The following is a 288,358-nucleotide window of genomic DNA, read 5'->3' on the forward strand; positions in this document are numbered from 1 at the left end:
TGGAACTGACTGGAGTTAATAGTTTGGGAAGTTGGCCCCCAAGGATGTCCTTGGGGGCCAACTACCCCTCTTGTTACCTCCAGTAAGTCCCACACTGTGGGATTGCTAAGACGTCTTCGGAGGCCATGGCCCCCTTTCTCTACCACTCTGCAAACGTTCCTCGTGGCAGACTACGGGATGGGGGATGAAGTCCAATTTAGTACTGATGGAGTTTGGGTGCCGAGAATCCCTCCTGGTACCTCCTGTAAATCCTATGCTGCGGAATTCCTGAGAGTTGGTTGGTTATGCCCAGCACCCTTTCTCCACCACTCTGCAAACACAACTACTAGTTAAAGTAGCATATTTCTGCACCTCTGACTTAGAGGTAGTTTTAATCCCCCTGCCCTATTATGTACTAGGGCCTTACATAGGAGGTCATGCTAATCACAAGGGTACCCCAACGCATAGTTTTCCCTAGTGTATGTAGGTGTTTTCACTGTATTCTAAGTGTCTTTTAGCATAGCACTGGTTCTAGGCATGGTTAGGCAGAGTCAGTTACCACCAGTACCCGTCTGAAAAAGTTGTGGGCACAGGATTATTTTGCAACAAGGTCTTTTATGCTCCTCTGTTGGTTCTTTCTGCATATGTCTTGCTTCTTCCTGCACTTTTCTTCCTCTTTGTGGACTTCTGTTGCTTCTGTCTGCATTTCTTTTGCTTCTTTCTGTGTGTTTTTTCCTCTTTCTTCACACGTCCTACCTCTGTAGGCATAGTTAGAAACTAGCATTTAAATAACCTTTGAAATTCACTTAAAAAACCATAGGTTTCAGGCACGTTATAGTTAGAAATTAGCATTTAAAAAACCTTAGAAATTCACTGAAAAAACCATAGGTTTTAGGGAAAGTTATAGTTAGTTGGATATTTCACTCGTACAAAACCAGAGAAATTCCACCGTTATAGTTAGTTCAGGTAACTATAACTCACGCCCCCAAAGCACTGCACATGACGTATTTTATCGCTCATGACATGGTCAGTGACATCACTGATGACATCACTGATGACATCTCAAATGACATCACTGATGACATCTCTGATGACAGCATCCATGTGATAATTTGATGCATCTTCTCACACCCTAATATAACCTTTGATACATCCACTCTAAATTACAGACTGCCATTCTCAAAACCATAGACACTCCAACACCAATAACTACATACCCACTCACTGATTCTTAGGTTTACACACACACATCCACTCACTCACCTGTACAGTCACTCACATTTATGGTCACTCAGTACAGGACTATGATATGCACTCATACACCCATATAGACACTCGCACACCGCCACTCATCCATAGAGGTACTCACACACCTAGTCAGTCATGCAAATATTTAACCACACTGCCATTTCCTCACCTATACAGTTATACACACACCAGCTCACTTACTCATACAAATACTAGCACATTCTTACGCTCTTATACAATCACTGATACAAGCACACACTAATCCATACAGCCACTCTCACAATCAAACACTCACACTTACAGCCATTTATATACTCCAACACACATATATACTGCCTTTCACATATGTAGTTACTCACACATGTACCACTGAGATATACATTCACTCACTAACACACCCATACACACACTCACCCACCCATATAGTCCATCACAGATGCACTCTTGAAACCATGCACCCAGTGAATCACCCACTCACACATCTATGCACAGAGTCACACACACCCCACCCACACAAACACTCAGGCACCCATACAGATATTCATACAACCAATCAATAACCCATATAGACACTCATGTAGCTATTCACAAACCCATGCAGCAGCTTACACAGCAACAGACAGACGGATGCAGACATTCACACAGTTTAGTCACTAGCCATGCATTCAGTAAGATACGTTTAATCACTTGCTTATAGAATCAGTCACGCACCTACTAAATCATCCATTCAGACACTTATACACCCACTCATTTTTCAATATGCCTTTCCCTATATATATTAAACATATTTAAACTTTACAGACACACACAGTCACTGGATGATGCCATCAGTGATCTCATCAGTGATGCCATTTGAGATGATGTCACTGACCATGTCATGAGTGATGTAATATGTGACATCATCAGCAGTGCATTGCGGGGGCGCGAGTTATAGTTAGCTGAACTAACTATAACAGGGGAATTTTTCAGGTTTTGTATGAGTGAAATGTCCAACTAACTATAACTTTCCCTAAAACCTATGTTTTTTTCAGTGAATTTCTAAGGTTTTTTAAATGCTAATTTCTAACTATAACGTGCCTGAAACCTATGTTTTTTTCAGTGAATTTCAAAGGTTTTTAAAGACTAATTTCTAACTATAACGTGCCTGAAACCTATGGTTTTTTAAGTGAATATATATATATATATATATATATTTTAGCCATCAAAACAGTCCACAACAAAGGGCGCGCTTTGCACAGCTGGTACATGCGGCAGGCCTGGACTCCCCCTGAAACCATATTCTCCAACAAAAACTAAAATAACGCTGCACTGCCCAGGGAATTTCCAGTTATTTACAGCAAGCTATCTCACTCCCCCATTATATATATTTGGGACCAATTCATGTTTAATTGCATATCCAGAATCGTTCCGGTTATTAAGTTACAGGAATCCCACTTTAGCTGAGGTTGTTGACTTAGCAGAAAGTAATGAAAGATCTGTCATGTAATTTAAAATTCTTCATCCTGAATGCAGTTATGTCCAATGTAGAGGTTTCTGAAGAAGTGTGCACAGTCAACGCTTGAGGGAAAACAATCACAGTGTCTAACAAAAAAATGTTTCATTCTTGGTACAGATGTGGTTCCAAAACTCACTTGACAAATTTCCCAAACTGCCCTGCAGTAGGCAAGAAGTGCCTTCTATGTAAAATAATTGGGCCATTTTCAAAGCGTTTGCAGGGGTGCTAATAGTGCTACACAGTTTGCAAGAATTAATAGTGTGGAGGTAGATGTTTCCACCTGTCCTGGTGCCGTCAGTAATGGTATACTCTGGATGATGGCGATCAAGAATGTTCTATTAAAGGTCCAATATGTGATATTATGATTGATAAGGTCACAGTTACGATTGACTGGCTGATGCAGTGTCACCCTAAACATTCTTAGAGATTCCACATTGTATGAGCAGTGGGGTAATGATTATTGCTAGATGCCTATGGATGTTACTCCTAAAGCATTTGGAGAGAAGGACATTGACATGTTTTGGGTACTTAAATGCCATAGTGACATGCCTGGAGAAAAACAGAAACCAAAGTTTATGTTGCTGTGAAAAGAAGGGATATTGTTTAGTGGAGAGATATGGCCACAATTGTTGTTTTCAGACTCACCCAATCCTGTGGTGTTAAGAGCTATACCTGTTTCTTTAGATGATGTAGTTCAAGAGTCTGTGCTGATATTTTGGCTGACTTTGAGCCTTTCTTTTCCAAGCAGGTTGGAAAAGTTAGAGGTTTTGAGCATAAGATTAAGTTATTTCCTGGCGCTCAACCTGTAGCTCACAAGGTTCACCCATTCCCTTTGAGTGCCTGAGTTGATCTTAAGAATTCTCTTGACTCTTTGTAATCTCAGTGAATCATTCAACCCACAGATTTGTCACAATGGGTGGTGCCGATTGACGTAGTCCAAAAAGGAATAACAAAATTAGGTTGTGTGATGACTTGCGTACCCTGAACAAGAACATAATTGTGGATTGCCACCCGCTTCGCAAAATTCAAGAATTGTTAGCTAGTTTTGAGGGGAGAGCAGTGGTTTTCCACAATAGACCTTAGGTCAGCATATCCCCAAATTGCCTTGTCCCTTGAATCACAAAAACCCACAACTTTTGTGACACTCTATGGGGCGTATAAGTACACGAGGTTGCCATTTGGTCTTCCGTCTGTAGCCAATGTGTTCCAAAAACATATGGATAGCTTATTTGGGAAAATTGCTGGCGTGCACGCATATCAGGATGTCATTCTGGTGTCAAGGATTTAGGGGCACATATCAACATTTTAAGGAAGGTTTTCAATATTTTCACTATTTTGCTGGAATGAGGCATGACTGTTAGAATAGAAAAATGCACATTTGCAACAAACAAATTGGAGTACTTGGGTCACATTCTCACTAGTAAGGGCATTAGTCCCAAGATGTCACTTGTCAAAGCTATTAGAGAAGCTAAAGATCCTGCAGATGAGGATGCCTTGTGATCATTCCTGGGGCTAGCAGAATATTATGCCTGTTTTGTTTCTGGATCTGCCCAGTTTGTTAAACCACTCAGACTGTTCTTCAGAAAGGGACACACCTTTGTGTGGTCTGCTGAACAGGATAAGGCTTTTGAGAAAGTTAAAGAATTGTTACTGCTCCGGCTCTTAGTGCTTTTTGTGAAACTTTGCACCTCTGTCATAACCATTGATGCCAGTGCTTAGGGTTAGGGTGTGATCCTCAGTCAGAAAGGCACTGATGGAGATAAACGCATTGGCTTTGCATCCAGGGCTTTGAGACCTTATGAGCACTGTACACAATTCAAACCATATATATGGGGAACACATTTTTGAATTAGTCACCAATCACAAACCCTTGACGCATGTCTTCTCTAATAGTTTATGCTCCAATATGTCCTCCAGGCTTACCAGACTTGTCACGAAACTTTAAGAATATAATTTTGTTATTAGTGACAGTCCTGGTGGCATGATGTTTCACACTAACTGTTTATCCCACATGGCTCTTGAATGTGATGAAGATGACCCCATAGATAATGTTGTATGTGTTGCCCTCGTTGAGGCTCTTTCTGATTACCAGTCTGTTGTATGTGAAACTGATTGGTCCAAAGCCTCAACAGATGATCCCATTTTAGGCAAAGTAGTTGAGTACATTGTGCAAAGTTGGCCTGATGTTAGAAATTTAGTGGGGCATTTGAGAAACTTTGCATACATTTCTGATGAATTTTCAGTTGAAAATGGCATCATTCTGAAGGGGACCACATTTATGTCACCTGCAAGTGTTCACAAAGTCATTATCTCTCAAGATCACGAGGGGCACCTGGGCAGCACTAAAACTTGTATGAAAATCAAGCAGCACTACCGAATGGCCTGTCCTTGATAGTCAAGTCAAACCATGATTGATAAATGCCCTGAATGCCTTCTATCTGATAAGCGTTGGAGATGTTTACATGTTCCTCTTCATCCCACTCCTTTCCCTGAGAAAACCTGGGAGAAATTAGGTTTGCATGTTTCTGGCTCTTACTCTAATCTTCAATGCAACATGAAGTATACCATTTTGCTCATTGACTACTAATTGAAGTGGTTATACCATGCATTTGTAGGCTCATCTGAAACCAAATCAGTTATTCAATTTTTGAAGCAGACTTTTGCATTGGAAGGAGCTCTCAAGTTTATAGTAATGGACAATGGTTCTCATTTCATGTCAGAATGCATGTGTAAGGTCTTAGCCAGCATGGATATGAAGCAATTCAAGGTTGATTTATATTTCCCATCTTCAAATGGCCTTGTTGAGGGTGCCAACAGAATCATCAAAAAAAGGGGTGCAGGCAGCTGTAGCATCAGGTTTGGATATTGACTCTTTTGTGAATCAAAAAGTGTGGAGGTACAACACATCTCCACACTTTAGGACTGGGGTGTCTTTGCTCAGGGGTAGGATAGTTCACACATCGTTGTGCCCCTCATGGTTGTGTGTGAAAACATATGTTAAGGATGTACTTGTGCCATCCAGGGATGAAGTAGCTTCCAGAGTGTCACATGTGTCATTTATGTTTGTTTTGTTATAGGTCAAAAGGGGGAAGATGGTTTAATATTAGGCATTGTTTCTTCAAGATTTATGATGCTCGTGCTATGCATGCAGCGCGGGCTATCTTTGTATGCACTTGTGGTATTGTGAAGAGTTCCACATTTATATGTGAATCAGTTCTTGTGTCCTGTTGTTCCTCACAAGCTCTTTGTGTGCAGTAAGCTCATTTCCCGTTACTGTGCCCAGTAACTTGTTGAGACCTGGGCTGGAGGCACACAAAGTGTTGTGGGTCTGAGGAATTGCTAAAAAGAATGTGGCCCGATTCACAAAGGTAGACTGAGACAAAAATCTAATCTTACGACTTTCAGTATTCACAAAGGGAATTTGCTAGTAGTAAAGTTAGACCTGTGTCTCAATTTAACTTAAGTTTTTTTCTCAGTTAGACAAAAGGCCAAAACTTAAGTTAAACTGAGAATTTTTTTCTTTCTTTCTTTATTTTCAGAGTTTAATATAGCGCTGGCTAGACCCTGGAGGTATGAAAGCGCTTTACATGAGGATCAGCGAGTTACAAGTTACAAATTTAAATCAGTTACAGGAGCCAAGTCAAACATAGGGAAAAACAGTGTTACAAAATACCATGAGTTACTAGCGCATAGCATAAACAAGACAAATGTCATATGGGGCATAGACGGTGGAGGGGGAAAAGAAAAAGGGGTACGGAAAGCAGAGCAGGTCAGGCAGACCGGAAAGGGGGAGAGTACTACAGGGGGACAAAACAGTCAATGTGCAAGACATACAAACAGTCTGGGGCCTAGAAATCCCAAACATCCTGTGACTTGGTGACTATACAAGATAAGAGGGGTGAAGGAGAACTAAGGGGGGGGTCGACTGAAGGGAAAGGTCAGTCAGACAAAAGTCTAACTTTACTACTAGTAAATGCCTTTTGTGAATACCAAAAGTTGTAAAGTTAGACTTTCGTTTCAGTTTACCTTTGTGAATCAGGCTCAACATTTGTAACCATCTCATCTGCTGCAAGTACTTCATTACAGTGCTTTAATTTAGAACAGCACTTTTAATGCTGTTTTTGGAAAGTGTTTTGATGTCCTAGGGCCTCATGTAGGTAGCGAAATACCGGTCGGTAACGGCCGATTTTCGGTAAATATGCCGTTACCGACCGGTATTCAGACAAGTGAGATGTAGGAGTCCAAAAACCACTTTTCGGTAAATATGAGGCGGTAAATACCGATTCATAGTTACCGAATTCTAAAATACCGATTCATATTTACCGAATACATAATTAACGAATCGGTAAATATGAAGTGGTAAATATGAAGTGGTAAAAATTTAAAATGACATGTAGGCGCAGTCGGTAATTAAGAAATCCAGGAAAATCGGTAAATAAGAGTCGGTAATTAACACGGATGGAAAGCAGGTGGTAACCATCAACAATGCACATAAGCAATCCCAAAATGCAACAGCGTGGACAACATGGCCGCCATGTACGTCATTGCAAGGCGCCTACGTCTACAGGCAGCAGGACTGAGGGTGTGGCGACGGGAGGAACAAATCTACAGACAGCGCATCACACTATTACAGCTGACTGATGCAGAGATACATGAGAGGTACAGGCTACACCCCGAAACCATCATGGACCTGATAAGGGACCTGCACCCACTCCTGGACCAGCCAACAAGAAGGGCGCACGCCATACCACCACATGTGCAGGTGCTCTGCAGCCTACATCTGTTGGCATCCGGCAGTTATCAGGTGGTGATAGCTGCGGTGGGTGGTGTATCCCAGAGTTGCCTGTCCCGTTTCTTCAGGAAGTTCCTGGATGCCATGATGCAGAGAATGCACCACTACATAAGCTTCCCAAACACACAGGCTGCACTGCAGAAAACAAAAACAGACTTTTATCACATGGCACAGTTCCCCCATGTCATCGGCTGTATTGATGGTACACACATCCCAATCTGTCCACCAGCTGATACAGAGCACATCTACAGGAACAGGAAGTCCACCCACTCCATCAATGTGCAGGTGATCTGTGATGCAGGGAACATCATCACAGATATTGTTGCAAAGTTTCCTGGGAGCACCCACGACTCTTACATCTTCCAGAATAGTGGGATCTACACACGACTGAGTGCCGGCGAATTCGGAGAGGGATACCTGCTGGGTAAGTAACAGTGACGCCCCTTGAAACCTGCAAATCAGAGTGTATAGAGGCATGTAACTGATGGTTCCCTTTTACTCATCCAGGCGACAGTGCATATGCATGCCGTTCATTCATCCTCACTCCCTACCTACACCCAGCAACCCAGAGTGAGAGACGATACAACGTGGCCCACAAATCTACACGCAATGTGGTGGAGCGCACGTTTGGACTACTGAAGAGCAGGTTCCGCTGCCTCCACAAGAGCGGAGGCGCACGCCAGTACAAACCCATCACCTGCTGCAAGATAATTGCCACTTGTGCAATGCTGCACAACCTTGCCACGAAAAAAAGTACAGATGTGGAACTAACATATTTTGAGGACAACGAGGATGAGTCAGGCCAGCCAGAGGGCAGCGCAGCTAGAGTGCCAACTGCAATCGATGGGAGAGAGAGACGGGCAGAGATCACATGCAACTATTTCTGAGTAAGTGAGGGGACACAGCGAGTTGTGAGAAGTCATGACGTAGTTTAATGTGGCACCACGCCATGAACACATGAACAGGCCAATCTGGCAATATGCCATCTATACAATGAGTATGTCCAGGGTTACGTCACCCAATGGCAAGTGGATAAGCAGGGCCACATCAATGTTTGCGCATACGCGCTGCAGTGGTGGATTGCACGGCCTGTGCATCCTCACTAGAGCCAACCCCAAGCCGCCTGCTGCTCCTGCGTGCTTCGGGGACGGGGGGTGTGATGCTGCTGCTGGTGTCGATGCTCTCCGCAGCATCCCCTGCAGCAGTTGTCGACGCCTGACTAGTCAATAGCACCCCTAGTGCACTTGTCACCTGCACCATCCCCCGAGACAGGTCGCTGCAGCACTGTGTTAGGCCCTCCTGCATCGTCACAGAGCGCCGGCAAAGTAGGGAAGTCGCAGTTGCCAGACGGTTGAGTGCCCTGCTGGTAGTGTCCCTTCTCTGGCGTTCCCGGCGCCGTGCTTCGATGTCAGCATCTAATTTGCTGCACAACTGCTGGATTGACTGGGACATGTCCCGAATGCCCGCAGCCATGCCGCCAATGTTTGTGTCCATGTTGACTAAGCTTGTCTTCATCACCCGCATGTGCCTCTGGACTGACATAACTGCCTTTGATTGCAGGCGCTGTTGCTTCAACATTTGGCCCTCGAGCCCCAAGAAGACACCATGGCCGTCAGTGGGTGCTGGTGGACTCTGGACACGCGACCTGCGGTGCCCTCTTGCTCCCGTCTGTGCTGCCTGTGAGGTGTGGGGCACAGTGGGATGGCTCCCTTCCTGGGGCCCGGTGCGGTCTTCTGGGCCCATGCTGTCGTCTGACGAGGTGTCGAAGGCTCGTAGCCTGGCTGCTGGACGCCTCCTCATTCTCACACCTGCAAGCGGAGATGTGGCCGGTGAATCGAACATGAGTGGCGATGCTGGCTCTGGTGGTGGTGATGCTGGCTCTCGGTGAGGTGATGCTGGCTCTGTGTGCGGCGAGGCTGGCTGCGTAGGTGGTGCGGCTGCAAGTGGGCCTGCTCCCTGGTCTGAACTCGTGCTGGCTAGAGGTGATTTTTGTGGCCGGTGTGCCGTCTCCCCTGCAGCATGCCCTGTACTGCATGATGTCACATCTGTGGACAGAAAAACAACATTGGCTCAGTGTCCCCGAAGGGCTGCATTGCAAGCGTCACAATAAATCATTTCACATTCCAATCTGTCCTCTGTCTCCTTGTGCCTCGAGTGCGTGACATGCCTTGTTGCCCTGTAACATTTACGTCATGGTTAGTGTTGCCCTGACTACATCTCCCGGAATGCATTGCCTGTCTGCACTGACACGTGTGGACTGCAGTGTGATTCTCGTTTCACAATGGGGGATGTGGGATAGGGGTAGGGGAGGCTACATTGCTGTGCTTTCGTCTTACCTTGGTGTGTTGCGGCTTTGGCAGAGCTGTCGGCGTCCCCAAGACCCACGACGCTCTCTTGCTCGAGTGTGGCCGCCACCAGCTCCTCCAGTTCGGTGAGGGCAGGTGCCCTGTTGGTTCCACCTCCGGTCTGGCTGGCCTCCTTCTGGATGTCGCCCATCTTCCTCTTGGTCACAATCCTCAGGTCATACCAGCGCTTTTTGAGGACCTCAATGTCCCTGTGGGTCACTCCCACAGCATTGACCTGCGCCTGGATGGCCAGCCATATGTTGCGCTTTTCGGCCTCAGGCACTTGCAGGGATTGCCTCCCAAACAGCTTCTGGTGCTGCTTCACCACCTCCTCCACCAGCACCTGGAGTTCCTTGGGGCTAAATTTGAGCTTCCTCCTCCTTTCCCCTCCGTCTTTCTGTGTTCTCTGGCTGGACATGCTGTTCGTTTCCCGCTCGCACATGCAACTGCTCCCTGCCTCTCCTCTGCACTCCAAGCCTCTCCAGGGTCGGCTAATTATGTACACCTGCCTGGGTGTGGCCACTTCGGCTAATTGTGTACACCTGCCTGGGTGTGGGCAGTTCCTGGTTGGGTGGGCTGTCGTTGCACAGGATTAGCTGTTTCGTCAAGTCATGTGATGTTATTTACCGAATCCGTACGTACCGATTCGGTATTTTCCGATTCGGTAGATACCACCTCGGTATTTTCCGATTCGGTAGATACCACCTCGGTATTTTCCGAATCGGTAATTATCACCTCGGTATTTACCGAATCGGTGAATTCCGATTCGTATTTACCGAATGTTACCGAATCGGTAACTGTTACCGAATTTTTACCTACATATAACTTACCGATTCTAATTTACCGATTCGGTACGGCTCGGTATTTAAGAACCGGTAAAAATTATTTACCTACATGAGGCCCCTAGTGACTTAAATACATTTATCTGGACTTTGCTGATACATCAAAAGCTCCAAATGCTAGCTTGATAAAAACTTCTTTGTTTCTAATTCCATGCTGACATCTGCTAATTGAGTGTTGGACTATAAACTATTATAGTTGTTAATTTTTAATTGATTCCAGAAAACTTCTCTTAAATAAATATTGGCTCTCCTTATTTCAAGAACTACATCTTGCGTAGGCCCTGTCGTGAATTTCATCAGCAAATTCTTCTGATGCATGCTTTATGTTAATGTTCAAGGCGATTCCGCTTATATTCTCTACTGTAAATCTCATTACAATAATGTTTGGTGACTTTTAGGTAAATGTTCTCTCAGTAGAAATGCCCCATTTGCTGTAAGCACCAAGAGGCATTTAAAATGTCTCTGTTTTCTTTTTCATCAGTTGTACTTCATCTTTATCTATCCCTGAAGCGTGCAACAATATCACTATTCGTCTTGTTTGATATTTATATTCTGGAAGGACCCTTTGGGATTAATTTAGCTATTCTTCTCTCATTAAATATTTTAGCTTGCTTAATAACCCATTCACAGAGCATATTACATACACAACAGTGAAGTAATCACTCAATACAGCAGAGCTAAAAAATAAATGATGCTTGGCCAAGATTTGCTGTCTTGTGTCAAAATTGCCTGCTTTCAATCTAGCACCACATTCAAAGTATGAACTCAAAATAAATAACTATGTCTGCAAATTCAAGATTCTTTAATAGAAGAATTATCAACAAACAACAGATGCATTTCTATTATAAGAAATTGTATAAGCACGTGACACAGATCATGAAGCAACAAAGAAAGGACGTGTCAATCAGATGTTCCTGAAATAGTCCACTGCAGTCAAAGAAAATGTACCTCAATAATGAGCCCAATAAACATGTTTTTGTAAAATCCATATCCAGCTTCACAGAACAAAGATTTTATGGCTTTTAAAATAGGAAACTGTATAAAATAGACCAAAATTGTGGATTTTTCATAGTCGTAAATTTATAGTTGAGGCTGGAAAGTAGTTTTTACTGGTTTGGGGTGTACAGCATACAGAGGACATCCCCGGCTTGAAAAGGCCTAATTAAGGATGGCTTAGGGTGGCATCTGCCATTCTTGTTTGCAGGTGCCTCCAAGCCTGTGATTATGGGGTCCACAAACAAAGCACCCTGTAATCACAGTCCTGGAGCCAGCCGCAAAGATGTCTGGTCCATGCACACGTGTGTACTGCAGCAGTATCAGACTACAGGAGGTAGCACATAAACCCTATAGAGACTAGGGCAAACATTTGTATCATACAACAATGTCTCAAAGGGTGATAGTAAGAGGTCAATTTGTAAGTAGCACATTAATTGCTGGGAGCAAAAGGAGAAACCAGGTAGACAAGAAAAATTGTTTGACAACATAGAATGTAGTTTAGGCAATGCATATATTTGTTATATTTAGTTTCATATAATCAAACATGTGAGGGTAGCATGTAACCTGTAGGAAACTGTGCACAAGTGCTTGTGTAAAGTTGTGACGGTGCAAGTGGCTTGTGAGGAAGTACGTACAGCAAGGAGGCGCAATAAAAAAACAAGTGATGGCAAGATTAACATAGTAGGGATACCCAAGCAATGAATGGCAATATATACAAAAAGGGAATCAAAGTGGGTATCCGTAAAGGAAAAGCGCTGAGATTGTTGCTGTAAAAGTCGATGGTGTTTCGGCTTGTAGAAATGTTCAGGCCTTCATCAGGACCAGGTTACTGGTATTTCAAAAGCAGTGGCGACGTATCACAACTCAGACTGACGCCTTCTCCCGATGCGCATCACTGCCACTCCCAGTTGCATACATTTCAAGTAACCTACCAAGCAGTTCTGGCTTCCGCTAATCATAGCGGTATCCCATAACCCCTGAACCATTTCCAGGGACCACTCCTTGTACTTTCTGGCTGAGTTGACCCAAGTGTCACCTGGACATTACCAGGACACTCCCTCCTCTTCAACTAGGCCTTCAGTTGTGATACGTCGCTACTGCTTTTGAAATAACAGTAACCTGGTCCTGATGAAGGCCTGAACATATTTTACAGTAAGTCCCCCTATTTTCAAGCTTTGTGCTTCTTAGCACCTGCGTGCCACCAGATTCCCGGAAGTGCAGCATTTCTATCAACAAAATGGTAGTCTTGTAATTCTGTCTTCGTTCTGGCCCCTGCTGCATCCGCTCTTGCAGTCGCACCTTCGCTTTGGCTCTTACTCCTCCTTCAGATACCACTAACTGCTGGTGTTCTTCTTGCGTGGTGCAAGTTTTTTTAGCACATTTGCCTTGCGGCTGGGATCAGTAATCTTCATATAACTACACTATCAGATGCCTAACACGAGAACCGCATGGTCACTGAGACCTAGGTTGGGCCTAGGAAAGCTGAGCTACTCAACAGGCGTACAAATGATGTTCAGTGGTACCTACCTGAATTTAGTCAGTACCTGTGGCACAAGTCATATATGTATGTTGCTGTCATTACCAGTCTACTGTTTAGGAGTGTGGCCCCAATGAACTCAAGGTGGTACCTGTGTAATCTGTGTGGTCTCATTATAGCTTGGTAAGGCAAGACAGATGTAGTGGCTTGCGTTTTACACTTTTTGCTTCATCACACAGTTGCTTCTTCATTTGTTCCTTGCTACTTAACTACAACCCTTACCAATCACATGGCGGAAGGTGTTACTAGAAGCATGTCAGGAAGCATGAAAGACAAGGACTCTAAATTATCCCTGAAACGCTCAAAACATTCTCCACTGATCCTGGAGTCCTTGATCAAAAGGAGCCCAGATTCTGTGTCCACCTTAGAAGCAATCCTGCTCAACAACGTACATGATAATGCCCAGAGTACAAAAACAAATACTGATTTTCTCCAATTGGAGGTAGGGGGCATCCACAAAAACTTCAAAGACATGTTAATAAGACCATCCAATGCTGGGACCAGAGTAGGCACCGTGTAAGATTTTACAAACTCCCAAGCTAAGCAGATCCAAAATCTTGAATGATCTATCACATCGCTGAGGAGAGATCTCACAGAAGAGGAGGATTGTAATCGGAGAAGTAATCTATGTATTTGTGGGTTACTGGAAGGAATTGAATCTTCATCAGTTGCAGACTTTTTGATTTCTTGAATTCTGGATGTCCTTCAGTTGTATTTTAAAAAGGACTTTGAGATTAAAAAATCCAATGGGGATCCAATGTTCAAGCCTAAAAACATATCAAGCCTGGGGCCTTTGATTTTTAGGCCCCTGTACCATCAACAGACAGAGCAAAATTTAGCTCCCATGAGGGAGATAAGGTCATTACAGTGAGGTGATCACAAAATCTCAATCTCGCAGGACTATGCCAGAAATACTGTTATTCCTCGCAAAGGTTTCTTAAATCTTAGAAAGAGACTGTTGGACTTGGGTATTTCTTTTTCAGGTTCCTCGAAATGTAAGATAACCTTCAGTGGCCAGTCAAAACTCTTTGTAGAGCCAGTGGACTTGGCAACTTTCTGGACAACCAATCCAAGTCACAGCTGGAGGCTGATGCTATACCTGGTACTTTTTTACCTCATCATCGTGCCTGATTTCCTGCACATCCTGTTGCTTTGGTTCCTGGTTTACAGAGTATATCCTTTTTTATTATTCTTGGTGCTCTTCCTTGTGTTATCCTCTCTGAAGTATTGGGATCTAGGTGCAATTTTCCTCAGTTGTTTATTCTTGTGTCCATTCTTGCCTGAGTTGTCTTATCTCTTATGCCTGCACCCTCATAGTCACCTCTATTAGTATTACAATTACTTATTTTGACAGTACTCCCTGACGCTATACATTGCCATTAGATACTATCATCTTTAGGTTTCAGCTCTTTTTACCTGTACATTTCTTATGACTCACTGTGTATCATCAGGTCATGGTTCATATTTGTATAGACTTGCTTGGATTCAGATATTGCTTCACACATTTCATTTGTTATCTAACATGTTTTGACTCAAGTTTTACATGCTACCATTCTTGCAAACGCTGGTGTTGAATGCCAATGTAATGTGTGGTTTCCTCCTAAAGACCTGTTATTATTTATTCATTTGCTGCTCTTCTTTTCCCGCCTTTTCCTGGCGTTTTATTTTCTGTGCTGACTTTGTTAGCCATTGCTGTTTGCTGCCCACATCTTTTTCCAATGCACTATATCTCTTACAGATGTCCCCTAGTGGGAAGGGGTCATATCCCTTCTCTGGCTTGGTTCAATGAATGCGGGAGTCCCAACTTTTGTTCTCTCTTTCCTTGCACTGCCTTCCTTTTTCTTTTTCCCAGTAGGATATCTGCTTCACCGCTGTTGTACTTTTTCTTAGCTCAGTTCCTTGCTGGGCCCCTCACAAACCATTGTATGTCTGTCATTCTTATATTGCCCAAATGCCCACCCCTAGAATTTATCTCCTTTAACATCAAAGGGCTAAATCACTCTGTGAAAAGGGCCAAAATCATGGTCTACTGTAAAGATTTGAAAAGGCATGTAGTTCTCCTTCAGTAGACCAAGATTGGTCTCAAAGAGGCACTGATCATGAGGAAGGGATGGGTTGTGGATGTTACATGCTCTGAAGCTTTAAGGAAACGCAATGGGGTCCTCACTCTTATCTCTAAACAGTCAGGTCTGCCCATAATCGCAGCAGAACATGACACCAATGGGACATGGCTACTTACTAGACTGACCAATGGTTCTCAAGACCTATATGTTATGAATATTTATGCACCCAACACTGATGACCCTGAGTTTTGGCATACAATCAATAAAAAACTCTCTGACATCCCTCAACGGTCTAAAACTATCATAGAAGGCGATTTTAATCTCCCCCTGGATCCTATCTTATACTGACATTCAGCTTTTGAATACAGAGTTCCCAGGTCACACAAGCAATTACTTAACCTTTGTACTTCCCATCAGTTACTAGATGCTTGGAGATGACACAATCCGCAGGGCAGTGATTTCATATTCTTCTCTAGTCTTCATTGTAGTTTTACCTTCATTGACTATTTTCTTGTGGATGCCTTTCTTATTAAGGATACGCCTTAAGCACGGATCCACCCAAGAGTTGTCTCAGACCATGCTGCTATCTTACTATCCATTCTTAGCCTGCCCGACAAAGGTGGTAGGCACATGTGGCGCTTGAATAGCAAAATATTGGACAACGAGTCTGATGTTCTGGATTTCCCCAAAAATTGAGTCTTTCTTCAAACAAAATGAGCACTCTGTTAACTCCCCGATTGTCCTTTGGGATACGTTTAAATGTGCTATGGTAGGTCAGATCATCAAAAAAATATCCAAAAGAAACAATGATATTAAAAACACCCTTCAATCCCTTGGGTATAAAATCAAATGGAAAGAGGTCTATACAGACATCCCAATGATAAGACCCTCCTGCAGGTTATTAAACAACTAAAATACTCCTTTAATTCCATTGTTATTAAGAGAGGCTACCTTGGTGTTCATGCTCAAAAATTCCGACATCTTTTTCTTTGATATAGAGCTGGTAAGCTATTAGCAGCTACACTTAAATCTACCTATTTCAACACCCAATTTTGTCATATTATAGACAAGATCGGCTCAAAACATTCCTCGATCATAGTATTCTTGAGATTTTTAGAGACTTCTATGAGAGGTTGTACACTCCCCAACTGTTGTGATAAATTAACATGTCTTTCCTTGCCCTCAGTATTTGATTCTGAAAAGTTGCGCTTGAATAAACCAATAGAATCTAAGGAACTTAGTGAAGCCATTAAGGCCATGCAGTCGAGCAAAGCTTCTGCTCCGGATGGCTTTCCAATCCTCTTTTATAAGACTTTTACACATTCTATCATCAGCCACCTTAAAAACGTCTTTCATCATTATGCCCTCACTTGTCTCGGGTTCGACCTCCGAGGCCACCATAGTGGTCATTAACAAGGAGGGCAAGGATCATTCTGATCCAAAAAATGTCCATCCTATTTTTCTTTTAAACATGGAAGAAGAAATCTATTAAAACATCTTAGCCACTAGATTGGAAACTCATATTCCTAAACGTATTCATAACTCACAAACAGGTTTTATCAAAGGTTACCTTACTGGGGCCAATATCCATACTTTCTGTCATATTCTGGGAAAAGCTCACTCTTCGGTGCTTCCTTTGGCTGCAATTGCTCTTGACGCAGAAAAGGCATTCAATAAAGTTTATTGGCCTTTTCTGAAAGCAGTATTGGAATTTCATAATTTGGCCTCTTCCTTTACTAGCATGGTGTGGGCTTTGTCTGCAAATCCCAAAGCAAATATTAGAATCAATGGCTCTACTTCCTCTTACTTTGACCTCCTTCAAGGTACGTGACAAGCGTGCCCCATTTCCCCTCTGCTTTTCTTACTCACTATCGATCCTTTACTTTGATTACTTAACTGAGATCCAAAAATCAAGGGTTTTCAGTTTGGACATTTTTTGTATTTAAAACAGCTACATACGCTGACGATATCCTTATTTTTTCTGAAGACATAGCATTGGCAATGCCCTTGATAATTGACATTATCCAGGACTTTTCAGCGGTTTCTGGGTCTTCTCTGAATAAAGACAAGACTGAATCATTCCCTTTAAATCCTCTTTGTCTATCCTCTCACCTTAAATATTTGGGTATTTAGTTTTGTAGAGATCTTGAAGATACAGTTTCTTTCAATTAATCGCATATGATTGCCAAAGTCAAAGATGTTCTTAATAATTGGTCCCCTAAATATATCTATTAGTGGGGTAGACTTCAATCACTTAAAATAATGATCACTCCAATAGTTAATTTTTTATCTTCTATGCTCCCCATAATGCTTTCAGCCAGCTTCTTCCAGGAGCTTGACAAGCTCACCTCAAAGTTTCTTTGGAATGACAAACTAGCAAGTATCTCATATAAATTATAAGGAAACCTGTTGCATTAGGTTGTTGTAACCTCCTGAATTGGAACCTTTATTAAATGGCCTTCCTAGCATCTCATGAGGCTGTTTGGTTTTCGACAGACTTACTTTCTTTTCCCCATGGTTACATATTGAATGTAATCTTTGTTACCCCTATAGCTTGTTGTCTTTCATATGGATGTCAAAATCTATTGTGCACACTCCCATTGTATTCTTTCTGATACAGTAGGTGCATTAAAAATCTTGGATAAGTGACTCTAAAGGTGTCAAGACTATTCAAGATCTTTAGGATGTTAATGGCAATCAGTTTCCTTTGCAGCTCTCACTAAGAAATACAATCTCACTAATCTGGATTTTTATAGTTTTCTGAAGATCAAAGTTAAACTTTTTAAACTTTCAATTATCTAAACACTCATCTCTAATTACACTTCTCACCCTTTGGGTTTGGGTGGGTCATGTGGCAGCCCAAACCTACAAATTTCTCTCGAATCTACAATCTCCTATTTCTACCACATGGACCAAACACTTTGATGATGTGGTTTATAAACATATTTGTCCGGATAACTGGCATCTGATTGGCAATCTTTCATTATGCAATAAGATTGCTCCAGCTCTTATAAAATCAAAATTCTTTACAATGCATCTATTATATTGGACTCCTGCTTGGTTGTACAAACTGAACTTACGTGATAATGACAGGTGCTGGAGCAGTGATCTGGAACTATGTACTCACCAACATATGTTCTTTGGGTGTAAACTATTAGCCAAATATTGGGCCTCTAATCAGGCTCACTCATCGGCTATCCTTAACATTCCTATAATCTTGTCCTTTTAATGGTAATATTTGGTTCTTGGGCCTCAACAGTCCCTTCAGACTTGGATAAGACTGATATGTCACTTCTGGACGTATTTTTAACAATTGCATTTAAAATGATACTTACTGAGTGGAATTTATTTCAACACCTATGGTTTCATACATGGTAGGCTTGCGTGGTTTATGTAGTGCACATATGTTGCATACTGACTGACACTCCGCACCTTTAATTTCAAGCACAGTTTGGCGTTCCCTGGACAATTATATTCATCGTTGCTCTCAAAATTCTGAGGCTCTTTCCAATATTACTCAGGCCCCTTAATTATTTTTTATTAACTATATGAAGCAGATGTTCCACTTCCATATCTCCCCTATCCCTTTCGCTCTTTAAGTCCCCCCTTCCCCCCTTGATTAGCAATTGCTTTAATATTTGTGATACAAGACTTTTCTTCCTGCAGAACAAAATTCTTATGTATCCTTGGCCTTTATTGGCTATATTTGCTTATGTATTGTTTAGTATTTTACTGTATTGTTATGATATTGCTATTTACCAGCTGTATGCCTTACTATTCACAATATTTTATCGCTCTTTTTTGTCATTTGATATATATGTTACAGCCTACCACATATATGTCCCACTTGTTCTGATCTTTAGCCGGTATCACTTATTTTATTCAGTTTGCACAACTCTTTTGCTCAAACTAATATTTTGAACAAAAATAAAAGTTACATGCGCAGATGTACCTTTTTTTACCTAGAGGTAAACACACATTTTGTTTAAATTTCTTACACCTTTTTCTAATTGTCTATCTAATATTTTTTGGGTGGGTTGTTGGATTTCATAGTAAGAATTGGTGGGTAGCATTTTGGAAATATGATTTTCGAATTATTTTTATGGATGTTTGAAATTGATATTTTTAATGTGTTGATGTTAATTTATTGTCTTGTTGTCTCTTATTGATGCATTGGGTGGGTAGTATACCTTGAGAACTGATTGCCAATTCTGCTTCTTTTGCAATTGGCTATAGCAACTGTCCTATCAAAAAGAATCAGGTTAATTTCTTATACCTGTTTTTGCCACAAGCTGTAATATGGAAGGATTTTATGTTCTGCAAGCCATTGTAGGAGTGATCATCGGTTCCTGACATGTTTTTCGTTTTCAAAGACTTCCTATTTCTCCATGGCTTAAATGGAAATGCTGTGTTTGAATCCTCACTGATGGAACTCCTCCGATGCATTATGCAAGGGTGGATTTAAAGACCAAAGCATTGAAACTGGTAACACCTATGGTGTGGGCACACTGTAGGATACACCTTGGCTCATATTTACTATTTTGGATGCAAGGCAACGTTGTCCCAAAGTTGCTTCACAGTCGTGTGACAAAGAGAGAGAGAGAAAAATGTGGATTATCTACTAAGGAATTATACATTTTTTCACGTTCTCAAGCACAGGCACACGTTTGGCATCTATGCGCCAATGCACGCACCCTTGTGCCATATTGCAAGGGTGCATGTGTTCCCTGAAGCATATGTTTTATACTCGTTCCTTCTAGTACACAGACTATGCTTTAAACTTGTTCACACTTTGCATGTGTGCCGTACAATGCAGCACACATGAAAAGTTAGAAACATGGGGAGAAATGAAAACATTTCTTCTTTACACCTGCCTCAAGGGGAGTAAGATTTTAGCCCACATTCTTGTCTACCAATGGTTGTAGATAATGAATTGCATCAAAACCAATGGGTAGTTGCATGGGAACACCCATGCATCACTCATGGAACGACCACCTGATACATTCTAAAGCAAAGCAATGGGAACCAAGACTTTGAGATACTTTTGGACACTATCCAACCTAAATCCTAATTTGCATTGGAAAGTAAGCCCCACTCTAACACTTTGAACTGAGTTTGCATCACAAAAGTCATGCAAACCAGCAGAAAGTGTTAGTAAATCTAGACCCCAGGGGCTTGCTGCCCAAAATGAGGACAGTGAACTTGTGCTGAATTCTGCAGTAAAAGTTGTTTATTTCATTAAAACATGCATACTCCACAGGAAAACGCCTGTTTGCAATTTTATTTTCAGAGCTAAGGCAGCTTTTATGATGAATTAATAGCCTTTTTGGAGGATGGTTATGTAGGAATATTCAATATTTTTTGTGCCATACTGTTTTCTCTATAGAAAATAAATCACTAATTAATGTTTTTTTCAGTATCCCTTTTCTTGAGGCACTGTACATATGTTTTGCTTAAATAGTTACCCAAAACATAGTCTGTCTTGGGGAAATTAACAAAAATACTAAATAGTTAATTGAATCCTGTCATAGGCCTCAGCGACTTAACAACTATGACTTCTAAAATGTCGTTCACTAAGCATGGCATTTAATATTTGCTCACTACGAGAATGACTTGTCGCAAACACCGGAGGGGGCCTTACAGGTGGAAATTGGATCTGATACTGAGGGTCAGCTCCCAAACATTTGTGGTCTGGGGGCGGCTCTGCGTACAATGATGGAAGTTATCGAGTTTACAGTAAAATCAGTAATCTTATTCTTTATGGGCTTGCAGTTGCAGCCCAGTGAAAATGGCTATTTTCAAAACAGAATATTAACTCTTGAGGTATGAGGTTCAGCTTCTTGTAAATACAGGCGTGCATGTTTTTTTTTTTTTTGTTTATGAGTTGAACGTCATAATTTTCAGATACGCTTTAGATTTAAATAAAGTAAATTATCCAAATTATCGTGACTCGGAAGGACCTTCAGTTACTCCCGGTAGCACTAAGAATAAAGGTGAAATTTCCATGCATGGGATGGCCTAGTCCCTAAATACTTAGGGGCAGATCTACAAGTAATTGCCGCAGCGTAGCACCGCGAGCCCTTTGGCTGCGCCACGTTGTGGCACTTCCGAAGCACAGGGATGCAACATATTTACAAGAATATGTTGCACCTCTGTGCTTCCCCGTGCGCTGGGGCACAAACTGCAGCCATGCGCTGGCGCAAGCTCCCTTGCACCATGGTGTAAGGATGCCTGCGTCGTGGGGAGTTTGTTTTTGTGCAGGAAGGGGCACCTTCATGCACAAAAACAATCACTACAGGCATTTTCCTCTTTCAATGTGTGCTGTAGAATGCAGAACGCATTGAAAGAGGAAGAAACAAGGAGAAATGAAAACATTTCTCCTCATTGCGCCTCGCTACGCCACCTCTAGGGTGGCGTAGCATTCAGACGCATCTCCAGATGTACGATTTCTCGTAAATCTGGAGATGTGTCTTGTTCCAATGGTGTTGCGTGGGAACACCCACAGCAACACCCATGGAACGCCCCTTCAATGCAAAGTGCTGCGTGTGAAGGGGTCATATTTACAAGGAGAGGAAAAGTTATGCAGGGTGGCTTTTCCTGTCCTTGTAAATATGGAGGAGCCCCCATGCGCCACCAGTACGTCATGAAAAGTTATTGCTTTATTTCGAAGGTTTATGATCAAAAGAAATCTAGGGCCCATAAATTCAAACCTGTTTGCACAGTTCAGATTCCTCTGCAAGTCACAAAAATGTAGGTAGATCCTGGTGTTGGTTGCACAGCATGGAAAGCATTGGACAGAGATCTGAAGATTGGACCATAGCCAAGCCTGTTCAAAAGACTTTGAAACCCAGCCACAACATCACCAGGAATATAACTTCATTCAAAACGGGCCAGTGCACCCTTTCACCTTGACATAAACGAGACCTGAACATATGCATTAGAGTCTTGCTGTGCTGTCTAAGAGTCTGTTAGAGCAGTGCTGGAAGCCAGTGAGCACAGCTTCTGTTGGAAGAGGCACCGAGAGCGGGGGCGGGTGGCAGGAGGCCAGGTTCTATTTTCACTTTTATTAGCAGCATACAACTTTTTTTTGCTTCCCCAATTAGCTGTTTAATAATGCGATGTAGTTATAATCAATGATAAATGATAACTGGAAATATAAGTTAAACAAATAGGAGGGCTGTTGTTTACTATTTCTGATGCAAAATTTAATAGAGGTTTCCATTTTAAAGATACTATCAAATGATAATGACTAATACAGGCGTACACAGGCGACTGTGGTGTGTCTATATGCAACCAGCCTCTTTCACTTTCTCTGCCTCCTAGCCCTGTGCTCAGTTTTGTTTTATCATCAAGCTTGCGAATCTGTTGCTAGGCAGCAAGCAGCACAAGCTTAGCTACAAAAAAAAACAGTAGACACTGACATAAGAGGCACAGTTAGATACTGCGGGGACGCACTGCTCGGTTAGTGACTATCACAGCTAACATGGCAGGAGAAAGACTCTGGGGCACACTATGTGGTCTGCTGCTCAGTTTAAACTCCTCTCAGCCTTGCTTTCAACCTGGGAACAAGCGGGGGTACTGGCAGCCTCACTGTGCTTTGTGAAGCTTCACCAGTCACAGGACCAGGCGGAAGGCGTTGGGTGTGTCTCAACAGAGCAGATGAAAATTAATACAGCCCTACTCAGAGAGCATAGCCCCATGAACTGAGAACAAGGCAGCAGAAAGTTCATTCACACTGTCAGCCGATATTACAGAAATGACATTTTGGCAGGTCAATAGTAAAACCACAAAATTGCAGTGTGACGCTTCATATATGCAGGTGACTCAGGATAACATATATCCAATGCTGTTTACTCCATTTAATATTTACCAATTGCACAGGATACAGGATACATCAATGTGCACATCTAAATGTGGAACACACGTGTACATGCATTGGACTCCTGCAGATACAGATTCGGATGTTTGTACATCAGCAATGGTTCTTGCATATGGTTCACTGTAATTACATTGACCTAGCCGCGGATTGCAACAAACCTTTTTTGCCAGGTGAGGCTGATCTATACTATACCATTAATTATGATGAACCAATTATTGAGAGTAATGAAATGGTACAAAAATATAGATGCCAGATGGTAGTGTAGCTTTCCGGCATGCTAAGATCTGGGAGAGTGAACAAGGTCTGAGATTTAGAATTGGCCTACAAAATGTTTCGTGCACCTTCATCGACAGCTACTTATGAAGAATGCTCCTTGTAGATGATGTAAAACATTGAGCCCAATGTGTAATGATCTTGACTGAAGTCAAGTTATTCTGCTACCAGGTAGTTGGGTGATCATCTTCATGGCTGCTGCTTGATTGTATTTGCATGGGGGTGGTATCTATTAGCCTGTTGGGAGGCTCTATGTCTTCAAAGTACACTTGCGTTAGTTAGCTATGCAATGCCATGCTGCCTGTTTGATGGCTGTGAGTCATGTGTCAGTGTGGGTGGCAATCTACATACCTACCTTGTTGCAGAATGGGTACTTTACAGCTGGGGAAAAAATAGGTGTCTGTTGCTTGTTGGCTGTAGTCTGAGCAAGGTCTGTCTGATGGCTTCAGATATATCGCTCAATGCTGGTGCTACTCCTAAATCAAAAATACAATATAAGGGGAAGCACTCCTAACACAATTGCAATACTGAATTTCCATATCATGCAAGAATTATATGTGATTCCTCAAAAGTCCATGGTGTACTGTAGGAAAGTAGTATCTGCGTCTTATGGTTACTACCACTTTTTGCTGATGTCACACAGTTTTTGGCCTACTCAGCCTGGGATCCTGCTATCCAGGACCCCAGTCTATCTGCTTTGTCATGTAAATTGATATAGATGTACTTTAGGTACACTCCAAATTGGATTCTTGAGTACCCTTATCGCCCCTAGTATATGGTACACCATGTACCCACGGCATAGGTACCCCAGAGACCTCCCATGGGCTGAAGCATGTATTATGCTACCCCTGAGAGGTCCATCCAAATTGACACGACCAGCCTGCTACAGCAGACTGTATAAGCTGGTGCTTACACCACTTATTTAAGATATAGGTTAATTATATCTATTTAAATCACTACACTTAAATACTTATCAGGCACCCCGATAGCAGGCCTTAACAATCCTGAAGACAGGGTGCTGGGTTTTACGTGAGAGGGTGCCCCTGCATGAGCAGAGCCTCTCTACAGCCTTTAGAGACTATTCTCCGGGGTTGTCCGTGATGCAGCCAGACATATATGTTTAAGTGCATTATAACCTTGCGGTAAATGCTAACTTTAAAACAGCTGCTTAGAAGCATGTTGTGTTTGGTGTCAAACACTATGGAATCATACCTCCATGCCAGTAACTGGCATGGGAGGTATGATTCCACCCTTCTGAAGGGACATATGTGGGTCACCGGTATACCCAATACCAGTGTCCTCAACCTGGCAGGACAAAATGGATGCTACCAGCCACAGACACGATTCTGCTCTCCTGCTGCTGCGCTAAGCTTGCACAGAGGAACGTATGACAATAGGCATCCTGTCACAGGGAGGTGTAACCACCTCTCAGAAAGGATTTAGTGTATTGAGGCTGGGTGGATGCACTCTTAGAGTGCCAGAAAGTCTGCACTGGGGGCACATTTGGTGTCCCTGTGCATAGTCCAGTTCAAACCAGTTCCAGGAGCCATTTGCTCCTGCTCTGGTGCGAAACTGGACAACGGACATGGGTGTAGCCACCCCTCTGTCCTGCCCCTCCCCTAGGAGGGTCCACAGAATCTTTACAACCCCTTCCCATGGGTATAAAGTGGGTTACCTGACTACTGGACTTTAGATAATACCTGGGCAAGATTCTGCTTAGAAGAAACCAAGTACTTCGACTGCCTGCACGATGCTGGATGACTGAAAAATCTCCCTTGGAGTAAAGGAGTTGTTGATGGTGACCTCAGCTAGACCTACCAGTGCAAGGGGTTCACCCTTCTCTGCACAGAGTCCTCAGACCAATAGGAAGAAGTTGGCACAGAAACTGGAATAGAAAATACAAAGTTTAATAAAACCTCATGAGGTGGAACCACATTCATACAGCACCCTGTGGTGCTGAATGAATGTAACACACTGAACAGAAGAAGCATGGTCCTTTTATACCCACACAGGGGCTGAAAAAGAGGGCGGTACAAGCACACATAGAAGAATTACATACATAGATGGTCATACAGAAATGCACAGTCAACAGTAAAGGAGGAGCTAGCAGTTGCTGACTCTGGTAGAAACAACCTGACAGCTACGGGCTAAAAACAGATGTATGGACAGTTAGATTCTTCTGCGCATGTGCAGAGTAGCAGAGTCTAAGTATAGCCAGTCCTTTAAACAGAGCAAAGGGAAAACAAAATGGCTGCCAGAAATACAAAATGGATTCCACAAAATGGACAAGATAGCCTCTAAATACGAGATGGATTCCACTAATTCTAATCCAATCGCAGCCAATTTACAACAAAGTTACTCTCCTGCAAAAGCAGGCACATAAACGCATCTGACCGGTTTGCTTCTCCCGAGCTCTTGAGAACATTTTGCCAACACAGGATGTGGGTTCCCGAAGGTCCCAGAGGTCGATCTGCACTCTCAGTGATTTTGAGACCAGTATCCCACCTGGGGACTGTGTAACCCGAACTCATATGCTACGCATACTTTTGCAATTGCATATGCTTGTTGACAATTCCCAAGCTTGTGCATTGGACTCTGTATAGTACTCACCCCAAGTAGTATTTGCTCTGAAGATTTCCGGCCACCACTCCAAGAGTGTCCTGTGGGCTGGTGCTTTGCAGACTTGCTTGAGGTCTCCTCGCGATCCCTGGTCCGTTGGCCTGTGGGTCCTGGTGAGGGTCACCTTGCTAATTTTTGGGCTTACCGGGTTGCTCCAGATGTGCCCTGACTCTCCATTGCTTGGAGAGTCCCCTGGACCTTGCTGGTCCTCACCGTAACATGTTTCCTCTGACCACGTGGGTTGCAGTTGCCAAGGCTTGTTGGTGATCCAGCCGGGCATCAACCCCTCAGGTCTCGGCATCCTTTGTGGGACAGCTCACCTCCAGACTTTGGTTGTCTTCAACATCTCCTGGTCCCCGTGGCTGCAGAGTCAAGCAACCCTTCTTCACTCCTGAAGCACTCAACATCAGTGGGCATTCGACTACCGGGCTCTTGATCACCTGAAGTGACCCAGACTCTGTCCCCTATGCTTTCAGGTTCTTCTCACCTGGAATACAGGCTTGAATTCCACTGTACATTCTTCGCTCTCCTGGCAGCAGGACTTCTTTGCAGCTCTCCATTGAAAACAACGAAGATTTCCGACACCACTTGACCCCTATGCACCCGGCTCCTCTGGGATAGGTATCACGGGCACTTCAGTACTCACTGGTGGGTTGGCCTTAGAAACTCCTAAGTTCCAAAGGGTTTGCTCAAAGTCCTCTTAAAAGTGTCCTTAACTTGTAATTTTCCAACCGTGACGTTCCCATAGAGTTGTACGGAGCATGCGTCTGTGTTTACTCACTGCACCCGTCCTCTGTGGGCTCCCTTTGTCACTCCTCTGGGTGGTTGCTTGGGGTGCTCTAGGCACTGTGTCTATTGAAGTCATTGTTGTTATACCATTTTTGTTGTATATGGTTCGGTCTCCCCCTGCAGCCCGCTGTGTATTTTGCTATTTACAAATGTTCTATTGATTTACTATTGTGTGCTTTATGCCCTAGTCTTGTGTAGAGACTAGTAGAGAGTGTTATATTAATAAATACATATTTTTATATAAACACTGTGTGGTTCTCCTTTCATTTAATCATTTAGGAGGTGATATTCTGGTAAAACAAGCTTCTTTACATTCCTTCAGAATTAAGCCTGAAGGCTGTTCTCCATAGCTACTACCAGGATAGCCTTTAATAAGGTTATCTTTGACCTCATACATCATAAGGGTCGTGTGGCATGGTACAAGGTGTCCACTTCAACTAGTGAACAGCATATACCAACCCACCTTCTAACATGTACTAACAATTTCACAAGATTCAATCCACCAAAAGGACCCGAACACCGTTGATTGTGACTGATAGCACCAATTTTTATTCTTTTATCTTCATGACACAGAAAAGATCTAATAAGACCGGCCACTGTGTTTCAACACTTCATCAGGGAGAAATTATGGCTAGAAAAACTTGCAGTAATTTATTTGTCATTCTACCTTATAGCACATTGCACTTGTAATGTAGAACAAAGGTTCCTAGCACCGTCCTCTACTGCACTACATGTGCCTGTATGGACTCCACTGCTTATAGCCCATTGTAGGAGAGTAGGGTCTGCAATCCTATGATCACCCAGATTTTTTGCTTTTGCTTCATTGGTTTACGACTTTCTCCGGCTGTGGGCCTGCCAATCAGACCCCCAGCCGAGCTGTTCTCTCTCGAAATTAACACACATGTACGTTAGGTGCATCCACTAATTGGAACTGGGCCGCCTTGTCAGTCCCTGTCTCAGCATACCACAGGTATCCAGGGCATCGGTGTACCCAGGGCCTACCAGGGGCTGCAGCATGTATTATGCCACCCCTGGAATGGCCGCCCAAATCTGACACAACTGGCTGCACGACAGCTGGGGCCACGCGGTGTAATCACCCGTTGCTGTAGGTGTAGTATTCCTACACCTAACCCTAAAATGGACACATGGATTCCTATCAGTCACTCCTATGGCAGGCCTTATCAATCCTGAAGGCAGAGTGCGGGGAGTCATGTGGGATGGTGCTCTGGCGCGAGCCGAGCCCGTCGACGGCTTGCGGAACCAAGTCCTAATAGCCGTTCCATGGTGACGCGGGCCAACTATTTGCTAACTTTGGCATCGCATCACCTACACATGTCGCGTAAGGTGTCATACGAATTGGAATACGAACCCCTCGCTAGTCCTGGCGACGGGGTTAGCATTCCCCCCTTCTAGAGGGGCACGACATGGAAGTAACCCTGAACCCCGGTTAAAGTTGACTCAAGCCTCAGCATCACAAAATGGATGCTGCCACCAGACACAAGTCTGACCTCCTGCTGCTGGGGGACCTTCCAGCGAAGGGAGTTTGGACAAAGGGTTTCCTGTCGAGGGCGGTGTTAGCACCGTCCCAGACAGGGTTTGTGTATCCCAGGTAGGCAGGGCTGAAAGGAAGGTGATTGCCAGTGGCACCCCGGTGCTCACTGTGCATAGCCCGGCTCAAACCAGTTTCGGGGGGCACACCAGCCCCTGAGCTGGCGCGAAGCCGGACAAAGGATAGGGGTGTAACCACCCCCCTCCTGGCTCCACCCATAGGTAGAACCTAGTCACGGGCCAACCCCTTTTTCTTAGAATAAAGGTAGGAGCGAGTCCCCTTCCCAAATTGGATAATCAGATAATCGGATACCTCCGAATCACGAACCACTTTCCACGAAAGGAACTCTTGACTATTTCTGAAGACTCTCCCTTGTGGCTAAGGAGTAGCCACCCTGCACCAGCAGGCACCAACTAAGCGCTTGCGGTTTGCTGTAAGTCTCTCCTACGGATCAAGACTGCCCAGCTCGACGAGACCCGAGTTCCCTGCCATCTCTGACCTTTTACCTCCCTCATCAGCTCAGCTGAGAGTCGTAGGTGTGACGAGACCTGCGGGACCGGCTATCTTCAGAACCTGCACGACGCTTATCTAGCACGCCCACCGAGGGATCCTCGAGTGAGTGCACCTAGGGTTTGAGAAGCCCTAAACCCTGAGCAGCTCCAGCATCGAAGTCTGTCTCCCCAGCATCCGCGAGATCTGCGTGGGGGGCCCTTCCGCTCCTTGCTGTTCACCGCGTTGTCCGACCACTTGCCGACCGGCTTGTGGCCCTCTTCACGACGCCCCAAGATTATTTTTCATCACTAGTCTGGTTGCTCCAGACTGGCACTTGCTCCCCTTCAACAGAGGAGTACCCCGGACCCTCCTGGTCCACTCCCGACGCCATCTTGACTCCCCCGCTTGGGTGGGCACTGCCAAGATCCGCTGCCCCTTCCTGGGCCCAGCATCATCGACAGCAGACACCTTCGTGGGACAGCTCGCCCTCCATCCTGGTCGCCGCCGCGCCTCCTGGTCCGAGGAACAGCCGAGTCCGACGTCACCCACTCACCTGGTCGAGGAGACTTCAGCCGGTACCCTCCTGGTACCCACACGATCGCTGGCTAGCGGTGGAGAACTGAGTCCCCTCTGCTTTCAGGTTTTCCTTCATCACCGATCCAGGCTTGGATCGCTCTGAACATCGTCACTGGTCGCCTGCCAGCAACTTCTTCTTTCAGGCTCCTGAGACTACACGAGGACTCCCGACATCTTGACGAACTTCACGCAGCCGCAGCCTCCGGGCTAGGTAAATCGAGCATCTCGGTGCTCCTTCGCAGGTTCGCTCTACAAGTGTCCAGTTCCTCTTTCGTTTAGTCCCACTGATCGGAACACTCCGGAATCAGTACCTCCAGACTCTAACCATTCGCAGTCCACTGTTAGTGTAGATGGTTTCTCGTGCCCCTCGGGCATTTGTGTAAATTGTGCAACTGAAGTATTTTCCTAAGAGTTTTGTAGTGTGCTTAGCTCCCTGACTCATAAAGAGCCAGGGTAGTCTTGTTATAAATAAATATCCTTTTATTTTCATAACAACTTGTGTGGTGTCCTTTCACTTGGTGTTCAAGGGGTATATGTGATGGTAAACAGCTGGCTTAACACGCCCTCTAGAGTTTAGCCTAAGACTGCTCGTATCCACGCTACTAGGATAGCTGGTCTAAAAGGTTGACTTACAACCAATCATCAATAAGGGTCGTTTGGAATGATACACAGTGATCACTAGAATAGTGAGCACTACATATCAGGCCAACTTCTCACATTGGTGGCAGCGGTGGGATTTGAGCTTGCTGTTGTTTTACCACACACGTATCCTAAGAATATCGCAGTGAAAGATCACATAAGTACCCAGGTACATATAACTTAACTTAGAATACTCCGAGTTCTACTGAACCGGCTGTTGTAGTGTAACAGGGCTTAGCACACCCTGACTACAACTCCTAGCAAGGGATCAGTAGGTAAACACATAGTGTAGGTAGGTGCAACACTTACACCGCACTAGACAAGCATGTCGGTCCACGGAGAGTCCTCGCAGACTCCCTTAGTGGTCAGTGACCCTCCACAGGTCGTGTCACGATATGCAACCCTTAGCTTCAAGGAGATGCGACAACTATGTGCCTCCCGGAAGCTAAACCAGGGTTCTAACCCTACCATCGCAATTCTGATAGGTCTCTTAGAGGCGTACGATGCTAGGAGGTCCTCTAACACAGGTCCCCCCAGTGCAGATGGGAACATGCCTCCCTTAGAGGGAACCCTCGGTGACCCCGACCTCGACCTCCACACAGAGGAGGAGGACGAGGACGAGTTATCGGGAGACGAGGCAGACAAAGGTCCAGTGGTAGTCGGCAGGCTTACAAGGACCAACTTAAGCAGGCATGAGAATGGAACTGGGGGAGCCCCGGGCCCACGCTCAAGCAGGCTTAACCTTGGGAACGGACGAGCTAGGTCTCTCTCCAGAGGCTCCGGCAGATCGGTTCATACACATGTCTCTCAGGCATCCTCTCAGAGAGGAATGACTTCCCCTCAGAGGAGGGAGCATGAAGCGAAGATGCGGGAAGTCAATCTGAGGATCGAGCGGGAAGAACTTGCCCTCGCCAAAGAAAGACTTGCCCTGGCCCGAGAGCAGAAATTAAGTGGGTTAGATTCCACTGGTGGCAGCAGTCTCAATAGAGAGAAAGACAGGGGTATAGACACTAGACACCTGAGTAAAATAGTGCCCCCCTTTAAACAAGGGGACGACATCCACAAGTGGATAACTGCTTTGGAGAGGGCCTGCACTGTCCAGTGCGTCCCCCCAAGTCAGTGGGCAGCTATACTGTGGCTTTCCTTTGAAGGTAAAGGAAGGGACAAGCTCCTCACTACTAGAGCTGAGGATGCTAACAACTACCAAGTCCTGAAGAACACACTGATTGATGGGTTCGGCTTAACCACGGAACAGTACCGGGTGCTGTTCCGGGACACCCAGAAAATTCAGTCTCAGGATTGGACTGACTTTGTTGATTGTGCCACTAAGGCTTTGGAAGGCTGGTTGCTGGGTAGCAAGGTTACTGATTACACAGGATTGTACAATCTTATCATGCGAGAACAGATTTTAAACAACTGTCAGAACCAATTGTTGCATCAGCACCTTGTCGACTCGGATCTGACCTCTCCCCAAGAATTGGGAAAGAAGGCAGACAGATGGGTCAGAACAAGGGTCAAGCAGAACCAGAATCAGAACCAGGGTGGTCAGAAGAAAGCAGACCAAAAGGGTAACAAGAACGAACAAAATGACCAGAAGTCTTCGACAGGTCCCCAACAAACCAAAGAGGGTGGGGGTCAGGCTTCACAGAAGAAGAAGACTCAAGAAGGCCAGTCAAAAAGGTGGTGCCAGTACTGTAAAAGTAAGACTCACTGGTTTAGTGAGTGCACCAAGAAAGGAGGGCAAACTCCTACCACTGCAGCCCCTAAGGCACCTGCGCCCCCTAGTACAGTCAGCAGTGGTAGTGCGCCTCCCAAGGCATTAGTTGGGTTAACCTTGGGAACCGAGGGGAGTGACGACTTAGTCGGCACGCTCACTCAGGCCGTCCTTGTCTGTACAGGGGATATGGATATGTCCCCTGATGCCAGTCCCAATACTTTGGGCAAACACAGACAGACACCTTTGATCAATGGAAAAGTGGCTCAGGCCTACAGGGACACGTGTGCCAGTGTCACCATGGTGACGCCTAACTTCGTGGACCCTGGACAGATCATGCTAGGTACCAATTACCTAGTGACCAATGCCAGCAACGTCACTACCAATCACAGTATGGCAGTTGTTGATTTCTCCTGGGGAGGGGTAAGTGGCCCGAAAAAGGTTGTGGTTAGTTCAGACCTCCCCGTAGAATGTCTGTTGGGCAATGATTTGGAAACGTCACAATGGTCAGAAGTGGAGCAGAGGACTCACATGGAGATGTTAGGCTTGCCAGCACATGTCCTTGCTGTGACCAGGTCACAGGCCAAAAGATGCCCCACTGAACAGGTGCTGGATCCTGGAAGAACGGACCAGACACCTTCCAAGAAAAGGAGCAGTAAGGGTAAGGCTTCGCCTTCCCCCTTGCCCCAGGTCGTGGATCAAGTCTCCGAGGAGGCTGACCTTAAGGAACTGAGGGGAACTGAGCCGCAAGAGCTTGAACCTGGTCAGGTTGAGTTTCTGGGCTCAGGGGGACCCTCCAGGGAAGACCTGGGGAAGGCACAGTTAGACTGCCCCTCACTTGAACCCCTCAGACAGCAGGCTGCTGCTGAGGCTGCAGGGAACGCCACAGGTACCCACAAAGTGTACTGGGACGATGGACTCCTGTATTCTGAGGCAAGAGACCCCAAACCTGGTGCGACCAGGAGGCTGGTCATCCCCTTGTCTCTGAGAGGTTTCCTTCTCACCTTGGCCCACGAGATTCCCCTTGCAGGTCACTTAGGCCAGAATAAGACTTGGGACAGAATTGTTCCACACTTTCACTGGCCCCACATGTCCGAGGATACGAAGGAGTTTTGCCGCTCCTGTGTCACTTGCCAAGCCAGTGGTAAGTCAGGTGGCACGACAAAGGCCCCCCTCATACCACTACCAGTGGTGGGGGTACCCTTTGAGCGAGTGGGGATCGACATTGTCTGACCAATGGAACCCCAGACAGCATCAGGGCACAAGTTTATACTGGTGGTGGTGGACCACGCCACCAGGTATCCTGAAGCTATTCCCCTTAGGACCACTACAGCACCTGTGGTGGCACGGGCCCTACTTGGAGTGTTCTCCAGAGTGGGCTTCCCTAAGGAGGTCGTCTCAGACAGAGGTGCAAACTTCATGTCGGGATATCTGACTGCTATGTGGAAGGAATGTGGTGTCAACTACAAGTTCACCACACCCTATCACCCACAATGCAATGGGCTGGTTGAGAGATTCAACCGGACCCTAAAAGGGATGATTCACGGACTACCTGAAAAGCTTCGGCGGAGATGGGATGTCCTGATACCCTGCCTCTTGTTCGCCTACAGAGAAGTCCCGCAGAAGGGGGTTGGCTACAGCCCTTTCGAGCTTCTGTTCGGACATCCTGTAAGGGGACCCCTTTGTTTGGTAAAGGAAGGATGGGAGAGACCTCTCAGAAAGCCGGCATCAAACATTCTGGACTATGTGCTCGGTCTCCGCTCGCGGATGGCGGAGTACATGGAAAAGGCGTCTAAAAACCTTGAGGCGAGCCAAGAATTACAGAAAGCTTGGCACGACCAAAAGGCTGTCCTGACTGTGTACCAGCCTGGACAGAAGGTGTGGGTGCTGGAGCCAGTGGCCCCAGCAGCACTCAAAGACAAATGGTCTGGGCCCCACACGATCATTGAGCAAAAGGGAGAGGTCACCTACCTGGTAGACCTGGGAACTCCCCGGAGCCCCCACAGGGTGCTCCATGTAAACAGGCTCAAGGCATATGTCGACAGGGAGGGCATGGGCTTGCTCATGGCCACAGATGAGGGACAGGAGGAGGAGAGTGACCCTCTCCCGGACCTGCTCTCTCAGAACCCTGACGATGGATCAGTAGATGGTGTTGTCTTTTGTGGCAGCCTCTCTGGACATCAACAAAAGGATTGTAAACAGGTTCTTCAATCCTTTCGACATATGTTCTCTCTGACACCCAGTCAGACCAATTGGTGTACCCATGAGGTCGACACTGGGGACAGTCTACCCGTAAAGAGTAAAATCTATCGGCAACCTGATCACGTCAGAGACTGCATCAAGACAGAGGTGCAGAAAATGTTGGAGCTGGGAGTCATTGAACCCTCGGACAGCCCCTGGGCTAGTCCCGTAGTGCTCGTGCCGAAACCTCACACCCAGGGCGGTAAGAAAGAGATGAGGTTCTGCGTGGACTACAGAGGTCTCAATGCAGTCACTAAGACTGACGCCCACCCGATACCAAGAGCAGACGAACTTATCGACCGGTTGGCCTCGGCCAACTACTTAAGTACGTTTGACCTGACAGCTGGGTATTGGCAAATCAGGTTAGCTGAGGAGGCCAAGCCCAAAACAGCATTTTCTACCCCGGGTGGGCATTATCAGTTCGTGGTAATGCCCTTTGGTTTGAAAAATGCACCTGCCACCTTCCAAAGGCTGGTGAATCAAGTTCTCACTGGGTTGGACGACTTCTGTGCGGCGTATCTGGACGATATCGCTGTCTTTAGCTCCACCTGGGAGGATCACCTGGTCCACCTGAGGAAAGTGTTAGAGGCCCTGCAGAAGGCAGGCCTCACTATCAAGGCCACCAAGTGCCAGATAGGGCAGACACAGGTTGTATACCTGGGCCACCTTGTAGGAGGGGGTCAGGTTCAACCGTTGGAGAGCAAAATACAGGCCATACAGGACTGGGCTCCTCCAACCACCCAGACTCAGGTTCGAGCTTTCTTGGGCCTGACTGGTTATTACCGGAAATTTGTCAGAAATTATGGATCCATTGTGACCCCGCTAAACGACCTGACAAGTAAAAAGATGCCAAAAAAAGTTCAGTGGACAGCAAGCTGTCAGAAGGCATTCGATGACCTAAAGCAGGCCATGTGCACAGCACCTATCCTAAAGAGTCCAGACTACTCCAAACCATTCATTGTCCAAACAGACGCTTCGGAGCTGGGTGTGGGGGCTGTTCTATCGCAACTGAATTTTGATGGTCATGACCAGCCCATAGCTTTTATTAGCAGGAGGCTGACCCCCAGAGAGAAGAATTGGTCAGCTATTGAGAGGGAGGCCTTTGCTGTGGTTTGGGCCCTGAAGAAGTTGAGGCCATACTTGTTTGGCACTCACTTCAAGATTCAGACCGACCATAAGCCCCTCTTGTGGCTAAATCAAATGAAGGGTGAAAACCCCAAACTACTTAGGTGGTCCATTTCCCTACAGGGGATGGACTTCACAGTGGAGCATAGACCTGGCACTGATCATGGCAATGCAGATGGGCTCTCCAGGTATTTCCACTTAGAGCAAGAAGACTCACCTGGTCAAGGTTAGCTTATTGTCCCAAAGTTTGGGGGGGGGTCATGTAGGAGAGTAGGGTCTGCAATCCTATGATCACCCAGATTTTTTGCTTTTGCTTCATTGGTTTACGACTTTCTCCGGCTGTGGGCCTGCCAATCAGACCCCCAGCCTAGCTGTTCTCTCTCGAAATTAACACACATGTACGTTAGGTGCATCCACTAATTGGAACTGGGCCGCCTTGTCAGTCCCTGTCTCAGCATACCACAGGTATCCAGGGCATCGGTGTACCCAGGGCCTACCAGGGGCTGCAGCATGTATTATGCCACCCCTGGAATGGCCGCCCAAATCTGACACAACTGGCTGCACGACAGCTGGGGCCACGCGGTGTAATCACCCGTTGCTGTAGGTGTAGTATTCCTACACCTAACCCTAAAATGGACACATGGATTCCTATCAGTCACTCCTATGGCAGGCCTTATCAATCCTGAAGGCAGAGTGCGGGGAGTCATGTGGGATGGTGCTCTGGCGCGAGCCGAGCCCGTCGACGGCTTGCGGAACCAAGTCCTAATAGCCGTTCCATGGTGACGCGGGCCAACTATTTGCTAACTTTGGCATCGCATCACCTACACATGTCGCGTAAGGTGTCATACGAATTGGAATACGAACCCCTCGCTAGTCCTGGCGACGGGGTTAGCATTCCCCCCTTCTAGAGGGGCACGACATGGAAGTAACCCTGAACCCCGGTTAAAGTTGACTCAAGCCTCAGCATCACAAAATGGATGCTGCCACCAGACACAAGTCTGACCTCCTGCTGCTGGGGGACCTTCCAGCGAAGGGAGTTTGGACAAAGGGTTTCCTGTCGAGGGCGGTGTTAGCACCGTCCCAGACAGGGTTTGTGTATCCCAGGTAGGCAGGGCTGAAAGGAAGGTGATTGCCAGTGGCACCCCGGTGCTCACTGTGCATAGCCCGGCTCAAACCAGTTTCGGGGGGCACACCAGCCCCTGAGCTGGCGCGAAGCCGGACAAAGGATAGGGGTGTAACCACCCCCCTCCTGGCTCCACCCATAGGTAGAACCTAGTCACGGGCCAACCCCTTTTTCTTAGAATAAAGGTAGGAGCGAGTCCCCTTCCCAAATTGGATAATCAGATAATCGGATACCTCCGAATCACGAACCACTTTCCACGAAAGGAACTCTTGACTATTTCTGAAGACTCTCCCTTGTGGCTAAGGAGTAGCCACCCTGCACCAGCAGGCACCAACTAAGCGCTTGCGGTTTGCTGTAAGTCTCTCCTACGGATCAAGACTGCCCAGCTCGACGAGACCCGAGTTCCCTGCCATCTCTGACCTTTTACCTCCCTCATCAGCTCAGCTGAGAGTCGTAGGTGTGACGAGACCTGCGGGACCGGCTATCTTCAGAACCTGCACGACGCTTATCTAGCACGCCCACCGAGGGATCCTCGAGTGAGTGCACCTAGGGTTTGAGAAGCCCTAAACCCTGAGCAGCTCCAGCATCGAAGTCTGTCTCCCCAGCATCCGCGAGATCTGCGTGGGGGGCCCTTCCGCTCCTTGCTGTTCACCGCGTTGTCCGACCACTTGCCGACCGGCTTGTGGCCCTCTTCACGACGCCCCAAGATTATTTTTCATCACTAGTCTGGTTGCTCCAGACTGGCACTTGCTCCCCTTCAACAGAGGAGTACCCCGGACCCTCCTGGTCCACTCCCGACGCCATCTTGACTCCCCCGCTTGGGTGGGCACTGCCAAGATCCGCTGCCCCTTCCTGGGCCCAGCATCATCGACAGCAGACACCTTCGTGGGACAGCTCGCCCTCCATCCTGGTCGCCGCCGCGCCTCCTGGTCCGAGGAACAGCCGAGTCCGACGTCACCCACTCACCTGGTCGAGGAGACTTCAGCCGGTACCCTCCTGGTACCCACACGATCGCTGGCTAGCGGTGGAGAACTGAGTCCCCTCTGCTTTCAGGTTTTCCTTCATCACCGATCCAGGCTTGGATCGCTCTGAACATCGTCACTGGTCGCCTGCCAGCAACTTCTTCTTTCAGGCTCCTGAGACTACACGAGGACTCCCGACATCTTGACGAACTTCACGCAGCCGCAGCCTCCGGGCTAGGTAAATCGAGCATCTCGGTGCTCCTTCGCAGGTTCGCTCTACAAGTGTCCAGTTCCTCTTTCGTTTAGTCCCACTGATCGGAACACTCCGGAATCAGTACCTCCAGACTCTAACCATTCGCAGTCCACTGTTAGTGTAGATGGTTTCTCGTGCCCCTCGGGCATTTGTGTAAATTGTGCAACTGAAGTATTTTCCTAAGAGTTTTGTAGTGTGCTTAGCTCCCTGACTCATAAAGAGCCAGGGTAGTCTTGTTATAAATAAATATCCTTTTATTTTCATAACAACTTGTGTGGTGTCCTTTCACTTGGTGTTCAAGGGGTATATGTGATGGTAAACAGCTGGCTTAACACGCCCTCTAGAGTTTAGCCTAAGACTGCTCGTATCCACGCTACTAGGATAGCTGGTCTAAAAGGTTGACTTACAACCAATCATCAATAAGGGTCGTTTGGAATGATACACAGTGATCACTAGAATAGTGAGCACTACATATCAGGCCAACTTCTCACACCCATCATATTACATCACTTATATCATATGAATTCATAGCATTTATAACAACACTTAGGACATCTCAAATCCAATCTTTTCTGAGAACACAGTGCATGGAAGAGTGACGAGTTATAGTTAATATTATGTGGCTAGCTAACTGAAAACAGTGTTTATGGAGGAGTGCTAGTTACAATAATAATGAGAAGGCAGTGCATAAATTATACTTTTAAGGTATAACTGTAACTTTTACATTTTTAGTTTTTTGTACCTTAATTCTGATTTGATCAGAAAGAGGAAATACATTTATAATAATTAAAATGCGGTACATACATTAGAAACTTAAGGTATAACTGCAACTTTGGAATTTATATTTGTGTAATTTGGTTTGTATACAAAGAATAAATAGACTTGTCCTAACTATAACTAAGTTTTAACCCTTGTATTTGTCATTGAATTTCATTTTTTTTTTATTTCTAATAAAAATGTGTTTCAAATCATAGAGCCCAGTGACGTCAAGTGGAGTGCTGTTATATGGAGTGTTGCACAGTATACAGCGGGGGAAAGTGTTGCACAGTGTAGCGTCATACAGTAGTGTCATAGAGTAGAGTAGAGTGGATAGAAGCAGAGTTGAATGGTGTATTGAATAGTGGAGTAAAGTGCCATACTGTGGAGTGGCATCTCATAGAGTACAGTTGCGTGCAGTGCAGTAGATTGGAGTGGCATGGAGTAAAGTTGAGTAAAGTGTAATAAATTGGAGTGGGGTCTCATAGAGTATAGTAGAGTGTTGTGTTGTAACATGAGGGAAAGTCTAGTGGAGTGTCGTGCAGTGGAGTGTCCCAGGATAGAGTGGAGTACAGAGTTGTACAGTGGAGTACATGGTGATAGAGTCCCATAAAGTGACATAGAGTGTAGTAAAGTTTTGTAGTGTGGAGTTGCTTGAATAAAGGAGCTTGCCATAGAGTAGAGCAGTATAGAGTGGAGTGTCGAACAGTGGCATAGAGTTAGGGAAAGTATTGTATAGTGGAGTATATTGAAGTGGATTTGAGTAGAGTCGCATAGGATAGAGTGAAGTTAATTGTCATAGGGTGGAGTGCTGTGCTGTAGAGTTGAGTGGAGTGGATTGGAGAAGGGTGGCCTGGCGTAGCATATAGTGGAGTAAAGTGTCATAGAGTGGAGCAGTGTGCTTCACATATGTGCACCTTATGACCTCACATATTATGTCACTCATGACATGGTCAGTAACATCACTGATGACATCTCAAATGACATCGCTGATGACATTTCAAATGACATCACTGATAACCTCACTCAGTGATTGTGAGTGTTTTTAAAACTTACTGCGTCTTAAATATATATAGTGAGGTAAATAGCTTAAGGATTATCTGCATGGATGTATCAGTGGGAGTGTATGTGGTGTATAGAAGAGTGAGTGGGTATGTAAGGGACTATATACATGAGTGAATTCATGTATGAGTAAGTAAGTGGCTGTGTGAGTGTTTGTGTGGGAGAATAGGTATGTAAGTGGGTGTAAAAGTAAATAAGGGGATGAATGAATAGCTGTGTGGGTGAGTGTGCAGATGTGTCAGTGGCTGTAAATGCCAAATGTGAGACTGCATGAGTGGGTGAATGATAGCTGTTGAGGTTCTGTAAGTGTCTGTATTGGTGACTAATAGGGTACAAGAGTGGTTGTCCATGTGCATGAATGGATATGTAAATGGGTGTATCTGTGATTAACAGGGTATGTGAGTGGATTTATAGGTAAGTGAATGGGTGTGTGAGTGCTGTTTTTGTAAGTTACTGTGAGCGAGGTTGTGTGGGAGACTATCTGCTTGTCTTAGTGACTGTATATGTTAATGAATACCAGTTTCAGTATATCTATGAGTAAGTGTGTGTGTGTGTGAAACAGTATCAATAAACAAGTAGCTATATGAGTGACTGTATATATGTGAGTAAGTGTGTGAGTAGGTGTATGGGTGACTGACTCAGTGTGTCATTGATTGTATATGTTTATGTGCAGGTATATAAGTGTCTATATGTCTATACCTCCTGGGTGTATGGGTGAGTTTATGTGGGAGTACCTCGACTGATCAGTGAATAGATGTGTGAGTGTTTTATTGACCTTTGAATGGGTAGGTCAGTAGTTGTGTGATAGTGGGTATTTGAGGTATTGTGTGGGGGCATAAGTGGTGTGTGAGTGGCTCACTGGATGATGTTATCAGTGATGTCATTTGAGATGTCATGAGTGATGTCACTGACTGTCATGAGTGATGCAATATGTGAGGTCATAAGCAGTGCATTTGGAGGCGAGTTATAGTTACCTGAGGTAACTATAACTCCTAAATTTCTGGTTTTGTACGAGTGAAATTTGCACCTAACTATAACATCCCTGTAACTTTCAAAGGTTTTGTAGTTATATTTCCTCACTATAACGTCCCTTTAACCTTTGTTTTTTTCTGTGAATTTAAACTTCTATAACCCAACAATAACATTCCTGTTACATGTGGTTCTTTAAGTGGATTTTGTCAAATATCTATTTCCTAATTATAATGTCCCAGTATCCTTTGGTTTTGACAGTCAATTTCAAAGGTATTTTTCAATTCTATTTCCTAATTATAAAGCCCCTGTAACCATTCTTTTTTTGTTTTTTTCAGTCAGTGGTGCATACTTGATTAAATGAGGACATGAGTGGTACATGGATGATTGAAAGAGTGCATGAGTGGTGTATGTATGAGTGAATGGGCGTGTGAGCATTTGTATGCATTTGTATGCATTAGTTTCCTCATGACTAATGAATCTGTCTTTGATAGAAAAGCGACTTGACACCTACAATTTCGCTGAACTCCGGTTACTCTGTAAAAAGGAAAACAAAAAAACGATATGTTAGTAATACCAACACTCATTACTTATACTGTAACAGTTTAATACAGCATAGCAAAACATTATGTTCTCCTTTTTACTGTTCTCAACTTTCACACTTCTTCATCATAAACAGTGGTTTGTATGAATCATCATTACCAAACAGTGTGGATCGTAAAGATGCTGCACAGAACATCTTTACGAATAAGTAATAATATGCATAACACTCACTACAATTCACTAGTTATTTTCTTTTTCTAAACTTACTACAATAATCTGAGGAAATGTAGGTTACAACTGTTTCTCATATTATGATATCTGATACAATATGACATATAATGGTCAAGTAGTCTTCAATTTTGCAGATCCTTTTGAAAATATCTTTTTATGTAGGTGAAATAATACGGGGAATGGAAAATATCCATGTAGACAAAATACCACACAGTAGTATGTATAAGTTCTAGTTGGAGAAACAAAAGGTTTTTTTGTTTGTATTTGAACACAGTTTTGGGTGGTAACTCAACTGCTATTATTGCACTATATCCATTCAGTGTTTAACTTTAATAGGAGAATGTAGTGTTTAGTATATAAACTCCTTTGTTGAAGGTCAAAGGACTGTTGCATTACCAAAAAATTTTTGAAGACATTGCCCCCAATAGGCTGAATAATGTCTAATAAACCATGAGTGCATGAGATGAGTGGTGTATGGCTAATAGAATGAGCGTGTCAGAGATGCATGGATGTTTAAATCAATGCATGAGTGGTGCATGGATGATTGAATGAGTACGTGAGTGGTGTATGAATGATCGACTGAGTGCATGAGTGGTGCATGGATGTTAAAATGAGTGCATGAGTGTTTCATGGATATTAGAATGAGTGCATGAGTGGTGCATGGATGTTAGACTTAGAATGAATGCACTAGCGGGGCATGGATGTTAAATAAGGTACATGAGTGGTGCATGGATGTTAGAATGCGTGCATGAGAGGTGCATTAATGAGTTTATAAGTGCATGACATGTGCATGGATGGTTGAATGAGTGCATGAGATGTGCATGAATGAGTGAATGAGTATTGCATGGATGGTTAAATGAATGCATGAGTTGTATATGGATTATTGAATGACTGTATCAATGGTGCATAGAAGATTGAATGAATGGAGGTGTAAGTGGTGTATGGATGATTGAATTGATTATTAGATGATTGAATGATTGTATGAGTGGTATATGTATAAGTGGTGTATGGATGATTGAGTTAAGGTATTAGTGGTGCATTGATTTGAGAATGAGTGTATAAGTGGTGCAGGGGTGTTTGAATGAGTGCATGAGTGGTGTATGGGTAATGTAATGAGTTTTTAAGTGTTTTTGAATATGTCTGTAAGTGGGTGTATGAATTTCTGACTGTGTATGTGACTGGGTACATATCTGTAACTGAATGTGTGAGTGCCTCAGTGAAAATCAAGGCGAGTGTTTGAAAATATATATATATATTTTACATATTACCAATATTTGTGAAGTCATTGTGACTGTTGTGAACTCACCGCAGCATTACAGGGGAGGCCACGCTGAGGATCAGCAATGTCATTTGAGAGGTCATCAGTGATGTCACTGACCATGGCATGAGTGATATAAAATGTGAGGTCATAAACAATACATTGCGGGGACTTGAGTTATAGTTAACTCAGGTAACTTAAACTGCTGAATTTCTCTGGTTTTGTATTAGTAAATTCTGACCCTAACTATAATGTCCTTGTAACCTTTGGAGTTTTCGATCAATTTCTAAGGTTTTTAAAATGCTAATTACTAAATGTAGCATCCCTGTGACTTTTTTGTGTGAATTTCTAAGGTTTTTTAATTAGCAGTAACATTTGCAGAGAGCAGAGTTGTGGAGAAAGGGTGCTGGGCTTCCAACTAGCTCTCAGGAATTCTGCTGCGTAGGACTTACAGGAGTACCAACTAGTTGTGCACCGGGAGGCACATTTGCAGAGTGGTGGAGAAGGGTTGCATGGCATCTGACAACGTCTCAGCAATACTGCTGCGTGTCCTTGAGGAAACATTACCCCTCCTATTAAATCCAGTAAGTACCATAGAGCAGGATTGCTGAGATCTGATAGCAGGCCATGCCCCCTTTTCTACCACTCTGCAAATGCACCTCCTGATGCACTACTAGTAGGGGTATCAAGTCCCCTTGGCTATTGAGGGTCCTTTGGGGCCAACTACCCCTTCTGTTACTGCCAGCAAGTCCCACACTGTGGGTTTGCTGAGAGACTTACGGTGGCCACCCCCTCTTTCTCCTCCATTCTGCAAAATCACCTCCTTGTGCACTACTATTTGGCAAATAAAGTCCCCTTGGCTCTCGAGGGCCCTTGGGGGCCAACTAGCCCTTCTGTTACCTACAGTAAGTCCACACAGCAAGATTGCTGAGCAGTTTTCCAGAGGCACACCCCCTTTCTCCACTGAAAATGTGCCTCCTGGAGCACTACTAGTTGGTGGATGTAGTCCCCTTAGTTCCAGATGGACCTTGGGGGCCAAGAAGCCCTCTTGGTACCTCCTGTAAGTCCTACAGAGTGGAATTCCTGAGAGATGGCCAGAGGCCCACCCCCTTTCACCACTACATTGCTGATGCGACTAATTCTTCAAAAACCATAGAAATTCACTGACACAACAAAGGTTACAGAGATGTTATAGTTAGGAATTAGCATTTAAAAAAAACTCAGAAATTCACTGAAAAGACCAAAGGGTACAAGGATGTTATAGTTAGGCTGACATTTCACTCATACAAAACCAGAAAAATTCGGCAGTCATAGTAAGCGGTACTAACTATAACTCGGGCCCCCGCAATACACTGCTTATGACCTCTCATATTACAACACTCATGACATGGTCAGTGACATCATTGATGATATCACTCATTACATCTTAAATGACATCACTGATGACATCTGTCATGCTCTTTAGGATAGTCCCATCATATACATACTGAATACATGAAGTGTGTCCCATCCAACCGACATAACGGTCCTAACCACAGGTGACCTTTTAACTAGTAGCTTACTTCTGTCTCTTCGACAACCAGGCTCTCAGTATCCTATCTTAATCTCTGCACGTGACATACAAAAACATGTCCCCAGGCATGGTAGATTTATTTCATATAAGGGTCACCACTTTTTTCATCCATGGCCAACAGCCATCTGTGCATGAGTGCTTTTGTTTAGAAAAGGAATAGCAAAGGATTAGTGAATGTTTTTAAAAAAACATATCGATTCTGGAAAGTGACCACTGTAGTATATAAGACCCTCACTTCCCCTTACAGAGACACAGGAGAATTCCTCCCCGGCTTGACCAAGACTCTGCAGGCTGATCCTTTGATAAGCAGTGACCTGACATCCCTTGCGGGGTGCCATCCTCGACGCAGAGACGGGGTCCTTTATTCAGAACCAGCAGGTGAGATGTTAGTACTTCTGGGGGGTTTCTTGGCTCCATTAGGCTCCTTTAGGATCTGTCCTGACATTTACATACCTAGGCTAGGTTCATTTAGGTAGGCTACGCATCGTAGGAGTACATCAATGCCATTGTTTATATAAAATATTGTTTTATTCATCTTATTAGCGCTATGGTAGAAAAGTATCTACTTTTTTCAATATTGGTATAGAGATTACATTTGTCTGCTCCTGTCTTTTGATTGTTGCAGCTAACATGTTTCATACTAGACTGACGCTTGACCAATAAATCATTATTGAAACTGTTCCAATCATTAATCTATGTGTATTCCGAGAAAAGCAAAGCATGAGTGACTTAACTAAAGATTCTGTATTGTTTCTACGATACCTGAGGAATCAGGGTTTTCATGTTCAGTGGTACAGGGGGTGGTAGTGTCACTGTAGAGCTAGCTGGTCTAACGGCTGACTCATCCTGTGTGGGTGTCTAGAATCTGTCTGCACACCAAGCCCTCAGTTTAGGTCATCTAAAACGCACAGGTCCTGGGGGTCCTAGGAACTACACAACATGCCGCCGCCAATGTTAGTTAGGTTTTTATATTAACAGTAAAATCTGAGTAGTTCAGTCATGCTTTCTCAGACACTCCTCACATTTTCCAGAGACATCTAAGGTGGGATGGTTAATCTGCCTCAGCTGAACAGCCACACCCTATGTATTGGCTGAAGGTTTTAAACAAGCTTGTAAGGATTAAAGATTTTCATATTGTGCTAAACCCTACCTCTTAAAACCCTTACTTCCTTCTACTTTCAAAATGACTGAACGTGTGAATAGCAGTGGAAGCGAGGAAGGAGATGAATTTGCAAATGCCCTTAACATTACAGAGAAATGCAGTAACTCTGATATTATTTGAACATGGATTACCTGCAACAGGTGACCATGTTACCTTCAGGATTGAGACACACGCGGAGTTTGGATCCCACCTGCACATCCAGAGACACATAAACGCCACAAATACATTGTGGATCCATTGGAAGAATACATCCCATACGAGGATATTGAAGTTCCGTTAACTTTCCAGCAACATAAAAACTGGTTTAAAGGCACCCTAATCACACAACTTCAGTCGTAAGACTCAGTCAGCTCAGCATAGAAGGAGAGACATGGCTGATCTTAGCGGCTTACTCTACACATCCTGAGATAGACACACTCCCAGTAGGGGAAGTGTGTACACTTTACAAAGAAGCAGTCAGGCTATACAGACATATTGTCCAGCTCATCATGCAAAGACTCAAATTGTAACTTGCGAGAGCTGCTCCATCTGGAATAGTCTAGACCCAGCCCACACCAATAATTAGTTCCTAAACACTAAAAGTAATAATGGGTGAGTTCCCATCAAAAAAGAATAAAGTACCATTCTGGATTGCTCAAAAAATAGCACAGTTGGAAGCAGTATTCCCCCATACGGGTCCTCAGGAAAAACACAGAATGTTAACAATTTGCTTGCCAATGGGAAAGGTTCCCTCACTGGAGGATTGTACCACATGAGGAACAATCTTTGCTGCAGTATACATTAGAATGCATGGTACCCCAACCATATCAATTATTCCTGAAGTATTAAAACAGATACAAAATGAGTACGGGCCAGGACCTGCCCTGGACTTGGGGATGTAAGTGATCTATAATTTTGACCAAGTGTTGGTGTAGGAAAGTAGAATCTGCTTCTTATGGTTACCCACACATTTTGCTTGATGTTACACTGTATTGACTAGTCTGACTGGGATCCTGCTAATCAGGACCCCAGTCTATCTTCTTTCTCCTTAAAACATTATGCCATGTACTTTGGTAAACTCCAGATTGGATACTGGGGTGCCCTTTTAAGTCCCTGGTATATGGTATACATGTACCCAGGGCATAGGTACCCTAGAGGCCTCCCATGGGCTAAAACATATATTATGCCACCCATGAGAGGCATGCAAAATGGAACTACAGGTCTGCCATTGCAACCTGTGTAAACTGGTGCTTGCACCACTTACTCTAGATATAGTTTCACTATATCTATATGTCACTACACTTAAAACTTGTAAGTCACCCCTATATCAGGCGTTAACAATCCTGAAGGCAGGGTGCTGGGTTTTACGTGAGAGGGTGCCCCTGCATGAGCGGAGTTCCTCTGCAGCCTTCGGAGACCATTCTACCGGGTTGTCAGGCATAATGGTTGAGATGCATTATAACCTCGCTGTAAATGCTTTCTTGAAAACGGCTGAAATAAAACATGTTGTGTTTGGTATGTGTGGGAGGTATGTACCACACTTCTGATGCGAGCTTCATGGGGTCACTAGTGTTTCCGGTGCCAGCCTTCTAGATCCGGTCAGCACAAAATAGATGCTGCCGATCAGAGACACATTTCTTCCCTCCTGCTGCTGAGCCAAGCTCGAGCAGAGGAGGGCAGCACAATAGGCATCCTGTCACCTCCCAGACAAGATTTAGTGTATTGGGGCTGGATGGGTGCACTTCCAAAGTACCTGAAAATCTACACCTGGGGCCCATTTGGTATCCTTGTGCATGGTCCAGCTCAAAGCAGTTCAGGGAGCCGTTGGCTCCTGCTCTGCCATGAAACTGGACAAAGGACATGGAAGTAACCTCCCCTCTGTCCTGACCCTCCCCTAGGAGAGTCCCCTGAGTCTGTCGAACCCGCTCCCATGGGTACATAAGGGTTTGCCTGACTAGAGGACTCTAGATTGTACGTGGACAAGATTCTGCAACATGAAACCACTGACCTTCGATCGTCAGGACACTCTGTACTTTGCTGGACTTTGACTGGGTCTGACTTTGTCTCCCTCTCTGTCCAAAGCATTGTCTGTGCCCTTGCACCATACAGGCTCTGTGCAGGACCTGTGGAGCACTAAGGACAACTGAAGAATCTCCCTTGGGGTGAAGGAGTCACTCCCCTGAATTCACAGGCACCGTAACACAACTGACCGGTCTGCTGATCCTGAGCTCCTGCAAACTCGGTTCCTACGTTCCTTGAGCATGATCTTCCCTCTCACCGAGTTTGAAGCAGTATCCCTTGTGGGGACCGCATAACCAAAACCCCTGTGCACTGCATACTTTTGCAAGTGCATATGTTTGTTGACAAATCCCGAGCTTGTGCATTGGACTTCGTGTAGTCCAGACCCGAGCAGTATTTCCACCAAAGAACTCCGGCCTTATTGTTAAGCCCCTGGGTGGGCCAGGTCCCGGGGCAATCCCAAATTATATAGCGGGGGCCCCCGCAGCCCTGGGGACCGCCACCTCCCTGGGGCTTCATTGATGATTTGCAGGGGGTCACGCAGCCCCCCCGCAGCCCCGGGGACCACCACCTCCCCGGGGCTCTCTTTATTTTTTTAAAACATGTGTGTGGGGGGCTCAAGCCCCTCCACATGCTCCGGGGACCAGAATATGCATATTCAGGGATCTGTTAAAGACCCCCAGCCCCGAGGACCACCACCTCCCTGGGGCATTAGAAATAAAGGGAGGGGGCCACATGGCCCCCCTCCTGGAGCCCTTGATGGCCCTGGGGACCGCCACCGCTCAGGGCTCGCACCTGCAATGTCCCAGGGTGCCCACAACAGGACATTGCCATTTGCTATGGCAGGGCAGGAGCACGGCTCCCCCCTGCCACAGCAAACTCTGATTTTCTTCATTGAAGAGAGAGCAGGAAAACCTGCTCTCGCTTCAATGAAGCAAAGCAGGATTGCTTTTGAGCAAGGGCAGCTGCATGTTTGCTCAAAAGCAATGCCGGCTCCTGTAGGACACGGGGATCGTGGGGGGATTGTGGCTACCCACCACGGTCCCCACGCAGCCCTCTTCCTCAATTTTTTTTTTTTAAATAATGGCCAAGCCCCAGAGGATGGGGTGCCTGGGGCCAATAGTGTCCTCAGGACACAAGAGGACCTCATCACCCCATTAGCAGTACGCCAAGAGGAATGTTTGCAGAGTGGTGTAAAAAAAGGGCATAGCCTCGGACCACTTCTCTGCAATCCAGCTGTGTGGTGCGTACTGAAGGTACCTGGTGGGCTAGTTGGCCCCCTGGGACCCTTCAAGGGGACTTAATCCCCCAAATTAGAAAGCGGCAGGGGGTGCGTTTGCAGAGTGGTGGAGAAAGGGGGCTTGGCCTGTGTCCACCTCTCAGCAATCCCACTGTGTGGGGCTTACTGGAGGTAAGAGGTAAGCTAGTTGGTCCCTAAAGGACCCCCAGGAGCGAAGGGGACTTCAATCCCCATCCAAGTGCGTGCCAGGGAGCGTTTTTGCAGAGTGGTGGGCAAAGGGAGCGTGGCCTGTTAGGAGAATTTAGCAATCCTGTTGTTTGGGGCTTAGTGGAGGTAATAGGTGGGGTAGTTGGCCCCCAAGGTTGTTACCTGTAGTAAGTCCCACACCGTAGGATTGCTAAGACGTCTACGGAGGACAGGCCCCCCTTTCTCCACCACTCTGAAAACGCGCCTCATAGCAGACTACAAGATGGGGATTAAGTCCAATTTTCTCCTGAGGGTCTTTGGGGGCCAAGCAGCCCTACTGGTACCTCCTGTAAGCCATACGGATCGGAATTCCAGAGCGCTGGTCGGAGGCCCAGCACCCTTTCTCCACCACTCTGCAAATGTGACTACTACTTAAAAAAGCACCTCTGACTTAGAGGTAGTTTTAATCCCCCTGACCTATTATGTCCTAGGGCCTTACAGGGGAGGTCATGCCAAACACAGGGGTACCCCAACCCATATTGTACCCTAGTGTATGAAGGTATTTTCACTGTATTCTGTAGTCTTTTATCATAGCACTGGCTCTAGGCCTGGTTAGGCAGAGACAGTTACCACCAGTACCCGTCAGCAAAAAGTTGGATTACATCACTGATGACATCATCCACGTGATAATCTGACGCACTCCCTCACAACCTAATATAACCTTTGATATGCCCACTCTAAAATACAGACTACCATTTTCAAAACCATAGACACACCAATACCAGTTACTACATACCCACTCACTGATTCCTAGGTCTACACACACATCTACTCATTTACCCATACAGTCACTTATACATTCAGTTACTTATCAATACGGCACTATCATTTGCACTCATACACCTATGCAGACACTCACACATTGTCACTCATCCATAGAGTTACTCACACACCTAGTCAGTCTTGCAAAGAATCAATCACACTCCCATTTACTCACCTATACAGTGATACACACACCACCTCACTTATTCATACAGATACTAACACATACTTATTCTCTTATACAATCACTGATACAAGCAAACACTCATCGATATAGCCACTCTCACAATCACTCACTCTCACATACAGTGATTTATATACCCGAACACTCACATATACTGCCTTTCACATATCTAGTTAATCACACATGTACCACTGAGACAACCATTCACTCACCAACACACCCATACACACACTCACCCACCCCTACAGCCCTTCACAGATGCACTCTTGAACCCATACACCCAGTGAATTACCCACTCACACATCTATGCACAGAGTCACACACCCCCCACCCACCCACACAGACACTCAGGCACCCAATCAACCAATCAATAACCCACATAGACACTCACGTAGCTACTCACCAACCCATGCAGCCGCTTACACACCAACTAACAGACTGATACAGACATTCACACAGTTTAGTAACTAACCCATGCATTCAATAAGACATGTTTAATCACTCACTTATACAGTCAGTCACACACCTAACAAATCATCCATTCAGACAGTCATACACCCACTCTGTCTTCAATACACCTTGGCCTATATATATATAAAACATATTTAAACTTTACAGAAACACACGGTCACTGGATGATATCATCAGGGATGTCCCTTGAGATGTCATCAGTGATGTCACTGACCATGTCATGAATGATGTAAATTGTGACGTCATCAGCAATGCATCGCGGAGGCACAAGTTAAAATTAGCTCAACTAACTATAACTGCTGAATTTCTCAGGTTTTGGATGAGCAAAATGTCCAACTAACTATAACATCCCTGAAACCTATGTTTTTTCAGTTAATGTCTATGTTTTTTATGCTAATTTCTAACTATAATGTCCCTGAAACCTATGTTTTTATAGTGAATATCAAAGGTTTTTTAAATGCTAATTTCTAACTATAACATGCCTGAAACCTATGGCTTTTCAGTGAATTTCAAAGGTTTTTTAAATGCTAATTTGTAACTATAACGTACCTGAAACCTATTCTTTTCAGTGAATTTCAAAGGTTTTTTAAATGCTAATTTGTAACTATAACGTACCTGAAACCTATGGTTTTTTCAGTGAATTTCAAAGGTTTTTTAAATGCTAATTTGTAACTACAACGTACCTGAAAACTATGGTTTTTTCAGTGAATTTCAAAGGTTTTTTAAATGCTAATTTCTAATTATTTTCTTCTTTAAACCGATAGTTTTTTCAGTGATTTAAAATTTTCACTTCATTGTCAACCTAGTGAAAACAGACAATATCCCCAGTTTTTCAGCAATAACTTCCACACAAAAAAAATAAGTCACAAATGAGAACAACAACTAACGGTAATAATATACAGAGTAGACGTCCCCGTGCAAAAATTAACACACAATCACCAGTTCCCGATATGTTCAACAAGCATCCAAATTTGGGGTGCGATTCAAAAACAGGGAATAAGCCACGTTTGCAATAGGTATCTAACATCTGCATTTTACTGGTGTAAACCAGGACAACTACCTACAATGGGAAAGGGATCGTAGCCCAGAATCACATCTGAGAGCAACATATGTCATAGAGTTACTGATCACGCAGCTCAAACACCCATGAAGGCCACAACACTCACTGCCACGAGCCTCAGGACGTCCCTACTGGACCAACCCCCTCCCTACTACCACCGAGGCAGCGCAAAACAGAACAGTGGACCTTCCAAAATCTGCATGGTCCCCAGCCACACAATACTTGAATGTTGGCAGATATGGCAAGCAAATATGTGTGAAGGATGCAACTCGTCCATCAATAATAATAATGCACACAATACCAAGTGTAGCGGTGATGTGCTGGACAGGCCTCACTATACAGATCATAAACCTCTCCATCTGTACCTATACTGCTGGTGCTTGTAGTGTTGTGCACAATAGACACAACCATGTTACCTCAGGCAGTGGAGAAGATCTCGGACATGTAGCTGTGTTGCCCTCCCCTGGAAGCGGAAGTGCAGTGGGCTGGTCCAACATGCGCCACTCCAGCGTAGGAGTATCAATAAATAAGCCGGGATTCTGGGCGTGGTTCACTTGTGAACTGTGAAGACCAACGAGTCTGCCAGAGCGGCAGACCTCTCCCTGCCACGTGGCTGCTGCCATGACCGCGGGTATCCTCAACACAGGCCCCCTGCGAACCCAGTGGCACAGCACCGCAGACTTTTGTCTGTACAGACTACTGCCTTCGATCTACACTGCGGACAGCAGGCATCACAATTCAGATGGAGTAGCGATTGCAGATGACGCAGTCCAGTACGCAAGATACATTGCTCCCAGTGTGGCCCTCTCGGACCACGCATCATCGCAGATTGTGCACACACTGAGTGCTTCAGGTGCCACTAACTCAGTGCACCACAAGTCATCGCCACGTTGCCTTATTGAGGCAGAATTCAATAGACAAACGACATTGCTCCGAGTGCGGCCCCCCAGAGCACGCATCATCGCAGGGTACGTACAGGTTGAGCGCTAAAGGTACTTCTATCTCACTGCACCATAAGTCATCACCACATGGCCTTATTAAGGCAGAATTCAGTAGGCAAAAGACATTTCTCCCAGTGCAGTCCACTCGGATGATGCATCATCGCAGGGTGCGCACAAGCTGGTTGTTTCAGGTGCCACTAACTCAGTGCACTACTTATCATCGCTGGCTGCACACATGCTGAATTGCCAATAACTGTGCAGATCTACTGAATGCCACATGGCTGTGGGCCCTTGCTGACTGCTGCCTCTGGCCTACACTGCGGTCAGCATGACTCACAATTACAATTGAGTGTTTATTCATTAATTACAGAGTCCAGTAGGCAACTAACTACAATGTTTTCGAAACCTAAATAATATCCTTTTAGTATTTTTGCTTCAAGAACTTTTTTGATATCAAAATTAGCTTTAGTACAATCACGAAATTCATCTTACAAGTCCAAAGGAACACTGAATGGCAGCCTACACTGCGGCCAGCAGGAGCTCATAGTTCGTATTCAGTCTTGATTCATGAATTTCAGAGTCCAGTAGGCAACTAACTATAACGTCCCCAAAACCTACAGATTTCGACAATGTACTCCATACATATTTCATCTTTTGTTACCTACACTGCGGTCAGCAGAGCTCATAATTTACATTGAGACATGATTTATTAATTGCAGACAGAATTGTACTCTATGTCCTCGGATTTTGTCAAGAGGAAGTGACAAAAAGCATTCTCCATGTCTGTGCTGACTACTGCCTACCATCTACATTGCGGATAGCAGGGCTCACAATTCACATCGAGTCACAATTGCAGATGACTCAGTCCAGTAGGCAAGAGACATTGCTCCCAGTGCGGCCCGCCCGGAACACGCATCATCGCTGGCTGCGCAGACGCTGAATGCTATCTCAGTGCAGCACAACTCATGCAATCTTTCTGATACAATATTTTGTGTATAATTTCACATCTGCTGTCCTACCTCAGTGTATCACAAGTCATGAACCCTTTACGATAGAATCTTTTCTGTATGTTTTCATATCTGGTACCCGTGCAGCACAAATCATTGACCCTTTATAATTGATTCTCTGTGTCTGATCCAATGATTACTGTTGTACTTGTTGCCAGCACCAACCATTCCCGGAGGGTTGGCTTACAATCACCCCAAATGCATCCACCACAGACGTCACTGGGCATGTGACCCTGGTAATAAAATGGAGTCGAGCGCACGTGCCTGTACCCAGTACCACTATCTATCTGGGTCTGTGTGTTCATTATTTATGCAACTTGCTGCCCCTAGGCCCTACCACATTACATAGTGCTCTGGAGAGCGTATGCAACCATCTTACCTTTGACAGTGGGGTAAAACTTTAGTAATGTAACTTTGTCTTGGTCATTGTAGAAGTACGTACATAGAGAAAGCATCATTAGACTACTGCAAGCAGAGTGTATAGTGAATTTATAAGTGCCTGAAGATCGTCGCAGTGATTGTATAAGTACATATTTTGGCGCATCCTAACTCCGACAACGAGCTTGTCTCTAATTGGCTGCTCTCCATATGCCAAAAACTGAAACTTCAACTTTCCATGGCCCTGTATTGCTACAGCTGCAACACTCCACTGAATGTGCAATAAACATTCATATCCACACAGATGTCTCATGTCCACCATCTTTCTTGTGTGGAACTATAGATGACTATAGGATCAGTAATTCCCCGTACCTTCCATGTTGGCCATATTGTTGGACTTGGCTCACAGAGTGACACTTTGGCTTTTGCAACCCAGGTGACGGTAGCACTCCAACACGGACACCCGCATCCAGTGTTGTCAGATTATTTAAGCTTTCTATAGACCAAAGCCAACCAAAAAGTAGCCCAAAGTAGCCCAATATTGCTACTTTAGGGAAGGAGGGTCAGGGACGGCGTCAAGCAGGTGGTGAATGCATTGGAATTGATGTTGCAGCAGGATGCCAAGTAAATATTTGTCTAATAAAGCGCTTTAACATACTACTTTGCTGGAGCGCTGTATATATATTTATAATCTGGCAACTAGCACAAACCAAAATTTTACCAGACAACTGGTAAAATGTATCCCAATTGTGCGTGATCTAGCCCAATCTGGCAACACTGATGCCACAGCCACTCCCTCATGGCTGGTATCCCATCCAGCACAGGCATCACAGGACACGTGACCCTACTAATAAAAAAGACCAGGCGCACGTGCGATTCACCATTTTAGAGCTGCTCGCAACACATGCACTGCGGCCGGCACAGTCACACCGTGGTCCGGAGACTTGGGGAATTATTAGGATGGCTGACGTTATAAGGGACCACCCGTCATAAGTGTGGTGGTCCCGTGGGGGTGATTAGGATGCGCCTACCACACGGTGGACGCATCACGCATTTTTAACATTGCGGCGGGTGGTGCGTTCAGCAGCACCCGCTGCAATGCCAAAAATATATATTGTGCATGCAAATGCAGGGGGGTACCATAGGTACCCCCCATGTGCCCCCCCACCCCCAACATCCTGGGGGCCCACAACTTCAAAATCCACATGCCTTTCCATGGCGGCGTTGCCACCATGGAAAGGCTGCCACCCACCTGCATCTTGATATGGATGGCGGTGTCTAGCAGACACCACCACCATTATAAACCCTTTCCCGCCCGGCAAACTGTCTTTCCACCGGAGAAATGGGTGGTGAGCGGGGAAGATGTAGGGCGGATTGTCACCGCCATGCGGGCAGTGGCGATCCACCCTACATCCTAATGGGCGCCATGATGTTTTGTGTGCTCTGCTGCACCAGAATGTAGGCCTGAGCCCAACAGCAAGGGCCTACCGCCACGTGCGTGGCCTCACTTCTTACTGAGTTAGTAGCACGGCAAGCACTCAGCAGTTGTACAACCTGAGATGATGATAGGTGCACTAGTATGTCCTCTGCCATAGCAATATCAAGACTCGATTCCAAATGTGAGACCTATAATCTTGCAGAACGGAGCCGCATCATGTGGAGGGTACCGTGACCGTGAAAAGGTGAGCAGTGAGGCCTTGGTGCACAGCATCGGGCAGATATCTCTGGGCGGCGGGAGTGGATGGGGTATAGCAGCCTGAATGCAGAAAGACAGCAGAGCGATTTAGGCGTACGCACTCGTATATACTCTGCCACAGCGTTGGATAGGTAGCACGGGCACTGGTGCAATGCCCAAGGAGCCTGTGCCGAGTTCCAACTGTGGACTGCTTTTTGAAGCAGTCTGGGGGGCAGATTTGGGCGGTGTCGCTGTTGTTTGGATACAGCCAGCGGCCCAGGGGGTGTCTGAATGGCCTTTCTGGAGACAAATGGGCGTCATTACCTCGCGGTTAGCAACAGGCAGTGTTGTCACTGTTTTTTTCTCGCAGGGCCGTCCATTAATGTATGCATACCTAGCAGGGCAGGGGGCCTGAGCAGAAGTGGTCTCACTTGTTTTGAAGTCACCAGTGTAAACGAATCTGTGCATTTTTTTGTATCTCCTCCACCTCCCTTTTGTAAATAAAATTTCACCGAAGCAGTGTTTTGAGGAAAGGCAATATGCAAATGTGGGTCATTTTTTTTTTAGCGTGTCCGGGCCAATTTTGAATCCTAATCCAACGCTGCTCTGCCATTACTAATTCTGTACTATCTTTCAGATGTGGGAGCTTGAGAGTAGGCCTGGGCGGTAAATTCCGTTCTGCTCGCGGAATTTTGGTAATTTCACGTTCCGTGGAGAACACGGAGTTGCCCAAAATTCTGCGTTCCGCGGTTTCGCTGAATTTTTTGCTTGTTTGCGTTCTCAAAATGCATGTTTGGGAGATATTTCCCCCGAGCACGCAAACAGTGTTCGCGAACAGGAAAAAAGCATCGCAAACAAGCAATTCCGCGTATTCTCGGAATATGTGTGTGCTCACAGAGATTTTTTACCATTTCGCGGAGCTTTGCCTAGTGCGACTACGCAAATTCCGCCCATCCCTACTTGAGAATTCCACTAGGTCGTGGCACGTGGTTGAAGACAGAGTGGTGGCGTAAAGGTAAGATGTGACGGTTATGTATACAGTGTGGGCACTCACTGTCCCTCTTCATCTCTTCCTTTCTCTCCTTCACACTTTCTCTCTCTCTTCCTCTCACACTGTTTCTCTCTTTCTCTCTCTCTTCCTCTTTCTCACACTCTTTCTCTCTCTCTCTTCCTCTCTGTCACTGTTTCTCTCTCTCACTCTTTCTCTCTTTCTGTCTTCCTCTCACTCTTTCTTTCTTTTTCTCTCTCTCTTACTCTCACTCTCACTGTTTTTCTCTTTCTCTCTCTCTTCCTCTCATACTGTTTCTCTCTTTCTCTCCCTCTTCCTCTTTCTCACACTCTTTCTCTCTCTCTCTTCCTCTCTGTCACTGTTTCTCTCTCTCTTTGTCTCTCTCACTCTTTCTCTCTTTCTGTCTTCCTCTCACTCTTTCTTTCTTTTTCTCTCTCTCTTACTCTCACTCTCACTGTTTTTCTCTTTCTCTCTGTATTCCTCTCACTCTTTGTCTCTCTCACTATTTCTCTCGTTCTGTCTTCCTCTCACTCTTTCTTTCTTTTTCTCTCTCTCTTACTCTCACTCTCACTGTTTTCTCTTTCTCTCTCTCTTCCTCTCATACTGTTTCTCTCTTTCTCTCCCTCTTCCTCTTTCTCACACTCTTTCTCTCTCTCTCTTCCTCTCTGTCACTGTTTCTCTCTCTCTTTGTCTCTCTCACTCTTTCTCTCTTTCTGTCTTCCTCTCTTTCTTTTTCTCTCTCTCTTACTCTCACTCTCACTGTTTTTCTCTTTCTCTCTGTATTCCTCTCACTCTTTCTTTCTTTTTCTTTCTGTATTCCTCTCACTCTTTCTTTCTCTATCTAACTCTCTTTCTCTCTCCTTTGATGGACGCATGACGCACAATCTTATCTTGCTTTTTGTCTAGCAGGCCTGCGATGATGCGTGGCCATCCTGCAATCAACACTCAAACTGAATTTTGAGCTCCGCTGCGCTGCTTGTACACAATGGGTGAGGAGGTTTCTTCAGCACGTAGTGGACCCTCTTCGACACACGCAGAAAGGTGAGCTCTGAGGATTTTCTCCACAATGTCAACACTCACTCTCCCTCTCCATCTCTTCCTTTCTGTCACTCACACTCTTTCTCTCTCTCACTCTCTATCTCTCCACAGTGTCAAAACTCCCTCTCCCTCTCAATCTCTTCCTTTCTGTCACTCACACTCTTTCTTTCTCTCACTCTATCTCTTCCTTTCTCTCTATCACACTCTTTCTCTCTTTCTCTGTCTCTTCCTCTCACTCATTCTTTCTTTCTCTCTCTCTTCCTCTGTCTCACTCTTTCTCTCTCTCTCTTCCTCTCTCTCACACTGTTTCTCTCTTTCTCTCTCTCTTCTTTGTATCTCACTCTTTCTCTCTTTCTCTCTCTCTTTCTCTCTCTCTTCCTCTCTCTCTCTCACTCTTTCTCTCTTTCTCTGTCTTCCTCTCTCTCTCACTCTTTCTTTCTTTCACTCTGTCTTCCTCTCTCTCAGTCTTTCTCTCTTTCTCTCTCTCTCTCCTTTGCTGGATGCATGATGCACCATCTTATCTTTCTTTTTGTCGTGCAGGCTGTGATTCACAAATTGTGCACTTGTATGTACTCATCCATTACCGATTCCATACTATGTTTCAGATAACTGAGCTTGAGGGCTGCCCTATATCCCGGCACGTGGTTGGAGACACACCGGTGGCACAAAGGTGTGCTGCAAAGATTTTCTCCAGTGTCACCACGCCATCCTCATCTCTTCCTTTCTCTCTCTCACACTTTCTCTGTCTCTTACTCTCTCTCTCTCATTCTTTCTTTCTCTCTTCCTCTCTCTCACTCTTTCTCTCTCTCTCCCTTATCTCACTATTTCTCTCTCTTTCTTTCTCTCACTCTTTATCTCTCTCTCTTCCTCTCTCTCACACTGTTTCTTTCTCTCTTCCTCTATTACACTGTTTCTCTCTTTCTCTCCTCCTTGTATCTCACTCTTTCTCTCTTTCTCTGTCTTCCTCTCTCTCACTCTTTATTTCTCTCTCTTCCTCTCTCTCACTCTTTTCTCTCTCTCACTTCCTATCTCTCACTCTTTCTCTATCTCTCTTCTTCTCTCTCACTCTTTCTCTCTGTCTTCATCTCACTCTCTCTTTCTTTTTTTCTCTCTCTTCCTCTCACTACCACTGATTGATGGACGCATGACGCACAATCATATATTGCTTTTTATCTAACAAGCTTTGATTCACAAATCAACGTTCACACCCCCAACACCACCAAAGCTGAACGCGTGAAAAATCAGCGATAATGCGTAGCCTCTGGGTGGTGGGAGTGGATAGTGTGCAGCAGCATGGGCGCACAAGAGCGCACAGACACCACCGACCAGTGGGAGTGAATGGGCTGCAGCAGCCTAAGTGCGCTTTGCAGAAATAGAGAATTAGGCGTGTGCAGTTGCATGTACTCTGCAATTACTAATTATATACTATCTTTCAGATGACTAAACTTGAGGGTGCACTATGTCCCGGAACGTGATTGGAGACACACCGGTGGCACAAAGGTGAGCCGCGAAGATTTTCTCCAGTGTCAACACTCCCTCTCCATCTCTTCCTTTCTCTCTCTCACATTTTTTCTGTTTCTGTCTGTTACTCTCTCTCTCATTCTTTCTTTCAATATTCCTCTCTCCCACTCTTTATCTCTCTCTCTCTTCCTCTCTCTCACACTGTTTCTCTCTTTCTCTCTTCCTTGTATCTTACTCTTTTTCTCTTTTTCTCTCACTCTTTCTCCTCCTCTCACTCACTCTTTCTCTCTTTGTCTCTCTTCCTCTCTCTCTCCTTCTCTCTTCCTCTCTCACTTTCTCTCTCTCTCTCTTCCTCACTCTCACTCTTTCTCTCTCTCTCTTCCTCTCTCTCACACTGTTTCTCTCTTTCTCTCTTCCTTGAAACAGAGAATTATGCATGTGCAGTTGTATGTACTCTGCAATAACTAAATCTATACTATCTTTCAGATCACTAAACTTGAGGGTGCACTATGCCCTGGCACATGGTTGGAGACATACCAGTGACACAAAAGGTGAGCTGCGAAGATTTTATCCAATGTCAACACTCCCTCTCCATCTCTTCCTTTCTCTCTCTCACACTTTCTCTCATTCTCAAGCTCTTCCTCTCTCTCTTATTCTTTCTTTCTCTCTTCCTCTCTCTCTTTATCTCACTCTCTTCCTCTCTCTCACACTGTTTCTCTCTTTATCTCTCTCTCTTCCTCTCTCTCACTGTTTCTCTCGTTGTTTTCCTCTCTGTCTCACTCTTTCTCTCTTTGTCAGGCTGCCTCTCTCTAACTCTTTCTCTCTTCCTCTCTCACTCTTTCTCTCTCTCTTCCTCTCTCTCACACTGATTCTCTCTTTCTCTCTTCCTCGTAATTCACTTTTTCTTTCCCTCTCTTTCTCTGTCTTCCTCTCTTTCACACTGTTTCTCTCTTCCTTGTGGCTCACTCTTTCTCTCTTTCTCTATCTCTCACTCTTTCTCTCTTCCTCTCTCTCTCTTCCTCTCTCTCACTCTTTCTCTCTCTCTCTATCTCCTTTGCTGGACCCATGATGCACCATCTTATCTTTCTTTTTGTCTTGCAGGCTGTGAATCACAAATGGACCAGCGATGACACGCCACGGCTGTACAAAGTTTTATTTTTTGTTGTTTTGTTTTAATAAAATGTTTTATATGTAAATCTATACATGACTAAGATTCTTATTTCTCCAACCTCACAAGCATCTTTTTATTAATAGTTCGTAGAGGGACACTTCCGGGCACAAGACGGTTGTTGGGGGTATGCTGGTGATGTGGGAAGAGGGTGCATTACCTGCTAATGTGGGGAGACGCAGCGTGAAAGGGGTATCTCTCACAGACAGAGCTCCGATATGTTTTCAGAAATGCCTCGGACAGATGCCAGCTGATGGACCGAATCGCAAAATGGCTTTTCAATGCTCATATAGTGTGACTTATGAACAGTTCATACCCAGGCGTGCAGAGAGACAACTGCGGCCTGTCCGCTCGACTCTCAGAGGCAGAACTATGAGCCGTCCACTCCCAAAGGAACAGCAGCATAGTAGCTCGCAGAGGTAGAGGCACTGCAGCATACTAGCTCGCAAAGGTAGACAGCTGCGAACTGACGGACTGGCTTCTAAAGGCATAGCTGTGAAGTGGTGATGTTGGGCACAGTGAGCGTGAAAGGGTTATCTTCCTACTGGTGTCCTGGAGTGGAAGTCGTGCTGCCTGGTGCTCACCTGTTTCTCCTTTATTGTTAATAAATCTTAAACCTTCACTGCGTCTAAATCATCATTACACAGAGCTCCGCTATATTAAATTGCCCCCGGAACCTTTCTTTTATATTTTAACTCAATGCGAGGCACAACATGGCTGTTAACAGTTCCTGGTTTCAAGTGTTAGCAGCCAATCAGAGGATACTTCATGCTTTGAAGTGTTAGCAGCCAATCACAGGCAAGCTCATGCTCGGGAGTAAGGCACCAACCAGATATATATATATATTTTTTTCCTTTAATAACTCAAAAACTACTGAACGGATTTACACCATTTCTATAAAACCGAGCTTTCTGGACCAAGACCTTTCTCCCTGCCAAATTTGGCGTAATTCCGTTCGGCAGTTTGACCTGTAGCCTTGTCTAAAGTTTCCTATGGAAAATGCATTGAGAAAACATGTTTTGACACCCCCCTTTTTTCTCAGCCCCTCCTTGACCAATCACCCCTAAACTTTCAAGATAGCCTAAAGATGGCGGAGAATTCACTCTACTCTCCCAAAACTGATTATACTACTCGGACAATGACTATCTAAATCTCTTGCAATCGAGTACACAGATTTGATCAAACAGTCAATTAATGCACAGAGAGCCAAGTAATCTATGCCAATGCTCAGCAATTACATTTTTTCTTTATTCTTTTCAGCTCTTGTTGGACTCCTCTTGTTTCTGTAGCCAACACATATTTTGTCCTATAGGAAATACGCCAGGACTTCTCCAGAGCTACAAAACAATAAAAGTTAACCCTCATCACATAATAGTAATTCAAGATATGTACTATACAATTGTTGTTTCATTGCTGTACAGTTAAATCCGACTAGTGAATATTTACATGAGATGGTGAACATGCCAAGGCATGTGGTGAGAACCGCAAAAGAAACCAATCTTTAAACATGGAAACCTCCCTGTGGGTTATGTATAGTGATCAAATCAGAACCCTAGGTGGCGGGGTAACCCATGGTGCAAAAATCAATATTATCACCAGAAGTCTAGTCACTGCTCAAAAGTTCAACTTTATCCCTAAAAGAGTATAAACAAACTTCATTCCCCAGTACCTGAGATCTTGATATTTGTGCACCAGACAGAATCCAAGATGATTCTCAATCAGTATGACTAATAACGTCTGTGTACTTACAAGCAGGTCTCCTAAGGATTTCAATACCAGAGTAAAAGAGGCAAATTTGAGGCGTGATGGGTAGCCAACACCCCAAACACATAAGGTGTGTAAATAAGAGAACTGAACTTATCCCATGTGCTCATTCAAAATAACAATTTGTGGAATCTGTACTCACTGGACAGTATTGTGTATTCTCCCTTAGTAATTTCAAATATACAGGGTATGTAGATATCACTTAGAATACTTGAGAGCCTGTTTGCGACAGTTTATCAGTGCAATCTGTTAAATATTAAATCTAAACGATCCGATCAGAAATGTAATCGTATGTCAGGTTTGGTTATCCTCAGGTCAGATCGATGCTCTGAAAGGTCCACCTCCTGTCAGCTCCAAATTCTGAATACTGCCATAGTACAGCCTGTTGAAGTAATCAAGTGAGGGAAGGAAAGGAAGGGAACAGCAGGGAGAGAGACCTGTAGGTTGCAAATAATAGAATTACTACCTGGAGCTTATGGACACCGGCTTTGGGTATTTCTAGTGAATCTCAATACCTACCTGTAAATAATAAGAGAGACTTTAACCAGGCACCTTCAGATTCCTTTAGAGAACTATAACCATCTAGGCATGATTGTTCACTGCTGTAAAGTGGAGAAAAAAACAGAACCAGCAATTTTCAGGAACCATCGAATATATATCAACTATAACAGGGGTAATGTTGAGTGCATGCTCCACCTACCCTCTGTGTTATGCTGCAGTGACTCACAGGGGACAATAAACCAAAGAGGCAGGAACTACTTCCACCCCATGGTATAAAGGCAAAACAAGACAGAGCAGCAAACAAAAATATCAGATGTCAGTGCATATTAAATATCATAGCACAAATAAATCCAAATCTTCTGTGAAAAGTCCGCAATGTCTCTTCGACCACCTATACCAGTGGTTCCCAAAGTGTGCGCCGCGGCACCCCGGTGCGCCGCGATTAGAAGCCAGGGGCGCCGCGCTGCCTCGCAGGATGTGGGAGATTGCAGCTGCAGCTCAGATACCCAGCAGCATTGGAGAGGCACAGCGGGATGGCAACACTCACACCTTCAGCCCCGTCATGGGCTGTTAAGTCGTGTTTGAAGGTGACTGAGAGGGAGGGGCTGCAGCTTCGGTCGCAGGGGCATCTTTTCAGATGCAAACAACCCTGAATGCGTCGTGTCATGTCTCTGCAATTTAGAGGGGCCTCACACATTCCCTTCCTGCCCAGGGCCATAAAAATCGTAGAGCAGGCCCTGATTACACCGAGGCAGCACGTGGTTCTCTCCACAGAGTTTAATTAATGTTACTAAATTGTAAGAAAACCTCGGTTCTTCTAACATGCAGTCTAAAATGTAATAAAATAAAGACATGGCACAATCGCACCCACACTGATTAACAAAGTATGGAGGACAATCCGTTAAATCAGTTCTCTTGGAGTATCTCCTTTAAGTACTGTACATCACAGTGGGGGATGGCAAAACTAACATTTTTGACAGAGACCCTGTCGTCTCGTTGTCTTGTCCAGGAGGGGGTGAGGAGCCCTACCCCACCCTGAAAGAGACAAAGATGATACTAGAATACTGCATGCCCACCCCTGTGCCCACCCTGGTGGATCCTGTTCCCCCTCATGTGATGGCTCCTGCCCCCCCCGTGATGGCTCCTGTCCCCCCCATGTGGTGGCTCCTGTCCGCCCCCCCCAAAACCTGTGATGGCTCCTGTCCCCCCCGCCCCCCCTATGGTGGATCCTGTCTCCGCCCTGGGTGGTTTCTGTCCCAGTCCTGGAATGGCTCCTGCAGCGAGGGTAAAGTTCTTGATGGGCCTCTTCTCAAAAAGGCTCAGCTCAAAATTAATATGAAAAGGTGAGCGAGTGAGTAAGTGAAGGGATGGGTGGATGACTGGATGAATTAGTGAAAGGGTGAATGGATGAATGAAAGATTGAATAGATGGAGAATGAGAGGATGGATGGATGAGTGGATGGAAGGATGGATGAGAGAAAAGGTAAATAGCTGGATGTATGGGTCGAAGGGTTGCTGGATGGGTAAAAGGGTGGATGGATGAGTGAAAGGATGGATGAGTGAAAGGATGGATGTGTGAAAAGGTGGATAATGAGTGAGTAAGTGGGAGGATGGAGGTGTGAAATTATGGATGGATTGATGAATTTATAAGTGCAAGGGTGAATGGATGGATGGATGAGTGAGAGGGTGGATGGATGGATGGGTGAGTGAAAGGGAGGTTAGGCGAACAAAAGGATGAATAGATGAGTGAAGGAGTAAAAGGATAAATGGATGAGAGAAAGGATGGATGAGTGATCGGGTCAATGGATGGATTAATGAGTGGATGAGTAGATGGGTGGGTGGGTGGATGGATGGAAGGATGGCTAAGTGAAAGGGTCGATGGAGAGAGAAAGGGAGGATGGATGGTTGACTGAAAGGGTGGATGGGTGGAAGGATGAGTGACTGGGTGGATGGATGAGTAAGTGAAAGGATGGCTGGATGGGTGAAAGGGTAAATGGCTGGATGGATGAGTGAATGGATGGATGGGTAGAAGAGTGGATGGATGCGTATACAGATGGATAGGGTGAAAGGGTGGATGGATTGATAATGGATGGATGAGTGAAAGGATGGATGAAGGGATGGATGAGTGAAATGATAGCTGGAAGGATACATGATGGATAGGTTTGCAAATGGTTGAATATGTTTGGATATGGCTGGGCTTACTTATATACTACTGCGCGACCTCCTCTGATGTGTCTGTAAAACTTACCTATTGTCCTGACACCTGCCTTTTAGAACTGCACCAGCAGGACCCAGCACACTTAAAACACTGGGTAGAGGGGATCTGGTGAGCCATCTTGGGTTCATCAGAGCCCACCCCATGTAAACTTCTTGTAACGCCACAGAGCTCCTTGAGCCTTTCTCTAGCAATTGAGATGTACTTTATAAGATCTTTTTGATTGCAAATAAAGTTTTATGATGGTGATGGCTACTCTCTGAATCCTTCATCACGTCTAGGCTTGATTCTTCATGTAGACCAGTGGTTCCCAAACTGTGCGCCGCGGCACCCCGGTGCGCCGGTAAAAAAATGGTGGGGAGCCACGGCCAACTGCCAAGTGGGTCAAGGGAGCCATGGGTCAAAAAGTTTGGGAACCACTGACCTATACGATATACCCCAGGTTCGATGTATAGGGTCAATGCAGTTAACCAAAAAAATTGCAAGCATGTATTCCAGTTTGTATGGAGAGACTGTTCCAGTAATTATTCTATTACCAATCACAGGGAATGTCTGAGTTCTTTTATTCCCCCTTCCTACATGAGACACACGAGGGTCTTGACAACGGGAGGAAATCGCTAGGGAAATGTTCCCTCCAAAGACTCTTCCGCGAGAGGCACCCAGACTCGGGCATCACCAATGGAGGAGTCCTGCACACTCGAACAACAGCTTCTTACACTGACGCAACGACAGCACCGAGACAGCCCTCCTCGCCGCCACCAATGACATCCACATGCTACTCGACCAGGGCCACACCGCAGCCCTCATCCCACTAGACTGCTCTGCAGCCTTGGACACCATCTCCCACTGCACTCTCACGGCCAGACTTCATGATGCCGGCATACAGGGAACCGTCCTCAACTGGATCCGCTCCTTTTTTGCCAGCAGAACCTCAAAGGATCAGACTCCCACCCTTCCTCTCCGAACCCACAGAGATAAACTGCAGAGTACCCCAAGGATCCTCACTCAACTTCAACATCTACATGGCCAACCTCGCGAGCATCGTTAGACAGCATGGGCTCAGCATTGTATCCTACGCCGAGGACACCCAGCTCATCCTCTCCCTCATAAGAAACCCCAAAGACACCAGACTCAGCTTCCAGGAAGGAATGAAAGATGTTGCGGCCTGGATGAGCAACAGCTTCCTAAAGCTCAACTCAGAGAAGACAGAGGTCCTCATCATTGGAACCTCCTCCACCACCTGGGAAAACAACTAGTGACCCTCTGCTCTCGGAACCCCACCCACTCCGAAAGACCACGCCCTAAACCTCAGCATCATTTTAGACTCCTTTCTCACCATGACTCGCCAGATCAACGCCATCGCCTCCACCTGCTTCAACTCCCTCCGGATCCTCTGCAAGACCTGCAAGTGGATACTCTCGAATGCAGAAAGACCGTCACCCACACACTCATAACCAGCAGACTGAATAACCCCGTTACCTTGGCTAAAGTTCCTTTTTAAATACATATAAGTTACCCCTAAGGTAGGCCCTCAACAACCCATAGGGCAGGGTTCAGTGTGTTTATAAAGTTGGACATGTACTTATAAGTTTTACACATTGTAGTAGTTAAAAACTCTTAAATTTGTTTTTCATTACTGTGAGGCTCACCTCTCCCATAGGATAACATTTGGTTACAGTATTACATGTAATAATTGACAACTTTTGATTGGGAACAGGAGTAAAGGTCATGTTTGGTGTCTGAGGAATTGAAGTTTAAAATCCTCTTTAATAGGAAAGAGGTTGGAAAGTCCAGACACTTTTGTAGGAGAAGCTTCCAAATGTTTCTCCCACTTCAAACGAGGCAAATGGTATAAAAATACAAGGCTCAGACTTACTCCTCAGTACACTCTTGGACCTTTGGATACTACAGAAGAAAGGTGCCTTGCGGCCCTGCAGCTTGCGGTCTTCCCTGCTTACTGAGATGGAGGACTGGGCCTGCTCCCTTCATGCCAGACTGAGTGACTCTGAGGGCCAGCTGACTGACCACCTGTTCTGAGTTACAGAGACACAGCAAGCTCTAGAGGGCTACATGCAACTACCCAGCTGACCTGTTGCACTGGACCTGCCTGCACTTGCAACTAGACCTGCTTGAGCCCTGCTCACCTCTGCTGCAGGGTGTTTCTGATCCCAAAGTGGTACCTCGCCAGGTCATGGGCCCTTCACAGGTATCAGAGAGAGTTCCTCCTGACCTAACTGAAGGTTGTTTCAAATCAGTTGCAAAGCAATGTAAAGTCCCACAAAGCCTTACCACACAGCTGAGCGCTTCATTAGAACAGACGTGAGGCCCTGCAAAGTCTCGCTGTCCTGCTTTCAGCCTTATCAGAACCAATACAGAGTGACACAAAGCCCCGGAACTGGCGACACAAATCTCGCAAAGCAACACCGTGCAGACCTTGCACCAACAACATAAGATAGGAACCTCAGTGGGCTAATCTTGTTCCTGTGCCCTCTTGCAGTCGGCTGGATCTTATGACTTTGTTCCTGTCCAGCAGGACCAGTTATCCTTAGTTGGCATTACCTTTAACGAAATCTTTAAAATTGTATATCTCCAGTTCTACCTATTGGATATTTGTTGTTCAGGTATCATTTCAATTATTAAATGCTGCTCTATTTTTAAACTGTTGTCGGATTTTTCTTGTGTTATGTTTTCATTAATCAATCAATCAATCAACCAGGGAATTGTAAGCGCGCTACTCACCCTTGAGGGTCTCAAGGCGCTGAGGGGGTGGTCCACAGATCTGTTTAGCCGAAGAGCCAGGTCTTGAGGGTCTTCCTGAAGGTGTTCAGGGAGGGGGCGCGTCTGCCGGTAGCTCGTTCCAGGTCTTGGCTGCAATGTGAGAGAAGGATCTTCTGCCTGCTCTGGCTCTGTGGATGCGTGGGGTTTCAGCCAGTGCGAGGTTGGAAGATCAGAGGTTTCTTTTAGGTACGTGGAAGTTGATTCTGTCGTTTTTGGTCCGTTGTAGTGTAGGCATTTGTAGGAATAAGTGAGGATTTTGAAGGTGACTCTTCTCCACGGGGAGCCAGTGGAGACTTCGTAGATGCTGGCTGATGTGTTCGTGTCGGGGGATGCCGAAGACGAGTCTGCAAAAGACACACAATTGATGGACGGAATGCAGAACAAATCAAAACATTCACCCCCAGTCAAGTATTCTGGGTTAAATCCATCATTCTTTTGCGTACCATGCCACTCCAGTTTAGACCTGGCAATATGCAAATCAGTCTTGACCCTGTGCCTCATGGGAACAGTCCAGCCCGAACTGCCAAGCCAGGTCGTCCCTGGACTGGAAACAAGCATCCTATGACCGGTTTCGGGGTTTCACCCCTCTTCAGCCAGGATAGCTTGATTCCAGTGGCACAGTGAGCCCAGGACCCACGTCTGGGCATACCTGGCGCACTTAGGGCGAGAAAGCAAAAGACACACAATTGATGGACGGAATGCAGAACAAATCAAAACATTCATCCCCAGTCAAGAGATCTGGGTTAAATCCATCATTCTTTTGCGTACCATGCCACTCCAGTTTAGACCTGGCCATATGCAAATCAGTCTTGACCCTGTGCCTCATGGGAACAGTCCAGCCCGAACAGCCAAGCCAGGTCCTCCCTGTACCGGAAACAAGCATCCTAGGACCGGTTTTGGGGTTTCACCCCTCTTCAGCCAGGATAGCTTAATTCCAGTGGCACAGTGAGCCCAGGCACAAATATCTTATTGATATTTGTGTGCTGCTTATATACTTTACACATTGCCTATTGGTTCAACCTGACTGCTTTTATGCTAAGCTATGAGACGGTTAAGCACAGGTTAATTCAGTGACTTTTTAAGGTTTGCCCGCACAAGGATTGTTAAAGACACAAGGTTTGTGGCTGTTGTTTAAGGGGGGTTTTACCTCCCTCAACCAAAAACCCAATTACTAACAGTGAATGCAGCAACTTTAAAGTGGACCTTTTGAGATACCCTTTTAAGCACATACTTTCAAAAATCTAAAATGTTGTTCCTTTCCCTCCTTAGATAACATCCATTTTAGGCATGGGTTACTCTAATCAGCATCCTCATGAATTTGTGGATTGGCTTCAGACACCATCAGTGTTGTATTAACCCTCATGCAGCAGAGCATGCAGCAGAGACACTAAGTATATTGTTGTGTAAAGTTGTGAATGGAGTTTGGGTTAGTTAATCTATGATGTTTGTTACTCTAGATTCATGCAGAGAGTCTTTACATATGGATTATAAAATAATTATGACTAGTTTCCTTTAATTTTACTTATTAACTAGAAAAGCTAACAATTATGAGAACACAACAATGTTGATTGAGATGGTTGACTTCTTTCTATCCCACAATATGGAGAACAATTGTACCACCAAATGGGGACGGAGATTGGCAGCAGTAAATATTATCATGGGGAAGGCACATTCATTATGTCATCCTGATTTGGTCTGGTTTATTACAACTCTTTTAATGTGAAACTATCTTTGGCCATGCTCAGTACGAGGATGATTATATACATATGGTGTTTTATGTGTAAGATAGTAATCTCTTTCCTAAAAAGACTGCTTGTAATAGTACACTTCATGTCAACAGTGCACAACCTACGTGTGTCAAGGACCATTTAAGGAAATGGTAAAGATTCTTAGGAACTGCACTGATGATGAATGAATCTAACTTACATGCTTTTGAACAACAATTGAGCAGAATGGGCTATGGAGCAGTAGTTTAACTGAAAGCAGAGAGATGAGTCAGAAAACTTGGAAGATCAGATACTCGACCAACACGATATTTAAGATAGTTAACAGAACAGCTTTCATCACAATATACGAATTCCAGTCTGTACATATATAAGATCCTTAAAAAACATTCAGGTCTATTTCAAGCTAGACCTGAACTTGGGAAGATTGTAATGGTTAAACCCAAAGTTGCTTCTCAGTGGAGTCTCACTATAAGGGAACTTGCGATTCCCAGTGTCATCCCATCTGTTAAAATAGATTGGGAACTGGCTTCCTGAGTTCCCAAAAAGGTTTCTTTAATCCTTGCAGTTGCATAGTTTGCTCATGGACCTGATCAGAACATTTGATTTCAGATACATCACAATGCAAATGTTTAGGATCAATTACAATGTCAACTGCTATAGCACATATGTGATATATGTGGTATTAGGAAAATATGGCTCCACAAACATTGGAAGAACAAGCAGTCAGCCTGGTTGTAGAATTCAAGAACACTGTAGAGCCTTATGTAATAGGGATTTAAGCAATATTTTGCTAACTCTTACCTTCCTACAATGGGATTCAGACTGGGTAATTAGGTTCCATACTTCTAGCCACAAACCGCCCCACAGTAGTGGTGGTAATCATGACCTTGTATTGATGCACACTGAGGCCCAATGAATATGCAGCTTATGGGCAGTAGAACGGGAGTCACTAAAGATCATGAGTTTCATAGGGATAGCTTTTAGATTGGTTTCATGAGACTTTACCCATTTGAAGGGAAAGGATGGTTTCTAAAATTTGAGTCAGATTTAAATAAGAATCTTATTATTTTTATGAACCTTATAACATGTAGTACTTTTTTAAAATAACCTATGTAATTATTGCTGTACTATATTTATGTGGTCATGTATTGTAACACTCGTAGTTTTCTGCCAATCACTGCTTTCATCAACAGACTGGTGAGGCAAGGACATTTTGTTCATTCTACTTCACTACTAACAGTATGAATTCGTTTTTGATTTTGAATTATCTCTTCCATACGCACTGGCTATATATAGACCCAAACAAGATGGTGCGTGTTAACATACCATCAGGCTATCCTGGTCAACTTCCTGTAATATAGGTAAAATGTACCCATGTACCTTATTTCAGAGGGTTCATCGTAGAGTAAATTGCAATGGTGAGAACTTGTTACTCTAGTGTTCCCTAGATAGAACTGTATGTTTGTTATTGCTATATGACCCTCATTTTTAACCAAATGCAACGTGTTCTTTTTTCTAACACAATATGCGTATAACCCTCTTTTCCAGATAATAATGTAGTGTCAGACTAGCCTGTGAACTTTGACAAAAAAGGGGCAATTTTTGTTTATCAAAACCATTGTTGATTAAATGAGTGATGTTATACTTTTAGTGTAAGTACTTTTGTTATCGTTATAATAATCAACTGATTCACAATAGAATGTGTTCTCTAGGTCAGTGTGTGTTGTGCTAATCAGGGGTGGCTCCTCCATTAGGGCGGAGGAGCGTCGCCCCACTGCTTTCTCGCAGTGCGAGAAGCAAAAACACAAAATGGGATTTTAAATACCATTTTATGTTTCTGCTTCTCGCACTGCGAAAAAGCAGAAGGGTACGCCTGGTTGGTGGGCAGGTCGGGGAGGAGTGCTAGCCCAATGCTGTGGCCCCTGACTGTTTAGTCAACCCTCTGGGGCCGACCAAACTAGTCATGCGCACTCTCCTTTTCCTCTATGTAGGCTGCATGCAACCTACATAGAGAAAATGGCCTCCCCATTGGCGCCTGGCTGGGCTTCATCCCCACCAATCACAGCGCTGTCATTGCAGCATTGTGATTGGCTTAGGGGAGAGGAAAGAGGCTGCTTGTGGCTGCTTTCTGTTCAGGAGAGCAGCAGGAAAACCCCGGACACAGCCAGGAGCTGAGGCGGCACACCCTGTGGGACCCGGTAAGGTACGTTTTTAAAACATTTTAATTAAACCCGTCCCACCTCCTTCACAGGAACCTGCGTGAAGCCCCCCCCACATGTGAGTCATGCCGGCCGTGACTGGTGCTTATAGGTAAATTAAATTTTGTATTAAACAATAATTTTTATTAGGCATTGTTAGACCTGGCATCTTTGGTGTGGTTTCCCCTGACTTTTTGCCTCTACCTCATGTATTTTTGACGCTGTGCTGGATTTCGTTTTTGCTGGTTTAGATGCTTTGGGCACTTTGCCACTGCTGATCAGTGTCAAAGTGCAAGTGCTCCCTAGGTAAATTGTTATATTGATTGGTTATCCATGATTGGTATATTTGTTTCACCTGTTAGTCCCCAGTAAAGTGCAGCCAGGGCTGGTGATTAAAATGTTACTAGTGGGCCTGCAGCACTGGTTGTGCCACCCACAGGAGTAGCCCAAAATGGTGTCACAGGCCTGCCACCGCAGTGCCTGGGTGCAGTTTCTAACTGCCATGCTGACCTGACCAGTGTCCACACTGGCCAGGCCTAACCCTTCCCTTTCTGTACACATTGGACACCCCTATGGAAGGTCCAAGGTACCCCCCTGGGCAGGGTGCAGTGTATGTGAAAGGTAGAGCATGCATTGGTGTAGGTTACATGCTCTGGTAGTGAATTACAGCCATTTTTGTTTTTCACTATTGAAGGGCTATCTTGCCCATAGGCTATAATGGGGAATGCCGAGTATAATGTTTACCTGCATATCTTCCCATAGGGGCAAGATAGAAAATTAAAGTCTGGTATCCCTGAACTCACAATTTAATAACACATCTTTTAGGAAAGATGTTTTTTAAATCCTGTGTGTGAAAACAGCACTTTAAAAAGTGGCTGTTTCCTTTTCTGCCCTTTCTGTGTGCCTTGGCCTGTTTGTGAATTGACTGTCTGGTTTGTGAGTGACAGGGACAGGGGTGGCCCCCAAAGGCTGAATGAGTCAGCCCAGGGCTGAATAGGGAAATTCCCCTGTAGATGGGTGGTAGAAGTAGCACCTGGGCCTGAATAGGGCTGTTCCTGCCTTCCACAATGCTGGCTCCACCCCCTGCTGGGCAGCTGATGACCTGCACCTCTCTCTCAAAGGAAAGAAGAAACCAAGTAAACAGAGTGCTCCAGGACTGGCCAGAACTGGTTCTGACTAGGCCAAGGCCCCTCTGCCTTCAGAGGACAAAGGATTTTGGGGTATAAGTATTGGGACCCAGACTACAGATAATTAGATCATCCTGGAATCAAGAAGGAACCTCTGCCAATGAGATAGCTGGAAGACTGAAGAAGAAGGACTGACCTGCTGTAAGGCTGACCTGCAGTTGCTTTGCTGCCAAGGAGCGGGGAAGGACTTTGCTGTGTGCTGTGTCCCCTGGCTTGAAGGAATCTCCAAGGGCCTGAGTAGAGCTGGCCTCCTATTAAGAAGCCCCCTCCTTACCCTGACTAGAAGTAAGGGTCCCTATTTGGACAGTGGTACCTACCTCTACCAACTAGAGACCCCCAGATCTAACATTGGTGGCAGTGGTGGGATTAGAACTTGTATTTGACCCACAGTAATTGGTGTACATCACTAGTTTAAGTGCAGACTACTACGCAACCACATACTGTGTTTTTGGTTCTATTTTTGAGTAACTCTTCTAGAGCATCATGTCTCAGGTGGCAACAAGTGAGAGGGCAGGATTGGAGTTTTCCATTGAGGATCTGTGTTCGTACAGAGTTGAGGAGCTCAAGCAATTCTGCAAAGACCTTGGTTGCCCTGTGAAAAGTGGATCTAGAAAGGATGTGCTACAAAGAGTCTTGAAGAACTGGTGGGAGGCCCAAGAGGACGATGATGCAGGTGAAGAGAATGGTTTTGTTCCCCAAGACCAGTCTCAAGGGCTGGCTGCAACCATTCCAGTAGGGGCTTCACCCCAGAAGAGTTAGAGGAGAACCAAAGGGTGCGAGACCATGAATTGGAAATCATGCGAATGAAGATGAAGCAATTGGAAGTAGAGAAAGAAGAGAAAAGATTGCTTTTGGCTCATGAGTTGAGCATGAGGGAACTGGACATCAGAGCCAAACAGGTGGAGACCAGTTCCAATGGTGGCAGCGCACAGCCAGTGCAAGGGGGTAAAGTATATATCCCCAAAGATTTGGTGCAGAATTATAATAGGAGTGAGGATATCTATGCCTGGTTTACCTCGTATGAGATTGCATTGAGGATGAATGGTGTGCCTGATCAGCATTGGGGGCGGGCCTGTGGAAACATTTTAAGGCTTCTGGGAGGAGTGCTCTAGAGCTCTTAGAATTTGCAGGTGCCATGACCTACCCCAATATGAATGAGGCCCTATGTATGAGGTATGGACTTATTCCAGAGCATTATAGACTGCAGTTTAGGAACTCCAAGAAGAAAGAGTCTGAAACTTAGATGGAGTGTGTGAATCTGTACTCGCGTGCACTGGAAGGTTGGATGAAGGGCAGCAAAGTAACTGATTACAAGGGGTTGTTTCATTTAATTAGTTGGGAGCACTTGAGTAGTCTAAGTGTTCCAGAGCTGCGCCGGCATCTTTTAGACAGCAAGCTGACGGTCCCCATTGAGCTTGCTAAGGAGGCGGACCACAGAGGAATTGTGGGTACCACAGCCAAAGGTGGGCAGGGTCCCCAGCAAAAGAGTGGGGGGGACAAGGGTAACCAAAAGGAGTTCTCTCAAGGGCCCCAAAACAGTTCCCAGGGAAAGGAGTTCTGACCCCCCAAGCCCAAACCGACCTGGGCCCCTAGGGGCAGGCGGGACCCCAGGGGTCCACCTACCTGCTATCACTGCAAAGAGGTGGGGCACATTGCCCCTAGTTGCCCCAAGAAACCTCCAGCACCCACTGGTGCTCCTAAACCGGGTTTAGTGAGTATAGCTTTGGGGGAGGAGTTAATTTCTAGTGAAGGGGAGGGACCAGCAGTTATGACCCTTGTCTCTTTAGGAGACTAAGAGATGGTCCAGGAAACCTACCTGCCCGATAACACTAAGAAATACGGGCAGTGGGTGACCATCAATGGGAGAAGGGTGGAGGCTCTGAGAGACACAGGAGCCAGCGTGACATCTGTGAGGTGTCAGTGGGTGTCTGAAGAGCAGGTCATTCCCAATGTACTTCACCCAGTAGTTGCAGCTGACAACTCAGTGCGCCTCTGTAAAGTGGTGCAGGTTCCCTTTGAGTGGAGGGGGGTCTCAAGTCTCTTGAAGGTTGTTGTGAGTCCATCCATGCCTGTAGACTGTCTGCTAGGTAATGACCTGGAGAGTTCCCCGTGGAAGGAGTTGGAACGCCAGGCTCACATGGAGATGTTAGTTTTGCCTGAGTGGATCTGTGTGACCACTAGGTCTATGGCAGCCAGTTGGGGTGATTCAGCTGACCTGGAGCCTGAAACAGTGGCCCAGGTACCTGCCCGGAGGAGAAGGAGCAGAGGGCGTGGGAAACCAGCCCTCACCGTTCTCACGGTCCGGGAAGGAGCAGAACCTGAGGGGGATGCCATGAAACCTACAGGGGAACAGGTGGCCGAACTGGGGAACCTACCTGAGCTGACCCATTGGCAGCAAGAGGGTGGCCCCTCCAGGGAGGAGTTCTGCAGGCGGCAGAAGGAATGGCCTTACCTCATTGGTATGCGGCAGCAGGCTGCAGACCAGGCAGCTGGTGGAGCGGCCAAGGATCATCTAATTTACTGGGAGGATGGGTTGCTTTATAGTGAGCCTAAGTTCGCTGAGCCTGGTGCAGCCCGTGTGCTGGTGGTACCTGAGCGCTTCAGGGACTGCCTACTGGGTCTGGCTCATGACGTGCCTCTCGCAGGACATCTGGGGCAAGACAAGACCTTCCAAAGGCTTGTCACCCACTTCTTCTGGCCCCAGATGAAGAAGCACGTCGGGACATTCTGGAGGACTTGCCAGACTTTTCAGGCAAGTGGGAAGAGTGGAGAAAAGTGCAAGGCACCCCTCCAACCCTTTCCTGTGGTGAGCACCCCTTTCGAGCGGGTGGGCATCGATATTGTGGGGCCACTGGACCCCAAGACAGCCTTAGGCAACAGGTTCATCCTGGTCTTGGTGGACCACGCCACCCAGTACCCGGAAGCAGTCCCTCTCAGGATAATCACAGCACCCATGGTGGGCCGTGCATTGATGGGGATCTTTTCCTGTGTGGGGTTCCCAGAGAGATGGTCTCCGACCGGGGTACCAACTTCATCTCTAGGTACATGAAGTCTCGGTGGGAGGAGTGTGGGGTAACTTATAAGTTCAATTAAACAACAAAAGAGTGACAAAGGGATAGGGAGCAAAAAAAGGAGAGAGGCACGGGCAAAAACCAAAAATATTTGTTAAAAGAACCCTCACTCACCAACCTAGTTGGTGACATGCTTCATCATCGGGTTCCCACCAGAGAGGCCGAATGCCTCTCTGGTGTGCTGCGACGCCTGTGTTACAGCGGAGCGGGTTTCTGGTTGTGAAGGGAAGTGAGATTAAAAGGTGAATGATTTTAACCAATGACGAGTTTATTCTTGGCAAATCAAAAACCAATAAAAACGTGAATTGGGCAAGTTCTGGCCAGTGATGTTGACCAGGGCTTGACCAATTTTTAGGTCGACATGTTTCTGCTTATGGTGCCTATTCGGCTAAGCTTTCATCAGGACCAAGGTAGTCTCCACGGCGGTATGCACACTCTAAGGCGCACCCTGACCTGTGGAGATCAAAAGGTAAAACTCACGGTTTTACCCAGGAGCCTCCTATTATCCGGGGCTCAGAATGTTTATGCTGTTGTTGTTACTAACATCATGGGTCCGGGAGGGGGGTAGTGAGCTATAGTATTTCCATGCTCGCACACTCCCGCGATCAACCTCGATCTGTCCTCCTCGGCCCGGATCTATACGTTCACCACTCCTTACCACCCTCAAGGAAATGGGTTGGTTGAAAGGTTCAACCGAACCCTGAAAGGTATGATTATGGGCCTTGCGGAGCCCATGAAACGGAAGTGGGACGTCTTCTTACCATGCCTGTTGTTTGCCTTCAGGGAGGTGCCTCAGAAGTCCTTAGGGTTCAGTCCCTTTGAGCTTCTGTATGGCCACCCTGTTAGTGGACCTCTCACTCTGGTGAAAGACGGGTGGGAGAAATCCTTCGGGAAAACCCCCCAGGATGTGTTCAGCTATATGCTGGCCTTCAACAACCAGACACTGCGCTTAAGGAAGCTCACCCAAGAGAACCTAGAAGCCAGCCAGGAAGAAATGAAAAGATGGTACGACCAGAATGCCACTCTGGTCGAATTTCAACCTGGGCAGAAAGTGTGGGTAATGGCACCAGTGGAGCCTTGTGCGCTCAAGGACAAGTGGACTGGGCCATATGAGGTGGTGGTGCGCAAGAGCGAAGTAGCCTACCTGGTTAACTTGCAGACTCCCAGGCAGCCCCTGAGGGTATTACATGTGAACCACTTCAAACCCCACTTCGAGAGGTCTGATGTAACCATGCTCCTGGCTACAGATGCTGGAATGTAAGATGACAGTGACCCTCTTCCTGACCTTCCGGCAGCCAAGGAGCAAGATGAGTCAGTGGATGGTGTGGTCCTCTTGCCCACCCTGACCCTAGAACAGCAGAGGGACTGTCGCCAGGTGTTGGGTCAGTTTTCCTCCCTGTTCTGGCTGACCCCAGGTGTCACCAACTGGTGCGTCCATGATGTGGACACTGGAGATAGACTACCTGTAAAGCAGAAATTCTACAGGGTAGCTGACAAGGTCAGGGCCAGCATCAAGGAAGAGGTTTCCAAGATGTTGGCACTAGGGGTAATTGAGCCCTCCAGCAGCCTCTGGGCTAGCCCAGTGGTCTTAGTTCCAAAAGCTGCTGCGCCCGGTGCCACCCCAGAACTCCGGTTTTGTGTGGACTACCGTGGGCTCAATGCAGTCACCAAGACTGACGTGCACCCCATCCCCAGAGCTGATGAGCTCATGGATCGGTGGGAGCTGCCCAGTTCCTCAGTACGTTTGATTTAACATCTGGGTACTGGCAGATTGCCTTAACTGAGGGGGCCAAGGAGAGGTCTGCGTTTTCAATGCCAGAGGGGCACTTCCAGTTCCGAGTTATGCCCTTTGGGTTGAAGAACGCCCCTGCCACATTCCAGAGACTGGTCAACCAGGTACTGTCCGGGCTGGAGGAATTCAGTGCCGCATACCTGGATGACATTGTTGTGTTCAGCTCCACGTGGGAGGAACACTTGCAGCACCTCTGTGAATTGTTGAAGGCTCTGCAAAGGGCAGGCCTCACTATAAAGGCCAGTAAATGCCAAATAGGGCAAGGTTCTTTGGTGTACTTGGGACACCAGGTAGGGAGCGGCCAGGTGGCGCCCCTCCAAGTAAAGATCCATACCATCCTGGCTTGGGAGCCCCCCAAGACCCAGAAAGAGGTGTGAGCCTTCCTAGGACTCACTGGGTATTATCGCCGATTTGTCAAGGGATATGGCCCCATTTTTGCCCCCTTGACAGAGCCCGCTTCAAGGAAGCAGCCCAGGAGAGTGAATTGGACCAAGGCACCTGATTTCTCCAGTGAGTTTGTATTGCAGACAGACGCTTCAGAGCATGGTGTGGGAGCGGTACTCTCACAGAACAACGAACTAGGCTTGGACCAACCTGTAGTTTTCATAAGTAGGAGGCTAATTCCCACGGAACAGAGGTGGAGTGTGATTGAAAGGGAAGCTTTTGCTGTGGTCTGGGGTCTGAAGAAGCTGAGGCTCTACTTGTTTGGGACTCACTTCCAGGTTCAGACAGACCAGAGGCCCCTTAGATGGTTAATGCAGATGAGGGGTGAGAACCCAAAACTGTTGAGGTGGTCCATCTCCCTACAGGGAATGGACTTTACGGTGGAACACCGTCCCCGGTACAGAACACACCAACGCTGATGGTCTGTCCAGGTTTTTCCGCCTTCACGATGAGAACTCCCAAGAGGGTGGGTAGTTCTCCCCCGTTTCAGCTGGAGGGGACACGTGTTAGACCTGACATCTTTGGCGTGGTTTACCCTGACTTTTTGCCTCTACCTCCTGTATTTTTGACGCTGTGCTGAATTTCGTTTTTGCTGGTTTAGATGCTTTGGGCACTTTGCCACTGCTGATCAGTGTCAAAGTGCAAGTGCCCCCTAGGTAAATTGTATCCATGATTGGTATATTTGTTTCACCTGTTAGCCCCTAGTAAAGTGCACTGAGTGTGCCAGGACTGGTGATTCAAATGCTACTAGTGGGCCTGCAGCACTGATTGTGCCACCCACAGGAGTAGCCCTAAAATGGTGTCACAGGCCTGCCACCACAGTGCCTGGGTGCAGTTGCTAACTGCCATGCTGACCTGACCAGTGTCCACACTGGCCAGGCCTAACCCTTCCCTTTCTGTACACATTGGACACCCCTATGGAAGGCCCTAGGTACCCCCCAGGGCAGGGCGCAGTGTATGTGAAAGGTAGAGCATGTATTGGTGTAGGTGACATGCTCTGGTAGTGAATCACAGCCTTTTTCATTTTTCACTATTGAAAGGCTATCTTGCCCATAGGCTATAATGGGGAATGCTGAGTATAATGTTTACCTGCATATCTTCCTATAGGAGCAAGATAGAATATTAAAGTCTGGTGTCCCTGAACTGCGTGCCTTGGCCTGATTGTGAATTGACTGTCTGGTTTGTGAGTGACAGGGACAGGGGTGGCTCCCAGAGGCTGAATGAGTCAGCCCAGGGCTGAATAGGGAAATTCCCCTGTAGATGGGTGGGAGGAGTAGCACCTGGGCCTGAATAGGGCTGCGCCTGCCTTCCACAACGCTGGCTCCACCCCCTGCTGGGCGGCTGATGACCCTGCCCCTCTCTCTCAAAGGAAAGAAGAAACCAAGTCAACAGAGTGCTCCAGGACTGGCCAGAACTGGTTCTGACTAGGCCAAGGCCCCTCTGCCTTCAGAGGACAAAGGATTTTGGGGTATAAGTATTGGGACCCAGACTACAGAAAATTAGATCATCCTGGAATCATGAAGGAACCTCTGCCAATGAGAAAGCTGGAAGACTGAAGAAGAAGGACTGACTTGCTGTAAGGCTGACCTGAAGTTGCTTTGCTATCAAGGAGAGGGGAAGGACTTTGCTGTGTGCTGTGCCCCCTGGCTTGAAGGAATCTCCAAGGGCCTGAGTACAGCTGGCCTCCTGTTAAGAAGTCACAGGAACAAAAGGACTTCACCCCAGCTTTCCCCTGAACTCTGCTGTGTGAGTTCTGCCCTTCCTAGAGTGTTTGATCCAATTGTGGGGCCTCTGGAAGTGGTGCCTGCTGTTGGGAAGCTGACCAAGAGAAAAGAAGTAAAAGTTCTGCAACTTTTCACACACCGCCGGCTTAGCGAGAACATTTCCGTCGCCGCGAAGATCGTCGCAGCGCCTATTGCCGCTGAAAAAATCAACGCCGTGTTCGTCTTCAGAGCGCATCGCCCCCGGAGCGGGAAGATTACCGTCGCTGCGAGTATCATCACAGAGCCTGCCACCACAGAGTGAGATCGTCGCATCGCTCGTTAGCGAGCCGCATTTTGTCGCTGCGAACATCGTCGCAGAGCCATCGAAGATCGTATCACCGCTCGGTAGCGGGCCGTATTTGATTGCTACGAACATCGTCGCAGAAACATCGAAGATAGTCGCATCGTGCCTTTGCGAGTAAATTTCTACCGGAAAAGCTACGCCTTGGAATCCATACAAGTGTCGCCTCACTCCCCATACAGGCCGGATTCGTCGCACACGCCCGCTGCCTGCAGCGGGGTTGTCGCATCGCCTCCCCAGGGTCTCAGGACTGACACTGTTGCTTGTTTTTCAACGCCTGAGCGCCGCTAGGAACTTTTATCGCATCACCAGGTACTGTTGGCTAAAATCGACGCTAATGTGGATTATTTTGTCGCTAAGCTAAGAACTCTTTTGAAACCATATTCTTGAACTGTGTCGGTTGGATTTTTGTCGTTTTGGTCTTGTGTAGTTTATATAAAAGTACTTTATTTATCTACACTGGTGTGGAGTCCATTTGTGGTGTTTTCACTGTGTTACTGTGAGTGTTGTTACAAGTACTTTACACATTGCCTTTGATAAGCCTGTCTGCTCGTGCCAAGCTACCAAGGGGGTGAGCAGGGGTTATCTAAAGAGTGTATCCCCCTTACCCTGACTAGAAGTAACAGTCCCTATTTGGACAGTGGTACCTACCTCTGCCAACTAGAGACCCCCAGATCTGACAGGCATGCTCCCAATTTAGCTAGTCTGAGATCTTTCTTCCATTTGGTCATTCTTTTAATATGCTTCATGTTTGTTCCTATGTGGGGAACATTGATACACCTTTTGTGCAGCATAAACAATCTCCTGGAAGGCTAGTTCAGTCTGCCCTAATATAAAATCAATACAGGATGACACTAAGCATAAATACCATTTATGCTGTTTTACAACATTTTTGCACGGGGCCTATATTTTGGCAGGGGACTTATTTCATTAGCATTGGTTTGCTCCTTCAATAAAAGCTTTTCTTTTAAATCTGAATAGATTTTCTACACGTAGACCATATGTGCACTAGAGGACCAGTGTTATGTTATGTTATGTTATGTTATTTATTCTTTTGTATAGCGCACGGCTACTCAAAAAGAGTGTCCCGGCGCTTTAGGAGAAGGAGTGCTGCAACATAATAACATAACAACGTTAGAAGAAGAAAAAAAGACCGAATGCCAGACAAATACATGCAAGAAAAAACAGGCTACTGGGTGAACAGCCAGGTTTTAAGGCCTTTCCTAAACGCTAGTAGGCTGGTAGCTCCCCGCAGAGTGAGTGGCAGAGAGTTCCACAACTGTGGCGCCAGTAGTCCAAAAGAGCGGCCACCCAGACGAGCTCTCTTCACACGCGGAACAACCGCCAAAAACAGGGATTCCGACCTCAAAGACCGGGTCGGATGATAGAAGACCAGTCTCTTTTGAAGGTACTTTGGTCCCACCGCGTGGAGAGCTTTATAGGCCAGAGTCAAAGCCTTAAAAACAATCCGTTTCCGGATCGGGAGCCAATGCAAAATTTTCAGCAGGCCCGATACACTGGCCCGTCTATTTAATCCGAAGATAGCTCTCGCAGCAGCGTTCTGCACCACTTGGAGCCGCTGCAGCAAATACTCCGGCAGCCCCAGGTAAAGAATGTTCGAATAATCCAACCTGGACCCGATCAAAGCCTGCACTGTCAGCTTCCTATGCTCCTCCGACAGCAGGGGAAGGAATCTCCGCAGCATCCTAAGGATGCCAAAGCAGATGCCCGACACCCCCAGGATCTGGGATTTCAATGTTAACCCCTTATCCATCTTGACCCCCAAGTTCTTGGCTACTTGGGAGGAGCAAAACGGGGGAAACATATTAATCGGCCACCAGGCCTGCCAGTCTGGCTCTGTGTCGCACCCAAAGAAGAGAACCTCCGATTTATCGGAATTGCACTTGAGGCTGTTCCGTTGGAACCATTGAAAAACAGCCCCAAGGCAATCCCGAATGCTCTCCCCATTAAAGTCTCCACCTCTCATACATGAGAAGAGGAGCTGGGTGTCATCGGCATAGGATACGATCCGGGCCCCATACGACTCCACCAATGCCGCCAACGGGGTCATGAAGATGTTGAATAGGGTCGGGCTCAAAATAGAGCCCTGTGGGACCCCGACTCCCAGAGGCGGCATCACGGCGGAATCTGGCGAGGCCCAGACCGTTTGCCGGCGTCCGGCTAGAAAGGAGGAAAACCAGCCGAACACCGTCCCCCGCAGACCTATCTCAAAGAGTCTTGCGAGAAGGCCATCATGGGGGACGGTGTCAAACGCCGCCGACAGGTCCAACAACACCAGCATGGCTTTGCCCCCAGAGTCCAGAACCCCTTTAATGGTTTCTGAGACCTCAAGGAGCGCAGTCTCTGTACTGAGATGGGAACGAAAACCTGACTGGGTGGCGTGCAAAATCTCATTGGTCTCAAGAAAATTGGAAAGCACAACCTGAACGTGCTTTTCCAAAATCTTCGTGAGAGCCGGCAGCAAAGAGATAGGCCTATAATTGACCGGGGCCTTAGGATCCAGGCCTGGCTTTTTGAGCAATGGAATCACCATTGCCTGCTTCCAGGCGTACGGGACCACTCCCTGACTCAGCGAAAGATTTAACAGCGGATTTGCCAGTGGATTAATCACCTCCGCAACTTTCGCTAAAAATTTTGCAGGGCAAGGGTCGAGGGGTGAACCCGATTTAAGATTGCCCATTAGCGCTAAAGAGTCAGGGGCAGAGAGCGGAGGAAACACACTCAGCGTCACACCAGGCTCTGCCCGCGGGGATAAGGTGGCCTCAGGATTAGTCTGGGCCAAAAGCCCAGGCGATGGAAAAGAATCCTGTATGCGTTGGATCTTGCTTGTAAAAAAGTCAGCAAGGTCCGAAGCCCAGGTACCAGACGGTTTTTCGTCTAGGATGTTAGACCGTGGGGAAATAAATTCTCTCACAATGGAGAAAATCTCCTTGCAGGAGTTAGGAGCCGCATCTATTCTCCTGGCTAGATATGCTTTTTTTTCCAGGCGGATGTCCCGGTGATAGGCCTTGACCACCGTTTTATAGGTCAGCTTGGCTGCAGTATCATAATGAGCCCGCCACGCTCTCTCGGCCACCTTACACTGCTGCCGCGTAGCCGACAGTGCAGCGGTAAACCAAGGCGCAGAGACCCGTTTCGGTGTCAGACGGGGTGTCAGATCCGGGGCAAGGTCATTCAGCCTGTCTAGAAGCCAAGCTTGCAGGGTCTCCAAGTCCTTATCCAGATCTCCAGAGAGGGAACATGGGCAATCCACAGCAGCCTGGGCCAGCATCTCTGGGGTCACACGATGATATGCCCTATGGACACGACCCTGTTGCAGTGCCAAGGCAGCCACCGATTTGACTGTGCCTTTGATCGTAAATTTGGCAAGCGAGTGGTCAGACCATAGTACTGGTGTAATCTCAATCATTCAGTTAGTGATTGGAATCTCATTCTATGGACATGTGTGCTTGTATGTGATACGAATAAAGTTAAGGAGTTAAATAGCCACTTTTCACTTGAGAGATAAGCGGTCTCTTCGTGTATTGTCAATAAGCCATTTTTGAAGAATAAAGACAAACTGACATTGATTGGTAGGCTCCGGTTGATTTATACCTGAAAGTAAATTCAACAGTGAACTGTTTTTACATGGCGTGAAAACTCAGAACTGAAATTTTTGAGCCTATTGAAAACTCATTAAATGAACCGTAAGATAATTTGAGATAATGTGCAGCTGCTAAGATTAGTTCTGATTTAAGTTTAGAGATGTTTGTTCCTCTATTTCCCTCATATGTATTGGTTAGGAACCCTTCTTTTTGCACTTTGTTTATGCAAAACATCACCTGTTACAATAACTAGGGAGCTGCGACTGTAATACCTTTAGATTATACAGTATTTCTGTAAGCATTTACATTTTAAAATTATAACTGAGCAGTAAGTCTTGTGATGACATAGTTTCAATAACATGGTGTAGACAAACTAAGCTAATTTTGAGACTGAACAAATGTTTTTATAGTGATGTATATATTGTCTATATATCATGTTTTAATGACAGAAAATGATTGTTTTGATTTGCAGCCCTGAAGAAGTTACACAAAAATGAACGTTTGTTTCGGTAGTGCAATAATTATTAAGGAAATAGACACTTGTACCCACAGGCACTGTTGTGCTAAATGTAATAAACATTAATACACATACACCTTTAGCATAATGGTGTAAACAATGGCTTCAAAAACATCAACCATCACACTTTAGAAAGATTGATGTAAGAATGTATCTGGTGTTCAAAAGCACCTTACATCTATGCCTGTAAAAGTTGCTTTTATATTAAGCATTTTCAGAAGGTGTTGGCTTTCACATCATGAAGGGAATTCGTTTCCTAGGCTAATCAATTCAAAAGTACTCAATAAAAAAGTAATCATTCTCAATCTGGAATTTACACACCTCTTTATCTCCATCCCTGTGAAGCAGCCACAGCTGGGTCTTAGAACTCATCCTCTCCAAACATGCACTACTTTATGTGAATTACTAAACAAAATTACAAATCCACGCCCTAGACAAATGCCTCAACTAAACAGCAAACTGCCATTCAAATGGTCTTCCAAAATTATTACCCAGAGTTACTATATAAAAAAAAAAATATTCATTTTGTTTCGAGCTGACCTTGATGGTTCATTAAGTACTATTGTTGCGATTGCACATCTTGGCTCCAAATATTAAAAGCACATTATCTTGCTTGCCATCTGCACATGTTTAGTTATTTTAATAATTTACTTAGGGGCCGATTACGAGTCTGGCGGTCCATGGACCCCCAGACTTGTGGGGTTGCAGGGGCTGCAGTCTCCCAACCACCCTATTACGATTAGGGCAGTTGGACGGGCATTGCCCTGCCACAGCCTCCAGGGAACTGCTGTTCTCTGGCAGTGTTCTGACAGTCAGGAGGCATCAATATGTTTGGCGGGACTGCCATGGTCCAGCAAAGCATAGTAATGAGTTTCCTCTCTGCCAGCAGTGTCATGTAGGTTCCTACTTTATGAACACTGTGACGGAGAGAAAACAGAGGGGGTCCTGCAGGCCCCCATGTGCCTCCTCCGCATGTAGATGCACACTGGATTGCTTAACATGTGCCCCCCTGTATGCATTACCCCAGTTCCTGCATGGCATGGACTTTTCAGTCAATGCCTTTCAGGAACTGTTTTTGGCGTTCCCATTGCGGTGCTCATTTTCAGGGCACCGCCATGGGAACATCAAAACAAAGCCAGCCAGACAGGAGGAAACTCCTAATCTGGTGGGTGGTCTGACCATGGCTTTGGCGGTGCGGCGTCGGGGTGGACCCGGCGAGGCATCGCCAAAGTGGTAATAAGGCCCTTAATGTCTTTAAACACCAGTATATTTCCAAAGATGTAAAGCATGCATAAGCTCTTTTGAGTTATAAGACTTTATGCGGGGGCCACATTTTCTCTTCATTCTTAAGCATGTGTCAGCTTTTACATCAGGCTTTCCTTTTAATTGCATCAATGGAGATGATCTATCACTGTATTCAATGAGCTCAATGAGTTAGGTTTATTTAACGCAAATTCATTCGGATACACACTTGCAGCAGAAAAGTATCTCTCAGAGAATAATTGTACGCGTAATTAATAAGAACATTAAACAGCTGTAGATGTATGGATGGAGTACTACGCATATGGTGAAAGCTGCATTTCAAACAGTGTAAACCAAGCAGGTACGGAAGATGAAAAGAAATTACCCGCAGTGGTTAATTTGACTGAATGAGGCCAATCTTTATTTTCACTGAAGTCAGCAATTAGGATCAGTGGTATTAGTTACCTGCTGAGACCATAGAGATTTTTTTCTTTGCTGGAGTGCCTGCCAAACATAGAGGCACTTGGTTATTTTGTGTTTCAAGGGCATTAAATTTGAAGCACTGACAAAAGCAAAATAGCTTCAGCAAATGAGGATTTGTTTTGCTCTGTTGAATAATTGTTTATATGCAATCGGATTTTTTGTGGTATCTGATTGCTAAATGTGTGTTATGTGACACTCCACAAATCCGATTCTGAACTGTTAACTAATCCTCTCCTTCAGGCAGTGCTTTTTCACATCTTCACATAAGACAAATTTCATGATATCCCTTCTGAAAAAATGCAGTACTGGAGCCCTACAGATTGCAATACTTTGATGATAGACAAAATCCTATTTTTTTGGTTTAATATCAAGGTAATCATTTTACATGTAGTCGGAAGCAGATGCATTCTGTATTTATATCAGCGGATATGAAACTGGCCAAAGGCTGTGAATAGAATGACAGCGTGTCCCTCAAGAATAATGTGCTTTCTTTTGTGCTCTGTGTAAAGCAAATATTTTAATCTCTCCATCAATATTTCATTAGAACAAAAGATCTCACAATAGCATTGCTTTAGCAAAATGATAGTGCAGCAGAGTAAATAATGCAAAGCATTCTTACAAACATCCATTGTTTTGATTCATTGGGGTGGCCTTCAAAAAATCCCCTATCCTTCCATTAAAAATAAAATATTAAGACGTGTTTTACCGTTACATCAATATTTAATGTGTTAATTCTTCAGCAAGCATCTGTCAAAAGGGGAGAGAATCTAACAGATATACAGACCAACATAAGTTCCTCTATTTTTCATTGATATTAATCTTTAACTTTATTTAGTCTACCTCTTATTATCTTTGGCCCATGTGGCGCAGTTATAAACATTAAATAGTAGCTATGTGAGGTTAAGGAAAAAAATAATAAGATCAGCCCTGGTATGGCCTGTGAAAACTAAATTCAGACTTCAGATGGGCATTTACACTTTTCTCTCTTAATGATGTTCATGTTCTGCAAGCTTAGTATTAAAACACAGTGCTTGTTCCCAATTGAATATTATGGGGTTACCGAGAAACTTGAAATCACAGTATGTATTAGATTGTATTATTGGGGTTTATATTGCTGCAACAAAGGCCCTGGAGTGTGTCATTGCACCTCATATCTATTTGGCACATTGGCAGCAAGAGGTTACATCATTGTGTAGGCAACAATTCAGGAACTCTTTTTCAGCATATGTACTCCTTTTATAAGAGCCTAAACAACGTGTGGAACATGACATTAAAACAAGACATCATGGCAGACAATACAGGTTAGACAAAGACTGGCAACCGCTCTGGCCGCATCCCAATCCGTTGTTTTTCCCCTACAATGCCACCGGTGCTAGGTTGCGTGTGTTCAGGGAGGACTTGGCCTTGCAGTTCAGTCTGGACATGAAGATCAGGGTCAAGACTGATTTGCATATGTCTGGCTCCAAACTGAGGTGGCATGGTAGACAAACAACGATGGATTGGGATGAGGCCAGTGGCTGAGAATAATTCAAGAATTCCATCCACCACCTTGTTGTTGTATCATTCATTTTGCAGCATTTCATGAACTTTCATTAGTAGAAACGCAGCTATTTTATAATATCCATTTGAGGATGCAGTTTAAAGTAGTTTAGGCAATCATGTTTAAATCCAAATAATTTTTCAAAAATACATTTGTGTCACAAATGCTGTGTGAGTAGTGATCGAGTAGAAAGGGTGTGAAACATATGATCATTTCTTGAAATGTTAAAAACATAGGTGTTAATATCCTTTGCTTCAAACAGGTATGGGCCCTTGGAGATGGTCAGCGTTTATGACAGACATTTTGAGGGATTTAGGTAAAGGACCTTGTAAGTTAAATTGGCATGTTGGCTAACTGAAATGAAAGTGTTCTGATAGAACATATGGTGATCAGCAGGTCACAGTTTAAATCCTGGTACAACCAACCCAGCCTTGAATCTTTCTGAAGATTTCTAATTGAGTTCACCTATATAAGACAACAGGGATCACTGTTTTATTTGCAGATCTTATAAACGATAGAAGGGTGGCACGAAGATGTATTCTGAAGATAAGGTATTACATACTTTATTTTATCTTATCATTTCTCCTCAGTCGAGAGCTTAACACAGAGCTGATCTTATCACATTCACCATGAATGTTGCAAACTATTTTGGGTAGTATACTTAAGATTACATTGCATAACCGAAAAGTGAGTATAAGAGAATGTACAGTGGTTGCTAATGAAGACTTTCACTTTGGGTGTCATTTAAGTTGAAAGAAGGCATGTTTTGCTCAATGCATTTTATTCAGTATCAGCCTAGGGTTTTAGCTTATTGTATTATTAAAGACAGCGAACTACCTTTCTTAACTGACAAGGCCTATTTTTTTCTTTCTTTTAGCTGGAAGTACTTTTCAGCCATTTGTGTTTGTTGCTTAAGCAGGATATTAGTATGGAGTAGTCAGACTTAGAGGTTACTTTAATGTAAAGCTTGATATCTTAAACAAAGAGGTGATTTTTATTCCCAGGACACCAAACAAAGATCTAATGGGCCTGTTATAAATATTGGCTAGAAGAAAGTACAGTATTGAGTCTGGAGGTACTCTGCAGTGTACAGAGACAGGTTTACTGATAATGTCTTCTATTATTATACAATAGGCTCTGTTGGTAAGGTAGGATGTTAATCATATTTTGTTTCCCCATCAACACTGAGCCTTTGCTAGAGAGTAGAGGAACATGTTAGGGATCATCACATCAAAGTGTGAGGATAATTTAAGAGCCAATATTCATTTTTAACTTAAATGATGAGGGTGTTGTCAACCACAATCATCACTGAAGTCCAAGTGCTATGTCCTTGAACAGAAGCATTATTAAGAGACACCAATGAAATTGAAAGTGTCAAATATAGGTGATTTATATTGGAACGAGTCAGGAAAAATGTATTTAATAAAGCAACCCACTTCTTGATTCATCTTTCTTATCATTACTTATGATAACATTCTTCCTGTTAGCCAAACGTCATTTGTCCATACACTGGAGTAAGAGCTCTGCGTCGAAACACAAACAATAGCTACCTGACAAGATCTATTGTACGGGCCAGTTAGAGACCTTTGACGAGGAGCTGCCGAAGCCATTGAGACCAAAATACATTTGGGTCCCACTTACAGTGCATTTACTTTCAAACCCTGACATAGTTTAACCCACAGAATGATATGGCAATACCATCTGATGATGACAAAACAATTACACTCACACTAGCATGATTATCATTGTATTACAACTGTGATGTGTGTTTTTTCCTATGAGACCATCAATATTATATTGTTTATATTCTGTTTTATATGCTGAAAACCCAATAATAAAAATGTTATCATTCTTCTGACATTTTTGGCTTCCAATATTGATTAGGAATACATTTGGCAAACATTAGTATGAATGAAGAGGCCCTGTTTTGACAGTAACTGCTGAAGAAACATGGGTTGAGGGTTAACATTTGCCAATGGTCACCACATCTCTTATATACGAAAAATGTTTTATTGACAGTTTTTTTGTAAATTCAGGAACTGTCTATGGGGTACAATGTATAACACTTCAGACCTCCAGTCTATCGGAAGACCTAGCAAATTAAATGTTATTGGACTGTGCATCAATCTAAGTGTGGAATTCACCCAGTTTCTTGCCCCTTCCATATCATGAAAACATCATCAATGTATCTACTCCATGCAATGATTTTCTCATGGTATGGATTATTGACAAAGATATGGTGCTTCTCATAGTCTTTGAAACAAATGATAGAATGCGCACAATATTTTCCTGAATCAACAACTGTTTAATAATGCTCAAAGGCAAAAGCATAGGCATGCTGGCTCGCATTGTGCTCTGTCCCAAAGGCACATGGATGAATATCAAAATTGTCTGTTACGCCTTGCACTCCATGTGCAATGTAGGCAAAAGCCAGAAGAATAAATCCACTTGAAACATTTTTCATCCACATAATCCATTTTAAATCCATGTTTAGTTTACCTTTTCCTTGTTCATCAGTACTTCCTGAGTATACACAGAAACAACGTGATTTATAAACTTTGAATGCTCATTAAATGCCCATACCGGCCTTTTTCACGTTTCAAATTCACAACACATCCCGAGTGACATAAGAATTCACCCAATGCATTTCTGGCTGAACAGCAAACATACTCAATCTGCCAGAATTACGTGCATCAATAATCTCTGAAAGCCATAAACATGCTGTGCATATAATCACTACCAACCCAACATGCCCTTAGCATCACCACCAAAAAAAAGGTGCCCAAAAATACAAATCAAAAGTGGTATTCACATAAAACAATGCAGAAATATACATACTCCAACAATGTGCCTACAGTGCACCCCAACGTAACTCCATCCATGTGCATTAACAAACTGTGAAAAAAACAAGCATCAACCTAATATAAGAAAAAAAAAAAACTTACAGTGCTTCACATTTGTATTCATTATTTTAAACTTCTCACCACCAAAACCGGCACCGTGACCTCGTAATCTAGGTTATAGAAAGACAACTGAATAGTGCGCCAAACCATCTACTTATTTATTAACCGTTGGTCAGCGCCCTAGGTGAAACCCACCCACTTAAATGCAAGGTGCAGTTAAAACCCGATGCACCTGTGGAAACTAACCAAAAAAATGTATGAAAGAAAAATACTAACTGCATAAACTCTCCAACCCTAATTGTGCCTACGTATATTCTAAGTAACTAGACCAAAATTATCTGACAGCTTTGTAAAAATAAAATTGGACAAATCGCTGTTGTGAACCATGCCTACATGCAGTTTTAAAATAAACATTTTTTAACCATCAATCAGAAAACAATATTCAATATAAAACAATTGTCCAATATTTGATCATGCAAACATCTCCTAAATAACCTTTCAATTGTTCATTTCAATCTTCGTTCTGGTGCCGACAATCAGATGGACAGTAGTGTACAATACTTAAAACTAATGATATCATGCACATCATATTTTCCTGAATCAACCAATGTTTAATAATGCTCAAAGGCAAAAGCATAGATGTGCTGGCTCATTATTGTGCTCTGTCCCAAAGGCACATGGATGAATATCAAAATTGTCTGTTAAGCCGTTGCACTCCAGAAACAAGCCGCACAGCAATGAAGTCGAAATCCATAAGAATCAATCCACTTGAAATATTTTTCAGCCACTTAATCAATTATTTGTCCATTTTTAGTTCATGTTTGTCCTTGTTAATCAGTATTTCCTGAATATACACAGAAACAATGTGATTTATAACATTTTCTTTTTTAGTTATCAAAGCTTTTTTGAATAAAATATGAAATTACAGAATTTTACATTACGTAGAATAGAACAGCAAGCCATGAAATATAATTTAACCGGAAAGGTAAACAATTATCAGTGATCAATATAAAGGACGGAATATATTATATAGTTATTATATAAAATCATTCTGTACTTAAAACATCACATTTTTTGATATTTGTGTATAAAAAGGGGGAAAAAAGGAAGCTAGAAGAAGAGAACAGAAAAGAGGAGAAAAAAGAAAGAAGAAGAGAAAGCAAAAATATTACGTAGTGCCTATTCGCACATATATCACTTAACAAATCCTATATCACGTAATTAATTCATATAATAAACAAAAAATGCTATTAACATCTTAATTCTCATAATAACATTGCAAAAAATTATATGTTATTTTAAATATTAAAGGAAGAAGTCATCATGGGGGCTGGAAAACTCTAGTGGAATCACTGGAGGTTTTACACTTTTTATTTAAGTAATTAGTAGGCGGAGACTAAAAAAGGTCCCTTTTGATCTTATGTAATGTAGATGTAGCTACTGCTGTATCAAGTCTATGATGAGAACAAAGAAGATTCCACCAGCTGGTAACATTAATATCTTTGGCATTTTTCCAATTGGATGTAATGATTTGAAAAGCAGTAGGAAGTGACAAATCTAAAAAGTGACTAGTGTAGACTGTGCTGGCCAAAAGTGTGACGAACTTCCTAAAAAAATGAGTTTAATAGCAAAAGGGAAAACAATAGAACAAATTGTAGAATTAGTCTTGCAAACCTTAAACCAAAAAGTAGCGGTAGGTGGAAAATGAAAAAACATATGTAAATATGTACCAGGAGGAGTTTTACAAGACCAGCACATGTTTGAAAATGTTGGATGATATTTTTGCAAAGAATGTGGAGTTCTATATAGTCTATTATAAAAATAATAAAGGGTTTGAGTAGTGCTAGCATTATGGGATGTGTGGTGTTTTTCATTCCAAATGGATCCCCAGTCCCGTAAAGACAATGAATGTTGAAGATCAGATTCCCAGAATGCCTCAATCTTGGACTTAGGACGAGAAGGAATAGTATAATGCAAATATTTATATATATGTGAAGCTCTGAGAAATGGCGATAGTACAAGTGGAACAGGAGGCAATGAGCTTGTGTGAGATTGGGGCTGAGTGAGGGTGGGAATGGCTTGCCTGAGGGCACCTCTGAGAGACACATATTTAATGGCATAGGTAGGAGGGATATCAAATTCGTTCTGCACTTAAAAAAAAGTAAGAGGAATTATATCACATATCAGTTGTTTTGTTTGAATTATACCTTTCCAAACCCAATTTATCCAGAAAATAGTTTGATTTGAAATTTTTAAGGCTTTGTTATTCCATATAGAGGATTCTAAAAAATTTTGTATTGGGGATAAGGGCAGTGTAAGGATAAGGGAAGACAGCTGACTAGAATACTTAATAGGTAGGGAGGAAAAGGTATGAGGAGGGTTCGAGAAAAACAGTACTGAATAAAAAGGAAATGGTGGCACAAGTGAGTCCTCCAGTCTGCGCCAGATATTAATAGGCAAAGAATCAGTGCTTTCCGTTTAATGTCATATCTCCTTTAAAACAAAGGCATTATGATATTGTTGGAAGTTAGGGAAATTGCCACCTCCTAGCTCCTTGGGTTTACAAAGAGACATTGAGATACGCACTTTTTTACCATTCAATAAAAACACTGTAACTGACCTATTTAACAGCTCAAAATATTTAACAGGTAGTTCAACGGGTAACATGGACAGGTAAAAATTAATAACAGGTAGAAATATCATCTTGATAGTGGACAACCTTCCCCACCAAGAGAGATATAATGGGGACAATTTCTCTGTCATTTGAAGAATCTTATGATAAACATCTTCTAAGTTAATCTGTATTGTTTTAGCCATGGAGGTAGAATATTTAATTCCCAAGCACTTAATGTTATGCGGACACCATTTAAACCTGGCGCCATCGAACACACTCTTCAGACAGTACTTATTGAGAGGAAGTACTTTAGTTTTAGAAAAATTCTATTTATACCCAGATAAATTGGAATATATTGATAAATGATTATAAAGGTAAGAATTGATATTTACGGTTTGGAGACATAAAGGATCATATCATCAGCATATTCTACAAACTTAATCTTAGTGTCTTTATGTTGAAAGCCATGAAACAAAGCTGAAGTATGTAATGTAAGTTCTAAGGATAAAATAAAAAGCAATGGAGAAAGAGGACATCCCCGTCTAGCACCACGTAAAAGGGGAAAGTATGAAGATTGAGAACCATTTAGAAAAGATAGACGTCATCAGTGAGAATTATAGTATAATGATATATTTAAGGAAAGTTGGGCTAAAACCATGCCATTGCAAAGCCCACATCATGAACTTCCAATTAACACGGTCAAAAGCCTTTTTGGCCTTTTCGGCATTAACGAAACGGCTGCCATAGGAATATTGTTAGAAGAGGCCATATGTAAAATATCAAGAAACAAACTAGAGTTGTCAGTCATGTGCCAACCCTTGACAAATCCAGTCTGTTCAAGTCTAACCATATCAATAATTAGAGGAGAAATTCTAATTGATAATATTTTGGCAAAGAGTTAACGAGGGATATGGGTCTATAATTAGCACATAAGGAGGGGTCTTCATCTTGTTTAGGGATCAAACAAATCATAGCTTCTATGAAAGTTCCTTTAGCCTTATCAAGTGAGATAAAAGACTGATTTAACGTAAGAAGGTGGGGAAGTAAAAGACACGAAAAACAGGAATAAAACTCAGCAGTAAAGCCATCTGGACCCGGAGCTTTATTGTTGGGTAAAGTATTATGAGCAGACTTTATTTCAGATATCAAAATTGGCTCATCTAGAGAAGAAAGATCCTGCATCTGTTATGGTCGTTGCAGAAGAGAGTGAAAATATGAGTCCAGTGCCGCATTTGTTCGGAAGTTATCCGGTGTATAAAGATTAGTATAAAAATCACTAAAGCATTTCAAAATGTCTTTATCTTTAAAAAGGGTTTCCCACTCTCATCTAAAATCTTAACTATTTTAGACTTTTGAGATTTAATTTTTAAATAATTGGCAAGTAATTTTCCAGCCTTATTGCATCCCCCAAAAAACTTGGAATACATTTTTAGTAGTGTACCAGCAGCCTCTTCAGTTGACCTTTTATTAAACTCAAATTTAGCACTCATTAATCTCTGTAACGCAGTATCAGTCTTGGTAGTGAAAAACTCATGTTCTAGCTGTTTGATAGCGGGAAGTAAATTTGAGGTTTCCTAACTCGCTTTCTTTTTCTTAGCTGAAGCAACATTCATGATATGACCACGGGCAGAGGCTTTGAAAGCATCCCAAACAATATGGAATGGGATATCCGGCGTAATATTATGCAGAAAATACTCTTTGATAAAACATTCAAAATTCTGTAAAAACTCGTTATCTTTCAGTAAATTATTATTAAACCATCATCTATGAGTGCATGGTCTGATATCAAAATTGACCCAATATCGACATGTGTAAGTGAAGCGACTAGAGGCGGTGAAAGGAATATGTAATCAATCCTGGACTGGGATTTATGTGTGGGTGAAAAAAGGTATATTCCAAAGGGTCCAGAGAGTAAATTCTCCATGCATCAAACAATCCCGTGAAGTGTATAAAACATGTAAATGTTTTTTGCATTTTATTAGGAACATATTTAACCTGGGATTTCCTATCCAAGAAGGGGTCAACAATTTAATTAAGGTCTCCACCAACTATCAATTTTGCATTAGAACAGGAGCGCAAAACATCTGACATTTGATTCCAAAAGTGTACGTCTATACCTGTAGGTCCATGAATATTTTAATATAGAAACAGGCATACGGAGAAGGGCGGCATGCAATAGAACCCATTAACCCTCCTCATCACTTTTCATTTCCTCAATTACCAAAGGAAGAGATTTATGAACCAGAATAATAACCCCATTTTTATGGTTAAAGGCTGGAGAAAAGAAAACTTGACTAACACAATTTTTGTGCAGTGAATTCAAATCCTTGTCAAGCAAGTGAGTTTCTTGTAATAGACGTGCTAGAGACGTGCTAGATGAGTCAAGATTCTTTGCTTTTTGATAGGATTACGTAAGCCCTTAACATTCCAGTAAATAACCTTAAGGGAATTCACCATTGTAATATGTTAACAAATGTAACAAACAGATACAGCCAAAAAGTAGCTAAAACCAGCATCAAACTCTCTAAAATTATATCACAACTAAAGTTATTAAGGCATGAAAATCGATGAAAACTGTGACACATAAATAAACAAAGAATGAGATACAAAAGTAATAGCACAAAAGAGAAAGGAGCGAAGAAAGAAAGAAAAGTAAATAAGAAATAAACAAGAACATTGATAGAAAGAAAGAAGATGACAAAAAGCCTTAAAGCTTTAGTCATGAGGAGAATGTAAACACATGTAATGTGAAGGAATAAAGTGAGGAGGCAAACATTCATTTAACATAAAGGAGAAGGCAGTATCTTTCATTCAGTCGAACAACGAAGAACACCAGAACAATAAGATAAAAAGACAACAATTGAAATATGATATACATAGTTAATCAATGAGAACAACTTACCATACACTACACAAGGGAAATTGCAAACAATAGGAGCAGGGAGGCAGGTAAGCGGGGGGCAACATATCAAATCAAGGGAGGAAGTCCCGGGTAGACAACATATAACTGTAAAAAAGGAAGAATACATATTAATAAACAAAACATTGACATTAAATATAATATTATTAGAACATCATATCTAATAGTAGACATACAATATGTATATCAAGTGAAATTTCGGAGACAAAGAAGGAAGATCAAAACACAGAACTGGTGAAGTAACCTAAATACCATAAACTCAAACTTTTCCAATGCCCATTGCTTCACCCTTATGTGGAAAATAAATTTCTTCAGGTCTTCTGGGCTTTCAAAAATGTAAGTTTGTTCTTTTTTAAGTTACTTTGAAGAAGCATGGGTGAACATCAAGACCATTTTTTCATTCATCGATCGTAGAGTTGGCCGGAAGGAAAAAAACTCCTTCCGACGAGCCGCAGTTGCTAGTGGCACATCTTGAGAAATATATACTCTCTGGACAGACCATAGTATTTGCTTTCTTTGCTTGGCTGCTGATAACACTGTCAGAAGCTCGATATATTTTAGGAAAAGAACAATAATTCTTCTAGGTCAGCCAGAGCTTGACATATCAGAAGGTCTACGACCAATACGATGAGCACGCTGAAGATTAGGATGGGTTCCCTCCTTAAGACCCACCAATTTAGAGATATAGACCCCAAGGAAGGCAAGCATTTCCAATCCCTCTGCTCCCTCCGGAATACCATAAATTCAAAGATTATTACACCTGTTCCGATTTTCCAAATCTTTAGTCTGCTGCTTTAAGAGCATTATCTCTTTAGACATACTTTCAATTTTGGTGGCAGTATCTTGCACATCACTAATCCGTTGTTCAACCTCAGAGACTCTGGACTTCAGCGTAGACCACTTTTCCTTAATTCGTTGAAGGGTAACGTTAGTCTCCATAAAAAAAGGCTTTAAATGCTTGATTTCTTCCATAAGGTCTTCAAAAGTGAGAGGCAGAGGAGACTTTGTAGGGGAACCATGATCCCTTTTCTGTCTCTTAATGGGAGCATTTGTATACTTGCGAGCAATAGGCATAGCTGTAGATGCGGTAGCAGCCTTCAAAGTAATAGCGGGAGAGGGATCCATAAGTTTGCACTGTACAATAGGCAATATACAAAATATGTGCTCAATTCAAACATGAGACTAAGACCCAGAGAATTTGGTTGTACAGTAATGAGTCGACATGAGAGGAAATATCAGAGAACTGTTGATAAAAATGCAGCAGTATTTATAGGTAACATGGACTATGTACCAGGCATGGCTACTTATATTATGTCAGTGCACTACTAAAGATATTTATAGGAAAGAAAAAACACAAAGCCCATGACTCGCTGCATACATTTCCTCATAAGAATCAGTTATTCATGCCCACAAAATGTTCAGTATCTGGAGCGTCAATCAACATCTGACTAACCAAATGGGCAGCAGAAGAGCATTAAAGTCACACTCCAGGACTTTACATTTACACTGACTCTTGGAAATGCCTCATGAAGTTCAGTGACACCCAGCCACAAATTCGGCTCCGATGAACTCTGGTGAGACAAAATGGCGGCTGCGACCCACAGCTCTGAGGTGCGCATTGCGGGAGAGATTACGAGGTGAGCAGCTTCCAAAAATACCAAGAAATGGAAATTACCTTGTCTCCCCAAACTCATGCACCTTATCCTTCAAGTTGCGCACATTTTTAGTGGACGCCGCCACCTTAGGAAAGAAAAAGCTCCCGACACCCAACAGAGCTTCAGCAACCCGTGGCCATCTTGCGGGCGGATCAGCCACACCCCCTGATTTATAAATTTTAAATGCTCATTAAATGCCCATATGGGCCTTTTTCAGCCGCATATTTCAAATTCACGACACATCCCGTATGACATAAGAATTCACCTAATGCATTTTGGCCTGACCAGCCCTTTATCGGGTAGCTGTAATGTAAAACAATCCATCAGCAAACATACTCAATCTCCCAGAATTATGTACATAAATAATACCATAAAGACATAAACATGCTGTGCATAAAATTGATACGCTCAAACCCAACATGCCCTTTTAGCACCACCACCACCAAAAAAAATTGTTAGCTTCTCAAAGTCTGCCGTGTAGAGATTTGCCAGGTCTGGGGCAAAGCCGGCCCCCACTGCTACACCTTTTGTTTGGAAATAGAAATTGCTTCCAGATTGGGAATAATTCTTACTCAGTGCCACCTCTGGGTGAGCCACAATGAACCAAGTTGGAACCTGACAGGGATGTGTTCTTTGTTCAAGGGTCTCTTGTTGGACCCATATATCCTCCTTTTCAGGAAAAGCAATACATCTATTAATGTATCAGATCCCATCCCCTCAATGGTATTAATAAAACCCATGCTACCTTTAATGTAAGCGTTGGTCTCCAACACCGATGGTTTGATAAAATAATCAACTTATTGGCAAAGTGACTCAAGGATGATTCGACATAGGGGATTTTGAAGATTTATAATGTACCTTATTCTAGGCCTAGGTAACTACACAATCTTTTACGTACATTTGTCCTACCTTGCTCTGCATATTGGTTCTAGCACTGTCCTTTTCCAGTTATGTGCTGAATGAATGTTGATCAGTTTCCTTGAAACTAGTCTCATTTATTATGCATGAGGATTCTTCGAAAAGTCCCTGCACATGACGCACATAACAGATTAACATACTCTGTATGAAAGATACGGTCCTCTTGATCATAGGGCGAAAGAACTACTTTGCATAATTGCAGGTGTTGATTTAGGCTCATTTAGATAATCGTACTCGCAACATATCGATTGTGTAAGGAACACCAAGGCTATCTTTATGGTGTAAAAGAACCATACCAAAACTAGATAGGCAGAGGAAAAGCTTCCACGCTGACACAAGATGCTGAGGTCCCGGCCTGCAGGTGCTCCAGCACGTAGTCGTCTGACATCCCTTGCAGGGTGAACAACTTGAGACCAAGACAGGGTCCTTCATTCTCTCCCATCAGGTTAATGGGGATAGCTATTTCCTAGGGGAGTATTAGCTTTACACTCACATAAATGCTAGGTACACTTAGGTAGGGTTTGCATCAGAGGAATACGCTTGATTTCTGTCATGTATATATATGCCTGCATATAATCACTGTTTTGGAATCACAGCAGAATTCTACCTTTTATTTACTCTGTTGGTGCTTGTAATCGTATACATTTTTTTCTGTCTAATGATTGTAGCAACAAACATGTTTTCTAATAAAATGATGCTGGTTCAAGAAGTGCCTTTTGAAAACGTCCCGATCATTTTTTCTGTATATCTCTCTGAGACTAAGTGTGCAAGATTGACTGGGGGAAAAGTACCGCACTGTTTCCAAGATCCCTGAAGAATCAAGGGTTGTCATGTTCAATACTTGCCAGAAACTATTCTCTCCTTGGTAAGGTTAGGGGGCTTATGGTTGCACTGTGAGCTAGCTGGTCTAAAGGCTAACATATCCTTTGGGGGTTTCTGGAATCAGTGTGTGGACTAATCCTTTTGTTTATGTTGTCTAAACGCGCAGATCCTATGTACTTTTAGGAACTACACGACATAGTGCCCAGTGTTCTTTTGATTATTATTCAACGGTCAAATCTGAGTAGTTCAGTTGTGGTTTCTCAGAGAGCCCTACTCATATTTAACAAGAGACATTTGGAGTGGGAAAGGGAAATCTGCCGCAGCTAAGTATTGGCTGTAGATTTGGTCAAACTTGAAGTATTATAGTTCCACACATTGTGAAAAACTTTATATCATTTTTTTACTGAATCCTTCCTCTCATAATATCGGTATGAGTGGTGCTAGGGCCGAGGAAGCTGAGCGGGAAGGTGCTCTTAACATTTCAGAAAATTGCAGGCATGCAATTACTATGAAATTAATAGGTTACGGCCTTCCAGCAATGGGTTAAAATGTTACCTTCATAATTCAGGAACACGAGACATTCAGTTCAGAGGTATTCTGTTAATGAATGAAATTTCCACCGGCAGATGCATGCAGGAAGGTGTTTCACACTTACAGTGAATATGAGACTCCTGAAAATACTCTCCATAGGAGGACATAGAAGTCCTGTTAACTTACCAAGAACATATTAATTGGTTTAAAGGTGGCCTTCCACACACCACAGGAAATGTGAGTATCGGTCCGCTCAGAGGAGAAGGAGTGACCTGGCTGGTCCTAGCTGCTTACACACCGCATCCAGAGATTGATACATTACCAACAGCAGATTTAGGTACACTTTACAAAGAAATAGTAAAACTACACAGAAACCCTACATTGCTTGTAATGCCAACCCTTACCACTCAACCTACAAGGGTCACTCAAGCTGGTCAACCGCACGGACTTCAACACGAATACGGCCATAAACGCTGAACGCAGTTATGAGACAGATGCCCACTAGACGTGAGAAGATGCCATTCTGCATAGCACAGAAAATAGCACAGCTTGAGGCAGTCTTTCCCCACACAGGCCTACAGGAAAATTACAGAATACTAACAATTTGCTTGCCAATGGTGATTGCTTACAGGATTGTAACACTTAGGGTACCGTTTTCGCTGCCGATTATACCAGAACTCATGGTACCCCCTCAATAGTATTCATACCAGAAATATTGAAACAAATACAGAATGACTACGGGGCAGAACCTCTCCTGGACTTACGGATAAAATTGATCGGCAATTTTGCCCGGGTATCAACAATTATGTTAGGTAACATAAAAAGGGAGGCAACAACAGTGGATGTATGCCAACACCTGAGGGAAGTTACTCCTGCACAACAGGAGCGAGATCTACCAAAGATTATCGAAAAAACCTATGCTTCGCTGGGTAGCTATAACTTAAGAGCTAGACCTGGAAAACCACAAGTAATGAGTAATAATGAAAAAGATAACTTGAAACAAGCACCAGATTCTTTTAAAAAGAAATGGGCTAACAAACAATCACAAAAGAAATAAGCAGAATGCATCACAATCATGGGGTGGGTCTCCTCAACAGGAGCACTCTGATAGAAAATACAACTTTAGAAAACCATGATTACATTAAAAACCTGACAGGTATCAGGATACAGATACACATTCCTCTTGTTCCTTTGAGGGTTCATCACAAATCTCAGAGAGGGAAGGACGTTCAGAACACAGATCAGAAGAGCGACTCAAGCCAAGTGACACGCATCGCACTTCAGACTACATTATCAAACAAGAAGATTAACCGAAAAGTGAAACTCAACTTAAAAAAAAGAAGACAGCTGGCCTTAAAATAAGAAATGCCCTGGCTATTGAGGACTCTACACCTGAACGAGGAATGGGCTTTGATGATGCTAGACTGCGCAGCAGTAGCAACAATAGCTCACCAGAACCTTATGGAATTTCTGGTGACAGCAGCATTGAATAAACACATCACAGTGGAAACATCGGATACAAGGGTAAGTGTCCCACATTGGTTACACAAAATAATGGTCCAAATGGTGGAGGACATACCCAGGAAAGTAAAAGGTCTCTTTTGGGAGAAACTGATATATGGATACGATATCCTTTTGGCTGAAAAAGATTGGCCGCCTGAGTTGGTCATGGATTGCCCAATGGGGGAAGAAGTAATTTTACTGGCTTTCTCCGACCTCGTTCCAGAGTCACTTAAACATTCATACTCGCAGGAGTGGGCATTAGCGCTAGCTCCCAGACTTTACTGCAATCATGCAGGGTGGGATGCTGAGTCACTTCACCATGAAATCCCATTAAAATCTATTCTTACTTCACAGAGGCAGTATCCAATAAAACATCAAGCCAAGAAACAAGTCAAGGAGAACTTAGATACACTTGAATACCAAGGTTTGATTTAAAACTGCACCTCCTCCATAAATAATCCTTTGTTTCCCGTAATGAAACCTGACAATTCATACCGTCTAGTTTTAGACTACAGGCATTTGAAAACATGCACAAAACATTTGCAGTACAAAATGCCCACTGTGCCTCATTCATGAATAACATTGTGTGGAAGTAGTACAAAACAACACTATATCTCAAATGGATTGTTCTGCCACAATATAGCACCTGGAAGCAGACATTTGAAAGCTTTCTTGGCCCCAGGCTCTTGTCGTAATTCTGTAGACTGCCCCAAGGGTATAAGAATAGCCCCAGGATTTTCTCAGCAAGAGTAACAGAGTTATTTCAAAATTGTGATGAGGAGGCATTGTCCTATGTAGATGATATTTATATGACGGATGATTAGTTATTGGATCACTTGCACAGGGTGAACAGCATCATTTTGGGGTTTGCCACTGTGGGCCACAAATTTAATTTAAAAAAATGTAATATTGTCCACCTCAATGTACTATTTTTGTGATATGAGTTATCAAATGAAGGAGAAATCCTGGCTGCCATTTTTTGAGAAAAATGTGCACTGCTATAACCCCCAAAGACTTTGAAAGGAATACAATCCATTTTAGGATTCCTACATTTTGGCAGAACATACATTTTGGATTATGCAGAAAAGAGTAAAACCTTTTTACGACCTAATTAGACCTGATTTTTCAGTTCAATATTGGACACAGAAATTCTCTGTTCCATACAAGCTGACATGAGAGCTTCCAAACACTTACACACAAGTGAAAACACTACTAATTTGGTGAACCGTGTAGTTGTGGGTCAATCAAGGTACACTCACCTCACCTTCAATGAAAGCAAAACAGTACCCATTGCATACAAATCACATGTGTACTCAAATGCTGAGATGCATTATTCATCCACAGAAAAAATACTGACAGCAATACAAACTGCTGTAGTGAGAGAAAGAGCACTAGCACAAGGGAAACGCATAATTGTTGTGACTCCAGTACCAAACTTAGAGGCTATTACCAAAGCAAAGGCACTACATCCACGATGGATACTATGGGCTAATTCTCTCAATGCAACAGTAGTAGACTACAAATTTGATTCTACATGAAAAATACAAGCATTTCTGCAGCACGAACGAGAATATTCTCTCCCGAATTAAATATTTCTGCTAGATTAGTATGAATACATCATGAAGGGATGTATGCAGGATGGCAAGTTCTGTCCTAGCAATACACAGACTCAGTCTCTAGAAGATTGCAGGCACAGCTGGCAGAGGTAAAAGCCCTGATACTGGCAGAAATAAATCAGAATCAGGAATTCCTCATGCCCATTGTGTGCAATTTGTTTTACTGTATCCAGTCATACAATGGACATCTTCACTATTGGGGCCTGAATGGGTGTAGAGATTCCAAAGGTTGCACAGTAAAACACAGATTTCTATGGGAACAAGTGGCAAAGCTGAAAAAAGGCTTGCCACAGGCTAAGGTAATTCACACATTGTGACATCAGCATGTTCGCGTGCACGTTAAAGGGAATTTACTGGTTGATGAAGCCGCCAAGGCAACAGTGTGAACTGCTGATGTTGCTGCAATCTCTCATTCTAGTATGATAATACACGGACAGATAATGATAGTTGTGAACGCTACGCACAGCAACAGCTCAGCCTTGCCTAAAGTTTTCCACTCAAGTACTCCAACAAGTTAGATGTGCAAAATATCCTGTCTGCTCAAATTATAATGCTCAAATTCCAGGAGTGGGGGATAGAGTTATACTAAACATGGATGGCAGATTAGGATTAATTCTAACTGCACATGAGGGTCTGTGTTCAGCACATGCAGATATTGCTGCAACTATTTCACTTCAGAAGCAGCATTATTACTAAACAGATCAAGAGTTATGTCCTCAATTGTGACATCTGTCAACAGATGAAAGGTTCCACCATAGCACATCCACCACAAACACCATTACTTACATCAGACAGACCTCTGTCTATTTGGGCCACTGCAGCCCCTAACAATTTGACGGAGCTTACAGGTACATACTGGTGACTATGGATTCATGCTCTAGATTCCTGTGGGTTTGGCCTCAGAGCTCGGCTGATGCCCGAACATTTATAAATAATTTGCGAGACTTCATAAGGGACATATGCAATTGGCACATTACATTCTGACCATGGCCCTGCATTTAGCTCACAGGCTTAAAAAGAAGCCATAGGAAGTTTGTGTGTCACAATCTGTACTCCTCTCTGTATCATCCAGAGGGAAAATCAATTGTGGAGAGGAAGAACCAGGACTTAAACCAATCCTTAACAGCAAGGGTATTAGGCTCAGTGGGAGTTGGGTCAATCACCTATGTAGGGTCCAGAGGGCGTGCAAACTTGTCTTGCTTGCCTCTACCTTCAGCCTGACGGGGTTGCTCATGACCTTGCTGGGCACCCCGACCTTTGCCACGTTCTCCTCCACCGGACTGCGAGGCCAATGTTTCCTGTGAAGAACGAGGTGACTTAATACTAGTGCGATCGTGCAAATCGTATGTGCGCTCACTAGTTGGCTGTGTGGGAGACGCTGGACGAGACCCCTGTTTCTGCTGCTGCTCACCCTGTTTCTTTTGTCACCAATTTTGCTTTGGAAAATTTGGACGATCGTCTTTAACAGACGAGCTCACCTTAGTTTGTTGTATCAGGTCAGGAATGACTATAGTTGGTTTAACCCCTAAACTACTGCGGCCAATTGTTCTATACGCCTCCGCAATAATTTTAGCCAACTCTTTCGGCTTATCGAGTTCATCGACACGGGCTAAGCCATGAGCCACTTGGAATTGTACCGCATCTCCCTTGAGGTTACCAAGGACGAGAGAGGCAACTACGTCGAACACTCCGACAAGTCGCATTCCCAACTCAACCGCCGCCTCCAGGCCGTGATTATCTTGAACACGTTTAATAACAGTGGGGAGCACGGCCATAGACGGAGTGCCAAAGCACTTCGAGTAGACCGCGGGAAAAACCTTACCCCAGGTGTCACAATCTGGGACCAAGTCTTTCGGCAAGCTTATGGTGAGGATTCTGTGTTTCTCCACTGTCGTAGAGTGTGGAAACACTGATTCCAGTTGGTCAAATTTCTCGGCAAGCCAATAAGGCAAATCGTCCTTATTCTTGGTTCGCTTGCCCATCACCGAATTAACTATGACTGGGCTAATAACTGCAAGATGACCAGCTGGTAAACCCGCAACAGCAGGTGCCCCATCACCTGCACATTGCGCAAAATGTATTGCATCAAAGCCCTATATACTGTAATGAGGGCTGTATGGAGTGTACGCAATTCATCCACCGCAATAGTCAAATAGCGGGGGTGAGGCGTAAATCCGGCCAGCACCGGCCATGTGGCCCCTGGAATTGACAAAGGGCCGAGTCTAGCCGGTGCAACCGCATGGGGAAGGGCGCCATTAAACCAAATGCTATGCTGCCAGGCTGAAAGTGGAATCTCCAACGTCCTGTATAACGTATAATTTGCTGGGACCCGTGTGTGAGTATACGAGTGAAATGTATTATCATCCACATTCACTGCCGGCAGCGTCACCCAAGAGTAAAACAACTCGTAAGGGAGTGACGCATCTGCACTAGGGGTGTGCGGAATTACCGGAAGTGCCTTTTGCCAACTATCGCGAAACGGCACAAAATCTCTGCGATCACGCGATATTTCGCGTGATCGCGGAGATTTTGCTTCCGGGTGGGGTTTCATAGTGGAGGAAAGGGCGGGAAGACGTTGCCCGCCGCTGGTGTGTGCGGCGGGGCTTCCATGCAGTTCACATGTCTCTTGTTTAGGGCCAGAGACCGATCAGAGCAGCAGACGAGCAGACAAAACCTCTTGGTGTCAGGAACTACACGGGGATTGTGCTCGAGAAAGTCATGGCTGCACAGAGCTCCATCAAGGACCACAGCTAATTTTTTACGGTAGATATGGAGAGAAAAGCACAGCCCACCACGGCGCCGACGGGCCCCCTCGAGTCAGCTGTCCATCATAGTGGGGGAAAGGGCGGGAAGACGTTGCCCGACGCTGGTGTGTGGGGCCCGGCTTCTATGCAGTTCACATGCCTCTTGTTTAGGGCCAGAGACCGATCAGAGCAGCAGACGAGGAGACAGAACCTCCTGGTGTCAGTAACTACACGGGGATTGCGCTCCAGAAAGTCATGGCTGCACAGAGCTCCATCAGGTAAGGAGTCGCCGGGACCACCGGTAATTTTTGACTGTAGATATGGGGAGAAAAGCACACCTGCCCAGCCTCGACCTAGCTCCCGAATGTTTTGTGCTGATTAAAGCTTTACTGAATTTGTTCAACTCGACGACAATTTCCGTTCCCTCGCGGAAATTGCGACAATTCGACATTTTCGCGTTCCGCGCGGAACGCGAAAATGTCGAATTGTCGCAATTTCCGCGGGCGGAACGGAAACTGTCCCCCACCCCTAATCTGCACTCACCACAAAAATTACAGCCATCCCATCGTCTGGTACCCCATACTGCGTCAAATGACACCGCAAAGGCGTACGACTATGTGCTGCAATTTCGACCGCCATAAGGACACAGAGAAGAACAACAATGGATTTTACAGTAGCACACGGGTTCAGAAATATAAAACACCTTTTTAATTTACAAGCTTGTATGAACCTATTAGGTTACTAACAGGTAGGTGAAATCTGTCACTCCCGTTATCCGGAAACAAGAGTGAGGGTGTTGTGGACTAATATAAGCACTACTAAGTCGTTTCAAATCAAAAGACCAAACGTTAGGTGCCCCATGTTGCAGGGATTCTGCTCATGCACAGAACTATGCGCAGGAAACCAGGACCTCAGTGAATTGTGCTGTACCAAAAAACTCACCTCAGTACCCAGAACCCCTATCCGACCAGCATCAGTGTCCCATTCGTTATCCGTATTATCTCGGAGGGCCCAATGTATAGACAACCCAGAACAAGCGACTTAGAGTATTCTCTATTATACATATATCAATCCACAACAAAGTAATCAGAGACACTGTAAAGTTTAAAAGGTTTATTTTATATACTACGTGTCCTAAGATGCAGTACTTTGGCTAACATAAGCAGACAAATGATTATAATTAAAACCATCAGCATTGTTACAATACCATAAAAAATGAAAGTAGAAATCATAGTATAAATGATAGTGGAATACAGCCACCTTCCTTTCGCTGGTAAACTAATATTATTAGACTAGTAGAAGGGCTCTAGGCTTGAATGGGGAACCCCATACCGTAAAGATCAGCTTTATGTGGATCACATTACAGGATCAGCTTTGCTCTGCGCCTGGAAATGTTCTTCTCAAGAATGTGTTTCAAACGCATGCAAACTGTAATATTAAAGGCTCTCGACATTCAGGTATTTGCAGCTGTGTGCATATTATGACTAGAGAGTGGGCCGATCAACCTGGACTCAAAAACATACATTGTCTAGCGGCTCAGAGTGTTTTGCACATTATGTTCAGACCAAGGTCGCAGTGCACGTCTAGGGAGGTGAACAACAGACAGTTCTCATGTGAAGAAAAGGCAAGCAAGCAGTTCTCAAACAATAACATGTCTCTGCAGTGTCGTGTGCAAAAGCAGCAAAAGTGGCAAGATGGTTTTCTAAAAGCTAACACGCTTATGCTAACATAGCAATGTATGCATCTAAATTGCTACCTCCACTACAAATCTGCTGCATTTTTAAATGGTGAGTTGAATGATGGTATATCTTATTTTTACACCATGTTTTGTTACCAACACTATGGTCACAATTCCTTGGACAAAGCAAGTATCCCACGTAATGTTTTCACTTACCTTCAATGGGAACATCGCCCAGCACTTCAAAAGTTAGTTTGACTACATTTGCACCGAGGTTTGCTTATATTCCTGATGTTTAACACATCAAACCCTATCTCTTATTAGTATAAGATTGCACCTACATCCGCAAAGAAAAATATGCTTACTAATACGAAATAGATATGCTTTGCTTCCTTTATTTCCCAACTGTCTTTTCGTGATTTCGACTTTTGGAAAGACACTATAGACACAAAATCTGGCTGGGGGTCTGTTATACATGGCATCATTGGCATTGGTTTCCCTTGTATTTATGCCTTTGCCTCTTGTTAATTTGCTGTGTGTTGCACTTCATTTTTTCTGGTCTAGATGCTTTGGGCACATTGGCTCTGCTGTTCAGTGCCAAAGTGCAAGTACTACCTCTGTAGATTGTTGTTATGGATTGGTGATTCCATGATATGCATATTGATATTGAGTGCAGTGTGTGTGCCCAGGGTCTGTAAATCAAATTCTGCCAAACTGAACACAGACAATACGGAAATCCTCCTCCTCGGATCTAACCCCTCCTCTTGCAACGACTCTTAGTGGCCCACGTCACTGGGGTCCCCCCCGGCCCCCACCGACCACGCACGCAACCTGGGAGTCATCTTCGACTCAAAACTCTCCATGACCAAACAAGTCAACGCAGTCTCCTCCACCTGTTTCAACACCCTCCGAATGCTCCGCAAGATCTACAGATGGATCCCGACAAACACGAGGAAAACAGTCACCCAGGCCCTAGTCAGCAACAGACTCGATTACGGAAACGCCCTCTACGCCAGAGCCTCGTCCAAGCTCATCAACAGACTACAGAGAATCCAGAACGCCTCTGCACGCCTGATCCTCGACGTCCCACGCCGCGACCACATCACCCCCCACCTGAGGAACCTGCACTGGCTCCCCGTCGACTAAAGAATCTCTTTCAAGCTCCTGATCCACGCACACAAGGCATTCCACAAAAGCGGCCCAGCCTATCTCAACAGTCGACTCTCCTTCTACGTACCCAACAGGAAACTCAGCTCCACTGACCACGCCCTTGCTACGGTCCCACGCATCTGGAGAACTACTTCCGGAGGCAGATCCTTCTCCCATCACGCTGCCAAGACCTGGAACACACTCCCCCTCTACCTGCGACAAACCGAAGACCAACTGACCTTCAGGAGACAACTCAAGACCTGGCTCTTCGACCAATAGCAGCAGCTCCCCCCCCAGCGCCTTGAAACCCTCACAGGTATGTAGCGCGCTTTACAAATTTCATGATTGATTGATTGATTGATTGCAGTGTCTGTGTGCAGTTTGGGACTGTCATGTAGACCTGGCAAGTGCACCCACTTGCCAGGCCCTAACTTTCCCTTTTCTTACATGTGAATCACCCCCTAAGGAAGGGGGTAGGTACCCCTGTGGGCAGGGTGCATTGTATGTGAAAGGTAGGACATACCCTGATGTGTGTGGCATCTCCTGATAGGGAAATACTGCCAATTTAGTTTTTCACTATTGAAAGGCTATCTGTCACATGGATAGAATGGGAGTTTATATATAACATCTAATAAATATAACTTCCCATTGGGACAAGACAAGAAAGTGGAGTTTAGTATGCCTGAACTCTGAATAAAAAATGCATCTTTTAGTAAGGATGATTTTTATATTCTTGGTTTGAAAATGCCACTTTTGGAAATAGGTATTTTCTTGCTCAGCCATCCCGTGTGCTTCTGCTAGGTTTATGTATTAACTGTCTGGCTTTGGAGTGGCATGGGTTGGGGATGTGCATTCTGTTCAGACAGCCACTTGGGGGGTGAGGTTGGTCCTGCCTTTCCAGGGTGAGTTAGGGCTGGGCTGAACAGGCCTGAGCTGCATTCAGAGTAGGGGGAGGAGATTTCTGTCACACCTAAATGGGCCTGGTCTGACTCGGATAATACGGTCTCCACCTCCTGCTGGGCAGCTGCACTAGAGAGGAAAGAACTAGTTCTGGCTGAACATAGACACTCTCTGCCTCCAAAGAACAAATGATTTTGTAGCATAAAAAGTGGGGCCTAGACCCCAGACTTTTAGATCGCTTTTGGACTTCAAGAGGAACCTCTGCCAAGGAGAAGAGCCGGAAGAAACTAAAGGAGGAGTACTGTCCCTTTGCTGTGTGCTGTCTGGGTGGGCCTGCAGTAGCTGTTTCTTCCAAGGATAGTAACTGTGTGTGTATCCTGCCTGATAAAGTATCTCCAAGGGCTTGGAAGTAGAGCTTGCCCCCTGTTCCAGAGGCCTCAGGAACAGCAAAGACTACACCATCCTTCTGGGCACCATTTCAGTCACCGCAGAAGAAAGTGGCAGACGACTCTGTCACAGAGCCCGTCGCAGGTTTTTGTGTCTTGAAAGCACTGCAGAAGGTGCCCCAGCACTTCGCACCACTTCCTTGGTCTCAGGACGCCGTCAGGACAATCTTCACCGAGCCGTTGCTTGCACCGCATCCTGTGGGCACTGCACTCTGCACCGCCTCGCCTCACCCTGCCTACATGTCACCAACACCATTGCTGCACGGCCCAAACATTGACCGGCTCCGTCGCCTACGCCGCAACCTGCCACACCACATTGAGCACTGCATCACTCTGCACCGTAAGCCTGGGTCTCACTGACGCGTTCTGAACTATTGTCACTGAGACGCTGCCTGCACCGCGTCATGAGTGCACTGCACCGTGCACCGCTGCCATTTTGCAATGCAACTGCAATGGTTGCCCTGACCTACTCACAGCAACTTGTCAGCCACAATGAGAAAGGCACTGTTCACGAGTCTGTCAACGCTTTAGCTGGCCCAAACCTATGCATCGGTTAGAATTGTTGGATTCTGTTGTTTTCAGCATTGTGGTAGCCCTGGACAGAGCTACCGACTCAAGAGAACTGTGTTTTGTGGATATTTCTACATTTTTAAAGTTATCTTGCAAAGTAGCTATTTTTACAGTACTGTATGTCTGATTTTTGTTGTATTTGGTCTTGTTGGTTTAGATAAAGTTTTGCTTATTTTTCTAAACTGGTGTGGTGTCCATTTGTAGTGTTTTCACTGTGTTTCTGTATGCATGCACAAATGCTTTACACACTGCCTCTGAGATAAGCCTGTCTGCTCGTGCCAAGCTACCAAGCGGGTGAGCAGGGGTTATTTTAGAAGTGTACCCCCTTACCCTGACTAGACACAAGGGTCCCTATTTGGACAAAAGTACAAACCATTTCCAACTAGAGATCCCCAAATCTAACATTGGTGGTCAGCGGTGAGGATTTGGACTTGCATTTGTGACTCATATACAGTGATTGGTGTACACTACTAGTGAGTGCAGACCATAATGCAACCACATACATTTTGGTAGAATTTTTTCCTTGGAACTTCTTTTCTATTTTTGATTCTTGTGAACTGCCAGTCTTTTCTACCATGAGTAAGCCAGCATCCATTGCATCTGTAGACATTGAATTGGAAGAAGAGAGAATTGATGCTTACACTGTGACTAACCTCAAAGCTCTGTGCAGGAAATTTAAAATCTCTGTGAAAGGCCTCACCAGGAAAGAGGAATACCAAAAGGCGCTGAGGGCCTGGTTTGAATCTAGGAATGCCAGTGAGCATCCTGAAGAGCTGGTGGTGGAGGCAGAGAATTTAGATTGGCAGCTTGAGGGGCCAATAGGCCCAACCAGGGAGAAAGTATCTTCCTGGGCAGGCAGCAGTGTTTCTTCCAAGGGCCTGTCCCCAGGAGAGCTGGAGGACAGGGAGAGGGAGAGAGTACATAAGTTGGAGCAAGCCAGGCTCAAAATAGATGGTCAGAAGGACATAGGGAGGAAGAAGATAAAGCTTGAGATGGGATTAAAAATGAAGAAGTTAGCAACGTGTCAGCCACAATGAGAAAGGTACTGTTCACGAGTCTGTCAACGCTTTAGCTGGCCCAAACCTATGCATCGGATGGAATTGTTGGATTCTGTTGTTTTCAGCATTATGGTAGCCCTGGACAGAGCTACCGACTCAGGAGAACTGTGTTTTGTGGATATTTCTCCAATTTTAAAGTTATCTTGCAAAGTAGCTATTTTTACAGTATTTTTGTTTGATTTTTGTTGTATTTGGTCTTGTTGGTTTAGATAAAGTTTTGCTTATATTTCTAAACTGGTGTGGTGTCCATTTGTAGTGTTTTCACTGTGTTTCTGTATGCATGCACAAATGCTTTACACACTGCCTCTGAGATAAGCCTGTCTGCTCGTGCCAAGCTACCAAGGAGGTGAGCAGGGGTTATTTTAGAAGTGTACCCCTCTTTCCCTGACTAGAAAGAAGGGACCCTACTTGGACAAAGGTGCAAACAAACCATTGCCAATTAGAGACCCCCATTTCTAACAGGGACAAAACAATGGCAAGTTCAGGGAACTGAGGCATTATTTAGAGCATGCCTCATACCACATCAGATGATCTTCCTGAATAATACAGTGCAACAGATTTCCTGTCTTGGGCTAGCCAAAATTGAGGATTTGAACTTACCTTGGATTCTCTCACGTACACACTTTGAGGGAAGGCAAATATACACACAAAACAGTGAGGATACATTAGATGCCATTTTACAGAATGGTTTGTACAATTCATCTGGCCCCAATTGGAAGGGATGGTTGGTTTGGCCTATCAACACAAATAGGTGTCAGTCAAGTTTCAGTGATGCCACCAAAGGATTTTGTATCCATAGGCCTGACCAACGCTATGTACACTCATAACACTCAGGGTGGTGACATATTACAGTGTTGGGAAGTTATGCCTAGAATGGCTAAAAACCTGAAAACTGTCTAGGTGAAACAACACTTGTCCATAACCTCAGATAACATAGATCTTAGGAATTTTTTGTTAGGTCCCCAGGAGCAACATCAAAAGTGTTCCTTGTACGCTATTTACAACAAGGTTCTGATATTCTCCCATCCGGAGGCTGCTGAGAGATTGCGTGAGATTAACCTAGAAAAGGCTTTGGCAATGGTCGACAATGACCACACTATCATCTAGAAGTTATTCTTTGGGCAGCATTGTGTCTTCTGCTATTGATAAAATGGAACAGGATTCGTCTATTCTTCAACATAGACATTCGCAGTTGCAATCCTTTCTATTAATGAGCTGTATGCTGCAATCATTGCGTTCTGGCCACATGCCCTGGTGCTACATCAACAACACAACTCTGTTTTCTGCATTCAATCAAACATAAAGACAGATGTCAATGGCACAAAGAGATGCAAGACATATAATGCTGCACATTGAAAAAGAATGGTTAATTCATCACTGCCAGTCACGCTATTCCAATTTCAATAATGTCCACAGTATCACCAGGTAGGCAGGTATGAAGCTTTGGGAGACGGATACATACATGAGCACTGGGCATTACCATACAGATTTCGATGTAGGAATAGGGACACTGATGTTTTTCTCAGCAGTTCCAACTGTGAAACTGCTCTGAGTGGGTCTCCAGTCTGTAAGGATATTCGGCTTCACTGAGCCTGTAATGCTTTGGTTGTCAACTAATCCTGTCACTTGAAAGGTTTCTCACCTGCCATCATTCATCCGGTGTTTGAACTGCTCTTGAATGGGAGCTCTGTGATGTTGAATGATGAAGGCTGTTGTGGGATGGTACCAGGCACTGCATATCTAGTCACAGTAAGTTCCGGGGTTTCTTGTTGTATGCAAGTACTGTTTCCACCAACCCACACAGAAACGTGACTGGGTAACTGCGGTCGATTGTAAAACAGGTAATGTTACATCTGTAGGATAAGCATACTCAGTATCTTCAAGTAGACCACCAGACAGTGGTACCAATAAAGGATCAGTAACTGTGTGCATCTCGATGGCAATATCAGGCATGGTGTTAGGAGCCGGAGCCAAAACAGAATTTCTCAGCATCGCAGGGCAAGAGACTGCTGGAGTCATACTAAGAAGAATCGGCCACTCGCTGTAGTTTGACAATGTCAATGGAGATGTACCTGTTATCCTTGCGACCAGGAAGTGGAGGTAAAATGACTGTTCTTGTACCCTGCATGCCGAGCACTGGAACCGGGACACGATAAGAGGGGCCAAACTCCTTCTTGTCCTCCACCTTCTCACGGACCAGGTCACCAACTCGAGGTAGCCAGCCAACTACCGGAATCTGAAGTGCAGCATCAGATGTGGAGGGCATGTGTTCCTTCGCGAGACTATCTCTAGCCTCTTGTAGAGTCTGTAACACAGCACAATGATCATCTACATCAAAGAGTGCGGCAGACGCCTCCATGTCTAGACCATCAAGGTACGGGACAAACATTTTTATGCCAAAGAGCATCATGTATGGGGTCCGCCCACCCAGAGACCTTCTAGGGAGATTATTAAGTGCACGTTGGACATTATACAAGTAGACTAGCCAGTTCCGACCAGTGCCTAAAACCCTAGCTGTCAAGGACTGCTTTAAGTCACGGTTCATCCGCTCCACTACACTATTACCCTCAAGTCGGTATGGAGACGAAAATTTGACTTGGACTCCCACATTTTTCATGGCTTCTTTGTACGCCTTAGAGGCGAACGCAAGGCCCTGATCATAATGAAAAGTACTACATGCAAAACTTCCCACAAAGACACGCAAATCCCTGATGACAGTACGGGCATCAGCACTCCTTTGTGGCCATACCCACAGAAAACGTGTGCACGAATCCACTGCAACTAAGATATACTTGTACGCAGTATCAGAGGAGAAAGGACCGCAGTCATCCAGATAAACACACCCAAGTGGTTTATTGGATCTGTACAACTGAGTTTGTGGTGGGCGTGCAGCAGTTGAATGTTTGATCTGCTGGCAAATGTCACAATCAAGAACATAAGTGCGAGCCTGTTTATATAACCCGCGCCACCAGTAACGTTGTTTTAACAGAGAAACAGTTGCTGCAACGCCGGCATGGGCAGACGCCATACCCTCGTGTGCCGCTGATATCAGAGATGGTCTGCAGTCCGCATTGGGAATCAATCTGTCACCAACGTCGTAAATTCTCACTAATGGGACTTTATCAGGACTTAAGTGATAATGGTAACGAGAAGGGAACCCTCTCGGGAAATTACCTTCCTTCTCTGTAGCAGCAATAGCTGCCAGGATGTCATCATCGATCTTACTTTTGGATCTTGTAACTGCTGCCACTAAATATGTCGCCACTGCTGTTTTCGCTGCTTCGTCAGCTAAACTGTTGCCGACAGCGTGGACACCAAGTCGCTGGTGCCCAAGAGTGTGAATTACATTCACGAGAGGCAGATGTTCTTTAAGTTCTGCCACTCGAACCCAAAGCATTTTATGCTTAATTGTGCTACCTTTGGAATCACGATATTCATTTTGAGACCAAAAGAAAAGATTGTCATTAAATGACTGAACACAGTAAAATAAGTCACTTACTATAAGAGTAGTGACTCGAGGATCAGCAAACTCCAGTGCAAGCACCAGAGCACGTAGCTCCGCCAATTGTGCGGTACAATCACACAATGACTGTGTATGCACGACATCAGATTGGAATTCACCATTTATGAAAGTACCTGCCACAATTGCGCAAGCTGCTGAATAGGTGTGCTTCGATACAGTCGCCGGTTGCGCCGAACCGTCAATATAAATGACACAATGGTAATCTTCGAGCGGGCGCAAAGACAGAGGAGCCGGATGAACGAATTCATATTGCAAGTACTCTTGAGTCTGTAATGAGGCATCAAAAATGTAAGTGACATCTGGCGATGTCAGAGAATTGGCCCATTGTATCCAACGTGGATGCAAAGCTTTTGAATTGGGTACACTGGCTTTCGTAACCGCCTCTAGGGCAGGATACGGTGTAACGACCAACATGCGTTTTCCTTGCGACAGCGCTCGTTCTTTAAGAATTGCCATCTGTACAGCAGTCAAAACTTTTCGACAGAGGAAAAGCGCAGTTCAGCCGAAGTGTACAAGTATGACTTGTATGCAATGGGGACGGTGTCGGCCTCATTGAACGTTAAGTACGTGAAACCCACCGCGCCTGGCAAAATTCTTATTACCAGATTTGTGTGGTTATCACGCGTCAGTAAGTATTTCGAAGCAAGAAGATCAGCCTGCAAAGATTGCAAAATAGCTGAATGCTCCGGCAGCCAGCTCGATTTGGAAAAAGTAGGTTGTACCAAGGCATATAGCAGCTTGATACACTGGGCATAATCAGGAATGTACGTACGACCGAAATTCAGAAAGCCCAGTAAAGACTGTAATTTTTTCAATGTCGTATAAGCACGCAGACATGCTCACTTTTCCAGAAAGTGAGGAGCTAAACTTCGACCCTCATTGTTGAGCTCGTAGCCCAAAAACACACTGTATACTCTGCAATGTGAGACTTCGCAAAGTTGAATTTGTAACCGAAGTCTGCAAACATAACAATAATGCGATCAATGCGACACAGATGCGACCACAACTCGTCATCCGTGAGATAGATATCATCAACATACGAGTACGCATCCGGGTCAATGCTCTCTAACAGAGAGACCACACGTGCGGCAAAGACACCAGGGCTATTTTTGTAGCCCATGGCCAATCTTTTACATTGTTTTTGCTTGCCGCCTGATGTAAATGCTGTCCACTGACTACTAATAGAGGACAGGTTATGGCTGTAAAAGCCATTTGATATGTCAAGTGTGGTTTTAAACCTTTTACGCACAAGACTATCAACTAGGGCAGAACTGTAGGTATTCTGTACCGCGCACGTCCGGCAAACAGAGTTTAGGTGCCAGTAATCCAAAACTATGTGGTACGACCCATCAGGCTTCGTTACAGTGAATAAAGGATTATCCATTGGTGACACACATGTTTCAATAACACCCTGATATTCCAATTGATCAAGGATTTCCACGACGTGAGATCTAGCTTCGCGGCGCATGGGATAATGGGGTTGTGGTTGAGGCATAGACCATAAGGGAATCTCATGGCTGGGGGACAATTTATCCCAGTCTACCTGAGTACGATACAAAGCCGGTGCAAGCACCTGAGCCCACTCCGCGGCAAATCTTTCAGCATGCTCCTTTGGCACAGTATGTGCAAAGGACGGGAGGATAACCTCCTCCCCTCTAGGAGCATCTAAAATGAAAGTCGGGGGCCAGTCCGCCTCCGCCAAGAGAATGTCATAGGAAGAGGTCAGAATATGCCAAAAAATCCCTTGTATTGTGCGTTGTATGTCACCTTCGATTAAGAGGACTATATCATATAGTCTGTCAGGGGGAGCCAATCTAGTATCTGCAGTTTCTACAGTAATGAACGTGTCAGTTGCTGTCATGTCCAGATATGGACGTAGTGCTTGCCGCACTACTGTAACCTCCGCTGCGCTGTCGAGCAGCGTTATCGCCCATGTCAGGTTCTGAAGCTGCGTCCGTACTCTCTGTGGCATACCTCGCTATTAGCGCAGCAACCTTCTTCTTTTGAAAAGGGGGACGTTGGCGTGCAAACTCGTCTTGCTTGCCTCTACCTTCAGCCTGACGGGGTTGCTCATGACCTTGCTGGGCACCCCGACCTTTGCCACGTTCTCCTCCACCGGACTGCGAGGCCAATGTTTCCTGTGAAGAACGAGGTGACTTAATACTAGTGCGATCGTGCAAATCGTATGTGCGCTCACTAGTTGGCTGTGTGGGAGACGCTGGACGAGACCCCTGTTTCTGCTGCTGCTCACCCTGTTTCTTTTGTCACCAATTTTGCTTTGGAAAATTTGGACGATCGTCTTTAACAGACGAGCTCACCTTAGTTTGTTGTATCAGGTCAGGAATGACTATAGTTGGTTTAACCCCTAAACTACTGCGGCCAATTGTTCTATACGCCTCCGCAATAATTTTAGCCAACTCTTTCGGCTTATCGAGTTCATCGACACGGGCTAAGCCATGAGCCACTTGGAATTGTACCGCATCTCCCTTGAGGTTACCAAGGACGAGAGAGGCAACTACGTCGAACACTCCGACAAGTCGCATTCCCAACTCAACCGCCGCCTCCAGGCCGTGATTATCTTGAACACGTTTAATAACAGTGGGGAGCACGGCCATAGACGGAGTGCCAAAGCACTTCGAGTAGACCGCGGGAAAAACCTTACCCCAGGTGTCACAATCTGGGACCAAGTCTTTCGGCAAGCTTATGGTGAGGATTCTGTGTTTCTCCACTGTCGTAGAGTGTGGAAACACTGATTCCAGTTGGTCAAATTTCTCGGCAAGCCAATAAGGCAAATCGTCCTTATTCTTGGTTCGCTTGCCCATCACCGAATTAACTATGACTGGGCTAATAACTGCAAGATGACCAGCTGGTAAACCCGCAACAGCAGGTGCCCCATCACCTGCACATTGCGCAAAATGTATTGCATCAAAGCCCTATATACTGTAATGAGGGCTGTATGGAGTGTACGCAATTCATCCACCGCAATAGTCAAATAGCGGGGGTGAGGCGTAAATCCGGCCAGCACCGGCCATGTGGCCCCTGGAATTGACAAAGGGCCGAGTCTAGCCGGTGCAACCGCATGGGGAAGGGCGCCATTAAACCAAATGCTATGCTGCCAGGCTGAAAGTGGAATCTCCAACGTCCTGTATAACGTATAATTTGCTGGGACCCGTGTGTGAGCATACGAGTGAAATGTATTATCATCCACATTCACTGCCGGCAGCGTCACCCAAGAGTAAAACAACTCGTAAGGGAGTGACGCATCTGCACTAGGGGTGTGCGGAATTACCGGAAGTGCCTTTTGCCAAATATCGCGAAACGGCACAAAATCTCTGCGATCACGCGATATTTCGCGTGATCGCGGAGATTTTGCTTCCGGGTGGGGTTTCATAGTGGAGGAAAGGGCGGGAAGACGTTGCCCGCCGCTGGTGTGTGCGGCGGGGCTTCCATGCAGTTCACATGCCTCTTGTTTAGGGCCAGAGACCGATCAGAGCAGCAGACGAGCAGACAGAACCTCCTGGTGTCAGGAACTACACGGGGATTGTGCTCGAGAAAGTCATGGCTGCACAGAGCTCCATCAAGGACCACAGCTAATTTTTTACGGTAGATATGGAGAGAAAAGCACAGCCCACCACGGCGCCGACGGGCCCCCTCGAGTCAGCTGTCCATCATAGTGGGGGAAAGGGCGGGAAGACGTTGCCCGACGCTGGTGTGTGGGGCCCGGCTTCTATGCAGTTCACATGCCTCTTGTTTAGGGCCAGAGACCGATCAGAGCAGCAGACGAGGAGACAGAACCTCCTGGTGTCAGTAACTACACGGGGATTGCGCTCCAGAAAGTCATGGCTGCACAGAGCTCCATCAGGTAAGGAGTCGCCAGGACCACCGGTAATTTTTGACTGTAGATATGGGGAGAAAAGCACACCTGCCCAGCCTCGACCTAGCTCCCGAATGTTTTGTGCTGATTAAAGCTTTACTGAATTTGTTCAACTCGACGACAATTTCCGTTCCCTCGCGGAAATTGCGACAATTCGACATTTTCGCGTTCCGCGCGGAACGCGAAAATGTCGAATTGTCGCAATTTCCGCGGGCGGAACGGAAACTGTCCCCCACCCCTAATCTGCACTCACCACAAAAATTACAGCCATCCCATCGTCCGGTACCCCATACTGCGTCAAATGACACCGCAAAGGCGTACGACTATGTGCTGCAATTTCGACCGCCATAAGGACACAGAGAAGAACAACAATGGATTTTACAGTAGCACACGGGTTCAGAAATATAAAACACCTTTTTAATTTACAAGCTTGTATGAACCTATTAGGTTACTAACAGGTAGGTGAAATCTGTCACTCCCGTTATCCGGAAACAAGAGTGAGGGTGTTGTGGACTAATATAAGCACTACTAAGTCGTTTCAAATCAAAAGACCAAACGTTAGGTGCCCCATGTTGCAGGGATTCTGCTCATGCACAGAACTATGCGCAGGAAACCAGGACCTCAGTGAATTGTGCTGTACCAAAAAACTCACCTCAGTACCCAGAACCCCTATCTGACCAGCATCAGTGTCCCATTCGTTATCCGTATTATCTCGGAGGGCCCAATGTATAGACAACCCAGAACAAGCGACTTAGAGTATTCTCTATTATACATATATCAATCCACAACAAAGTAATCAGAGACACTGTAAAGTTTAAAAGGTTTATTTTATATACTACGTGTCCTAAGATGCAGTACTTTGGCTAACATAAGCAGACAAATGATTATAATTAAAACCATCAGCATTGTTACAATACCATAAAAAATGAAAGTAGAAATCATAGTATAAATGATAGTGGAATACAGCCACCTTCCTTTCGCTGGTAAACTAATATTATTAGACTAGTAGAAGGGCTCTAGGCTTGAATGGGGAACCCCATACCGTAAAGATCAGCTTTATGTGGATCACATTACAGGATCAGCTTTGCTCTGCGCCTGGAAATGTTCTTCTCAAGAATGTGTTTCAAACGCATGCAAACTGTAATATTAAAGGCTCTCGACATTCAGCTGTGTGCATATTATGACTAGAGAGTGGGCCGAACAACCTGGACTCAAAAACATACATTGTCTAGCGGCTCAGAGTGTTTTGCACATTATGTTCAGACCAAGGTCGCAGTGCACGTCTAGGGAGGTGAACAACAGACAGTTCTCATGTGAAGAAAAGGCAAGCAAGCAGTTCTCAAACAATAACATGTCTCTGCAGTGTCGTGTGCAAAAGCAGCAAAAGTGGCAAGATGGTTTTCTAAAAGCTAACACGCTTATGCTAACATAGCAATGTATGCATCTAAATTGCTACCTCCACTACAAATCTGCTGCATTTTTAAATGGTGAGTTGAATGATGGTATATCTTATTTTTACACCATGTTTTGTTACCAACACTATGGTCACAATTCCTTGGACAAAGCAAGTATCCCACGTAATGTTTTCACTTACCTTCAATGGGAACATCGCCCAGCACTTCAAAAGTTAGTTTGACTACATTTGCACCGAGGTTTGCTTATATTCCTGATGTTTAACACATCAAACCCTATCTCTTATTAGTATAAGATTGCACCTACATCCGCAAAGAAAAATATGCTTACTAATACGAAATAGATATGCTTTGCTTCCTTTATTTCCCAACTGTCTTTTCGTGATTTCGACTTTTGGAAAGACACTATAGACACAAAATCTGGCTGGGGGTCTGTTATACATGGCATCATTGGCATTGGTTTCCCTTGTATTTATGCCTTTGCCTCTTGTTAATTTGCTGTGTGTTGCACTTCATTTTTTCTGGTCTAGATGCTTTGGGCACATTGGCTCTGCTGTTCAGTGCCAAAGTGCAAGTACTACCTCTGTAGATTGTTGTTATGGATTGGTGATTCCATGATATGCATATTTATATTGAGTGCAGTGTGTGTGCCCAGGGTCTGTAAATCAAATTCTGCCAAACTGAACACAGACAATACGGAAATCCTCCTCCTCGGATCCAACCCCTCCTCTTGCAACGACTCTTAGTGGCCCACGTCACTGGGGTCCCCCCCGGCCCCCACCGACCACGCACGCAACCTGGGAGTCATCCTCGACTCAAAACTCTCCATGACCAAACAAGTCAACGCAGTCTCCTCCACCTGTTTCAACACCCTGCGAATGCTCCGCAAGATCTACAGATGGATCCCGACAAACACGAGGAAAACAGTCACCCAGGCCCTAGTCAGCAACAGACTCGATTACGGAAACGCCCTCTACGCCAGAGCCTCGTCCAAGCTCATCAACAGACTACAGAGAATCCAGAACGCCTCTGCACGCCTGATCCTCGACGTCCCACGCCGCGACCACATCACCCCCCACCTGAGGAACCTGCACTGGCTCCCCGTCGACTAAAGAATCTCTTTCAAGCTCCTGATCCACGCACACAAGGCATTCCACAAAAGTGGCCCAGCCTATCTCAACAGTCGACTCTCTTTCTACGTACCCAACAGGAAACTCAGCTCCACTGACCACGCCCTTGCTACGGTCCGACGCATCTGGAGAACTACTTCCGGAGGCAGATCCTTCTCCCATCACGCTGCCAAGACCTGGAACACACTCCCCCTCTACCTGCGACAAACCGAAGACCAACTGACCTTCAGGAGACAACTCAAGACCTGGCTCTTCGACCAATAGCAGCAGCTCCCCCCCCAGCGCCTTGAAACCCTCACGGGTATGTAGCGCGCTTTACAAATTTCATGATTGATTGATTGATTGATTGCAGTGTCTGTGTGCAGTTTGGGACTGTCATGTAGACCTGGCAAGTGCACCCACTTGCCAGGCCCTAACTTTCCCTTTTCTTACATGTGAATCACCCCCTAAGGAAGGGGGTAGGTACCCCTGTGGGCAGGGTGCATTGTATGTGAAAGGTAGGACATACCCTGATGTGTGTGGCATCTCCTGATAGGGAAATACTGCCAATTTAGTTTTTCACTATTGAAAGGCTATCTGTCACATGGATAGAATGGGAGTTTATATATAACATCTAATAAATATAACTTCCCATTGGGACAAGACAAGAAAGTGGAGTTTAGTATGCCTGAACTTTGAATAAAAAATGCATCTTTTAGTAAGGATGATTTTTATATTCTTGGTTTGAAAATGCCACTTTTGGAAATAGGTATTTTCTTGCTCAGCCATCCCGTGTGCTTCTGCTAGGTTTATGTATTAACTGTCTGGCTTTGGAGTGGCAGGGGTTGGGGATGTGCATTCTGTTCAGACAGCCACTTGGGGGGTGAGGTTGGTCCTGCCTTTCCAGGGTGAGTTAGGGCTGGGCTGAACAGGCCTGAGCTGCATTCAGAGTAGGGGGAGGAGATTTCTGTCACACCTGAATGGGCCTGGTCTGACTCGGATAATACGGTCTCCACCTCCTGCTGGGCAGCTGCACTAGAGAGGAAAGAACTAGTTCTGGCTGAACATAGACACTCTCTGCCTCCAAAGAACAAATGATTTTGTAGCATAAAAAGTGGGGCCTAGACCCCAGACTTTTAGATCGCTTTTGGACTTCAAGAGGAACCTCTGCCAAGGAGAAGAGCCGGAAGAAACTAAAGGAGGAGTACTGTCCCTTTGCTGTGTGCTGTCTGGGTTGGCCTGCAGTAGCTGTTTCTTCCAAGGATAGTAACTGTGTGTGTATCCTGCCTGATAAAGTATCTCCAAGGGCTTGGAAGTAGAGCTTGCCCCCTGTTCCAGAGGCCTCAGGAACAGCAAAGACTACACCATCCTTCTGGGCACCGTTTCAGTCACCGCAGAAGAAAGTGGCAGACGACTCTGTCACAGAGCCCGTCGCAGGTTTTTGTGTCTTGAAAGCACTGCAGAAGGTGCCCCAGCACTTCGCACCACTTCCTTGGTCTCAGGACGCCGTCTGGACAATCTTCACCGAGCCGTTGCTTGCACCGCATCCTGTGGGCACTGCACTCTGCACCGCCTCGCCTCACCCTGCCTACATGTCACCAACACCATTGCTGCACGGCCCAAACATTGACCGGCTCCGTCGCCTACGCCGCAACCTGCCACACCACATTGAGCACTGCATCACTCTGCACCGTAAGCCTGGGTCTCACTGACGCGTTCTCAACTATTGTCACTGAGACGCTGCCTGCACCGCGTCATGAGGGCACTGCACCGTGCACCGCTGCCATTTTGCAATGCAACTGCAATGGTTGCCCTGACCTACTCACAGCAACTTGTCAGCCACAATGAGAAAGGCACTGTTCACGAGTCTGTCAACGCTTTAGCTGGCCCAAACCTATGCATCGGTTAGAATTGTTGGATTCTGTTGTTTTCAGCATTGTGGTAGCCCTGGACAGAGCTACCGACTCAAGAGAACTGTGTTTTGTGGATATTTCTACATTTTTAAAGTTATCTTGCAAAGTAGCTATTTTTACAGTACTGTATGTCTGATTTTTGTTGTATTTGGTCTTGTTGGTTTAGATAAAGTTTTGCTTATTTTTCTAAACTGGTGTGGTGTCCATTTGTAGTGTTTTCACTGTGTTTCTGTATGCATGCACAAATGCTTTACACACTGCCTCTGAGATAAGCCTGTCTGCTCGTGCCAAGCTACCAAGCGGGTGAGCAGGGGTTATTTTAGAAGTGTACCCCCTTACCCTGACTAGACACAAGGGTCCCTATTTGGACAAAAGTACAAACCATTGCCAACTAGAGATCCCCAAATCTAACATTGGTGGTCAGCGGTGAGGATTTGGACTTGCATTTGTGACTCATATACAGTGATTGGTGTACACTACTAGTGAGTGCAGACCATAATGCAACCACATACATTTTGGTAGAATTTTTTCCTTGGAACTTCTTTTCTATTTTTGATTCTTGTGAACTGCCAGTCTTTTCTACCATGAGTAAGCCAGCATCCATTGCATCTGTAGACATTGAATTGGAAGAAGAGAGAATTGATGCTTACACTGTGACTAACCTCAAAGCTCTGTGCAGGAAATTTAAAATCTCTGTGAAAGGCCTCACCAGGAAAGAGGAATACCAAAAGGCGCTGAGGGCCTGGTTTGAATCTAGGAATGCCAGTGAGCATCCTGAAGAGCTGGTGGTGGAGGCAGAGAATTTAGATTGGCAGCTTGAGGGGCCAATAGGCCCAACCAGGGAGAAAGTATCTTCCTGGGCAGGCAGCAGTGTTTCTTCCAAGGGCCTGTCCCCAGGAGAGCTGGAGGACAGGGAGAGGGAGAGAGTACATAAGTTGGAGCAAGCCAGGCTCAAAATAGATGGTCAGAAGGACATAGGGAGGAAGAAGATAAAGCTTGAGATGGGATTAAAAATGAAGAAGTTAGCAACGTGTCAGCCATGAGAAAGGTACTGTTCACGAGTCTGTCAACGCTTTAGCTGGCCCAAACCTATGCATCGGATGGAATTGTTGGATTCTGTTGTTTTCAGCATTATGGTAGCCCTGGACAGAGCTACTGACTCAGGAGAACTGTGTTTTGTGGATATTTCTCCAATTTTAAAGTTATCTTGCAAAGTAGCTATTTTTACAGTATTTTTGTTTGATTTTTGTTGTATTTGGTCTTGTTGGTTTAGATGAAGTTTTGCTTATATTTCTAAACTGGTGTGGTGTCCATTTGTAGTGTTTTCACTGTGTTTCTGTATGCATGCACAAATGCTTTACACACTGCCTCTGAGATAAGCCTGTCTGCTCGTGCCAAGCTACCAAGGAGGTGAGCAGGGGTTATTTTAGAAGTGTACCCCTCTTTCCCTGACTAGAAAGAAGGGACCCTACTTGGACAAAGGTGCAAACAAACCATTGCCAATTAGAGACCCCCATTTCTAACAGGGACAAAACAATGGCAAGTTCAGGGAACTGAGGCATTATTTAGAGCATGCCTCATACCACATCAGATGATCTTCCTGAATAATACAGTGCAACAGATTTCCTGTCTTGGGCTAGCCAAAATTGAGGATTTGAACTTACCTTGGATTCTCTCATGTACACACTTTGAGGGAAGGCAAATATACACACAAAACAGTGAGGATACATTAGATGCCATTTTACAGAATGGTTTGTACAATTCATCTGGCCCCAATTGGAAGGGATGGTTGGTTTGGCCTATCAACACAAATAGGTGTCAGTCAAGTTTCAGTGATGCCACCAAAGGATTTTGTATCCATAGGCCTGACCAACGCTATGTACACTCATAACACTCAGGGTGGTGACATATTACAGTGTTGGGAAGTTATGCCTAGAATGGCTAAAAACCTGAAAACTGTCTAGGTGAAACAACACTTGTCCATAACCTCAGACAAGGTTCTGATATTCTCCCATCCGGAGGCTGCTGAGAGATTGCGTGAGATTAACCTAGAAAAGGCTTTGGCAATGGTCGACAATGACCACACTATCATCTAGAAGTTATTCTTTGGGCAGCATTGTGTCTTCTGCTATTGATAAAATGGAACAGGATTCGTCTATTCTTCAACATAGACATTCGCAGTTGCAATCCTTTCTATTAATGAGCTGTATGCTGCAATCATTGCGTTCTGGCCACATGCCCTGGTGCTACATCAACAACACAACTCTGTTTTCTGCATTCAATCAAACATAAAGACAGATGTCAATGGCACAAAGAGATGCAAGACATATAATGCTGCACATTGAAAAAGAATGGTTAATTCATCACTGCCAGTCACGCTATTCCAATTTCAATAATGTCCACAGTATCACCAGGTAGGCAGGTATGAAGCTTTGGGAGACGGATACATACATGAGCACTGGGCATTACCATACAGATTTCGATGTAGGAATGGGGACACTGATGTTTTTCTCAGCAGTTCCAACTGTGAAACTGCTCTGAGTGGGTCTCCAGTCTGTAAGGATATTCGGCTTCACTGAGCCTGTAATGCTTTGGTTGTCAACTAATCCTGTCACTTGAAAGGTTTCTCACCTGCCATCATTCATCCGGTGTTTGAACTGCTCTTGAATGGGAGCTCTGTGATGTTGAATGATGAAGGCTGTTGTGGGATGGTACCAGGCACTGCATATCTAGTCACAGTAAGTTCCGGGGTTTCTTGTTGTATGCAAGTACTGTTTCCACCAACCCACACAGTTAGGGAGTCCACGCTATGGCCATAGTTGAATGTTTCGTTTATACAGTTTGATTCTCTGAGAAGACTGAAACTCAGGCTTTTGCAGAAGGATGTGGCCTTAACCTGAGCCCGAGACTTTTGATCTCGAGGTTGCAAGGACTTCATCTGAGATACAGGCGCTGGTCCGTACAAAATTCCCCCTCCATTTCGGGAAATGGTTTATCGTACCTTTAACATGTCTGATACTAGGAGGATCATGCACCTATTCAAGAGCATAGGTTCTGGATTATTAAGCACCTTTTGGATAATCTTCAGAGCTAGTCCAGCATTTATTCACTCCGATTTGGAAAGCGTCTTTGGAGGTCTTCCGCTGGTCCTACTACTTGTAGTGGGTATCCAGGTATTCATTTTCCTACTATGCAATGGATGGCCCAGTTCCTCAGGAGATGGAAAAAGGCACTCCTGGTGCAACATTGCCATGAATGCATGGTACTCCATCTGGGCACACTTCAGCTACGGGAGTTAAGCGAGCTTTGGTTCCTAATATTCAGACCAGTCTGAGTTGACTGCATCTTGCCTGTTCTCCGCTACCTATTCTGCGGATACAAATGCATGTTGGACATATGTCTGACTCTTCCATTGGTTTTGCCACCCGACATAGATGCACTACTGGACCCCTTAAAAACCCATGTGTTACAGTGTCCTCAGTGTATTCCCATGTTGATGACGGCATTCCTAGAGCCTCCACGGGATGCTTCAGCTCCTGTTGGAACAGACAACGTCTCTACAACAGGTGCACGGGTGTCAACTGTTCCCTCAGCGGCTCCTGTGGGAACTGAAGATAATCACCTTTGCTTCATTAACCTGATACAAGAGGTGTTACAGGGACCGTCGTCTGCGAATGTGAGTGTCAATATGACGATGGTGACATTAGATGTAATAGCCCTATACACCAGCATTAAAAGGGACATTGGCTTGACAGCAGTCAAGAGGATGCTAAACAGAAGGGCAGCAAGCTCCTGGAACCACACCGAGATGCTAATTGAGATGGTGGAACTAATACTGGACAACAATGTGTTCCTTTTCAAGGACCACTGGTATAGGCAAAGACAGGGAGTTGCAATGGGCTCCAGATTTTCTCCCTCGTATGCCAACGTGTTCATGGGTTGGTTCGAGGAGACGAGAATCTGGGGCTCATTGGGCTCAAAATGGAATGACTCAGTACTGTTCTGGGGCAGATATATAGGTGACTGCATTATGATCTGGACAGGCACCCAAACAAAACTGATAGGTTTCCTTGAATACCTCAATGGAAATGAACACAACATACGGTTTACCATGGAACACAGCAAAACCAGAATCTCTTTTCTAGATGTGGAATTTTATATACATGACAGCAGGCTGTATCGTAAAGCCACGGCATGCAATTCTCTACTGCATGCATCCAGTGCACATCCATTTCACCAGATACGCTCAATCCCTTATGGGGAACTCACCAGAGTAAGACGTAACTGTAGCAGAGAAGAGGAAGTTTCAAACCTATAAAAAAGGTGTACTGACTAGATTTGAGAAGAGGGGATACAGCAAGACACTACTAACTAAAGCAGAACAAAGAATAGACAAAGTCACACGGATAGACACACTTAAAGAGAAACCAAAACGAAAAGGTCTAGACCAAAAGATTAGAATGATCACTGGGTACAACAATTGGTCGGGAATCTTAAGAAATAGCCTAAAAAGACACTGGCATTTGCTGAAAACAGATAATTCTCTTAGAGATTTCATTACAGACAGACCTAATATTACATTCAGAAGAGGGGTCTTGCTGAGAAAGATACTGAGTCCTAGTTACCCAAAACCTGAAAAAACAGAAAATTGGCTGAGCAAACATACAGAGGGCTTTTACAGCTGTGGACACTGCAGCACATGTAAATGGGCATATGAGAAAAAGACAGAATTTGATGGACCAGAAGGAAGAAAATTTAAAATTTACACAAATATTAATTGCCTTACTAAATTTGTGGTCTATGCTATTGAGTGTAAATGTAAAAAGAGATACATCGGTAGTACGATCAGAACAATACGAGAAATATGAGAAAGGATCAGGGAACACACAAGAGCAGTCAAGCAGGGGGACACAAGATACCCTCTAGCAGCACACATGTCAAATTGTTCCGCCCAAATGACGAACCGTTGCTTCCAGTTTTACGGAATAGAACATGTCCTGAGACACCCGAGGGGGGTAACAGGGAACTTACATTAAGGCGGAGAGAGGCACATTGGATTTTGAAATTGCGTAGTGTGGAACAGGGTCTAAACATCGACCAGGAACTGCACTACTTTCTAGGCAAATAATAGTGTGCCAGATACATATTTGCAAACAGGAACAATACACATACAAACCCCTAAGACAACATACACCAACAGAACATGAGTAGGGTATCTTATATGTGTATAATTTTAGAGACCGACCATTAACTCCGTACTCTAGGAGAAGCACCAGATCAAGGATGTGGAACTAGACCATGCTCCAAGAACAGACACACTGAGTCTAATAACTAAAAATGAATGTTATATCTAAGAAAACAAAAAGTGTAAACATTTTGATGCAAATGTTTTTTTAACCTTCTTTACCTTTTCAGATTCATGTTGTATAAGTGACAATAAGTAATATGCCTTCTTAATGTTATCAACCTTCCGAAACAGTCAAGAGTGTCATTGCACTTACTTTGTTACATTTATATTATTGAATATGTTGTTAGTGTCAGTCTCTACATCAATGTACTGACTCTAATGGATGGAGAGACAAGTTAGTTTTCATTCATTCACGAATATTTCACCCTGCACTACAAACCCATTAACTTAATTTCTCACCTATCTAAGTATAAGATTGAGGGTCCAATAAATCTTGGACCCTCCTAATACAACCAGAATTGTCCTTGGAGATTTTCACAGGACTGCGATACATCAATCACAAACCAAAATCGAGGGTCTGAGATCATATATACTTTCTACTTTTATATAGTTCTGTTAATTACAATAATTGAGTAGAAGCACATTAATTGTGTTGCTAAATCTAAAGATTTTCGCCAATCAAATATAAGTACACATTATATATCTTCATATCTGAAGATGGCCGTCGAATTAGAACAGAACGTGAAGTCTTTCCTCTCTGTTTACACCATGAGAGTTAGAACTGAACTCACGCACAACGTGAATAGACCGGAATACTTTTCCGGCATTTAAGCAGTGAGGGGAAATCCATCGTACGAGCGCACTCGGCTTCGCAATCACAGGCTGGAGTCACGGAGGACTTCCTCGGGGTGGAATAAGGTAGGAAACTTGGACTATGCAGAGTGGATAGTATGACTCAGGATTCGTAATTTTTACTATTTCATTTACATACCACGTCAGAAGCTTGACATCTCGATCAGAGGTGTCTAGGGGGGCACAATACTTTATATGCTAACAAGGCTTTTAATTTCCATACATATGGCTAGGTAATGACAAGAATCGAGACTACTTTTACGCTTAATCTTGTTATATTACAGTCGATCCAAAAGCAAAACGTTTTGACTGTGGCCCTACTATGCAGATCCTTTTAATTTTCAGGATACTGCAATAGTTACATACGGGACTTCCTGCTGGGTTAAAGTTACAGATTTGGAAGCCTATTGCCATAAGTGCTTATCAATATAGCTCAGTTGAGATACACATTAATTCGTCATTGGCTCTCTAACCCCCATTTTCAAATCATTGCGGCAAGATTGCTGCCAGCTCATATTTTGATAGAACTAAGAAATGATGCAACTAAACAAACTGTAATGAGAGTTTTCATAACTTTACAGCACTAAGAGGACTAAACCTGGAAGAAACAAGAACCAGATAAACGCTTTCGATATTCAGACGCCACCACACCTGAAACCATTTGCGGTTTGGAATTATCACCGCTTAATAAGTAGGTTTCTCCAGAGTTTAGTAATTTTAAAAAATCAAGAACATTGGATAATGAACAACATGATTGACTTTCACAAATCTGTTTGTTTACGTTTTCAGATTCATTTTCCATACAAGATATAGGTAGTTATAAACTTTGATTAATTTATTCTTCACGCTAATTTTACTTACTCACATCACGAGTTTTCACCTATTCATTGCACGCATATGATTATTTTCACTAGACCCCCCCAAACACCCTAAATGATTCACATGTCTCACGATATCGTTAACAACATTAGGTTCTCATTTCTCTTATTTCTGAGGAAATTTAGGAGCAACACACACTATCCTAAACGCACCTATATTGCTCTCTCCATCACTCACTCATTCTGTGTTAGTGTGCATTTGGATCTTAATTAGAGTTATATTGTTTTTCCTCACCTTTTAAGCATGAGCTACATCAGACTGGTGACTTTCCCACTACCGTTGGATTAAGGAATGCCATGTTGTCAATAGGTTTGCGTATTGTCCCAATACATATACTGGTCTTTTGTATTTCTTTAAAAAAACACAGCCTTGACATCCCCCTGTAGCAACGAAACACGTGTTGGCTGTTGAGAATTGCTGAGAAGACTCGCACAAAATAAAGTGAACAACAAAGAAGAAGGAAGACCAATCCTTTTAGCATTCTTGTGTTTAGCATTTGTGGAAACGCGCTACATATATTATCACTTTGAAATTGTCACGTGTGCTAAGGAGTGTTAATTGACAGTGCTGTCGCATGTCCCACACAGGATTCAATAAACATTTGGCTCTCCGTGTGACGGGAACAACTGGGCTCTTTTTCCAAAACATTGTTTTGTTTTATTTTTACTGCTCTCACTGAGCACCATGGCTTTCGATGTGCTCAGTTGGTCTTACAGTATATTGACCTTTTTAGTGGACTTATAGAGCTTTTTTATTTTTTAGCGCATCATTTTTCACGCATACCATGTTTTTAGATGTTTTTAGACACTGGTTGTATGAATATGTTTTTATGCTTTTTATACGTGGATTTTTTAGCATTAGTTGACCTTATCAGTCTTGGGATGAGGAGAGGGTGTTATGTACCCCAGTATACCCCAATCTATGCTGAATAAATGTTGATCAGTTTCCTTGAAACTAGCCTCATTTATTATGCATGAGAATTCTTAGAAAAGTCCCTGCACATGACACACATAACAGGATTAACATACTCTGTATAAAAATCATTGTCATCTTCAAATTGGGGCAAAAGAACTGCTTTGCATAATTGCAGGTATTGATTTAGCCGCATTTACATAATCGTACTCACAACATATCAATTGCGTAAGGAACCCTGAGGCTATCTTTATGGTATAAAAGAACCATACCAACACTAGATATGCAGAAGAGAAGCTTCCAGGCTGACAAAAGATTCTGAGGTCCAAGCCAGTAAGTGCTCCTGCAAGCAGTGGTCTGATATCCTGTGCGGGGTGCCCAACTCGAGACCAAGACGGGATCGTTCGTACTCTCCCATCAAGTAATGGGGCTGGCTCTTTTCTAGGGGATTCTTAGCTTTACACTCAGATACATGTAGGTACACATAGGCACACTTAGGTAGGGTTTGCATCATAAGAATACGGTTGATTACTGTCTTGTATATATATGCCTGCATATATTCACTGTTTTAGCACCATGTCAGAATTCTACCTTTTATTTACTCTGCTGGTGCTTGTAATCATATAAATTTATTTCTGTCTAATGATTATCACAGCAAACATCTTTTATACTAGAATGGCATTGGTTCAATAAATGCTCATTGAAAACGTCCCCATCATGTATTCTGTTTATCTCTATGAGACTGAGCGAGCACTATTGACTGAGCTAAAAGTAACGCACTGTTTCCACAATCCCTGAAGGACCAAGGGTTGTCATGTTCGATAGTATCCAGAAACTATTCACTTGGTAAGGTTAGAGGGCTTATGGTGGGACTGGGAGCTAGCTGGTCCAAAGGCTCACATATCTTTTGGGGGTGCTGGAATCAGTTTGTACATCAATCCCTTAGTTTATGTTGTCTAAACGCGCAGATCCTATGCCTTTTTGGGAACTACACAACAGATTCTCATAGACTGTAGTAAGTGTGTATAATACAGGGAGACAGAGGTAAGGTCTGTTCAAGAAATCTTGTTAATTTTGAGTGAAGAGAGGCAAATTCAATAATTTTTTGGTAATGTCAAAGGTTAAAGCTTGGATGTCTTTCATGGGATTACTGTCATTTCAGTAGTCAGTGGTGTTAAAGCTCACAATCCGTCTTCCTTTATCTACAGGTTTAATTACAATATCCAAATTGTTTCTGAAAGATGTTATGGCGATCCTTACAGTCTTTGTGATGTTGTAATGGATATATTTATGTTCATTACTAAGTGCATCTATATCCCTGAGAGCCATTTTCTTACTGGTAAATAGCTTGGCAGGTAATGAATACATGGAAGGAATAAATGTGGAAGGAAGTCTTAAGCCTGTAACGTCAGATCCTACCTGATGGGGATTCTTACAGAAAAAATAGTTAAGTCTCACTTTTCTGAAAAATGTGTGCATCTCAAGTTTAATCTATAAAAAATTGGGTTAGTTGTAGGTACAAAGGAATGGCCTCTGCTTAGAACAGCTATCTCTGATGACGATAATGTATATTTAAATAGGTTGAACAGAGGGGCCTGTGAAGAACTCCCAACTGAAGGGGTTACAGTTGGTGTTACCAAAAATAATGATGTGTCCTGGTTTGACTCTCCTCCTGTGTTTCTTGAGAGTAGATGTTCCTTCCAAATGTAGAACAACACACTTAGCATAACATTTTAAAGAGCAACCCATCCATACATAAATATTAAAACTAGGGGCCTAACACCTAAAACTATACATCTCAAAACATTAAATGGTGCAAAATCCACCATAAACTTTAGATATAATAAAAAGTCACACAATACATGCATCTAGGAAGATAAAATGGTACAAAAAGCCATCATGCAGTGTCGGATGAATTTAAAAAGTCACACAATACACTTCTTGAGTCTAATCTATGGCACCATCAGAAATTTAGCTCAATCGAACATTACAGCTCTCCTAGTGAACTGAGAATTCAAAGCACCTCATGATTGTGTCTAAAACCAAAACACCTCTATATGGGGACAGTCCACTTGGACCTCAAGTTTTGTTAAAAAGGGCCCAAAAATAATAAATGAGCCAGGGATTCAGGTCCTCCTTTGCATGCTGGACACTGGTCACCAAGTGATTCTTTGGATTGCGATCTACTGCAAAACACCTCGGTAGGGAGAGCCTTATATCAAAATTGGAGGAACAATTTTAGCGCCATAGCTGGGACTATCTCATCAACAGTGGGTTAATATTGAGGATAGGGTTTAAAATCTATAAATACTAAAGTGAGGGATCCATCAGCTTTGGTCACACATTCCATCTGGATAAAGTCCTAGTGGATTTATTTAATCCTAACTCTCGGAATGAGAACCATCTTCTCTCAATCCTTCCAATATATTTTCAGCCCTTATTTCCTCAGAAGTGCCCTAAGGGATCGTAACCAGGGAATTTTATACACAAATGGAGACTGAATAAGATCCGTGCGGCCCACACGGTAGGAGGTAAGTGCTTCTATAGACCATACCCATGGCAAATCATTGAAAGTCTACATTCTATTTTATGAGCAAGCTTCCTTTGGGCCAAATCCAGGAAAACTGGGGTTAGGGGGGTATTTGCTGGAAGATTGAGTAAGGATCTTATAAAAAACATAAATTGATAGGCTATCAGTGTTCCCAAGAGGTGCCCTTCTCCCTTCAATTTTTGGGGTGTCGCAGCCATCTCTGTAGAGCTGAACCACTACTCCATTGATGAACAGTTAAAACAGGGTAGGTGCAAAACACACCACTGGCTAACTCCACACCAGATCTTAAAGGGCTCTGTCAGCTGCTCCTCCTCCCCCGACCTAACCTGGGCCATAATGTCTATATGTAATCTCCTCAGAATATCCAATAGATGATCTGGAATCACCGCCTCGGCCAACATCTTCCAGAGTTTGCCCCTTGGTACCAGGTCTAAAGCTGTTTGCAGGTCCACGAACGCTACAGTTTGCCATCTTTTATTAATACTTCTCTCCAGAAAATACATATAAAACCAAAAAAGCATGATCCAGGGTGCTAACCTTGGCATGAAACTCAGCCTGCAAATCAGAGAAAATATTTCCTTCTGAAATCCACTCCTGGAGATGCATTATTATCTGTTTACAAAATAATTTCTGCAGAGAATCTATTAAATTGATAGGTCTATAATAACCCCTTTTTAAAGATTGCTATGATCTCTGCCAACTTCTATGAAGCGGGAATCCCCAAGCCCATAAGAATGGCATTAGACAGAACGTTGATATAAACACCCCACACTTTTGGTTCTTCCCCATGTAGGTCATTTGTGATCCTATCCGGGCCTCGGGCTCTAGCTGGAATGCACATATTGAATGCTGCAAGAGTTTCAGTGGGAGAGAGTACCAGGGCATCTGACTTAATGGGTGGGTCATTTTCCAAAAGGTGAAAGTTGAATTCTTCCTCGCCATGTTCACATGAATACACTACACTAAAATTACGCGCCCACTCATTTGGCTGAACGGAAAATTCGAGGGCAGGGTTTGCACCATTTAAAGACAGTCCTGCTTTATTCCAGAATTGCTTGTTGTCTTGTTCTACCAAGGCTTTGTGAAGAGCGGACCACAGTGAATATTCCCATTGCCTTTTAGGCATGATCTAGTGTCACTCTATGAATAGCTCAGCACTTTACTAAATCCTGACATGAATTGGACACTGCTACTTTATATGGAGAATTTGGAAAGGCTTTTATATAATTGGTCTTATCATGTAAAGTGGACAAGATGGATTGGCAATTCTATCTCTTTGGCACCTCTTAGGAAGAAAAGGCCCTTTTCCATGATAAACAAATACATCTTTTGTGGTGATACTGTGACTATTTGTATGCATTTTGGGGGACTGTACATGTACACCATTATGCTTTGGATTTCAGGCTAACCAACTGTTTATGATTTAGTTGTTTACAGAACCGTAACTTTATAAGAGATTAATCCCTATGACTTGACCCATGGTGAGAGGAAAGACTGGTCCCTTATATTTATTAGCCTGTTTACCTTCATTGTAAGGGCCTGTCAGGGTTAACTTAATGTTCGCTATTTGATAATTGTAGGTGACTACCATTATCGTCCAGATGAAGTCTCCTCAACAAGTGTTTTTATAGTGGTCAAAATGTTGATGTATAATTGTTGACTTCAAATGTATGTTTATTGCTAATATTGGAACCTGTATGGCCATTTTGAGCCTAGTTCAGTGAAAAATTTGAGACTTTAAGTCAACATGTTTGGTTTGATATATATTGCCGTGCACAATTGTTCAACATTCTTCACTAACCACAATCCCTGCACCATCTATTTGGAGCACCTACTTTTTTGTATTTCTCGTAGTTTTTAAATACTTTTGACGTATGTACATATAGTTTATGTTCAGCCATTAAACAACTGGTTTTCAAAATCACCAGATTACCTTGTTATTGTTGCCTAGGAAGTACAGGCTCAGAGCGTCCCCCAAGCTAAGCACTGTTTAGCACATTGGTGATGCATCTTTTGCAGATTGGTGAGCAGGTAGGTCCCACCCTTCTCTCAGTTCTCAGATACATTTTTAGCCCAAAGTTTCCAAAGTCCCAGTTTTTGTATTTTAGCTATCTTGGCACCTTTAACACCACTTCCAACAGTCCAGGACTGGTGGGGCACCACTTGCAGGTTCATGACTCACACAGGCTGGGTCCAGGTGCGGGTTCAGGATAGTTGGACAGTTGGACTCTTTTCTGTCCGGGAGGTTTTACTCAGGAGGCCAGCTAACTAGCCCTTGGAGTCACTTTGGCAGTCCTGGGTTCAAGTAGTAGAAGAGGGCTCAAGGAACACGGCAGGCCTCTGAGGGTTGAAGACAGGCTCAAGACAGCAGAGCAGTGCTTTCAGGGACAGCAGAGCAGTCTTCTGAAGACACAGCAGCATGCAGTTCTCTGAGAGTCCTTCCGCAGGTCCAGAAAGTGAACTGAGAAGTGGGTCTGGGAGGGGGGTCCTATTCTTATACACTGTACCTTTTTGAAAGTAGACATTTATAGAGATCTTCTGTTGAAATGCTTCACATTTCCAGCCTCCTGTCCCCTGGCTCCAACCTAACTACATAAACCATTAGGTAGTGTGAAGTCCTTTGTGTGAAGCCAGAGCACAGCCTATTCATTTTCAAGTGGGGCTGTGCCCATCCAGGCACACCTATTTTCTCTATTATGTGACTTTCTGGCATAAAGAATCGAAGTCTAACTGCAAACTACACTCACTCATGTGACCTAGGAACAGGTTGCAAGAACAAAATAGCCAGGGCAGGATAAGGATACTTCTCGTGATTGGACACGCTGTTACTGCCACCGCACAGACCGCATTTAAATTATGAATGGAGATGATACCGTAAACCAACAAATATGATTGGGACATGACAAAATCATTGTTACAAAAGCCTTAAAACAGCCCTGGTCCGACTGACATTGTAGGGCAAAACACGTGTCGGCTGTGCAGGATCTTTTCATGAATTCGGTTTCATACTAAAAAAATGAAAAATGGATCTATAGGAAAATATATCAATAAAGAAAGATTTTGAAAACTACCATCCAGCATGAAGAATGATTTTTGTGGATAAATAAAACGGAAGCAGTGTTTAAAAAGTGAGGTACAAAAGGTTCAATACCTCGAGAATAGCCTCTTCCAAAACTGATTTAAGGCATTTCTGTCCAGGAAGAGACCCTCTGAACCTTCCTTGAGAAACTCTAGCAACTGGAGTGGTACCCCTGGAAGCCAAACCGGTCAGGACACTGGTTACAGATGTCCTTCCCTCCAGGTCAGGAAGAACCTGAACCTGGCCTCCCAACCTTGGGGTTGAACCCCGCGGCTGAGCACTTGCCTGGCACGTCAGGAATTCTGGGAAATCACACAGTATCCCCCCGGTAAGGACACTGTTTGCAGATGTCCTTCCCTCCAGATGAGGCAGAACCTAAACCTGACCTCCCAACCCAGGGACTAAACCCTGTGGTTGAACACTTGCCTGGCATACCAGAACTTCTGGGGATTCCAACAGTATCCCCTGAGGGTAACACATGACTCATGTGTCGTGTGACAGTCTGCCTGGTGCAGGTCTTCCCACCCCTGTCCATCTGACAGTGCGCGTAGATCCCCCAGGACAGAAGTGGTGTCACCATGGTCACTCCTAGGAGACTCAGCCCTTCTGGCTGGTCCCTGACCCACTGGTTCTACTACTGGGGAACACATCCCTCTCTCACCCCTCAAACTGGACTTCTGCACCCTCCCAACTGGAGCGGCACTGCAGACACCAGAACCACTGGAGCTCCGTTTACAGACGCTCCAGGTTCTCCGGACACTAGGAGATCCCCCTCAAATGGCCTACTAGTACAGCCTAGGCCCTGAGCTGGCGTTCCCTTAGGGAACCCTCCAGGCCCTGAGACTGGGTTTCGGGCACCTTGGGACACACCGTACCGCACTCACTCCTTCTGCACTGAGACAGGACGTGAACCCCTACACCCCTACTACTACACCAGGACCTAGCTGGCTACTCTGAACCTCTTCCACCACACAGGACCGGAAGATACCTAAGCCACTTCTTTTGGGATCACTCCCCAATGCCTCTTCAGACCCTCCGTCACACAGCCAGAGGTCTGCCTCCCATGCAAGCTCCCTGGGATCAGAGAACACACACTCCAACAGGTGTTGGCGTAACCCCGGAAAACAATTACTGAACATGTGCTCTCTAACAACCAGATTGAACAGGCCTTCAAAAAAAATTGCCATGCTACTCATCACCCAACCTTTCAGTGCATCACAACATTCATCCACAAACTGCCCCCAAGACTGGGGAGAGTTTCCTACTCCCCCTGAACCTCAACCTATACCCTTCAGGTGTGACACCCTCTTCCTGGGAACTAGGTACCACGCTCAGAGATCTGGGAGTGGGACTTCTTGCACTGGACTCCATATTGCTGCCACCACTGGACCCCACCCTCACTGGTGAATCCAGACAACTAAAACTACACTCAGGGGATAACCTACTCTCCAGAGCTAGCTTCTCTCTGGGAAAGGTCCTGTCTGCCTCCGCCATCCTCTCCTGCGCTAAGACCCTCTCGATCTCTAGCTTTTCGTCCTCAAAGGCCAACTCCTTGAGTCTCAACTCCTGGGCCCACAAGGCCTTTTTCTCCTCCAAACCCACCTGCGCTATCTCCTTGGCATACTCCGACTGGAGGGAGTCCAAAACCACCTGATGCCCCCTTTCTTCTCTCCTATCTACCCACTCCTCTAGGGACAGGGAGAGGGATAGGGTACTGCCCCCGGCAATGGACCCAGCAAGGGACTCCCTATCTAAGTGTTCCTCACTATCCACTGGCGTCCCTGCCCTGTCATTTTCTTCCTCTTCTTCAGACTCTTCAGGGCCACCCTCAGACCCACTACCCTCTTGATGTGTGGCATGGGCACTCCCCCACTCAGAGTCCTGACGTCTCCATGTATCCTGTTGCCAGTGTAGCAGGGCTTTCCTAAGGAATAGCTCAGTGTCTTCCCCACTTACTGCTAAGCCTCCCTCATCACAGTACCCCCTTAGCTCCTCTAGACTGTAGTTCAACAGATCATGTATGTTAAAGGCAGGTTCTATTCTGGCAAGGTACTTAAACCCACACAGGTACAATGCAAGACTCCTAGTCGTAAGATTGAAGTAAGAGTACACAATTTGAAAATTACACTTTTAGGAGAAAAATAAAACTCAGGAAAAATAATTCCCAAACATGTGATTATTTAAATGCAGAGCTTGTTGTGCAACCAGTTGTCACTGTGGTACTGCGCAAACGCAAGTCCTATCCTCACCGCTGACAACCAATGTTAGTAATGGGATTTCTGAATGGCTAGGGCATGCCCCTGAGCCAGGCAGAAACCACCACTCTAGTCAGGGCAAGGGAGGTACACGCTGAAGATAACCCCTGCTCACCCCCTTGGTAGCTTGGCACAAGCAGTCAGGCTTATCTCAGTGGCAATGTGTAAAGCATGGGCACAACACACTCACACAGCAGCGACACACTAGGCACACCACAAGAGAAGCTCCAAACAAGGTTATATAAAAAAATAGCATTTGTATTGTCATAAACACATTAAAAATAATCGAAAACATACAGTGTGCCAACTGGCATTAGGTATGACTTTAGAGGGGATTATAAACACTTCCAGGGCCAATGGGGCCACTTGTCATAACACCACCATGCACAGTTAGGAAAGCAACCAGTAACTACTGGTAGACACTGCACTTAGCATAGGCACAAGTATCAGCAACGGTGCACCAAGGCAAATGCTTGCTGCACACATATCATGAGCACCTCCTTGATGTGAACATCCTAACATCACCTAGGACAGCATAAGAAAAAAACATTATGCATAGACACCACCAACAGGGCACATAGCAGACATTTTTACCCTGCCCATTTTAGAATCACATCAGGCCCCCCTTAGGCATCTGCAAGTCAACATTACGGTACTTAGGGTGCAGTCCAGACCACGCAACATCAATCACTTGAGATCCTCACTGGCAACGTACTCTCATGTCAGGGCACGACACCTGCACATTGGGGGAACTCCCGTACTCACAGGTACTGAAGTATGGTCACCTCTACTCCACTTGGCAGCCACAGCGCTTACTGTGGTGTCTGTGCAGTAATTGCAGGAACGGGACCTCTGCTGAGGGTTGCAACCCCGTCCTGCTCTCTTGTGCCCCACGCAAGTGATCACCACTGGTAGGAGAGGCATCCTCTCTTCTTGAGTTGGCAGGGGACTGCCCATCTCCCCCAAACGACTGGATATGAGTGTGCAGCTGCCCACAACCATGCGGTGCAGCTGAGATCATAACAAGGCTGACAATAATGATTGTGGACAGTTCCCAATCAGGATCCCATCCTGGGCTAACCCCTCAATGGCCATGGGCATCAGGATGAGGGCTCCTACACCCCTTACTCTCGAGGTGGTTCCCGTGGTACCTGGCGGACTGCCGGGAGGGGCAAGGATTCCGCCCCAACTTCCTCAGTTCGGTGGTGTCAGACACAGAGTGAAGTCTCTGTCCATGTTGCTCCTTTCCTGTCTCCGCTGCTCAGCAGACTCCGTCAGTATGTGGGGCTCTCCTCGATACTATGGGAGCCCTGCCCACAAACAGGTGTTCTTCACCTGACTTCTTCGTCCGGTTCTGGCTTCCCCCTGCGGCTCCCTCATCTCGGCTGGGGATCACGGATCTGAGGCCTCTTGTTGCGCCAGCAGTCTTTGCCCTCCTTCTGCCGCTGGTCCCCGCCTTCCTAGGGCACGGCAACGCGGGGTAGTCTCCCGCTTTGGAATTCCTTCGCCTTTACCGCCATTCAGCCCTGCCCACAACCAGGCGTAGCAGCTGCCTGACTGCTGGCCACTGCAGGATTATACAGGAGAAAACGCTCACCCAGGGGGTACCACAACACAGGCCCACGCTGGGAAATCCAAGGCACCGAACCAGGAAGTGCCCCACACGCTCCACTGAAGCGGGGGCCCACTCATTCGCAATTGATTCTCCAGTGCTCTCACAGTGCGCTGGGACTACGGAGGAAAAACTAAGCACTCCAAGCCAGGTCCAGGGGCACAGCAGCACTGCTGGGGGAGTGCTGCGGACACACCAGCAGGGCGCAGCCAGGCAGGCCAGCACCAGGGGCCTCAGAACAGAGGGGCAATCCTTCTCTCAGCCCCCCCAGAATAGTTCAGTCCCTAGGTGGTTCCTCCTGGCTGTCCAGCAATTTCAAGTCAGCACCAAGCACACCATACATGGGGTCACAGGCAGCCCCAATATTTATACTCCACTTGTCTTTGTTCTGCCCTGGCACAGGGCTTGGCGAACCAGTCCTAACTGGTTCTGGGGGTACTGAAGCACTTTCGAAACAGTGCTCAGACCCTCCTTTGTCAGGTTAAGCTCTGGCCCCAGACACACCACAGGGAAGGGCGGAGCCAGAATTAAACAAGACAGGCACAGACCTATTCAGGGTCAGGGACTACTCCTCCCACTACTCCAAATGCAGATCTGCCTATTCAGCTTAGCGCTGACTCACCCTACCCCTCTGGAGCCACACACCTCACCAGCCCCTGTCACTCCAGAGCCAGACATGCAATACTCATCAGGCAGGCAAAGACACATAGCACACAGAAATACCAACTTCTAATAGTGGCATTTCTAAAATAGTTATAAAAAATCTGTGCATACCATTGCGTAGCATTTATTATCACTATTCCAAATATACCAAACTTGACCATGCTGCTCCTCTCATATCAGGAATTACCACTGAAACACTTATCAGGGAATGCTCAATGCATTTCTAAGGCAGGGCAGCCCCATAGCAGTGAGAAACCCAAATGGCTGTTTGTCACTACCAGGACATGTCACACACTTAAGGTACATGTCCTACATTTTACCTACAATACACCTTGTCCATAGGGATAGCTAGGGCCTACCTTAGGGGTGACATGGCACACACTTTAGGTGTCACGTCACAGCGGCAGTAACACTGTGCGCACAGGCCCTACAATGGCAGAGGTCTGGGATGGGTTTGAAAGGCTACTTTGGTGGGTGGCATATTCAGCGCTGCAAGCCCACCAGTAGCATTTAATTTACCAGCCCCAGGTATATGAGATACCACTTTACAAGGGACTGACAGGTAAATAAATATAGCAAAAACCAAAGGAAATGATGGACGGAGTGTTGAACAATGCAAGCACTCACCCCCAGTCAACTGATCTGGGTTTAATCCATCACCGTTCTTTAGCCCACTCTGCCACCCCAGTTCAGACATGGCCATATGCATATCAGTCTGACCCTGTGCCTCATGAGAACAGTCCAGCACGAACTGCCAAGCCATGTCTTCCCTGGACCGGAAACAAGCTTCCTAGGACCGGTTTCTGGCATTTCAGCCATCTTCAGTCAGGCTTGCTTGAATCCAGTGGCAAAGTGAGCAAGGGACTCACGTCTGAGCATACCCTGCCAACTTATGGCGAACAAAGCAAAAACCAAAGGAAATGATGGACGGAGTGTTGAACAATGCAAGCACTCACCCCCAGTCAACTGATCTGGGTTTAATCCATCACCGTTCTTTAGCCCACTCTGCCACCCCAGTTCAGACATGGCCATATGCAAATCAGTCTGACCCTGTGCCTCATGGGAACAGTCCAGCACGAACTGCCAAGCCATGTCTTCCCTGGACCGGAAACAAGCTTCCTAGGACCGGTTTCTGGCAGTTCAGCCGTCTTCAGCCAGGCTTGCTTGAATCCAGTGGCAAAGTGAGCAAGGGACTCACGTCTGAGCATACCCTGCCAACTTATGGCGAACAAAGCAAAAACCAAAGGAAATGATGGACGGAGTGTTGAACAATGCAAGCACTCACCCCCAGTCAACTGATCTGGGTTTAATCCATCACCGTTCTTTAGCCCACTCTGCCACCCCAGTTCAGACATGGCCATATGCAAATCAGTCTGACCCTGTGCCTCATGGGAACAGTCCAGCACGAACTGCCAAGCCATGTCTTCCCTGGACCGGAAACAAGCTTCCTAGGACCGGTTTCTGGCAGTTCAGCCGTCTTCAGCCAGGCTTGCTTGAATCCAGTGGCAAAGTGAGCAAGGGACTCATGTCTGAGCATACCCTGCCAACTTATGGCGAACAAAGCAAAAACCAAAGGAAATGATGGACGGAGTGTTGAACAATGCAAGCAAGTTGTTCTTGCATTTACACATCATGGTGGGGATAGATTATTCAACTTGGCATACTAACATTTGACTTTGGAATCAAAAATTGTGAAAACTCTCCTGCTTTCTTGGAGGAGGTCATCAAGCTTGATAGAAGTGGACATGGGAGAGTTGGGTGATGTTTTGATCAAACTGGAGAGTTGTTTTGGTCAAATCATGGCTGAGTCAAGTCAAGGAGGGATCTGAAGTGGTTTGATTTCTCATCAAATGTGTGCTTGTGGTAAAGTGATCTTGCATTGCAGAGGCATGCCAAATTAGAGGTGGACGGAGTTTGTTTCCATTTGTTATATAGAGATCTCAAGGGTTTTCTTTACTTGTATAATGCCATATTAAGTAGAGGAGCAGACTGTGTTGGACTTCTCTTTTTACTTTGGAGTGGGGCTTCTGTGTTACTGAAAAGAGGGAGACTGTTGAAGCATTGGCCAGTCGAGACATGGACATCAGTAGCAGGATTAATATTAGAAAGTACGTTTTTGGCTGATTTGGGGGTGTGTTCTGATGTTGATGTTCTTGATGATGGGAAACCAGGAGATTGCTATTTTTGGTTAGCCTCTGGTAATGACGTGAGAGTTGTAAGGAGAATAACAATAATTTTATTTATTAGTTAATAAAAACCATAAACGGAAAAACATGCAAATGAACGAATCACCAAGACAAAATATTAATAATTATAAAAGCACATTATGTGCTGTAAAATAGACGTGCTTGACATTTCTATACATAGGTAAAACTGAAATACAGCCATAAAACCATAGCAGCAGATGGGAAGCAATGAACGTAGATCACATTGTACTTTTTCTAAAAATCAGGGGAGCTTGGCGCACAAAAAGCTAGTGCATCACCTGTGATTTAACAGGATATATCCAGCAAGAGCACAAACTAAAGTGCATTAATCACACAATGGCAGCAGATTGAGAGCAGAAAGCATAGATCGCGTTCTTGCTTATCTAAGTAATAAGAGATGCTTAAGCTGCAAAATGATGGTACATATCCCATAATATAACAGGAGATATTAAACAAAGGGCCACAACGCCACTAAATAGCAGCATCACCTAAAATATAGCCCCAAATAGGTTGAGCAAAAGAGTGCAACAATGCAATAGAACAATGTTAATATCTGATAAAGCACAAAGTACTGCCAATCACCCAACCTGGACAGCAGACCTATTATTACCTGGCTCCACACATATCCTTTTAAACTTCTTGGTCAAGGCGTAGAACAGAAAATAACAATTTGAGATGGCGAAGTCCTTTAACCTATGGGGTCCATAAAGCATCATTTGAGAGCTCCTCTGTGACTTATATAATTCACCAGCCAGGATAAAGAGCACAGGGTGCCACCCACTCTCATGCATAGTTCACCCTCTAGCAGCTCGGCCGGTAAAAACTGCCCTTGCAGATCAGCAACATTCCAATTGCACAATTACTAACTTGAAAAGTTCAATGGCCCCATTTGGAATGCTTAGTAGCATTTATAAAGTTTTTTAAGATGCCAGAAATCTGAACAAGACAGATATTCAACAGGTGGTTTTGAGGATTTAAGGACTGCAAGCTCTTTTCCTAGGGAAAGGAATTTGTTGTTTAGCAGGTCCCCCTGATGAACAAGTATATGTGGGCAAAGGACATGTAACAAAGTTTCCTTTGCCAGATGGCATAACTGACACCTCTTATCCGCCAGTTGGCCCTCTTTCTGCCACTTTTGGATATAATCCGGGGTGGGAAACAGCCCTAATCACATTACCATGAATGGTACCTTGATGTTAACATGGTAAGCTGCATCAAAATATGGCTGCTCACATTGGGTCTTATGGTAATTTGACACCAGACACCCATGTGCTCGTTTTGCAAGGGCTATTTTGTCCCCCAGCTGACTTTTCAACCAGATGCATTTGTTCACTGTTTTCTTGAATACATCTTCACTTATGTGTAATCTCCAAATCTCACCAAGGCCCAGATTGTCAATGCCATCCTGCAAATACTTTTTATAACATCCTTTCCCTCTTTGCATATTTATTTCAGCCCATACATAATGAGCCCTAGTGTATTTGGCACCATTCCTCATTTTATTGCAACATTTTAAAAAGGCCCCTTGTCTGACTAGGGATTCCTTTACCAGGGAGAATTTATTTGGGCAGACAAAGATGACATTGGGAGGCAAAACATTTGTTTATATTTCTTTATTATGACTTTATCCAAAAGGTTTGCATCATGGCCTATCTTTATTTAGCTTCCATAGGAAAGGTTTGAAGGCAATTTTGATTTATATGTAGTTGGAGGTTATGTCCCCAAAGACATTTGGCTAAACTAAGGACCATGAAGTTAGAGAGCTGTTGCTTTCTCCTTATTGGCTTCCATTTTTGGGGGCTTAGGAGTGCCTCTAATCCAACTTAATGCCTAAATATGTATATGTGGTTGTTTCTTCTATGAGTGACCCTTTTAACAGCTATTTGCCCTGCCTAATAATGTGCCAGTTTAAGGGAATTACTTCTATCTCCTTATGGTTGATCTCAAGACGTTTGTTATCCGTATACTCTGTGAGCAGATTAAATCAATCTTTGTGATCCTACATGCGTATTACTTAAAAAAAGCAGATCATTATCGTAAAGGTTGTTTAACATAGGCAAGCCACCAAGCCTCGGTCATGGGATGCCACCTCATCAAGGGCCAACAAGAGATCTGTTTCAGATCTACTGATGTTTCAAATTTCCTAGACAGGCACCTCCCGTCCCCAACCTTTATCTTAATCAATGTCTTCGTGTACAACAGCCTTATCACCTTCAACAGATTGAACCTTTGGCGCTGGAGTTTTCCCCACAGTTTCCACATGGCACACAGTCAAGGGCTGCCTTAAAATCCACAAAACACATAAACAATTGAGTTTCTCTTTTCATTATTAGACCCACTGCCATTAGGTTGGATGAAGTACTTTGATTCTTTGGGAATCCCACCTGATTCAAGGGCAGTCTTCTGGCATTTAATGCCCATTCAGATTGATCATGTAGTGGCAGGGTTGAGAAGTATTAGTCATCCACATCAAGCAGCTCTATCAACTGATAGCTGCTAAGTGATGATGCCAACCCGCCTTTAAAAATAGGGTGTATGATACAGCCTTGCCAACTTTTTGGTATTATTCCAAGAGCTGAAACGCTGTTCAACGTCTTGGCCAGATGGTTTGCCCAAGTTGATATATTTTGTGCTAGTAGGGCTTGGGTAATATCTTTTGGGACAAGCACACAATTAGAATAAGAATTCTCTATGACATTAACAACTGTAGCTGTAGAGTATACCAATTGCCTGTTTCAGCTAAGATGTAATTTCCTTTAAAGGATTCTGCTCGAACTGACACTGTAGGTATTGTGCTATCTGTACTCCCTGAGAAATGTACCTTGAAATGCTCCACCCAGGCATCCTCGCTTTTGTTCACATTATTTGCTGTCTTGGGGCCTTTTTCTATGTCATATTTCAACTTGCAGAACCTATTCGGGTCATTTTGCTTGGAAGGACATTGGACCTTAGCCCATAAGATTTCATGCCTACCTTTATGAAAGGACCATATCCTACACTTGAATCTTCTCCTGGCATCACATAGGATTTTTATTAAAGTGAGGTTACCCCTAGAGTGCCGAAGTGTTCTAATAATCCTAGATCTAATAAGGCAAATAGCCCTCGGCATGTGGATGTTTTACTTAAAACAATTCTTGCACTTTTATGTAGCAATTTAACTGGATATTTTGCTACTAAACACTCCGTAAAACTTACCCAGACCTTTACTGGGGTTGACTCACATTTTGAGGCAGCTTCAAGAGTCTCAGCAGCTGCAGCCGCCATTTCTTGGACACTGTCTGCATCCCACTTGAGACATTTTTCATTTTCTCTGTGTTCTTCCTCTACAAGGGTACTTGCCAGACCAAACACCCACAGATTGGCTCTGATCCAGATGTTTTGAGGCTGATGATCACTCTCAGTGAGTTGGTCAATTTGACTATGATTTACCATGGTGTAGTCTAAATAGAAGACCGTTTTATTTGAGAACATTGTCCATATATGCATAATGTTACCCAGGAATCTGCCATTCAGTGTTATTAATCCTACCAGGTCACAAGTTCTCAGCATTTTTTGCCCAATTTCATCATGTCGCCTATAACTTGGAACACTTTGGTCTGGCAAGGCTTCATAAACATGTCTGCGCATATCATCTAGATCCTCATCAGGGAGCTGAAATAGACTTGAATCAAAGTCTCCGGTGCCTAACAGCTTAGCTGCCGTGCATGACCTTTTTAGCTCTATTGGGTGGTCGATCATTTTGTCCACAACCAGAGATGTATCTGTTGAACGCACATAAATGTTTACAAATATCAGGGGTTTCATCTGATTTGTTGACCAGTCATTCAGGCGTAATGCCAGCAACCATGTTTCCTGCATGCCAATACAGTAACCTTTGCAGTTAGACTGGAGCTCAAATAAAAGTATGACCTGCTTTTTACCCTGAAAGGGCACTACTTTTGGGTGCCGGCCTACAATATTCCACAACCCCTATTAGGGGTATACTGGCCAATGCCCATATCTCTAAAAGGGTTATTACATGAAAGTTTTTCAACTTTTCCCTCACATCGGCAACTTCAATGTTCCAGGAACATATACATAGGTCTCTCAACTCAGCTGTTCATAATTCGGGTTCCTTCAATCTTCAATCCTTAATTTGTTCCATTGCCAAGGCTGATGAAAGCCAGCTCCAGCTTTCTGTATTGCACTGCTTAATCACCATTCTTCTTTGTACTTCAGCTGTTTGATCTCTTATTGTTTTAATCATTAACCCAATATGACTCAGTGGGGTCAACCTAACCACTGCACTCTGTTGAATGATCTAGCTGTAGAAAGAGTGGTAGCAACCTTCCTGAAATATTACTAACCTTTTTCCCAAGTTTTTCAGCAGTTCTTTTTTGACTAACACTTTTTTTTCCTGAAGACACAGAGTATTAAATGTAACCAGGGTAGCTGTATATGCGTAGAGGATCTAAAAAAGCACTCTCCAAAATGATGTCATGACATCCAAAAAAGTAATGGATAATCATTCTCAAGAAAGAGTGCATTATACCATTCTTATAAATTTAATTATTAAAACATCAGTATAGTCCAGAATCCCAAGTCATCCTGATCCATAAATGTAAAACAATGTTTGCTCTTTCACCACAATGGCATGGATAAGTTCAGAAATTAATCAGTTTCCACAAAGAGCACAGTCCTGTTTTCGTATGAAGTTGGTTTATTTTGGTAAAACACAGCCTCCAGAAACAACCCAACCAATACGTGCTTCGTCAATCCAGACTTTTTCAAGGCTGAGAAAACAGTTACACATGTGGAGAGTGCTTTTTTAGCTCCTCTACGCATATATAGTTGACACATTAACTTGGTTGATGTGTAGGTGCAGCCTTGGGTAGTAGGGTGCCGGAACTGCAGTAGCACCTCAGCGTTTTGTATACATTGGGCATATTTGTGTTGTGTTTCCCACTTTGAAACTATCTTCATTCTCTATACCATTTCGAGGTGTGATAAACCCCTTTTTTGGGCCACTACTACCTCGATCTTATATGTCGTTGGGGCAGAAATTTGATGGAAAATATATCTTGTGACTTCACCAGGGTCAATCCCAGGAGTCCTTTGATCAGTTGTAGAACATTTGCTCAGTTTAGGGTATCCTGATTTTCTAATTTTTATTTAAATTCTGCTATCTAAAGTAGGTTTGGTTTGTGACCATTCTGTTCCGGGAGATCAATATGCGTGCTTTTGTTCTCTTGCTCTGCCAGTTTGCTTTCTTTTCTTCTCAAACACATTAGCGGTAGACTTGGGCATGTTTTTCATTAGTGTGGCTTCTACACTGAAAGCACATAAAATTAAAGAATATGACACTTTACTACGCGTGCCATTATCCCTCATTGTTTACCCTGCAAAACCTTTTACAACACAGGGCTCTACACTGCAATCCATTACAACGCATTGTCCATTACAATGCAATTTACTATTTTAACTCCACCCGGGCGTTGTAATGGGGAATGCGTTGTAATGGTTTGCAGTGTAAAGCCCTGCTTTGTAAAAGATTTTGTGGAGTAAAAAATGCAGGGTAATAGACTGCGTTGTAACGCAGTCATTGTAAAGGATGTTAACCTAAATGAACACCACCAGGTTGGATATTATTGCTTTCTCCTGGCTCTAGAGGTGCTTTTTGACCATCAAAAGGTTTTATTAAGCCTTGATTTATTTGTCAGTCTCTCTGTTGATATGTACAGGCCTGTTTTGCTGACCTTTATCCCCCTCAGCAATGATGTGCAGTGCTGCTTCCTCTAGAATCTTTGACTGCACGCATCTCACAGGATGAACTAACATTTCCATGCATCCCTCAAGTGAGTCATTGTGGGTCATTGACAGTTTTTACAGGCAAGATTTGCAAGTTTTCAGTGTAGACCTCTTCCTGCTCCATTTGTGCATTCATTCAGACATGCAAATACATTTGTCTTTTGGACTGCTCCCTATTTCTGTCTTTTCTGGCAAGTCTTTTTTCCCACTTCAACAAAGGAAAGCGACCAGCTTATTAGCATTTTCCCGGAATTTCTGTGTTAATTCCTGTGTTAATCTCCCGATGTTGACACAACCAAGGATTATGCCCGTCTTCTTGAAGGGAGGGTTCCTCCCACATCAACTTGTAACTTGTTAATGTTAACTCCTTTGGACTTCCCGTTCTAGATGTATTGTCCATGTTGATGACCTGTATATTTTGAGTAGACTGCCTATTGTTTAACTTAAAAGATAATTTTATTTCTTCCAAAATTTCTTTTAAGACTGTTGGTAGCTGCATCAGTTTGTCAATCACGTATTTACATGAGCACATGGTAAAGTTTGTTTCATTCTTAGATTGAACTTAAGTCATGAGACTGTTTAATTTCTCCAACTTTTCGCCAGTACCTTTAACAAAGACCACTGATGTATTATGTAGGTCTTCTTAAATATCCATTTGATTTGCATTATGGTTTAGTGCCATCACAGTTGCATGCATGAATTTTAAAATGGCTTCCCAGAGTCTGCCAACATATCTTTTGTGTCCTCTCTCCCTGGCTCACTCATGAGATTCATGTCCAAGACTCTGGGTTGCACTGTCCTCCCAGGGTCCTGGTTTGTGTCTTCCAATTCCCTTATTGCTGAATTTACTCATTCATGGACACTCATCAAAATGCCGACAATTAATGAAATTTAGTAAACAACAAGGGGGACAATGAGGGCTTGATAAAGGTCCACTGTACTTGCCCTGGGTAGAACTAGAAGACAAAAGAGGTACGGTGTTCCTGGGTGGCAAGTTGGCCACCTGGTGAGTACTCAGAGTGGTGGGGAGGTGGCAAATATCTCCTTTCGGAACTAGGACCCTCACACACCCAGCAAGCTAGGTGTCATGCTTCATTATATGGGTCTGTTCCTCGTCGAGCCGACGCTGCAATGCTCGACAGGCACCCATAAAGGGGCTCTTTATCGGAGATCTTTTGTTCCTTGCCGTATAGGTGCCGTGGGTGTGAGGGGCCTGCCAAGGTGTAGATGTGGTGTGTGGGTTAAAGCAGGTAAGGGAATCCTCTATAATTATTTTTATTTTGGAGAGGTCACAACCTGCTTAAAAAGTAAAAAGAAGAAGGAGGGCGACTATTTTGTTTTAATCTGACAAAAATTACGCTCTACCCCTTACTGGTCAACATGTTTCTCGCCTATAAAATGTCTCTAATAGATCAGTTGGCGATTCCTCAGGACCAGCAGGCACATGCATCAAGCAAAATACCGGTCGCAAACGGGCAGATTCTCAGAATCTGACCCTTTGCTCCCGGTATTTTTGCATTTGGGATGCATCATCCCAAATGCAAAAATCGCTATTTAAGGAATCTCTAAATTGGGATTCCTTAAATAGCGATTGCATTTAAGGAATCCCTAATTGAGATTCCTTAAATGCAATGCATTACAGTTTAAAAAATAGCGATTTCGCTATTAGCGTGAGCAAATTACCATGAGGCTGGACCTCATGGTAATTTGCGAAAACTTAGAAAAATGCACTTATTTGCATTTTTCTAAGTTTCATGTTGCCCACACACATGCCCTTAGAGCATGTGTGTATGCAACATTTGTGCAGAGTGAACATACATGGGTGCAATAGGGTGTCATTTTGACACCCTTGCACCATCGAAATTGCGGGAGCAATTTGCGAGTACCTACTGGTACTCGCAAATTGCTCCCGCAATCTCTAATTCATTCCTATGGGCCTGGAGGCCCATAGGAATGAATGGGAAGACATTCCTTAATTGCGACTCACAATTTGCTAGTCGCAATTAAGGAATTTGTGGGAATCGCTATTTCTTTAGCGATTCCTACATGCATAGGGTTTTGCTATTCCTTAATTGCGATTCCTTAATAATCGCTATTAAGGAATCGCAAAACTCTATGATGATGCATGTGCCTGCTAGTGACTAAATGAAAACGATCTACAGTGTGTGGTGTGGTTCTACATACCACTTCTTCTCTTGGTAGGATGTTCCCCCGGAGAAAAGCAGCCACCCTAGAGTACAAACATAAAGGATCAAAAAACAAAATGGAGATATTGGTACATGGTCCTATTAATTCCAGTGGGTGTATTTCATCGTACAAAACCTCTTTGAATCTATACAAGTGATAAAAACAACGTGATTTCATGCATATCACATCCTAAGTGTGCCTTCATTTGTATTTAGAATATAAAAACCTCTGTGTAATCAGTTAGAGTAATCGAACATCATGGTGAGTATGTATGAGCTCACTTCTTAAGGATTCAAGTGCGGCTTCATCAGACCACAGCGGAGTATATGGACACTCAACGTAGAGTCGCTGTTTAGTAAAAGGAAAAAAAAACAAGTATGTTGGGTGTGGGCTTGCAGGCACAACGTTTAGTTGCTAAGGCCATGACTCTAGAGCATTAAAAGTGAAAGTGGGCATGGTTAAGGTTGAAGTATGCCTATAGTCGTGAAATTGGTATCATTGACAAGGTTATTAAACAGACTCAAAAGGGCCCCAGACTGACCTGTGTAGCTGCTGGCACCTTCACCATGCGCTCCGACATTATGCCAATCGTGCGGTGTGTTAAGAGCACCTACAGCGCCCAAGCTATGTCTTAGTGCAGAGCTCTACAGAACATCAGAGTCAGCGTACCCTTCCCAAAGACCAGCGGTACCTTGTCAGCAATTCCCAGCACCTCTTACCTCTCTTAAAAGCTTGTGACCAGGCATAGTCTCAACGCGTAATTCATACTCACCTGCTCCCGCTCAGAGCAGTCCGGCTCACCTACCCGCTCCGCTGCATCAGGAAGGAAAAGACAGGTTGCCGGTTCCTGTCTTAAATACCCTCTCATGGTGCCGTTAAGCATGGTAAATCAGCCGCACCTGGTGTGTGGTGTGATGGTGTCGGCATGACATCATCTACAGTGTAACCATGGAGGCCATCTTTGAATGTGGTGAAAGTCTATAGTTCTGGCTATACCTTGCTGTGGATGCGCATCAAGGGCTTCAAATTTGGCATTGAGTGGCGCGGTTTTATCAACAATGTGAACAAGAATATATACAGTGCAAAAGCGCTCACGTCACTGTGCTAAATTCGTGAATAAGTTGCTGGCAACTGCCGATTGGGTGATTCGTATGTCGGCCATCTTAGACTGTAGTATTGTACTCTATTGTTAGTTATTAGATATATCGTCTTAACATAGCCTAATATCCATATCTGACTAGCCTGATGTCGATATCATGTGGCAGAGATGTATTAAGAGGTGAGAGACTAGCGTGGAGTCCTAAGCTGATATACTCATTCGTTAAAGTTGTGGACAATGGTTGTATATATCAGATTAATTAATGGTGCTCCAGGGTATGGCGTCATTCAGGCCGTCATTTGCTAAGTCAAGACGGAACACCCACCTTTGTTCAATCCTGAACAAAGCAGTCTGTGGTATTTGTTGGTGGGATTCTAGGATGACCCAGCGTAGACTCTCTGGGGGATGTCCGAGTTCAGAGAAGTGGGTGTATAGTTTGGTGGTAGTTTTATGGCAACGAATATTGCTCTTGTGCTCAGTGATTCTGACCTTAACGGGCCTCATGGTCATGCCAACATACCTCTTGTCACAAGGGCAGGTCAGCATGTACACACAACGTGGGGTGTTACAGTTACTTTGTTTGATTAGCGTCCATGTAAATGTGTCTGATAGAACCAATTGTTTGGTGTGTCTGGCCTGTGGGCACATGATACAAGAGCTGCAGGGATAGTGTCCTGTCACGGGTGGGAGATCCCACAGTTGCCTCTTAACGACTGAGATAACCACCATGGTCTATAAGGCAGAGAGTAATGGGTGGATCAGTGGTAAAGAAGCTGATTTCTTGATTACCAAACATCCCAAAACACCCTATTTTTACCCTCTGCCAAAAATACATAACGGGACCACCCCTGTCTCGGGCAGACCTATAGTTTCAGGAATTGGCTCACTCTTAGAGCCGCTCTCAAAATTCTGCTACCATTACCTACAACATTTGGTCAAACAGACACCATCATACATCAGGGACACAACAAATATCCTCTGTGTTATAGGTGAAATCGAAAACACAGGCGATATTGACCTCCTGGTCACCCTGGATGTGGAACAACTGTGTACCAATATCCCACAGAGAGAGACATTGGCAGTAATAGAATCCGCACTAAGTGGGAGTGAATGGACAGCAGGAACACCCATTTTGTTCATCATGCAATGTGCCACCCTGGCCTTAACAGAAAACGTTTTTGAGTTTGACAGCCAACTCTTCCACCAGTCTCAGGGTACTTCGATGGGGAGTACCTTTGCCCCCAGTGTGGCATGTATGTGTGTATGGCGGCATTTGAACAAGAGACCATTCAACATGCGAGTAACCCCTTCAGAGCTAACCTGAGACTGTGGAAGAGGTACATAGATGACATCCTCATCTTTTGGCAGGGGGACATACAGAGATGCGCTGAATTTTGCGAGTGGATTAACACAAAAAACCAGCACTTGAAATTCACCCACACTATATCTGCCGCGAACATTGCCTTCCTAGATTTCACCATCAGATTACAAGAGGGTAGAATAACGACATCCCTATACAAAAAGCCTACTGACAGAAACAGCTTGCTACTGTATAGCAGCTATCATCCTGCTACACTGAGAAATAACCTTCCCTTCAGCCAATTAGAAGAAATTGTAGTTCAACAGAGGACTACAAAATTGAAGCAGAGATACTGGCTGACAATCTGCTGAAGAGACAATACCCTAAGAAACAGGTTCACTCTTGCATGAAACGAACAAGAAACAATAATCATGAAAGCCTCCTAGAGGTACATGAGAAAGAATCCACTGATATTTTGACCTGTGTGACCACGTACACACCTAGATCCAATCTAATAAAGGAGGCAGTGAACAAACACTGGGCAATTCTGAACATCGGTACACTGTCAATACCCAAACCAAGGTTTGCGTTTAAATGTCCCAACAATTTGAAAGATATGTTGATGCACACTAGACCCAAGAAGAACAACATCCCTAACCAGAGGCAACTGTGGGATCTCCCACCCGTGACAGGACACTATCCCTGCGGCTCTTGTACCGTGTGCCCACAGACCAGACACACCAAACAATTGGTTCTATCAGACACATTTACATGGATGCTACTTAATCACACTAACTGTAACACCACACGTTGTGTGTACATGCTGACCTGCCCTTGTGACAAGAGGTATGTTGGCATGACCATGAGGCCCGTTAAGGTCAGAATCACTGACCACAAGAGCAATATTCGTTGCCATAAAACTATCACCAAACTATACACCCACTTCTCTGAACTCGGACATCCCCCAGAGAGTCTACGCTGGGTCATCCTAGAATCACTCCAACAAATAACACAGACTGCTTTGTTCAGGATTGAACATAGGTAGGTGTTCCGTCTTGACTTAGCAAATGACGGCCTGAATGACGCCATACCCTGGAGCACCATTAATTAATCTGATATATACAACCATTGTCCACAACTTTAACGAATGAGTATATCAGCTTAGGACTCCACGCTAGTCTCTCACCTCTTAATACATCTCTGCAACATGATATCGACATCAGGCTAGTCAGATATGGAGATTAGACTATGTTAGGACTATATATCTAATAACTAACAATAGAGTACAATACTACAGTCTAAGATGGCCGACATACGAATCACCCAATCGGCAGTCGCCAGCAACTTATTCACGAATTTAGCACAGTGACGTGAGCGCTTTTGCACTGTATATATTCTTGTTCATATTGTTGATAAAACCGCGCCACTCAATGCCAAATTTGAAGCCCTTGATGCGCATCCACAGCAGGGTAATAGCCAGAACTATAGACTTTCACCACATTCAAAGATGGCCTCCATGGTTACACTGTAGATGTTGTCATGCCGACACCATCACACCACACACCAGGTGCGGCTGATTTACCATGCTTAACGGCACCAGGAGTGGGTATTTAAGACAGGAACCGGCAACCTGTCTTTTCCTTCCTGATGCAGCGGAGCGGGTAGGTGAGCCGGACTGCTCTGAGTGGGAGCAGGTGAGTATGGATTACGCGTTGAGACTATGCCTGGTCACAAGCTTTTAAGAGAGTTAAGAGCTGGTCTTTGAGAAGGGTAGGCTGACTCTGATGTTCTGTAGAGATCTGCACTAAGGCATAGCTTGGGCGCTGTAGGTGCTCTTAACACACCGCACGATTGGCATAATGTCGGAGCGCATGGTGAAGGCGCCAGCAGCTACACTGGCGGGTCTGGGACCCTTTTGAGTCTGTTGAATAACCTTGTCAATGATACCAATATCACGACTATGGGCTTACTTCAACCTGAACCATGCCCACTTTCACTTTTAATGCTCTAGAGTCATGGCCTTAGCAACTAAACGTTGTGCCTGCAAGCCCACACCCAACATACTTGTTGTTTGTTTTTTTCTTTTACTAAACAGAGTGTCCATATACTCCGCTGCGGTCTGATGAAGCCGCACTTGAATCCTTAAGAGGTGAGCTGATACATACTCACCATGATGTTCAATTACTCTAACTGGTTACACAGAGGTTTTTATATTCTAAATACAAATGAAGGCACACTTAGAATGTGATATGCATGAAATCACGTTGTTTTTATCACTTGTATAGATTCAAAAAGGTTTTGTATGATGAAATACACCCACTGGAATTAATAGGACCATGTACCAATTTCTCCATTTGGTTTTTTGATCCTTTATGTTTGTACTCTAGGGTGGCTGCTTTTCTCCAGGGGAACATCCTCCTGAGAGAAGAAGTGGTATGTAGAACCACACCACACACTGTAGATAGTTTTCATTTAGTCACTAGGTCATGAGGAATCGCCAACTGATCTATTAGAGACATTTTATAGGCGAGAAACATGTTGACCACTAAGGGGTAGAGCGTAATTTTTGTCAGATTAAAACAAAATAGTCACCCTCCTTCTTCTTTTTACTTTTTAATCAGGTTGTGACCTCTCCAGAATAAATTATTTATAGAGGATTCCCTTACCTGTTTTAACCCACACACCACATTTACATCTTACCAGGCCCCTCACAACCACGGCACCAATACGTCAAGGAACAAAAGATCTCCGATAAATAGCCCCTTTATGGGTGCCCGCCGAGCATTGCAGCGCCGTCTCGACGAGGAGCAAGCCCATATGATGAAGCATGACACCTAGCTTGCTGGGTGTGTGAGGGTCCTAGTTCTGAAAGGAGGTATTTCCCACCTCCCCACCACTCTGAGTACTCACCAGGTGGCCAACTTGCCACCCAGGAACACCGTACCTCTTTTGTCTTCTAGACAATTAATGAAAACCTTTCCTCATCCCTAGGTATGCTGCCCCAAACTTGTGAAATAGTTGTCACACAGCTGGTGGGTGTTTCCATGTATGCAGGGAACAAACTCATGGAGGTTTGGAAAGCTTCTGGGCCTAATGTTGCAGAGGTGTTTACATCGTCTTCGGTATGCTGATGGATGGATTCCCATGCAAGCGTGTCCAAGGGCTGCCTCCTTCCGGTTCCACATGATCCTGAATATGTGATGTAATGTTCCCTCTTTTTATAGTCAGTACTGCTAGTGAAAAAGAGTTCAATTGAAATCCCAACTTGAGTTTCATTATGCTGTCTTTGTGATTATCTACTCTAGTTTAGATTGCCCCCTTCATATTGCCTTTATTCTTACCAGTGCTGAGATCAAGGCATTTTACACTATTCCCAGTTAATCTTTTAAAGAAGTCTGATATATTTTAAGATTGTTAGATCTTTTCTAAACTCCGGCTCCACAGTGGTTCCTCCCTGGAAAGTTGAAATACGGTGCCCCTTCATAAGGTCAATCCCTTCACTCCTTTCTCTCACTTCGGGTGTTAGGGGCTTGTGATGGTTTGCAATATTTGTGCTTTGTGCTCCTTTTCAAAAAAGCCACCTCTGTGAGTGCAGCCTTGCACCTTCTTGTCATGGGGCTGACTTGTACACAGGTCCTTATTCTTCCTGATCTCATCTCTAAAATGCAACCTGTTCTAGAGATTGTTCTGAAAGATGTCACTGGCAGAGCTTATCATCGCTGGGTTTATCACTTTATGTAACCGATGACTTGGGGTGGGCGGAACTTGCAGAGTTTTATTCTGTGAAATTCTGTGGAGTTTCCTAAAAACTCTGTGATATTCTGAGGAGTTCCTCCATTGGTGGAATTCTGGTCCTAGTTGTAGTCTTTCTTCTATGAGTGTGTGGCAGACATAGGAAAAATGGCTTTGGGGAAATTTACCACCTCATTTGTCAATGGTGACCTGCTCTGTCTCATGCATGCAGAGCATCTAACATGTCATGTAGAGCATACAATCACTCTAGGGTTTATCCTGAGGACATAGCCAGGGATTTCTGCCAGTGCACATGGTGATTGGAGGTAACAGATTAAGAGCAGAACATCAGTTTAAGCCAATGCAGTTGCAAAAAGAACAATTGATGGACAGAATGCTGAACAATGTCAAACATTCACCCCGTATAGAGATCTAGGCCTAAATCCATTTTTTTGCTCCCCATGCCATTCCAGTTTAAACCCAGCCATATGCCAATCAGTCTTGACGCTGCTCTCTATGGGAAGAACCCAGCCCAAACTACCAACTCAGGTCCTCCCTGGACCAGAAACAAGCATCCTGGGACTGATTTTGGGGTATCAACATTCATCAGCCAGACTAGCTTGAATCCAGTGGCATGGAGAGAATGGGACACACGTCTGGGCCTTTGATCTGATCTTCAAGGTTCTGCCTCTACTGCTTCTCTGTGGCCACGAAGCAAATAAACCCAGTCGTGGCTGAAATCACCGGTAAGCTAATCTGTTACCTGTTACCTTTTCACTTGTCTGCTAACAATTGCACTGGCCCTTTGCATTTTTAAATCTATCTTACAAGCAATAGCGTACCAATGTGCTTTTAAGAAACACAAAACACACACCTGTATGACTATTTTTGATTCTGAATTTTGGTTCAAGCTGCCGTAAAAAAATTGGACAGGTGCACAAAAAAGGACAGCAATAAAAAATCCCAAAATGAATATACAGGTGTGCTTAAATAAATTACACAAATTGTCAAATTAAAAACATATACATTGAACATCATTGGGATAAGTAAAAATTAACATAATGTAGAAATTGCACTAGACAAAGTGTAAAATTCACTTTTTAAATACCTAGAAAATCACTGTCAGTCCCAAACTTTTATCAGTTAATATATTTATGCATGCAACTTTTCCCCTTGTCGATTAAAATTCCTGTATTGTATCAGATTTGAGCTGACGTATTAGTTTTTTAAAGTGCAATGTGTATATGTTGATTGTGATCACTAATGAAGTAGAAGTAAACACAACTGTGTTAACACTTAAAAAATATATATATTTGTCGGTGCAAGTGTTCGTTATCATGATGAATATTTGCACATAAATTCAAATGACCATCACATACTATTTTAACCAGTGTATGCACTTAAGAAAATTGACATTAAAAATATCTGTTGTATTTCCTGACATAACAGTAAATTGAAATATGCACTTCACATTTTAGTCAGAAACATTTCTAGGAATCATACAATTGCAAAGGAAAATTAATGTCAGGAAAAACTTGGTGAAATCAAAAAAGTGCTTTATTAAACCAACAAGATACTTCTCTCAAAAAATAAATATAATTTTATTTACACCAATAGAGTCTCTGGTGAAATGCACTGTTGTGCTGTAGCACTAAACTTGCCTCCTATTGAACTGCCAAGGTGAACCTTCTCAGGGAAGGAAACTATTGGGCATCAAACAACCACCTCAATGATATTTCTTGGGAGGGGGACTTTGGATTCGGGTAGTGTGGGTTTAGGAGGGGTGACATGGGGTTTGGGAGGGGTGGGAGGTGTGGCTTTGGATTTGGGAGGGGTTGGTTTGGAAGGAATCAAGGCCAGAGCAAATAAAAAATGTTCATGAGGAAAAAGGGCAGGATAGGTGGGAGAGGGTTAGGATTAGGAGGTAGAGGGAGTTGAAGTGTGTGATGTGCATGTGTCTATTGGTATTGCAGGTGCATGTGGGTCTAGTGTATGTTTTATACATTTGGGTGTGTGAATCTTGGCAGGTGTATGTTGGTTGGGTGAGCGTTTGCATTTGTGTTTGGTGGGCGTTGTTTTGAATGTAGGTGTTAGGATGAGTGTGCTGTTGAGGTGGTTGGTGTTGGTGTACTGCATGTGGGAGTGGGTGTGCTGGTGGTTGTGGGTGTGGTGATGGTAGTGTGTGTGGTTGTAGTCCATGTGGATGTGCTGGTGGTTGGGGTGCATGTAGGTGTGCTGGTGGTTGTGGGTTGGGTGGTGGTTCTGGGTGTGGTTGTAGTTCATGTGGGTGTGCTAGTGTTTCTAGGTGTGGTGGTGATTGTGGTGCCTATGGGTGTGCTGGTGGCTGTGGTGGTGATTGTGGGTTTGGCTGTGGTTCTCATGGGTGTGCTGGTTGTGGTTGTGATGTTTGTGGGTGTGCCGGTGATTGTGGTAGGTGTGGATTTAGTGGCTATATTTTGTCTGGATGTGTGCTTGTGTTTCTTGGTGTGTATGTGTTTATGTGTGTGTGTGTGTGTGTGTGCTGCTAGGGTCTGTTGGAGTGGGTGTGTGCAATGGAGTGAGTGTGCTTGGGACTTGGGAGAACAAGGTTGCGCTGATTGGAAGGTTGCATTCAGTGAGGAGGCTAGTCCTATAAATGATGTCTGCAGGCCAGACATAGCACTATGAATGCCTTCCAGGTCTTGCAACATTTGTTGCATTTGGCAACTCAGACCCTAGAAGGCATTCAGGAGTGCAATTTGGCTTGTAGAGATGCTCCATAAAAGGTCTATAGCTTCCTCACTCAGCACACCAAGGGAGAGGAGGCAAGAGGTGTGGTGCGTGCCTGCATCCAAGGAGACCCTTGCCCTTTTAGGTGAATGGGTTTGGTCAACTGGGGAGAGAAAGAGGGAGAGTGGAGATGCTTCTCTGGATGGCAGACAAGGATGCAGGTGGTTCAGTTCCTCTAGACTCTGCTACCACTGGGGTCTTCATAGTTGTGTGTTGAGCTGGTGGCCTTTATTGCAGTGTTCTCACCCTCCATGCCACTTGTTCCCTCAGTGTCAGTGATCTAAGTACCCGAACCACAATGGCCAGCTGCTCCCCTACCTTTATGGACAAAGCCTGCTCCTGAGGATGATGTAGAGACAAATACAATAGTTTAATTGTATCTCTGTACATAGAAGTGATCATGAAGTTTTTTCCATTTGCCAAATTTTCAAATTTCAACTGCTTCAAGGTTTTAAAACATTTGATTGTATTTTTTTTCAAATTAATACAAATCAAAATTCCTTTATTTAGACAGTCAAGTATATTGAAAAAGTGCCAAGTAGAGTTAAAAACTATTGGTAACTCACTTTTTAACAGAAATGTAGATGATTAATCAGAGAAACCAAGTTCCATGAATGAAGGCAATATGAATGACTCAAAATACGTTTCAATAAGCAGCATGAGACTTAGTCATGTGGTCATTACATAGTTTCTATTGCGCTGTTAAAATTTGGAGCTGTGTAATTTATGAAAAAATTATAAAAATCTTCAAAATTAGACCATATAATAGCTTGCTGTTTCAGTACACACTGCACTAATAAGAATCTGTTCATTGAGAAAAAATATTAATTGTTTTCAGTATCTCATGCATTTAGGGAACTTCTTTAGAAATATTTGGTCCCAGTCCTGTAATTTACCATTATTGCGCCTATATCATTCAATATGTTGTTTCTTATTAATTTTTTCTTCTCTCCATGAACTGTTTAACAACTCTAAATGGTTGGGCTTTGTTGTTTAGAATAGCGAACTTATGTCTCCAAAAGGATATAAACCAAAATAACCATTGGACAGTGTGGGTACAAGGCCAAAAATGCTGCATTGTTTTTTTCATGAAAAGTAAAATATCAATCAATGTGTGTCAACGAATACTGCAAGGTTGTTCCAATATTTGTATAAATTGAAAGCATGTTTCCTTTGTTTGGGTATTTCACAGCTGTAACACTTACTTCAAGTAACTAAAGTAAATATCAAATGTTAAAAAGTTAGATGGATTTTGTACGGAAGTAGCTTATCAATGTATCACACTCTATGTATATATCTATGCTGTAGAAGAAATTAAGAAATATATTTTTGGTGGATTAACACATTTCTTCTACAGTATAAGTAAATACATAGGGTTAGATGCATTTCCATACCACTTTAGTACAAGATTTGTTTTACCAGTTTGAAACTGTTTTTACAAAATATACTGCCTATCACTTTAGGCAAATATTGGTACAACATTACAGCAAATATTACATACAGTGATCAATATGTAACTTTTACATCAAAGATTCAAATGCATTTATGTAATTGAACATTCCAGCTAGAAACGTCCTTTTAAGTATCCTATTTTTCTCGATCATTGATTTATCATCTGGACATAACAAAGGACATTGTAAATGGGTGTATGTTACTCTGTCACCAATGTGTACACGTTCCTGTTTGCGTTTTCAAAGAAAGTGTATGCCTATCATGATTATTATTCAAAAACAGACTGGCGTACAGGCACATTTGTTAAGGAGTAAGACCACGCATAACTGTCACTTTTAACATGAATGAAATAGCAATTTTGAATCAAAACACTTTTGGGATATGTTAGCCATTTATTCTGATGTTACTAGCCATTTTGGCTGACATGCTTACTCTTGTTTCTGTGCAATGTGATGTTTGAACATCCACTGTATCATAATGACATATTATCACCTGTATTAGGGCTAACCTTACATCATTCACAATAGTGAAGGAGCATGGCCTGTTTGCTACAACTGTCCCTTATAACTTCAAACTCATGTTTATTTGTTGTTTAGGTAGGCATGTGTCTGCTGAAACCAGTCCTTTGTAATAAACAGGAATCAGGCCTTATCCTTTTCCATAAATTCATAATAAAAAAAAAATCATCATAGACCTTGTACAAAACCTACACTTTCAAAAACTACGCTTCTGCATTGGACTTGTGTCAACATTAGGTGCTGTAAAAAATTACTTATGTGACATGTTAAACACACACTAGAACATACACCCTTGATGCTGGTGCTGGTTTTTGGCTGGCCATCAAGCTCCAGATAGTCCACTGCAAGTATGTGAGCCATTGGGGAGAGGTAAGGGTATGGCACACAAGCTTCTCATGCTGGAATGGCTTGCCGAGCTGGATTTCTGACGACTTCCTCGTCCAGCATCGTAGGTCCTCCCACATTGACAGTGAATGCTGCACCACTTGTAGATCCCCAGGGGGGGAACAGCCATTACAACGCGGTTATTACCACGCTGTGCAGTTACATCGCATGCGTTACAACGCATGCGATGTTACAACGCTATGCCATTAGAACGCAAGTCTGTACATCAACTTGCGCTAGATGGCGTGCTAACATTACAAATAGTGTAGTTTACTATCCCAACACCTTCCCTACTGTTAAGTGGACTGGAGTTGGAATAGTAAATTACACTTTTTTAATGTCAGCACGCCATCTAGCGCAAGTCGATGTAAAGACTTGCGTTCTAATGGCATAGCGTTGTAACATTGCATGCATTGTAACGCATGCGATGTAACTGCACGCGTGGTAAAAACCCGCGTTGTAATATCATACATCCCCCCAGGGTCCGCACCTTCTTGGCAATGGCCTTCTACATCACCTTTTTCTAATGGGCATTGACTTCTATGGATTCAAGAAAATATAAAATGGTTTTGTTACTTGTTGTTTGTCTGTATTGATGTAACACAATTGTATTACTTCATTCACAAGCATTAGTCAAGAGTCACTACACAATATATTTTTGTCTTTAATTTTGATAAAATATGACAATAATTAATACTCTTGTTGTAACCTGTTGACTACCCTTATCCCTTGTCATTCCATAAATTACATAATGCAGGCCAGCAACATCATCTAGGCCAGGGGGCTCAAACATTTTCTGTAATGAGATCTACTTCTCATACAGTGAAGAGCATTGGGAGATACTGATGGCTAAACACTTTGTGCATTATAAGCAGACACCCCCATGCCCAGCTACATTGATTTGTAGCCTAATGTCCATAGAGCCAGATACTATGGTTTGAACTTAATGCCATTGATAAGTGTACTATGAAAGGGGCTGTCATGTGTGTCAGTGAGAGTGTCCTCTTTGGGGGTGTATGAACATGTGGTGACTGAGGGGGCACTTCATGCTGCCTGTCCTGAGGTTCAGGCTGGTCAGCAAATAGGTGTGTGAAGAGGTCTGGTTGTCTGGCGCCAGAGCCGTGTGCATGTTTGCTGTGAGTGATAGATTGAGTGCTGTATTTCTCTAACGTAGGTGAACTATAACTTGGGACAACAGTCCCAGACCGTCCCCCAACCCTCTCCCCACCCTATACTTCATAAAAGGATGACTCTGTCACACTAACCACAGTCTTGTTAACAAAACTAAACTAAAGAGCTTAGGGCCCGATTCACAGAACTAACTTAAGACAAAATCCTAAACTTACTACCATTTTGGTATTCACAGAAGGCACTTACTCATTTTGGTATTCACAGAAGGCACTTACTCAATTCGGTCTTCACAGAAGTTAGGACTCCTCAGTTTCTAAGTTTAGGAGTAGTAAAGTTAGGAGTCCTAACTTTACTACTCCTAAACTGAGAAAAATCCTAACTTTAAGACTTTCGGTATTCACAGAAGGCATTTAGGAGTCCTAAAGTTAGGAGTCCTAACTTTACTTCTCCTAAACTGAGAAAAATCCTACCTTTAAGACTTTCAGTATTCACAGAAGGCATTTAGGAGTCCTAAAGTTAGGACTCCTAACTTCTGTGAATGCCGAAATGAGTAAGTGCCTTCTGTGAATACCAAAATGAGTAACTGCCTTCTGTGAATACCAAAATGGTAGTAAGTTTAGGATTTTGTCTTAAGTTAGTTCAGTGAATCGGGCCCTTAGTCTGAATCTTCAAAGTGGACCCCTCCATTTGTCAGGATATGTACTTCGCATGGGCTGAATCCAGTTGGATACATCGGCTCTATTGGACAGTTCAACCCGGTTTCCCAGGCAAGTTCATCTCCATTGGGAGGTAGCCAGGTTTGTGACTGCATGTCTTAGATGATTGGGCTACGGGAGAGATCAGTGTCTGTGGATCCCACGTCTGGGTGTATGGGGGGATTGCTCCCAGCAGAGGGCCTCTATACAGACTGGGCATCGGGGCTTCAGCAGCTGACGGTATAAGCAGATCCTCAAGGTTACAGCTGGCTGCCGCTGGCGAGGCAGACATAACACAGTTATGCAGTGCACCCCGGCTCCTGCGGGTGCACTACCTCCTGGACAAGGAACCTGCAGATGGTGCCACTCCAGTCTGGGGAAACGGAGGGAGGGGTACCACTCAGGATCCAAGAGGGTGCTTCTCTGTGTGCCAGGTCCAGGCCAATTCTGGTGATTCGAAGAAGTGGGTTTTATCTTGGAAGATGACCCAGAGTTGGGTCGGGAAGAGCAGTCTATATTGGAGTTTGAGATCATGCAGCTTCTGCCTGACTTCCATGTATAATCGTTGCCGGGCCTGGACTTTCCTGGTGTAGTCTGGGAAAATCATTATATTGTGGCTTTGGTAGGTCAGGGCTGCTTGGGACCGGGCCGCTTGCAGGATAGCATCTCTGTCCCTGAAATTGAGGATCCTGGCAATGATTGGCGGGTGAGGGGTTCCTGGTGGTTGTCTGGGTGCCAGAGATAGGTGGATCAGCACCATCGCAAACCATGTTGACAGTACACCGTCTGGCATCCAGGACTTGGTCCAATTCCCGATGAGGGTCGCCGCTTGACCTTGTTTGACCCCTTCAGGGAAGCCCACCACTCGAAGGTTGTTATGCCTTGAACGATTTTCAGCGTCCTCAGCACTCCTGTGCAGTTTCTACGTGTGGTATTAAAGTTGCATGACTTGTTCTTCCAGTTGGTGTACCTATTTCTCGAACGTGGAAAGACGGGATTCAGTCTCCGTTCTACAGGCCATGGCGTTACGGAGGTCCTGGCTTATGAGTGCCATGTAGACTTGAACCTCATGTATTTTGTCTATCTTGTCTTTGATTGAAGGCTGTGAGGAGCGTATGGCCTAGAGGATTGAGTTAAGGTCTCCATCTGGGAGGGGATTTTTCACAGTAGCAGCGTCTGTGGATCCGGGATCATTTGAAGTGTACTGGCCGATTCTAGTTTGTGTCACAGATGGTTTCATTCCTCTTTCTTTCCCCAGGACTCTGAGCGTGGTCTCTGCAGGATGTTGGGGCGGGCTCACAAGCATTTCAGATCACTCAGGCCAGGTGTGCTCTCCCTGAGGGGGGCATCCGATGAGTAGATTACGTGGTTCTTACTGGTCGTGTCTCCAGAGGTGTCAAGGGGGAGATGGATGTGCATCTGTCTCTGCTCAGGACCACTTATGCGCCCTGGATCGGCCTTTGGTGGTGCGGAGTGTTGATTCATCCTGTGGCATGGATGGGCTAGTGACAGGATACTTCTGTTGTCCCCCCGGTGGCCTACGACTCCTCCTGGTAGGGTCCAGACCGCCTCTTAGAGTGCCCTGTCATGCCCATTCTGAACGTGGTTTGCTCTCTTCAGGGAAGCCATGGGGTGTTCCAGTGGGCCTCCGTTGGTCTCCAGTACCTGTACCGACTCAGCTCGGCCAGGCGAGGTGCGTCAGAGGCTGCTTCCAAATCAGGACTCTCCTCAAGGCCGCCTCCCTGGGCACGCACCTCATCTACCTCTTCAGGCCGCGACTGGCCTCACAGTACTGCGATTGAGGACTCTGCGCTCTCCCTCCAACTCCACCCACGTGCCGCAACCGCCTCCAGGCTCGGTGACCAATAGCGATATCCAACAGCGGTTTGGGGGCCTCGCAGGTCCACCGCCTTCAGTGAGTCAATAGGAGGGGGTCCCATGTAGTTGTCAGCAACACCAGGAAGCACAGGACAGGTATTATCCCAGTAGGCTACTCAGCACACTTTCTTCTTTAGTGACCTTCGGGCAGGTTGCTAAGTCTAGTGGGGGAGGGGACTGCCACAAGCCCCCTGCCCCAATCCAAGGCCAGCCACCCAACTCAGGGCTCAGTATAAGTGGAGCGCATTGGGGCCCTCTGCAGCCCCCCGGCCTCAGGGTCCTGTCTCACACACATCTGCTGCCGGTTCCAGGGGGCAGTCCAATCCCTAGCAGTCATTGTGGCTCCACTCTCCAGACATGAAGGAGTCTGGCTTGGGAGCCATCCATGGCCCGACGCTGCAGCTCCGGGCTGGGGGCAGGTATCATCTTTCTTGCAGGCTCACTTGTGCTCCTAGACCTACGGTCACCCCAGGGGCCAGCAGCATGCTCCCCGGTCGCATGCTGAGGATGTTCGCTAGGACAGCCGGTTCACAGGGCACCCCTCAAGGCGGCACTGCGACAGCGCCTAGGTGAGCCCTCAGTGACCCCAGATGGGTTCAGCGCCCCGCTGCACCTACCTCCTGCTGGCCGCCCCAGGGTTCACATCCACAGTCAGTGCCTGCAGGTGCGGGAGTCACTCCCGGGGCTCCAGCAGTGCTGCTTCACCTCTGGCTGCAGTGATTGTTCCGGGCGGGGCATGAAGTGTCTCCCCGCTGCCACCCAGGGTCCCCGGCAGGCTCCGACTCGAAAAAGGTCCACCTCGATCTGGCTGGGGTCCCGGGTCCCGCTCCACCATTTTGTTTTGACCTGGTGCCTTCATGCAGAGGGGACTAGCACCAGGAATGGCAGACCATCACCACCAGGGAGGATTTCAGGACTGGCACAGGTGAGTGGGTGGATTCGGAGCGGATGACCGAGGGGTCTAGAGCACTCTTAAAGTGTGACTACCATCTTTATCCTCCAAACCACGCACTTTTAAATATATTTTAATGTTTTTATATAAATTGTAAGTGTGTGGGTAGTACCTGAGAGAATGCAAGAGTACATGCATAGTGCCTGAGTGAACGGTTGAGTGCAAGGATAGTACATGAGTGATTGGATGAATGCATGGATAGTACCTAAGTGAATGCATGAATGCTACGATTCTGTCTGAGTAATTGGATGAGTGCATCAGTAATGCCTGGGTGATTGGATGAGTGCATGGGTAGTGCCTGGGTCATTGGATGACTGCATGGGTACTGCCTGGGTGATTGGATGAATTCATGAGTAGTGCCTGAGTAAATGGATCAGAGCAAGGCTAGTGCCTGGGTGATTCGATGAGTGCATGGGAAGTGCCTGAGTGAATGGCTGACTGTAATAGTAGTGCCTGGGTGAATGGATGACTGCATGACTAGTGCATGTGTGATTGCATGAGTAGTGGCTGGTTGATTAGATGACTGCATGGGTATTGCCTCAGTGAATACATGAGTGCTAAGGTAGTGCCTGGGTAATTGAATGAGTGTATGGGTAGTACCTAAGTGAATAGATTAGTGCATGGGTAGTACCTGAGTGAATGGATGAGTGCAAGGATATTGCCTAGGTGATTTCATGTGCAAAAGAAGTACAGAAAGAGGAAGAAAGGTGCAGAAAGAGGCAAGAGAGGTACATATAGAATCAAGAGAGGTGCAAAAAGAAGCAAGAGAGGTACAGAAACATGATGCAATTTACAACAGTGACATGGGAAGGGTTTCTGTTGTATGTTTTGCCCAACATTCTGAGCAGTCGTTGAATAGTGAAGCTGCCAGAGAAAAGTAATGACAAGGATAGTGTTTGAATGATTGATGAGTGCATGGGTTGTGACTCAGTGAATACATGAGTGTAAAGGTAGTACCTGGGTGATTAAATGAGTGCAAAGGTAGTGCCTGGGTGATTGAATGAGTGCATGGGTAGTGCTTGAGTGAATAGATGAGTGCAAAGGTAGTGCCTGGGTCGTTGTATGAGTGTATGGGTAGTTCCAGACTCATACAAAGTAGCCTAACTTCATTTTTCTCTGGCAGCTTCACTATTAACTGACTGCTCAGAACGTTGGGCCTAGCCAAATATATAACATCAACCCTTCCCATGTCACTGTTGTAAGTCTCATCATGTTTCCAAAGGCATCAAAGTGTGTGTCTGTGCCTTTCCTAGTGAAATGATACGTAAAAACAAACCTAGAAATAGTAGAATACCTGTATTTCAGACCACATGCTCTCAAAGTTTCTGTACAAGTAGGTGTATGTATTCCTTTCTGCTCATAATACAGGGTATGTGTTTATTCAAAAGTCAATTTGAGGAGTTCTGTGACACTTACATAGGTAAGACATGTCTCACTCTGCGACAGAATGATAGAGCGGAACAGAGAAGATTTGTGCACCTGTATGAGAAGCTGCCAGGCTTTTAAGCTAGGATCTTCAGACGCACAGCAGAATACATTTAGAAGTTGACACATAACTGAATCACAAGAGCACACAGACCTTTAAACTGGATGGAGTGCACTTCCCATTGCAAGCAAACACCTACATTTATACAGCCTATTTCAAGTGTACCTTTCCAGAGACTCATACGAAGTAGCCTAATCCCTCTGCCAACATGTCTTAAATCTCACTTTTCTCTGGCAGCTTCACTAATCACTGACTACTCTGAATGTTGGGCCTAGCCAATTATAAAACAGCAACCCTTCCCATGTCACTGTTGTAAGTTGCATCATGTTTCCGAAGACATATCCACTCATACCACTGTAGAATCTTTTATACACCTACTGCCACTCCCCCACAATGATTCACAAACCCATTCACAAAGCCATGCCAGTACTTATACACCCACTCACTGATTCATTGATCTATACACACATCCACTCGCTCACCCATACTGCCACTCATAGACCCACTGACTCACTAATATAGCTATTGACATATCCATTCATACAGGCATACATGCACTGACACACTGAGTAAGTCGTCCCTAAAACTACTCACACACTCACCAATACAGTCAATCATACAGCCACTTACTCACCCAAACAGTTATACACCCACCCAATTACTTACTCATATAAAATGAACACACACTCACTTAGCTATACAGTCACTGACAGAAGCATACCCTCATGTATATAGCTACTCTTACATTCACTCACTCATGCATACAGTCACTCATATACCCCGTCACTCATGTATACTGCCTTACATATACTCAGTTACTCACCCATGCTGACACATACACTCAATCACCAATACAGCCATACAGATACATGCTCATTTATACAACTTTTCACACACACAACAGTACCCCATATAGCTACTGACTCACCCACTCACTGATCCACACATGCAGTCAAACACCTCCTCACCCACACACTCAGACACCCAGACAACCATGGATGTAGTCAGTCATACAACCAATTAATCACCCATATAGCCATTCACATACCCACTAACACACTCATACACCCACTTAGACATTACCTGACAGACAGGTACACACATTCAGAAAACCAATCACTCACCCATTCATTCACTGAGACATCTAATCATTCACTTATACAGTCAGTCACACACACACTGAGTCACTCATACAGTCACTCATAAACCCACTGATTCACCAATATACCTTGGTATCAATATTTAACATAGGTTTTAGAAAATACTCACAGTCACTGGAACAAGCGCTTAGGAATTCCACTGTGTAGGACTTACTGGTGGTACCAGGAGGGCTTCTTGGCCCCAAGGTCCCTCAGGAATAAAGTGGACTTCATCCCACAACCAGTAGTGTACCACGCGGTGCATTTGCAGAGTAGTGGAGAAAGGGGGGCGTGGCCTTTGAAAACCTCTTAGAAATCCCACTGTGTGGGACTTGCTGGAGGAAATAGGAGAGGTAGTTTTTGGGCAGAGAGATCTCCAAACATGCAGCTCCCTTTGCCCAAAAGCAATTCTGCTTTACTTCGTGGATGCAAGAGCATTTTCAATTCTCTCCCTTCCGTGAAGCGAAGCAATTTGCTAAGTCATGGTGGGAGCAGTGCTCCCGCCATGCCACAGAACACTGCAATGTCCCTCGGGACATAGCTGGAGCAGGCCCTGGGGGGTTGTGGTCCCCAGGGCAATGGGGGGCTTCTGGAGGTGGCTGCACCGCCCCCTCCCAAGTTGTGTGTGGCCCTGGGGAGGTGGTGTTCACCGGGCCGGTGGTTCACAATGGACCTCTGCATTTAATTAAAGTGTGCTCCACGGAGGTGGTGGCAGACCACAGGGCTGTGTGGGAAAGCAGGAGCACCCTCACTCATTTAAAAAAAAATAAAGCCCAGGGAGGTGGCAGTCCCCGGCATTGCTTGGGTGGGCAAGAGCCCCCCCACGCTTATTATTTTTAAAAAAGCCCTGCGGAGGAGGCGGCCCCTGGGGCTATTTACATCATTGCTCCGGGACCTGACCCACCCGGGAGCTTAAAGAAACAAAGCAAGTTTTTAAAATATTTTCTGCCGGGTTTGCTCACCCAACGCGAATCCTGCCAAAAACAAAAGCAAGATTGTATTCATTTGACCCTGGGGGTCCCTGTGGGATCCCTTGAGCAGGCCTAGGGGTCAGGGTGTTTCTAGTAAGTACAAAGAAACATGGGTTGAACTTTTGGTGTACATATCTTGTAGAAAAACAAATTGCATAGTGAGTAAAGTTTTGAAGATTGCATTAGACTTGCTTTGTAGTCAAAGTTGCCACCAAGGCAATATGTGTGCTTTCATTGCTACAACCATGTGGCAGTCAAGCCAAAGTATATTAATTTCCCTTTACATTGGCCAAGACCTCTTTTTGTGGTACGGGTATGGAGCTGTTGATGAGTTTCATCATTGTAGAAAGTGGTTCTTGTAGCGCAGCACTGAAAGGTGGTAGTTACATTGCACCAGATACTGCAACAGTGTATTGGAATGGTCCTGTGGCCTCAAAAAGCAGAAATGGGATGATTTTGAGTATCGGTGTAATTGATGTGGTATTCCTATTGTGAGCCAGAAGATCTATCTCCAGCTGATGACATGAATCAATCTTTGTTTGCCTATTAAATCTGATTTTTTTTGCTATGGTGGCAAGGTCTGGAACTGTAAATGTAAAAATGTCTCTGAAAATGTGGGTTATGCATTTTGGTAAACTTAGACAAACAAATATCTATTACATTTTCATAAAATACTAGTAGTTGATTTGTAGTTGCTGTTCTTTTTTGTTATTTTTGGCAGATGTGAGGAACACTACCTACACGGAAATTATTTATGAAGGCAGGGGCAGATGTAGTTGAATCAGATGACGTTGGACCACAGAAAAGGGAAGATGGTGCTGTAAAAGACCTGCATATATGGTTGAATATATCATGCAGCACCCTAATCAGGAGGCCCATATTGGAGTTGTGATTTTCCATCTGAACATTGAGCTCCCTCTACAACTGCTTTATCTCCCTGGGCACTGTAAGGACATGGCCTGTCATTTCTGGAAACTGATGGAGGGATCCAAAGACTTGGTTAATGGTGGCCTGGCTCAACCCAGTAGCCTCACTTTTCTGGCACACAGGTTCCCTCACATAACCCCCTGCCCCCACTATCATGTGGCCATGAGCCAGTGTGCAGTGTACAGTTTTGAAGTAAACAAACTTTACTCCGTAAAGCACATGCCATCAATTCTATAGCAAAACAGGGATAGGACAAGATAGAAATTTAAGTTTGCAACATTTTAATGCTTAGCAAGGACTATTGATTGATACATTCATTACACTTTAACATATGTGAAAATGTTGTAGAAAAGGGAGAATTGTCAAGACAACATAGCAATCTTATTTTCAAAAAACCAAAAGAAGGCATCATGGTAGTTGTAGTCACTTCAATTATTTTTACTATATAGCGCACAGGTGTAAAATATATTATTTGGTGTAATACATTTACAAGGACCATTACATCATGGGAAATGTAATGGAGGTTGAAACCTGTCATTATAACTGAAAGATGATACATTGAAACACACAAACAAGACAAAAAATTGATTTATAGAAATATGTATAGGTTTCTATATTTGCAAAAGGTGCAAAACACATCAGCAACAGCTAAATGAAAATTTATAAGGACATTTAGGTTTTTGCAACAGCTAAATGAACATTTATAAGGACATTTAGATTTAGTGACACATTGAAAGTGTAACTTACCAGTTTCCACTCCACCAGGGATTCCTGGCAAGACTCCAGGAAATAGGATTTTCTTCCCAGGGAAAAGGTTGGGCAGGACTGAGAGAAACACCACGAGTCCTCTGGGCCGCCAGGTGATACTTGGAGGCAAGGGAACATACTTCTCCCCCGCAGGTCATTCCATCTCTTAGTAATTTCCTCCTGTGTGCACAGGTTGTTAGCTACAGCACTCACTCTGTCAACTATTCTGGCCCACATTCACCTTTTCTGAGATATGGTTGTATTGTTTTACTTGGGCTCTAACAACTGTGGCTCTACTCTAATTATTTCATCCACCATGGCTGACAATTCTCCTTGTGTAAAAAGAGGATTTTTCTTCCCTGCTATTATCTAAATTAACAGATTTGAAATACATTTTATAACCCACAAGAAAATAAATGAAAAAAGGAAAAAGGGAGAAGAAACAGAAAAAAATGAAACAAGACCCCTGAGTTAAGTAACAAAAGTTCAGCCTCTAATTGTTGGGCTTCAGTGGCGTGGCAAAGGATTATGGTTTGAAATTGAGTTTGCTTTATTGTGTGGCATGCAGTTTTGTAGTAAGGACTCCCTTAATACGTACATACATTGTTAAGTTAGCATAACCACGTTAGATGTTAGAAAGCCATCTTGCTGCTTTTGCGCACGACACTGCGTTCACATGTTATTGCTTAAACAAACTGCTGACTCGAGCTTTGCCTCACACGAGAGCAATCTGTTGTTACCATCCAGAGCTCTGCGCAGCGACCTTGGTCTGTACATGATGTGACAAACAGTCTGGGTTGTTAGACAATGCATGTTTTCCACTCTAGGTTGATCGACTCACTATTTAGCCATAACACTCAGGCAGCTGCAAAATACCTGAAAGTTGGTGCTTTTAATATTGCAGCCCTCATGTTTAATATTCAGACCGAAGACGAGCCTTCCTGCGAGAAGACTCCTGATGCTCCTGTGATGTGATTTCACTAAGCTGATCTTTGAGGTATGGGGTCCCCTATTCAAGCCTAAGAGACCTTCTATTAGCATAATAATAATATTAGCTTCTTAGTAAAGGGAAGGTGGTAGTATCCACTGTCATTATAACATGATCACCCCTTTTATATTCTATGGTATTGTAACGATGCTGATGGTTTTGATTTTAATCATTTGTCTGCTTGTATTAGCCAAAGTACTGCATCTTAGGACACGTGGTCTATAAAAATAAACTCTTTTTATTTTCACCGTGTCTCTGTTGATTCTTGTTATGGACTGATGTGAGAATAATATACGAACAGGTATTTCCGATTCCCACCATTCCTGAGAGTATACTGAGTCGCTTGTTCTGGGTTGTCTTTTCATTGGGATCGCCGAGCTAAATCTCGGATAACGAATGGGACACTTATGCTAGCCGGATACTGGGTTCTGGGTTCTGAGGTGAGTTTCTGGTACACCACAATTCACTGAGGTCCTGGGGTTCTACGCATAGTTCTGTATATATGCAGAATCCCTGCAACATGGCGCACCTAACGTTTGGTCTATGAGTTGAAACGCCTTAGTAGTGCTTATATTAGTCCACAACACCCTCATTCTTGTTTCCGGATAACAAGTCTGACGGACTTAAACCTACCTATTTCTGTTGATATAGGTTTCTTCAAGCTTGATCATTAAAAAGGTTATTGAACCCTTGTGCTACTGAATACTTCAAGTGTAGCTTGTCCTTATGGCGGTAGATATTGCGGCGCATAGCCGTGCAGCTCTGAAACGTCATTTGACGCAGTATGGGGTGCCGGACACTGGTATGAACGTCATCTTTGTGGTAGGAGCCGATGCGGCTCATCCTTATGAGTTGTTCTACTCTTGGGTGACGATTCCGGCGGTGAGTGGGGATGATGATACCTTTCATTCTTACACTGCCACTGCCATGCCAGCGAACTATACACCGTATAGGACACAGGAAATACCAATATCTGCTTGGCAGCATCATATTTGGTTTAATGGCGCCCTTCCCCATGTGGTTATACCGCCGAGAATGGGCCCTTTATCAATTGCAGGGGCCACTTGGCCGGTACTAGCCGGATTTACGCCTCATCCCCGTTACCTCACGGTGACGGTGGCTGAGTTGCGTGTACTACACACTGCCCTTATTACGGTATATAGGGCGTTAGTGCAGTACGTGTCGCGCAATATGCAGGCGGGGGCACCTGCTGTTGCGGGGCAGCCTACTGACCACCACGCGGTAGTCATTAGTCCTGTAATGGTTAATTCTGTTATGGGCAAGCTCCCCCAAACTAGGGATGATTTCCCCTTTTGGCTTGCTGAAAAATTTGACCAAATAGAAGCGGTATACCCGAACACATCTCCTGTGGAGAAACACAGGATCCTTACCATTAGTTTGCCTAAAGACTTGGTCCCCAACGTAGATGATTGTGTTAACTGGGGTAAGGTCTTTGCAGCGACGTACGCGCAGTGCTTTGGCACTCCGTCTATGTTGATGCTGCCCTCCATTATTAAACGTGTTCAAGAGAACCACGGTGCGGAGTCTGCGATAGAATTAGGGATGCGGCTCCTCGGACAGTTTGACCTGGTGGCTACCATGATAATGGGTAACCTTAAGGGTGATGCTTTGCAGTTCCAGGTTCGTAATGAACTGATGAAAGTTGCTGATGAGGATAAGCCGCAGGAATTTGCGAAGATAATCTCGTGTGCATACAGAGATTTGGGTCGTAGCTCTTTAGGAGTTAAGCCTGTGATCAAAACTCCCGATATTAAGCAGCAGGGTAAGGCGGAAGCCTCTGGTAAGGATGACCGGCCAAGCTTTCCAAAACAAAATTGGCGGTCTAAACAACAGGGAAAGCAGCAGCAGAAACAGGGCTCTCGGCCTGCCTCTCCCGTTCAGTCAAGTAGTGAACGCACTTATGATCTGCGAGATCGTGCTACTATTAAGTCTCCTGATAGATTTCAGGTTACTGAACAACGTTCTCCTCGTTCTTCACAGGAAACATCGGCTTCACAGTCCGGTGGCGGAGGTGGTGGCAAAGGTCGGGGTGCTCCACAAACACGTGACCAGCCCCGACAGACTGAGGGTAAAGGCAAGCAGGACGAATTTGCACGACAAAGACCCCCGTTTCAGAAGAAGAAAGTGGCGGCTCTGACGGCAAGGTATGCCTCAGATAGTGCGGACACAGCTTCGGAACCGTACATGGGCGCTGACGCTACTGGACAGCGCAGCGGAAATTACCATAGTCCGTCAAGCTCTGCGTCCATTTCTGGCGGCGACAGCAACTGATATATTGGTTCCTGTTGAGACAGCTGACACCAGAGTGGCTCCCCCTGACAGACTTTATGAAATAGTCTTATTAATTGAGGGTGACATACAACGTACAATAAAGGGGATTTTTTGGGATAATCTGACTACCACCTATGATATCCTCCTAGCGGAGGCAGATTGACCCCCAGCTTTCATTTTAGAAGCTCCTAGAGGGGAGGAGGTCATCCTCCCATCCTTTGCGCACACGGTGCCTAAGGACCAGGCTAAAGTGTACGCTGAGGAGTGGGCGCTGGCGCTTGCGCCGGCGATATATCGTACTCAGGTGGGATGGGACCGGTTGTCCCCTGCCATGAGATTCCATTGCGGTCTATGCCCCAGCCTCAACCCCAATATCCCATGCGTCGTGAAGCTAGGCCACACGTCGCGGCGATCCTTGAACAATTGGAATATCAGGGTGTTATTGAAACTTGTGTGTCCCCTATGAATAACCCTTTATTCACTGTAACGAAGCCTGACGGCTCGTACCGTTTAGTTTTGGATTACTGGCACCTAAATTCCCATTGCCGGACCTGCGCGGTACAAAATACACATAGCTCGGCTCTTGTCGACAGTCTCGTGCGTAAAAGATTTAAAACGACACTTGACATTTCTAATGGCTTTTTTAGCCACAACCTGTCCACACTGAGTAGCCAGTGGACGGCGTTTACTTCGGGCGGCAAACAAAAACAGTTTACGAGATTGGCCATGGGCTACAAAAACAGCCCTGGCGTCTTTTCCGCTCGCGTGGTCTCTCTCTTAGAGAGAATAGACCCCGATGCATACTCCTATGTTGACGATATCTATCTCACGGATGATGAGCTGATGCCACATCTGTCTCGAGTCGACAATATTATTGTGAGTTTTGCAGACTATGGCTACAAATTTAATTTTGCGAAGTCACACATCGCGGAATATACAGTGTTGTTTTTGGGCTACGAGCTCAACAATGAGGGTAAGGGATTAGCTCCTCACTTTCTGGAGAAGTGCGCATGCTTGCGTGCTCCTACAACACTGAAAACATTACAATCTTTGCTGGGCTTTCTGAATTTCGGACGGACGTATATTCCTGATTATGCCCAGCGTATCAAGCCGCTTTACGCCTTGGTACAACCTTCTTTTTCGAAGTCTAGCTGGCAGCTAGAACACTCTGCTATTTTACAGTCTTTGCAGGCTGATCTTCTTGCTTCACAGTACTTGCTGACGCGTGATAAGCACACTAACCTGGTAATAAGAATAGTACCAGGCGCCGTGGGTTTCACGTATTTGACATTTAATGAGGGCGATACAGTCCCCATTGCGTATAAATCACACTTGTACACCTCTGCTGAATTACGTTTTTCCACGGTCGAGAAAGTTCTGACTGCTGTACAGATGGCGATCCTTAAAGAACGCGCACTGTCGCATGGGAAACAGATTCTGGTAGTAACGCCGTATCCTGCCCTTGAGGCAGTGACTAAAGCAAGTGTACCAAATTCTAAAGCTTTGCATCCACGGTGGATACAATGGGCCACAACTCTGACGTCACCAGATGTCACTTATATCTTTGACGCCTCATTACAGACTCAAGAGTACTTGCAGTATGAATTCGTTCATCCGGCTCCTCTGTCTTTGCACCCGCTCGAAGAATACCATTGTGTCATATACACTGACGGCTCGGCGCAGCCCGCGATTGGATCAAAGCACGCTTATTCTGCGGCTTGCGCAATTGTCGTAGGTACATTCGTAAATGGTGAATTCCAATCTGATGCAGTGCATACGCAGTCATTGGGTGATTGTACCGCGCAATTGGCGGAGCTTCGGGCTCTGGTGCTTGCACTGGAGTTTGCTGATCCCCGAGTCACGACTTTAATAGTTAGTGACTCTTTTTATTGTGTCCAGTCATATAATGACAACTTACGCTTCTGGTCTCAAAATGATTATCGAGACACTAAAGGTAGCACAATTAAGCATAAACTGCTTTGGGTTCGAGTGGCAGACTTTAAAGACCGTCTCCCTCTCGTGAATGTTATTCACACTCTTGGTCACCAACGACTTGGTGTCCATGCTGTCGGTAACAGCTTAGCTGACGAGGCAGCAAAAACCGCAGTGGCTACATACTTAGTGGCAGCAGTTACAAGATCCAAAAGTAAGATTGATGATGACATCTTGGCAGCTATTGCTGCTACAGAGAAGGGAAGTGATTACCCGAAGGGTTTTCCTTCTCGTTATTTTTATCATTTAAGTCCTGATAACGTCCCGTTAGTGAGGATTAACGACGTTGGTGACAGAATTATTCCCAACGCGGACTGCAGACCAGCACTGATTCTAGCTGCACACGAGGGGTTGGCGTCAGCCCACGCCGGCGTGTCCGCTACTATCTCTCTGTTACAACAACGTTACTGGTGGTTTGGTTTATATAAACAAGCGCGCGCTTATGTTCTTGATTGTGACATTTGCCAACAGATTAAACCTTCTACTGTTGCGCGCCCACCACAAACACAGTTGTATATATCCAATAAGCCATTTGGTTGTGTTTATTTAGATCACTGCGGTCCTTTTTCTTCTGATACTCCGTACAAGTATATCTTGGTTGCAGTGGATTCGTGCACACGTTTTCTCTGGGTATGGCCACAAAGGAGTGCTGACTCGCGGACTGTCATCAGGGATTTGCGTGTCTTTGTGGGAACTTTTGCTTGTGGTACCTTCCATTCTGATCAGGGCCCTGCGTTCGCCTCTAAGGCTTACAAGGAGGCTATGAGAAATTTGGGGGTCCTAGTCAAATTTTCGTCCCCCTACCGACCTGAGGGTAATAGTGTGGTGGAGCGAATGAACCGTGACTTAAAGCAATCATTGACAGCACGTGTTTTAGGCACAGGCCGGAACTGGCTAGCCCATTTGTATAACGTTCAACGTGCACTTAATAATCTCCCTAGAAGGTCTCTGGGTGGGCGGACCCCGTACATGATGCTCTTCGTAATCAGAATGTTTGTTCCAGACCTTGATGGTCTAGACATGGCGGCGTCGACCGCACCCTTTGACGTAGATGATCACTGTGCTGTTTTGCAGACTCTACAAGAAGCCAGAGACAATCTTTCGGAGGAACACTTACCCTCCACGTCTGAAGCTGAGGTTCAGATTCCGGTAGTCGGCTGGCTACCCCGAGTTGGAAACCTGGTCCGTGAGAAGGTGGAGAACAAGAAGGAGTTCGGCCCCTCTTACCGTGCACCGGTTCCAGTGCTTGGAGTGCAGGGTACAAGAACAGTCATTTTACCTCCACTTCCTGGTCGAAAAGAAAACGGGTACATCTCTATTGACAATGTCAAACTTCAGCGAGTGGCCGATACTTCTTAGTCTGACTCCAGCAGTTTCATGCCAGACGATGCAAAGAAATTCGATGTTGGTTCCTGCTTCTACCACCTTGTCTGATGTTGCCATCGAGATGCAGTCAGTTACTGATCCCCTGTTAATACCACCGGCTGGTGGTCTGCCCGACGAGACTGAGTATGCTTATCCTACAAATGGTCACTCGCCTGTTTTACACTCTACGGCACTTGACCAGTCCTGTTTCTCCTTTGACACTAACTCATTGCCCTCCCCCTTCGAACATTGCTGTTTTTGCTAGTTGGTTTAAAAGACATTTTTTGGTTACCCCTTGGACATACATCTGGCTATTGCTTTTCAGTATTTTTTTGTTTATGTCCATTGGATTTGTAATTGTGTTTTTCCGTCTGGTGGATGGCCACTATCTCAAAGAGAGATCTACAATTAGACTTATCAATGGAACTTTGGCCCCCCACTCCTCGTCCCACATCATGAAAAGGGACCAGACTTTTGTGAATATTACTGCCTGGCCCGTTTTGGATGGAATCGCGTGGGATGCTGTTAAATTCCAAATTCATGGACCTACAGAGGTCATCAATGTACCTAATGTGTTTCGTGTTTCTATGGGTGATGTAGTTAAACAGAACATACGTTCTGATGATTGGGATGTACACGCCATTGAAGCACTGTTTTCAAATTTGAAATATTATGCCGCTTTTGATGCTGAAGATTTATATGAAAATGCGGCTAACTATGCGGAACAGTATTGTTTTCAGCTTTATGGCAATCACTTCCTGCATAAAGCGAATACATTTAGAAATTTTGTAAATTTTACCCAATGGGAACACTGTCCCACCCCCTCCTTTGGCAGTTCACCTACCTTAGTTGATAAGTACACTTATTTTACTGATTTCAGTGTTTCCGACCCGGCATCCTTTTATTTTAAAGTTATGCCTGAGTCTGCCTCGAAGGTTAGACTGACACACACCAAATTACTTTATTCTAAGTCCTTTATGGATGAGTTGTCAATCAAAGGTTATGATCTATGGAAGGCTACTATTGATCTTAAATCGGTTTGGGGTTCCAAACCGTGGCAGGTTCAGGGAACTGAAGCTTTACACCGTGCCTGTCTCGTACCAAATCATATGTTGTTTTTAAATTCAACCATCTTCCAAACCACCTGTTTCGGATTGGCCACTTCTAAAAAACTAAATTCACCTTCTGTGCCGGATCTGGGCGCTTACCCCAATTGGGATAACCACACAGATCTGTCCCTTACTGCTTTGCAGTCATTGGTTTCTAATACATCTTTCAATATTTCGAAATTTAGTAGTGAGGGATGGTTAATTTGGCAAAGCAGTTCTGATACCTGTCAACTTCGTTTTCTAGGGCTGAAACCAGGGTATACTCAGGAACACATAGACCCTCGGTTTGAGTCGTCACATACAGTAACTACATACTCTGTAGGGAAATTATGTCAGTCCTGGCTGCGACATTCCACCTTGGCATCTGTCAAAGTTCATTTATCAAAATTACATGACAAAATAGATTTGAATGATTTTGTTAAAGGTCCTGTGGGTGGCAGATCCAAAAGGTGGGCGTATGCTATTTATAACGAAGTATGGAAATTGTCGCAAATTGAGGCAGCTTCACGATTGAGAGCTATTGATCAGGCTAATATGGAAAAGGTATTAGCGGTTATTGATAACAGCATTAGCACTCTTTCTTCTCGAATTTATACATTAGATAATATTGTTTCTTCAATTGTTGATATTGTACATGATGATATGTCGGTATTGTATCATGGTCAAAACCAGTTGCGTTCTGTTATGCAGTTTGCATGGACATTACAAACGTTAAAGGCAGGGAGGGTCCCCTGGGACTATCTGAATACAACATCATTATTTCTTCCCTTTAACCTTACTGACAAACAGATGTTCATGTCCATGAAAGATGCTTCGTATTCCTTGTTACATATTGAAAAGTTGGAGCCGTTACCTTTCTCTGTGGCGGAATTGGATTCAGCAGTGTGGTTATTACATGGGTTGATAACTCTCCCGTTCGCGCTTTTTAAGTTTACATCCTGTATGAAACACTATGCTCTGGGTAGATATGAACGGCTGGGTACCGCTTTCATACATGAGGTTTGGTCCCTCCCTTTTACGTATAGATGTACAAGAGACGGTACTGAGGTTTATCTGAAAGGTGAGGAATGTACAACGACACCTGATCATTCTGTAGTATGTAGGCACATTCAGTTGCACGGTGCTTGTAATGTACACACCCCGAATTTGGCCTGCGTCCTCAAAGGTATCCCGGTGCCAGTGATTACACCATCTTTCACACTGCTTGCAAACGGTAGTTATTTGATTTTGAATAATGAAGCTTGCTGCGGGATGTTAGTGGGAATCCCATATATAGTAACTGTATCGCAGAGAGTGGTCTGCTGCAATAATGTTCTCTTTCCACCCCCGCATGGGCGGCTGGATGTTTCCATCTGGCCTTCGATTCCGACCTTGAAAGCAGAGTTCAACAAGATGAGCAGAATAAGAGCTCTATTGTCCCAAAAGGAGGTGCCATTGACTTCCTCCCGAAAAACATTTGTCCTTCACGTAGCAAATACGCGCACTGAGGTACAGGCGCTTTTAAATACTGACCTCCCCCTGCATTTTGGTGCTTTGATCCAAACAATCTTCAATGCCTCGTCCACAACCGGCCTGGCTCATTTTTTTAGACTTGTGGGCTCAGGCTTTGTGACCTCTTTCCAAACTATTTTTGGTGTGATTCCGGCATTTTTTCATTCGATTTTCTCGAGCGTCTTTGGAGGTGTCCCGTTGATTCTGGCGCTAGTGGCAGGTGTGCTACTTTTCCTTTTCATACTACGGAATGGCTGCTCTTTCTGTGCCACATGACAGCCTGTCCCGTCTGCAGCTTCTTCGTGACAGGATGCTTGAATACTATGGCGTCCTGCCATTGGCGACTTTGAGCCTGGCATATGGATTATCCTTCCGGTATTCCTACTTCACCTGCGTGCAACCTGTCTTTCACTGCCTAGATTGTCCCTTTGAATGGCCTCTGGATTTGTGCTTAAACAACACGGTGTCTCCGGACCCGGATTATGATCGACTGATGAGGCCCTTAGTGTCTCACGAGTTCGCCTGCTCTGGTGTTCGGATTATGGCCTGTGGTGCGGCGCATGGAGTCCTGGGTAATTGGGACATCGCAAGGGCGGCATATGACTTCTTGGATATGAGTTATTTGGAAGTACACGCTGGTTGCCCCCTGATGGTGCTAGAGGCTCTGCTAATGGAAGAACATGTATGTTCCTTTTCTTTGATTAACTGGATGGCTGAAACCTTCAGTGGCCGTGCCAACAATTTTCTGCTGGAAGCAGTGGCCACGTATGCTGCACATACGTTCATGGATTGAGTGAACTGTCGTCCACTGTGTTTTCCTCACATGTCTTGAATAGTACCTGTGCCTCTGCACTTCTGCCCGGTGAGGCGTTTTTTCATTTTTTTTCTTTTCACCCCCCGCTGCACGTTTGAGGTTTTTTCTTTTTTCTCTCCACTTTTGGTTTTTTCCTGAACTGAAACTTGTTTTCTAAATTGGATACGCCTTGTTCTGCTCTGTCGCACTTGAACTCTGCGTTCTCTCTTTTCTTGCATACTAAGTAGTGCTTCGATCAAGGGGGCATGTAGTAAGGACTCCCTTAATACGTACATACATTGTTAAGTTAGCATAACCACGTTAGATGTTAGAAAGCCATCTTGCTGCTTTTGCGCACGACACTGCGTTCACATGTTATTGCTTAAACAAACTGCTGACTCAAGCTTTGCCTCACACGAGAGCAATCTGTTGTTACCATCCAGAGCTCTGCGCACCGACCTTGGTCTGTACATGATGTGACAAACAGTCTGGGTTGTTAGACAATGCATGTTTTCCACTCTAGGTTGATCGACTCACTATTTAGCCATAACACACAGGCAGCTGCAAAATACCTGAAAGTTGGTGCTTTTAATATTGCAGCCCTCATGTTTAATATTCAGACCGAAGACGAGCCTTCCTGCGAGAAGACTCCTGATGCTCCTGTGATGTGATTTCACTAAGTTGATCTTTGAGGTATGGGGTCCCCTATTCAAGCCTAAGAGACCTTCTATTAGCATAATAATAATATTAGCTTCTTAGTAAAGGGAAGGTGGTAGTATCCACTGTCATTATAACATGATCACCCCTTTTATATTCTATGGTATTGTAACGATGCTGATGGTTTTGATTTTAATCATTTGTCTGCTTGTATTAGCCAAAGTACTGCATCTTAGGACACGTGGTCTATAAAAATAAACTCTTTTTATTTTCACCGTGTCTCTGTTGATTCTTGTTGTGGACTGATGTGAGAATAATATACGAACAGGTATTTCCGATTCCCACCATTCCTGAGAGTATACTGAGTCGCTTGTTCTGGGTTGTCTTTTCATTGGGATCGCCGAGCTAAATCTCGGATAACGAATGGGACACTTATGCTAGCCGGATACTGGGTTCTGGGTTCTGAGGTGAGTTTCTGGTACACCACAATTCACTGAGGTCCTGGGGTTCTACGCATAGTTCTGTATATATGCAGAATCCCTGCAACAGTTTAACACAATAAGGCAAAGCACATCAGGTGTGTGGTGCCAGCATCCATCCAACAGCTACGGGAATGCAACATTGTTGACGGTGTCCTGAGACAGAATCCCTCTGACAGAAAACCACCACTAGGACACCACCAGCACAACTGTAAAATCTAAATAGGCTCGGCGCAACTCCACTGCCTGCATTGTAGGTCGTCTCTGAAGAAGGGAGCCACTCTACGGACTCTGCCATTTATGATGATGGATTAGTTTGTTGGAATAAGAAGGTCAAATATGATGTGGGAGGTGTGATTGAACCAGGTCCCTGTGAGAATTAGTATGTCTAAATTATTATATGTAATGATGTCACACATTGCACGCTTGTGCTTCAGTTCTCATCTGCAATTGTGTAGTATACAGGGTAGAGCCGAAGTGCATGATTTGATGGAAGGAGTGTCTGGAGTTTTAGTTGCAATAGGGAGAATATTTCTGTTGGCCAGTGTTTACTTGTGAGAGACTGGTGTGGGCATCGAGGCAGGGAAATAGTTAGAATTTGGTGTAAGTTTGAGTTGTCTGGGGTAGTGACAGTGGGAAGGTTGATAAAGTAAGGGTGTTGTAGGTCATGAGGAGGTTTTTAATATCAGCTTGGGAGAGGTAGGGGGTGATTCTCTCAAGGCGAGGGATGTGACGGATCCCTGCTATTGGGATTCTGAGGTAATGTGCCTTTTGCTGGGGGAATAGAGAGTTGAATGCAGTAGCTAGCTTAGAGCTCAGGTGGGATATAGTGGTATTAAGCTGGAAGAGCTTTAAGGTAAGATAATCACATTGTAAGCTCTGCAGAGAAAAGGCGTGTGGTGTGATGTGGTACTCATTTGGATTTTTTCATTGGAGGATAGCTATTATGAGTGTCATTCAAAGTGTCAATAGGTGAGGTTATAAGTTTGTTGTTGCACTTGTGCAGCATTGCATGAGAGGTGTCAATGTGATATGGGGATGTGGGATGGGTAATGGTGCTTGGGGCGTGTGTGTGTGAGGGATCTTATTGATGTGGGGTGTGAAAGAGCTACCTTGGGTGGGGTAGTGGTATATTGGCATGGGTGCATGCAACGGAGGTTAGGTTATGTGGGGTGGGAATGGTAGAAAAGAGTGGGAGCTGGTAGAGGAAATGGCTGTCCGGGCCAAGAGTCAGACTGCAGGAGAGAGTTATTTTTCTGTGGTAGATTGGCAAAGAAATTTAGATAAGGTGGTGTAGGACAGTATCCGATCATGGGATGGAGGCAGTAGTGACAGGTGAGGTTTGTCAGTTGTAAGTGCTGGTAGTGTGTAAGGAGGTAAAGTAGACCAGGATGGATTGGATGGGCAAACGCTTCATGATATAATATAGGTAGGGAGAGGTTGCAATTGTTGACAGTAAATGGACTGAGGTAGGATAGAGAGACGTGACAAGTACGTAAGATAGATAAAGGGTGTTTGGAAATCCCAGAGGGATTTCATCATAAAGGGAAGATATTTTGTGGTGTGGAAGAGGAGGGAAGGAGTGGCTATTGTGGTAAGTTGAAATCTATTGTATAAAGAGGGTGCAGCAAGAGGGGACAAGAGGATTAAAGTCAGAATGGTTGGAGGCGTGTGTAGGGAAGATGCTCAGCAGCACCATGTGGCACTGAACCAGTGAGTATAATGGTGCCGGAGCGATGAGAGTTGGGATTGTGTTAGCTATAGAGAGTGTGTCTTGTGTGATAGAACAAGGAGGGGAGAAGTGGAGGTAGTTGTGTAAGAGAGTTATATTTAAAGTTTGAGAGTGTTGTGGGAGAAGGGGTAGGTCAGCCAAGTAAGCAAGAGTTAGCTTGGTATGTGGGAGGCAGAGTTGAGCTTTAGGGATCTCAAAGTATGCTTCATGTGTGGGAGGTGGAGGTGAGAGATGTGAGTGGGAGTGGGCTAGAGTGACATTGTGGGAAGGGTAGTGCATAGAGTGTAGAGGATGGGAAGGGCATTCTTTGTAGGGAGGGTGGTCTTGGAGACGATCCAAAGGTTCCAGGATGGTGCTAGGAGAGGGGCGACTGTGGGGTGATGTCTGAGAAAAGGGGTGGTAAGGGTTGCAGAGGTTAGAGGGATGTTTGTGACTGAGATTGGGTAGTGAATATGGCATTGGTCCTTTTGTTGAGAGGGAGACGAATTGGCCTCGTGTAAAGTCAGGGAAGGGAACAAGTGGAAAGTTGAGTGGCAATAGGGATTGCATTGAATTGTTAATATTGGAAAATACGATGTATACCGCAAAATATGTATGTATAAAAACAAACTTGCATCTCCATTGTTGAATTCACCTGATGTGACATTCCCTTCAACCTTGAGTTAAAAATACATGGTTAGGCAGGCCCTGAGAGCTAGGCCCAAAGCAACTGATTGATAGATCGCAGGTGGGGGGCACCTAACCCTTACACAGAGCGCATCAACAGGAAAGCCCAGATTGATCCCACAGATAGGCAGCAAAACCACAATGGTCTCAGGAGACTGGCCCTAATAAAACATGTTTTACCAGAGGGACGCACGTTCTCAAAAACACCGTAAAGTTGGATGTCACACTAAGTCAGGAACACAAATCAATCAGACACAGCATGCACACTACTCTTAGTGATCACACTCTCCTCATGCTGCACATCTGGACACATACCCACTGGCCCTTTCATTATGTTCACACAAAGATGAGGCTCACTGTTCTCCATATCAAACCCCCAATTTATGGCCCAGTGACTAGGCCCAGGAATGTGTCACCGAAGGAATGCCTAAATTGGTTTATAATGCTTCATGTAAAGTATAAAATATGGCCAAAACCAATGTACTTTGAGACATTCTTAAAGACTCCAACTCTGTTGGCTGATTTCCCCGCCACTTGTCTTGTCTTTTTTCCAAATTTAATTCATATTCAAGCAAATTTTGGTGAGCCAGCCAGAAGGTATTGCTTCTTTGAGCCTAACCGCAGCTGAAGGAAAAGGACCCCACACATACAGATTCACATCTGTGCAACAAGATTGGTGAGCAGACGCCGCAATTGATTGAATGTTCTGTTGAATCCACAGTGCGAAGGTCCGTCCTGAAGCTGCCGTCAGTTGGTTAGAGACTACATCTGATTCTAAGTCCCAGGTTTTATAGTATGGCAAACTAGGAAAGGTGAGGATTCTTTGTAACTTGGAAGGCTGAGCGTCACACAGTTGTACCTGGGAATTATACAGGGGCTGCTTTGACCAGTGGGTGAAACACAGAATGTATGCATAGGCTCTGTGTGCTTTAGTCTAAAGGAGTTTTCTTAGTGCTATACGTTTCTAAACACTGGTAGTATCTGAAAAAAATGAGAGGTGCTACTCGCTTGGACGAGTGGACATTACAAAGCCGATATGTATGACACCTGGGTGTGATACAGGGTGTATTTTAGATGTTGGGGGGACATTTGATCTCTTTGGGGAGTAAGGTGTAGCTTGTGCTTGGCCAAAGAGGGCCTGTAGTTGTCAAGTTGCTTCTTCTTCTCTGCATACATTGTTGCTGTATTTGTCCTTGAGATGATAATGACAGACTATCGGGCTCACTTATTTCTGTGTGCCGTGTAGAACCTCCCCTTGTCATTAGGCAGCATGAGCTAGGAGCAGGCTAAGGCTTCTTAAGTCATAATTTGTTCTGTCTGTATTTTTTATCACTCTCTCGCTCTCTCTCTTGCCATTTTAGTGTTCAGAGGTTACTTTCACATTCTTGATATTGCAGTGCTAGTAAATCATTGCAACTGTGTTTTATGTTGAATGTTGTGTCTCGTTAATGACTTAATGTATGTATGAAGGAGCTACCATTATAGCAAACTGTTGTTCCATATCTCCGCTTCTGCAGAAAACAAATTCACAGTGTTATGAATTTAACCATTGCACTTTCTTACAGTTTGCTATTCTCCATATGTGTTGTTTCTTATATTAAGTTTCTTTGATGCATTGTTGCCTTAAACTGAGTGCATAGTAGACTTAGTTATTGCCGGTATAATCCCTTGTACATATTTTTTTCATACAATTAGAGTAATATTTAAGTTGTTCAAAAAGACTTGTTACGCTAGAAGAGTACTAGCCCATAAAAATATCCCAGTTTGTGCACTGACTCCGAGGTAAAGAGCAGCAGCACCATATCTTAGCAGATATGGCTCTGCAGTCCTCTCCCCTTATAGCGTAATCCACAGCAACTGCTGCACTACTTTTTAGTACATCTACCCCTTAATTTCATACACTGATGGGCATATTTATGAGCCCCTTGGGCCACAGGAGCATCACTTTTTGGCCATATTTATGAGATCACACAATGCCACTTTGAGTGGCTTTGAATGGTCTCATACATATGCAGCAATGAGTGGCTGTTCAAATTTCTGTGTTGCCTTACTCTGCATTAGGGAGCCATTGCATGGGCATTGTGGTGGGTGTTCCCAAGCAACACCCATTGATTGTAATGCTTCACCAGATTTACAAAACCATGTAAACCCGCGGATGGGCCGAAACCTTATACCTCCCCAGGAGAGGAACAAGAAGGAAGAACTTTATTCCTTCTCATTTTTTTCCTTCCAGGATTGCTTGTGCAGGCAGGTGTCCCTCAGACAACACTTGGTACAAGGGTGCCTGCATTGGCTCTAGGATGCTGAAATGGCATTAGAGTAGGGGGAAAGGACAGGAATGCCGCATATTACAAATATGGTGCATTGATGTGCTATGCTGCCCTATGGCAAAACCCCATAAGTGAGGCCCTGAATTAACTAGAAGGATCATTTGTTTATATCCAGAGTCTATCGCCTAGAAATGAGTAAGTCAGGGATCAGCAAACAACTACCTTTAAGAATGCCTTGTTCACCCTGAGATGTCATCACATTTTTCATCAACATGGAAATGCAGCTCCATGGAAACACTGGATTGATCGAAAAATCACCTTCACTGTGATAATGGAAAGCAAACGTTCTCCTGCCTCTAAAATATGCGCAATAGGAAAAATGCTCTTGAATTTTGTTGGAACAGTATAATTTCTCTTTCTGATCTGTTGGCCAAAAAAACAATTCTGTGTTATATTGAACAGCATTGACACCCCAAAGGAGTGCTGTATTCAGAATATTTAAAGAATTGAGATTTAGTTTTAAGAACTGAGGGTCTTATTTATGAGAGCCCGGCATCACTTTTGCACCACATTAAGTGGTAGATGCCTGACACAGGGCTCCCGTACAGATTTATGAAGCCATGCAAAGTCCCCCTGCATGGCTTTGAGTGGCCTCATATATTATGAGTAAGGCGACGCAGCACAAATCGCAGCGTCACCTTACTCTGCACCAAGGAGGTGTTTCATGGGCATTGTAGTGGGTTTTCTCGTGCAACACCCATGGATTTTAACGCTGCCCCAGAGTTACAAGTTATGTGAACCTAGGAAAGTGTCAAATCTGTGTGCCTCCCGCGGTGAGGCGTAACGAGGAGAAATATGCAAACTTCTCCACTTTCCATGTGTGCTGCACTAATAGAAAGAAGAAGATGCACCAGGATTATTTTAGTGCAGGAAGGTGCATCCTTCCTGCACAAAAACAATCTTGGCTGCAACTGAACTTGGCTACCAAAACGGTGCAGTGAAGGCAGAAAGGGCAGGCATTGCTTAAATAAGGGGCATTTCTGCCCGTTTATTTTGGCATGGATCAGCGCATCAAGGTAGCTTACTGCACTGCCCTATGCCAAAATGCAATATAAGATGCCCTAACTGTTTTCAGAACAGTATGTGACATTTCTAGACGCAGTGGTTGCATTTATGCTTGCTTTTCTACGTGTTCTTCTGTTCATTCGTGCACATGTACTGAATGGTTTGATTCAGTTTTCAGTTATGTCTGTACTCTGAAATTGACACAAATGTATCACAGAGGAATGTCATATTTGTCAGTTGTTATAGACTAAAAGTAAGACACGCGAAATACTTAAATAAACATGAACAGCCTTCACCGTTTAGATAGTGATTAGCTGCATTTGCCACATATGTTACCATTTGCTGCAAACATTTCAGATTTGAACAAAAAAAACTCAACTTTTCAATTAAAGATTGCTGTTTGTAGGTATCTAACGGGTACTGAAGAGGTGAAACCTTTCCCCGGAAAGTATTAATGATCCCAAATGATTCTGTGTGCAAATTGAAATGAATCCTTCCCCTTTACCTGCCGTTCAAACACTTTGGAAGTAGTGATTCCTTCCATTTCAGGAAAACGTTTTGTCCCATACATGTTACTCCAAAGGAAACTGTTCTCTAAACACAAATTAGTTCAAGCTGGTACTCAGACAACAACACAATGCACACCATTGTGCTTCTAATTGTAAGATGGTAAATATTGCAACGCTTCCTATACATCTATTTGCATTCGACATGTCCAATATACGATAATGTTCTTCTAGAAAAGAGACAGTTCTAGAGCCCAGTTGTGTGGATACAGCTAAAGATGCAAAGGAAGACCCATTTAAAAACAAATTTGGAATGGGCAGAGGAATTCATTATTACAAGAAATGTGTACAAGTAGGTCGTTATCTGCCAATTGAACCCTACTATAGCCTTATAGCCCGCCGTAGCCGTAAATAAACCTTCATATATGTTATACTACGGGCATCTCTTTTTCATTTCAATGACAATGTAGCAAGCCAAATAATGTGACACAAAACACTTTCTAATTCACTTTCCCTTGCCTTGTAATTTTGTCAACCCTTCCACATAATTGGTTCATCCATTCCTACATTAATCCTGTAACCCTGATTCAGATGAACTTATATGAATAGCACTGCTAGTGCTTGCCCAATGAATTGCTAGACAAGCAAGGAGTGTTCATCATTCAGAAGACGTCAGAAGTCAGGTAATAATGATAAATAGCAAGCTGGTTTCTGAGATTCTACAAAACCTAAACAGAGACAAACCAAATGTTCTCTAAGTTACTTTTGCATTACATTTCCATTGCAATAGGAAGCCACCAATAGATGGCAATGTTTGACCTTAACCAATACATTTATACATGTAGATTCATATTAACATTTCAATAGGAATTTACGTTACACCACTATTAAAATATATGATAGAGCCCATTCAATTCTACAGCTGAAAAAAAGTAAAAATAAATCATACATTTAGTAAGATTAACACCAAGTGTCAGGCCATTCCATGTGTGGATAAGGATGATGTGCAGAGATTGTGACTTGTCGAAGAAAGCTTCCACTGACCTTTTCCACTTGTGATTTGTCAGGGCCAGCAGAAGCTTCCATTACTGCATATAATCTAAGTGGGTGTTCTAAGTAAAGGAAAAACATCTTCACCACGAGGTACCGGATGGGGAAGCAGGAAATGCTGAAATGAATGTGCAAGACACACATTTCCAGTCATTTCTTTTGTGTGTGCCTGAATGTCTTGGGGCAGGTAATGCGAGGGAATCCAATTGATGTGGCAGTATTAACAGGTGTGTTTGGCTAGTTGTCCTCAGTCACACTCACAGATCTTTGTTGATCTTCCAGATGTGTTATGTAAATCAGCAACATAAGTAGTTGGACGAGCTCTGAACATTTCTTGTCCACGTTCAAATGCAACTGTTAACAAATTGGAGATGCTCTAGTGTCTCTGGCTCACTTCCACCCAACAATATTTCAGGATTTCACATATATCTGTGGCTGGCTTCTCCTCTTGAATTAGAAAGTTTTTCCCATCTGGGAAAAATCCCTCTTTTTGTGTCAGCACACTTCTCTTGAATGACTGTTCTAACTTTTAGTTCACCAGCTTTGGTATATACAATCCTGGAGAGGGGAAGTAGTGGGTTTGTGAATTCCAATGACATTAACATCCTACCACTGGCATTTTTCTACCAACCACCCAAACATTATATACCACGATGGCGCACGCCAGTAGGTGAAAATTTCACGGGTAACGGGGAACCCAGATATTTGGTTCCAGTGAGCAACCATTTTTATGTCTTGAGCTCACTGGAAGAGATTGATTGGCTGGTCTCGGGGAACTATGGTCAACCCAAAACCCTACCCGTTCGGTCCGAAGGTAGGGGCAACCGAGATTTGGCTGAGGCAGGAAAGGTTGTTCCCTTCCCCATTCCCTCCGGTAAAAGTCACACAGATGAGGACTTAGGGACAACAGTTCTGAAATCAGTAGTTCTAATGGATCCCGAGGGTTGTACAGATGATTCCGAAATACATAGTAACACATCCAAGGAACCACCTAGGATAATAACCCCTACTAACATCCCAGACGCTGGTAAATTACTTCTTTGTAATATCGCTTCATGGAATATTGCGGGTATTTCTTCCAGGTTAAATAACACTCTGTGGAGGGACTTTATCCTGCAATTCGAGGTTTTATGTTTTCAAGAAACTTGGTCAAGGGAGGTGACCCATATGAATGGTTACAGGACGTATCACACTCCAGCGATAGATGGTCTAAGTGGAAGGGCTAAGGGCAGGCTGTGCATATATATATCATGCAGCTTGAAAGTGGAAGCAATATCGATGTTTGTTAGTGATCCCTACTACCAAATGGTCATATTGGATTTAGATACAAAACACTGTATAGTCCTGACCAACTTTAACAATAATATCCCATCTGATAAAGTGGAAAATGTAGTAAAAGATATGATCACATCTTTGAAATCTGCTTGTAAAAATAAGGCAAAAGACTTGATGTTAATTCTGACAGGGGATTTTTACTATGCACTATGTGCCAACTCTGATGTAAATTTATGTGGTGTTCTGAATGAAGATGGGGCATGCTCATCCTATTTTCGGCATTCTGCGCTGGGAGAGCATCTTAATGAATACATTTTCAGCCTTTATTTGGGATTCGTAAATGAATTATGTCAACCACTCATCCCCATGCCTTGGACATTTAATGGTAGGGGTTTTCATACCACCATAGATTACATTTTAACATCATGTAATTATGTGCATAGCTTGCACTTGTTTACTGTTTCAGATAATTCTCTTAGCGATCACTTTCCACTGTGTCTGTCAGTGATACTACCCTCGAATAGAGCAGTTAGATTCAATAAACATAAGCTGCTAGAAAATATAGCGATCTGGAGATCAAATGGGTATTCCCTGCGCTGGGCCATGGTGGACCAGGTAGCAACAATAAAGACAGTGGTGGACAAATATAGCTCTGCCATCGGGACTTGTTTGAGTGAATCAGCTGCCCCAGATAATATCCTAGCCTCATTTCAGGTGATATCCAATGCAATAAAAGAATCCCTCTTAAGATGTAATAGTAGCAGCAGACACTCTAACGGATGGTTTGATTCCAGGTGTACCTTGGCATACTCTCTTTTAAAAAAGGAGTTACATAAAACTCCCAGAAACCTAGCTGATGTGAGGAGTGCTAGAGTGGAATATAAAAAAACTATAAAGGCCAGAAAAGCTACTTTGAAAAGCGAGGCCTGGGAGGCTTTACATAAGGCTTCAATAACGAATGATAGTTCAGCATTTTGAAAGGCAATTAAAGCTTCTTTTTTGTCAAGCGAGGCTGGTCCTTCCATTGAAATTGCAATCGATCAAACACTTTTCTAGAGTATATAGTGGCGAGGGAAACCACGATGTGACGGGTATTTATGCTCAGGAGGATTGTAACTTGAAGTGCCCTCCTCACTACCCTGACTTATTTACTCTGGACGAGGTGGAGCAGGCTTTATCTTTAAGCCGGGGTGGTAAGGCTCCTGGACCGGATTGGGTGCCCATAGATCTGTTTAAATCAAACATTTCTTTGTGGGGGCCCATTCTGGTCCAGATAATTACCGTAAACTGCAGCACCACTTTCCCATCAACTTGGGTAGAATCTACTATTGTACCTATCTTTAAAAAGGGGGACAGACAGGACCATGGTTGTTACCGGCCAATCTTCTTGCTGGATGCAGTAACTAAAGTTATAGGTAGGCTAATCTTAGAACACCTCCAGGATAAGGCAGAGGAGAACTCTGTTCTATCCGACCTGCAATACTGATTCCGAGTAGGATTGGGGACGGTGGAACAGGGCTTAAATCTGTCTATCTTGGTGGGGAAGTACATGAGGGCAAAGAAGGATAACCTATTTTTAGCATTTGTGGATCTCACAGCCGCTTTTGACTGTGTCGTCCACAGCAAACTCTGGTTTATTTTAAAAGTCATGGGGGTGGACATTCAGATTATCGACTTTCTTAAGTGTTTTTACTGTGACACCCAAGGCGCGCGTCCGCTATGGACTGAAGGGCGAGCGTTCGGCTGCATTCCCGATTAGGAGCGGAGTCAGGCAAGGTTGCATCCTGGCTCCGTTCCTTTTTTATCTTCATATCAACGGCCTGGGGGAGGCCCCCCTGAAAGATAATAATGACTTTCCCCTAGTGGCCGAACGTTCAATTCTAGCCCTTCTTTAAGCAGGTGATGCAGTGCTGATGTCCCGCACACAAGTAGGCCTTCAGAGGGTGCTAGACAGTTTCTCCCATTTTATGAAAGATCTTGGCTTAAGAGTAAACTCCTCTAAGACCTCTATTATGCGATGTGGCTCTGGTGTCAAGAAATTTAAAGATATGTTTGTGGCAGGACAGAAGATTGGGGTAATCAAGAGGTTCTCATATTTGGGAATCCTTTTTGCTCATGATCATACTTAGGCACACACCGTAGCGGTGAAAAAATTGGTACACTTAAGAACAACATCTGCCCTTACCAACTCTGCCAGGAAACTAGGAAAAAGGCCACCTGAAGAGCTTATTAAAGTTTACAAGGCAAGGTGTGTCTCTTCTGTAGCGTATGGTGCAGGGGTTTGGGGGTTTGGGGGTTTCCTGATTTGCTGCCTATTCAACTTATGTGTATCCTGAGGTTCTCTGGTTTACCTGCCATTTGGGACCCTTGCAATTGGAAGAGAAAAAATCTTGATGATAATCGGATTTGCGCTTAGGTCGTACATGTCCTGTTATACTAGGAGTAAGCCCTGACGCAGTTCCCGTGGCACTTGGGAATGAAACGCGTTGGCTGTGTGCCGGTTTTAACCAAACTATGTAAATAAAGAGAACATTTTTGGATAACACATGTCTCCTGATTGACTTCACTTAGAGTGCACCTTCCTTTCTTGTAGAGATATTCTACTAGATACCTTGAAACTGGAAGGGGTCATAAAGATCCCATGGTTAAGGTACATACGCAAATTCTTACAAGATCTTGGTTGCATAGACTGTTTTAATAATCCTAGAACTATTGGGACAATAACAAGAAAAGAATTATGAAAAGAGGGTCTTTAGTTGTTGGACACTATTAGAATGTCCTCCGAGATGCTGAAACCAACAGTCCTGCACCACCAGTTGATCTTATCTACTTTTAACCTTCAACCTTATCGTTGGTGGTGGTTGACCCGAAGGCGGAACTCTGTCATAATATAACAGTGGCTTTAACACATGATGCTACATAATAACCTAGTGCTGATCAGTGACCCAGGTAGGGAGTCAATAACAGAGCGCTGGTTAGTTGTTTTAGGCAGGTCACAAGATGTGATAATGCTACTCGTGTTTTTAAAGGTAGGACACAATATTTGACATTTCTACTCATGTGATGTGGTTTCCGAAAAACAGAATGCTGCTCTATAAAACATCTGGGGCTGGCCCTTGATAGATGGCAATCTGTGTGAGAGAGGTTACCAAGTGCTAGACTGCCTCTCAATAAAGAAACAAGATGGGCTCCCCTATGTCAGAAGTCATACTCAGATGCTCATTGTTGCTGATATGGTCGCTCTTTATATATATTTGACTGCCTAATTCAAAAATACTGCATATCATGACAAAGAAGCCTGTTGAGAACCAAAGCGCTTTAAAATGTGCTATGGCGAAGGCCCTGTACTTGTGTACTGCTCAATCCTTTCGGGCGGGGGACCAAGGGCCAAATTTCTTATAAATATAAAGGTGCTGCTTAGTAGTATCAAGCGTCTTCTAACATATGGCAGATAGTAAGTCCATACCAACAGTCCTTACTACATGCAATTGGGCAGCCTTTAAAAATAATTTTGTTGAATTGTATTTTGCCAAGTCATTGGCTAGTGGAAGTTTTACTGCTACCCTATGGCTATAATATGAAAAAGTGATGTTTGTTTCTCCTTGAACTTTGGTTATATTTGAATCATGAAGAAATAATTTAGCAACATCATTCCGATAGCTTCCTAGTTGCTTGGCCCAGCTAGAGTCCCCAGTGCTCTCATAAATTTCTCCTATGCCAAGCAGTGGTCCAAACTCTGCTGAGTTAAGAAGGCTGACAAGTTTAGACTGACAAGTGTAAGAGTGCAGTCTAATTGCATCTGGGGCAGCCCGTGGGCAGGATTCTAAGTATATATGTCAGGAGTGGATATGCGTTCTCAGTGGCCACCTGATGGGCAGCTTTTTGTAAAAGTTATGTGAGCAACAATGTGCCGGTTTCCTGGTGATCTGGTTCTTGTCATTTCTTTTATGGGAACTTTCTAGCTGTTCCAGAGATTATCTCTCACCCACTTAAGACACCTCTGCAGGACCCTTACTTGGGGCCCGGGATATAGGGTTATACTGATGTGTATTGATCATGGTAGTTACAGAATAACCTGACAGGAAATGCAGAGGGCAAGCCCCTGCTCTCTTATCTTCATTCCAAACGCGAGTAATCCTGCCACTTATCCTACCCCATCCTGAGCTGCAGCCAATATGTGCACTTTGGAATATAGGTAGGACAAGGAGAGGTCTTGTTTTACTGGGAACAGACTTGCTCTTAAAAGATCAAGACCTAGATATGTGAAGCCTTTGTATTGTGCCTGCATTGCGCATGGCAATTCAAGGACAATACGAAGGTTTCAGTAATATTTACAAAAACACACAAGGGATGATTTGCGCCAGATTGAATGAATTTTGGGAAGAAATGTAACGAAACGCAGCTCCTTGCTCTGTGGTACGTTGCATTTCAAACTGGGAGGAATTCCATGGGTGGAGCGTGGGTGTCCCCATGCATCCACCCATGATTGTTGGTGAATACCAGATGCGTCTTAGGATTGTGTTTGTGCAGGATGATGTTCAGTCCTTCTCAAAAACAATCCTGTGTGTACCGTAGCCACCCTTGCACCGTGGTGCAAAATTGCCTGTGCTTGTGGTAGGCTGCACACAATGCGCCAGCACAAGAAGGGAGCAGAAGTGCTCCCTAAGTTTGTAAATATCTTTCCCTTTCACGCAACGCAGCACAGCAACTATGCTTCCTGCTCTGCTTTGAATGAAAGATTCATCAATATACCCCCAAGCCTGTTTGGGATATGATTGGCACAATTGCATTCAGTTTAAGGAAGGTGAGCTGTGCACGGGCACTCCTGGCCACTAATGCAAAGCATACTGGATGGGACGCAAAAAGGAGGGAAAGTAAGAGCCAGTGTTTAGATATGTTTGACTTTTTTGATTTCTTTGCATACACTGATTGTCAGTGAATTAAACAATCAAATGCACAGTTGTAATCTACATTGACAAAGTCATGACCCAACTGAGAAAGCAGAGTTTTGACATTCTTCAGCCAAAAGTGGACGAAGAGCTTATCAATAAATATGACTACTTTAAATTCAGAACAGCCTCAAAAACCTGTTCTCAAAAAGCTACATGGTGAGCAATTCCACGCCAAACGTCTATATTTAAATGATCCCTGGACACATCTAGAGCGCAGCAGCTCTCCTTGTGTAGTAACGAGGTGCAAGCAGGTTGACGTAGTTCAAGATGTTCATTTGTTGTTCATTTGTAGTTAGTTACATGTTCAGTAGATCAGCACCACCAGGAGCAGCCTGCATGCTGCTCAGCCCAATCTCAACTGTGACTTCTCTTCGCAGACTCCCTAAATTCCTACGGTGGTGGATTTTCCTCCGCTGTCAAGGTGGCAACAGATGATCTGCCACATTAAGCAGTATCAGACAGGGTGGTAGATGTTTCCTTGCTACAGTGGCTGTTCTAAAGTGAGATGGCAGAATTGACCCTACCAAATATGACCACTGAATATGTACTCCCAGTGGATCAGATGGCGAACCCAGTACCTTTTGGTAGATTATGTTTTACCACCACCTTCAATATCAGGCCTTTGCAAGCAAGAAGAATGAAAAACCATGCTTAAATCCTGCCTCCCTGAGTCTTTTCGTCTGGTCCCGCCATTAGGTTGCCAAAGTTTACCCGGATCCATTGGCAAAAACCGAGACACAGTTATGCTGCCAGAGTTACATCAAGAAATAACTCTGAGCCTTTGCTTCAACTGTTGAGAATAAAACATTGATATTTCTCGATGAGACCGGCGTTGAACTATTCCTTTGTAAAGGGGCGAAGTCCCTTGTATAAGGGCGATAATGGCAGTATATATGATTACTGAGCTAGGGTTCTTTTCTAAATCACGTTCCATAAAAAAACAATTTAATCGTAATTATGTTTTTTTGCTTGTTTCTAGAGCATCCATGCTTTCATTTGACAAATTGATTTACCAGATCGCGTTTTGAAATCAGCAAACTTAACGCATTCACACTACTGTGTATCTATTCTTCATTAAAGCACGGACCTGCCCTAGGCAGAGCCTGTGAATCACTAATGGATTGGCGGCCTCATCAAAACCAATGCAGCGATGCAACTCGACACAGGGCCTCGCCTCGCAACTCTCGCAGCTGCTGATGGAACCCAACTCAGCACCAGAGCAACTCCACTTATATAGGAAATAAGGTACAATTCCCAGCGGAGCTAACAGCGTTCAAAAGGAGCATTTCTCTCTTCTGCACAAAAGGTGTTTCAAAAGAATAATGTCTTTACTGTGCACAGATAAATGGCTTGGTTACTCGCTGGCACTTAATCTTTTTTCATTTTTGTCCAATTTATAAAGTTATTGCCCATTTGGAACATTACCCACTTTTTACATGTACATCATAAAAATGTATGATGCGTCCCCTCCAAAACGCTGATTTGAAAAGTGTGAATAGTAATAGAAAGGTGATTTGTGACTGAAGCATGAGCTACATCTACATTTTTAATTAGCATTTTCTTGTCGATGTAGAGTTTAAGGCAGCGAAGCAAAATGCCCTTTCCCACTGAGGTATACAAAAACCATGCTGGTGCAATAATACCCTTGCATCACAAAATGGCTGTTCTGTAGGTGTATAGTCAGGGGATATTTCATGCAGTATTGTATGACACAATGCAAGTTTAAACAGAACATCAATTCATTTGACATTGAATTATGTTGTTTAAACAAATAAAACTGCAGGCTCCGCAAAAACGAAAGACAATGCTGTGTCAGCATGCTTTTTCTACAAATCAACTCAGCGATTAACAATAAATATTGAAGTAAAAAAAGATTAAAGTGATGTACATGTTCAGAAGATTGTTTTGGCTTTGCCAAATCCAACCATATTCTTTTCGTCAATAGTGTTTCAATAGTGAATGCAAAATAATTTTTGGAAAATGGAAATGTTCAGCCTTTTGGACGCTTAAGGAGGGAGAAATCAATGTCAAGTATCAATAGTCTTCAATAGGTAACTCATTTTTAAGTGCAATTGTTGGACTTAACCCTCTCTGCAGGGTCGCCTCCAAGGTTGTTATGCCTTTTGTAGCTGAACCAGTTTTGATTGGCTTTAGGACACTGCGCACTTTTCCCCTGCTGACCACTGTTAAAATGCTTATGCTCATTCTCAAAAACGTGGTAAAATTGCCTTACACCTAATGGGTAAATGTAATTTACTTATGGGTCCTTCGTAAATGGTACCTCGGGCAAGTAAATTAAATTCTATCAGGGGGTCTTCAGCACCCATTGTTACACAAACTAAAGTATTGTTTTATGTGGCGCTTAGAAACAGCAGTTTTTTTATGGGGATGTCCACGGGACCTTACATTTTTTTTCCTCGACAACTACTTCAACACGTATACAAGCTGTTCTACGTTTCCCTTTTTGACTAGTTCCTATCAAGAAGAACACATGACTCTTTCAGTCTCCTGTTCTATCCCTGATGCCATTCCTCAATGCATCCCTGTTATACTTGTGTGACTTTATAACCACTCAATGCTGTATTGGTTAACTATGACTCTTGTCAATCATTCAATCAATCAGGGTTTCTAGAGCGCGGCTACTCACCCGTGAGTGTCTCAAGGCGCTGTGGGGGCAGGGGGCACAGCAGATCAGACTAAGTGCTGAGTTTATCCGAAGATCCATGTCTTGACATCCTTCCTGAATTGCGTCAGCGTGGGTGATTTCCTGAGGTGAATGGGCAGGGAGAAGAGAAGAAAGGAGAGTACTGGGCGATCGGAGTACTCTCCTTTCTTCTCTTCTCTAATTTAGATATACTAACTTCCCCCTTCATCTGATATTTTGATCGGGATTGCAAACTGTTAAAGACTTTTGTACACACACGAATTAAAATTTATGGATCCACACTAAGAATATATTATAAGTGTGGCGGACCAAAAAACATATTCTTTGTTTGTGACTAGTTTTTATGCCTTGAGGAAGTCGCCGGGCAACTTACCCGAGACGAAACACGTGTTGGCTACTGTCCTTAACTTGGCGTTTGTAACAATGCCAATATGTTATCATGGAAGATGTGAGAAAGAACAAAGAAGACTAAGGAAATAAAAGAAGAAACCTGTCTGTTTGACTTATTGGACTCTAAATCTTTTTTCTGCAATTGTTACTGAGATTTGTTGCTTACAGGCTCAACTGCCTTGCTCTTGCTCGGGAACGTCTTTCTGTTTTTTTAGTTTCTTCCTTTTGTTACTCCTGTGACGGAGGAATATTGGGGCATGGGTGGCTGTTCCCCTTGATGTTCCCTAGAGCACTTTCCTAATATTGACTTATACAACCGACAGGATTTTGGATGTGCACAAGGCTGTAACCCTGCCATGGTTTGAAGGTATACTGTTTCTCCATTTGTGGTCTTGCAGATTCGTGAGACAGTAGCGAGGGTAAGCTGGGTGGAGCGGAAGTGTCTGTTGGGTATGTGGATTGTGAATCCCCTAATATCCCTCTTGTGGAAGTTATCACATAACATGCAAAGTGCTCTGATACCTTTGGGTCTAGCTAGCGCTATATGAAACCAAAATAATAATAATAATCATAGTAATAATAATGTCTCAAGCCTGCCATTGCAGCCTTCAGTGGAGTTTTGAAATGCCATTTCTACCTGGAAAAATAAACCTTTTGCTAAGCCTAAACCTTCCTTTTTAATACCTATAAGTCACCCCTAAGGTAGGCTCCTAAGGCTTCTAGGGTTGGATGCATTGTATTCGGAAAGTAGTAGGGCATGTTTGCTTACGTTTTACACGTCCTCGCAGTGAAAAACTTCCAAAGTCATTTTTCACTGTTTTAAGGCCTGTCTCTCCCATTCACCAAAACTGGGTTACCTTATTACATTTAAAAAGTGATAGCTGTTGATTGGGAGGAGATAGAGCTATGGTGGTTGCACTCAAATGAATTGTAAGTGATTTTGTGTCACAGTTCTGAAAACGCCTCTTATAGGAAGTTGGCATTTTCTTGACCTACCATTTGTGCCTCCTGCCAGTGTCCTGGGTTACATGTCTGTAAATAGCTCTTCTGTTGGGATTTGTGTATTCATCCCATATGATGACACTAAAGGGATTATGTGTGAGCAGGATGGAGCATTCTTCCAGGATGACTGGAGCATAGCTGTTTCATGCCGTACTAAAGTTCCAAAGGGATTGCTTTCAGCCCTCACAAAGGGCCCTGATTACAGCCTTTTTTCACTTCAGACTTCGTGGAGCTTTCACATAAGAAGGAAAGAACTTTTAGAACTAGATATAGAGGTAGGATAGAACCCCCTCACACCTCTCTCATCAAAGGCCTGGCACCGGGTATACATATTTGACCTTCAGAGCCACTCTTCTGTTCACTCCTGAACCTGTGGACATTACAGAAAAAGGACTGCCCTGCAACCAGAAGACTGCCCTGCTGCTACCAGATAAATGCCCTGCTGTTTGAGGACTGCCTTGCTATTTGAGAAGGAGGACTGGACTTGCTTGCCTTCATCCGAGGCTAACCTGAGTGACTCCAAGAGTCAGATGGTTGCCCTCCTAGAGAAAGAACAAGGTGAAGAGTCCTCCTGCAAGTGCCCAGCGACTTGCTGAACTGGACCTGGTGAACCTGCAACTGACCTGCCAGAGCCCTGCCGATGGCTTCTGCCTGGAGGGAGTCCTGATTCCCAAGAGGTGCTCCCCACAGGTACTGGAGAGTGTACTCTACCATGTATAACTGAGTTCCGCCAGAACCAACGCAGTGCGAAGGAATGTGATGCAAGACCTCACATCATAGCCCCTCAAATCTCCTGATTGGCGGGCTCATCAAGACTGATGCAGTGCGCTGCAACTGGACGCAGGGCCTCGCATCACAACTCTTGCAGCGGCTGATCGGATCTATCTCAGCACAACACAACTCCATGTATCTAGGAAATAATTTCCAGTGGGACTAACCTGGTCCCTGTATCCGACCAGCGCTCCATCACGGTTGGCATAAACTTGTCACTTTGTACCAGTCCAGTACAACCAAACAACCGCAGTTGGAGCTTTGTGCTTTTAAGAGCTATTTTTTATGTAATCCTTTGAAATTACATCTCTTCTGTTCTACAGATTGGATTTTTTGTCATTTTGGTTTCATTTTATTTATGAAAATGTACTCTGTTTTTCTAAATTGGTTTGGATTTTTTCTTGTGTGATGTTTTACCTTTAATACTGTTTGTGTGCTGCATAATTACTTTCCACATTGACTATAAGTTGAGCTTGATATAGTCTACAAAAAGTTCAGTTGGGTGGAAGTAATTACTTTAAATTCACAACAATTTAAATACGAAGACATTTTTTTTTGTAGTCTAAATATAGTACTGGACACACCACAAAATAGTTCAATTCATAAATATGTTTCATTCATATGTTTCATTGGTGAGTATGGCTGTCATACAAAACATAAAAAAAATAACCAGTTAATTGGTGACGGATGCAACATATAGTGATAATTGATGTGATAGTGGTGAACTGACAAACGCTACATGAATAGATAAATAACCAAACGATAAAAAAATCTCTGTCCAATTATCAAGTTCAAAAGTAACCCGTAAGATCAGCTATTCATGGTTAAAGTGACTGAGAACATGAGTAGGTTGTACTCGACGTTTCAACCCTGGAGTCTTTATTATTGAAAGAACATCACGTGGAGTCTTCTTCAGGATGAATTGAATGACACTAGGACAGCCAAGATGTTTCAAAACAGAAACCGATGACTCCTCCAATACTGGATGGATTCAACAGTAGGAAATATCAGGTCATCATAGATGCATCATCGAAATGACTGGTACATAAATCCAGGAAATGATTTGTTGTGTACCTCAATGGGGAACTGATCACTCAAACACTTAGGCAGGCGCAAAGATGACAAATTCTGTCTTGTAAAGTTGCTGTACCCAAGAATCCTTTGGGTTAATCCGATCAGAATGTTGCACTCAATACAATCCAGAGCTGGTATAGACTCAGTCTCAGGATATTTCCTTCTGTTGACTCCATCCAGGATTGGAGGAGTCACCGGTTTCTGTTTTAAAACAAATTGGCTGTCCGAGCCGGGTTCATTTTTTCATTGTTTGGTTATTTATGTATTCATGTAGTGTTTGTCTGTTCACCTCTGTCACATCGCTTAACACTATATGTCACATCAGACGCGATTAACTAGTTGTTTTGTTTATGTTTTGTATGACAGCCATACTCACCAAATGAAACATATTAATGAAACATATTGCTGACTTGAACTATCTTTGCGGTCTGTCCAGCACTATATATAGACTACAAAAAAAGAAATGTCTTTTCATTTAAATTGTTACAAATTTAAAGTAATTACTTCCACCCAACTGAACTTTTTGTGGACTATATCAACAATACCCATGTTCTAAGGGACACAGGGTCACTCCTTTGACTGTCATAGTAAAGGTTGAGCTTGGGTGCTTTTTGTGCCAAGCTACTAAGGGGTTAGAACTGGTTAATCTAGTGACTTTTTGTGTTTCACTCTGACAAGGATAGTTATTTTTGCCTGAGAGTGGGTTCCACCCCCTCAACTAATGACCCAATTTCATACAGTGATGTAAAGCCCTCCATCAAGCTTCTAACTAATGGATGTATTTGTTTTTTAATTATATTTTAATTTGTACTGTATCATAACATACAGGGATGTAACTAATTAAGAAAGATGGATGAGTTTGAGTAAGTATTGATAACAGTGTGTTGTTTTATGACAAAGGTTCCCATTGCCATCATAGACATTGAGGGCAATGCTAGAATTTTGTGTGATGTCACTTGAACCACTAAAGTGAAACTATTGACATTTTTAATAGGTATCCATGTATTATGTTGGGTACAGCTAAGTCATGATCACTGTGAAAAATTGGGTTGTTGGTTGGTGGGGTTTTAACCCTGCTCAAGCAACAGCCACAGTTTCTGTCATGGTGAACCACTAAAGTCACAAAATGTACTTGTGCGTAATCCTCTGTAGCTTGGCACAAAAGCAGTCAGTAACTTAGAGGCAATGTGTAAAGTATTTATGTAGAACGCAAACAGTAATACCATAAAAACACAACTTAAGTAAAACCCACACCAATTTCGAAAAATATAGTACATTGTACTTAATGTTTTAACACTAAAACAACAGAAATCCAGTTAGTGGAACCAGAGATAAGCAATTTTAAAATAGTGCTAAAACGTACCCAGTGCCAATTGTGGTTTTCTGGACGTGCTACACTGGGACATAGGCACAAGTTCAGGCTGACTGCGGTGGAGCACGGGCTGGATGCAAGGACCAAGTGAGGCTTGCTGATGATTGTACTTTTAGTCCAGGATGTGGGACATTATGCCACGCAGCGGCGGTTCTAAGGAGGGATGCAAGGTCTGTGTGGAGCAGACATTGGGCAGCTGTGGTTCTGATGAGGAGCTGCGATGCAGGCTTGTGTCAAGGCTGTCACTCAGCATTATTTCTGATGAGGAGCTCCAAAGGCTCTGATGTGGGCTTGCATTGAGGTGCATGAAGGCGTGTTGCGCCGTGTTGGTTTGAATGAGGAGCTGTGAGACATGCACTGTGGGCTTGCATCGAGGAAGCCTTGCTCTGAGTCAGTTTCTAATGAGGAGCTGCAAGGGCTGTTATGTGGGCTTGTGTCAAGGCCGCATCGCCTGCGTTCTTTCCAATGAGGAGCTGTGAGGATGTGTCAGGTTTGCATTGCGCTCCATCTGTTTTGGTGAAGTCCACTCCTGGGCTGATAGAGCATGTTTAGTCCCACTTCTAAGGGTCTAGGACTGGAGGGGCACCACTTGGGGGTTAAGACTCACAGCAGGCCAGTGGCGGCTCCTTCACGTGGGTGTCGGAGCATCTCCCCACTGCTTTCTCGCAGTGCAAGAAGCAGAAATATAAAATGGTATAAATACCATTTTACTTTTTTGCTTCTCGCACTGCGAGAAAGCAGAAGAAGAGTATGCCTGGTTGGGGGTGGGCGGGTGGTCAGTTCGGGGAGGAGTGGCTAGCCCAATGTTATGGGCCCTGACTGTTTGGTTGGCCCCAAGGCCGACCAAACCAGTCATAGCTCGAACCGTTTTCTTCATGTAGGCTGCTGCGCAGCCTGCATGAAAAAAACGGCCTCCCCTAAGACATCTGTAAGGACGGCGTCCTAGATGTAAAAAACGGCCTCCCCTAAGACGCCTGTAAGGACGGCGTCCTAGCCAATCACAACGCTGCCATTGCAGCGTTGTGATTGGCTTAGGGGAAGAGAGGGAGGCTGCCTGCTTCTGCTTCCTGTTTGCAGAGAGCAGGAGGCGCGACGCAGAAGTCCGGCACCGGAGGCGAAGGTACATTTTTCTTACATTTTTTTAACATTAAATTAAACCCCCTCTTCCCGCACGACCCCCCATCCCCCGCGCAACACTTCGTTACCCTTTACTCCTCTGCCATGTGCCAACCTCGCGCCCTTCTATACATCATGCCCACTTTTCTGTTGTGTTATGCTTTGTTTCTGTCACTGTTTCCTTGGCTCATGCACTGGCCTCTGGGCACCATTAAGTGGGACAGTAGTGACACCTGCTAGTTTCAGTGTTGAGAAACACCTTAATTGTGAAACAAGCGGTATTTAAACACTGTTTTTAGTTTCACAGGCTACCCATGGTGTGGTAAATATTTCTCCTTTACCGGGACTGAATTTGATACAGGAACATAATAAAATAGCTCAATGAAATGAGAGGCAGAATCCGTGATATTAGAGTTTCAGAATGGGCTTTATTCCAATAAGCGATTATAATCGGATGCTTCAAGTTCCATCACCACGGGAGTTCAGGAAGTGAAGTACATACTTTATTGACAAGCAGTAACTTTTATAATACATACATCATAATGAAGTGAATACAGTAGGCGTAACAATTGATAAGGACATTGACGTTTTGGTGTGCGTAGCCGAAAATGGGTGTAATAATGAGTAAAAAGGAACATGATTGGCTATGATGTAATACATAGGTGGATCTATAAGATAATACTTGGCATTGATGCGCGCGCAGCAGTCTGACGTGTAATTGACGTGTAACTAGGGGGTGACGAGGACTTGACATTTAGCTCTACGTGTGGAGACAAGAAGTCTGGGGGGTCAAGTCAACCTAATCCCAAATCATATCTACATCCTATGTTTAAAGAACTATGTTATCCACAAAAGAAGGACTCTCGGACAGAATCTATTCTATACTGACTGTGCGTGCGTGTACAAGCGTCTAGGTGTCTACACTGAATGCGAGGGGGTAGGAATATTCCATGGTAACAGGGCTATGAATTACTTGCATGAGGACAGAGAAGATGGGCCTTTTTGCTTGGTAACTGGAAGAATGTTTACTTAAGCTACTAGGCAGGAATGCATCGGCTGAGGGGGAAGCAGATAATTCGAAGGTGAAATACAGTTCTTGGCAGAGAATAGGCTGATGTCAGGCTTCGTGAGCCGCGCAGAGAATGAGACAAAGTTCATGGTCACGGATGCAGGCTTGAACTGGAGCTTTCAGAGACAGAAGGCAAAAGGAGTTCGATGACAGAATCAGGGCCTACTTGCCTGAACTGTAAAATGGCATAAGTGAACCATATAAAGCCGGTGGCCTTTCATATTTAGGAATGGAATATCCAGCCCATTTATGGCGGATCTGACAGAGGACATGTTGACGGTGGACGCACATGTGTTTGCGTCATTATTACTGGAACTGGAGGGAGCATACATGTACTTGCGACATGCACATAGAACCGTTGGGGTCCAAGATAGGGGACATAATTGACCAGAAAAATCCATATTTCCACATTCCCTCCTTGTCCCCTTCTTGCCCTTCACGAGATATCAATCTTCATCAATCCATTTATCTGTTCATATAGCATCATTTGTTCTTCTTTCTTCTTCCGGGATCTTGAATGAAAATCTTGATGTGGAATGCACGATGTGGCACACAGACCACAAATTGCTGGTCCACATTGCAGACATAGACAGCAACTGAATAGTATGAGAAGGCTTATACCTAGGAAGGATAGAACTCTCCATCCCCAGGCTGATACCGTATTCCAAAACCAACTGGACCAAGTCCAAGTGCCTGGGTTCTGGTGTATCTGGCTTACTATCTTATGAAGGCGAGTGATGGCTTTATATACGGATGGCGAATTTTCTGGTATGAATACGCAGCAACTTGATCCGATGACCCTACAAGCTCCGCCCCTATCAGCCAGGATGACGTCAAGGACAAGACGATTTTGAAGCACAACAATCCGCATAGCAGACTGTTCTTCTGTTAAATTGCCTAAGGCGGAAATAGTTTCATTCACTACTGCTTCAAGGGTTCTAGTTAATCTACGTATTAGCTTACTATTAGTAACAGTACCTATATAGGGAAAGATGCCTTTATTGAAATCTACATACTTGTCCCATGCCGTCTCAGTGTAATCGACAATGGGGAGATCTCTCCGTTCTCTATTGTGTACTAAATGAATATTTCTGTAATAATCAGGAGGAGCTAGGAAAACAGGTGGCAAAAGGAATGCTATGTAGCAGGTACCATCCCAATCTAGAGGTAGACGCATATATGCAGTCTGACCACATATAAAGTAGGAGTGGCGAGGAGTTCTGAATGAAGATTTGCCTTGATCACTGAATTCTACTGTAGTAGTGCATTTACTATGGCCCATATGTATAGAACCAACCTTTCTTACACACAATTCACCCTTTGCTGGGAATACGGACATGGTGGGTAAGACTAGCTCAACTTCGGATACGACATTTAGAATCATGAGATTAGGTGTAAAATTACCTAATCCATATACTTCATTTTCTAGATCAGTTCCTGTTCTTTTGGGGCGACCCTCCTTGTCAGGGTAGCAGACTTTGAGTAAAACTAGGTTCAGGTTTCCCCATATCCAATGGTCTTGGTAAACTGCTGTGTCTGAGTCTATGGAATTAATTAAACTAAACCATGCTCCACAGGAGCCATTATGTGTAAATGGGTGCGGAAAGAATGGCAGGACTCCTTCATAATTCTGATAGGGAGGGAGTCGGCCACACACCCAACAATTGGTGGCGTTACTAGTCTGATGGGAATGATGTAACATACTAATGAAAGTGTTATTGCGCAGCGCAAGTCTATAAGACAATTCATGCGGAGGTAAGTCACTAAAAGAATGTTCAGCAGCAACATTATAAACATGTCTAGAAATAGGGTAATATATGTGCAACAACATACTTGTAATAATTATTAAAAGACTCAATAAAAACAAGATTAATAATGTCACTATGCAGTGGCTACGCAGTGATTTACAATACGCCTGTCGTTTCAACATTTTTCCGGTATTTCCTCTACTTAGGTCCAGGGGATACATGTCAGAGACAATTCAACCGCTTCACCTTGGAGAGGACTTAAACAATCAAATTGCTCGACTTGGTGGGCCTAAGCTTTAGTTTGTAAAGTTCGCTTTCCGTTTTTTCCACCAAAGGAAGTTTTGAATCAGTCTGTGAGGGAGTGCAGGGCACAGTGTCTATATCTGAAGGTAGTCCATGAAATTTTTTTATGTGACTTGAATGAATCCAACCCTTGCGGCCCTCGATCTTCACGGCTGTTCTTGTGGTCAACAGGACCAACTTGGGTGCTTTCCACCTGGGCTCCAGTTGATTTTTTCTGTCGAAATTTCTCACAAAGACAAGATTACCCGGAACAACGTCATGGGGTTTCACCTCAGTGTTGTCGGGAAAGGCTGCAGCTACCTGTGAACGAGAAGATTGTAGTGCAGACATCAAGGAAGCCAAGTAATCTGTCAGCATATTACAGTCAATATCAGTTATTTTGCGTGGTATAGGCGTCCCCCACATATTCGGTGGTCTACCGAAGATCACCTCATACGGGGATAGCCCTGTTCTAGAGTGTGCTACCATTCTCATGTAAAAGAGTGCAACTGGTAATGCTACTATCCAGTCGACACCTTTCTCTCTGCATATTTTGGACAGTCTGATTTTCAGTGTCTGGTTATGTCTTTCTACGAGACCTGCTGCCTCGGGATGTCGGACACAGTGGAATTTCCACTGATAACCTAACAGAAGTGAAACGTGTTTCATTAATTCGGATGAGAACGGCTGGCCGTTATCTGAGTAGACAACACGTGGTAAACCGTATCGTGGGAAGAATTCTCGAACCAACTGTTTGGCAGTAGTCGGGGCAGTGTAATCTGAAACTGGGTACGCCTCTGTCCAACGGGACAGAGCGCAGACAACTACGAGAACATATTTGAATCCTCGACATCGTTCCATCTGGATATAATCCATCTGTAGGACTTCAAAAGGGTGATCAGGAGGCTGAAATCCACCCTGGTCTACGGGAACACTTTTTCCTGGGTTGAACTGGCAACAGATCATACAGGTACGGACCTTTTGTTTGGCTGCTGCTCGTAAATGCTTATTAAACCAAATGTGTTGAATGCTATCTAGCATAGCTTTTTCTCCTAGATGTGCTGGACTATGGATAGTGTTGATTACGACTTGGACCATTGAATCAGGGAGGAACCACACAGACCTTTCCTTCATCATCCATCCCTGGTCCGTTTGGATCCCTCCTAATTCAGTCCATTTCTTTATTTCGTCTGGTGTAGCATGTGTCTGTATGTCAATTACGTCAAGAGTAGGATCTTTAACTGTCATACAATGTGTCGGTGTCGGGACTATTGTCTTTGTCATATCGGGCGTTTGAATTTGAGCAGTCAGTTTAGCTGTTCTGTCGGCTAGATCATTGCCTTGGGAAATGGTATCAGTAACTTTTGTATGGGCTTTACATTTCATAATTGATATTGCAGTGGGTAGATGTATTGCATCTAATAATGCATGAATGAGGGGTCCGTGCTGAATGTGGGCACCGTGGGAAGTTAAATAACCTCTCTCTCGCCACAGCACGCCGAAGTCATGTACAACTCCGAATGCATAACGTGAATCAGTGTATATGTTGACTTTTTTATTCGTGGCTTGAATACAGGCTTGTGTCAGAGCGATGAGCTCTGCGGCTTGAGCTGACAAAGTATTTATACGATTAGTTTCAATAACTTCAGTATCGGTTGTGACTGCATAAGCGGCTACTAACTCTCCTGTACTTGTTCTCATGCATGAACCATCGACATAAAATGTCAAGTCTGGTTCTGACAATGGAACATCGGTCAAGTCTTGTCTGGGTTTTGTCGTTACAGTAATGACTTCAATACAGTCATGGGTTAGTGGGTCTGTTCCGATTACTGGCAAAAGTGTGGCAGGATTCAATGTGTTACAGCGTCTTATTTCTATATGCGGCTGAAACAATGTAAGTTCATACCCTGTAAGTCGTGCTACGGTCAAGTGTTGTGTTTGTGTTCTATTTACAAGAACCTCTACTGCGTGTGGTACTTGAACTGTCAATGGATGTCCTAGCACTATGGCATCGCTTTGTCTGATTGCTAAAGCTGTCGCTGCTACTGATTTCAGGCACGCAGGCAAAGCCTGAGCTACTGGATCTAATGTACTAGAAAAATAAGCACATGGTTTGTGTGCTCCTGCTTGTTCCTGTGTGAGTACTGACAAGGCAGTACCTTCGCGTTCTGTAACAAAAAGTGTAAACTGTTTTCTGTAACATGGTGTTGCTAAAACTGGTGCTTGACATAAAGCTTTCTTTAGGCTTTCAAAAGCTTGTGTATGTTCCTGAGTCCAAGGGAGAATAGTCGATGTGGCTGCCTCCTGGGTTGTCAACTGAATGAGTGGTTTTGCTAGGAATGCATATTGCGGGATCCACTGTCTACAATATGAAGTGAGGCCTACGAAAGCCCGCACCTCCTTTTGTGTCTTGGGTGTTGGCATGTTAACTATCAACTGAATGCGGTCGGGTGTAAGCTGCCTTCCCTCCTTGTCCAGCGAGTGTCCAAGATAAACAACTCGCTGGACACAGAATTGCAGCTTAGAAGGGGAAACCTTGTGCCCTTTTTCGGCTAGAAATTGTAAAACTGTCAGTGATGCTTTTTCACATTCAGCTTCGCTTCTTGCGGTGATCAGTAGATCATCGACGTATTGAAACAGAGCCGTGTTAACTGGCATGTGGATACTGTCAAGTTCTCGTTTCAATGCTTGGCTATAGATGCTGGGGCTTTCTGTAAATCCTTGAGGTGCGCGTGAGAATTTAAAGCTACGTCCATTTAAACTAAATCCGAACAAATATTGGCTTTCCGGATCTATTGGGACGCTGAAAAAGGCATTCTTGAGATCGATTACAGTGAAGAATGTCGCTTCGGAATCAATAGCTGTCAGTAATGACGAGATATCTGGGACCACAGGGAATTGTGGCACAATACATTTGTTTAACTCGCGCAGGTCAATAACCAATCGATATACTGGCGGGGCCTTCGGATCTGTTCGTTTAAGAATCGGTATTATCGGTGAATTACATATATTGGAGTCTGTTTCCACAACTACTCCTTGGGCAATGAGCTCGTCAATGATTTGTAGTAAAGCCACTACAGCATCTGGTGGTAACTTGTATTGTCGCATTCGTGGTAGCACCACTCCTGCCTTTAGTGTGACTCGATATGGTGTAATATTCATGCAACCAACATCAGTAGGGCCTTGTGCCCATAGACGTGTAGGTAAAGTCTGTAGTCGGGGATCCATGTCTCTAGATACATAGTGACCTTTAAAATCACGTAAAAACAATCTTACTCCTTCCGGAGAACAACATATTATAGCTCCTAGGGCTTTTAACGTTTTTATTCCTAATAGATTTTCTGGACATGATTTAGTAAGCAGTAAATCTGTAGTTCGGGTCAGAGGTCCTATCGTGAGTGGCAGAGGCTGTGACACTTCATTAACAATAGGTTTGCCTGAAAAACCAAGGGAAATATTTTGTGAGCCTGAGAGGGGCGCCCCTGGAACTTCACTACGTTTTATAGTTGTTCGACTTGCCCCTGTATCGAGTAAAAATTTTCTATCTTGACCTAATAATTTACTATGTACATAAGGTCCTTCTTGATCTACAGGAATCTCGATAAGGGGTAAGTCAACTTCCCTCTCTAGGCTAGTTCATGCGTAACGCTGATACTCGGGATATTCATACTGTGCGGTCTGATACATTTGTCGTGTTGTTGTTTGTGTGGCAGCAACAGGTAATGGGGGTGCAGCTGGTACAAACTGTATTGGCTGTTGTGCGGCTGGCATTGCCTGGACATGCTGTATAGCTCCTTGTTCATTCTGGTCTTGTCTTAGTGGCCGTGATCTTTCTTGTGTTTTACCTATGGCGATATTATGTTTTAGAACTGGACAATCGTGTACGTAATGGCCTGGCTTTTTACAATAATTGCATGTCCCTTTTACAGGTCCTGCTGAATCGGAATGTGTCATACCCTTTTTATGTCCTTCGGCTGGGACTGTCTGGGAAACTAGCATTTTCATTTTTGTGTCTTTCATGCGTCTGTGTTCATGTTCTTGTTCCTCTTTAATTCTATTGTGGTGGTACTGTAACATTTGTAACATTTGTGTTGGAGTGTTACCTTGCCAGGTACTCTCGAATTTTAATACTCTATTCTTTACTGGAGGCAGAGCATTTTCTACTAATTTTGTTACAAACAGATGTGGGTATGATTCGCTACTTGCTTTTATGCCACTATTTATACCAAAACATTTTTCGAAACGGGCATAGTAATCACTAGTGTCTTCATCTTGCTTCTGTTTACAGGCTGAAATTGTACCCCAATCTTCCTTTTTCGTAGTTAATAATCGTGGCAGTACCTGTACTAGTAGTCCTGGTAATGCCTTAGTTTTGTCCCCAAGCCCCGAACCTGGACCTCGGGCCCTTTCTTCTGCTTCTAATGCTGACCATTCTATCTTTTGATCACCTACCTCCCACTCTTTTTCTTTGAGTTTCTCATAAATGCCAGCAGGCATCAACACCTTTAATATTGTCATAATGTCGGGGTAGGTATACTCTCCCATGAGTAACATGTCTTTAATTTCTCGGTGAAACCCCGCTGGGTCCTTGTCATGACTGGGTACTACTTTCTTCATTTCTAATAATTCTATTTTCGATATAGGCGTATATACAAATACGCGTTTAAACTCATTGTCCTCACCCTTTATTGGGTGCACTTCTCGTAAGGGATTCTGTCTATCTATGTGGTACGTAGTTCTTTCCTTGGCGGACAATGGAACATGTTCTGAACACACGAAAAGAATATACTGCTTTCTTGATTCTAGAATTTCTTTAATTAATTCAGTACCTGGACCTCTCCATTTATTCATAAGTAATTCAGTCAGTATGTCAGGCAAGGGACCAGGGTCCGAGTGCTGACTCCGATACAGTATAATGAGTTGTTGGATCATATAAATCCCAGCTAACCTTTGTTCATCTGGGGTAAGATTCAAAAATGCGCGTACTACTGTATCATCACTATATTTTCCGGGACTGTCCACCCAATGGACAGCTGCCCTGGCTAAATCTTGTTCATCCATAGAATCGAGGAAATGATAACCCCTTCGTTCTTGGAGTAGTTTGTCGGCGGTTTGGAACGAATGCTCGTTAGACCTTATATTAATTATAGGTATTTGAAAATTCCTGCTATTATCTGGACACGTCGGATGCATTGAGTCAGTATGATATCTAGTCTGATTCCTATTACAAGATCTTCCTCTACCTACATAGGCTATGGTGTCTGACTGTCCTGTGGGCAGTCCTGGCCCTTCTTCCTCGTTTTGTTCGAACTCGTCTGTCTCTAATCTCTCTTCGTGTAGGCGTTCTATTTCTTTACGGATCTTTCGGCACATGGCTATTATACAATTTTGTTTATCATGTCTCCCTTCTGATATATTCTGGCTCCATCTTGTAAGAATTCTCATGGCTTCCGGGTCTACCCCCGGTCGGTCTTGATTTCTGATCACACAGTTTATGAGGAAACGTAACAGTTCCCCCTGTATCTCTACTTTCTGGTATTCCATAGCTCTGTAAATACATTCTGGATCTCGCCCTGTTTGGACAAAATGATATAGATTATCTAGATGCGCAGTCATTCCTGGTAACTTTGCTAAATACACTGCGGCTCGTCTGATACGCAATGATGCTAGGGTCATTTCGTCCTCTTTTCCAGGCACCGGGTCATATCTACAATCTATAAGAAGTTCTTTAAGCGCACGGGCACTAAGGAGTTTGGGTGTACGTGAATGCGCTGACTCTTGAAAAGTAAGCTTATTTATTCTGGGTGGTGTAGAAAAGACATTGGCAGCTCCTCCCGCGGCTCCATCTGGGGCGTCGGGTGTAAAAGGATTCGTTGAACGTGACACAGCAACTACAGGTGTGGACATAGCCATAGAAGTAGCTGTAGGAGCGGATACAGAAACAGATGTGCTTGCCGAAACTTGTGACTCGATTTGTTGCCGTAGGGATATGGGTACTGGATCTTGGCGTTGAACCTCCCTGGTAGGCGGTCTACGTGGGGCGGAATTGGCATACTCGGGAGCTGCGTCATCTAAATAAGAGGAAAGAAAAACATCTTCTGCGGTTCTAGGATGCCCCTTAGGATGTACCTTTATTGGGAACAATGGGGTTGGCAAGTCTTTTGGCGTTTCCGGAGTAGCCTTAGGTAATCCTTCGGCCAGAAGGGGATACATACCATTCATAAGGGCATTTCTTTGTCTGTCTACTTGTTCTGATTTTACTCGGATACCTTCCTCAATTAATAGATTTTCTCGAACTTTAGTGGAATTCTCTTTACTCTTCTCTTCCTGTCTACGTGCTTTTTCTGTTCGTCTATGTGATTCTTTACGCCATAATTCAACGGCGTCTTTCTGTGACTGTCTGACTTTCCTTTTCCATAACTCTTCCTCGACTTTCATGATGCACTCTGCATCCCAGGTCCCCGCTGTGGGCCACCTCTGACTTTCTGGTAATCCCTTGGTATAGTCTACCCATAGATCAAGAAATAATATGGCGTCTAATCCATGTTTATGATACATAAAATGCCCTGGGGTGTCCCTAGGAGGAATAGGAACGGCTTCTTCGAGAACCCCTTTTCTGGTAGTGATCTGTCTTAATTTCGAAAAGAGCGGCATCTTGAGAACTGACCTTATACTTGATTTTGACCTGATACTTGAATTTGAACAGACTTAATACAATAAACACGATAATGAACAGTCATTCATACCACGATATACTTAAACACTTCAAACATTTAACATTAAACCTTTAACTGGAACAACAATGATGATCGTCTGCATGACTAATCACCAAGCTTAATTCTCGACAATAACTAGACAGTAACTAGACACTTCGGAATACTTGATATACTGCTAAACAGTACAGATACACTGCTAAAACAGTGCAGACCGGATTTGTGTACCCAAACCCGTCTTGACCGGCACAACCTATGTGCACGTCAGAAATGCCTCCCCAGTAATGGTACTCACCGGGTAGCTTCGGAAACGGAAGGCCTCAGTAACTTGAACTTGACTCGGATTAGGACTGGACTCAACTCGACTCGTCGGACACTGGGCTTGACGTCGGACTGGTGGGTCTCTGTATACCTCGGATCTTGCTCTCTCAGCTAGGCTCTGGTCGGGATACTTCGCACTTCTCACCGCCTCGTCTGGGTGTTGATTGCAGTCTCAGTCGCCCCCGCTTGACCGGAGGGAGATACAGGAAATCCTGCTGGTACGCGTTATTGTCCGTCCAGCTGTGGCAGGAGACCGGGCCTGCAACGCACCGCCGGCGCGTGAGATGAGAAAGTGTCCCTATTCGGGCGCCATCATGTGGTAAATATTTCTCCTTTACCGGGACTGAATTTGATACAGGAACATAATAAAATAGCTCAATGAAATGAGAGGCAGAATCCGTGATATTAGAGTTTCAGAATGGGCTTTATTCCAATAAGCGATTATAATCGGATGCTTCAAGTTCCATCACCATGGGAGTTCAGGAAGTGAAGTACATACTTTATTGACAAGCAGTAACTTTTATAATACATACATCATAATGAAGTGAATACAGTAGGCGTAACAATTGATAAGGACATTGACGTTTTGGTGTGCGTAGCCGAAAATGGGTGTAATAATGAGTAAAAAGGAACATGATTGGCTATGATGTAATACATAGGTGGATCTATAAGATAATACTTGGCATTGATGCGCGCGCAGCAGTCTGACGTGTAATTGACGTGTAACTAGGGGGTGACGAGGACTTGACATTTAGCTCTACGTCTGGAGACAAGAAGTCTGGGGGGTCAAGTCAACCTAATCCCAAATCATATCTACATCCTATGTTTAAAGAACTATGTTATCCACAAAAGAAGGACTCTCGGACAGAATCTATTCTATACTGACTGTGCGTGCGTGTACAAGCGTCTAGGTGTCTACACTGAATGCGAGGGGGTAGGAATATTCCATGGTAACAGGGCTATGAATTACTTGCATGAGGACAGAGAAGATGGGCCTTTTTGCTTGGTAACTGGAAGAATGTTTACTTAAGCTACTAGGCAGGAATGCATCGGCTGAGGGGGAAGCAGATAATTCGAAGGTGAAATACAGTTCTTGGCAGAGAATAGGCTGATGTCAGGCTTCGTGAGCCGCGCAGAGAATGAGACAAAGTTCATGGTCACGGATGCAGGCTTGAACTGGAGCTTTCAGAGACAGAAGGCAAAAGGAGTTCGATGACAGAATCAGGGCCTACTTGCCTGAACTGTAAAATGGCATAAGTGAACCATATAAAGCCGGTGGCCTTTCATATTTAGGAATGGAATATCCAGCCCATTTATGGCGGATCTGACAGAGGACATGTTGACGGTGGACGCACATGTGTTTGCGTCATTATTACTGGAACTGGAGGGAGCATACATGTACTTGCGACATGCACATAGAACCGTTGGGGTCCAAGATAGGGGACATAATTGACCAGAAAAATCCATATTTCCACAATGGAGTGCATTGAATGGGCTCGTGCACGTCTGTCTTTAAAGTCGCTTCCATGTTCACATGAGTTATTAAGTAGATAATAAAGTTTCCCTTTTACTTTGTTTTTTGTGTGAGTTGCAGTGGTGGTGGTAATGGAACAGGTGACAAGAGGCTCTCTTGTTTCAATAGTCATAAACCTCAACTTTTCAAAGTTACTACGGGGGTCATTTGTCATTGAATTAGTGACCCGATTTTTTCGTTTTAATTTTTTTCAAATTAAATTAGAATCGTGTCTTAGAGGGTGAACAAGAAGTGAAAAATGTAAACAAAATTTAAAAGATAATTTTTCCAGTGAAGGCAACTCAAAAGTTGACTGTTTTTGGGCGGACATTTTACGTAACTGTATCTTACTACTTTCTAGAATATCAGGCAACCCACGGTTCTAATAATTGTTGTTTGCAGTATGCACCATTACCTTTTGTAAGTTGTAACGCGTTAAATATATCACGCTATACCATAGTGGTTCCATTTCTGAGCAGTGACCAGCATGTCATACTAATAGGTTAAATTGTATGCCGAAATTCCTGTAGCTTGTGTCATCTTTCAGCGTCTAAATGTCTGTTGTTATGTTGCATTTGTGCTGAATGCAAGCGTGGGAGCATGCTTGCTCCATGGTAGCAGTCTGTCTCCTCCATTGTCTTACGATCGACTGTTTAAGCCCTTCACCTCATGCACTGGAAGCAGGAGAGCTTGTGATTTGTGCCCTCACATCACCTTTTAAAATAATAAATGCTTCTTTTCAGGTGGAAGATTGTTGTGGCAGACAGGATAGAATTGACTAGAATTGCCTTATTCATCAAGACGTCTGCTCATTCAGACCTACGTTTTCAAAGCTCCTTGTTACACTGAAGTTCAGGTGAGACTGGACAACTGGGGTAGTAAGCTAATAAAACTGTTATCTACCCCCGTTTTTCCGGGAGCACCGTTTTGATCTTAGTGTTCTTGCAGCCAGATTGTTTTTCTGTTTATTTATTGACACTTCACATTGACGGGTCGCTTTGTAGTTGGTCGTGCACAGTACCCCTTTGTGCAGCGAAGACTGCTGCTAGCGACTGACTGTGCTGTCGACTTGCAACTGGGACACAGGCACCCGGTAACTAAACTAAGCAAGTACCTGTAAAACGTTACCTTTCCACTGCTACTAGCTGTGCTGGAGTTTGATCCTGACGCTGGAGGACTGATGAAGCGTCTTGAGGCTCACAGCTAGCGCTTTGTAAGGCGCTACCTTTCGCCGGACCCGCTTCCCGGGTCCCGCTTCACGGTGCTGTGGTTTGCTGAATCCTGGACACATCGCACTGAGGGCTTTTGGTAGACAGGGCTGTGAGCGAGAATACTGCAGGACTCCAATTCCCAAGAGTCCCTGCTGTTTCCTTCACCCAATCCACCTGGTGACGCTCTCCCTGTAGGCCACGCCCCCTTGCAATCAGTGAAAAGATTCTGGACTTTGAACCTCGGCGGTTACCTTTCCACTGCTACTAGCTGTGCTGGAGTTTGATCCTGACGCTGGAGGACTGAGGAAGCGTCTTGAGGCTCACAGCTAGCGCTTTGTAAGGCGTTACCTTTCGCCGGACCCGCTTCCCGGGTCCCGCTTCACGGTGCTGTGGTTTGCTGAATCCTGGACACATCGCACTAAGGGCTTTTGGTAGACAGGGCTGCGAGCGAGAATACTGCAGGACTCCAACTCCCAAGAGTCCCTGCTGTTTCCTTCACCCAATCCACCTGGTGACGCTCTCCCTGTAGGCCACGCCCTCTTGCAATCAGTGAAAAGATTCTGGACTTTGAACCTCGGCGGTTACCTTTCCACTGCTACTAGCTGTGCTGGAGTTTGATCCTGACGCTGGAGGACTGAGGAAGCGTCTTGAGGCTCACAGCTAGCGCTTTGTAAGGCGCTACCTTTCGCCGGACCCGCTTCCCGGGTCCCGCTTCACGGTGCTGTGGTTTGCTGAATCCTGGACACATCGCACTGAGGGCTTTTGGTAGACAGGGCTGCGAGCGAGAATACTGCAGGACTCCAACTCCCAAGAGTCCCTGCTGTTTCCTTCACCCAATCCACCTGGTGACGCTCTCCCTGTAGGCCACGCCCCCTTGCAATCAGTGAAAAGATTCTGGACTTTGAACCTCGGCGGTTACCTTTCCACTGCTACTAGCTGTGCTGGAGTTTGATCCTGACGCTGGAGGACTGAGGAAGCGTCTTGAGGCTCACAGCTAGCGCTTTGTAAGGCGCTACCTTTCGCCCGACCCGCTTCCCGGGTCCCGCTTCACGGTGCTGTGGTTTGCTGAATCCTGGACACATCGCACTGAGGGCTTTTGGTAGACAGGGCTGCGAGCGAGAATACTGCAGGACTCCAACTCCCAAGAGTCCCTGCTGTTTCCTTCACCCAATCCACCTGGTGACGCTCTCCCTGTAGGCCACGCCCTCTTGCAATCAGTGAAAAGATTCTGGACTTTGAACCTCGGCGGTTACCTTTCCACTGCTACTAGCTGTGCTGGAGTTTGATCCTGACGCTGGAGGACTGAGGAAGCGTCTTGAGGCTCACAGCTAGCGCTTTGTAAGGCGCTACCTTTCGCCGGACCCGCTTCCTGGGTCCCGCTTCACGGTGCTGTGGTTTGCTGAATCCTGGACACATCGCACTGAGGGCTTTTGGTAGACAGGGCTGCGAGCGAGAATACTGCAGGACTCCAACTCCCAAGAGTCCCTGCTGTTTCCTTCACCCAATCCACCTGGTGACGCTCTCCCTGTAGGCCACGCCCCCCTCTACACCCAATCTATATAAAACGGGTCACTGCTCCGCCGCGCGGGAGCGCGCGGGAAGCGCCCGGGAGAAGCCCGGGAGAAGCCCGGGAGAAGCCCGGGAGAAGCCCGGGACAAGGGCGGGCCCTCTGAGGCCCTCAGAGGCACGAGAAGGCTAGGCTAGGCCAGTCCCCTAACATCTGTCTATCCGCATACTCTTCGGCCAGAGTACCCCCACCTGTCTTGTGACCTCCTCGCCCCATCTGAGAAATGTTTTAGAATGTTTACAACAATCTGAGAGGTTCTGTAGACATAGATTATCAGGCCTAGGATTAGTTCATTAAATTTATACCTTAGAGAAAACTGCCAAGTATTTCAGCCTAGATGCACTAAATAGTAATTTCCCCTACACTTTTTATCGTTTCTCATTGTTTGTTTGTGATGATGACAAAGAAATTAAGGTCTGGGAGAATACTGGTAGGAAGATCAGGCTCAAAAACCAGATCGAATCCCCTCCGAAATAAGCTCAGCCAAGCCACTAATTTGAAAAGCACTTGCCAGCTTTTTAATCTTTGGGAAAGGGGTAAGAATAAAGCTATAGTGGCGGACAATATGTCGGAGGATATTAAGGACTCTGGAGCTATCCATTCAGACATATTACCCAATACTTCGAGAGAGATGCCTGAAAATACAAAAGGTAATTGTGGATAATAGTTCAGTAGTAACAAAAGTAGCACCTTTGTCCTCTGAGTGTGGTTTTTCTCCTCCCCTATTCTCTACAATGAAAAATATTATTTAACTGGTACCAGAAGTAGTCATAAAAACAAAGAAAGACATAGAACAAGATAACTTGCATATAGAGAAAACTTCACACGAAGAGGCCCATCATACAGTAAATATATCGCCAACAAAAGATTCTTTCAACAATGGTCTGTCTCCAATGGTCCTTGACAAAGATCTATGTCAAAGGTACATAAAGACTGACCTGGTCAAAGCCGAGATGGACTTAAAAACCCCGGTAACATCGACCCATGCTGGCTTGCATCTTTACAGCAGTGCCCCTTCCAAGTCCTCACACTCAAATTTTTCCATAAGCCCCAATTTGAATCTGATTGGGATAAATGCACTACATTGTCAGGAGACAGACAACCCCATTTCTGATTCCCTCCATATATTAGAACACTTATTGTCGTCCATTTTACAATTATTGGAAACATTTGTGGGGGGATCCGACTGTGTACTTGATACAGTGACCCACATTTTGAAAGTTTTATTGGGCACTCAAAAAGAGAAGGATGCAGTCCAAAAGAAGCAGTCCTCCTCCTCTGTAGTATCAGATGAGGTAGGAATAAAAGAACAATTATCTGTAGTTAATAATGTTCCAAATAGAGTATATGAGGATGTAAAAACAAGTGCTACCCAGCCATCCCCCACCATAAATTGTTCTTTAGTTAATGATTCAGAAATTAAATTTGGTGGGGAACTCTTTCCAAAAACTGGGAATGACCTTTTCCCTATTTTTAAGAAGCAACAGGGAGAAGGAGATAGAGAGGTGGATGCCACTCCGGTAGGGAATGGTAATAAAGGGAAGTCAGTGATAATAAAAAAGAACGGAAAAAATAAGAGGAAACTATTGAGACGGATAGAAAAAAATAGGCGGAGGAAAATCCTCTTTAGAAAACATCTTAATTCCCCCTTACACAATGAGGTATATCAAACTCAGGTGGTAGCTGAAAAGGATAATAACCCTGAAAATAAGATCATTAAAGAAAATATTGTGCCTCCGCCCCTGGCTACTCCAGCATTATTATCTACTTCCCCCCCCCTCCCCATCATCAACAATTGACACAAATATCCTCTTCCAACAAGTTACCATCAATAGGGATATAATTGGGTCAAAAAATCCAACATTTTCAGGACAGGAGCAAAACCCCTCCGGCCAAGTAGCTCCAATACTTAACCCCCTAGCAACACCTTTCTTGGGAGTAGTTGCAAGAGGTGCCCCGTTAATAGAGTCTAAGGAGAAAAGCTTAGATACCGTATGGGTAGAATTTTCTCCCCTTTTTGATGCTGAATGCATTCTGAACAGATCCCTCCTGCTTAAATATTTTCAAGAATCTGCTAACTTGAAACTAATACAATCAGCCGATCTAGATAGGGTACAATTATTAAAATCAGAAGTGGGGATGATAACTAGGGTGAAGTTCCACTCCAAGTTAGTAGCCAATCTAATTCTGCAACGCTCAGAAGATCTGCAGAGCAGAGGAATAGATGTAATCCCGGTGTTGGGGCATACTAGACAAAACAATATCCTTAAATCCCAAACTCGCCAGAAGCCCCCCTTTTCTCTGTTGCAAGCAGCAACAGGTAGTATAAATAAGGTGGGTGAGCTTACAGAGTTAAAAATATGCAAGTCTAAGGATTCTCGTTTAGTATCCTATGCTAACCCTACCTTGCCATCTTATCAATCTGATATCGGAGAGGAAAATGTTCAATGGAATTGGCTTCCCAGAGTTCTTGCAGAAAGATCCCTAAATAAACAACTATCTAATTCGCATCTTTAGCAAAGAATTATTTATAATATCCTGGAATGCAGCCGGTTTAAAAAACAGTCCGGAGAAAACGGCATTCCTTTTGTCCCTGGAGGCAAATATAATATGCCTCCAGGAGACATGGTGTACCGATAAAATTCAAATAGGGAAAGATTATTATGTATTGGAAGGTAGCGCCACCCCGAACAAAAAAGGACATGCCAGTGGGGGGATAGCTTGCCTCTTATCGAACCGAATAAATTGGAACTATGTGCACTATATGGATCCGAGTAAACTCTTCCAAGTAGTAACCTTATTTGAGTCTGGCAATCCTAAAACTGGCAATCGTCTGGTTCTGATAAATGTCTATATACCACCGGAAGCTGGTTTTAATGCAATCTTAAAAAAGGTTTTCTTGCATAGCCAGAGTATCAGGGAGAAAGATCCAACGGCGGCTATAATTTTAGTCGGGGACCTGAATTGCAAGATCTCCAACTCAAGCATAAACTTATTCTGTGATAAACTTAGAGAAGAAACTCTCCATATTCCTCGGGCAGCGTTTCCTGAAAATATAAAAACAAATAAACGTGGCAAACTTTTACTAAATGAGTTGGCAGAAATGGATGGGATTATTGCAAATGGGAGACTCCCTTCGGATTCCCCGGCTAAGTTCACGCATAAATCCTACCAAGGGGAATCGATTCTTGATTACGTAATAATGGGGTCCCAATCATTTGAGTTATTGAAGGATCTCGATATTATTGATACACCGTTAAGTGATCACAGAATCCTCTCCATCTCGATGAATGTAAAGCCATCTAAATGTGATCAGTGGTCTCTGAATAGTGATCAAACTAATTTCGGTTCCAAATCAGGAAGGTGCTACTGGAACGCAAGGGCGTGTCGAAATTTGGAAGAAATGCTCGATGTAGCAATATCTGAGCTTCCTTCCTGGTATGGCTCTGAAATTGAAAATTTCTCTCTGTTCTTGAAGTCAGTGATAACAGGGGCAAAAAAGCTCAATAGGAAAAAGTCCTTTGGAATATTTACTAGCCCTCTGAGACTGCTTAACATAGAAATTAATAAATTAGTAAGGGCCCAATATTTAAATAGATCTGTGGCTATAGCACAAAAAATAACAATGTTAAAAAGGAAACGGAGAAGGCTATTAACCACATTACGCAAAGAAAAAGAGGATGCTATCTGGGTAAAAATAAGAGAAGCTGCTATTAACGGGGAAATGAGGCAATTTTGGTCCCTTATAGGTGAGGGGTGCGGACTGAGAACAAGCCCTTTACCCATCCCTATTGAGGAACAAATATGGAGGGATTTTGTCTCTAATCTTTATGCAAGCAATAATACGGTGACCTCGCAAGTACGGCCAAACGAAATGAGCTTGTCTTTAGAGCCATTTACAGAAAAGGACATAGACTTAGCTATTGGAGAAATGAGGCACTCCGGGGCTATGGGCCCGGATGAATTGCCCGTTAATGTACTAAAACAGAACAGGGCTAAATGGAGTATGCTACTCTGTCCAATTTTCAATATTTGTTTATCTAGAGGTAAGGTTTTACCCTCTTGGAAGGGAAGTATCCTGGTACCATTGTTTAAAAAGGGAGATCGTTTATCCCCTCAGAATTACCGCCAGATTGCACTGTTGGATGCAATCGGCAAAGTTTTTACAAGATGTCTGCTCAAACGAATAAATGATTGGGTGGAGCATTTAAATATTCTTCCTCTCGAGCAGACAGGTTTCAGGAAAAACCACAGTACCATGGACAACTTAACAGCCCTCCAGGTAATAACCGATAAATATATTGGAGCCAGAAAGGGGAGAGTCTATGCGGCATTCATAGATTTCTCCACGGCCTTTGATAAGGTCGACCGACAAGTACTGTGGAGAAAGCTACATGCCCTGGGAATGCCTCATAGACTCTTATGCTTGGTACAAGATTTGCACGATAACACGTGGTGCAGAGTGCTATTGGGGGGTGAAAGGGGCTTATCCCAGCTTATTCCATCGGCAAATGGCCTTAAACAGGGCTGTCTTTTAGCTCCTCTTTTGTTTTCCCTTTACGTTAGTGATCTCCCCCTTATCATATCTGCATGCGAAGGAATTGCCCCACGTCTGGGAGACAGATATATCTCTTGTTTAATGTATGCGGACGATATATTAATCTTAGACCTTACTCCAAAAGGCCTTAACAACCGTCTGCATTCATTATACGCATTCTCCGAAAACCATTTCCTGAAAATAAACATTTCCAAAAGTAAGGTAATGTGTATGGAGGGGCGAAAAAAACTGAAGTTGGAACACATTAGCTGGGAGCTGGGAGGCCAAAAACTAGAAAGAGTAAAATCATACGTATTTTTGGGTAAGGTTGTAAATAGCAACTTGAGCAACAAATCCCATATAGAAAATAGTTCCCGCAAGGCAAAGTCGCAGGGAAATGGGTTAAGAGCATTATACAAATCAACCGGTAAAAGACACTTTGGTTATTTGCTGGAGGCTTTCCGGGCAAAAGTCCCCCCAACTTTGCTTTACGGCATAGAACTCATCGACTTAGTCGAATGGGGTTTTTTGGACATTATCGAGGGTTCCCTCTTGAGAAGCTTAACTTCAGTTAATAATAGTTGCAGTGCAGCAGCCCTTCGTTTAGAATTCGGTCTAAGAAGTAGCTGGGCACAGGGTCTGGCAGGAGTCATTCGCTGGGTTATCTGTTTGGTCAAAGGAAAGCCAGCCACACTAAGATCCCTAATCACAAAAGAGTTGATGGGCCCACTAAAAGAGCATTCGATTCTTATAAAGAATTATAGGAAGGCCATTACACTCTTGGACTTGGAGGAAGCCACTCTTTTAGACCTTTCTATGCAACAATTAAAATTTACATTAAAACAAGCCACATGGAAGCTAAGCTACGAAAGGGATCGTAATTTGATTGTACAAAAGAAGGGGGCCACTCAAGCTGTTGATTCCTATTTGTTTAAACAAATACAACCTTACGCCTCCTGGAATATACCCCACCATTTGCGCCGTTTTTGGCTGCTTCTTAGGCTGGATCTCCTTCCACTGAATAAGTTGTTGGCCAAATGGCATGGTATATCTAATATATGTAACCTTTGCAATATCTCAGTCCAAGACTCTATACATGTCCTGCTAGTCTGTCCAGCATTAATGGCCCACCGTTGTCTGTGGGTAAAGCCTGTATGTATTCAGTTTGGTATTTTATCCGCAAGATCTCTGATAGATGCTATCTTCAGTCCCCCAAACGAAATTTTCTGTAACAGAATTTTTAACTTTTTCAAATGTTTTTTAGAATTGTATTAGATGAACGGTATGATAATCCGTACATTTTTTGCTAGAAAAAGTTGATTATATGTGGACTCATTTTATTATATTTTGGCTGTTATTTTGTAATATGTGGATCTCCAAGGAGTTCCAAAATCATATTTAAATAAAATTAATTACTTACTTACTACATCATAACTAAGCAAGTACCTGTAAAACGGGCAACACAGTGTAACTCTTTCTGGCAGATTAGGTAGTACAGCTGCTGTAGCCGCAATAAACCCTTTAAGTTTATATTTCACAGTACCTGTTACGTACACCTTCCTTTCAACGGCATGTGTCTTGCCATTCTAGCATGGCCCCAGTTTGTACCCAACACGTTGGATCCCCGGCTGCAGAGAATTTCCCAATTATATTGTGTAATAGACACGTCCTATGATATGTGTGACATGGGACTTAACAACCAAACCTAGATATGTGGCACGGGAGTGCTGCATATAGTCATTTGGAAAGGAAACAGCTATAGGCCAAGTCAGGGAGCAGGCAGACAAACATTTAGAAATGTGTACAGAGGGAGGAAGCAAGGGTTGAGAGAAAGAGTTGTGGTGTCCTGTCTGCGCGTAACTTGATGGAATCCCTCCTTCATTGATCCCGTAACACAGAAAAAGTGTGTTGTAGTTAATAAGCATTACACTCCTAAAAATGTGACAAACCACTTCAAATTTCTGGAATTAATTCAACCCAAGTAAAATCTAGTTGGTGTATTTGCGATCATTGTGATTTCATATTGCAAAGGCCTCTTCCTGCATTATGTTCCATTTCTGTGATCGCTTGCGCCAGTGAAATGAGATTCCATAGGAGAACACACTGTCTTGTTGCAATTGTGGGGTGCAAATAAGTATATAGCGAGCCCCCGATTTACATTTGTTCATTTATTTCATGTTTCTACGATGCCATTACTGAAAATGGTGCACGTGCATTACTGTTTATGAATGCGGTTTACATTGTCTCACTGTTCCGTCGCGTTTGTAGTCCTGTCTATTGGTTTTTATCATTAAGAGTAATTTTGATATGATTTTGAGTATAAGGACGTTTGTAAAAATGCATATTTATAATCATAAGTGTGTTCAGCTGGGTAACATGGTAGAATCTTGCGGAGAAACCCCCCCTTCCATCCTGCTACTGCGCAGTCAATTAATGTATTTATTGTATAGTTAAAACCATTACAAGTGTATCAATGTGTTCAAAAGTTAATATGGGCAATATGATACCTTCAGCATACGCAAAGATTGTCCTCTATAGCTCATAAAAATTGGCAATTTCTTAAATGATAAATAATTCAATCATATTGCTTTATTAACCTTACTGCTTCCTCAAATTTGCTTGAAAATGCACCATTTGTCCGCTCTTTTTTCAAAATGTTCTCGCCGGAGTGCAGTACGACAATAATTTTACGCCACACCACTTTCAAATGTCACCAGCCACCACTACAGCAGGCAGAGTCCAAGGGAAGGGTTAAGGATGGTTGGAGCCAACTAGCCCTTGGAGCCACTCTGGCAGTCCTGGGTTCAAGGTACAGGTCCAGTCCTTCTCACTCAGCCAGAACAGGCAGCAGGGCAGTAAAGCAGCAGGGGAGTAGAGCAACAGGGTAGCAGAACAGTCATTGCAGCAGAGTAGTTCTTTGTCTGAGTCTTCAACAGGTCCAGACGTGATCTGACAAGTTGGATCTGAGGGTACAAAATGTATACCTGGTGCTTGCTTTGAAGTGGGAGAAGCTTCCGACGTTCCCCCTATAGAAGTGTCAGGAAACTCCTGATTCCAGTCTTTCTGGGGGTAAAATAGGCTAGTGTGAAGTCCTTTGTGTGTGCGCTGAGCCAGAGCCTTTGAATTACAAGTGTGGTAGGTGGCAGCTCTGCCCCGCCATCAAGTCAGAGATGGCCCATCCTACAAACACCCAGACCCTCATTTGTGATGCTGTCTAGGGGAAATACACAAAGACCAGCTTAGAACTACACCTGACCCAGGAACCTGCTGCAGGCAGCAAAAGTCAGGAAAAGGAAATGTCAGCTTTTTAACAATGACATGTTATCCTATGGGAGAAGTATGGTTTGATGTAGTCAAAAACGAATTTTGGAGTTTTTCACTAAAATTACATGTAAATTTTAAACAACTTAAAAAAACATGTCCAACTTTTTAATTACACTGCACCCTGCCATAGAGAATGTTTAGGGCCTAACCTAGTGGTGATTTACATGTATTAAAAAGGAAGGTTTAGGACTGGAGAAATATATTTTGTGAGGTCAAAATGGCAGTTTAAGACTGCATTTAGATGCTGTAATTGCATACCTGACACATGTTCAAAAATACGTCCTAATTGGGTGGCACAATAAGTGTTGCATGCCCACTAGCAGCATTTAATGTACAGGCCCTGGGTAATGGTAGTACCACTTTACTAATTAAATGTGCCAACTGGGTGTAAGCTAATTTCGCAATGTTTAAAGGAGAGAGCAAAAGCACTTCAGACCAGGTTAGCAATGGTAACGTGTCATAGGACAAAAACGGGTTCAGAAAACAGGAGAGTTATGGAAAAAAGCTTGGAGATGACCCAGCAGAGGGCAAAATTCAACAGTCACCTGTGATAAGCTCCAGAGATGATCATAAGGTTTTATTAATTGAGCAGATTCTTTCAGAAATCTAAATGAATGGTCTAACCATAGTTTGCAGAGTGTGCCTCAGAGCCCTGGTGTATATTGTCCCCAAAACCCCTTTTCCTCACTAGCACTAGTTAATAATGAAAATAGTTGTGATGTTTTCTGATGACTTAACATTTAAACATTTTTCTGTCTGCAAAACGCCATTGATAGGATGTTGAAGCCAAATTCTAGATAGTAAAATATTCTTATGAATTCTGTGAGAGGAAACCTTCACAACTTCACACATTCCTAAAATGGCAAACACATTTAGGTGAGGACCTTACTGGCAAAGAATGGTCAGAAGTGTGTCTTGGGGTGAAGAGTGCACAGAGTAATATATGTTTCTAATTAATTCAGCATAACTACTTCCATGTGAGGGTATTGACTCCAGCCAAATTCTGTGTGATTCACCCAGGATGGTCCTCTAGATGCACCAGATGTCAAGTGGAATGAGCCGGTTTTTTTTACTTGTCACCTTACCATGCCCAATACCACACAGTTTTGGTGCTGGGGTTGCAGGAAGGCTTTAGCCTGTGTGTGGGGCAGGCACTCGTCTATAATAAAGCAGAGCTTGCTGAACATAATCCTAAAAAAGACAAAAAGAACATATGGTTAGAACATTTTACATATTACGAACAATATTTGCCAAAAGAAACATTGCCAAATACTTCTTGAGTCCTAGTACTCCAACTATTGATTGGCGGGTTCTGGACATGACCGAGTGGGCTCTGCTAGAGGAAACCTAAATAAAGAGAGAAGGAATGATAATCTGGCCTAGGACCCGACAGAATTAGCTACTATGAGTTACTATTTCTGATCCACTGGGAATTAGACCTCCATGAAAACTGATGAGAATGGTTACCATATTTATGCACAGTAAAGGTAATGTCTGGGGGAAATATGTCTTAGTTTAGGCTCAAATGGCAAGTAACAGATACCCAATCTTGTAATTGGAGAGCCAATTGCAAACAATGGCATAATATGTGTCTGATCAATTGATCAATTGCACATCCAACCAGTCATGGACAATCAGACAGCAACTGAGACTCATAAGAATAAAATGCTATGTTATCATAAACAAGGAACTGTAACCACAGATCAGATTGAGAGGATTTGGGCAGTGAAATTAGGCGGTGTGGAACTTGTTTGGATACTGTTATTACAATGTTTGGAACAGTTTAAAATTGCATCTAATGATTGTTTTGTGAGATACACACTTAACTACAGATTTTGTAGCTCAAGAAGCCTTTTTTTCTGTCAAATTCTTATTAAACTGATATATATAAAAACTTCACACACACCTATAGTGTGATACTGTCACCAAAGTTACGTTGTGTGTCATTACATTGCAGTTTTGACATCGAAAGTCATTATATCGCATTGCATTTTTTCCAGGTCTTTACTTTGCAGATATGTTTGTTTTAAGTGTCCTCCCTTAAAAATATATATCTATTTGTCTATCTATCCATCTATCTATCTATCTATCTATCTATCTATCTATCTATCTATCTATCTATCTATCTATCTATCTATCTATTGCTATATGTGTTGGTACCTGTCTTGATTATAATTTAAATTACATCTCATTGTTAAGTAACATTGGATTAACATTGTGTTTCATAAATTAATAAAGAACACATGATGAATTATTAGAAATAAGATGTATTTCAAGTTAATTAAATAATGATTAAATAATGTATGTAAAAAAGTTAGAATACAATAACTTATTGCTTTCTTTTAATTGTATTAAATATGTTAAAAAAAAGTAATGGTTTTTAGGGTTTAGGGATGGCTAGTAAATAGGATTATTATGGAGTTTTTAGGGGCTGGGGATGGATAATGTACAGGGGTAGTATGGAGTTTTTTTTAACTGAGAAATGGGTAGTGTTTAGGGATAGTAAGGCGTTTTTAGTACTCATTGATGGGTAGCATATGGCTGTATGAAGGAGAGTTTAGGCTTAGGAATGGGTACTGCACAGGAGTAGTAAGGATCTCTTAAGTCTCAAGGATGGTTAGGCTATGGGTCTAGTGAGGAGTTTTTTGTGCTCAGGGATCGTTAGTGTATAGGAGAAGTAAAGAGTGTTGAGGTTTGAATCCATTTGAGGTATGAATAAATGTTAGACTGAATGTAAAATATAATTTTTTCAAAACAATTTATCTTTGATATTTTTTAAATAATTGTAATATTGAATGTGTGTAAGAAATTGATGTATTATTGAGGGGGGGGATGCATGCCCACTTCAAGTAATAACTACAACCTTTGTCAGGGTGAAGCACAAAAGTCAATAAATGAACCTGAGCTAAACTGCCTGGCAGCAATTGTACATATCAGACAGGCTCACATTAGAGGCAATGTGTAGGTATGCTACACCAAAACAGTACTAAAGTCAAAACACAACACAAAAACATCCCAAATGAATTGATATAAATTGAGTAGATTTTAATAAATACAATGACATAAAAATGACAAAATCCAATAAGGGAGCCCGGAGTTATGAATTAAAGGGAAAAAAGCACCTAAAGGTATTACGCACCATCCACAGTCATTACATTGAGCTCGACTGGTACCTGGATGCAAGTTAAGGCCAACCGCGATAGAGCACAGATCAGACACAGAAACCAGGTTCGACCCAATCTGAAACTTTACCTGCGGAATGAGCCTCTTGAATGATGGGAAAAGGCAGCTGGATGTGGCTGAAGTGGGCTCCACATCGTCAGAAGACATTACCTTTTGGGGGGAAAAGTTCAGAGCAAGAGAAATTAGAATTTCGTGCCCTATGGCAACCTGTCTAGTTCTAGCACCTTTGCTTCTACCTAAGGACTTAGTCCTCAAGGTCCTGCTGATTTGCATCTGCTGCTGTCAGAAAGCTCCAAGCTGGAGCAATCTGAATGTCTGGCTCAGTGGCAATTCACCTTCAGCAGATCATCCTGGCAGGTTGGTCCCGATCCTTCAGAGGTCTTTGAAGTTAAAAAAGTCCTAATTTTCAGGAAACGTTAGGAGGAGTACTGTTTGAAACCAGCCAAGGTTCCCGGTCCTAGGGGACAACAGTTGAGGGTCAAGTTTTATACCAGCAAAGAGTGAATATATATAAAAATTACCTCCTTCTGTAAAGTATTTTTTATATTTATAAAAATTAATATATTTTTTGCCGGTTATATATAATTTATTATTATTTATCATGATGTCTCATTCCTGCTCTCTCCCTGCGATGGAAAATCAAGGGCTGCCTTGAGTGCCAAATCAGGCACCTTTGTGCCATGATGGCGCAAAGGTGCCACGTTGCACAGACATCTCCCTGCACCAAAATACAATCTTTAAATGGGAGGGCAACACAAACCCTTGAAAGAGCAGTGGTGCATGGTGCCAGACTGACGGGAAGGCTGTAGGAAGTTAGGAACGCAGGAGGGGATTTGGAATCAAGTGTATGATACTGCCAGGATTATGTTAAAGTGTGAGCTATGCAGGTACTCTTTGGGACTGACTTAGGCATGATTGTCAACTCATCATGTTGCTTACTCCTACAATGGTAGCGCATCAGGGGTGTTGCGTAACTTGCATTTTTCTCTGTGGCTTTATGTAGCTTATAGTGCCAATCTCCGTTATGTGCTGTACACAAAGGGAGACTGACTTAACTCATCCCAAAAGGAGGTGGAGAAATAAAGATCATTCTTTGGAATACATGAATAGTTCAACATTTTATTTGAGGTTTATGTTATGTTATGTTAGGTTATTATGACTTCTAGAGCGCACGGTTACCATACGGTGTCCTGGCGCTAAGCACTGTTAACCTAAGATAACAGAGAACTAAAACTGAGAGAAAAACCATGTTTTAAGACCTTTCCTCAAAAAGCTGAAGTCAGAGGTGTTTCTCGGCATGAAAGGGAGTTCGTTCCAGATTTTAGATGCACTATTTACAAAGCTTCTACCTCCCCAATTTACTTTTTTAAAGCAGGGAGTTTTCACTAGCTTAGCACCAGTAGATCTAAGAGTTCTACAAGGGATGTACCAAAAGAACTTATTTCTTAGAAACTCTGGACCAGTCCCGTTCAAGGCTCTAAACACTATACACAATGCCTTAAAACGAGATCTCAAATGAGTTGGGAGCCAGTGCATCTTCTTTAGTTCTCCTTTGACTGAAACTGTCCTAGGAGTCCGGGTCAACAGTCTGGCAGCAGCATTTTGAATAACCTGCAGCCTGTTTTGATGTTGTATTTGCATATTAACATAAAGACTGGTTTAGGATGATGAAACAAGAAATAGGCTATGATTTAAAAAGTACAACGCCGTGCCTGTCAAAAATATTTTTGAAACAAAGTACCACTAATCATTATTTTTTATCTCCTTTCTTTCATAAGCATCCATGGGCAAGAGAAAACCTGGGCTGGCTGCCACCAGCACCATGGCAGGTGTGACTGCGGCGACAACCACCACAGCACCTATGGTGCAGCAGATGGTTCTGCTGCCCTCTGTAAATTCATGTTTATTTTATCTTACTCTCTATTCCCACTACTACATTATGCCCTTGTGTATACTTACTAGTTTTTTTTCCAACGATGTTGTTTGTTATCCCTGAATTTCCCTGTGCTTTCTATATTTCATGTTTCTGCTGCTGACTTCCTCCTGTTTGTAGCTTTCTTCTGCTCCCTTTTTCTGTAAGCCTCCCCACAGCTCTCTTTTGTGTGTCTTGTTGTGTGGTTCTAAGAGAAGAACAGATTTTTGGTAACATAAAGAGGATTGCAGCCAGGCCCAAGCAGTAGTCACCAAATATGTTGCTGGTTTTCTTGATCAAACATTAAAAAAGTATAGGGGCAGGGAAAGAGTTGCCATCATAATCATGGACCCGCAATGTTGTCTTATACTAGCAGTTTCCATGATAGTGCAGCATGGCAGGAATGAAATACCACAACCAATACCGTATGTCCTTTGTATGCCCTTCTACCCCTTATCCTTTCATAGCTTTATGCCTTCCCGTTATTATTAGGAGACAAAAGGTTTTGGTTGATTCAATGACTACCTGGGTTTTAAAATGTTGTCAAGCAACAAACAAAGTAACTCAACCCTCACAAATTGATTACTTTCAATAGAAGAAGATACTGATCGTTACCTAACCTAACAGTGGTGAGGTATTGATGTTGTACCTTGTGCAAATTAAATACATATGTGACTAATCTGGTATCTAAAATGGGTGCAATATGTTTTTCTCCAGGTGCGCAAACCACCAGCTGTGCTGTCCTGAGTGCTAGACAGGGTCGTCAGAGGAGGCCCAGCTGGTCGAAGGAGGGGGAAAACTTGAAGTCCCGGTGGTGGCAGGGACTAGTAGTAAGTCACCTTACTTTCCTATTGACGATACAGTATTTGTTAAGCGAGGGATATATCCAACCCATCACCCCCAGAGTTGAGTCCCTGACCTCAGCATTTTGGCACCACGTAAAACTGCAGTGCAGTTTAATTTGTTGCTGCAGTGATGGCTGTGAAATCATGTGCATCGTCTGTGGCACAATGGAAGTCTTCAATGCACAAACCAAAGACAAGGTGTGTTGTTTCCAAGTGCCCACAAAGTCACCTACTAGTAGTTCATCATTCTGTCTTTCTGTCCCAGCCTACTGAAAAAGTGAATTCTATATCGGCATGTAACTTCTGTGCCACATTTCTCAGACTAAGTTAAGGTATATTTCATGGATGCCATTACGGATTGACGGTTTCAATTGTTTTTCCACCCATAAATGAACGTGACTAAGCAAAAGACTAGTATATGATCAGTGGCACCCAACCATTCCACAGTTAAACCTATACCTAGCTCAATCCCTGTCACTTACCTCCCTGTGAACTAATTTTCCCCTCTGCCAATTGAAGGTATTTGTTCAAGTAAATCTGTGGTGGAAGCCAGGGTGTAATGTGGGACTAAGGGCCTGATTTAGAGTTTGGTGGATGGGATACTGTGTGACAAATAAAATATATCCCATTTGCTGTACTAAAGTGCATCTGTTCACTATAATACAGCGGATGGGATATCCATTATCCACCAAGTGTTTCCCATCTGCCAGACTCTATCAGCCTAAGCCTCTAAGCCTAAGTTTGGGCTAAGGGTAGTGGAATTGAAGAGGGAGTTAGAGTAGAGCAGGGCCATTGAAATTATAATTTAATAACTGAGCATGCTACAGCTGCACTGCCCCAAAAACATGCTGCAGATTAGGCAGACCTGCCAGCATGGCTCCATTAATGTTGCATAGTCAAACATTAATTGTGCAACATATGATAAATATCTATAACCCTTGCTCATTAATGGAAGTAATTCATTCATTAACACACATACTATGTCTGTTCAGTTACCCCATGAAATACTTTAAACAAAAATCATGTTTTATTATGTTGTTTTTCTGACTTAATTCCTTGAGGTCAGTGCTATGTGTTGCATGGGCGAGAAAAACTTGTCTCAGGCTGTGACTAATTAACAATCACATCCAAATTAAATTCCAATGGCCCTAGGGGATCGGCAATGTTCTGCTGGTGTTTTTGTATTGAGCATCACAATTATTGTTTTTTCAAACTTTCTTGATGTAGCTACTCCTGCTGCTGATGCTGGCAAGCAGCAACCATCATCACAGCAGCATGCAGATGCCCGGCTGTGGCAGAAAAAGTTGGAGGTCATGGATGCCGGATATCACTGGCTCGAGGCCTTGGAGAAAAAAGAGGAGGAGGCACGGTCATCTAGTTCCTTGGGCCGCCAAACAGGTTTGCCTTTAACCCAGCCACACCAGCACCGCTTCCACCACCGACAGCCTGGGTTCACTGCCGCCCATACCATCAGCCTCCGCTCTTCGACATCATCATAATCTGACTGCCTCTTCCACCATGCCCTACGAGAGCTATTGCATGTCATGCGTGAGATGGCCCAGATGAGGCCTAAGATAGCACTGCTCTGATAAGGGCAGCAGAACATCGCCCAGATGATGGCAAACATCTCCACAGAAATGGGGGCCCTCAAAGTCTTTTTTTATTAAACACTTGTGTTGGGGGGAGTGCATGTTGTGTGTGGAGAGGGCAAAGAGAAAAGATGGGGAAAGGGTGGAAGGGACTTTTTTTGCTTGGCGATGGGGTATGGGCCTGTTGTGGGTGTATAGGATAGGTTTGAAATGTAAAAAAAAATGGGCCTTACTTTTTTCTTTGTCAATATCTGTCTTTCCATTGCTAGTTCGTCTAGTATAGCTTTGTGGTTGTGACATGAGTGCGGTACAAGAAACTGCCCTCTGAAATTGTCACACATTATATATTGCCTTTTTCCCCTAGACTTTCCTGACCTGAAGTCCCTTGCTATGTATGTATTCTTCAGACGGCCACATACCTATTCCTGCACTGTCTGGGAACAAAAAACGGATTAATTATGTTTTACTCTCTTGCTTGATGAAGTTTTGCAGCACCCAGCCACCTATCTATTATACTGTATACTCGTTAGTGACGTTACTGCCCTTGTCCTACCCTTGCTCACTATTATTGACCACTAATGGATGTGCCAACAACATACACAAAAATGTAATATTGCCTCTCTTTCCAAAAGACAACTTCAGTGCTAAGCTGTTAACTAGTTCTTCAAATTCTCACAGGAATAGATTCAGAGATGGTAGCTACCTCTTGCAATCTTCCCAAACCTTATTGCAGGGTTTCCCAAAAGGGTCTTCTTAATGGTGGTGGTATTAATGTTCTTATTCTAACAGGAAGGACATCATAAAGTGAGTTTCTACTCCCACCTATAGCAAATGAGATGAACTCCACCAGCAGGATTATTCAAAAAGACTACCCCTCACAGGCAACTAGACTGAAAGAAAACACAGAGTTAGTAGGGTATTAAAGACTGAGACAAGACCACCATGACAAAATCTCATATTACAAAAACTATCTGTAGTAATTCCTAAGCAATCCGGGTAGCTAGCAACTATGCAATTAAAAAAATAATTAAATAAAGAAGGTTTGGTTACTCCATGTTGGATAGTTTTTGTTAGCAACACAGGGCCTGATTCACAAAGGGAAAGTCACACTTTTGGTGTTAGTTTACACTAGCGGTGTAAGCTTACGACTATCAACATTTCAATCAGTAACTTTACAAGTAGTAACTTTAAGAAAAGTAAGTAACCCCTATCATTTTGAAAGGAGTTGCCATTACTACTAGTTAGCGGCTACTTATTAAAGGTTCTGGTAGTTCAGTTAAATTGCAAGAGTGACCTTACACCCAAAGTTTAACTTTACCTTTGTGAATCAGGCCAGATAGTGTACACTTGTACTACCTATAGTTGGTCAGACATTGCTCTGACTCTGCATGATTATGACGTTATCCCTTTAATGCCTGGGTGAGTAAGTGGAGCTTCTGTTGTTCAGGTAAGAAGATCCTGCAGTCGGTAGGTGTTGCTTTCCCCACATCTGCCTCACCAAAATTGTGATCCATTTATGGTATGAATTCACAATATATCACACAGCCTTGGGGGAGAGGTTTAGGGGTTTGGTAAATGGATGGAAATGGGGATTTGGGGAAAGGTGTGACAAAGACAAACACAGCATTCGTCAGGTCAATGAGCAGCACATCTTCATCAAATCTGTTTTGGGAGGTTATGAAGGAATGACACAGTTTGGTTAATGCATTGCGAACAGTGCTTCAGCCCCAGAGTCTCAAGTTATCTAATTATTCTGCCAGTTACAGGTGAATTGTTCAAATTAGAAAGGACCCACCCAGTTCTAAAAGTTGTGATTGTTGAGAAAAGAAAAATTATACTGTGATTAAAGGCCAAAATGAACTGTATAAGTAGCTGCATACACCTAGCTGATAACTTTCACAACTGTCAACAGACATATTAGTCGGTTGTGTCCATTATGCTTACTGTTACAGCTGCCCCTCAGACCACAACCACTTAATTAGAGGAGTTTGAAGTTTGGGCCAGCACACTACTCTGCATTTCCCAAACCAATGTACCTCTCTCAAGTCCACACGGCATACTAGGCATCTTATAGTCATGTTATTTCATATTGAGGCATTGTCTTCATTTTCTTTGAGCAAATGGGGAGGCGTCTTCTGTGACCACTGGTCCAACTCCACTACAGTCCATGTCCATACATGTAAATGTGGGGCTGCATAAGTCAGACATCTAATATTTAAATGTTCTCCTATATTAATTTTTCTTTTACAAACAGCTTGACAATTAAAGTTCTATTCAGGACTATTCAGTCAATAAAGTACAGTTTGGCCTCAAACTCAGGAGGCTTGCCCAGATGTTCGTCAGCTAACACACTAGAGTTTGACATATTTTTCAGGGACAGTGTATTTTTGTGGTATAAAGTTGGTTCATTTTAATCATGGTCAATGTCTCCACAGTTTGAGGTGAGGGAGTGATCCTTCTGACTCTAACTCTGCACCAGTTGTGCTGATCACACTCTCAAAAGGCACACTGGCAATTGTGCAAACTTTATTGCTGGCCTGCTGAGCTGCCATTGGCATATTTTCCCATACCAATAGACCAATGGGTTTTGATCTAGGTAGAGCTTTTTTGGGTCATCCATATATTCTTGGACCATCCTCTAGATGATCACTGGTGCCGCCACTTGCTCGGCCTCTGTTCTCTTCACCTCCGCACTTGACTTAAGCCCTGCCATTGAAGTCTACAGTAGAAATTAGTGAACGTTTGATCTTTGGGATATAAACACTGATCCAGGTAGATTGGTGATGATAAAAAGACATATGTGACTGTCTATTGTATTCTCGCTATCTATGGCTTGTTGTTTGTATAATTATTGTCTTTTGCATTTTTAGTATATATTTTCTCTCTCTAGAAGATAGGGTAACACCAGGGTGATTTCTTTTAAGGTTTTATGTATTTTAATATTGTGATTTGATGATTTGATCATTGGATTATTAACTGATCCCGAAATAAGATTAAATATATTTTCGGGGGTGAGTGTGGGTTAAAGTATGAGATTGAGAGATAAGAGTGAAAGTCTACTCTAGCTGTGACACAGAAACCCAATGGAAATTCTAAATTTGACTAAAAGACCTAAACAGTGGTAGCAGAGATTATTAAGATTACCAAGGTTTTTCTTCAACATTACATGAATTTATATGAGAGAGCACAACCAGAAAAATCATCCCTGAATGTCAATTATAACTGGTTTACCAAAATATAGGCATATCGAATCATCTTCATTACTCAAGCTGTGATACACAAGGATCAGAATTTTTTTTGCCAAATAGGTCTATCGCTGCAAATACAAATTTCTTGATTCAAGCTACAGATTATTTTTCCAGTAATCAAGTGAGAGCAGATATATTGAAGATGGGTGCCGAAAAGGTTTTTGATTTGGTAATTAGGATGCCCTATTTTTTATCTTCTGTAAATTTGTTTCTCCTGATCCTGACCAATATCTAATAAAGCTCAAGAATGTATATCAACTCAAAGGCATGAGGTTCTGTGAAAATCAAAAGAGGCACCCGACAGGGTTGCCCTATGTCCTCCATTCTTTTTATTTTCTTTATTAAACCATTGGGAGTGAGAATTTGTAAAACCAGTTCTATTGACCCTCCATTAGAAGGGATGTCAAAAATTAAAGGGTTTTTTAAGATGATTTTATACTGTAGCTAATTGAGGATTAGTCTATTATTCGGGCGGTGATGAGTGTAATCTTAGATTTCAGTCATATAGGTGTTTATAACATAAATCAAGCTAAAACTGAGCTTCTTTTGTTTTATGAAATGTCTACTGATCTCCCTCTCCCTTCAGCATCAGTTTAATTCACAGTGTCCAATTGGCTCTTTGGGGATATTCATAACAAATGACTATTCACAGTAATTTCAATTGAATTCTGATGCTATACTTAGCAAGGTTAAAACCTTACTAGGTAGATGAACTTTACTTTTCTTGTCATAGACTGGTGGGGTAGATTTAATTAAGATCTCTATTTTGCCATTATTTATAATTACTTTTTCTAATCTCCCTATTAAGATCAATAATTCATATTTTAAAGAATTAGACTCTCTTATTAGAAAATTCACATGGAATAGTAAACCTTCAAGGGTCAATCTCTCGATTTCGCAACTAGATAAAACCCAGGGAGGTCTTGTGTTACCTAATTTCCAGGTTTATTATAGGCTGCTATTACTAGATAATGTGGTACGACTCGCTTTTTTTAAAGTTTTTGATAATTTTGAATAATTTATATTGTGAAAGAATCTGCAATTGATTTACTAGCATTCTTAAAGACAGTGAAGCTTCCCAAAATAATAATAATAATAATACAGAATTTTATAGAGCGCGAACAGCTACCTCACCCGGAGGTGTCCCAGCGCTAGACACAGGCAGAGAATACATAAACCGAGATTCAAGTCATTAGCGGGGTTGGGTGAAGAGCCAAGTCTTCAACAATTGTTTAAAACGGGGTTCAGAAGGAGCCTGCTGAAGCTCAGGAGGGAGTGAATTCCATAGCATCGTTACATTTGCCGAGAACGTTCTGCCTTCCAGACGAGCCTTTTTTATTCGAGGAACTGCTAGCTGGATCCGGCAATTGGAGCGAAGAGAACGGGACTGTGTGTATCTTGGCAACCGATCTCTCAAATATATTGGACACGAGCCAAACAAGGATCTAAAGGCTAACGTAAGTGCCTTAAATTTGATCCTGTTGGCTACTGGTAACCAATGAAGTGATCGAAGATGCGGAGAGACAGAATGCTTGAATGGAATATGCATTAGCAGCCTCGCAGCCGCATTCTGGACCAATTGCAAGCGTTGAATTAGGTATTTAGGCAGACCCAGGAACAGACCATTCGCGTAATCCAATCTAGATGTTACTGTCGCATGGATTACCGTTTTCCTGCAGTTCACCGGGAGAAGTCGCAGGATTTTGCGAAGATTCCTAAGTTTACCTAGACAGCTTCCCATCAGCTGTTGTGTGTGCGAGACAAAAGACAAATTGTTGTCCCAACGCACCCCCAGGTTTTTTGCCGAAGGGCTAGGGGAAGGGGCCGGGCCTATTGCCATCGGCCACAAGATGTCAGAGGGGGGCGGGGCACCTTTGCCAAAAAAGAGCACCTCCGTTTTGTCTGCATTGAGTTTTAATTTATTAGTAATCATCCAGCGCGCAACATCCGTAAGACAGCCTTTGAAACTAGACATGGCCGCCACTGACACCTCTGCATATGGAAACACAAGCTGGGTGTCATCGGCATAGGATACTGCCTTGACCCCCCAGTTAGCAATAAGCGTGAAGAGTGGGGCCAGATAGATCTTAAATAGTAATGGACTGAGCGCCGAGCCCTGAGGTACACCACAGCATAAAGGCTTAGGTGTTGAAGAAACAGTCCCCAGGGCCACCTTCTGGGTTCTCTGAGACAGGTACGAATGTATCCAGTCCAGCGCTTGATCCTGTAGGCCCACTTCTGCCAATCGCATCATCAGCCTTGCATGGTCGACAGTATCAAACGCTGCCGAAAGATCCAGGAGCACCAGCAAAGCTGAGTCTCCCGAATCTAACGACCATCTTATTGACTCTGCCACCTCGATCAGAGCTGTCTCGGTGCTAAAGCCAGGTCTAAAGCCTGACTGTGTCTCATGCAGAATCTTGTTGTCCTCTATATATTTACTGAGCTGCCGCTGGATAACTTTCTTAAGCATTTTGCCCGGGGCAGCCAGCAGAGAAATAGGGCGAAGGTTGCTGAGATTTGAGGGATCCTCATTGGGTTTTTTCTTTAGAGGGAGGAGGGTCGCATGTTTCCATATATCCGGGAAGACCCCGGAGGAAATGGACGTATTCCAAATGTGCTGTAAGGAAGGAGCAACAAAATCCGCCATTATGCTCCACAATTTGGGGGGGCAAGGGTCATCCGGCGAACCAGACTTGCAGCAACTTAATTCCTTCCTGACCGCGGACAGAGTTATCGGTTGAAAAAAAGCCATCGGTCCGCTTGTCAACTCTTTGACCGTCTGATCAGTTTTCACCGTTGTTTCCTCGAGGCCGAATGAGTCATAGACACATTTAATTTTATGGTCAAAATAGTCCGAGATTTTATTACAGAAGGTGACCGAAGGCGGTATCTCCCTTTCAATACATCTGGGTTTGAAAAAGGACTGAACCACCTTAAAAACGTCTTTGCTGGAGTGTTTTGCCTGTTGAATAGAGACTGCAAAAAACTGTTTTTTTTGCCTTTCTGACAGCCTTCTGAAATTTATGGGAGGCCACCTTGTATTGTGCTCTTTCCAAGGCCCCATAATTTACCCTCCACAGTCTCTCTAACCATTTACATTTTGCCTTCTCAATTCTAAGGTCCTGTGAGAACCATGGAGCAGAGGGGGAGTCCCTCTTGGACATAGCGCGTTTAGCTGGAGCAATGGATGATAACATATTCCCAATCCAGTGATAAAACCGCAGAGCATCAGTGTTGGCATTCAGAGTTAAGGTAGGTTTGTTCTGAGCCAACACTGGGCCCATAACGGAAGGGACTAGCTTCCTCCATTGTCTTCTCATAAAAACTCGCTTGCTTGGCGCTAGTCTATCAGCCGCCAGATTTATTGTGAAAGGCATAAGCAAGTGGTCTGACCAAAGTAAAGGCAGAGTCTCATCCATCATCACCTTTTCAATATTGGAGAGGATGAGATCGAGTGTGTGACCCGCTCTATGTGTGGGACCCTCATTAATTAATCTCAGATTGGCCGCATTCAGAGTGGCCCTTAATATCTCTGCTTGGGCGCAGTCCGTTCTGTCCATATGGATATTGGAGTCCCCCACTACAAGAAAGTAAGGGTGGAGGAGGGAGCTCTGCACGATCACGTCCAACAGAGCTATAAGATTAGAATCATTCCCACCAGGGGGGCGGTAAATAACTAGCCCTGCCAAGGAGATCTGAGAGCCCACCTGAATGCAGAAGTGCAATCCCTCCAGACCCGCGATCAGAGTGGGGGCAGAGGATGTTAATGTGAACTGTTCTTTAAATATAGCAGCTACTCCTCCTCCTCTTTTTCCACCCTCTCGGTTAGCGAGACACATTGTGTAGCCCATGGGTACCGCCAAAGCTATTGCAGTCACATTGTCTTCGCTAAGCCAGGTTTCAGTCAAAAATAGGGCATCCCACTCATGATCCTCCAATAGCAGCCAGATATCGTTGGCATGCTTTGAGAGGGATCTGCAATTCAGCAGCCCAACTCTTAGACTTCTATTACAGAGCGGTCTTAACTTACAAAGCCCCTTCTCCTCTCCATTGCCCCACCCACCCAACGATTTACCACACGTCTCACATATGTGTTCGAGGAGATCGGAACTTGGGTCAAACCTGTGAGTGCAGCACGCAGCCTCTGTATTAAGCCTCCACAGTTCATCTCGTGACCACACGGTCCTCTCCTTATATGTGCCACTACGAACAGCGTGCCTGGCCCCGGCCACGGTCTGGTCGCGGACGGGCGCAGACGGGCTTGCCTTTGGCGCGCCGCCGGCGCGCCCGCTGCACGTTAGCCAGGGCCTCCGTTTTAAGCATGTGACAGGTCCAACAACTAGAGCGACAACTCCCGAACACCGGAAGTAGCAGACTTCCTTCCACATCAATCGGGACTGCACCCGCGGTGGAACGGGGAGGAGCAACCGGTCACGGCAAGTACTCTTGTGCAAATGACAGTTTTCAAGTATATTTGTGCAAATAGCAATTTTAAAAATACATTTGTGTGCAAGTAGCGCTATAAAGGAAACGGCGATTTTAAAATACAGGAAGTGAGACGTTGGTATTAAAATACGGGCTACAAACAAACAATTAAAGCGGAGAACTCAAAGCATTGGCTCGAACAGCAAAGATTAGCTAACAGGACTTAGCAGTATTGTCTCTCTGCACGCGTCCGCTGCGCGTTAGCCAGGGCATCCGTTTTAAGCGTGTGACAGGTCCAACAACTACAGCGACAACTCCCGAACACCGGAAGTAGCAGACTCCCTCCACATCAATCGGGACTGCACCCGCGGTGGAACGGAGAGGAGCAACCGGTCATGGCAAGTACTCTTGTGCAAATGACAGTTTTCAAGTATATTTGTGCAAATAGCAATTTTAAAAATACATTTGTGTGCAAGTAGCGCTATAAAGGAAACGGCGATTTTAAAATACAGGAAGTGAGACGTTGGTATTAAAATACGGGCTACAAACAAACAATTGAAGCGGAGAACTCAAAGCATTGGCTCGAACAGCAAAGATTAGCTAACAGGACTTAGCAGTATTGTCTCTCTGCGCGCGTCCGCAGATATAAGGTGCTTTATGCAATGGATATTGTATTCAAGGATTGTTTTTTAATCTTGGCAGATCCCAGCTCCCCATGCGATCACTCTATTACAGTTCTGCAATATTTTTGGGACTTACGTTGTCCAAGTCTGTTTTGGGATTCTGAAAGTCTAAGAGGTTTATTAAGATGGGTGATTTTTTATAAGTCAAAATCAGGTAACATAAGAGGAAATAATGATGACCCATGGGACAATATGCCATCCATTTGTGTTTAGATTTCTGCAGATAAGTGGCTTTTTACCAGGTAATTATCAGGTGATGAACAAAGAGACTAAGGTGCTAATCCATCTTTGAGCAAAAAACAAACTGACAGCAGTCGGTAATCGGTATCGGGTGCTGCGTGAATACTCTAATTGGGTTTAAATTCCTGAATTTCTCGCCAAAGTTATAGAATGACAAATTCCAAGCTATCAATGGGGGAATGGCACTTCTTAGATGGGGTATAAAGCCCTTTGGACCGCAAATTTTTGAAGGACATTTTTTCTTTTGAGATGGTTGTAATATTTCACTCTTCATAATATGCATAATTTGTTTGTCAATCCCCACCAATTTAACGGGTAATTGGCTACATATTTGTTTTACATGTCCTGTGCTTCATCAATTTTTAAATGGAATACTCCAAGCAATAAGCAAATGTGTTCAAATTTACGATCATGCCTGAAGACAATTTAGTATTATTTGCCTCATCATATGCAAGTAGAAAGGCTAATAAACATGTGCAATAATTTATTTTCATTGTTCTGCCTGTTAACCCTTCTTTGAAATTTCAATATTGGAGATCAACCAATATTCCAACCTTCCAATATTAATATGAAAAAATGATGAGGACAAAAGCCTTTGAGGAGGCATATGCATGACAAGTTTGGAACATTTCCAGGTTTTTGGCTACTTGAAAACCACTTTACTATTTATTGTTTCATTCAACTGGATGTGTAATCAACATTTATGCACTATAATAAGAGCTGCTAAATCTATGTGACTGTGGTTTATGCTAAAGCACTACAGCATTTTATTTGTCACTGTCCACTCTACAGGAAAGGCTTGTGTCAGCTTTGTTTAAAGGAAAACAGCATTTCTATGGTGTTAGAAATTGGGTTTCTCCTTGGGAGAGGTATGCACCCTGTCCAAGCAGGAACCACAATCCTAGTCAGAGTAAATTAGAGTAAATTAGATACACACGATAAATTAACCTGTCCTCACCCTTTGGTAGTTTGGCACAGAGCAGGGAGGCTTAGAGGTCAAATGTAAAATATTTGTGCAACACTTCATACAGTAAGACAGTGAAAGCACCAGAAAAGGCCTCCACACCAGTTTAGAACATTTGATTATGATTTCATAAATATTACAAGACCAAAACAACAAAAGTCCAATAGGTAGAAGTCAAGATGTGAATTTGTAAAGAATAAAAGTAAAAATAGTCCTTAGAATAAATTGGTGGGTGGGCAATAGACCTCTGTTGTCCAGACGTCAGGTGTTTTTCCAGTTGACATGGTTGTTTGCATCCGTCTGTGATTACTTTGTATACATATGTTAAACTATACAGGGTCTCATTTGTGGGCTCACACTCCCCAACGCATGGGTATGGAATGGAACACTTGAGCTCATACTATCACCTGATAATGCTGGATAGATCACTGAGTGACACACAATACTCCATCATGTTTTGGAATTTTAATGGGTTGCAAATTAAGGTTAAGCAGGGCCTTGTGTCACGTTACATTTGTCACCACAAATTGGATGTGGTCCTCCTTCAAGAGACTCACTTGTTGGGACACCCATTTCTGACCTTTGGGCAGGGGAGCATACATAACATTAGTCAATACAGGGTTTACAACTGGGTCACAGGGGTGGCTATACTTGCTAAGAAATTGTGTCCATTCTGGGTTCCCCGGATATGGGCTGACCAGGGTGGGTGATATGTTGAAGCGCAGGGATTGTGGGGGCGAATACCGACCACCCTGATTAGTGTGTATGCGCCCCCTCATCTTCAGTTGTCTGTACTGGAGGAGGTAGTTGCTATACTTGTGGAGGCATACCCCACTCTCCATTTAGTGGGTGGCAACCTCAATGATGGTATGACCCCGGTGGTAAAAACATTGGGCACCACTATAGATCCACCAGCAGGTAGCTCCCTGGTGGGATTTGTGGCCTCCCTGGGTCTCTCGCACCTGTGGCGACAGCGTAACCCAGAAACCAGAGACTACTCTTTCATCTCTGGGACACACAATTATTTTTCTAGAATAACTACGTTGTTGCCCCATTAGGGGAGGTAGTTGAGGTGCACAAGAGTGGATCTGTTTGGTGGACTTTCTCATGACTTCCCATTTTGGATATGGACAAAAGAGAAAGGGATCCTGGTGTTCCACAGGATAAAAACTCAATGCATTGGACCTTAGGGGCCTTGAAGTTGCTCAGAAGCTATGGATAGACTCCAAACTTTATTTGAAGGAGAACAAGGAGTCTGTAGATTCAGAAGTGGTACTATGGGAGGCCTATAAGACTGTCTTATGGGTCATGATGCAGAATATACTGGCACGTAAGAAGCAAAATGCGTCAAAGGACATAGAGGGCCTTGAATGCAGGTTGAGAGACACTGAGGGTGCCGCTAGGACCCGGACAGACCGCAAGCCTTTCGGGAGTTGGAGATTCCTTGGAAGAAATAAAGGGACCTGGCCCAGGTGGAGGTGCAGAAGCATCTGCTGACCACACAGTACTGTCTATATGATGCTAGTGATAATGCGGGTAAGCTGCTCACGTGGCTGAGTAGAAAAGAAGCTGAAGCGCATTGGATCAAGAGTGTGGTCGACAACGGCATACTGGTTGGATAGTGACATTGCGGAGACTTTCACAAGGTTTTATGCCTCTTTTTATAGTCCCCAACCCCTGGTGGCCACGGCAACCATAATGGAATACTTGGATGCAGTGGAGTTGCCAAGGGTCCCACTTGAGGAACGATAACTCCTAGAGGAGGACACTATGCTTGAAGAGGTACAGGCTGCCGTTGGGAAACTGAAACCCAGGAAAGCCCCGGGACCCAATGGCCTACTGTATGAATATTTTCAGTGCTACTCCAGCCTGCTCCCATCAGATTTGTATTGTGCCACCATAGCTGTCATCCATAAGAAGGGTAACTGGAGATGTCTTGAAGTTCCTATCACCCCATTTCCCTCCTAAATATCGAAACAAAGCTAATAGCCATGGCACTAGCCACCAAACTCTTAACAGTGATCATCCTGCTCAGACAGAGGGACCAGTCTGGCTTTAAGCTGGTTAGGTCCACCAGACTTAACCTCTGTTGTCTTCATACCTGGTTATCGGAGGTGGTCCATAGGGCAAGACCTCACCTTATCCGAGCACTAGATGCTGAGAAGGTGCATGATGCAATTCACTGGCCCTACCTTCATTGGACATTACAGAAGTCTGGCTTCTGCCAAGAGATCCAGCGTTGTGTTAGGTTGCTCTGCCAGGCCCCCACAGCGGTGGTGAGAATGATGGGGTGCTCTCCTCCATATTTTCAGTTAGCTGGGGGAACCCATAAGGGTTGTCCCTTGTCCCCTCTGCTCTTTGCTCTTACTATTGAGCCCTTGTTGGCCAAGGTTCGGTCCTGTCCTGACAATCGTGGTTTCCACATATCCGAGGCAGATGGTGAGAAAGAAAAGGTGGCAAGAGGTGTCCCTCATTCTACTAGAAAAGGCGGCTGTCAAATTTCTAACACTCCACAGACTGCTCTAAGCTCTGCAGAATACATAATACCCGAGTCCTGAAGCCACGTTCACTAGGAATGAGAGTGACCTACGGACATTACTAGGGGATGGTAGTCATCCTAACATAGCGATTCAGACCCTCCAATGCAATCCATATAATGGTGGGACATTGAATTGCAGGCAGCCCTGATGCACCCAAGGAAGGTTGCCATCAAGTCCCAACTGCGCTTGATTAAATTCAAGATTCTATATCACATCTATTATGATAGGGACATTCTGCACAAGACTGTTTGAGATGTGGGGAGACATCGGGTCCATTAATGCATATGCTTTTGCACTGCCTGTAAATTTGAGAGTGGTGGGTGAGCTTGGTAAAGTACAGTGGGAATGCATCCCTCTTGAGTCCAAGTATGTTTTGCTTGTGGTCCCAGGTGATGTCGATATCCCAAGATTAAAGTTCCTCTTTTGTAACCTGGAACTGGTGGTAGCCAAGCATGAAATAGGGAAACACTGGGGGGGCCCGGAGGGCCTGACTGTGACTGATTAGATGTCACGGATGGACCTTTACATGGTGGTGGAAAAGGTCACATATACAAGCAGAGGTTGCTCATGCAAGTTTTTTAAAGTCTGAGGATGTTGGTTGCATCATTATGAAATACAGTTTCCTACCACAGTGACGGAGGAGGTTACTTGAAAACTTTCATGCATGTATTGTCCAACTGTGAAGTTAATGTCTTTTATCCTACTGAACCATAATGTTGCGGCCTTGAACCGGCACATTGAGGAGAGCTGCCTGTAAGTTCCCACCTCTTGTTGTTGTAGGGTGTGTGTTTTTGTCCTTTATGTTGTTTGTTTAATGCACCTTAATAAAACCAAAATCAAAACATTTAAAAAAAAGATAGCACTGAGAAGAAATAAGTGCCTACATGGGTAACCTGGTCATGCTGGACAGGGCCAAAGTCAAGAGTTCAGCTCAACTGCAATGGAGCGTGGGCCAGATACAGGAGCCACGTAAGGTCCGCTAATCAAAAGTAACTTGAGCCTAGCCACAACAGTGAGATGCAAAGTGCAACAGAACGATGCATTGGTGTCGATGTCACAGTCAAGGTGATGAGTCAATTTTCTCCACACAATATTTAAGGTGCAATAGTTCTTAAGATGAAGCGCTAGCTCTGAGATGTGTTGGTTTCAAAGCCAATGCACCAGGTTTCTTTACACAGTCAAGGGGATGCATCGATCGTCTCTCACTGCAGAGTCAGCAATGCGGTGGTTCCAACCTGTTCGTTCCGATGGTGATGCATTGGTTTCGAAAGTGTGATGTACTCGTTCTGCTCCCACAACAGCGGCGATATGTTGATTCTGATTCATGCAGCAAATGATGTATTGGTGCCACTGTTGTAAGCATCTGGGTCCACTTCCTATGGATCAGGGACAGGAGAGGGGGGTAAGACTTTGATATCCATGAGTCTCAAAACAGGAGGCAACTCTGGGTTCAAGTAAGAGTTCAGTTCTTCCTCAGCAGGGCTGAGGGACGCAGGTAGCAAGGCAATACATCTGAAAAGCAGTTCTTCCAGAGCAGCATTGCAGCATAGTGGCAGTCCTTGCAGCAGCACAGCAGTCCTTCTTCCTGCTACATTTTCTTCACAGGTCCAGTAGCATCTGATTTGGTGGGGTCAATGACCCATTTCTTATACTCATGTGCATTTGAAGTAGAAAAGGCTTCAAAGAGGGGATTTGAAGTGCACAGAGTCTAGCTCCTGGCTCACTATATGGGGTATGCAGCCCTTTGTGTGGATACAGGGCACTGTCTATTTAGGTATGTGTTATTTCCTCCCTCCCATCTTGTTCAGGATGACCCATCAGGGTGTGAATGACCACTCAGTCATACCTGACTTCCAGCTGTCACCCATTCATGACATGTATAGGAGCCAGGCTGCTGGCACACAGAGCTAAAAGCAGAGAAATGCCATCTTTCTAAAAGTGACATTTCCAAATTAGTAATGATAAATTCAACTTTGCCAGCAAAGAGGATTTCTCTTTACCTTTCTAATTATAATAAACATGACTAAGGTAATCCTTCTCAATTAGGAATTACAGTGTATAAGTGTAATAGGGAATTCCCAATGTTAACCGATGAGAGAGGTGGAGCTCACAGTAGTGAAAAATCATTTACAAAATTTGGTTAAAAAATACATGTCCATACTTTTAATTCATATCATTCTGCCCTATGGACTACCTAGGACCTACCTTAAGGGTGACATATGTCATAAAGGGGGCGTTTAAGGCCTGTCAGCGAGTGAACTCTCAGCAGCACGGCTGTGACGTGATACTTGCTAGCGTGAATGCTTGATTTCTCTTTTGCGTCTTGATGTTCATGACAAATGTGATTTGATTGCTATATGTATTTTTTTTTAAAACTTTTAAAACTTTTTGCACTTTACCACTACTTTACACATTCTACTGCATGTCCCGCACCACCTTTATTCAGCCTGTCCCCGGTCCGTCACAGCTTGTGCCGGTTGAATGGAGGGACTTGAGGCTATTTCAGCTGCACCCCCACCGAGAGAGCTACATTTCCGGGTGAGTCAGCGTTCCAGCATTTGGCGCCGCCCCCTCATGCTATTTAAAAACCCTTCAGAGCACGGACGCGCGCAGCAAGCGAACTCTCAGCAGCATGCTGTGACTTGATACTTGCTAGCGCGAATGCTTGGTTTCTCTTTTGCATCTTGATGTTTATGACAAATGTGATTTGATTGCTATGTGTATTTTTTGTTAAAACTTTAAAAACTTTTTGCACTTTACCGCTACTTTGCACATTCTACTCCGTGTCCTGCACCACCTTTATTCAGCCTGTCTCCGGTCTGTCACGGCTTGTGCCGGTTGAACGGAGGGACTTGAGGCTATTTCCACTGAACCCCCACCGAGAGAGCTACATTTCCGGGTGGGTCAGCGTTCCAGCATTTGGCCCCGCCCCCTCACACTATTTAAAAACCCTTCAGAGCACGGACGCACGCAGCAGCGCATCAAAGGCAAGCCCGTCTGCTCCCGTCCACGCCTGACCGTCACCAGCCACCGGGACACCTGTGTAATTCACTTTGCATTATTGGGTAAGCTCATCTAGCATCATGTTGTGCTATTCCAGTGTGGAATTGCAATCTCTAAATCCCCTAATGGAAAGCCTAGGCATATCACCGAGCCACTAGTTAATCAACAGGCCATTCCCCATAGTGGGAATAAGCTGAAGATGAATGCACCAAAGCACAACACAACTGATACACTTGCCATCAAGATAAAAGCAGTTTTCAAATCGCTTACAGCTTCATATCTTAACGCGAGGTCTGTACCTAAGCACGCACTCACATTTTGGAGCCTTTTGTAGGCAGAAAAACCCGACATTTGTTTCATCACTGAAACGTGGCTTCATAGCCAGGCCTCATCCGATGTTGCCATAGCCTTTCCCCATCAGTATAATTTAACCAGGCTAGATAGGGAAGTTGGCAGAGGAGGAGGTATTGCAGTCACACCATCTTACACAGGCTACAATGGCAGTCCTGTAGTTCCATTTTAGATGGTCTCCCAAGGGTGGCATAATGCATACTTCACCCCATGGGGGACCTCTTGGGTACCTATGCCCTGTGTACCTTAGTACCATATATTAGGGTGTTAGAACTGGGGATCTCTAGTTGGCAGAGGTAGGTACCTTTGACCAAAAAGGGATCCTTGCTTGTAGTGAGGGTAAGGGGGATACACACTTTAGATAACCCCTGCTCACCCCTTTGGTAGCTTGGCACGAGCAGACAGGCTTATCCAAAAGGCAATGTGTAAAGTATTTGTACCAACACTCACAGTAACACAGTAAAAACACCATTAAATGGACTCCAAACCAGTTCAGAAAAATAAAGTATCTTTATCTAAACTACACAAGACCAAATGACAAAAATCCAACATACACAGTTAAAAATATGACTTCACAGATGTTTCAAGAACTTGTACCATAGACATCTGTGGATGCGTGACTTTGCACCAAAGTACCTGTAGATGCGACAAAAGTTCCCAAGCCAAACAACTGCAGCGTCGGAAACCAAAGAGATGTGACACTCCTGAGACCCTGAGGAGGCGATGCGACAGCCCCGCTGCAAGCAGCGGATGGGTTGTGTCGAGTCCGGTCTGGAGGGGTAGCGATGCGTCGAGTCTTTGTGCCGGTTCTGGTTCCCAAGTGATGCGTCGGGAAAGCGTTGTGCACAGGTACGATGTGTAGATCTTCGGGATGCAACAGCGATCGATGTGGCAGCGTTGCGCAGCGTGGCTTCAGTTCTATTCAGCCGTAACCCCTCGATGCATTGGTTCTTTCAGCGGCAACAGGCACTGCGATGATCTTTGCCGTGGCACTGCGATGCAACAGAAATCTTCTTGCGCCATTGAGATGCGCCAGTGAAACGTGCTGCAAGAAGAGCGATGCGTTGGGTTTTGCAGTTCTTTTCACGCTTCTTCTTCCTCCAGCTCCCAAAGCAGCAGAAAACAACTTCCAGAGGCCCCACAACTGGATCAAGCACTCTAGGTAGGTCAGAGCTCACACAGCAGAGTTAAGAGGGAGCTGGGGTGAAATCCTTTTGTTCCTGGGACTTCAAAACAGGAGGCCAGATCTCCTCAGGCCCTTGGAGCTCTTCTTCAAGCAGGGGACAAAGCACACCGCAAAGTCCTTCTCCTTTCCTTGGCAGAACAGCAACTGCAGGTCAGCCCCAGAACACAAAGCAAGGGCAGTCCTTCTCTTCAGTTTCTCCACCTCTTCTCCTCGGCAACGGTTCCTCTTGAATTCCAGGATGATGTAAACTTAAGGGATTCAGCTCTCATATTTATACCCTAGAAGTCTTTGTTCTCTAGGTGTAAGGGGTCCTGGACACAGTCCAAACCAGTTCTGGGTGCACTCTGCCAGTGCAAAACTTCTTCCTTTGCTAGTGTGGGCCAGGGCCATCAGACACACCGCAAGGGGTGGAGCCAGCATTGTGGAAGACAGGCACATCACTATTCAGGCCCATGTGTTACTCCTCCCACCACTCCAAATGCAGATCGGCCTATTCAGCCTAGTGCTGACTCACCCAGACTCCTGATGACACCCCAGCACCTGTCACTCCCAAGCCAGACAGTCAATTCACAAACAGGCAGAGGCACACATAGAGGCTGAACAAGAAAATAGCCAATTTCTAAAAGTGCTATTTTCAAAAACAGAATTTTAAAACCATCCTTCATAGAATATGTGTTATTAAATTCTGAGTTCAGGGTATCCAGACTCTAATTTCTTATCTTACTCCTATGGGAAGATATGCTTGTAAAACTGTTACACAGCTTTCCCCATTCTGTCTTATGGGCAAGATATCCTTTCAATAGTGAAAAACAAAGTTGACAGTATTTCACTATCAGGACATGTTACACACACCAGTACATGTCCTACCTTTCACATACACTGCACCCTGCCCAGGGGGGTACCTTTGGCCTACCATAGGGGTGTCCTATGTGTAAGAAAAGGGAAGAGTAAGGCCTGGCAAGTGGGTGCCCTGGCCAGGTCTACATGGCAATTGACAAACTGCGCACAGGCACTGCGGTGGCAGGCCTGAGACCTCTTTTAGGGCTACTCATGTGGGTTGCACAATCAGTGCTGCAAGCCCACTATTAGCATTTGAGTTACCAGCCCTGGCACACTCAGTGCACTTTATTAGGGACCTACTGGTAAGACAAATATGCCAATCATGGATAACTAATCACAAAAATCAATTTATACAGGGAGCACATACAGTTTGACACTCACCAGCAGTGGCAAAGTGCCCAAAGCATCTAAACCAGCAAAAACGAAATCCAGTATAGCATCAAAAACACAAAAGGTAGATGCAAAAAGTCAGGGAGAACCACGTCAAGGATGCCACGTCGAACATGTGTCCCCTCCAACTGAAAAGTTGGGAGATCTACCCACCCTCTTGGGAGTTCTCATGACTAAGGTGGAAGAATCTGGACAGACTATCAGCATTGGCGTGTTCTGTTCCAGGGCGGTTTTCCACCATAAATTCCATTCCCTGTAGGGAGATGGACCATCTCAAAAGTTTTGGGTTCTCACCCCTCATCTGCATTAACCATCTGAGAGGCCTGTGGTCTGTCTGAACCCGGAAGTGAGTCCCAAACAAGTAGGGCCTTAGCCTCTCCAGCGCCCAGACCACAGCAAAAGCTTCCCTTTCAATTACACTCCACCTCTGTTCCCTGGGAAGTAGCCTCCTACTACTGAAAGCTACGGGTTGGTCCAAGCCCTCGTCATTCAATTGTGAGAGTACTGCTCCCACACCATGCTCTGAAGCATCTGTCTGCACCACAAACTCTTTAGAGAAATCAGGTGCCTTGAGAACGGGCCCATGGCAGCTTTCAGGGCATCAAAAGCGGTTTGACAGGCATCGGTCCAGATCACCTTCCTGGTCTTCTTCCTTGAAGTCAGCTCTGTCAAGGGGGCAATAATGGTGCCATATCCCTCGACAAATCGTCTGTAATACCTGGTGAGACCTAAGAAGGCTCTCACCTCTATTTGGGTCTTGAGGGGCTCCCTAGCCAGAATGGTATCAAACTTGGCCTGTAAGGGTGCCACCTGGCCACTCTCTACTTGGTGTCCCAAGTACACCACTGATCCCTGCCCTATCTGGCACTTGCTTGCCTTGATAGTGAGGCCTGCACTTTGCAGAGCCTTCAACACTTCACAGAGGTGTTGCAGATGTTCCTCCCAAATGGAGCTGAACACAGCAATGTCATCCAGGTAAGCGGCGCTGAATTCCTCCAGCCCAGACAGTACACAATTGACTAGTCTCTGGAAGGTGGCAGGGGCGTTTTTCAATCCAAAGGGCATAACAGGGAACTCGTAGTGCCCCTCAGGTTTTGAACATGCTGACCTCTATTTGGCTCCCTCAGTTAAGGCAATCTGCCAGTACCCAGATTTTAAATCAAACATGCTAAGGTACCGGGCAGTGCCTAAGTGATCCACAAGCTCATCAGTTCTGGGGATGGGTTGTGCATCAGTCTTGGTGACCCCATTGAGCCCACGGTAGTCCACACAAAACCAAAGTTCTAGAGTGGTAGCAGGTGCAGCAGCTTTTGGTACTAAGACCACTGGGCTAGCCCAGGGGCTGCTGGAGGGCTCAATTACCCCTAGTGCCAGCATCTTGGAAACTTCTTCCTTGATGCTGGCCCTGACCTTGTCAACTACTCTGTAAAATTTCTGTTTGAAAGGTACACTTCCCCCAGTGTCCACAACATGGACGCACCAATTGGTGACTCCTGGTGTCTGGGAGAACAGGGAGGCGAACTGACCCAACACATGGCGACAGCCACCCTGCTGTTCTGGGGTCAGGATAGGCGAGAGGTTCACCCCACCCACTGACACATCATGCTCCTTTGCTGATAGGAGGTCAGGAAGAGGCTCAATCTCCTCCTCCATCTCATCATCTGTAGCAAGGAGCATTGTCACATCAGACCTCTCAAAGTGTGGCTTGAGCCGGTTCACATGTAAGACCCTCACAGGCTTCCTGGGAGACTGCAAGTCAACCAGATGGATTTCTTCACTCTTGTGCTCCACTACCTCATAAGGACCAGCCCACTTGTTCTGGAGTGCACAGGGTTCCACTGGTACCATCACCCACACTTTCTGCCCAGGTTGAAATTCTACCAGAGTGGCATTCTGGTCGTACCATATTTTCATTTCTTCTTGGCTAGTTTCCAGGTTCACCTGAGCGAGCTTCCTAAAGCGATGAGTCTGGTTTCTGAAGGCCAGCACATAGCTGAACAAATATCGTGGAGTCTAACTAGGAGTTCTCTCCCAACCCTCCTTCACCAGACTCAGAGGGTGACCGTACAGTAGTTCAAAGGGACTGAACCCTAAGGACTTCTGGGGTACCTCCCTGTAGGCAAACAACAGGCATGGCACAAAGACATCCCACTTCCGCCTCATGGGTTCCGCAAGACCCTTATTATGCCTTTCAGGGTTCGGTTGAATCTCTCAATCAACCCATTCCCTTGAGGATGGTAAGGAGTGGTGAACTTGTAAGCTACTCCACACTCCTCCCACAAAGATACCATGTACTTCAAAATGAAGTTTGTACCATGGTCAGAGACCACCTCTCTGGGGAACCCCACATGGGAAAAGATCCCCAGCAATGCACGGCCCACCATGGGGGCTGTGATTGTCTGGAGAGGGACAGCTTCTGGGTATTGGGTGGCATGGTCCACCAAGATCAAGCTAAACGTGTTGCCTAAGGCTGTCTTAGGATCCAGTGGCCCCACAATATCAATGCCCAACTGCTCAAAATGAGTACTCACCACAGGAAATGGTTGGAGGGGAGCCTTGCACTTCCCTGCACTCTTGTCACTTGCCTGCCAATTCTGAGAAGTCCTACAATGTGTACCGACATGCTTCCTCATTTGGGGCCAGTAAAAGTGGGTGACAAGCCTCTGATAGGTCTTGCCACACCCCTAATGTCCTTCGAGAGGCACGTCATGAGCCAGACCCAGGAGAAAGGTCCTGAAGCGCTCGGGTACCACCAGCACCTGGGCTGCACTGGGCTCAGCGACCTTAGGCTCACTGTAGAGTAATCCATCTTCCGAGTAAATGAGATGTGATCTGGACTGATCAACTGCTGCCTGGTCGGCAGCCTCTTGCCGCATACCAATGAGGGAAGGGCATTCCATCTGCACCATGCAGAACTCCTCCCTGAAGGGACCTCCTTCCTGCTGTTAATGGGTCTGCTCAGGCAAATCTCCCAGTTAGGCCACTTGTTCCCCTGTAGGTTCCAGGACATCCACCTCAGGTTCTGCTTCCCCCTGGACTGTGGGAACTGCTGGGGCTGGTTTCCCATGCCCCCTGCCCTGCCTCTTCCTGGCAGACACCTGGGCCAGTGGTTAAGCCTCCAGGTCCTCTTGAGAACCCCTACTGGCTGCCATTGACTGAGTGGTCACACAGACCCACGTAGACAGACCCAACATCTCCAAATGAGCCTGGCATTCCACCTCCTTCAATGGGGAACTCTCCAGGTAATTTCCCAGCAGACAGTCTACAGGCATAGATGGACTGACAATGGCCTTCAAGGAACCTGAGACCCCCCTCACTCAAAGGGAACTAGCGCAACCTTACATAGGCGCATGGAGTTGCTGCTGCAACTACAGGGTGAAGTACATTCTGAATAACCTGCTCCTCAGACACCCATTAACACCTGACAGATGTCACACTGGCTCCTCTGTCTCTCAGAGCCTCCACCCTCCTCCCTCTCAGGCAGGTAGGTCTCCTGGACCATCTCTCTGTCCCCTAAAGAGACAAGGGTTATCACTGCTGGCTCACCCCCTTCACTGGGAACTAATCCCTCCCCCACCGCTATACTCAGTAAACCCGGTGTCTGAGCACCAGTGGGTGCTGTGGATTTCTTGGGGCACTTAGGGGAAATGACGGCCAATGTCACCAAATGAGTAACACCTGGGGGGACCAAGGTTGTCATGCCTGCCTTAGTGGGCCAGGTCGTCGTAGTCTGAGGGGGCTGGGACTCCTTTCCCTCTGAACTGTTTTGGGGTCCTTTAGAGAAATCCTTTTGTTTACCTTTGTGCCCCCCACTCCTCTGCTGGGGACCCTGCCCATCCTTTGCTGGGTTACCCACAATCCCCTTGTGGACCCTGGTGCTGGTCCAGCGGTCTGCCTCCTTAGCAAGCTGTCAGGGTCAAGATGACGTATCCTGAAGTGCTTGCACAGGAACAGAGATGCTAGTTCCCAACACCCTCTACACGGCAGCCAGAGTTCCAGAAACGTTCACCTGGACTCCGAAACTACCCCGCAGGGGGGAAGGGGAAGTGGATAAAATAATAAACAAAGAAGAGACTGGTCCTGAAACTCCGGTTCCTCACTATTCTCCTCGGCTTCTTCTTATTTCTGTTGTCAGCTCTGGTTAATGAGAACCTTGAAACAAACACGACACTATTACTTTCTACTCCCTTCGACTTCTAACACTCTCTATGTGTTTAACACCTACCCTGGGTTTCAAGCACTGTGCCCCTCTTCTGTATGTCTGTCTTGTTGTGTGGTGTTTTCTTTTCTTTTCAATTCTTTTCTGTGGGTCTGGTCACTTCTTGCCGACTCTCTTTCCTACAAAACATCTTTCTATTAATTCTTTCTCTTTCCCCTTGCCTTTTCTATTTGTTTCTTTCTTAACTTAAAAAATAATTATTTTTTAGGCTTACTTCTGGAGTGGGAATATTCTTGCTTGTCCTCTTCTTCTGTGTTTTGTCAAGCAGAGTTATGCTTTCTCTCTATTCGGTTCTAGTACTAAACTTGTCTTTACTTAACTTTTCCTTATTTCTAGGTATCTTGTACTAGTGAACGGTGTTGAGTGTATTTTGTATTATTTTCTTCATCTCTATTTGACTGCACATAAATCTTTCTACTAAAGGGGGTGAATTTCTGATTACTTGAGTTATCAGATACGTTCTCTATGCAATCTTTCCTGTCAAATACTTTTCTCATTCATCTCTCATGTCTCTCAAATGTACTTAGCTTCGGTCTTCTTTTTTCTGTCACCGGATGGCGCCAAAAGACCTCCGACTATCTGCTCGGGATACTCGAAGATGCATTGAAAGTCTTCTCGAGGGTTGAAGAGAATTTCGTCGTCTTAACTGTCTCTGTAAATCTTCCTGAAAATTCTCTTCAGGGGGTTTCTTGGAGCGTGAAAAGGTTTCTGACTTGGAAATCTATTCTGTAAAACCTGGCGCAAACTAACTAACTCTAATTCTATTCTCTCTGACTTTTTCCTCAGGAACTCTAATGTCAAGATGCTACTCTCTGAATCTCCTCAGTGAAGTGCGTCGTCCTCTAGGAGCGCGCGCCTCTCAAAACCTCGGAACACCTGTGGGGAGAAAGACTAGACTGCCGCTTCTGCTTCCAGAGCGGCCGCCATCTTGGAATTCCTCTTTCTTTGTAGTTCAGTCCATGAATGGTTCTTTGCCCTTCTGTTCAATTCTGGGCAGCAGAAAGACCCCAACGTTGCCCCCATTACCGCCTCTTCGTCCTCTGGTGGCCTGACAGTACCCCCCAACAAAGGAGGTCCTCTCATTCCTGGTTTGGTAGGGAATCTTTGATGGAATGATTTCACCAATCTAGGAGCATGAACATCTGACTGTAGTTCCCAAGATCGTTCCTCGGGCCCATAGCCTTTCCAATCTATCAAGTAATAAAGCCTTCCTTTAACTACTTTGGAATCCAGAACTTCTTTCACTTCGTACTCAACCCCTGATTCTAACTGAATGGGTTTTGGAGTCAATTCCCTGCGTAAGCCTGCTGATGCCTTTTTTAATAGGGAAACATGAAAAACAGGATGAATTTTCAATTTAGGAGGTAATTTTAACTGGTAGTTAACTGGTGAGGTTTTCTCTTCTATCAGATATGGTCCTATGAATCTGGGCTGAAATTTCCTGTTTCCTTTTAGTCTGAGATTCTTTGTGCTTAACCAGACTCTATCTCCTTTTTCTAGGGAAGGACCCTCTCGTCTCTTTTTATCTGCATATTGCTTGTATTTCTGTTTTGCCTGTTCTAAATTTTGTTTAGCAGTTTGATGAACTCTACCCAGATGGGTCACCAGATCTTTCACTGCTGGAACGGAAATATCCGTTTGTCTAATAGTTGCATTTGGGTGTCTCCCATAGTTTAAATAAAATGGGGAATAACCTGTCGAGACATTTTTGGCGTTGTTATGTGCGAATTCCGCCGCCCATAACAACTCTGACCACTCTCCTTCTTGCTTCAGAAGGAACAACCTCAAATACTGCTCTAACTCCTGATTCGCTCTCTCAGTTTGCCTGTCTGTCTCCGGATGATAGCTAGTCGAATACTTGGCTTCAATTCCCAATCCACCCACAAAGGCCTTCCAAAAATGAGATACAAATTGTGTTCCCCTATCAGAAATAATGACCTTGGGGACCCCATGTATCTTTACAATTTGTGTAGTGAAGTGGTGGGCTAACTGTTTGGCTGTTGGAATTTCTTTTAGGGCCATAAAGTGCGCCATCTTAGAAAATGCATCTACGAACACTAGAATTGTATTATAACCTAAACTTGAAGGTAAATCCACTATTAGATCTAGTGTAACTGTATGCCATGGGTATGGTGGAGTGGGTAGAGGTTGCAACAACCCCTTGGGGGCCTGCCGTTCCGATTTTCCCTGTGCGCAGATCTCACAAGTTCTGACGTACTCCTCAATGTCTCTGGTCATATGCGGCCACCAATAATGTCTCTTGATCAGCTCTTCTGTTTTCGTTTCTCCTTTGTGCCCTGCCAAAAGATTGTCGTGACATTCAGCCATCACCTGATTCCGTAACTCCGGGGTTGGCAAGTAGAGAGCTTCCTTAAAGTAAGGCAACTGTTGCTGAATGTTTCTTTCCTTGTCTTCCTCTACCCATTCCTGTATTTCCTCTGGGCTCATTCGTTTGAGGATCTGCTCCTTTAAGTCAGAAGATATTGTAGCTCCAATTATTTTGTCTTCCGGAATTATTGTTTGATCTTTGATTTGATTCTTCTGGTCATTTGTTCCCAATCTGGATAGAGCGTCCGCCTTGCCATTCTGGGCTCCTGGTCTATAGGTAATGACAAAATCATAGTCCGCGAAGTACAATGACCAACGGAGTTGTCTTGGTGTTAGCGTCCGGGCAGACTTCAAAAATTTCAAATTTCTGTGGTCGGTGAAGACTGTCACTTGATGCTGAGCCCCCATGAGATAGTGTCGCCACTCTTTAAATGCGTCCTTAATAGCCAGTAACTCTTTTTCTGTTATGGTGTAATTTATCTCTGCAGGTGTTAGTTTTCGTGATCTATAGGCGACTGGATGTAGTTGGCCGGTTACCTTATGCCGTTGGGATAATACCCCTCCCACTGCCAGATCTGAGGCGTCCGTTTCCACGTAAAAAGGTTCAGTAGGGTCAGCATGCAGGAGTATCGGTGCGGTCGTGAAGTCTCTTTTTAGGAGTTGAAAGGCTCTCTCTGTTTCTTCCGTCCATTCGAAACGCACTCCTTTTCTCAGCAGACGCGTCAAGGGTAATATTTTCCGTGAAAATTCGCTTATGAATCTTCGATAGAAGTTCGCGAACCCGATGAAACTCTGAACCTCCTTTACACACTCTGGGGATTTCCAATCTACCACAGCCTTGACCTTCTGCTCGTCCATTTTCATTCCAGCCGGGGATAAAACAAACCCCAAAAATTCCACTTGGGAGACCCCGAATGCACATTTCTCCAATTTTACAAACAATTTGTTTTCTCTAAGCTTCTGTAGCACTTTCCTTACGTGTTCCTGATGTTGACTTGAGTCAGACGAATAGATTAAGATGTCGTCGATGTACACTATTGCGCATTGGTCTATGTACTCACTGAGAACATCGTTGATGAAATGCTGGAAGGTAGCCGGGGCGTTGCACAGACCGTAAGGCATAACTTGATATTCGAACAGCCCAAATCGAGTCCTGAAGGCTGTCTTCCATTCATCCCCCTCGCGTATCCTCACAAGATGGTAGGCTCCTCTAAGATCTAGTTTTGTATAGATCTGCGCTCCCTTCAACTGATCCAATAAAACAGAAATCAGAGGAAGCGGGTATCTGTTCTTTTTGGTGATCTTATTGATTGCGCGATAGTCTATACAAGTTCTGAGATCTCCCTCCTGCTTTTTGGGCACAAAGAAAAGCGGCGAAGATACGGGTGACTGGGATGGACGAATGAATCCATTCGCTAGATATTTATCCAAGTATTCCTTCAAGTGGTGATGTTCCTTTTCTGTCAACGCGTATACCCGACTGCAGGGGAGATTGCAACCTGGCTCTAGATCTATTTTACAATCATAAACCCGGTGGGGTGGCAATTGTTCCGCTTCTGTTTAGTCAAAAACATCGGCAAAATCTTCATATTCCGACGGAATCTTCTGGGAGTCTATCGCACAGACAGACATCTCCGCTGTGCACAAGGCCTGAGCAGGATTACACTCTCTGGTTCCTTCTTTTGTTTCAAAACAATTTTTTTGACAATATTCTGAATCCATCACTATGGTTCTTGTGCTCCAGTTTATTGTTGGGTTATGCTCCGTGAGCCATGGAAGGCCCAAAATAAGTTGAAACCGTGGTGCGTCAATTAGATTGAATTGAATCCGTTCTTCGTGTCCATCACAGTGAATCAATTGTACCTGTTCTGTATGACTCACTATTGGTCCAGATGAGAGATTCGTCCCATCTACTGCCCGAACCGGTTCACTCTTGGGTTTCAAGATGGCTCGTAACCCCACCTTGGCAGCAAATTTTATATCACAGAAGTTTCCGGTGGCTCCGGAATCTATCATCACTGAAACTTCTGTCAACGTTTCTTGCCGGAACTTGAGTACCATGGATAGAATTAGATGTGGAGCTGACGACTGTAGAGTGTTAGCCACTTGATGTTCTGTTGGAGTTGACTTCTGATTAGCATCCACCGGTCCAACTCCCGCTACTGGTGGTGCTGCGAGTTTTCCTTCGGCTTAAAGGGGGTCTTCGGTTTTCTTGGACAACCCTTTACAAAATGCCCACTGGAGCCACAATACATACAAAGATTTCCTGCCCTTCTTTTCTCTTTCTCTTCTTTGGTTAGAGGACCTCTTATCGTTCCAATTTGCATGGGCTCCGAACCTTGTTGTCCGTCCACAGCCTTACTCCCTTCTGGCCGAACCCGATCAAATCTCGGAGCTACTGGCCTGAATTCTTTCCTTTTTTCTCCTCTCCTCTCTCCTTGACGAAAGTCTATTTCTAAGACCAGGTCCACTAATTCCGAGATCTCTGTGGGTCTATTAGGTATCTGTGCCAACACATCTTTAAGTTCATCTCTTAGACCTCTATAAAAAACTGCAGCTCTCTTGCTTTCTGGCCAGTCCGTTTCTACGACTAATTTATTGAATTGGGCCAAATATGCTACTAGATCTCGGTTTCCCTGTCTCAGGTCCAATAATTCATTGTCTACTGCTTGAGATATTCTCCGCCTGTCGAAAATTCGAAGAAATTCTTGTTTGAAGTCTTCATAGTTTTGTAACAGTGGATCATCCCGGGAAACCAGAGGCATTGACCAGGACGCTGCATCTCCGCTCAAGTACGACAGAACAAAGGCCACCCTAGACTGCGCATCTGGGAAAATGGAAGGGCGACACATAAAGTGCAAGGAACACTGTGTGATGAATAGCTGTGCCTTTTGTGGGTCCCCACTAAAGCGCTCCGGAGGAGCCAACGGAATAACTGGGGACAATGAATGGATCACTTGTGTAGTTATTCTATTTGGGTCTTCAGTGGATGAGTCTAAGGCGTTCCTCCCTGAGCCGAATGGCTGCTTAACCCGTTGAACTAACTCCGCTGTCTCTTTTCTCGAGTTAATCACCTCCTGCCTCAGGTTTTGGTTGTCTTCTCTCACTGCCACCAACTCCTTTTGAATGGTCTCTAGCACTACTCCCAAGGTCTGTAAGTTTATTCCTTCTGCCATCTCTGTCCGGGTGCAAGTTTACCACTTGGGCACTTCACTCTGTCAGGGTCAATATGACGTATCCTGAAGTGCTTGCACAGGAACAGAGATGCTAGTTCCCAACACCCTCTACACGGCAGCCAGAGTTCCAGAAACGTTCACCTGGACTCCGAAACTACCCCGCAGGGGGGAAGGGGAAGTGGATAAAATAATAAACAAAGAAGAGACTGGTCCTGAAACTCCGGTTCCTCACTATTCTCCTCGGCTTCTTCTTATTTCTGTTGTCAGCTCTGGTTAATGAGAACCTTGAAACAAACACGACACTATTACTTTCTACTCCCTTCGACTTCTAACACTCTCTATGTGTTTAACACCTACCCTGGGTTTCAAGCACTGTGCCCCTCTTCTGTATGTCTGTCTTGTTGTGTGGTGTTTTCTTTTCTTTTCAATTCTTTTCTGTGGGTCTGGTCACTTCTTGCCGACTCTCTTTCCTACAAAACATCTTTCTATTAATTCTTTCTCTTTCCCCTTGCCTTTTCTATTTGTTTCTTTCTTAACTTAAAAAATAATTATTTTTTAGGCTTACTTCTGGAGTGGGAATATTCTTGCTTGTCCTCTTCTTCTGTGTTTTGTCAAGCAGAGTTATGCTTTCTCTCTATTCGGTTCTAGTACTAAACTTGTCTTTACTTAACTTTTCCTTATTTCTAGGTATCTTGTACTAGTGAACGGTGTTGAGTGTATTTTGTATTATTTTCTTCATCTCTATTTGACTGCACATAAATCTTTCTACTAAAGGGGGTGAATTTCTGATTACTTGAGTTATCAGATACGTTCTCTATGCAATCTTTCCTGTCAAATACTTTTCTCATTCATCTCTCATGTCTCTCAAATGTACTTAGCTTCGGTCTTCTTTTTTCTGTCACCGGATGGCGCCAAAAGACCTCCGACTATCTGCTCGGGATACTCGAAGATGCATTGAAAGTCTTCTCGAGGGTTGAAGAGAATTTCGTCGTCTTAACTGTCTCTGTAAATCTTCCTGAAAATTCTCTTCAGGGGGTTTCTTGGAGCGTGAAAAGGTTTCTGACTTGGAAATCTATTCTGTAAAACCTGGCGCAAACTAACTAACTCTAATTCTATTCTCTCTGACTTTTTCCTCAGGAACTCTAATGTCAAGATGCTACTCTCTGAATCTCCTCAGTGAAGTGCGTCGTCCTCTAGGAGCGCGCGCCTCTCAAAACCTCGGAACACCTGTGGGGAGAAAGACTAGACTGCCGCTTCTGCTTCCAGAGCGGCCGCCATCTTGGAATTCCTCTTTCTTTGTAGTTCAGTCCATGAATGGTTCTTTGCCCTTCTGTTCAATTCTGGGCAGCAGAAAGACCCCAACGTTGCCCCCATTACCGCCTCTTCGTCCTCTGGTGGCCTGACACAAGCTCACTGGGATAATTTAGCTTACTGTCCAAAAGATGCTGGTGCAGCTCTGGAACACACAGACTACTCGAGTGCTCCCAACTAACTAAATGGCACAACCCCTTATAATCAATTACTTTGCTGCCCTTTATCCAACCTTCCAATGCACACGTGTACAGGTTCCCACATTCAACTTAAGTACTGGAATCAAGCTTCTTGAAGTTTCTAAACTTCCTTATGTACTGCTCTGGAGTGAGTCCATACCTGAGGCATAAGGCCTCCTTCATATTGGGGTAGGTCAGGGTACCTGCCAACTCTAAGGGCACTAGAACATCCCTCCCAGAGGCCTCAAACTTTTTCCAAAGGCCCGCCCCCCAATTTTTCTCAGGCCCTTCATTCATCTTCATTGCAATCTCATATGATGTAAATCAGGCATATATATCTTCACCCCTCTGATAATTCTGTACAAAATGGCTGTGCGCTGCCACCACTTGAACTGGACTCCACTTGTTTGGCCTTAATGTCCAGTTCCCTCATACTCAACTCATGAGCCAAAAGCAAATTATTTTCTTCCAAGGAACGAGTGTTATTGCTCTCCTTTGCCATCTTTTCTTTTTCTATTTCCAATTGCCTCATCTTGAGCCTCATGATTTCTAACTCATGATCTCTAACCCTTTGGTTCTCCTGTAACTCCTCTGGGGAGAAGCTCCTACTGGATAGGTTGCTGCCAGCCCTGGAGTCTGGTCTGTCTACAGGCAGATCTTGTGATATAAAACCATCCCCTTGCACATCCTCCCCTCCATTTGCAGCATCTGCCTCCTCTGCCTCTTTGGCCTCCAACCAGGCCTTCAAGGCCCTCTGCAGCTCATCCTTCCTATAGCTGCTCTTCATGGGACATCAAAAATCTTTGAAAAATTGCTTAAGTTGATCTATTTTGTAGGAATACAAATCCTCCATGTGAAACTCCAATTCTGCCTTCTCACCTGCTGCTTTACCATTCTGAGACATGAACTAAACTAGTGAAGTACACCAATCACTGTGGATCAAGTACAAATATAGGTTCAAAATCCCACCACTGCCACCAATGTTAGAACGGGGGGTCTCTAGTTGGCACAGCTAGGCACAGATTTGACCAAATAGGGACTCTAACTTCTAGCCAGGGTAAGGGGGATACACACTTTAGATAACCCCTGCTCACCCTCCTTGGGAGCTTCGTACGAGCAGACAGGCTTATCCCAAAGGCAATGTGTACAGTATTTGTATCAACACTCACAGTAACACAGTCAAAACACCACAAATGGACACCACCCAAGTTTAGAAAAATAAAGTATCTTTGTCTAAACTACACAAGACTAAAACGACAAAAATGCAACATACACAGTTAAAAATATGACTTATTTTTTTTTCCGCCAGATTTCAACTCTTTATTTACAACCGCTGAGAATTATTCCCGAGCCATGAGCTTCTGCTTTTTTAGTTTCTTTTGAGATATCTTTTCTTTATAGCAACTTCCTCTTCTGGTTTAGGGACAATCTACTCCTTTTCAGTGAGAATCATCTCAATATGGCAGGGAGCACTCATATATGGGTTGATTCTGCCATGAGCTCGGTAGGTACGTCTGCACATTTTGGGCACCTTGTTCACTTGGATGTGCTCGATGACCAGTGAATCAACATCCAGTCCCCTTGAGTCCAGCGTTACTTTCCGCGGTTTTCAGCATATGAAGCAAGACGTCAGCACTCATTTTAGGCCATCGCCCCTGGGTCCAAGCCCACTGCTTGGCCTGAGCACATCTTCCAACTCCACCATTGTAACGACGGAAAGGAACACATTGTTTCTGAAAATATGACTTCAAAAAGGTTTCAAGAACTTCTACCATAGACATCTATGGATGCATGACTTTGCACCAAAGAACCTCTAGATGGGACAAAAGTCCCCAAGCCAAACAGCTGCAGCGTTGTAAACCAAAGAGATGCGATACTCCTGAGACCCTGAGGACCCGATGCGACAGCCCCACTTCACGCAGTGGACGGGTTGCGTTGAGTCTGGTCTGTAGGGGGAGCAATGCGTTGAGTCTTTGTGCTGGTTCTAGTTCGCAAGTGATGCGTCGGGAAAGCGCCTCGCACAGGTATGATGCGTAGATCTTCGGGATGTGACAGCGTCCGATGCGGCGGCATTGCGCGGCGTCGGTCCTCTTCAGCCACAACCCCTCGATGTATAGGTTCTTACAGCAGCGACAGACGCTGCGACAATTTTCGCCGTGGCCCGGCGATGAGGCAGAAATCTTTTCCCGCCGTCGAGATGCGCCAGTGAAACGTGCCGCAAAGGAGAGCAATGCATCAGGTTTTGCTGTTCTTTTCATGCTTCTTCTTCTTCCAGCTACCAAAGCAGAAGAAAACAACCTCCAGAGGCCCCACAATTGGATCAAGCACTCTAGGCAGGTCAGAACTCACACAGCAGAGTTCAGGCAGAGCTGGGTGTGAAGTCCTTTTGTTCCTGGGACTTCAAAACAGGAAGCCAGCTCTCCTCAGGCCCTTGGAGATCTTCTTCAAGCTGTGGACACAGCACACAGCAAAGTCCTTCTCCTTTCCTTGGCAGAAGAGTAACTGCAGGTCAGCCCCAGAACACACAGCAAGGGCAGTCCTTCTCTTCAGTTTATCCAGCTCTTCTCCTCGGCAAAGGTTCCTCTTGAAATCCAGGATGATGTAAAGTTCAGGGGTTTCAGCTCTCATATTTATACCCCAAAACTCTTTGTTCTCTAGGTTAAGGGGTCCTGGACACAGTCTAAACCAGTTCTGGGTGCACTCTGTCAGTGCACAACTTCTTCCTTTGTTAGTGTGGGCCAGGGCCATCAGACACACTGCAGGGGGTGGAGCCAGCATTGTGGAAGGCAGGCACAGCCCTATTCAGGCCCAGGTGCTACTCCTCCCACCACTCCAAATGCAGATCGGCCTATTCAGCCTAGTGCAGACTCACCCAGACTCCTGGAGCCATCCCAGCCCCTGTCACTCCCAAGCCAGACAGTCAATTCACAAACAGGCAGAGGCACACAGATAGGTTGAACAAGAACATAGCCACTTTCTTAAAAGTGCTAATTTCAAACACAGAATTTAAAAACCATCCTTCTTAAAAAATGTGTTATTAAATTCTGAGTTCAGGGATACCAGACTCTAATTTCTTATCTCACTCCTATGGGAAGATTTGCTTGTAAAACTGTTACACAGCATTCCCCATTCTGTCTTATGGGCAAGAAAGCCTTTCAATAGTGAAACACGAAATTGGCAGTATTTCACTATCAGGACATGTTACACACACCAGTAGATGTCCTACCTTTCACATACACTGCACCCTGCCTAGGGGGGTGCCTTGGGCCTTCCATAGGGGTGTCCTATGTGTAAGAAAAGGGAAGGGTAAGGCCTGGCAAGTGGGTGCACTGGCCATGTCGACATGGCAGCTGACAAACTGCGCACAGGCACTGCAGTGGCAGGCCTGAGACCTCTTTTAGGGCTACTCATATGGGTGGCACAATCAGTGATGCAAGCCCACTAGTAGCATTTGAGTTACACTCAGTGCACTTTACTAGGGTCCTACTGGTAATACAAATATGCCAATCATGGATAACCAATCACAATAACAATTTATACAGGGAGCACTTGCACTTTGACACTGATCAGCAGTGGCAAAGTGCCCAAAGCATCTAAACCAGCAAAAACGAAATCCAGCATAGCATCAAAAACACATGAGGTAGAGGCAAAAATTCAGGGAAAACCACGCCAAGGATACCAGGTCTAACATAAGGACTGCTAAGGGTACACCAGTATCTAATCTGGGATGTACCTAAGTACTGAACACAACAATTTAAGGGAGAAAGCCGATAGACTGGGGTTATGATAAGCAGGATCTCAGTCAGACTAGTCAAGAAGATCCTACTTTCCTACAACTTGCATGCAATAAGGTCTTCTGTATTTTCTGTAACCTCCCCCTATCTATTTTAGTACACTCTTTAACCACACAAACCTGCCTCCTTATATTTTCTTTTATATTCCCCCAGTTTCCACTGCTGACTTTCTCCTCGTGTCGCTTTCTTCCACTGCCATCTTAGTAACCTTTCTCTCACCCCTATTTTGCATGTTTTATGGTAACAAAAGTTTGCTGGTAATGTATAGAAGTAAACAGACCGTAGCATACTATTTGAACACGATGTAGGTTGACAGAAGGCTTTATTGAGGAAACAGTCCATAGTACAGGTACAGAATAGAGATGATTATCATGGACCCCAATAGGATGTCATGTCATACTAGGTTCCTTGATGTCATGAATCATGACAGCACAGCATGGGTAGATGCATAATACATTATGCCCTTTACATTCCCTTCCACCTCAATATTGTTTGGTTTTTTGATCCCTTTAGAACCATGTCCCAAAATATATATTTATATTATATATATATATATATATATATATATATATATATATATATATATATTACCTACTGGCGGTCGCCAGTAGGTAGTTATAGTTAGGATCCTGTTTCCATAGGAAAACCGCAACATTCTATTTGGAATAACTTTGGCGCCGGTCGACGAATCCTCGCCAAATTTTCAAAATAGGTGGGGCACTACGCTCCGCTCCTACCCTGAAAGTCTCAGGGGGATTCGTCAAGCGGGGGCTGAGATAAAAGGGGGGTCCCAAAACACGTTTTTCCCATGCATTTTTCCATAGGACCTTTAGACACAGCTACAGCCCGAACGGCTGAACAGAGTTACTTTAAATTTGGCAGAGAGGCAGTCCTCAGGTCAAGGAAGTGCCTTTTGTAGGTCTGGTGTAAATCTGTTCAGTAGTTTCTGAGAAAATAGCCTTTAAATCAATATATATATCTGAGCCAGCTTACGGTGCGCTTACGGTGCGCTTACCGTACGCGTACGGTGACGTGCGCGAGCGCGATTCTGATTGGCTGTTAGATTTTAGTAAACATTCGAATCGGTCGAAACCAGGAAGCGGCGGCCGCCATTTTGTGTGTTTCACTCAGAAAAAAAAGGGTGATAAGTTGAAAAGGGGGCAAGGTAGAGAGTTACAGACCCACTAACATTTGAAAGGGGGTCAAAGAAGGACAGAAAAGTACAAAAAAACCATTTATTAATTAAAAAAAAAAATCGCGGGGTACGCGTACGGTAAGCTTACCGTACGCGTACAGTAGAAAAAAAAAATAAAAAATGAAATGAAATGCAGATTTAAGTGTTTAGATATTAGGGGGCTCTAAAAAGAGCCGTTGTGTTTATTAAGTGATTTTTTAGTGGTACCTACAAGTAAGTACCGATGCAAAGTCTAAGGTTCAAGAGGAAGACTCTGTTCCCTTCATCAGTGAAGTGTACACCATCTCCTCTATAAATGTCTTGCATGTCGTAACGCAAGTTGTTGTGGTGAATGGAACCCATACCATAGTCACGGAGGAAAGCAGAAACAGATTTGTTGACGTGCTTTCTTGCTTTGTCAATCTGTGGACAAAAATGATTGGACCAGTTCCATTTTTGCCTTTGGCATATGTTAGAAAACACAAAGGCAGTTTTAGGGAAAAGTGAAAACAGTTGTGCAAAGGTCTCCTTCATAAGCATTTCCAGACCTACCTCAGTCAAAGTGCCTAGGTCATTGCCACCACAGTGCACTATTATGAGGTCAGGGTGTTGGATTTGCATGAAGGATTTCACCAATGGCATTAATTGGTGCCACTTTAACCCTCTCTGACCAATCCATTTAATGTCTACATTTGGCAAAGCAAGGTCTCTCACCATACCTGTTTTCTCTGCAATTTTTCACTCCAGAAAACATAGCTGTGCCCTACAATGCACACTGTGAACATCTTCAAAGGAGATCTGGATGCACTCAGGAGGTGTATTTCAGTAGAATGGGAAAATGAAATGAAAGACAGTTTGGAAATGGAGGCATACATATTTTTTTAAAATAAAATGAACTCATTGGCTGTTTCATACCATTCTACACTAAAAACTAGGCTGTGTGTGTCAATTTATAGAAGCATGTTTTGTATTGGTACAGAAAAATGTGTTACCAAAGAACATTAGTATGGATTTGCTGTTAGGTTAGAAAAGTCAAGCACTCTTGCTCATTGAAAATGAAACATTGTGTGGTGAACTTCTGACCTGACTGTAGACAGCAGTGTTCCATGAGCTGTTGCTATGGTAGCAGGCAGAAGTCAAGTTGGGGGAAGGGTACTAGGCTGAAGTCAAGTTGGGGGAAGGGAACAGTTGGAAAAGTGTTGGTTTTCATCCAATAGAAATGTGTGATTACATTTGAAAAAAAGGGGGAAGCACTGAGATTTGAACCTAACATGTATATGTGTGGAAAAAGAGAGGGAAACTTTGCCATTATCTGGTTCTGCTGAGAGGAGAGAGGTGTACAGAACAGAGATCCTGGCTCTGATAATCTGCTGTTTGAGTGCCACATTTCTTTCACAACTAACTAATTTTAAAGGTGAGTTAAGAGTTTGAGAGGGGATGTATATGGTAAATTAAGAAATGAATAATAGCATTGAAATTCCTTTTGTTGAAGTTGTGTTTATCATTTTGTGTTTTGGGAGAAATTTAAATGTGAGGAACATGTAAAATAATATGGACTATGTTTTCACCATAAATTAAGGTGTACTGGTATAAATAAGGAATACTTTTAGGGTTTAAGGTTCCAGTCAGTAATGCAAATACATTCAGCATCACTAAGGCTGGTTGCCCTTGCTGGAGTGTAGTCAGTCACCCAGGTTACACATGTTGCTGGTCTCAGAAAGCTGTTTGGTATTGCTCTGGTGATTTTACATTTGCATTAGATGGAAAGGGGGAGCTATTTTTTTATGCAGAAGCAGACTCTTAGCACACAGCCAGCTGCTTATCCTGTGGAATCATGCACAGTATTCACAACCGAGTGGGGTTTGAGGTTGCAGTCAGTAATGCAAATACATTCAGCATCACTAAGGCTGGTTGCCCTTGCTGGAGTGTAGTCAGTCACCCAGGTTACAGATGTTGCTGGTCTCAAAAAACTGTTTGGGCATGTGCTTTTTTAAGAATCTGAAAAGTGGATTCAAAATGTGTCAGACTGTAAAAGTACTTATCACTTGCCAAAAAAAAGAGTAGTAAGTGTGCTTTCAAATTGGCAAAGAAATTTCGTTTTCTGACTAATATGAAAACATGACTCTGTGTGTAAAGAGGAATTACAGGCAGAGATTTATTGTGTATTGCTTTGGTAATTTTACAGTTGCATTAGTAGGAAAGGGGGAGCTATTTTTTTGTGCAGAAGCAGAGTCTTAGCACACAGCCAGCTGCTTATCCTGTGGAATCATGCACAGTATTCACAACCGAGTGGGGTTTGAGGTTGCAGTCAGTAATGCAAATACATTCAGCATCACTAAGGCTGGTTTCCCTTGCTGGAGTGTAGTCAGTCACCCAGGTTACACATGTTGGTGGTCTCAAAAAGCTGTTTGGACATGTGCTTTTTGGAGAATCTGAAAAGTGGATTCAAAATGTGTCAGACTTTAAAAGTACTTATCACTTGCCAAAAAAAAGAGTAGTAAGTGTTCTTTCAAATTGGCAAAGAAATTTCTTTTTCTGACTAATATGAAAACATGACTCTGTGTGCAAAGAGGAATTACAGGCAGAGATTTATTGCGTATTGCTCTGGTAATTTTACAGTTGCATAAGTAGGAAAGGGGGAACTATTTTTTTTCTGCAGAAGCAGACTCTTAGCACACAGCCAGCTGCTTATCCTGTGGAATCATGCACAGTATTCACAACCGAGTGGGGTTTGAGGTTGCAGTCAGTAATGCAAATACATTCAGCATCACTAAGGCTGGTTGCCCTTGCTGGAGTGTAGTCAGTCACCCAGGTTACACATGTTGGTGGTCTCAAAAAGCTGTTTGGACATGTGCTTTTTTAAGAATCTGAAAAGTGGATTCAAAATGTGTCAGACTGTAAAAGTACTTATCACTTGCCAAAAAAAAGAGTAGTAAGTGTGCTTTCAAATTGGCAAAGAAATTTCGTTTTCTGACTAATATGAAAACATGACTCTGTGTGCAAAGAGGAATTACAGGCAGAGATTTATTGCGTATTGCTCTGGTAATTTTACAGTTGCATTAGTAGGAAAGGGGGAACTATTTTTTATATGCAGAAGCAGACTCTTAGCACACACCCAGCTGCTTACCCTGTGGAATCATGCACAGTATTCACAACCGAGTGGGGTTTGAGGTTGCAGTCAGTAATGCAAATACATTCAGCATCACTAAGGCTGGTTGCCCTTGCTGGAGTGTAGTCAGTCACCCAGGTTACACATGTTGGTGGTCTCAAAAAGCTGTTTGGACATGTGCTTTTTTAAGAATCTGAAAAGTGGATTCAAAATGTGTCAGACTTTAAAAGTACTTATCACTTGCCAAAAAAAAGAGTAGTAAGTGTGCTTTCAAATTGGCAAAGAAATTTCGTTTTCTGACTAATATGAAAACATGACTCTGTGTGCAAAGAGGAATTACAGGCAGAGATTTATTGCGTATTGCTCTGGTAATTTTACAGTTGCATTAGTAGGAAAGGGGGAACTTTTTTTTTTGTGCAGAAGCAAACTCTTAGCACACAGCCAGCTGCTTACCCTGTGGAATCATGCACAGTATTCACAACCGAGTGGGGTTTGAGGTTGCAGTCAGTAATGCAAATACATTCAGCATCACTAAGGCTGGTTGCCCTTGCTGGAGTGTAGTCAGTCACCCAGGTTACACATGTTGGTGGTCTCAAAAAGCTGTTTGGACATGTGCTTTTTTAAGAATCTGAAAAGTGGATTCAAAATGTGTCAGACTTTAAAAGTACTTATCACTTGCCAAAAAAAAGAGTAGTAAGTGCTTTCAAATTGGCAAAGAAATTTCGTTTTCTGACTGATATGAAAACATGACTCTGTGTGCAAAGAGGAATTACAGGCAGAGATTTATTGCGTATTGCTCTGGTAATTTTACAGTTGCATAAGTAGGAAAGGGGGAACTATTTTTTTTCTGCAGAAGCAGACTCTTAGCACACAGCCAGCTGCTTACCCTGTGGAATCATGCACAGTATTCACAACCGAGTGGGGTTTGAGGTTGCAGTCAGTAATGCAAATACATTCAGCATCACTAAGGCTGGTTGCCCTTGCTGGAGTGTAGTCAGTCACCCAGGTTACACATGTTGGTGGTCTCAAAAAGCTGTTTGGGCATGTGCTTTTTTAAGAATCTGAAAAGTGGATTCAAAATGTGTCAGACTTTAAAAGTACTTATCACTTGCCAAAAAAAAGAGTAGTAAGTGTGCTTTCAAATTGGCAAAGAAATTTCGTTTTCTGACTAATATGAAAACATGACTCTGTGTGCAAAGAGGAATTACAGGCAGAGATTTATTGCGTATTGCTCTGGTAATTTTACAGTTGCATTAGTAGGAAAGGGGGAACTATTTTTTTTGTGCAGAAGCAGACTCTTAGCACACAGCCAGCTGCTTACCCTGTGGAATCATGCACAGTATTCACAACCGAGTGGGGTTTGAGGTTGCAGTCAGTAATGCAAATACATTCAGCATCACTAAGGCTGGTTGCCCTTGCTGGAGTGTAGTCAGTCACCCAGGTTACACATGTTGGTGGTCTCAAAAAGCTGTTTGGACATGTGCTTTTTTAAGAATCTGAAAAGTGGATTCAAAATGTGTCAGACTTTAAAAGTACTTATCACTTGCCAAAAAAAGAGTAGTAAGTGTGCTTTCAAATTGGCAAAGAAATTTCGTTTTCTGACTGATATGAAAACATGACTCTGTGTGCAAAGAGGAATTACAGGCAGAGATTTATTGCGTATTGCTCTGGTAATTTTACAGTTGCATAAGTAGGAAAGGGGGAACTATTTTTTTTCTGCAGAAGCAGACTCTTAGCACACAGCCAGCTGCTTATCCTGTGGAATCATGCACAGTATTCACAACCGAGTGGGGTTTGAGGTTGCAGTCAGTAATGCAAATACATTCAGCATCACTAAGGCTGGTTGCCCTTGCTGGAGTGTAGTGAGTCACCTAGGTTACACATGTTCTTGGTCTCAAAAAGCTGTTTGGACATGTGCTTTTTTGAGAATCTGAAAAGTGGATTATAAATGTGTCAGATTGTAAAAGTACTTATCACTTGCCAAAAAAAAGAGTAGTAAGTGTGCTTTCAAATTGGCAAAGAAATTTCGTTTTCTGACTAATATGAAAACATGACTCTGTGTGCAAAGAGGAATTACAGGCAGAGATTTATTGCGTATTGCTCTGGTAATTTTACAGTTGCATTAGTAGGAAAGGGGGAACTATTTTTTTTGTGCAGAAGCAGACTCTTAGCACACAGCCAGCTGCTTATCCTGTGGAATCATGCACAGTATTCACAACCGAGTGGGGTTTGAGGTTGCAGTCAGTAATGCAAATACATTCAGCATCACTAAGGCTGGTTGCCCTTGCTGGAGTGTAGTGAGTCACCTAGGTTACACATGTTCTTGGTCTCAAAAAGCTGTTTGGACATGTGCTTTTTTGAGAATCTGAAAAGTGGATTATAAATGTGTCAGATTGTAAAAGTACTTATCACTTGCCAAAAAAGCAGTAGGAAGTGTGCTTTCCAATTGGCAAAGAAATTTCGTTTTCTGCCTAATTTCAAAGCATAAATTGTTTTTAGATATTTAATTTGTGAAGGTGTTATTGTGATTTTCACTTGTAGGAAAGGGGTACTTAGTATTTTAAGATTTGAAAAGATCATAAAAAATGTAGTAATATATTTAAATAAAATAAAGACATTTTTTTTTAGTTTTTTTCAGGTATTGCGGAAGAGCAGTGAACAAAATTTAAGATGCCTACAAAATCCAGACTAAGGAAAAACCACAAAAAAAAACTATATTTGAAGACAACTGGAGGACCTAAGTTAGTTGGAGATGCTCATGTTGGGAAAAAGAGAAAGTCTTCTGGTAAGCAGACAAAAGATTTTTTAAAGAACATCTTCAAAAAAAGGAAAAATGTACAAAATGTCTGTACTGCAAAGAATGTTTTAAATAGAAAAGAACAGGAAAAAATTGAGCATTTAGTTAATGCAAATATACCTTCAGAAACAATAAAGATTAACTTAAACAGAAAAACAGCGTTTAAAGAGATACGTAGAAAAATGTTTCAGAGAAGAGTTATGTCCAATTTAATAAAGGATGTGAAGAAATATAAGCAAAAGGCTACATTTTATAAGAGAAAAAACGACATTGAAGCCATTGCAGCTAAGGCATTCGAATTAAAAAGGAAACTATTCATTTTAATTTTGAATAGGATGCGTACATTAGATAAAATGGTCAATGTACTGAAATCACAAAGCAAAAGGAAAAGAGTAGTGAAAAGAACAAACTTTTGTAAAGTGTTTTTAGGAGAATGGATGCATAGTTCAAGTAGTGAACCTTTTTTTAATGAAGAGAGTTATTTTCAAAGTAATAGTTTGCTGCATGCAGTTGACACCAGAGGTCGTGCTTACGAAGTGAAAAATGGTTGCATAATGGAGAAGGAGAAAATGGTTCCAAGAGATGAGGTACAAGTGATGGCGGATGAGGCTATGGGGAGACGTCCTAAAGCCCCAGTGTACACTTGGAATTGTAGTAGTATTTGCACTGTGCGTCAGGAATCTATTGATATATTTCGTGAGTTTCTAAGAGAATATAGTTAAAAAGTGTAAAACAGAAGATTAAGGTGCTTCAAAGTCTAGATCCATGCAGAGTGAGAGAGAATACTGGTTTGCAGGGTCATTCTCTGGCTTGTCTATCTAGAAAAGTGTGTAAAAGTGTTTTTCATCATTTTAGGATGCTGGCTGTTCATCATACTGAAATGGGAAAGTTTGTGAGACGGTTGTATTGTGCTAAAAGTCCAGCAATAAAGTTAGATGAATTGAATAGGGCTCTGTTCCGTGGAACGGTATCAGATGTAGAGAAGGTTATTGATGAAATTCAGTTTTGTTACTTTGGTCCTGAACAAGACAGTGCAGAAAAGGACACAGTAAATGAGGAAGAAGTGGAAGAGAATGTAGAACCCTCTGTAAGTAAGACATTTAATGATCACATAACAAAATTTGCAATAATCTCTAATGAAAGACCAAATATTACTTGTATTTGTTGCCGCAGAACTCATTATAGAAAACAAACTAGGAATGTTGATCTCTACAGAAAAAGTGAAAATTAAGATAATTATAAGTGGAAGGATTTTGCCACATATATGTTTCTTGAAAATTGTTTTGAATTGGGTGAAGATCAGCGTATTTGTAAATACTGTTACAACAAGTTAGAGGAAAATAGAATGCCGACCAGAGCTGTACATAATAATTTAGAATTGGATGTTATTCCTGCCGAACTTTCTGAATTAAATACATATGAGTCTATACTTATTCAATGTGTTCATCCGTTCCAGACCATAGTAAGTATGGAGCCCAAAACTGGTAAATTACCTCCTTCAGATTTACTGAGAGGTTTAAAAGGTAGAGTGGTGTATTTGCCCTTGGATTTGAAAAAAAATATGGAAACTATTGATGCAGATACTTTGGAAACTGAACCATTAGTTATTCTGGTTAATGGTGTACCTACAAAGAATAAGAAGATTTGGCAGGAGCTGGTAGATGTACGGAAAGTTCAAAGAGCAAATTTGTATTTGAAAAGGAATAACAAATGGTATGAATCAATTTATATAGAAGAAGAAGAAGAAGATTTACAAGAAGACACAGAAACACCAACTGGACAAATTGAAAAAATGGACAAGTCAAAGGAAGAAGAAATTTATGAACATTTTAGCATACATCCTCTTCATTCAAAAGAAGTTATGGGAGACAATATTGATCTGTTTCAGATGAGGAAAGCAAAAGGAACTCCCGTGAGTGTATGGGAGGAGAGCTTGGAAGCTCGATGTTTTCCCCAGCTGTTTCCTACAGGAAAAGGAGGACGATACGATGAACGTCCAGAGCAGATTCCAGCTTCTGAGTATCGGACTACAAGACTATATGCAGAAGATCCAAGATTTCGACAAAGTATTCCTTATTAATTCCATCTTTTATTTGAAAGCAACTTGTCTGCATTATCATATGCATTAAATCACATTTTAAAAAGTGGAGTACATTTACAAAATGTGTCTGCTAAGGATTTTATGGAGAAAGTGCAGCACCGAGATGATCATTTGGAAACACAACTCATCAATCTGATGGCTTGTCAGCGTGGGACAAATGAATATTGGTACCGACGCCATGGTGAATTAAAATGCATGTTACGAAATTTAGGAACACCAACATGGTTCCTTACCCTAAGCTGTGGTGAGTACGCTTGGGATGATTTGCTGGATTTTCTACGAGAGGCAAATTCAAACATTAAAAACATCGAATACAAGACAGCTGGAGAACTGTGCTCATTGGATCCGGTTAATGTTTGCAGATATTTCAATCATAGATTTGAGGCTATGATGTCCTTCATCTGCAATAAAAAAAATCCACCTCTTGGAGAAGTAGAGGATTTCTTTTGGAGAAAAGAGTACCAGGCAAGAGGTGCTCCTCATATTCATATGCTGTTGTGGATCAAGGATGCCCCAAAGTTTGGAACAGATACTGATGAAGCAGTGTTATCTTTCATTGAAGAATATGCAACATGTGCTATACCAAAAAGCACAGAAGAGAAAAAGCTAAAGGAGCAAGTTTTACGTTTCCAAAGTCATCGGTGTGGAAAATACTGTCGACGGAAATACAAGAGCAAAGATAAATACTACACTAAATGTCGATTTGGATTTCCTAGACCTGTTCTTTCAAATGGAAGAGTAAACAGTTTTATGTCATCTGTGAGACATACTATCACAAGAAAATCACCTAAGAATACCTACAACCAAAAAATATAAATGACTACAACCCAGTCATTTTATCCATGTGGAATGCTAACATGGATATACAGTATGTAGCTGACAATTCCATTGCTGTTGCTCGATATGTAACGTCTTACATTACTAAATCTGAAAAAACTGAATTGAAAGAAATGTGGGAAGAGATTTCTCACGAGAAGACTGTCAGTGAGAAGCTGTACAGTTTCAGTTTAAAGATGATATCGCATCGAGAAATTGGATCCTACGAATGTTCAGATAGGTTATCTTCTGCAAGTCTCTACTCGAAATCAAGAAGAATAATTTGGGCAAGTTTAGGCCTTGCAGCAATGAGAAATCGGGTACTGAAATCTGTTGGAGAAATTGAATATTTGGCCGAGAATGACCCAGAAAGTACAGATATTTTGAAATCAAACATGTTGGACACATATTATCCCAAGAGAAGTCATCATCTGGAGAACATGTGTCTCTATGAAGTGCTGCAGAACTACATTTATTCACGGAAAGCTGCAGAAGACATCAACAATGGAAAATATGAAGTCATTGGTGAGGAAGGATGTTTGGTGAAGCAAACAAAAGGAAGTTTGATAAATCACAGGAAGCTGAGTTGTGACACTACTGACAAAAAGGAATTTTACTACTTGGCTCTTTTACAGCTATTTAAACCATGGCGTACAGAGGATGAACTACTGGGAGAATTTCAAAGCTATGAAGATTCATTTAATGCTTGCAAAGACAGCATACAATGCAGTACATTCACAACTTATGTGCAAATGTTAAATGAAGAAATTGAACAGGAAACTACAATTGCAGCTGAAGTAGCTAGAGACAGTTCTCAAGACAGCCAAAGTTCAGGAACACTCAGTCAAGATCCCCTAGGACAACCAATCGTTGAAAATGAAGCTGCAATAGCCATGAATGAAGTGGAAACGGCTATGAATCAAGCTCAAGAAGAATTTATAGACTTACCAAATTTGGAAAGACAACTGAATGAAGAGCAGCAACAAATTTATGAAGAAATCAGAAACAAAATTGATCACGGATTACTACATGAAAAAAAAGAGTGCTCATGCACATCATTTCATCCAATCAGGATGTATGTAAGCGGACAAGCTGGAACTGGAAAAAGTTTCCTAATAAAAGTCATTAGAAGCTACCTACAGCAAAAAACGGATTCTACTTTGTCTTGTGTGGTTACTGCTCCAACTGGGTTAGCAGCATATAACATAAAAGGAATCACCTTACATCGTTTGCTAATGTTACCAGTGGAGCATGAGAACAAAATACAATACCACAAGCTAACTGGAGAAGCATGCTTGGAAGTTTCAAGAGTATTGAAGAAGATGCAAGTTCTCATTATTGATGAGGTGAGCATGGCATCAAACTTAATGCTTGCCTTTGTGCATTTAAGAATGCAGCAAACTCTAAGGACAGACTATGACGTGTTATTTGGTGGAAAACATGTCATAGTTTTTGGGGATCTTCTACAGCTTACTCCAGTTAAAGGACAACCAGTGTTTAATACTGTGACACATGAAGATACAAAGAAGTCATTGGGAAGCATCGGTAATGCAAATATTTGGTCCTTCTTTGAGTACAAGGAACTTACTACTAATATGAGACAAGCAAACGATGAAGAATATGGAAGTATTCTGAAAGATATCAGAATTGGACTACTCACTGAAGCTGGCACAAAAGCATTACAGAGTCGGTTGCTACATAATTTATTTCCAAAGGAAGAAATAGTTGCAGAGAAGATATACAAGAACATTGCAGAAAAGAAAAGTGTCATCTGCTTAATGCCAACTCTACGTGAATGCTCAATATTCAATGAGGAGCTTTTGAAATTGGAAAAGGAAGATATCAGGAAATTGGAAGCAGTGGACAAAATTCAGGATGGAAGAATTACTATCACATTAACAGGCAAACTGAAAAATAAATTGGATTCACTAGAGAAGAACATTTCCAAAACTGCTGGATTAGAAAAAAATCTATATGTTTGCATGAACTGTAGAGTATTTTTAAGGAGAAATTTGGATGTTGAAAAAGGTTTAGTTAATGGAGCTATGGGAAGAGTTGTGGGTTTTATTAATTATCAGAAAAAAGATGGAATTGAATGTTTAAAAATAAAATTTGATCAGATAGAAGAAGTTATAGACATTTGTCGTTGTACAGTTCGTTTTATGCTTGTGAAAGACTTATATGTACAAAGGAAACAGTTTCCGTTTTCTCTAGCATATGCTGTAACTATTCACAAGTCTCAAGGATTGACTGTAGATTGTGCATTTGTAAACATTGGTTCAACTGTGTTCAAAGAAGGTATGGCTTATGTAGCTTTGTCACGAGTGAAAACATTATCTGGTTTATTCATGAAAGACTTTGATGATTCAAAAGTTAGTGCTGATGCAAATTGTGTAAAGGAGTACAATAGATTAAGAAGAACCTATGCTCCTCATTTAGGTCAGTATCCTGTGTTAGAGAAACATGTAGTTTCTCGTAAAAGGAGAAATGAGAATATCTGTAATGAGGATGTAGAGAGGAGGAAAAAAAAGAGGAGTGATGTAATTGCAAGCAAAAAGAAAAAGGAAAATGAAGAAGAGGTTGTAGGATGTCATTTTGAAAATAGCTCTGGTGTCAACTGCTACGCTAATGTAGTGCTGAATGTTGCATTTTATCTGGAAAGTTTGCAAGAGCAGATAATAGTAAATCAGAGAAAAAGATTCTGTTCTGAGTTGAGTCTCCTTTTTCAAAAGCTGAGTAATGATAAAACTCAAATAGACAGTGCTACTGAAATTAGAAAACTTTTAGATGTATGTTCAGGATGTACACAGTTTTCTCAAAATGTACAGCAAGACGCACAGGAATTCTTGTTGTATTTTCTTCAGGTACTGGAAGAAGAAGGTGTACACATTGAAAATTTCTTTGGTCTGTCTTATAAATGGGAACATAGTTGTGAAAACTGTTTCAATACATGTGGCTCTAATGTTGATTCTGAAAGGTTTATTTATTTAACATTGCCAGAGAGTAAAACAGTCACTTTTGCTAAATTAGTTAAAGATGCTAATCATAGCATGCAATGCGGTGAGTGTAAATCTGACATGTTTTCAACGTTAATTTTAAAGGAATACGGACAGTATGTAATTTTAATGATGCAACGATGTAGAGCTGATGGTTCAAAATTGGATACTTTAATAAAGAAGTTTACAGGACAGCAATTATCAATTTCAGGAAAAACTTTTGTAACAGTTGCAATAATTTTCCATGAAGGACCTACTGTTACTTCTGGACATTACACAGTTTATCTTAAATGTGAAAAAGGCTGGACACTGTGTAATGATTCAAAATTGATTTTCAAGCAACGTTTGCCTTTTGATTTAGCAAATTCCTATCTAATCTTTCTGAAACCTACATTTTAGAGAGACTTGGCAAGATCTGTACAAAACAATTTTACCATTTTTTTGGATTACCATTGGAATTTTCAAATTTAAAGATTTTTAAAATTATCATTTGGCCTAAAGGAAAGGTAACCAATTGTATTGTGGACTTATATAATTCTTAATTAATGTTTCAGAAAACAACATTTTACAGAGAATCGGTAACATCTGTACAATTTAAATTTTTGTATTTTATTGGTTTACCGTTGGAAATTTAATCAAAAAAGATTTTTAAAATTACCATTTGGCCTAAAGGAAAGGTATCCAATTGTATTGTGGACTTAATTAAATCCTAATTAATCTTTCGGAAACTAAAATTTTAGAGAGAATCGGTAACATCTGTACAATTTAAATTTTGAAATTTTATTGGATTATCGTTGGAAATTTAATCAAAAAATAATTTCAAAAATTAACATTTGGCCTAAAAGAATGGAAACTAGATGTATTGTGGATTTATTTGAGATATTTTTTATTTGAGATTATGCTTCTGTAAGAAAATTGTCAGACGGTATTTTTTAGAAATAGTTTTTATTAGATGATATTTTTAATGAATAATATTTTGCATTTCGATAATGTTATGTTTAACTGAGAAGAGATTTTGAGCTTTTTTTAAACAATCTTTGAGATTGTCATTTTTTTTTTGCCCGCTGTTAAGTGATGAATGCAATTGCTTTCACGATTTATAGTGAAATGCAATATATTCTGAAAACAGCAAAAAAAAGGCAAAAAATTGTTTTTGGAAAATATGTAAATATGTGTACTGTATTATAAAATGTTTTATTAAATATTTATACTTTTTTCGTTTTTTTCAGATTCAGAAAGAACATTTTCGAAAACTTGAACCATTTTTATAGCAATTTAAATTAAATTTTAATTAATAAATAATTTTTGGAGTGGGTATGGTAAGTCAGAAATTTCATGGTCCCTTTTTTCCACTTCTCCACAATCACATTTTCAGTTTTTCATTGTAATCTCTCAAGGACCTTGTAATGTGATAATTGATTTTTAGTGTTTTTAAAAAAAAAAAAAAAAAATTACGCGTACGGTAAAAAAAAAAAAAAAAAAAGTTAAAAAAAAAATATAAAAAAAAGTTGAAAGGTAAGGTTGGCTCTTAAAAAAGCCGTTGTGTTCGTACAGGGACAGAGGAAAGAAAAATGGGAATATTAGTCGGTAGGACAAATGTGCTGGTCTATTTTATTGTTAACTAGGGCAACACTGGTCTCCCTATGACAAATTAGACCATGACAAGTGGCGCACCGCATTGTAACCCTCGCAAACCGATGGTTAGTTTCCAGAGGACCAGAAAAAGGAGATGCTCCCCCCACAGATGAAGGGCTCAGCTGACCTGCCGAAGATGGACTCGGCCCTGCAGATGATGGACCAGGCTGAGCTGCTGTGGATGTGCTTGGTTGACTTACTGAAGGGTTTCCTCCAGTATGTCGAGCATATGTCCTACCGTGTACATCATGAAGGTGTCTCAACATAGTGTGATTCCCGAAGGAATACTTCTTGTTAGGATTCCCTCTTGAAAGTACACGGTCACAAAGCTGACAAGTCACTAAAGGTGCATTTACCTTTTTCTTGCCCTCTGGAAAAGAAAAATACTCCTATATGAAAGAGCTCTTTTGTTTCCTCCTTCTCTGCCTCAAGGTAGTGCTGCTAGCCTCACTCTATGAAGAGGTCTGCTGTTCTGCCATCGTATCACAAAGGCAACTCAGCTCCTTCTCCTAAGGGATCACAAGCAGAAATGAGGGGAATGGGTGTGGTGTAGGAGAGTTCTAGAACTGAAAGTAGTAAAAACCAATCAAAAGTGTTGTTTCTTGATCACATGACCCAACTTGCGCGTACGTTACGCTTACGGTGCGCTTACGGAGCGCTTACGGTAAAAGTACGCATGCGCGTAAAAAAGACACGCGCACGCGCGCATGCGCAAAACAGGCACGCCCCTTCACTTCCGCGTAACATGCGCGTGCAGCGTACGCGTTACGCTCTGCGTGCGCGTGACGCACGTCTACGCAAATTGCGTAACTGTACGCAAACAGCGTAGAAATCTAACGTACTAAAAGCAAGACGTGCGCGTACGGTAAGCGCACGTTCAAAAAATACTAAAAAAAGAAAAGGGAAAAAAAGATTCACTATGTTATACTACTAAATCTTACCTGTTTAGTTTAAAAAAAATGTAAAAATAAAAAATATATTGTAGAATTTTTAAAATTTAACCATAGAGGATATAAATTTAAAATAAAAATATGTAAAAAACATTGCAAAAAAAAAAAAAAAAAAAGAGGAAAATATAAGAATTAGCATTTAAAAAACCTTGCAAATTCACTGAAAAAACCATGGGTTTCACACACGTTATAGTTAGGAATTAGCATTTAAAAAACCTTAGAAATTCAATGAAAAAACCAAAGGTTTCACACATGTTATAGTTAGCTGGACATTTCACTCGTGAAAAACCAATGAAATTCCCCCGTTAAAGTTAGTTCAGCTAACTATAACTCGCGCGCCCGCAATGCACTGCTGATGACGTCACATATTACATCACTCATGACATGGTCAGTGACATCACTCATGACATCACTGATGACATCTCAAATGACATCACTGATGACATCCCTGATGACATCATCCTTGTGATAGAGTGGCAGACCTCCTCTCACCCTAATATAACCTTTGATACACACATTCAAAAATAGAGACTAAAATTTTCAAAACAATGGACATACCAATACCAGTTACAACAACCTCTTCAGTAATTCTAAGAGCCACATACACATCCACTCATTCACCAACAGTCCTATACAGTCACTCATACATGTACTCACTCATCATATGTACTCATACACCTATACATCCTGTTACACAATGCCACTCATCCATAGAGTTACTCACACACATAGTCACTCATGCTAATAAAGAATCAAACATACATTTACTTGCATATACAGTTATACACACACCACCACACTTACTTCTACGGAAACTTACACATACTTAGTCTTTTAAACAATCACTTATAGAAACACATACTTATTCATACAGGAACACTTTCAATCTCTCACTCTCACATATACTCGCTTATATACACCAATAGTCACATATACTAGTATAAAACATATGTAGATACTCATAAAGACACTATTGAGACAGTCATTCACTCACTAACACACCCATACACTCACTCATCCACCCATAGAGTCCTGCACACATGCTGTCTTCAACACATACAAAGAGTGAGTCACTCATTCATGCACCTATGCACTACGTAATACCCCCACCGAACCATGCAGACACTCAGACTGATACTCATAAAACCAACTAATAACCTAAATAGACACCCATGTAGCTACTCACCAACCCATGCAGCCACTTATACACAAAGTGAGAGACTGATACAGATATTTACATATTAAAACATTACTCACTAAGCCATGTATTCACTATGATACACTTAATCAGTCAGTTACACAATCAATTTTTCAAAAACAAATCATCCATTTAGACACTTATATACTCATTTATTCTTCCATCGACCTTGAGATATACATATATAAAACATACTTAATTGTCAGAAAAACACACATTCACTGGATGATGTCATCAGTGATGTCATCAGTGATGTCATTTGAGATGTCATCAGTGATGTCATGAGTGATGTCACTGACCATGTCATGAGTGATGTAATATGTGACGTCATCAGCAGTGCATTGCGGGCGCGCGAGTTATAGTTAGCTGAACTAACTATAACGGGGGAATTTCATTGGTTTTTTACGAGTGAAATGTCCAGCTAACTATAACATGTGTGAAACCTTTGGTTTTTTCATTGAATTTCTAAGGTTTTTTAAATGCTAATTCCTAACTATAACGTGTGTGAAACCCATGGTTTTTTCAGTGAATATATATATATAAATATATCCTTAAAAGCAAAGCTCCTTCTGGACAGCTGGCCCCCATGGAAAGTGGCGTACACGCCAGCGGAGCATGCTGGCAATTATCAATCCAAAAATCCACAGTAGGTACGCTCTCAGTCAAAGAACACAGTCCTCACGGGTAAATGCGACTTTGCTTTATTCCACACAACGCGTTTCAATGCGTTTCAACTGCTTCCGCAGCCTTGCTCACGTGAATATGGTGTGTTTAGTTACTCGCTGCATGCAGTTAATCTATGTTACCCTTGTGTCACGAGACTATTTTCACTCATCATTATCATGTGAGGTTACACATTCATTTGATCTTAGGACCATTGTAATGTACAGTTTAGCCACTTCAATATGGCTGCCATGATTTCCACAAACAATGTCCTTCCTTTATGTTTATTTGTCTCCTGACTATGACGCGATGTCCGTGATGACTTAATGTTTGCTTTGTGCCAGCGCACCATATTCACGTGAGCAAGGCTGCGGAAGCAGTTGAAACGCGTTGTGTGGAATAAAGCAAAGTCGCATTTACCCGTGAGGACTGTGTTCTTTGACTGAGAGCGTACCTACTGTGGATTTTTGGATATATATATATATATATATATATATATATATATATATATCGGCTCGAATTGCACCTTTATTCGGGAATTCACGGGTGGGTGCTCTCGTTGTAGCGGTGCAAGCCACAAATACTCGACGCTCCAAATCCTTATTGTTAAAAGGAAGTAAGCACTCACGGGAGACACTCGGAAGAAATTTTATTCCGATACAGCAAACAAACGCGTTTCAGCGGACTGCCTTCCTCGGTGTTTGCTAACGCACCGGGAGGCCGCCATTTTAATGCCTGCATTAGTTGTAACATCCGTATGGCAACATCAAAAGGGGACTTGTGCGCTGATAGCACGAAGTCCGCCATTTACAAATGTATAGTTGTCATTCATTCATGAAACCTTATTTAGATATCATTAAAAAACACATTCTTAATCATAAATGTTGAGCTCTATGTAAACAATACCCAAATATACGAGTTACATTTCATACATAATGCACGCATTGTGGCATTTCAACGTATTTCCTGCCATGTATTGGCGAAAGCACCCATGTAGCAACACTAAAAGTGGACTAGTGCGATAATCACACCCTCCGCCATAGGTAAATATGTGATTGTGCCTCTCTTAATCAGTCCATTTTTCCATTTTTAGATACCATTCAAAATTACGAGAAAATCAACATCTTTAAAATACATGTTACGGGTCTAGAGTCCATTAGGATAATGTTCAGACAAACGATATACATTTTGTGCACAATGCACATTTCGTCACTATTCATCATATAATGCCATGTATTGGCTCTGACATTTCCCAATAATCACTACTGTGTATCAGTTTATGATAGACACACAACCTCAACATCAACATCATTTCCTACGCTTTGACACCCAGCTGATTCTCTCCCTCTCCAGAGACCCCGACACCGCCAAAGCCAGCCTGCACGAAGGGCTGACAGACACCGCTGAATGGATGAACATCAGCCGCCTGAAATTGAACACGGACAAGACAGAAGTCCTCATCCTGGGACCATCACCCTCCGCATGGGACGACTCCTGGTGGCCTCCGGCACTAGGCACCGCACCTGAACCGACGGACCACGCATGCAACTTGGGCGTCATACTGGACTCCTCCCTATCGATGACCAGACAAGTCAACGCCGTCTCCTCAGCTTGCTTCCACAACCTCCGCATGCTCCGGAAGATCTTCCGATGGATCCCGACCGAGACCAGGAAGACGGTCACCCAGGCTCTCGTCACCAGCAGACTTGACTACGGAAACACCCTCTACGCCGGTACTACAGCCAAGCTTCAGAAAAGACTTCAGCGTATCCAGAACGCCTCCGCCCGACTCATCCTGGACGTCCCCCGACGCAGCCACATCTCGTGCCACCTGAGAGACCTGCACTGGCTCCCTGTCAACGAGAGGATCACGTTCAGACTCCTCACCCACGCACACAAATCCCTCCACGACCTAGGCCCAGGGTACCTCAACAGCCGCCTCACCTTCTACACGCCCACCCGCCAGCTACGTTCCGCTAACCTCGCCCTCGCCCTCGCCGTCGTCCCTCGCATCCAGAGAGCCACCGCCGGAGGAAGATCATTCTCCTACCTGGCAGCTAAGACTTGGAACTCCCTACCCGTCCACCTGCGGATGACCCAGGACCACCTGGCCTTCAGGAAACAGCTCAAGACCTGGCTGTTCGAGCAGTAGCAGACCCCCTTCCCCAAGCGCCTTGAGACCCTTCCGGGTGAGTAGTGCGCGATATAAGTTCCATGATTGATTGATTGATTGATAGGAAATCTCAAAATTCTATTTTGAATAACTTTGGCGCCGGTTGACGAATCCTCGTGAAATTTTCACAACGAATGGGGCGCTCCGTTCAGCTCCTACCCTGAAAGTCTCGGGGTGATTCGTCAAGCGGGGGCTGAGAAAAAAGGGGGGTCCCAAAACACGTTTTCCCTATGCATTTTTCCATAGGACCTTTAGACACAGCTACAGCCAGAACGGCTGAACAGAATTACTTTAAATTTGGCAAAGAGGTAGTCCTCAGGTCAGGCATGTGCCTTTTGCATATATGGTGTAAATCCGTTCAGTAGTTCCTGAGAAAATCAAAAGTAAAATCATATACATATCTGGGCGGAGCCTAACCACACATCTCATTGTGAGATCTGATTGGCTGTCAGCACTTCATCCAAGAAGTGTTGGCAGCCATCTTGGGATCAATATACATGATAGCACCTCATTAAAAAGCATTGCAGTTAATAATAGAAGGTTTTAAGACCTTAGTTACTTTATAAATCATTTGTTGATGGTACCATACTCATTTTAGGAATTGTAGTATGTTCTAAGGTGATTTTACCATGTGAAAAAGCCTTCTGCTGGGATATCATGAATCATGTTTGAGAGAAAACTATTTTCACATGCTTTTCCCACAGAGGTTTGGAAGGTGATCTATAAGCTAAACTGAGAGCATATTTTCTGTAAATTCACATTATCTTTCTCAGTCATGTGAGAATGAAGTCTGACATTCTCAGTAAAACATGTACATCCAACAAGGGCAGAGACTGTCAGTTGATTCCTTTGTGTTTACTGCAGCTTCCCAGAGTGTTCCAAAGAACAACTAGAGCGCTAACAGTCTTACTTATGACAAA

General features: G+C 43.8%; 2 long non-coding RNA genes across 7 annotated transcripts; one reads left to right on the plus strand and one right to left on the minus strand.

Annotated features, from left to right (window-relative positions):
- Positions 1 to 89,151: 89,151 nt before the first annotated feature.
- On the minus strand, positions 89,152 to 151,693 carry LOC146862555 (uncharacterized). Its single transcript, XR_014978150.1, has 3 exons — positions 151,653 to 151,693; positions 95,270 to 95,374; positions 89,152 to 90,597 (listed from the first exon to the last, which is right to left on the minus strand). It is a non-coding gene; the product is annotated as an uncharacterized LOC146862555 (long non-coding RNA).
- On the plus strand, positions 128,709 to 238,452 carry LOC146862556 (uncharacterized). Of its 6 annotated transcripts, none has more exons than XR_014978144.1 (6): positions 128,709 to 128,814; positions 129,330 to 129,439; positions 157,485 to 157,757; positions 232,379 to 232,429; positions 233,230 to 233,342; positions 234,585 to 238,452. It is a non-coding gene; the product is annotated as an uncharacterized LOC146862556 (long non-coding RNA). The 6 variants fall into 6 exon arrangements; XR_014978146.1 differs by having other exon boundaries at positions 128,723 to 128,814; positions 232,379 to 232,491; XR_014978147.1 differs by lacking the exon at positions 129,330 to 129,439 and having other exon boundaries at positions 128,714 to 128,814; positions 232,379 to 232,491.
- The last annotated feature ends 49,906 nt before the right edge of the window (positions 238,453 to 288,358 follow it).

The sequence above is a fragment of the Triturus cristatus genome, chromosome 2_2 (genome assembly GCF_964204655.1).
Source record: "Triturus cristatus chromosome 2_2, aTriCri1.1, whole genome shotgun sequence".
In the NCBI taxonomy this organism is placed as follows: domain Eukaryota; kingdom Metazoa; phylum Chordata; class Amphibia; order Caudata; family Salamandridae; genus Triturus; species Triturus cristatus.